Source organism: Schistocerca americana, chromosome 6 (genome assembly GCF_021461395.2).
Source record: "Schistocerca americana isolate TAMUIC-IGC-003095 chromosome 6, iqSchAmer2.1, whole genome shotgun sequence".
Lineage (NCBI taxonomy): Eukaryota > Metazoa > Arthropoda > Insecta > Orthoptera > Acrididae > Schistocerca > Schistocerca americana.
This window is the reverse complement of record NC_060124.1, coordinates 72404928-72693285: the sequence shown is the minus strand read 5'-3', so window position 1 is coordinate 72693285 and position 288358 is coordinate 72404928. Positions and strand designations below refer to the sequence as shown.

The 288358-nt window shown below is 44.2% G+C and overlaps 1 protein-coding gene across 1 annotated transcript; it reads left to right on the top strand.

The window, feature by feature from the left end:
• The first annotated feature begins 134787 nt into the window (after window positions 1-134787).
• On the top strand, window positions 134788-266170 carry LOC124619969 (potassium channel subfamily K member 13-like). The gene is made up of 8 exons (XM_047146631.1): window positions 134788-135069; window positions 177648-177710; window positions 186185-186337; window positions 187228-187230; window positions 233508-233714; window positions 243290-243529; window positions 265892-265977; window positions 266074-266170. The coding sequence occupies exons 1-8, from the start codon at window positions 134788-134790 to the stop codon at window positions 266168-266170; spliced, it is 1131 nt and encodes a 376-aa protein (XP_047002587.1).
• The last annotated feature ends 22188 nt before the right edge of the window (window positions 266171-288358 follow it).

Genomic DNA, 288358 nt, shown 5'->3' with positions numbered 1-288358 from the left:
GGAATGGTGCTGTCACTGGCAAGCATGGACTGCTAATGAATGGCGTGGAGCTCTGTTCAGCGATGAAGCGCAGTTCTGCGCTGACCTGTGGATGGGTCCCACTCTTCCAATATTTTGTAGAAGCATAACTGTGCTACTCCTGGCGTCGTGGTTTGGGGAGAGATCAGGTATGACTCCAGGTCACGGATGGCAGCCATTGGGGGGACTCTGACGGCACAACGGTACATCACGGACATCCCTCCAAGTGTGTTTCAACTTTTGCAACAGTACCATGGTGACATTTTGCAGCAAGACTGTGCTCGTCCGTATGTGGTACGTGTCTCCATGAACAGTCTGTCTATGATGACACACTCTTGGTGGCCATCAATATTTCCAAACCTGTCCCAGATGGAACGTGTCGAGGGCCACCTAAGCCGTCAACTTTGTTCCACTGCCAGTGTCCGCGATGTCATGGACCGGTTGCAACAACTGAGTCTGCTCTCCTCAGAAGAAACCACACCAACGTTACGACATCCTTCCCAAAAGAATAAGTGCATGCGTCCAGACCATTGGTGGTACAACGTCATATTGATAAATAGTCTTAAACTGCCAAGTTCTTCCGAAACGTGACTCGATTTTGTAATCACTGAAATAACAACATAATCCTCTAAATTTTCGTTTCGTTTCCACGTGTGCTTCTGGGTGATTCACTCTATTGTCAAGCTGTGTACTTGTGGTCCTAAAATGTGTCACAATCGGAAATAAAATTCTGTAAGAAGCCCATCTGATCTGGTGGATTCGTTCCACGGCGCCGTGCTACGTATCATACGTTCCTCGGCGCCGTGTTATGTATCATAATTATAATGCGTCACTCGAGGAAATCATAAGTAATTCGCCGTTCTGCGGATACTCAATTGTTCTTGTGGTACCGGATGAATTAATACAAGTTTCACTGTCCACTGGGACCGTATGCCAACCAAGCTTCCATAAGACCCAGTCTTTGCACTGTTTTCTGCCAAATCATCCCTTGTGTCTTCGTATTGTCTCGCACTGAATTACGTCAGTGACACTGGTTGTTCCAGACTCACCAAGTGGTGTCGCAATGCTGTCACCTGTATACCACTTGCACCCAGGAAGTCTCTTGCTTCAGTATAATTGCCACAATTTCACAAAGACGAAAAATTTTTCATTCATCTCGAAATTCATTAACATAATCTTTCAGTTCAGAATGTTGCTCTCAAGCAACGAGTGAAAGGGTTTCGTACATCAAAATCACAGTTCACTATCATATAACCGGTGAGCATAGTTCTGCTTTCGGTTACCCTATTACTAGTATCGACATTTTAGAGAACGAAAAAGGGCCCTAAACATTGGGACTCAGCTCTACAATCTGAAATTCCCGTTAGCCTCATCCTCAGATAATTAAATAAAGCCGGCCGAAGTGGCCGTGCGGTTAAAGGCGCTGCAGTCTGGAACCGCAAGACCGCTACGGTCGCAGGTTCGAATCCTGCCTCGGGCATGGATGTTTGTGATGTCCTTAGGTTAGTTAGGTTTAACTAGTTCTAAGTTCTAGGGGACTAATGACCTCAGCAGTTGAGTCCCATAGTGCTCAGAGCCATTTGAACCATTTTGAATTAAATAAATTTTCGCATTGCGAAATTCGTTTATTGCGTTACTTCACCCGATATAGTTTATGACTTCTCATGGTAAACGAATTTCAAAGACGATCGCCTTTGAAAGAAGCCATGTGCCATTTACTATAATAGCTAGTGTGTAACTGCGAACGCATAATTCCGTAGCAATACGTACTTAATATACTTAAAAACTCCTTCGGCTTGAATACTTTTTCACAATTGTGTTCCTTCTGTAAATTTTAACTTCCCCCCTATACACAAGGCTGCAATCCATTTCGATAGGATGCGCGTGACAGACTCTTCGTCTGCCCGTATCTTAAAATTGCGCGCATTTCACTGGCGCTCCTTCGTCTACTCTCGATATTCGACAAACACGTCCATTGATGCCAACAACGTTGCAGCTGCCTGATTACGTCAGTCTTTGGTAAGAGTATCTTCAGCGCTATTATTACATCATGGACTCACTCACACCGTATATCTCAACTGGAAGTTTTGTCTTCGTATCAGTCACCGTAGTCACCCACCGGCTACATAATGGTTGGTAAGGCCTATCTTCGTAGCGCTATATTTCGTCAGCACATGACACATTTGCGCTAGATTGGAGACAGCTACGAATTAGCCGATGACACGGACATCTTGTTAAATTTTTTGTTTTCCTTGTTTTTGATTTTAGGTTTACGTGTCTCAGTCAGTAAACACAGAACCGTAACAGAATCATTTCGAAGCACGTCCGTCTGTCTGGTTGTCTGACTGTTAAAAAATCTTTGTCTCAGGATCGAGTAGACGCATCAAGTTGAAATTTATGTCACTTACTAAGGTCTAAGGTCCCTCTCCACTTTAAAAAATTGAGGCTTCTAAGACAATTTAATCAAAATACACGGACATTTATGTCACAATTTTTGATACTCGCAAACTGTTTCGTCAAACCTTACAAGGTACTTCCCGTTGGCCTACAATCATGATATTTGGCAAGAAGCAAGGTTTCCCAGTTCGAGTAAAGGGAAAAAAATCAGAAAATTGTCAATTTGTAATTACATCAGACGAAAAGATATTTATTTTGTCATTTCTTATTTTACTTCAAACAAAATTTAAAAATTTCTCGGAATTATTGTAATTTCCATAACCGTTATCTTCCTAGTACCAATGTCGATAACGGGCGAAAAGCGTTTGGTTCTAGATTACTAGGATGGATGAACTGTCTATATACATAATTAGTTTAGTATGGAATTCAAGCAGTCTTTCTCAGGTTGGTAATACAGGCACGTTTGCTTTGATTTACGTAAGAGTAAATTAATATTTTAATCTCTAGAAGAACATATTTAGTTGAGGGAAATATTTTGTATCTTACTAAATAAAAAAAGAAATTTATTTAAATCTGTCACTACATACTGAGAGCCCCATTTACTCAAAAGAAACATCAAAATAACATTTTCTCAAAATTTTATAGCATTGCCTACTGAAGTATTAAGGACATAAGTCTTCAAATGCGATGTCTGTCATAAGGTGTACTGCAGTCAACATTTTTAGGAGAAAATGCAGCTCATTATGAACATCAGAGCACTAAATTAACTGCAACTTGCCAAATAAATCGTCAGCATTTAGCAATGACATATATACAAGATTTGTTTATTTATTTTCGTTTTCTTTAGTATTTTTAAACAAAAGTACAATTTCAAAATGGTTCAATTGGCTCTGAGCACTATGGGACTTAACTTCTGAGCTCATCAGTCCCCTAGTACTTAGAACTACTTAAACCTAAGTAATCTAAGGACATCACACACATACATGCCCGAGGGAGGATTCGAACCTGCGACCGTAGTGGTCGCTCGGTTCCAGACTGTAGCGCCTAGAACCGCACGCCACCCAGGCCGGCAGTACAATTTCCTTCTGTCTTTATTGACCTTAAAGTGGCCTGGTTTATTTTACACACTTGCAAAACCTTGATAACATTAAACGTAAGCATAGGCTTGACAACGTTGTATACTAAATTGGCCTGAAAAGGGATGTTTTGAAACATAAAGGATGAAGAACTCCTTCAGATTGCAGTGGAACATTTATCTAACCGAAAACAGGGCAGAAAAAATGGATCTCACGACTATGGACTCCATGTGTTAGTGTGTGTGTGTGTGTGTGTGTGTGTGTGTGTGTGTGTGTGTGTGTGTGTGTGTGTGTGTCTGTTTGTGTGGGCGTGACTGTGGAATAAATCTGCAGTATGGCCGTTTGGGAGAGTTATGGCCTAATTCATTTCCTGAAACATTCAACATTTTTTATACGTCTCTTCCCGACGGCGATGAAAACAAATAAAGAGGATTCTGTGGCCGTACAGACAGCGAGGAATGGCTGTCGTTACGTAACGATGAATCTTCGGACCACTCCTGGCGTACGAGTCACAGGGGAGAGAATACACGGAGGCTCTTCTGTCCTTCATTCTGGAGCAGCCATGCTGTGCTCCACCATTATCAGTGATACACTGCACGCGTATTGCGCCATTAGTGTGTTCGACCCTTACATAGCTACGTTCAGACAGAAACAGTCGTTCGTGGGGGGACTGCCGCACAACGCCACACAAAATGTCATCGGCATTGGTGGTCACGATGACGTAATACAGAAACGAGGAAGGAAATATACCAAAAACAAGTGGCAATTTGAAGGGAGTGACGCCCGAAAATTACTGTACGCAGAAATAATGTGTTTCAAAGTAATTTGAAAGACAAATAGTACTATCATAAACCGTAAAAAAAATGTTTTAATAAAAATTATCAGTCTGTAGCATGTAAAGAAGGTTTTCTCAACCACTAGTGATTCTTGTGGGCTGTATGCTCATTTTTAGACCAGCAAAGGAAAACTGAAGTACGATTTTGCATGATGTGTCACTGCCAAGTAACGTAGCTCGATGGAACTTCGACCACACACAGAATTAACTGCAACAATACAGAAGAGAACTAAAGGAAATACGCAATCACACGAACAGAAATGATCTTCTTCTTCTTAGACTGTGGTTATACTGAAGTCATCGCCGTGTATGATGGTCTCCTGGACATTAAAAAAGGCGCGTCATGGTTCTTAAGAGGGTGTGTGATTACCACGAACGGCGATGTCCTACCATGTTGGCCACAACGTTGCTAGGGAGTTCTGACGGTAGGGCGTTCCAGTCCCCCATCACTGCAGCTGGCAGTCGCTGAGTGGTTGTTGGTGCACGTGGACATGCCGCAGTACGTTTACCAAGGCGTTTTAGTCGTGTTCGGTGGCATCTGTGTCGGGGAAACGGATAAACAAGTCCACTCGCCTCATATACTCTCGTTACAAGAGCTCATCTACATTAACAGTCCGATGTTGTTACGCATGGTCATCCATAAACATGAAGCTGGGTCCGAATGTACTCCTGAAAAGAAGTACGAGGGTAACTCAATTACTATCAGCGAAGTAGTTATAAAATTTTATTGTAATCAAATAGGAAACATACAATAACATCATTTTTCGACGTAGTCTCCTTGCGTTTCAACGCACTTTGTACATAGTTATACAAGCTTCCTGAAGCCCTCATAATAGAAGGTTCTCGGTTGAGCTGCGAGCCAGGGATGCACCGCTTCCTTCACTGCTTCGTCGGAGGCAAATCGGCAGCCCCTTAATGCCTGTCTGAGATAACCAAACAAGTGATAGTCAGAAGAGGCAAGATCGCGACTATTTGGAGGATGATCCAGTACTTCTATTCTGGAGCGTTTCAGCAGTGTGGGCAGCAGTATGTGGACGGGAATTGTCGTGCAAGAACACAACGTCTTTTGACAGCAATCCTCGGCGTTTCCTTCGAATTGTAGGCTTTAGTCTCGCAGTAAGCATCTCACTGTAACGTACACTGTTTATTGTTGTGCCACGTTCCTCATAATGTTCCAGTACTGGACCTTGTGCGTCCCAAAAAACCGTAAGCATCAGTTTTCCTGTGGACGGTTCGGTCTTGAACTTTTTCTTGTACGGCGATTTTGGATGTTTCTATTCTATGCTCTGCCGTTTACTCTCCGGCTCCTAATGATGGATCCATCTTTCATCACCAGTAATGATCCTGTCTAAGAAGTTGTGCCCTTCGTTACCATAGCGATCGAAATGTTTTTTGCACATGTCAAAGCGCGTTTGTTTATGCAACTGTGTGAGTTGTTTTGGGACCCATCTTGCACAAACTTTATGGTTCAAATGGATCTGAGCACTGTGGGACTTAATATCTGAGGTCATTAGTCCCCTAGAACTTTGAACTACTTAAACGTAACTAACCTAAGGACATCACACACATCCATGCCCGAGGCAGGATTCGAACCTGCGACCGTAGCAGTCGCGTGGTTCCAGACGGAAGCACCTAGAACCCCTCGGCCACAGCGGCCGGCACAAGCTTTATGAAACCCAAGTCTGTTGTGGATGACTTCGTAGGCAGAACCGTGACTAATTTGCAGAGGATGTGCCACTTCATGAATAGTTAATCGTCTGTCTAAGAGAATTGTTTCACGTGAACCCTCAACGGTTTCTTTATTTGTGACGGTAAATGGTAGTCCGGCTCCTTCACCGTGCGTAACATGTGTGCGACCATTTCGGAATTTTTCAATCCATTCGTAGACACTCCGTTGTGGCAAAACACTCGTCCCGTACTGTACCGAAGGTCTTCGATGAATTTCGGCCCCTGACACACCTTCTGACCACAAAAAACGGATCACTGAACGTTGCTCTTCTTTGGTGCAAATAGACAGCGGAGCAACCATAATTAACAACACGGGTAACGAAACTAACCTAGCAGTTTGAAAATAGCAAAAATGTAACAACAAATAAACAAAGCATGTGTCATCAACATAAAACGACAGCACCACCAAAATAAACAAAAATATAACTAAATTGCGGATGATAATTGACTTACCCTGGTACATGAGGAAGGAGTACGGTGTCACAATAATATAGACCACTGAGTGTGTCGTCTTCAAAAATGCGGAAGTCAGTGCGCCCATGCAACTCTGTACCTCCCTACAGTATAAGACTCGGGCCAACAAAACAATCATGTTCAACAATGATGGAAGCATTCTCATGCGGGGAGATGTGAGAACATGTAATGCACCCAGGAACAAACATGATCGTTTCGATGGTCTTGGTATTTCAGTGTCAGGAGGCATAATGTCACATGGGCGTACTGACGTCCAAATCTTTGAACACGTTACGCTAACCTGTCAGTGTTATGGTGATGCTGTACTCCTTCCCCATGTACGTTTCTTCATGGGTGCATTACACCATAACTCAATTTTTATGGATAACAATGCGCGACTGCAACGAACGGCACATGTGATGGAGCTCTTGGAACGAGAGGATATTCGGTGAATGGACTGCCCTGCCCGTTCCACCGACTCAGATACCATCGATCTCGTGTCGTACGCGTTGAGGACACGTATTATGCGCGTCCACATGCACCAGCGACCGTCCAGCGATTGTCAACTGCGCTGGTGAAGGACTGGAAAGTCCTACCTCAAAAGCTTCATACCAACATTGCGGCCAGTGTTAAAGCGCTTTCCATGGTATGCACAGCCGACGGTGGTGATCACATACGCTATTAAGAATCATGGTTCAAATGGCTCTGAGCACTATGGGACTTAACATCTATGGTCATCAGTCCCCTAGAACTTAGAACTACTTAAACCTAACTAACCTAAGGACATCACACAACACCCAGCCATCACGAGGCAGAGAAAATCCCTGACCCCGCCGGGAATCGAACCCGGGAACCCGGGCGTGGGTAAGAATCATGTCTCGCTTTTTATAATGCTGGCGAGATCATCATAAATCACAGTGACTTCAATGTAAGTACAGTCTTTGAAGTAAGAGGACGTTTCTATTCCTCTCATTGCGTATTACCTTTTGTACTATATTGTAAGAGTTCTACCTGTCTATGGTCCAAGTCTCATCGAGCTATAATACTTAGCAGTGACACACTATGCGAAAGTTACTTTCGTCCTTAGCTTCTGCACAATAGTGTATTTGAGGCCCTCAGATATGTAAAGGATAATGGTCCTCCTCTGTCGCTATGCGAGGTATGTAAGATTCTATGTGTGTATGGTAAGGTTTACAACGGAAAAACAAAGAGAAGCGTAAATACATATATGGAAGAACACAAACGTGTTTGTCGACTATAGGAAATAAAAAAATCTGCTGTATCAGAGCATGCTCAACAGTCAGAAAACGATGCAGTGAACTTTTTCAAAACTAAAATTTTATCTATAGTGACGAGACTATTATCCACGGCTACACACAGCATCCATCGAACCATATAACAATGGGGGCCGTTTTAACAAAGACAAGACACCACGATAGTTAATGGCTTTTAAACAGTAGTTCTAGACAGACAGATGACATTGTGATAGTAACGTTTTGTCTTTCACATGGATTATCTCTGTCAACCACGCTCCTTAGTCACGGTGTTTATGTCGCTCTCTAACGTCCAATCTATCTGTCGGCAAGAGTCAGAGGAACCAGGAACACTTCTCATGATGTCCAATGCAAGTCTGGGCGAAACGTTAGGAACGAAAAAGTTTTATGGACCTGTTCATACTGGATCCGTTTGTACAGCTGTTCCCTTGTAGAACAGGGACTGGAAATAGCGATATAAATTCTAGCAGGAGCACCACTAGAGGACGGTGTACGGGAGAGTTCCTGTGAACTTCGTAAAATAGTAAAGAAGCGAATAAATGTAAACAAATAAATCAAACGTAGTGACTGTTGCCAGCACTAGGAGTCTGCAGAACTTTTTGGCTGTAAGACCAAATTCACTTCTTTCAGTACGTCTCTGCGTCCTGAAAATGCTGGTTCTAAGTAGGGTTCTTAAGAAAGAAAACTTCTTCTACACACACAAAAGAAGTTTTGCATCACCTCGGTTCCGAGAGTTGCGGGACCTGTACAGAAAATTGGAATAGAGATCAACATAAACATCACTTCCACCCTCTTTATTGCTCATGAGAACCACGCATAGCATGTTGTACCACCGTACAGTGAGACCTTCAGAGGTGGTGGTCCAGATTGCTGTATACATCAGTAGTACCTATAATACCCAGTAGCACCTCCTGTTGCATTGACGCAAGCCTGTATGCGTCTTGGCATGCTATCCACAAGTTTATGAAGGCACTGTTGGTCCAGATTGTCCCATTCTTCAACGGCGATTCGGCGAAGATCCCTCAGAGTGGTTGGTGGCTCACGTCGTCCATAAACAGCCCTTTTCAATCTATCCCAGGCACATTCGATAGGTTTCATGTCTGAAGAACATGCTGGCCACTCTAGTCGAGCGATGTCGTTATCCGAAGGAAGTCATCCACAAAATGTGCACGATGGGGCCACGAATTGTCGTCCATGAAGACGAATGCTTCGCCAATATACTGGCGAATGGATGCACTATCGGTCAGAGGATGGCATTCACGTATCGTACAGCCATTACGGCGCCTTCCATGACCAGCAGCGGCGTACGTCGGCCCCACATAATGCCACCCCAAAACAGCAGGGAACCTCCATCTTGCTGCACTCCCTGGACAACTTGTCTAAAGCGTTCAGCCTGACCAGGTTGCCTCCAAACACGTCTCCGATGACTGTCTGGTTGAAAGCATATGCGACACTAACAGGTGAAGAGAACGTGACATCAATCCTGAGCGGTCCATTCGGCATGTTGTAGGCCCCACCTGTACCGCGCTGCGCGGTGTCTTGGTTGCAAATATGGAGCTCGCCATGGACGTCGTGAGTGAAGTTGCGCATCATGCAGCCTATTGCGCACAGTTTGAGTCGTAACATGACGTCCTGTGGCTGCACGAAAATCGTTATCCAACATGGTGCCGTTGCTGTCAGGGTTCTTCCGAGCCATAATCCGCAGGAAGTGGTCATCCACTGCAGTAGTAGCCCTTGGGTAGTCTGAGCGAGGCATGTCATCGACAGTTCCTGTGTCCGGAGCTCGGGATCTAGTAGCTAGCGTTGCTGCCTCTGGATCACGGGATCCCAGGTTCGATTCCCGGCCGGATTGGGGATGTTCTCTGCCGGGGGACTGGGTGTTTTTGTTGTCTTCATCATTTCATCCTCATCATCTTTCGTGATAATGGACTGCGTAAAAAATTAGACTGTGCAGTAATTGGGAACTTGTACGGGCGCTGATGACGCCTGGACTCTTCCTTTGTTGAAAGCTCTTCCAGGCACAAAGTAACAATGCGGACGTGATCGAACCGCGGTATTGACCGTCTAGGCATGGTTGAACTACAGACAACACGAGCCGTGTACCTCCTTCCTCGTGGATTGACTGGAACAGACCGGCTGTCGGACGCCTTCCGTCTAATAGGCGCTTCTCATGCATGGAAGTTTACATCTGTGGGCGGTTTTAGTGACATCTCTGAGAAATCAAAAAAATGGTTCAAATGGCTCTGAGCACTATGGGACTCAACTGCTGAGGTCATTAGTCCCCTAGAACTTAGAACTAGTTAAACCTAACTAACCTAAGGACATCACAAACATCCATGCCCGAGGCAGGATTCGAACTTGCGACCGTAGCGGTCTTGCGGTTCCAGACTGCAGCGCCTTTAACCGCACGGCCACTTCGGTCGGCGAGCAATCAAAGGGACTGTGTCTGTGATACAATATCCACAGTCAACGTGTATATTCAGGAGTTCTGGGAACCGGGGTGATGCAAAACTTTTTTGATGTGTGCATAATAACTAGAGTATGTAACTATGCAGAATAAATCAGTTTTCTAAAATCATATACCGTTGAAGCCATGCGTATTGAAAATGCATCTCAAGTAGGATGCTTCATTACTCTGAGGTGTGAGTTTTCCAATCCACATTGGGATTTGTTTGCACTTTCAGAAAAAAGAATGTGTCTACGTCTTGAGTTTATTTATTTGTTTTTGTTAGACTATATATTCTGAAGTTATATGGGAAATACTGAGTAGTACCTCTTGAGTCGTGACAAATTTAATTACAATGCATTTGGCTTCACAAACATTTATCTGGCTAATCTTTCATTATGAGCACTAGAATTGCTTATTAATCCTATACTTGTACCGGTGGACAAATTGGAAATTTCCGTTTTGTGGCATCGCAAGTCTGGAGTCCTAGTTACAGTTAGGATTAACATGATGCTATGAATATTTGATGCCACCGCTTTCAGTTACGCTGTGTTCATTTAGTATGTAAATTGTTTCAAAATATTGCGCCAGTAGGGAGTGACCGTGTCTTAGGAAGCATTTCATTATTGTCTGCCTCGTACATTAATTGTGGGCTGCAGTGGTGGTGAGGTGTCTAAACCACGTCCCAGCAGAGAAAAAATACACGTTCGGATGATGTTCATAAGCAGTTCCTTAAGACATGCATAGCAAGTAATGCGAAAACTATAAATTTGAACAGTTTGCAGCTAGTGCTGATAACAGGGACAGAGATAAGCTGAATGAAACACGTTTGGCTATTAAAAGAGCAATTCATCAAGCCTTCAATGACTACTGTAACAAAATCTTGTCAAAAGATTCCTCGAAAAAGTCAAAGAAAGGAACGCTTCAAAACAGATGACAGTTCGTGCTTAGGACGGTTCGGGAACCAGTATTAAGTGAGGAGTCTAGGAATATACCAGAACTTCCTACGTATCACTGCTGTAGGCACCTTGAAGGTATGGTTAGACAATCTAAAGCGCTAACAGAAGCATTTAAAGAGTTTTACGTACCACGTTCCACATTGGATTAGAACGGGAAAAACCCCTACATTCCGTACAACGGAAGTACCCTTTGCCATGCACTTCACAGAGGTTTCCACGCTTTGGATGTAGACGTTGATACAGATTTACTACCATAGCTGCAGTAACTCTTAATATCGTAAAATATGAATTTAAATAGTCACAGCTATTATAGACTGTCCGGTCACATTACTATGGCTCGCCCGGTTGGCCGTGCGGTCTAACGCACGGCTTTTCGGGCGGGAAGGAGCGCCTGGTCCCCGGCACGAATCCGCCCGGCGGATTTGTGTCGAGTTCCGGTGAAGTGGCCAGTCTGTGGATGGCTTTTAGGCGGTTTTCCATCCGCCACTGCGAATGCGGGCTGGTTCCCCTTATTCCGCCTCAGTTACACTATGTCGGCGATTGCTGCGCAAACAAGCTCTCCACGTACGCGTACACCACCATTACTCTACCACGCAAACATAGGGGTTACACTCGTCTGGTGTCAGACGTTCCCTGGGTGGTCCACCGGGGGCCGAACCGCACAGTAACCCTGGGTTCGGTGTGGGGCGGCGGAGGGGTGAAGTGGACTGCGCTAGTCGTCGTGGGGTTGTGGACCACTGCGGCTGCGGCGGGGACGGAGCATCTCCGTCGTTTTTAGGTCCCCGGTTAACATACAATACAATACAATACACATTACTATGACCACCTGTCAAAATCATGAATAACCACCTTTTGCAGCGCAGGTCACCTCGAGAAGTGCAGGAAGAGTCAGTGAGTTTCGGGAAAGTACAGCGACGGGGTTGAGGAATAATACCGAGTCCAGTACCTTGGCCAGATTCATTAGATTTCTTGTTGTAGAAACCACGACGCGAACAGTCCGATCGAGGTGGACCCACAGATTCTGGAATGGGTTTAAATCTTGGGAGTTTGGTGTCCAGGGGAGCACGGTAAACTCACGCTGTTGCTCTTAGAAACACGCACGTATACTGCGAGCTGTGTGACTCGTTGCATTGTCCTGCTGGTTGGTGCCATCGTGCTGAGGAGACGCAAACTGCATGTAGGGGGGGGGGGGAGGGGGGGCACGTGGTCGCTAAGCGTAGATGCCTACTTTCCTTACCCATTATATCTTCCAGAATGACAGGATCATCCACGAAATGTTACGAAAACATTCCCCAGACCATAACGTTCCCTCCTCTGTTCTGGAACCCCCCGACGGTTGTTGCAAGGGTCATATATGCCAACGATCATCTGTCCAATGGAGCATAAAAGTGATTCAGTGGACATCCAGTTGCGGTACTGGCGTGCCAATTCCAGCCTTCGTCGTCTATGAACAGCCGTCAGCATGGGCGCATGAACAAGGCGCCTGCTGCGAAAGTCGATACCCAGCAACGTTCGCTGAACGGTTCTTCAGCAGACGCTGTTAGTAGCCTTTTGGTTCACCTGAGTGGGCCATTGCTCAAGAATTGCACATACGTTCGCCCGTATACGTCTCCACAGCCATCGTTCACCCCTGTCATCTATGGCCCGCGACGTCTCGGCGCCGCTTATGGGTAGCACCATTTTGCCATCCAAGGAATACTTCGACAAAGGCGGCACATCAGATAATTAGCTCTGTTTCCACATTACGACAATGACTGCACTGTGCTGCGCATCCCCAGAACTCTTTCTATACCCTCCACTGTTCTTGCTCCCACCAGCTGCCTGTGAATGGTTATTCCACACCGACGTCGAACATAGAAGGTGGTCACATTACTGTGACTGGAGAGTGTGTGCACCGTCCAGTAACTTAATTTAAGCTCAGTCTCATATAAAATAAATACAGAAGAGATGGCTGTATGGTCAGGGAACCAAATAACAATAATGGATCAAACTGCCTATTGGCTTCTGTCTCGGGTTCTTCGGCCGACGTTCATCTAATGATTTTTCTGACGTTGCGCCAGCACGAGTGGCTGGCATTGTCAAAGCTTCACCCTCCATTGCCGGTGGTGAACTGGAGTCGTGCTCGCGGCCGCAGACTATATGTACCTGGCGCGCCAACGTCCAAGGGCTTCTCCGCAGTCATTTCCGGTGCGGTTCTCCTCTTGCTACCTGCGACGGTCGTTCGCTGCAGTACGGGAAGCCAGGATCCGTTGACCTTAAGGCTTTCCTCTTTCTTGTTCAAACTGTTCGCGTGTTTTTGTATTTCCACAGCTGCTCTGAACAAGCGCGTGTGATAATGCTTCTCTACAGCCAGAACTTCCGTGTCAGCGAATTTTATTACGTGGTCGGTCTCATTCAGTGCGTGCTCTGCCACGGCCGATTTCTCCACCTGCCCCAACCTGCAATGTCGCTTATGCTCTTCGATCCTGGTGTTGATGGATCGTCCAGTCATACCGACATAAACTTTTCCGCATGTGCATGGTATACGGTATATTTCCGACATTGCAAATGGGTCTCTTTTGTCCTTCGCCAATCTAAGACACTCTTTGATCTTCCTTGTCGGTTTGAAAACCGTCTTTACGCCACGTTTGCGCAATATACGGCCGATTTTGTCCGTCACTCTGGGAATGTATGGCAGAAAGGCCGTATCCGACATTTCTTTTTCTGGTTCCTTACTTCGCCAGGTGTTTGGCTCTGTTACACTTCTAATATAATTTGTGGAGTACCCATTGCTCCTCAGGACAGTTTCCAGGTGTTGCATTTCTCGTTTGAGGTGTTGCGGCTCACATATTCGTCCATGCCAACATAACATTTACCATGGAAGTAGAAAAGGACAAGAAACTGCCATTTCTAGATGTGCTGGTCACAAGGACGGCGAAACCCTGGGACACAGCGTGTATCGAAAACCGACACACACGGACCGATACCTGCACAAACTGTCAAACCACCACCCGAGCCAGAAAAGAGGCATGATTAGTACGCTCTTAACGAAAGCAGGACGAATATGTGAGCCGCAACACCTCAAACGAGAAATGCAACACCTGGAAACTGTCCTGAGGAGCAATGGGTACTCCACAAATTATATTAGAAGTGTAACAGAGCCAAACACCTGGCGAAGTAAGGAACCAGAAAAAGAAATGTCGGGTACGGCCTTTCTGCCATACATTCCCAGAGTGACGGACAGAATCGGCCGTATATTGCGCAAACATGGCGTAAAGACGATTTTCGAACTGACAAGGAAGATCAAAGAGTGTCTTAGATCGGCGAAGGAGAAAGGAGACCCACTTGCAATGTCGGGAATACACCGTATACCATGCACATGCGGAAAAGTTTATGTCGGAATGACTGGACGATCCGTCAACACCAGGATCGAAGAGCATAAGCGACATTGCAGGTTGGGGCAGGTGGAGAAATCGGCCGTGGCAGAGCACGCACTGAATGAGACCGACCACGTAATAAAATTCGCCAACACGGAAGTTCTGGCTGTAGAGAAGCATTATCACACGCGCTTGTTCAGAGCAGCTGTGGAAATACAAAAACACGCGAACAGTTTGAACAAGAAAGAGGAAAGCCTTAAGGTCAACGGATCCTGGCTTCCCGTACTGCAGCGAACGACCGTCGCAGGTAGCAAGAGGAGAACCGCACCGGAAATGACCGCGGAGAAGCCCTCGGACGTTGGCGCGCCAGATACATATAGTCTGCGGCCGCGAGCACGGCTCCAGTTCACCACCGGCAATGGAGGGTGAAGCTTTGACAATGCCAGCCACTCGTGCTGGCGAAACGTCAGAAAAATCATTAGATGAACGTCAGCCGAAGAACCCGAGACAGAAGCCAATAGGAAGTTTGTCAACAAGTGGCCGCGAAAGCCTTAACAATTTTGTAATAATGAATCAGTTAATCAGCCTTGCCTCAGTCACTAAAGCAGTTACAACACAAGAATGCGTTTGTAATTTTGTGTGTGTGTGTGTGTGTGTGTGTGTGTGTGTGTGGAGAGTACGTTTGACAGAACGCCACTGCTTCTTATCGTCACGTCTGGTATTTGTAGTATATCAGTAGCTATTATTCAGTTTATTTAAGAAATTTCAGCACATTTCGTGGGCAGTTACAGTAGATGTTACTCGGTATGTTGACTCCATGCACGTTCCTTTTATTTAATTTTTGTTATCGCACTGCCTTATGAAAGTAGGTCGACTCGTTTTGCCGCGCGGGGTAGCCGATCGGTCTGAGGCGCCTTCTCACGGTCCGCGTGGCTTCCCCCGTCGCAGCTTCGATCCTCCCTCGGGCATGGGTGTGTGTGTGTCGTCCTTGGCGTCTCCAGAGAGGACGTTCAGTATTCCTGTCGTACTGAGTAGTGCGGCATGATCTTCGTCCCCGAAACACGCTGACAAAATGACTAGTTCGCTGAAGTGCTGACTCTCACGATGTGGTTGACGCTGTGGAGAATGCAGATAAGAAACAGTCTGCGATTCATATTTTTGGTTGGTTGATTGACTGATTCGGGGGAGGGGACCAAACAGCGGATTTTTCTATACGTTATTAATTCTCATCTTCACCTGCGCTTGTGTTTTCATACAAATGGTAAGTCGTCTACATACCATATTAGCTTGAAATAGGTCTAGGCGGGTAGCTCAGTCAGTAGAGCACTTGCCCCCGAAAGGCAGAAGTCCCAGGTTCGAGTCCCGCCCGGGCACAAATTTTCGCCGGCCTCTGTGGCCGAGCGGTTCTAGGCGCTTCAGTCTGGAACCGCGCGACCGCTACGGTCGCAGGTTCGAATCCTGCCTCGGACATGGATGTGTGTGTTGTCCTTAGGTTAGTTAGGTTTAAGTAGTTCTAAGTTCTAGGGGACTGATGACCTCAGATGTTAAGTACCAAAGTATTTGTAAAAAACAAAAAAAACAACAGGTCTAGGCGTTCCTGAGTTAAGCTTGGATGACACGCTTTTTCATACCAAAGTTGTAGCCATAAGGGTGCCAGGGGTAACTCATTGTCACAGTCATTTTTTCCAAATAGCAAATGTTGCAAAGATATGCTGACTTGTCAGGGTCTTTGAACTCCCCCGCGCCGCGCGGGATTAGCCGAGCGGTATTAGACGCTGCAGTCATGGACTGTGCGGCTGGTCTGGCGGAGGCTTGAGTCCTCCCTCGGGCATGGGTGTGTGTGTTTGTCCTTAGGATAATTTAGGTTAAGTAGTGTGTAAGCTTAGGGACTAATGACCTTAGCAGTTACGTCCCATAATTTTTTTTGTTTTTTTTTTTTTTGTTTTGTTTAGAGGTGGAGCCCCTTCACGCTCACACCGGCATGATGGCCAACACAAAAGGTCTACTGTCATCTCTGCATAAGGGTTAGTATTCACCAAAGTGAGGTGTCGCAGGATGTGGGTACTGCGATGTTTGCGTACGTCTGGTTAGGGTTAACCATTAATACGCGCTCATCTGGAGATAGATTGGTCGAAATCGAACGAAGGGTAACGGTTTGAAGGGTAAAGGAAAAAAAGTGCCAAGGCAAGAGCCAAGGGAAAAAAAAACCTCTGCGATAGTTAGGTCGGGTGGTAAGAGCAGTAGCGGTTGTCTTACTGCCTGCGATAGGTCGTGCAAGGATGGGCTTTGTTAGTAGTGGGTATCATGCATGTCGATACCTTGACGTTGTGCGTTTGTGCTGATCGGCGGCTGGCGCTGGGTGCAGGTACAGAGTCCTCGTTCAGCGTCAGCAACCTGCAACAGTTAGGTTTGTTATCGGTCTTGTGTCCGATAGGTCATACACGGGAAGCACAGTGTGAGGGAATGTTGGCAGATTGTTTGTGCGTCTGTGGGCGAGCTCGTCGGTGTCCCTGCTGTGGCCTGTTGGTCGGCTCTAATAGCAGCTGGTAGTTACCAGTCAGTGTTGCTGATATGCAGGGGCTTGCCGACGTTTGTCGCTTGTTTGCGTATGTTAGTTTACCATAGGTGGTTATGCCCTAGCTAGCAGGGTCTTTGGCCGCTTGTGCTTCCACCTGTGGTTGTGGAAGATAAGATTTCACACACATTTTTGAACTCCCCCGCCCCTAGACCGTCCCCAACTCTTGGATCTAATTGTTGTCGTGATTGCCAATAATCTGTCAAGCGACCCTGGAAGCTATAATTTAGATGCTAATAGTGGTTGTTATCGAATATTTTTACATATTATATTTTCTGAATCCCCACCCCCGAAGTTGGTTGGGATGTATTAACCGAACATTACTCTTGTACAAGTAAAGAGCCAAGTATATATAAAACATGACAGACGTTCCTGAAATAAACTATGTAACCCCTTTTCATCCCCACCACTATGGATGGTAGCTGGTTCTAAGCTCCACAGAACCCTTCGCAGGTGCGAATACAGCTCACTGACGTTTCATAACAATCGGACGAATGGTATAGGAACGCATAGAAGATGAAATAAACAAATAATAATTTTTATGTAATAGGTTTAGAAGAGTGGTCCAGTTGTGTACCATGGGTCCTGTTAAATTTTGTTGATTTGTGTACTCACTGCCGGAAGTACACCATTACATAATACGTAGGAGTAGTTGCATATAAGTAAAATGTAAAAGACTTCAACAAATCACTTACGTCATATACTTGGAAATAGGCGAGAGACTGACAGTTGGCCAGAATCGAACCATTAATATCCACTGGAGCATGATGTTTAGACAACGAATATTACCACCACCATATAACATCAGTAAACAAGATGACAACAACTAAGGCTACCACCTGTCGTCTCTGCACAGAATTACGGTCCAGCTGGCACCATATTGCTGAACCCATTCCTTAAGGTGGGCTGACCTCAGCTGCCTCCGTCATGCCACCCCACACATCAAACTCAATTAAGCAATAGTTTAACAAAGGTATCGCTGTCCACGCGTGTTACAGACAGTGCACGCGGACCTAGGTACGTACATCCGTACATCCAGCAGCATTTATAAGAATAAGATATTCGTCTATTATCCTCAGCGTAGGAAGACATCTCAACGATTCAGAAATGCCGCTTCCTGTTATCACGGGAGGAATTCATGAAAGAAGATCTGAAGATGAAGCTGCAGACAGCAGGAACAGCATGAACATGGCATTTTGTGATGAACCTTGTAATTACACTATTACCATTTCCTTTGTTAAGTTCTGCCCAGCATCTCCCATGTTATGTAGAGTTTACTGTATGTAGTCATAAAGAGGAAGTTATTCTATGCATACATTGATGGGATAGCTGACCAGTGAAGCTCCAGAGACACTAGAATCTCAAAATCAATACTTTGTTTTACTTGTACATTTACGGTCCATCAGTGCGAAGTAGCGACCACACCAACATCCATGATCATAGGTCTGGCAGACTGGCGGGATGACAGTCAGTGTGCAGCTAACTGGCTGCAACACACATGCCCAGCTTTGCCTGAGTCGCACCACGAACGCCTCTTGTCAGCAGCACACAGAGGTGGTCATGAGTCAAGCTCCAGCAGCCATCTCTCTGATGAATGATTGTGTCCCAGAGCCCATTAACGTATGATGCATTGGTGTGCACACCACAGTGCTAGAAAATGGCGCACAGGATAAGACCACTGCCAGTCGAGAAGGTGGACTTAGTGCAGGGAGCTGGTACTGTTGCAAACATTTGAACTCGTGATTGCTGTTGGTGGTTCCATTTGGTCTCTTTCTATGGATTAACCCCCACGTCCGGGTAAAACTGCTGACCGGTGAATGAAACTGCTATTGCATTACCGCTGTACTGGCAGGATTCACTCAGCAAGCTCTGTTGCTATAACCGAAATGTACTGGCAGGATTCACTCAGCAAGCTCTGTTGCTATAACCGAAATGAGAACACCATGCGATCACCAGCGGCTGCTGCAGTATTCATCACATATTCCAACAGATTTGATAGTAGCAGCATTATATAATGCTATCAAACTAATAATACAGTTTTTCGGTACATGTGCGACATGTTGACAGAAATTTCATCCTTATGTGACCTTATTTTCAGTATAGAAAAGAGCATTACTGCAGATGGAGAGTGGTATGAGCAATGACGGCAGCTAGGTGTGTATAGTGTGGCTCGAAATTTTGAGGTGCAGATCTCAACACAGGGTGCTCGGAGGATGTGCACGTCCAGATTATTGCTAGCTTTCGAAGGTTGAACTATTAGCTTGACAGACATGGTAGTAACATACTGACAAGTCGCATAGACAGATCACTAAAATGAAATAATCGTGTACTTATCGTTAGTAAGTCTCGATTGGGGTAGTTCGGCTGCCTAGTGCAAGTCTGACTCCACTTTGACGACGTGGCCGTTGATGAAGATAAGGTTAAATGATGATGAGAAAATAAACACCGCATTCACTAACGAAGAAAATCTTTCAGCCAGTCATGAACTGAACTTGGGATCTCTGGTATGATTTTTTTAGTAATTTAATTGAAAGCTTTGTTGCTTTGGTAAAAATAAAATTGGTTCTTTTTGTCGTGACAGAATAAATTACTATTAATCACACCAGATTTGTCGGAGAACAGCAGCAACATGTGTAATTGATCCAGCTTTAAGAAATTCTATTACCTTTTAGCGGAAAATTCGTGCGGTACTCTCCGACGTTAGAAAAGTCGTGGTGTTCCGTTCGGAGCAGGAGGCGGCTGTCTTTTCTCATTCGCGATATCGAAAATTACTAAAAAAAACGAACAGAAATTTTTTTTTTCGGAGGAAGTTCGCGCGGAAAAAACAGACGGAAGTTACATGAAAGAAACCTAAGGGACCAACTAATTGGATTTGTACGAACATATAAACGGAACTGAAAGAACTTGGAATAAATACTATAACGATGTCGTCACGACAGCCTCCTGTTCCGACAGAACACACGCTGGATCATAAGCTGCATAAATCTTTTAAACAGGAAAGATTATCACAAGTATAATTAATGAAAATAAGGTTGAGAGATTTTCTTTGAAATTAAATAAACTTCAAGGCTTCAAGTATTATATTATGAAACGGAAACTTACATTAACATGGCCACCCATTGTGGCGGTGGAGCGAATTTTCATGATTTACATTCTCGCTTGTTTGTGGCTACATATATTTTTTAATCACTTAAACTCTTAAAGTTACAATAAAATGATTATATCAGTATGGAGCAAAATACTTTTGCGTCCGACTCGCAACACATTCACAGAACAGCTAGAGAGCGGCGCGGCTCCCTGCAGAAGTAAAAATTGGCAATTGTTATTTTTAAACATAGGTGCATCGTTTTTTTTTACTGATCGATAGCAGCGTATAACAGTTTATAGCTATCGTGATATTCTGCGCTTTTCAGGAGCGCGGCAAAGATATCTGGTTACAACATTCATTGGTATATGTTAAAAGTTCGCACATACTGACGCGAATACAGAAAAAAAAACTTTTACATGTTAAAAATCGCAGTGATCAAGGCTGTAATGTCACAGATCCCGCGATCTATATACAGTGACGCCAACCACTAGATCATCAAAAGACGACAGACTGTTTTCTGTGGTATAAGGACTGCAGAACGACACACAGGACTCAGAACAACGGTGTGACAATAACAGCTGCAAAGTATCCTTCCACTTGGACGGCACCATGAGAAGATCAAAGGATTATTCGATCGTTTCTGACAAGGAAGCTGAAATCAGTGCAGAGTTTTCGGGGAGACTTTCACCATGAACCATACGGAAAAGGTGGAAGCTGGGCTGAAATCTCGAGTTGCCATTTGTCGTTTACAGCTGACACCGTAACACAGACAACAGACCTGCATTGTGAAGAGCCAAAGACAACTGTAGCACTGAATGTCATTATGTGGCGTTCAGTGACGAGTCTTGTTTCTGTTTGTGGTGGTCAGGTTCACATCAACTTGTATGATGTTGATCGGGAATGCAGGCCGTAGATATCGGCCACAGACGACAATTTCCAGGTAGTACAGAAACTGATTCGTAGCGAGCGCAAGATTTCCGTCGATGAGGACTTTCACACAGTGGTCCTCGGATGGCTCCGTGACCAAGGAGTGAATTTCTACTGTAGAGCAATTGGACGACTGGTGGAACAGTCCTACCTTTGCTTGCAGAGAATGGGGGACTACGTTTCAAACCACGTGTTGTATCTGTATCATTTTGATGATGTTTGGTTGTGGGGCACTCAACGATTCAGTTATCAGCGCCCACAAAAGTTCCCGATCTTTACTGTTTCCAGTCTCGCCATTTTCCCGAATGATGGTTAAATGAGAGGGCAACAGAAACATCCAGCCCCCAGGCGGAGAAAATCCCGGAATCATCCAGAAATCGAACCCGGGCCCTGTAATCCAGATACAGCTACCCTAACCACTTGACCACGAGCTCCGGACTCTGTGTCAGTTTGAAGTGTACTGCAGCATTCAATTAAAGTTACTTGGCGTGCATACTTCTGTTGCATACTTTTCAAAATGCTCCTGTGGAAGTAAACACCGGACATCGTAATTGTATCACATAAGAATTTAACGTAAGTAGTCCATCGTACAAGAAAACGTCATTATCAGCGTTAAAAACATAGGTCAGTTCTGTTTTCTTACTAACATCGGAACAGATCATTTCTGTACATATATACAACATCATTTGTAGTGGTGGACGGTTATCATGAGCTAATGTGCTACAGCACACTGTAAATATCGCACTAAAATTATACCATTTTTCTTCGAATGCGAGCCGGAAATGGAACTAAAATTAAGCCATTTCTCTTCAATTGCGAGCCGAAATCGCACTAAAATTATGCCATTTCTCTTTATGTGCAAGTCGAAAATTGAACTGATTTACGCCATTTCTTTTCGAATGCGAGATGAAATCGAATTAAAATTACGCCGTTTCTCTCCGAATGCGAGCAGAAATCACTTCATCTCCTAACGATAATTAGAAACCATTGTCGAGAGTTGAAAGGTGGTCCGCTGCATAACGATCAACTCAGAGAAGGGACAGAGCTGCTTGTTTTCGACTGCGCATGCTCTGATGGAACGTCACCCTTCTGGCACTACTAGTTTTACGTTGCTCACAGCACCAGGTTAATAGTTTTCTTTGAAATTGCGTAAAATGTATTGTGTGAGCACACAACATGAGGGGTTTTTGAGAAGTGATTGCAGTTAACGGCTCTGTAGGCGGACTGGGAAGGTGCACTCTGCTGATTTATTTGGCTGGTTTCGGTTCCTGCTGTTACAAACAATTTCTTCATTTTATTCTATTCCTCTCAATGTTAAATGATTAATTATAAAATTTAAGTATGTTTAAAGATTTCAATTTATATACATAAAGTTAATATACTCAATTTAGTTAGGATCGCTGTCCTTGCAAGTAGGCCACCACATTGTACAACAATGGTACAATTCTGTGCGAACCAACGCTCTGCGGTGGTACTTGTCTCAAAGTTTCCATTTGGTGTACCTATTCAAGCATTTAATGGTTTTGCCATTTCGATTTTATTTCATTAGACGTGAGAAATATATGTGCTTGTTTCCTCCAACACACACACGCACCACACTGCATACACTCTCATTACACTAATCTGCACTCGGCATCTACATTTAAGATGCTGGTCCTACATATCGTCGGTAACCGAGCAGTTCTAGGCGCTTATCTGGAACCGCGAGACCGCTAAGGTCGCAGGTTCGAATACTGTCTCAGGCATGGATGTGTGTAATGTCCTTAGGTTAGTTAGGTTTAAGTAGTTCTAAGTCTAGGTGACTGATGACCTCAGATGATAAGTCCCATAGTGCTCAGAGCCATTTGAACCATCTTACATATCGAGGGGAAAGGCGCCAGTGTGCATGAAGGAAGCAGAACATTTCTTTTTATGTGGCTGATACCACCACACCACGTCTCCCACTGAACATATGCCATACAATTGGATGCCAGAGAGTTGCTTTGTTACTGAAAGATAATAATCTTTCTAAATGAATACATCGCCATTTGACTGTATTGTTATTTATTTATTTACGACCCAAGTTTCGATCTTTTATGCCGTTTTCAAGTGATTGAGTTTATGTCATTAACATATATTGCAGGACAAGCTCAAAATTGGCCATAAATTAAGAGACGTTGGGAGGGAATACTTTGCCAGCCGGAGTGGCCGAGCGGTTCTAGGTGCTACAGTCTGGAGCCGCGCGACTGCTACGGTCGCATGTTCGAATCCTGCCTCGGGCATGGATGTGTGTGATGTCCTTAGGTTAGTTAGGTTTAAGTAGTTCTATGTTCTAGGGGACTGATGACGTCAGATGTTAAGTCCCATAGTGCACAGAGCCATTTTTGATGGACTACTTTTCTTAATTTATCGCCAATTTTGAGCTTGCTGTCCTGCAATATATGTTAATGACATAGACTCAGTCTCTTGAAAATGGAATAAAAGTCCGAAATCTAGGTCGTAATTAAATAAACAACAGTACAGGTAAATGGTGGTGTGTTCATTTAAAAATTATTGTATGAATGTTGCTCAGCAATATCATAAACTGTTTAGAGATAATACTGCATTGCAATAACTGAGGGAAAGAAAGGTAATCACAGTTCTTTTCCACGACATAAGCACATATGCTGTCAGCATCACATCAGACGAATCAGACTGTTAGCGCAAAACCAGTCTGTATCACCATAACATGCTGACGGAAAAAATCGCAACACCAAAAAATAATTAATGTAGAGTAATGAAATTTCGGGAGTACATTTATCTGCTTAGCATATTTAAGTGATCAACACTGCAAGATCAAAGAGTCAATAAGCATGAGATAAGCCATTTCAAATATGAAATGGTGGTACATTAATAACCGGTATAACCTCCTGAATGAAGAATGCAAGCATCCTAACGTACACGCATTGTGTTGTACAAGTTACGGATGTTAGTTCGTGGGATGAAGTTTCACGCCTGTTACACTTCGTCGGTCAATACAGAGACGGTTAATTCTGTTTGTGGATGGTGCTGAAGTTGTCGTCCGTTGATGTACCATATGTGGTTGATAGGAGGCAGATCTGGAGTTCGAGCAGGCCAGCGCAACAGGTTGACACTATGCAGAGCATGTTGGGTTATAACAGAGGTACGTGGGCGAGAGTTATCCTGTTGAAAAACACTCTTTCGCATGCTGCTCATGAATGGCAGCAAAACACGTCGAATCACCAGACAATGTACAAACTTACAGGCTGGGTGTGTGGGATAACCACGAGAGTACTCCTGTTATCATATGAAATTGAACCCCAGTTAACAACTCCAGGTCCAGGTTCAGTGTGTCTAGCACGCAGGCTGGTTGGTTGCAGGCTCGCAATTGGTTTCCTCCTAACCAAGACACAACCATCACTGGCACCAAGGTAGGACCAGCTTCCAGCAGAAAACACATCATACCAGCACCCTGCCCCCCTGTGAGCTCTCGCTTGACACAACTGAAGTTTCAAAGAGCGGTGGTTTGGGTGTCAATGGAATGAACGTTACACGGCGACTGGCTGCATCCCCTCCTTGAAGTAGACGATTTGTAACAGTTGGTTGTGTCAATGTACTGCCAACAGCTGCTCAAACTGCTGCTGCAGGTGCAGTACGATGCTCCACTGTCTTGCCTGTCGGTAGTCCCACGTGACCGTTTGGAGCCCGTCTTCCTGCTATCCGCACATTCTGGTGACCACCGCTGCCAGCAACCATGTGGATTGGCTAAATTCCTGACAAATCTTTCTGCAGTACCGCAGAAGGAACATCATGCTTCTCGTAGCCCTATTACATGACCTCCTTCAATATCAGTGAGGCGTCTTAGTAGCCTTAAAGGCATTCGTGACTAACATCAGCTCACCACGTCCAGTCTCAAAGGTAATTAACGCTCATGGGCGTGACAGCGTGTATTTAAAGCAAACCTGATTTTGTCTTCATAACGGCGGCGCTGGCGCCACACGTATGTGACTGGAGAGAAATTTGAATAGACATCATCTTTCAGATGCAGAAACATGCCTACGAACTTTCGTTTATGTCGCACAATTCCTTCTTGTTGTTGCGACGTTTTCCCGTCAGTGTTTATTTCTTAAGGCTATCCTATCATTCTACCAAGCTTACAACTTGTAAACTACGATGAGCCGTGAGTGGCTCGTGTCGGGCCATCTCTCTCTTTATACTGTACTGCCACTTCATTTTGTTAATTCAATTACAAGTAAAGGTTCCTTGCTTGTCAAGTGTTAGATTGTCTGGGTCTCCAGCCTGATTAATATATTGTTTAAAGATAAAGCCTTGGGCCTTCTGCCTTTAAAGGTTATTTTAGTTACGTTTTAAGTCATGGGCCTTGAGCCGTTTTGAAATTGAAGTTTCTTGCTAGTCAACTGTTAGATTGTTTGGGGCTTCAGCCTAATTTAAGATAAGGCTTTATTGTTTAAATTTATTTTATTCTGAGTTTTAAGTCATGGGTCTTCCATCCGTTTTTAAATTAAATTTCTTGTCTTTCGAGCATCAGACTGTTTGGGCCTTCAGCCTCATTGAAAATAAGGTTTTCTGCTGTGTTCTTTTTAATGTAATTTTACGTTGAGTCTTAAATCATGGGCCTTCAGCTGTCTTTAAATTAAACTTGTTTGCTTTTCAAGTGTTAGATTTGTTGGGCCTTCAGCCAAGTTATAAAACTTACTTATGAGCCTCCTGCCTTCTAAATATTCTGTTTTGGGTCTGAATCTTAAGTTAATGGCTTTTAGCCGTTTTTAAATTTAAGTGGTTGTGCCTTTAAGGCATAAGATAGTGTAGCCTACTCAGCCGATAACTAAGTTGAAAAATTTGTGCTGTAATTTTTGTAGTGTAACTGACAGCCGCTGATTCTGGCCCCTTTCCACAATTCCAAGTACTTGTCTTGTCCTGCAGGTTTAGCAGGGCGTTTCAAACGACCAGTGTCAGTTTCAATAAAACTCTTGCCTAAGTAGGGTGTCATTTTATGAGATCTACACGGATGTACTCACTTAAGTCTGTAATGCTCGCAGACCAAGTCAAAGGAAGTTATTTCCTTTGTTAATATCAGTGATGAAGTTACATTACTCTTCTTATAAAAATAAATATTTACAAGCATCTAATGTAAAATTGACCTGAGACAATCCACGTTCACTATTATCAGTTCTTTAATTTTGTTTGTATTTCATAATCTACTTAGAGTATTGGTTATTCTTCCGTTCTATGACTACGCAAGCCAACTGGTGCATCGAAGATACGGTTTTCTTATATCTTTCCTTCCATGGTGGTTGTATTCGCAACACACTCTTTCGCATACTAATAACACAGTGGTACCATAAAAATTCGTGCATTTGTACGCAATTTACAACTGTCGTATATTTTCCAGTCAATAAAGACGAAAGATATTTAATGCATTCCGGACTTGCAGACATCATTCTAACTGAATGACGGAAGACGCAATGCATTTATGGTATAGCCTGTTGCAGAACAATATGTTTTGAAAATTATTACAGTTCTGTTTGCAACGAGTCCACCCAAAATGTAAATCAGATTCAAGTAGAAACATTAAATGAGGCGGTCTGCTCTGCTCCGTCAAGTTACCCTCCAGCAAGCACAGACCTTTCTTAGCAACGCAATTAGGTCTTTTAAACTCTCGATAAAACCAGCAGGGAGAAACCCAATAAGCGAGACGGAACTTGGGCGTGAGCTGTCTGAAAGGCGTTGCACTCTAGAGCGGAAACTCTGTTAGCGTTTATTTGCTGCACACCGGCGTGACGAGTTTCTTTTAATCCTTTTGAACTGTCAACTTCGAGCAGCTTTCGAGGCCGACAGAGAGGTGTTTAAAGCAGTTACAAATGTAATCAAGAATTAATTATACAAAAGAGATTCAGAAAAATATAAATGAACTCGAATAAAAAATGGCTCTGAGCACTATGGGACTTAACATCTATGGTCATCAGTCCCCTAGAACCTAGAACTACTTAAACCTAACTAACCTAAGGACATCACACAACACCGAGTCATCACGAGGCAGAGTGAACTCGAACAATAAATGGCTGTAGCAGCTCACAAGCCCGAATAGCTTGTTAGAAATATTTTATGTGAGTGATATGTTTATGCCCAGCTGCACTGTTAACAATTGTCAAGTGGAAACATTGGGGAAGTGTCGCTTTACTCGGACAAATATGAAGGGACGATTCCATATTGAGGGTTTCAGTCTGCTACAGAGTGTGGGCTGGTTTGAATCTTTCAGAAATACTGAAACTTTGCGGAGGACTAGGATTCGAATTCGCTCAGGCACACTGTTTTCGCTTGCTAGGACGTGTCGTGAACCGGTGAATATGAAAGCTCACCACACTGAACAACCATCGGCAGCCCATACCAGCTGTCACAAACGATTTCTCATATGGAGGTTAACGACACATAAATCTATGCAGTGGTGTCGAGACTTTGCCCTAATGCTGGTGCTGTCGACCAGAAACCACAGACGACAACAACAAACACACGGCACTTCTGTGTGAGATGCAAGGAACGTGATCGTTGGTCTACGGGTGAGTAACTTATTTGCAGCACTGTCTCAGTGAACAAAACACGACCTCACCGAGAATCGGACCTGATTTGTGACTTGGTTCAGGACTTTCTAGAAGACTGAACTCAACACGTCATTCTTAACGGGACGAAATCACCAGACATATGTCTAATTTCTGTAGTACGCCAAGGAAGTGTTGTTGAAGGGCCATTTCGTGAACAAGGCAAAAAAAGGGACGCGCCACGAAGTAATTATTCGCATAGGACTGAACTCGGTAGATATAATGAGCATGTAACGACAAACAAATGATTAAAATTTCAGAAAAATTGGATGACTTATTCAGAAGAAAGGGAAAGAAAGTTGAGCAAATTAAAAAGCAGTTGGTCTGCCACTGCTCCTGATACAAGTCTGGTATTGACTGATAGAGTAGTTGCCGGATCTCTCTCCAATTGAGAACATTTGGAGCATTACGGACAGGACCCCCCAACCAGCTCGGAGTTTTGAAGATCTAACGCTCCAACTCTATCAATCAGTGCTAAGCCGAATAAAACTTGCATAATGGCCCGAGGTGAATCGTGTTATTGACCTGCTGGATTTGTGAACCTCTTCCTCTTGAATGAGTCATACAATTTTCTGAAATTATAATTTACCATTCCTTATGCATTACATAAATAGAACTACTTCTACGGAATACAGGGATTTCTCAAGGAGAAAATTTTACACTTTGTTTCCAAATTTAGCTTTGCTGCCTGTTATATATTTTATACCATGCAACAGGTGATCAAAAACTTTGGTGACAACATTAAGCACCCCTTTTTTGCAATAAAGACTGCTTTAATGTGGAGTAAAAGATGTCATTTGGTGTTTTAATTATGTATCTCATTGTTTCTTTTGAATTGCAGTAGACTATAAGAAACTTCATGAGGTAATTGATACACGGCGACGTAGCTTTCGATATGCCTAATTACTTAAAGAAATGTATAGAAGATGATAGTGGGTGAGCACCACACGTTATTCTTACAGCACGTTATTGGAGAATGAAGACATTCTTTCCTTAATATGAGTTACCCTAGAACATTATTCCATATGCCATTTTTCAACGAAAATACGCAAATTTGTCCATCCTCAAAATTTCCAATGATTAAAAGTGCAAATTTGGGTGCACTAAGAAGTTTGATGAGTTTCAAAATGTGTTTTTCCCGTTTAAATTCTCAACAATATGGATACCTAAAATGTTTTAATTTCGCACGCTAGTTATTATTTCTTCACCATTTGTCTCGGTTTTCATTGGTGTTGTATTTTTAGCTGTGCAGACCTGAATACGTTGGACCTGTTTGAAATTGAGTGCGAGACCATTAGCCGAAAAACACTTTTAAGAATGTTACAGTGATCAAAATAATGTTTATTGCGGGAACCTTAATAATTGAGCGCTGTGATCCAGAAATACGTTATGATTTCAGTATATTGGTTTGTTTGTAATGTAATTACAGCTGAGACCGTCAGTATATATACCGTGATGGGACACTATGTGCAATTTATAGCAATCTTGTCACCTGTAAACATTGCAATGCTTGTGCTCTGTCTCATTACCAGAGTTGTGTTGCCTTAGGATGGTCCGTATAACATAACGTACGAAAGGAGGCTTCGTATAGTCTGTCTAATAGAGCAGTGAATGACACTGGTGGACGTTGCAGGAATGTCGCTGTGAATCAAAGTGGTGTCGCTGGAATCTGGAACTAGTTTCTAGCGACGGGATCAGTGAGGATCGTCGTAGAATGATCGGTGAAGGAAAGCAATAGGTATATTTAGACTAACGTTCAGTGTTGATCACATCATGTATGTTTTAATGATATAGGTAACCGGTTTCGGTTCTTTCTACAAAACCATCATCAGTCCTGTGGATAAATTTTAAGAAATACTAGATACCAATCTTTAAATAAAATGAAAGTGTCTAATGATGTCAAGATTTAACAAGATAAAATAGAATTAATTATACCCACGGCTCCCTTAGGATGGTAGGCGGAGCTCTCCTCGCTGCTGCGCAGTCAACTGATGGTTATGAGTGCTGAGCACGAGCTTAAATATGCAGAGGCTCCGCCAACTTCCTGTCACACTACTTCACAACTGCCAATCAGCGTTCATAATATGACGCCATCGTCAAAGTATAAAAGTAGGAAATACACTAATAACATAAAATTGATTCATTTAAATGTCTGATTAACAGATAGTTAGTATGTCTACAGCTTATTTATATTTTGGATAAAAACAGTGAACTACGATGTGTAATAGTTGTGCCCTCTATGGGCAACCTTAATACTATTACAGTGCCAGTTACATCAAAGATGTGAAAGTCCTTGGCGTTGTGGTATATATCGATTATACCGAGTCGCCTACATCACAATTGCATCTTTGTTGGATGCTGCAGAATCGTCTTATTTTAACTGTAGTTCTTATAGCAATATTCCTTATAGCGGTAGAGTAGCAGCCAAGAGTACGTTCCACATTATGTATATCTAAATAACTGATGAGACTGCTGATTAAATTTTTTAACATCATCGATCTAATAGTTTTTATAATAATAAATGTCAATTTAATAAATTTTTTATGTTGTGCAGCATATTTTACATACATTGCTTTTGCAATGGGTATAACCAGTCTCATATTTTTAAAAAACAAAAGAGTAGATACTTTTATTATAAAATTTCGTCAAGAAGGTCGTAATAATATTTATCGCGAAAATCTAATTGTTCATTGAGCAGCATTGATGATTTGGTTTTCAAATGAGCATATATCTCGATTTCTTCTAGGATATTCATAAGTAAGCCTTTATTTGCATAATGAAGAACTTGTAAATTCTGTTGTACTGTCCCCTCAGCATGATTATTGAATGCTATATGATGGCCAAATACAATGTATGTAATATATGCTGCACAACATAAAAAATTTATTAAATTGACATTGATTATTATAAAAACTACTAGATCGATGATTTTAAAAAATTTAATCAGCAGTCTCATCAGTTATTCAGATATACATAATGTGGAACGTACTCTTGGCTGCTACCCTACCGCTATAAAGAATATTGCTATAAAAACTACAGCTAAAATAAGACGATTCTGCAGCATCCAACAAAGATGCAATTGTGATGTAGTCGACTCGGTGTAATCGATATATGCCACAACGCCAAGGACTTCCACATCTTTGATGTAACTGGCACTGTAATAGTATTAAGGTTGCCCATAGAGGGCACAACTATTACACATCGTAGTTCACTGTTTTTATCCAAAATATAAATAAGCTGTATACATACTAACTATCTGTTAATCAGACATTTAAATGAGTCAATTTTATGTTATTAGTGTATTTCCTACTTTTATATTTTGACGATGGCGTCATATTATGAACGCTGATTGGCAGTTGTGAAGTAGTGTGACAGGAAGTAGGCGGAGCCTCTGCATATTTAAGCTCGTGCTCAGCACTCATAACCATCAGTTGACTGCGTAGCAGCGAGGAGATCTCCGCCTACCATCCTAAGGGAGCCATGGGTATAATTAATTTTATTTTATCTTGTTAAATCTTGACATCATTAGACACTTTCATTTTATTTAAAGATTGGTATCTAGTATTTCTTAAAATTTATCCACAGGTCTATATCATTAAAACATACATAATGTGATCAAGACTGAGCGTTAGTCAAGATGTAACAATTAATTGATCACTGCTTTCCAAAAATGTTTACCAAAATTGTGCAAAGCAATAGGTGCTCGATCGACATCTGCGTATAACAGCAGGCAGAAACACTCAATATGATGCGTGTGTCTACAGTGGCAGTTGCAAACAGCAGTAGTGCAGACTTCATAAGTAGGCATTACGTGACAGAAGACCCTTCCATAAATCAGGTACGGGCACGAAACCACTTTTTGGGGTCTAGGTGGCCGTGGGACACAATGCGCTTTTCTAATGAGACTCGTATGGTTCTCGACCCCTACAATACTGACACTCGCGTGTGGAGGGAAAGAGGAAACCGTTTTGCCCTGTAACTGTATGGTAGACTGCCACTCATATCAAGGCTGGGGTAAAATCGTGAATGATCGCAGGACACCCCTTGTTCCGATACAATGGAGGATGACTGGTGTGAAGTAGTGGAGTGACATCCTTGCAAGCAATGTTGCTGCATTTGGTAAACATATTAGAGCAGGACTGACGCTGAAGGGCGACAATGCACGCTCTTCTCGTCACAATCTTGTGAATACGTTCCCAGTGGAGTATAGAATCCATCGGATGGAATGGCCTCCATATTCTCCAGATCTCAACTGCATTGGAAATGAATGGTTCATGCTAAAACGATTGGTCTGAATCGCACAGGTGTATCTGAACCATCTGGTAATGTGCGTGCCTAACGGTATTCAAAAGTGTCTCCAAATACGAGGAGGGCCAACTGGTTCATAAACTATGTGTTATGTAAGATGACAAAGAGAAGAAATTGTGTTTGTGGCGGAACCTTTTTTTTTGTGTTTATCAAATGGAAAAGTTTATCTTCTGTATTTTTGTTTTCTCTTGTGACTGTGTGAGAGAACAAATTCAGTTTTGCTTCCCATTACGTTCAGTATTGACAATAAAGCAATATGCAACATTTATTTTTGCTCCAGTATGTACTATTTCTTGTGTTGATGTAATTTATTGGAACGCTGAAATGGCAGAAGACAGTAGCAAAGCGCGGGAAGTTCTACGGAGGATCAGTGTTTGGTACAGGTTCAAATGGCTCTGAGCACTATGGGACTCAACTGCTGAGGTCATTAGTCCCCTAGATCCTAGAACTAGTTAAACCTAACTAACCTAAGGACATCACAAACATCCATGCCCGAGGCAGGATTCGAACCTGCGACCGTAGCGGTCTTGCGGTTCCAGACTGCAGCGCCTTTAACCGCACGGCCACTTCGGCCGGCGTTTGGTACAGGACCTGGTAGTTGCAACTCAACGTAAATAAATGTAACACATCTATGAATAAAATCGCTGCGCCAAAAAAGAATTGACCTAGAGTAATGACATTTCTGGAATACGTTTGTCTAGGTAATATATTTAAGTGATTAACATTCCAAAATTGCGAGAAAAGCCACTGAAAATGTGAAATGCTGGTACATTAACAACGGGTGTGACAGCCAGAATGTTGAATGCAAGCATGCAAAATTCCGTGCATTGTGTTGTAAAGTTGCCGGATACCAGTTTGTGGGATGGAGTTCCATGTCTGTTGTACATGGTCGGTCAATGCAGGGACGGATAATGTTGTTTCTGGATGACGCTAGGAATTGTCATCCGATTATGGTCCATATTTGCTCGATTGAAGACAGATATCGCAATCGAGCAGGCCAAGACAATATCTCGACACTCTGAAGAGCATGTTGAGTTACAATAGCGACATGTGGGATAGCGTTATCCTGTTGGAAAACAGCCCCTGGAATGCTGTTCTCTGCAATCAGGGTGCGTGGGATAAGTATTAGAGTGCTCCTTCTGTCAAATGAAATAGCACCGAAGATCTTAACTCCAGGGATTGGTCCAGTGTGTATGGCACTCAAACAGATTGGTTTCTTGCCTTTAACTAGTCTCCTTGTAACCGACACATAACCATTACTGGTACTGAGGCAGAACCAGCATTCATCAGAAAACCAACAGACTTCCATCCTGCCCTCCAATGAACTCTCGCTTGACACCATTGAAGTTGCAAATGGTGGTTATTTGGGTCAGTGGAATGAACGCTGTAGGACGTCTGGCTCTGAGGTCTCCTTGCAGTAACCGATTTTTAACCGTTTATTGTGTCACTGTGACCAGGCCGCTCTTCCTAGAATGATACAACTACCGGACTGACTAGGGAGGCTACAGAGGAAGGGATGTAAGTGATGTAAGACATCCCGCCTAGCGAAACCCAAAGACAGGGTGGAGTGTGTAGAACGGATTTAGTAGATGGTTTGCCTGTTCTTCATCTTCCGACTTAACTAAATGAGAGTCAAAAAGTGTTCAAAAAATGGCTCTGATTACTATTGGACTTATTATCTGAGGTCATCAGTCCCCTAGAACTTAGAACTACTTACACCTAACTAACCTAAGGACATCGCACACATCCATGCCCGAGGCAGGATTCGAACCTGCGACCGTAGCAGTCGCGCGGTTCCGGACTGCAGCGACTAGAACCGTGTGGCCACCGCGGTCGGCAAAATGTGTTCGGGGGAACTCTTGATAGTGGGTTTGTTTATGTGAGCATCTGTATAATAATAAAAAATTGTTAATGTTTTATTAATGGATATTAAAATATATGCGTTACTAGTTTGGCAGTAGTTCGTGCTAGGTGGTGAACTCCACCCACTTAGGGACGGGTACTGGCTCCCTTATGGGGTTTGCGAAGAGGCGGGAAATATTGTAAAATAGTGATAAAAGTTGTAAAGTAAAACTACTGTATACATAGTAATGAAATAAAGAAGTAGATGTGTTTAGTCGTAATACAAGTTGAGGGTCTGTTCACTGTCTTCAAGAAAACAGACCAGTAGTGATTTGTTAGATGAAAAAAACAACAGATATCACTTTGATGCCGACATCTGCTCAAATTGCTGCTGCACATGGAGTACGATGCCTAACACGGTAGTTCCACGTGGCCGTCCGGAACCTGGTCTTCTTGCTGACGTACGTTCTCGTGACCAGCGCTGCCAGCAATCATGTACCTTGGCTATATTCCTGCCAAGTCTTCTTGGAATATCGGAGAAGACACATCCAGCTTCTTGTAGCCATATTACACGGCCATATTCAGACTCAGCTTGGTGTTGGTGATGGCGTCTTTGATGCCTTAAAGGCATTTCTAACATCAACTTCTCAAGTCCAGTCTCAAAGTTAACTGACGCTCACGACCGTTACAGCCTGTAGTTAAAGCAAACCTTATTTGCATTCTCTTAGTGGCTCTACGTGTCTGCAGCGAACTTTGAAAAGGCATCACCTTCCAGATGTACAAACTCGCCGACCAACTTCCGTTTATGTCGAACAACTCCTTTGTGTTGTGACTATCTTTTCCGTCAGTGTAGTAGAAAAAGCAATTACCCGGCAGAGGTCCGTTGGATGAATTTAAGGAAATGTGACTCATCCGCGAAAGAAGTGGCGTACAAACGATTAGTTCGAACGATTCTTTAGAACTTTTCATTACTGTGGGAGCTGTTAGTAAGTGAGACCAATAGGAGAGATAGAGAACATCTAACAAAGAGAGGCGCCTTTTGTCACGGTGTCGTTTAGTCGGCGCGAGAGCGGAGATGCTCAACAAACTCCATTATCAGACGCTACAAGAGAATCGTTGTGCGTAACGGATAAGGTTGCAGTCGATGTTCCGAGAGAATAAGTGCGAAGAAGAGTAAGCCAGCGTATTTCTCTTATCCCGCATATCTCTCGCGTAATGAACGAAACAAGAAAGTCAGAGAAACTAGACCTCATACGGAAGCTCTGTGACAGTTGGTTATCTATTTCGTCATTAAAGCAGCCAAGAGTTTGAAAAAACGGCAGTATTAGCTATTGTGTTTCTTGGATCTTCAATCATTCACTTGTATCACTTTTAGTCCCTCGACGAATATACCTGTATTCCCATCCTGATGGCTGTTTCATTTTGTAGCAATTGTTATTTTACAGGAAGAGCATCCGGCCACTACTAACATTGCCTGTCTTCGCTTAAAACTTCCGGGCTGATAGGCCGTGATCGATGTATCAAACTCTCCCCTGACGTTTCGTCTCCGACTGCGGGAGCCATTCTCCGAGGTAAATCGGCGTACTGCTAATTGAATTCGAGGAAACGTTGATTATATAGGCAGTACAGAGGACGCCACTGTCCATCACGTGGCATCGGCTATGAGACTGTCTCTGGTAATGCCAACATTCTCGATTGAAAGTAATCGATCGTCACGCTTCGGGTGCAACACTGACATCCAAATTTTATCCAGTTTAACACATTCGTCTTTCCTGTTAAAATAATTATAGTGCTTATCAATCTCGATAGGCTCTCTATACATGCTCGCATAATAATGCGAGGTTTTAGATATGACGCTCGTACCGCTGAATTTTATTTCGTGATTACCTTCGTGGTAAAGATGTTCTGCTACGGCCGATTTGTGAATTTGACCCAGGCGGCAGTTCTTCTCATTTTCAACAAGACGGGTGATCACACTTCTCTTTGTGGTACCGATATAAACCTGTCCACAACGACAAGGAATTTTATGTACTCCCGTTGTAACCAAAGGGTGTCGCGTATCTTTTGCCGATCTTAAATATTCTCTTATTTTCCTGGAGGGTCTGAAAACAGTTTCCACCCCATACTTGCTTAACACTTTCCCAATGCGATCTGTGACCTTCCTAATGAACGGAAGAAAAATCTTGCCGCTGGGCGACTTGTTCGTCGTTGCTCCTGATTCTCTGCCTATATCCTTGCCAGAATAGACATTCTTCACGAAAGTTGACCGTAGACCTTCAATCCCACCTTTTAAATAAACAGGTTCATAAATTTTGTACGCCGTGTCTACCAAGGTTTTTATTACACCTCTGATTTATTACACCGCATTAAAATGCGGCCCCGTGAAGTTACGGGTAAATCCAGAAGAAGGAAGGTGCAAGAAAGAATTAATAGTGGAGAGTTACAGATGGCTGCTAGATAAATGTGATAATCTGGCGTGTGTTGACAGTCAGTCCCTTGAATTTACCAATGGCGTTCAGTAAGAAATACAATACATTTTTTCTCGGCAAGTTGTAGCTGAAACGGTCCGAAATTTGTTGTGGGACATTATGGAATAATGCCGGTTGAGCCTTTATAGTTTCATGAAATTCCGATAAGAGGCGACGCAACACGAAGCCTTCAAAATGGCGTCTGTACGGAAAGTGTGTTCCAAGCAGAGAGCAGCCATTGAGTTTCTTTTGGTAGAAAACGAAACCATCGCAGGTATTCATAGATGCTTGCAGAATGTCTACGGAGACCAGGCAGTGAACAAAAGCACGTTGAGACGTTGGGCAAATGCGTCTCTCATCATCCAACAAGGTTGTGCAAATCTGTCTGATCTCCATTGTGCTAGCTGGCCGCACGCAGCTGTCACTCCTGCAGTTGTGGAACGTGCGGACACTCTCATTCGAGGTGTTCAACTGATAACAGTCGAACACCTCACTGCACAACCGGACGTCTCTGTTGGTAGTGCTGACATACTCCCCCACCAGTTAGGGTACACAAAGGTTTGTGTCCGCTGTGTTCCTCGCCTTCAGAAGACCTTAAAGAAAAACGGAAGACAGTCTGTGTGAAATTGCTTGCGCGTCCCAACTCTGATCGTGACAATTTTTTGTCGATCATCATCACAGGTGATGAAACGTGGGTGCATCACTTCGAACAGAAAACAAAACCGAAATCCGTGGAGCGGCGCCACACCACCTCATCTCCGAAGGAATAGTTCAAAGCTGCACCCTCAGCCTGTAAAGTGATGACGACGGTCTTCTGGGACTCTGAAGGGTTTATTTTGGTTGATGTCCTCCCCCATGGAGCAACGACAAATTTTGAAGTGTACTGTGCTACGCTGAGGAAAATGAAGGAACGTGTTCAGCGTGTTTGTCACCACAAAAATGCGAACTAATTTCCCCTTCTCTATGACAACGTAAGGCCTCACGCAAGTCTGCACACCCGAGAGGGGCTCACAAAACTTCATTGGACTGTTATTCCTCATCTACGCCACAGCCCGGATCTGTCACCTTCCATCTGTTTGGCCCGACCGTGTCTATGGCTTCCATCCAGTCACTCGTTGACCAGTTTTGTTTGGAAATAGAAGATATCAGAAAGAATGCCGAAGTTTTAAATTCCACGTTTAAGAAATGGTTCACGCAGGAGAACCGTACAAACATACCGTCATTTGATCGTCGCACACTGTCCCGTATGGATGACTGGGAATAAGCATCCATGACGTGGAGAAACAATGAAAGTTTTGAAAACATGTAAGTTCCCAGATCCGGGTGGAAACGTAATTCGGTTTTACAAAAAGTACTCTACGTCATTGGCCTCTTACTTACTTCTCATTTATCGCGATTCTCTCTGGACTAACGCGAAATGTTCAGTGACTGGAAAAAAGCGCAGGTGAGTTCTTGTATACAAGAAGGGTAAAAGAACGAACCCGCAAAATTACAGACCAATATCCTCAACATTGGTTTGTTGCAGAATTGTAGAGCATATTCTAAGTTCGAAAATAATAAATTTCCTAAAGACCGAAAAGCTCATGTCCACGAATCAGCACGTCTTTAGAAATCATCGATCGTGCGAAATCCAGCTTGCTCTTTTCTCACATGATATACTGTGAACTATGGATGAAGGATAATACGCAGATTTCATACTTCTCGATTTCCGAAAAGCATTCGACTCGGTAGTCCACTGCAGACTTTTAACGAAGGTACGTGCGTACGGAATGGCCTCCCAGTTATGTGACTGATTCGAATACTTCTTAAGTAAGAGAACCTAGTTTGTTGTCCTCGATGGCGAGTGTTCATCGGAGATAGCGGTAACTTCACGAATGCCCCAGGGAGGTCTGATAGAATCGTTGCTTTTTTCTATGTACGTAAGTGATGTAGTAGACGGTGATTCTTCGCTCATCATGCTGTGATGTGCAGAAACGTGTCGAGGATAAGTGACTGTAAGTGACACAAGATGGCCTCGAACAAATTTCTAGTTGGCGTGATGGATGGAAGTCGGCTCTTAATGTGGAAAAATATAACTTAATGCGGATGCATAGGAAAAACAAACCCGTATTTTCGGATACAGTGCTAGTAGTGTCCTGCTTGACACAGTCACGTCGTTTAAGTGTCTGGGTGTCACGTTGCGGAGCCATATGAAATGGAACGAGCATATGAGGATTGTGGTGGAGCAGCAGAATGGTCGACTTCGGTTTACTGCGGGAATTTTAGGAAAGGGCAGTTCATCTTTAAAGGAGACTGCTTATAGGACGCTAGTGCGACAATTGCTTGAGTACTGCCTGAGTATTTGGAAACTACGCCATATCGGAATGAAAGAAGACATGGAAGCAATTCAGAGGCGAGTTGCTACATTTGTTATCGGCAGGTTCGATCAGCATGCAAGTGTTACGGATACACTTCGGGAGCTCAAGTGGGAATCCCTGGGAGGAAGAAGATATCCAGTTCGATGAACACTATTGAGAAGTTTTCCCTGAGACATTTAAGTCTCTAATTTATCTACGATAACGTTGGAAGCTGAAGAAGCGAATTAAAATTTGTGCTGCGGGCGGGCCTCGGACCCGGGTCTTCTTGTTTACTAGGCAGATATGCTGACCATTACTCCACCGCAGCATTACGGTCAAAAGAGATGCACGAACTACCCAAGTCCAATACTCCCCCCCCCCCCCCCTTTACACAAACTCCAATTCACATCTCCCCTTATATTGTCGCTATTACCAGGGCTCTCCAACATTGGGTAGTTAGTGCAGCTATGTTGACCATAATGCTGCGGTGGTGTAATGGTCAGCATATCTGCCTTAGGAGCGCAAAGACCCGAGTTCGAGTCCCGGCTGCAGCACGAATTTCAATTCACTTCATCAGCTTCTAACTAGTGAGAAAGTTTAGAGAACCGACATTTGAAGCAGACTGCAGGACGATCCTACTGCTGCCATCACGCATTTCGCGTATGGACCGCGAAGATAAGACACGAGAAATTAGGGATCATACGGAGGCATACAGGTAGTCGTTTCCCGTCGCTTTATTAGCGTCTGGAACAGGAAAGAAAACCACTATTTGTGGTACAGGGTACCATTCGTAACGCGCCGTACGGTGGCATGCGGAGTATGTATGTAGATGTAGATATGTAGGTGCACTCCGCGGGAAGCAGTATGTGGATGATGGGGATGTAATTGATGCAGCAAGACTTTGGGTGACATACAGGACCTCCCAGTAAGATGGCGTAAGGCCGTTGGATTGAACGGAGATTAATTTGAAAAACAGAGTTTTGTAGGGAAAAGAGTGAGGAATAAAACGGTGTATTCGAATCCTGAATAAAGTTAACTTGCTTTCAAAACAAAAGTATTTTGCGTTACTTATTGAACGCCCCTCGCATATACATTTCGATTGAGTTCAACTGTAGATACGACTAATAAATGACAGTTTAAGTCATTTCCTACGGATCATGTGTATCTTCATGCAGTTGTGCTTATTTTAGAGGATAAGGAACTCCATTAATTGTACTTATGACGTGGGGAATGTTTATATGAAATAAATATTTTAGTTTCACCAAGGGAGAACGAAGATTGGAAGGTAAAATGGTAAATAGCAAAGTATCTCTTCTTGCACTGCTGGACTTTCATTGACGTATTACTGTCGAGAGAACAACAGCCATCTGAAAGAATGGAAGAATTTCGTGCTTAAAATATGGTGCATCGTAAATTTTCTGCATATCATACCTCACAGTTTGTAGCCTTTTGGGACAATTTCGCACTGACTTACTAAGAAATCGTTTCCGAATGCGGCAGCAGCATATTTATTAAATCAGGGACTTTGTAACCGACGATAAATTTGTGTACAAAACCTAAATAATAACGGCGTCTACCCTTTCTGTCATAGAAAATAGCGACTTCTGAGCTATGACATTTGTCGCAAACAAGTGAAATGCCGTCGCTTTTAGCCATTCACAGCTTTAAGCAGAGTTCATTCGAGATATCGAATGCTGAAACTCGCGTGTACCAATTTCATAATACTTTTGAACAGGTTATATGTGTACTAGCGATGTAATCACATTCAAAATGTTCAGAGCTCTTCCTGGCAAAAGTGGTATCGCAGGCAAGGTACGCAGGCGACAAAGCTCTTCATCGCACCTGGTTGCACACTCAGCACATTTAATTACTCCTTGCTTTGATATTTTGAATCGTTTATCAAACAACTGAGGTGTTCACGTAACACGAAACTGCTACTGCGTCCTCGCACTGTGATTAAGTGACTTCTACGGACCCTCAGACTGACACGGCGGTGTAAATGTTTGCCATGACTTCAGCCCCTCGTTGAAGGGGACCCACAGACGAGGTACGGCTGCAACGTTTCTGCGTCACCGGCGCGCCCGCCGTTCAGGCAGAAAGTGTTTGCTGAAAGCTTGTCGCTGGCCGCCAAACAGCCCTCCAAGAGTTCCAACTCAAACCGGGGCGTGTGTGCCCTGTGAGTGGAGTACGCGTCCATTAGGACAGAGTGCGGCAGGCGGTGCTAACCGGACTGTGTTCCCTCTTTCATCGACCGTCAGTAATTACCTAATGCAGGCCCCGTGCTGGACGGTCGTGCAGCGATGGAGCGAAATTTCCGACAGGTCTTATTTCGCTGTTGAGAGCAAATATGGCAGATGTAAGGATGTAGAGGCGTATATCAGTAGGGGTAAGATAAATACTGCCCACAGGAAAATTAAAGAACCTTTGGAAAAAAGACAACCACTTGCACGAATATCAAGAGCTCTGATGGAAACCCAGTTCTAAGCAAAGAAGGGAAAGCAGAAGGTTTGGAAGGAGTACATAGAGGGTCTATACAAGGGCAATGTTCTTGAGGACAATATTATGGAAATGGAAGAGGTTGTAGATGAAGATGAAATGGGAGATATGATACTACGTGAAGAGTTTGACAGAGCACTGAAAGACATAAGTCGAAACAAGGCCGCAGGAATAGACAACATTCGATTAGAACAACTGATAGCCTTGGGAGAGCCAGTCCTGACAAACCTCTACCATCTGGTGAGCAAGATGTATGAGACAGGCGAAATACCCTCAGACTTCAAGAAGAATATAATAATTCCAATCCCAAAGAAAGCAGGTGTTGACAGATGTGAAAATTACCGAACTATCAGTTCAATAAGACACGGCTGTAAAATACTAACACGAATTCTTTACAGACGAATGGAAAAATTGGTAGAAGCCGACCTTGGGGAAGATCATTTTGGATTCCGTATAAATGTTGGATCACGTGAGGCAATACTGACCCTACGGCTTATCTTAGAAAATAGATTAAGGATAGGGAAACCCACGTTTCTAGCATTTGTAGACTTAGAGAAAGCTTTTGACAATGTTGACTGGAATACTCTCTTTCAAATTCTGAAGGTGGCAGGGGTCAAACGCAGGGAGCGAAGGGCTATTTACAATTTGTACAGAAACCAGATGGCCGTTATAAGAGTCGAGAGGCATGAAACGGAAGGAGTGGTTGGGAAGGGAGTGAGATACGGTTGTAGCCTATCCCCGTTGTTATTCAATTTGTATATTGAGCAAGGAGTAAAGGAAACAAAAGAAAAATTCGGAGTAGGTATTAAAATCCATGGAGAAGAGATAAAAACTTTGAGGCTCGCCAATGACATTGTAATTCTGTCAGAGACAGCAAAGGACCTGGAAGAGCAGCTGAACGGAATGGACAGTGTCTTGAAAGGAGGGTATAAGATGAACATCAACAAAATCAAAACGAGGATAATGGTATGTAGTCGAATTAAATCCGGTGATGCTGAGGGTATTAGATTAGGAAATGAGACGCTTAAAGAAGTAACGAGTTTTGCTATTTGGGAAGCAAAATATCTGATGATGGTCGAAGTAGAGAGGATATAAAATGTAGATAGGCAATGGCAAGGAAGGCGTTTCTGAAGAAGAGAAATTTGTTAACATCGAGTATAGATTTAGGTGTCAGGAAATCTTTTTGAAGGTATTTGTATGGGGTGTAGACATGTATGGAAGTGAAACGTTGACGATAAATAGTTTAGACAAAAAGATAATTGAAGCTTTCGAAATGTGGTGCTACAGAAGGATGCTGATGATTAGATGGGTAGATCACATAACTAATGAGGAGGTATTGAACAGAATTGGGGAGAAGAGAAATCTGTGGCACAACTTGACTAGAAGAAAGGATCGGTTGGTAGGACACATTCTGAGGCAGCAAGGGATCACGAATTTAGTATTGGAGGGTAGCGTGGATGATAAAAATTGTAGAGGGAGACCAAGAGATGAATACACTAAACAGATTCAGAAGGATGTAGGTTGCAGTAGGTACTGGGAGATGAAGAAGCTTGCACAGGATAGAGTATCATGGAGAGCTGCATCAGAACAGCCTCTGGACTGAAGACCACAACAACAACAATGGCGGACTCCAATAAAATTCGTCTTAATACCAGCAAGAAGTACGTCAAATCTCCTGTGTTGTTTCAAACCTGAAATCTCTGGGAGAAACCTTTCAGTGAAAATTTAGTTGGTATAGCCATTTTCCGCAGTTGATATGCCAATAGTCTCTTCGTAAATTGAAAACCTCTTTTTTCCTCTCGCTATATGTAACCTTCCTCTTACTAATCGGCCTATCATGCTTGCGATATAAAATATGACCGTGGATCGTATGTATCCCTAATGGAATTTTACTAATTGGATAAGGCTATCTTTCCCGAAGAAGTAATACCAACAAGTAAGAGGAAAGTGTACAACAGACTCTTCTGATGGAAAAGTCTACTAAAAATAAAAAATAATTAAACCAAAGAAGATTATGATTTACAAAAATGAAAGTTATTTTGTGTTGTGACTTGGCAAGACAGCCAAGCCACTATGAGATAGCCGAAAGACACGCGTTTAAGCTCACGCAGGCTGGCGTGAGGTCTGGAACAGTTAAAGGAGTTGAGTCTAGTAAAAAAAGTACGTAGCTTCTCGAATACTTAACTTTAATCCATAATTGGTAAACATCGGTCTGACGGTACATGCATCACAAGATAAATAGCAAATGATAATGGCGCCTTGCTAGGTCGTAGCAATTGACGTAGCTGAAGGCTATGCTAACTATCGTCTCGGCAAATGAGAGCGTGTTTTATCAGTGAACCATCGCTAGTAAAGTCGGCTGTACAACTGGGGCGAGTGCTAGGACGTCTCTCTAGACCTGCCGTGTGGCGGCACTCGGTCTGCAATCACTGACAGTGGCGACACGCGGGTCCGACGTATACTAACGGACCGCGGCCGATTTAAAGGCTACCACCTAGCAAGTGTGGTGTCTGGCGGTGACAGCACATTCCTCTCCCGCAAATCGGCGTACGGTTGTGTTATAAGGCTTCCGCCCGCCGTGGGGAGGACCCCATGTTGACGTATGCGACGAGGTGGGGAGCCTAACAACAGGCGAGGCTGTGCCACCCGCACCCTGCCATTCGGTCCGAGGGGAGCTAGGAAACGCCTGAAAACCTAGTCCAGGGTGCACGCCAACATGCGGTGTATGCGCTCGTAGAGAGACAGGAGGGGCCGAAGGGTCGACCTCCATCGGGTCGGGGCACCCGACGGGCGAAGACGCCATGTGGTCCGGAGCGGGCAAGAGTTCCATGTCGGAGGACAACTGGTCACGGGAAGCGATCGGCGGCGCGTGACCCAGGGAGGCGCCCGGCCGTTGCAGCGACGCGTCCACTGCATTTTGTACATTCACTCATGAACAACACTGGACAGAAAAGTGGTACCACTGATCATGAATACAAAAGCTACACTAATGAACGAAAAGGAAATAATTAACAGTCGGCAGCCCACTAGGGCAATTTACATCCATAATCCTGTACAAGATGATGGTAAGAAAAACATATATTGTTAAACTCTGAAATGGCAACTGAAGGTTGTCACTTTTTTCTAACACTAAGTATGTAATGATAAAGAAAACTGAGGAATCACTCTTACGTTATGTATGAATGCATGATTTCGCGGCGATATGAATTAATAAAATTTTCTCGGGCTTCCAGCTGCGTCAGGTGCTTAAAATCCCACGAGCTTTCGACCGAGCTCTCCCCGGTCATTGTCAATTGGTAAGACCGACTGCTGTGTCACCGTGGCCGCGTCGTTATACAGGGTTACAAAAAGGTACGGCCAAACTTTCAGGAAACATTCCTCACACACAAATAAAGAAAAGATGTTATGTGGACATGTGTCCGGAAACGCTTAATTTCCATGTTAGAGCTCATTTTAGTTTCGTCAGAATGTACTGTACTTCCTCGATTCACCGCAAGTTGGCCCAATTGAAGGAAGGTAATGTTGATTTCGGTGCTTGTGTTGACATGCGACTCATTGCTCTACAGTACTAGCATCAAGCACATCAGTACGTAGCATCAACAGGTTAGTGTTCATCACGAACGTGGTTTTACAGTCAGTGCAATATTTACAAATGCGGAGTTGGCAGATGCCCATTTGATGCATGGATTAGCACGGGGCAATAGCCGTGGCGCGGTACGTTTGTATCGAGACAGACTTCCAGAACGAAGGTGTCCCGACAGGAAGACGTTCGAAGCAATTGATCGGCGTCTTATGGAGCACGGAACATTCCAGCCTATGACTAGCGACTGGGGAAGACCTAGAACGACGAGGACACCTGAAATGGACAAGGAAATTCTTCGTGCAGTTGACGATAACCCTAATGTCAGCGTCAGAGAAGTTGCTGCTGTACAAGGTAACGTTGACCACGTCACTGTATGGAGAGTGCTGCGGGAGTACCAGTTGTTTCCGTACCATGTTCAGCGTGTGCAGGCACTATCAGCAGCTGATTGGCCTCCACGGGTACACTTCTGCGAATGGTACATCCAACAATGTGTCAATCCTCATTTCAGTGCAAATGTTCTCTTTACGGATGAGGCTTCATTCCAACGTGATCAAACTGTAAATTTTCACAATCAACATGTGTGGGCTGACGAGAATCCGCACGCAATTGTGCAATCACGTCATCAACACAGATTTTCTGTGAACGTTTGGGCAGGCATTGTTGGTGATGTCTTGATTGGGTCCCATGTTCTTCCACCTATGCTCAATGGATCACGTTATCATGATTTCATACGGGATTCTCTACCTGTGCTGCTAGAACATGTGCCTTTACAAGTACGACACAACATGTGGTTCATGCACGATGGAGCTCCTGCACATTTCAGTCGAAGTGTTCGTACGCTTCTCAACAACAGAATCGGTGACCGATGGATTGGTAGAGGCGGACCAATTCCATGGCCTCCACGCTCTCCTGACCTCAACCCTCTTGACTTTCATTTATGGGGGCATTTGAAAGCTCTTGTCTACGCAACCCCGGTACCAAATGTAGACTCTTCGTGCTCGTATTGTGGACGGCTGTGATACAATACGCCATTCTCCAGGGCTGCATCAGCGCATCAGGGATTCCATGCGATGGAGGGTGGATGCATGTATCCTCACTAACGGAGGACATTTTGAACATTTCCTGTAACAAAGTGTTTGAAGTCACGCTGGTACGTTCTGTTGCTGTGTGTTTCCATTCCATGATTAATGTGATTTGAAGAGAAGTAATAAAATGAGCTCTAACATGGAAAGTAAGCGTTTCCGGACACATGTCCACATAACATGTTTTCTTTCTTTGTGTGTGAGGAATGTTTCCTGAAAGTTTGGCCGTACCTTTTTGTAACACCCTGTATAGCCACACTGCTGGCTGTGGCGTCCCTGGTGCTCTCTTCCTCGCCATATATGGCGCAGTGCGGCTATATAACGACGCGGCCACGGCGACACAGCAGTCAGTTTTATCACTTGAAAATGACCGGGAAGAGCTCGGTCGAAAGCTCGTTGGATTTTAAGCACCTGACGCGGCTGAAAGCCCGAGAAAGTTTTATTCACTCTTAAGTTATGTTTTTCATTAAATTTTGAAAAAAAAAAAAACAATCAAATAATGAATTGAAAATATGCAATGACACTGTATGTTAGTACTGAGTTTCGTCACGTGAACAATGACTTTCAGTGACCTCAAAGTAATGTCATCAAGGAAATTTAGAAAAAAGCAAGCACTTTTCACTTTGTAATTACTTATTTTGCAAACTGGAAAATTATTGTCTGAACAACTGAGCCTTTTTTTGCTCACTTGAAGAGAACTAAATAATAGAATACATACCAAACCAAACAGCCATGTGCTCATGGCTATGTGTAAAATAAATAAAACTTCCGCACTCTTTATTTGTGTATTTCTTTAGATTTGGATTTTTTCCAGCGATTGATTCTCAAACTTGAAAAATGAAATTGCTTTACTGTACTCATGTACTGAAACCTCTGCTGTACAACAGTTAGTTGAAAGTAGACTGAGGCTAAAATTCTTAAAACTGATATTATTCATTGATAAACTGGCTGTAACTATTCAGTTTCTTTCTTATGACACTCGGTTAGGATATAAGGAAAAAGGGAACAAGGACCCTACTCAGTAACAATGTCTGACGATAACGAGGACACAATCGTCCCGAGTTTAACTGCCTATTATTTAAATAAATTTTATGAATCAAATCACATCCAGTTGTGCTGCTGGGTTAGCCATTAATACTTTCTACCAATGTACAGTCTTACTTCAGCGCTGTGCATACGACGAAACTCGGAGCCGATGACGAATCTATGTTGCTGGAACTGCTGCTGTTGTTGCAGATGGTAGCATCTTGTGGAGCACGGCTAGTTACAGGAACAGGCTATCACAATTAATACAGCCTCTTAAGCCCATCCACTGTCCTAGCTCCTGCTACTAGACATCTGGCCGACGCGCGTACATGATGCTGCCGAAATGGTACTCTCTACTTCGAGAGTATTAACACCACACTTCCGCACATTACAAGCGCTGGAACCTGTCTCCCTCTCTCTGCACGCTCCGTACAACAATCACTTACCCAAAGATTTTACAATGCACAAGCACTGCTATTGTCGTTGCTAGTCGACGCCGATAACAATTCTCTTAGCTTTTTCCCAGAGTTTATAAGTTTCACAGTAAGACACAGATAAATACAACGAAATGTCAACAGACTTCTACCTGAATGCGTGGCCTGTACGGAGTGGTTGCAAGACAATGACATCCCTGTAATGGACTGGCCTGCACAGAGTCCTGACCTGAATCCTATAGAACACCTTTGGGATGTTTTGGAACGCCGACTTCGTGCCAGGCCTCACCGACCGACATCGATACTTCTCAGTGCAGCACTCCGTGAAGAATGGGCCGCCATTACCTAAGAAACCTTCCAGCACCTGACTGAACGTATGGCTGCGAGAGTGGAAGCTGTCATCAAGACTAAGGGTGGGGCTACACCATATTGAATTCCAACGTTACCGATGGAGGGCGCCACGAACTTGTTAGTCATTTTCAGCCAGATGTCCAGGTACTTTTGTCACATAGTGTACTTTTAGAGACGACTTTCTGACTCTTAAATCTATACTCGATTTTAACAAATTTTTCTTCTATAGAAACGCTTTCCATGCCATATCCAATCTACCTTTCATATCCTCTCTACTTCGACCGTCATCAGTTATTTTGCTCCCCAAATAGTAAAACTCCTGTGCTACTTTACGTGTCTCATTTCCTACTCTAATTACCTGAGCATCACCTCATATAATTCGACTACATTCCATTATCCTCGTTATGCTTTTGTTGATTTTCATCTTATATCCTCCTTTAAAGACACCGTCCATTACCGTTCAACTGCTCTTCCAAGTCCTTTGCGGTCTCCGACAGAATTACAGTGTCATCGATAAACTTGAAAGTTTTTATTTCTTCTCCATGGATTTTAATTTCTACTTCTTTACTGCTTGCTCAATATACAGGTTGAATAACATCGGGGATATGGAACAACCCTGCCTCACTCCTTTCTCAACCACTGCTTCCCTTTCACGAAACCTGGTTTCTGTACAAATTGTAAATAGCCTTTTGCTCCCTGTATTTTACCCCTGCCACGTTCAGAAACTCAGCGTATTCTAAGCTTTCTCTAAGTCTAAAAATGCAGCAGTTAGCTGACAAAAGATGAAAACTAGAAAACAAAAATTCTGAAAATATGACGATATCTTGTAAGTGAGTGCCAGTGTAACCTGTGGTCTGTAACCAGATGAGAGGAAACGTAATTTTCGGCTGGAAAAACGAATAGCTGTAGCTAATAATTCAGTAATCTAAAAATTATACCGTGAATTTTTTTGCTACCTATAAATACCACATATGAGATTTGTTCAAAAAGTCTCAGAAATTTTTCACTTGAGGGGTTGCATTAGTCCGATTCGCGCAACTTGTTGTTGTTGTGTTGATAAACATGTTTGAAACGTATCTGTACACTGCTAGCCATATTGAATATTTAGTCTGTCGTCAGTTGTCAAGATGATTACATGCATTTGCTTACGAGTTGTCTTAAAAAAAGCTCAGAGAAATTGGGTTACATTTTGCTATAAAATACAATTTAATGCAACAAAGTTTTACAAATGTTCAGTATTGCTTTTTGTGACTCTGCTATGAGTAAAAAAAGGTTTACGAGTGGTATAAGAGTTTTCAAGATTGCGATGAAGAATTTGAAGACGACGGACGTTCTGGAGGCCCCAGCACCCAGCATATAAGAGTGATGAAAACGCGGAAAAAGTGAAATAAATGATTATCAACTATCGCCGAATCACAATCATAGAAGTTGTTGATGTTGGTGTATTAGTTGGCTCATATGTGAAATGTTTTCGGATGTTTTGGTTATGAAACGCGTGACAGCGAAATTTATACCAAAGGCTTTCGAGCAAAATTATCGGCGACTGGAAGATGCTCGGAGTCGCGTCCCAGTGGAGTCATTTTTGATCGCTAAGAGCAAAGAGAGCTCGACAAGTGCGATCGAATGTGAGAGTTCTGCTCACTGTTTTCTTCGACTTTAACTGCATAGTGCATCGTAAGTTCTCCCGCAAAGCTCAGATGATCAATAAGGAGTACTATCTACAAGTTCAAACGGGTTTGCAGTAACCAATCCGAAAGAAAATGCCTGTAACTGTGGGGAAACAATCCATTTTTTTTGCACCACGATAATGTACCTGCTCACGCTTTATTGCTTTTAAGTGAATTCTTGGTGAAAAAACAACTCGACGAACAGCGTCCATATTGGGCGGATATGGCCGTGTCTGACATTTTTTTCCGTTTCCAAGAAAAAAGAGAACCTTAACCGGCAGTCATTTCACAAGCCTATATAACATTCAAGGGCAACGAAGGAAGATCCAAATGCTATCCTAAAGCTCGAGTTCCAGAAGTGTTTCGGTAATTGGCATAGGTGTGTTATATCTAATGGGGTCGACTTTGAAGGACATATCATTAATGTAGACGAATAAATAAAATAATTTCCAAAAAATGAAAATTAACTATACTTTTTGGTCATATCTTGCACAGAAATAAAATTGTATCATTCCAGATTAAAACCACTGACCATGCCTTAAATTAACAGGTGATACACGTCTGGCCCATATATCAACATAGATTGCAGCAAGCGAAACAGAGGTTTCAATTTATGAAACAAACTTTTTCATTGACTTTGGGGATCTCTGGTTACGACATGCAAGAGCTAAAGGATTTACCTCCAGTGTTACCCGAAAATGTATCAGCAGTTAGCGCTGTTGGCTTTGAGCAGGGTGCTGATCAGAACTCCAAGCCAGGAAGGCGCCTCTACCGTGCAGCATCGTTCATCACAAAATAAATGAAGAGACAGTGTAACCAGTTATGGGAAAAACCATCCACATGTGGATATGTTTGTGTGTGCGACTCAACAGCTTCGCCAATTGCCTCCCCTTGAGAAACAAAATTATTCTGGCCACTACACCAACTTGACGGATCCTATTCATGGGCTAGAGTCTTATCATGAAGAAACAAATGCGATGGCCTTATGTTTAGAATCGTTCAAGTTACGATTTACATTAATGAGCACAAACACATGATCGCCGCCACCTCAGCATTGAATAATGACTCGTGACGTTGTGCACGCACGACATTTTACAGAAAGTATACAGGGTGTAATGAGCTTAGTTGTAGGTACTTTTGAATGTGGTACCTTAATATATACACACATCAGTGTGTTCGTTGTGTTTTACCTACGTCGAACAGTCTTCCCACGAACATGTCAAAGGCTTAACGACCAGTTGTTTTCTGCATGGTCGTAACTGCACCACTGGCTGTTTAGACTAACCACCTTTCGTCCACACATGCGCACTTCGACACCTGACCTGCTGCTCAAGGGAAAATAAGCATTAATGGCTTTTTCTTGTCGAATGTACTTAGAGCGACTTATAATAGCCATAATTATTAGTCTGAAAATGACGTAAATATCGATTTAATGTTGTTCAGTACCTTGTCCTCAGTCAGCAATAGAGATATTGTAAAATTGAAACAAATGGGCCCTCGTTCACAATTTTTCAGTCTTATTTGCCCGGTTTCAACATTTCCAAGAGTGCCTTCATAAGAATTTAGACATTTAATGTGGTCTATAACATAATTACAAATTTATGGGCTGTGGCTGAACAGGTATGAGCCGCCCTTAGATCCTCGCCTTCACACATTCCTATTAAATACACTCCTGGAAATTGAAATAAGAACACCATTAATTCATTGTCCCAGGAAGGGGAAACTTTATTGACACATTCCTGGGGTCAGATACATCACATGATCACACTGACAGAACCACAGGCACATAGACACAGGCAACAGAGCATGCACAATGTCGGCACTAGTACAGTGTATATCCACCTTTCGCAGCAATGCAGGCTGCTATTCTCCCATGGAGACGATCGTAGAGATGCTGGATGTAGTCCTGTGGAACGGCTTGCCATGCCATTTCCACCTGGCGCCTCAGTTGGACCAGCGTTCGTGCTGGACGTGCAGACCGTGTGAGACGACGCTTCATCCAGTCCCAAACATGCTCAATGGGGGACAGATCCGGAGATCTTGCTGGCCAGGGTAGTTGACTTACACCTTCTAGAGCACGTTGGGTGGCACGGGATACATGCGGACGTGCATTGTCCTGTTGGAACAGCAAGTTCCCTTGCCGGTCTAGGAATGGTAGAACGATGGGTTCGATGACGGTTTGGATGTACCGTGCACTATTCAGTGTCCCCTCGACGATCACCAGTGGTGTACGGCCAGTGTAGGAGATCGCTCCCCACACCATGATGCCGGGTGTTGGCCCTGTGTGCCTCGGTCGTATGCAGTCCTGATTGTGGCGCTCACCTGCACGGCGCCAAACACGCATACGACCATCATTGGCACCAAGGCAGAAGCGACTCTCATCGCTGAAGACGACACGTCTCCATTCGTCCCTCCATTCACGCCTGTCGCGACACCACTGGAGGCGGGCTGCACGATGTTGGGGCGTGAGCGGAAGACGGCCTAACGGTGTGCGGGACCGTAGCCCAGCTTCATGGAGACGGTTGCGAATGGTCCTCGCCGATACCCCAGGAGCAACAGTGTCCCTAATTTGCTGGGAAGTGGCGGTGCGGTCCCCTACGGCACTGCGTAGGATCCTACGGTCTTGGCGTGCATCCGTGCGTCGCTGCGGTCCGTTCCCAGGTCGACGGGCACGTGCACCTTCCGCCGACCACTGGCGACAACATCGATGTACTGTGGAGACCTCACGCCCCACGTGTTGAGCAATTCGGCGGTACGTCCACCCGGCCTCCCGCATGCCCACTACACGCCCTCGCTCAAAGTCCGTCAACTGCACATACGGTTCACGTCCACGCTGTCGCGGCATGCTACCAGTGTTAAAGACTGCGATGGAGCTCCGTATGCCACGGCAAACTGGCTGACACTGACGGCGGCGGTGCACAAATGCTGCGCAGCTAGCGCCATTCGACGGCCAACACCGCGGTTCCTGGTGTGTCTGCTGTGCCGTGCGTGTGATCATTGCTTGTACAGCCTTCTCGCAGTGTCCGGAGCAAGTATGGTGGGTCTGACACACCGGTGTCAATGTGTTCTTTTTTCCATTTCCAGGAGTGTATTTTGTGACTAAGGCCCTTATGGCCTGTTATTTTATACGTGACATGTAAGTACTGTCTCTGTCTTGTATCATTAGACAGTACTTACACTTTTTTATATAAAAAAATTTTTTCTTCCCAAAAATTTGTAATTATGTTATAGACCACTTTCAATGTCTAAATTCTGATGAAGGCACTCATAGAAGTTTTGAAACTTGGTAAATAAGACTAAAAAATTGTGACCGAGGGCTCATTTGTTTCAATTTTAATTTATGAACCGTCGCTGAACCAAGCAGCCATGTTCAAAACTTAGAGATATCTGTATTTGTACCGATTACACCCAACGACGAATGGGGAATCATGGTAGAGACGATATGGGCCACAAATGGGGAAATCTGCGGATATTATCAACTTCAAAAACTAGTAGATTTTTATGGTATGGCGTCTGGGAACAAGCATTTCGGAAACAATGAAGCTGCTCTTGTGTTGGCGTGCTACTGTCGAGAACATCCATGGAACGTAATACAAGGGTAGTGGAACCATGAGTCGATGATAAGGTGTATGACCTCAATGTGTCACCACAGGACGTGAGTGTTGGAAGCCTGCCCACTCTGTAAAGCAGGACAACTGGCGATCTGCGGCAGGTCTGAGGACAGAGTACAGTGCTGACGCAACCACAAGTGTTTTGGCACACAAAATTCAGCACACACTGTCGAACATAGGGGTCGACAGCCGAACACCCCTGCTTCTTGCCCTGTTTACCCTGTGACATTGTGTTGCAGAGGGTACGGGATAACCAAGAATGGACAGTGGATCAATGGCAACTTATTGATTGGGTGTATCAGGTTTCATGTCATAGCATGATATAACGACATCCAAGCAAATGACTGTTCGCAACCTGCACCATACCATGGATACAGGTCGTTGGTCGCAGTATTATGCTACAGGAGACTTTCACCTGGACGTTGATGATAACTGTCATGGTAATCAAAAGAAACGAAGGACAGTGGTGGATTAGGTGAATTTTATTGCGGACCACCTGCAGCAGCTCATGCTTGGTGTCTACCCCCAAAGTGATGGCATCTTCCAGCAGGATAACAGTCCGTGTCACAGAGCATAGTCGTGCAACAGTGGTTTGGAGAGCACGACTGTGAACTGTAGTTGATGTCTTAACCAGCAAATTCGCCTGATGTGACCAAATGAGGTGGCGCACTGGTTAGCACACTGTGGACTCACATTCGGGAGGATGACGATCCAAGTCCGCACCAGACGATCCCCATCTAGGTTTCTCGTGATTTCCTTAATTAACTCCAGGAAAATGCCGGGATGCTTCCTTTGCAAAGGCTTAGTCGATTTCCTTCGCCGTCCTTGAAATAGTCCGTGCTTGTGACCCATCTGTAATGACCTCGCCGGCCGGAGTAGCCGAGCGGTTCTAGATGCTACAGTCTGGAACCGCGCGACCGCTACGGTCGCAGGTACGAATCCTGCCTGGGGCATGGATGTGTGTGATGTCCTTCGGTTAGTTAGGTTTAAGTAGTTCTAAGTTCTAGGGGACTGATGACCTCAGAAGTTAAGTCCCATGGTGCTCACAGCCATTTGAACATTTTTTGTAATGACCTCGGTGTCGGCGGGACCTTAAACCCTAATCTTTCTTCCTCCCCTTTTTTTACATCTGATCCGGGGCCACCTTCGCGCACAGAAAACACTTGCCCGTAATTTACGGCAATTGTGTGACCCGTGTGTAGATCTCTGATGCCCCCTGGCTCTGGAAAGCAACCAACGACCAGTCAAACAAATGCAAAGCAGAATCGCCGCTGTACTTTATTCCAAAGGTAGACTAACACGCTAATAAAGAGGTGCTTTAGCTCACTGGTGTATATGCAGCGGAGAATCGCATATACTATGCTTTCTGTGAAGGAATGGGAATGTCAAGCACAACATGAGCCACGTGAATTGGACACTCAGAATATTTACTAAATGTTTTTAGGACTCAAAAGAAGTTTCAGGCCGATAGTTGGCAAAGGTGAAAGTAACTTGGAATATTGGTAATTCCATGACCTGAAACTTCCTGGCAGATTAAAATTGTATGATGGGTCTTGAGTCGTCCTCGGGTAGTTCAGATGGTAGAGCACTTGCCCGTGAAAGGCAAACGTCCCGAGTTCGAGTCTCGGTCCGGCACACGGTTTTAATCTGCCAGGAAGTTTCATATCAGCGCACACTCCGCTGGAGAGTGAAAATCTCATTCGAAATTCCATGGCCTGTTTAAGGCCCAGTCGACACAGTCCACCGATAGGGCGCCAAGATGAGAGGGGCGTCAGGGGCGCCACAACCGTGGTTTCTGTGCAACATGTGTCACAACTTGGAGCGGCCGATTATGCTGCTGAGAGCAGTTGAGATTGGCGCCCAAGTGCAAGATTTGTACACACTGTGTATCAAAAGTAGTAGCGAAAACTGACACAGATGAAAGTGTGCGATGGAAAAAGAGTGGAGAGAGAGCCGTCAAATAATAAGTAGCTTGTAGGGAAAAATGTTCTCGAACCGGCACTGTAGACAGTCGATTCATCCTCGCTTCAGTTGTGACTGGAACTGGAAAGTGAAGGTACCCTCCGCTATGCAGCATTTGGTGCTTGCGGAGTATGGAAGTAAATACAGATGTAGACTGCGATGCAGAGGTGCGAAGAGTGAGACATGTTATGGAGAACTGACCGCTCCACACGCGCGCGCGCGCGCGCCCGCACACACACACACACACACACACACACACACACATACAGACACACACACTTTTAAAGAAGATACGGAAGATTTACTTCTAGTGACATGGAGTAGGAAGATATGGTTCTCAGATTTCAGCATTAACCTGTACACTCATTGATTGTGTGTATGTGAATATTCCCTAATACCGTACAATAATACTAATAAATGTTTGGCCTAATTAATTTAGGTTTGGTAGTTGAAGACTGCATGGAATTAACGAACTATTGCGTAGTACTGGTAGTTTACATTAAACTTTCAGAGTGAAGAGTCTTGTCACATGGGTGTGGCATGCCTACCTATGAAATATTAAATAAATTAATATTTAAATTGGCGAAATACCATATTGGTCAGCCACCAGGCTCTATCCACGGAAAGTGGTGAGGGGTGGGGGTGGGAGAGAGGGAGAGAGGGAGGGAGGGAGAGAGAGAGAGAGAGAGAGAGAGAGAGAGAGAGAGAGAATAACGAGCAGTACTCTGTATGGAGTAATGTCTTTCCTTTCTTGTCAAAATGAAGAATACAAATAATGAAACATTGAACATATTCATGCTACAAGTGCTGAATTCAATGGTACGCAAAGATAGGGTGACCAGACGTCTCAGTTTTGTCAGGACAGTCCCGGTTTTCACATTAATGTCCCGGTCTCCAAAGAAAATCTTTCGGGGCACAAGATTGCCTCGATTTTTCATCTAGATACAAAATCCACGCAACAATAATTCTCATTTAATTATTTGTAAAGAATCAAGTTTCCCAGAAAAATAACGTTAAAGAAATTAATATTTTCACAATTTAATTTGCTTAATTAGTGTTATGTCTAAAGAAAGAGTAAGACATACGTTGAAAAGAAAAGCAGCGATTACCTACCTTCGCCTCTAGTTTTCTCACTTTCCACTTCGTGGCTCTCCAGACAAGTAAAACCAAAACCAAAGGGGGTATGAAGGAGCATCCTAATGGGACTGCAGCCAAGTGGAAGTTAATATTGTGGAGAATATGAGCGATATGGCGTGTGTTAGCAGTGCTTATTGAATACTGTTTGGCATGTACGCACGCTTGCCCCAACAGTCTGCAGTCAAACGAAATCTTAAATTTTAGATAAAAACCATAATTCATTTCTGATTACTGATTAGCAATGTTACATATTTCTTATGACTAAGAAATTGTACCTAAGTACCTTGTAAGTAAGTATACATCGCAGAAAATATATCCAAGCTGTTACAAAAAAAAGTATGTGTCAGTCTTATTTATTTATGAAGAAAATAATTTAAGCTGTGTGTGATGTACCTACATTTTCATTTTCAATCCCCAAAATGAAGATACGTTCTTGCAGTGGGTTTCTCAGCTGCTGCATCTTCGTTGATCTATCGTCGATTTCAAAACATCACGATAACTGACAAGAAAGGTAAGCGTAAGTGTAGTAATGAAGCTAGGTACAAACACAAGTGCCCCGGTTTTCTGTCTTTAAAATCGGGTCAGCCTACACCTATATTATCCTTAACATCGAGATTAAAAAGGTTTTTACTTACAATGAACTGCTAAAAGTTACAATAGTTCTCACTGTCACATTTATGGAAACATAAGAAAGATATGCTATTTTTTCGTTCACTGTGTTGGCCAGGTCTCCTCTACCTTCTTTGAGTTTTGGATAGTTTTCAACGAGTTATCAACCGATATGGGCGTACTAATATCGTGTAGCTGTAGAGTTGTTCGTCAGTAGTCGTGAGGCTTAGTGTGTTCTCATAAACATTCGAATGCTTCTCCGGAACGAGAAACCCGGTCGTTACTGATGGCGTTGTTGTTCAACTAATCATTCATCAATATTGGTACACGAAGATCCTCTCGCGGTGAAATTAACAGCTAGTGGTGCACGGGAGCCATAACAAGATATCATAAACATTCAAATGCAATTCCTGAATGAGAAACGATCTGCGTAATATTTTCGTACGTACGTAATTCAAATTACATTTCTCCTACCTACCTTGCGTGTTTGCGCTAAAATGCTAATCATTCGCGTATGCAGAATGTTGTTCCTGTTTCACATTTATTACACGCCGCTATCGTTGTGTTACAATTTGAAGGCCAGCACGGTACTTCTGTAAAGTTTAAATACGGACGCTCTGTTTATTATGCTCAGGCTTGATTGCACGAGGCTGAGTAAAGCTCTTTTCAGTCCTTCGATACCATATTCGCATGTCGAGAACCGCGACAGAAAATTTCGCTGAATGATAAAGTGCCTCAGTGAACAGTCCTGGCTTCTGTTCTCGTTGGTTCGCACGTCCACGACATTCCAGCTACCAGCTGCATGAATATCAAGCATGCATACGATTTGACATGGGTACGCTCGTTTCCCCCTACTTCCCACTAGCGTGATTTTATTTTGGCGTCACACGCAATATCGACGATCACATGATCGGCCATCGACTTGTAACAGGGAAGAATATGAATATTCTTGCTCCTCAATTCACTCACAGCAATTTAAACTGTCCACTTAGGTTCCTGCCTAACTAACCACTCGGAAATCGCTAAATACACTACTGGTTATTAAAATTGCTACACCACGAAGATGACGTACTACAGACGCGAAATTTAACCGATAGGAAGAAGATGCTGTGATATGCAATTTAATCTTTAGTTCTCAAATCAAACAGAATAATAATATCGTTTATTGCAGAACATACCTCAGCACATTCGTGAGAAAGTCGTAGAACGTGTTAACAACGCTAACATGAAGAAAATGCATGTGAAGGGATGCGAACCCACAACATTCGACTCCAGAAACCACGACCTTATCCATTACACTTTTTTTCAAGTTCTTTTAATGTGCTAAAACACGATGTTATACAACAGTTGATACACTTTCAATCACTATCAAATAGTTCTTCAAACTGGTACATCAATGAAAGAATTAATTTCGAGAAATAAAATAAACAAACAATAAAATAAGGGGCAACAACGCACTTAATCACATGACATTTGTCTCCCGTCTTGGTTACCAAATTCTCATTTGAAGATTTACGCTGTTCAAGCGTTATTAAGTGACATTTAATGATAATGGTGACGTGTTTGTGATAAATTTTCAACACTGCATTACTTTGAAACGGTGTATTACAAATTATAAAACAAGCTTGTTTCACGCTTAATTTTTAAATTATTGACGATAATAACCCACTTATGAGAGAGCACTCTTATATGAAGCTATTAACCGTCGGTTAATGGTTATGTGAAATTTTATATGGCAATAATTATAATAAATCTTCCGAGAATGACGTGTTTTTGTAAATTTTCGCAACTCACACATAAAGTCTCGTGAGAGGCCCGTATTGAGTGCTAACAAAAGTCGATGGCCCATCATGCGGTGGACGATGTTGCTTGTGACATCAAAATGACGTCACGTTTGAGGAAAGTGTTGTGAAATGAACGTTATCCATTTCTACATTTACATCTAATTATATACTCTGCTAGCCACCAAGCGGTGTGTGGCGGATGGCACAATTCGCGCCAAAGTCATATTTCCATCCCTCTGTTTCACTCGCGGATCGCGCGAGGGAAAAACGACTGTCTGAACGCCTCAGTACGAGCCCTTATTTCCCTTATCTTTGAATGATGATCATTACGCGATTTGAAAGTTGGTGGTAATAATGTATGCTCTACATCCTCGGTGAAGATTGGATTTCGGAATTTAGTGAGCAGCCCCATCTGTTTAGCGTGTCGTCTATCTGCAAATGTGTCCCACTTCAAACTTTCTGTGAGATTTGTAACGCTGTCGCGATGGCTAAATGTACCAGTCACAAATCTTGCTGCTCTTCTTTGGACCTTCTCAATCTCTTGAATCAGACCCAACTGGTAAGGGTCCCATACAGACGAACAATACTCTAAGACTGGACGAACTAACGTATTGTAAGCTATTTCCTTTGTTGAAGGACTGCATCGCTTCATGATTCTACCAACAAAACGCAATCTAGAGTTCGCCCTACCCGTTACTTGTCTAATCTGATCATTACATTTGAGGTCGTTTCGAATAGTCACACCCAGATACTTGACTGATATTACCGCTTCCAAAGACTGATCATTTATATTGTACTCGTACATTAACGGGGATTTTCGCCTTGTTATATGCAGTAGGTTACACTTACTAATATTGAGAGATAACTGCGAGTCATTACACCACACATTTATTTTCTGCAATTCCTCATTGATTTGTTCACAACTTTCGTGTGATACTGCTTTCCTGTAGACTACAGCATCATCGGCAAACAGTCTAAGGCTGCTGTCAATAGCATCAACCAGATCGTTTATGCAAATCGTAAAAAGCAGAGGACCTATTACGCAGCCCTGGCGCACACCTGAAGTTACTCTCGTTTCTGTTGAAGTCACCCCGTTCAGAACGACCTACTGCTCCCTGTCTGTTAGAAAACTTTCTATCCAACCGCATATGTCATTGGATAGACCGTAAGCGCGCACTTTTTGTAGCAAGCGGCAGTGCGGAACTGAGTCGAACGCCTTTCGAAAGTCGAGAAATATGGTATCAACCTGGGAGCCAGTATCTAGAGCCTGTTGTATATCATGCACAAAGAGGGCCAGCTGTGTCTCGCATGACCGCTGATTCCTAAAACCATGCTGGTTTCTGCAGATGAGCTTCTCAGAGTCTAGAAAGGTCATTTTGTCTGAACACAAAATATGTTCCATGATTCTACAACAAATCGACGTCAGCGAAATTGGCCAGTAATTATGTGCATCCGATTTTCTACCCTTTTTATAGATTGCTATGACCTGGACCTTCTTCCAGTCCTGTGGAAATTTCCGCCGTTCCAATGATCCCTGGTAGATGACGGATAAGAATGGTGCTATATTTGTAGCATAGTCAACATAAAATCTTATGGGGATACCGTCTGGGTCAGATGCCTTTCTGGCGCCTAAGGATCTTAACTGTTTTACAATCCCAGATACACTAAACACTATGTCAGCCATCCTTTCTTTTGTTTGATAATTGAAAGGGGGAATGGTGCTGCAGTCCTCTATCGTAAACGAGTTTTTGAAAGCTAGGTTTAGAATTTTGGCCTTCTGTTTATCATCATCAGCTACATTACCCGTACTGTCAGCAAGAGAAGGTATTGAATTATTTGTAGCGTTCATAGATTTTACGTACGACCAAAATTTTTTGGGCTTATTTTTAGAATCTGAAGATAGAATATTGCTTTCAAACTCGTTAAAAGAGTCTTTCATTGTCCTTCTGACAACTGCTTTCATTTCGCAAAATTTCTGTTTGTCAGCTGGGCAGTGACTACGTTTAAAATGACAGTGCAAAATTCTCTGCTTTCTCAGCAACTTCCTAATATGTTTGTTGTACCAAGGTGGATCCTTTCCCTCCTCTATGCTTTTGCTAGGCACATACTTCTCTACCACATAGTGGACATGACCTTTAAATTTCGACCAAAGATGCTCAATATCTTTGTGTCCCGCGGTGAATGCTTGGAACTGACTATGAAGATATTCATTAATGACACTTATTTGCTTTCGCAAACAAGAAAACTCTACGCTGGTTTTTTTTTTTTTTTTTTTTTTTCAACTTCTACTGACATAGAAGCCACAACGACGTTATGGTCGCTAATACCTTCTTCTAGGTAAACTTCCTCAAAAAGTTCAGGTCAAAATATCTAATATGTTCCCATCTCGAATTGGTTTTCTAACCAGTTGCTGAAGGTTGTATGTTGAGAGCGCTCCTAGGATAACTTCACACGAATCTTTGCTTCTGCCATATGTGATAAACGTGTAATTTTCCCAGTCAATTGATGCTAGATTAAAGTCTCCACCTATAACTAACGGATAATTTGGGTATTTACTTCCTGTGTACTCAAGACTTTCCCTGAAACGTTCTGCGACGTTTGTAGCGGATGCTGCTGGTCTATAAAAACATCCTAATACAATGGTCAGTCCTTGTCTGATTGAGAGCTTTATCCTGACTATTTCACAGTCCGACACAGTATCGATCTCAACTGCGTTTAAACAGCTTTTAACTGCGTTACCGTTAATGTGTCGGAGCAAAGATATGAGGCGTTGTAAAAGTACGTTCTCATGTGACGTCACCATACTGAAAGAGTACTTTCACAAATGGAAACTCCGACAGTAGCAACAGCGTTCCATAGGGCGTAATGAAGCATATAGAAAGCCACACGTGTTTTCTGAAGGCGTCAAAGTTTCCCACAAATGCGTCCTTGTATAACCTGTTGTCATCCTCAGTAGGACACTGTTATTTAAGCAACACAGCACAAACTTATCAGAGCAGCTCGGCACAAGTGTAACTCTTCTCTTCAAAATAGCTAGGAAAAACTGGGGAGCAAATGCAGATACGCTAGGCAGTGCCGGAATGTCGGTTGTGTACTAGCTGCTGAATAATGAACCTCTGAATGGAAAACAGAGCATGTGTACATCTGAATGAGACGGTGAGGACAATTACTGGCAGAGCCATTTCTAATCCCAGACAGAGGTTGTCTGTTTTATCTAATATTCTCCTCTCGATCTCAGAAGCGAAGCTGTGAAATTGCAAATTCTTAAGTAGACATGGTGGTATAAGAACTCATTTCTGCGTAGCGCTTCCCAGAAACGCCCAGCCATACACCTGAGGTCACGCAACCAACTCTGGATAGATCTTCAGTCGGGTCACGGTTTTCTTCTCACTGGGAAGTGGAAATAACGCTTGGACATCCATCACAGAATGACAGCCTAATTCAAGACGCAACAAACGAAGTTTCCAGTGTCAGACATTCCCCATCTTGACTGAACCACATCTGAACAGGGTATTAGTGTCGTGTCCATTCTAGAGGAATTGTGGTTGTTAAAGAAGGCTGGAAAGAATTGCTTGAAGTGACACTATGTCATAGACGGTACTTTGTACCTGCACAGTGAGTGTACCAATGTTTGCAAACTTAGCTTACCACTTAGTCCACAAATGGACGAAACGTCTGAACTGTCTTCTCAAGCCCAGGGTGTTAAACAGACATTCTAAACAAATATGAACTTGGCTTTGTAAGACATCTAATATCAGGCTTTCCGAAAGTTATGTCATTGTTCTTGGGCAATAGGAGGGCTGAAAATGCCATTGAACTTGTGAATGACTGTATACGTGCCTATCAGAAACTGAAATGGAACATGTCACTCAAAATGCACTCATTGTGGTGAGAGGTTTCGCCAACAAATACCTGTAACGCAACATCGATACCAATGAAGATCCAGTGCTTCAGTGCTGGTAGCAGGCGAAGAGGAAACACGTTTGTAAAAAAAGACAGCTTTTAACAGTGTACCTTTAGCTGAACTAAATTGACTGTAGCTTTTCATGTAGTTAGTAGTGAAAGCAATTGGATTTACTTTTCCACGTGATTTGTGAATGGGCTAGACTTCACGATTTTGCATTGCTCATATATTTCAGTGACATATCCTACCACGTAGCTAAAAGACCTAGAGATTTTCTGACAAAAATGACGTAAAATACGCTGAGGTGACAGAACTCATGTGATACCTCCTAGTATAGTGTCTGACCTTTCGACCGGCGTAGTGCAGGAATTCGACTTGGCATGGACTCAGCAAGTCGTTAAAAGTCACCTGGAGAAATATTGGTCCATGCTGCCTTTATAGCCGTCCATAATTGCGGAAGTATTGCCGGTGCAGCATTTTGTGCACGAACCGACCCCTCGGTTAGGTCCCGTTGGTGTTCGATTTGATTCAGGTCGGGCCATCCGGATGGCGAAATCATTCGCTCGAACTGACAAAAATGGTTCAAATGGCTCTGTGCACTATGAGACCTAACTGCTGAGGTTAATCGGACGTGCATCTACATCTATACTCTGCAGACAAATGTATAGCTTATTGGGGTTTTTTTCCCGTTCCATTCATGTATGGAGTATGGGGTGAGTGATTGTTTAAACGCCTCCGTGCGTGCTGTAATTAATATAACCTTGTACTCACGATCCTGACGAGAACGAAACGTAGGGGTTATAGTACATCCCTTGAATCATCATTTAAAGCCATTTCATGAAACTGTGAAGTAGGCTTTCTCGCGCTAGTTCATGTCTGTTTTCAGAAGCCTGCCAGTTCAGTTTCTTCAGCATATCCGTTATATTCTTCCACGTATCGAAGAGCCCCGTGACCATTCATGCTCTTCTCTGTATACATTCAATATCCCCTGTTAGTACTCTTTGGTACGGGCCCCACACCCTTGAGCAGTATTCCAAGATGGGTCGCACGAGGGTTTGTAAGCAGTTCGTTGACTGACTGCATTTCCCTACTATTGTGCATGTAAACAGAGGTCTACTACCTGCTGTAAACGAGATTGAGCCAATGTGCTCGTTGTATTTCATATCCCTACAAAGTGTTACATCCAGATATTTGTACGAGTTAAACGGTTGCAACTGTGACTCATTCCAGTCATAGGATACTACGTTTTCCAGTTTTCTGAAAATTTAAAGCAAGACAATCTTTTCACCGTTATGGAATCTTATCAATACATAACTGAATATTTATGCAGTTTCAGAATGTTCAAATGTGTGTGAAATCTTATGTGAATTAACTGCTAAGGTCATCAGTCCCTAAGCTTACACACTACTTAACCTAAATAATCGTAAGGACAAACACACACACCCATGCCCGAGGGAGGACTCGAACCTCCGTCGGGGCCAGCCGCACAGTCCATGACTGCAGCGCCGTAGACCGCTCGGCTAATCCCGCGCGGCTCTGCAGCTTCTTTCAGACAATACGTCATTACAGATTGTGTCATATGTAAAAAGTATGAGGTCACCATTAATATCGTCCGCAAGGTCAGCAATGTACTACGTGACAGGAGGGGTCGCAACACACTTTCTTGAGGCACACCCGAAGTTATTTCAACATCTGTCGACCACTCTCCGTCCAAGATAACTTGTTGCGTCATCCGTATCAAGAACCCAGTCAACAATTTCGCTTGATACCCCATACGACCGCACTTTTGATAATAAGCGTAGCAGTGGTACTGAGTCAGATGCTTTTCGGAAATCTAGACATACTGCGTCTATCAGACTGCCTTGATCAGAAGCTTCCAGTATCTCGTGTTAGAAAAGTGCGGGTCTTTTAACGTAGTTATTGCTTCCCTTTGGTGTCTTTGGAGTCTAATAACAGCAGTCTGGCTTCTGTAAAAATTGCAATTAACCTTTCACCTCCCTGTATATCATCTCTGTTCCTTTCGTAATTTCAAGGAGTGAATTCCACTGAACGCCGCCAATAATTTGCCTAATTGTACAAACGCAATGTACGTAGGTTTGCCTTTTTTAAACCTATCTCGTAAGACAAGTTGTAGGGTCAGTTTTGCCTCGCGTGTTCCTGCATTTCTCCAGATCGCAAATTATCAGCTTTTAGCAGCTTTTCGGTTCTAACTAATAAGTATATGGAGGATATTCTGGATGTACATCGAAGACTATTCAAGTTTTACTAGTTCGCGGAAACAATTGCCTGCCGCTCGTTACGTTCCCTGTACCCCGTGTGCCCTGCGTCCCGTGTTTGTCCAGAGTCCAAAGCGTGAGGGATTTCCTGTGCCGCTTTAGCCGCAGAGTTTTCCCTGCTGTCGCCGAGACCACGTGATGAGGGCGGAGGTGTGCCGAACTGATTTGCAGGCGAGCATCTGATAGCGGCGTGACTTTATTACTAACTATGAATTCACACATGAACGTAAATCGCCGTCGCTGGGGAATTAGGCTCCTTGTGCCACAACGTGGAGGATACAGCGATTACTTTTCTGTGGCCTGGGATAGGGCGAACTTACTATGCAGTGGATCTATGGTACTGTTGCGATTTAAAATTGATCATTACGACAAACAAGATGTTTTGTTCTTCTTTTTCTTTAGTCACCAGTTGTAAATAAATTTTATTACGCTTTACCACTTTCGACACATTTGTCATCTTCAGTAACCTACAATATTTGGGATATTATAAACCTTCACACCTTGGATATATCTTTATGTGAAGTGTAAAATATGTGAAGTATAAAAAGTATACAGGGTGTTTATAAATCAATATTGGGGTTTTAACGCTTTATAATACACTCCTGCAAATTGAAATAAGAACACCGTGAATTCATTGTCCCAGGAAGGGGAAACTTTATTGACACATTCCTGGGGTCAGATACATCACATGATCACACTGACAGAACCACAGGCACATAGACACAGGCAACAGAGCATGCACAATGTCGGCACTAGTACAGTGTATATCCACCTTTCGCAGCAATGCAGGCTGCTATTCTCCCATGGAGACGATCGTAGGGACGCTGGATGTAGTCCTGTGGAACGACTTGCCATGCCATTTCCACCTGGCGCCTCAGTTGGACCAGCGTTCGTGCTGGACGTGCAGACCGCGTGAGACGACGCTTCATCCAGTCCCAAACATGCTCAATGGGGGACAGATCCGGAGATCTTGCTGGCCAGGGTAGTTGACTTACACCTTCTAGAGCACGTTGGGTGGCACGGGATACATGCGGACGTGCATTGTCCTGTTGGAACAGCAAGTTCCCTTGCCGGTCTAGGAATGGTAGAACGATGGGTTCGATGACGGTTTGGATGTACCGCGCACTATTCAGTGTCCCCTCGACGATCACCAGTGGTGTACGGCCAGTGTAGGAGATCGCTCCCCACACCATGATGCCGGGTGTTGGCCCTGTGTGCCTCGGTCGTATGCAGTCCTGATTGTGGGGCTCACCTGCACGGCGCCAAACACGCATACGACCATCATTGGCACCAAGGCAGAAGCGACTCTCATCGCTGAAGACGACACGTCTCCATTCGTCCCTCCATTCACGCCTGTCGCGACACCACTGGAGGCGGGCTGCACGCTGTTGGGGCGTGAGCGGAAGACGGCCTAACGGTGTGCGGGACCGTAGCCCAGCTTCATGGAGACGGTTGCGAATGGTCCTCGCCGATACCCCAGGAGCAACAGTGTCCCTAATTTGCTGGGAAGTGGCGGTGCGGTCCCCTACGGCACTGCGTAGGATCCTACGGTCTTGGCGTGCATCCGTGCGTCGCTGCGGTCCGGTCCCAGGTCGACGGGCACGTGCACCTTCCGCCGCCCACTGGCGACAACATCGATGTACTGTGGAGACCTCACGCCCCACGTGTTGAGCAATTCGGCGGTACGTCCACCCGGCCTCCCGCATGCCCACTATACACCCTCGCTCAAAGTCCGTCAACTGCACATACGGTTCACGTCCACGCTGTCGCGGCATGCTACCAGTGTTAAAGACTGCGATGGAGCTCCGTATGCCACGGCAAACTGGCTGACACTGACGGCGGCGGTGCACAAATGCTGCGCAGCTAGCGCCATTCGACGGCCAACACCGCGGTTCCTGGTGTGTCCGCTGTGCCGTGCGTGTGATCATTGCTTGTACAGCCCTCTCGCAGTGTCCGGAGCAAGTATGGTGGGACTGACACACCGGTGTCAATGTGTTCTTTTTTCCATTTCCAGGAGTGTATTTATTATATTAATCTTACAGTTATAAAGATGTGTCAAATGAAAGAGCAAGAGTTTTACCAAGAACCAACAAGATGGTGCGCCACTTCACTGGCGTAGCGAAGTATGCGATTGCTTGAACTTCACTGTGCCCAAGCGCTGGATAGGCCGCAAGGGGCCCAATAACAGGGCTCGCTTTGCATGGCCTCCACGTTCACCCGACCTAACGCCATTCGATTTTTTCCTTTGGGGCTTCATCAAAGATCGTGTGTGCGTGCCTCCGCTACCAGCAGACCTCCCTGAATTAAGAAACCGGATTGAAGCAGGAGTTGCTACAATCACAGAAGACACACTTATCAACGTATGGGAAGAACTCGGCTATAGACTTGATGTGTGCCGTGTGACAAATGGAGCTCACATTGAACATTTATAAAGTTCTTGGTAAAACTGTTTCAGTTGCTCTTTCATTTGACATATCATTTATAGATGTAAGTTTAAGATAATAAATATTACAAAGCGTTAAAACCCCGATATTCATTTATAAACACCCTGTATTACAGAAACTTACTTAGTTCAGCAGGCAGTCAATATCTTCTTCATAGAAGGGTAATGCCGTAGAATTTTCAGAAATTAATATAATGTATATGATTATTTTAAACATTGTTTTGACAGTTTACAATACCAGGTAACTGAATCGCATCTATGTACCTGTTTTGCTACCAGCAAGGAACATACCTAAAAGCATATATAAAAAAATATAACCAAGGCATATAAAGAAATATTATGTCCTTTTGTGTGCTAAACTAAGTAAGTTTCTGTTATGTAGTTTTTATGTTTCACGTAAATGTACAGCCAATGTCTAAAGATTTATAATACGGCAAATTTTGTAGGCTTCTGAAGATGTCAAGTTAATTTGTCGAAAGTGGTAAGGCATAATAAAATTTATTTTCAAATGGTGATTGAAATTTATCCTGAAAAAAAAATAATATTACAGTTGCTGAATTATACAGCCATGAAAAAATAATAGGTTATTTCTTTCTTATCTGAAAATTCTACACTGATTTAAAACTGGACTTTTTTTACGAAGATGGACAAAGTTAAAAGTTTCGTTTCGAACTTCTTTCAAGGTTGATTCCACTATTTGACTAAAGAAAATAGGTTTTTGGCTGCTTGCAACAGACGTTTCCGTAATGAAGTTCTAAAACAACGTTTTTTCACTTATTTGTGGAATGTGATTATTACAAAAGTGTGCAACGCTGGACGCAGCGCGTAGAAAGCTTTAATAGTATGTAAATTAAGAGTCGGCTCTTCTTGTGAATTACGAGAGGAGAGTAATTCTATTCGAAAACTTGTTACGAGTTTTAATGAATCACTGTGAGAAAGAGTAGGGGCCAAAGACAGGAGACGGGGGGGGGGGGGGCTCATTACCATGCTAAATAAATGACTTTCTAAAGCATCCAGCTCCTTGTGTCCTTGTCAGAGAACAGAGGAGGCATCTTCGTGAAGGAATTAAATTACTACACGCAGATTTTGGTCGCATTCGTGACACGCACTCAGCGCACTTGTCTTAGGGGGTAGGCATGTATGGAAATGTTGACAAATCACACGCTCCATATTGCCACATAGAATTAGTTCACCAATGCAGATACGCAACTCAGGAAATAGATTTCCGAAGTGGGCTGTTGACGCTCCTTCCCAGGTGGCCGAGCGGTTCTAGGCGCTTCAGTCTGGAACTGCGCGACCGCTACGGTCGCAGGTTCGAATCCTTCCTCGTTCACAGATGTGTGTGATGTCCTTAGGTTAGTTAGGTTTAAGTGGTTCTAAGTTCTAGGGGACTCATGACCTCAGATGCTAAGTCCCATAGTGCTCAGAGCCATTTGAACCAGGTAATTCATACCAGTGACTGCAGTAAACTGAACGTACGTTATGCCGTTTGTCTCGTCAGGATTACTGTGCATACTGAGCATCTGCAATCTGAGTCAAAAACATGGAGAGATGTTGTATGCACATGTACGTCCATTTTCTGGATGTCTTGCAGTTTGCTTGCAACTGTCTTCTAAAACTCAAGACGTACGTATGAGTAACCCTATATAATTTAAAATGCTTTGTAACTATTTGAAATTTTAGCAATCGTGAGGGCTGGACACATATTTGCGAGAATAAGAGGTGTCTCCAAACATTAAGGAAATTTCAGTTCTGCGCAGACATGATTACGGTTACATCCTCTAACCAGCAAGACAATTCACTGTGAGCTGTGTGGTGTGGATGGTGGTTGGTGAGTGTATTTCCCCTGTCGTGTGTCCGTGACTTTGCGATTTTGCGATGGCTGACTTGAAAGAACAGCGTGTCTGCAAAAAGTTTTGTTTTAAACTTGGGAAATCCTCTGCAGAAACGCACCAAATGTTGAAGCTAGCTTTTCGAGACAACGCTTTAGAACAGACATAGACGTACGGCTGGTACACTGTCCTATGACATTAGCGATCTGTCAAAAGCTTTCATAGCCGCTTTTTACGGTGCAGGCCTCAGCGAGACGTACAGGAAGAGAGTCAGTGAGATACTGGGAGGTACGACAGTAATGTGGAGCCATACCGACTCTACTACCGTAGCCAGCTGCGCTAGGTACCTCGGTTGAGATCCTTGGTGAGAACAGCCCGATCGAGGTGAGCCCACAAATTCTCGTTACGGTTTAAATCCGCGGAGTCTGGCGACCAGGGGAGGATAGTAAGTTCATCCCTGTGCTCTTCGAACCACACACGTACACTGTGCGCTGATTGAACGTACACTGTCGAGCTGGTAGATACCATCGTGGTGAGGAAGAACAAACTGTATGCAGGGGTGGACATCGTCCCCAAGAATAAATGCGTAGTTGATCCATAGAGTATATATACGAAGGTTGGAACTGTAATAGTGGCAACTATTTATTTACAGCTCGTACAAAATAGATACGTGTTTCAAAGTTTTAATGACCTTCAAACTAGTCACCAGCATTGTGTATAACCCGTTGCCAACGATGTGGAAGTCGTAGGATACTCTTAGCAGTGCCAGTTGTGTTGACAGTTCGAGTGGCGCGGTCTATTGCCCGACGAATTTGCAGCAGTTCTGAAGCGAATGCCTCGAAGTGTTTCTTTCAGTTTAGAAACCGAGCTTAGCTCACGAGGACTTAAGTCAGGAGAGTGCAGCAGGTAGTATAGCAATTAGCAGCCCCATCAGTCAAACAAATCAGTAACAGCTTGCACTGTACGTGCTTGAGCATTGTCCTGCAAAATGATGGTCAGGTCCTGCAGAAAGTGACACCACTTCTGTCTCTAACCTGGTGGTAGGTTGTCTTCCAAAAAAGAACAGCGGAATGAAGCGCCTAGAACCACTCGGCCACAGCGGCCGGCTGAAAGAGAAAGAAAATCATCTGCTAAGTCATAACGCGGACGAAATAGTGTGTGAGCGATCCTGACGGATGGTAATTGAAACAGATTGTGACGATGAATAAGAGGACGAGAAATGAAAAAGTCACAGCAGAACTGAACGTCGCACTCACAAATCCTGTCAGCATCAAAGCAACGCAAAGGAGGTCCACAAGCAGGAAATTGCAGGGTGAACTGGAATTCCAAGTCCATTCAGCGGTAACGCAAATGCCTGTAACAGGACCGGCCATTGTGACCGAGCGGTTTTAGGCGCTTCAGTCCGGAACTGCGCTGCTGCTACGGTCGCAGTTTCGAATCCTGCCTCGGGCATCGATATGTGTGTGGTCCTTAGGTTAGATAAGCCTAGGGGCCTGATGACCTCAGATGATAAGTCCCATAGTGCTTAGATCCATGTGTGAGAGCCTGTAACAGGAAAACGTGATGCCGAAGCCATAAACCTGGACTATGGAGCAATGGAAGGAAGTCATTTCATCGGATGTGTCGTGTTACGCACTGTTTGGAACTTCTGACCGAGTTACTGCACAAGAGTGAAACATGGCGGCCGTCTGGCGATGATTTGGGTAGCCATATATTGGTATTCGATGGGCCCCATGGGCACTCCGGAACGTGGCATTAATTCCAAGGATTATGTGACCGTTCTGGCTGATTAGGTTCATCCCAGGGTACAATGTTTGCTCCACTATAGTGATGCGGTGTTCCAAAGCGACAGCCCCCCCCCCCCCCCCCCTGTTAACACAGTTCGCGTCGTCTAGTACTGGTTCACCACTGTCACCAGGTCTCAATGTTATCGAGCCTTTGTGGTCTACTTTGGAGAGAAAGGTGTGTGATCGCTATCCACCACCATCATCGCTACCTGGCCTTGGCACTATATTGTGGAAAGAATGGTATAATATTCCCTTGAAAACCGTACAGGACTTGTGTGTACACATTCCGAGACCACTGGAAGCTGTTCTGAGTGAAAACGGCTTTCCTACGCCGTATTAGGCATTGTAATGTGTTGTGTTTGTGCTCTTTTCATATTTTGTCCGTCGTTAAGTGTCTATCAGTTTCACCGTAAGATAGACCTGTTTATTCAAATTTTCTGCTGTTGGGCTTCACGTCGCTAAGTGTGAGAAAGAGAGAACTAAATACACTACTGGCCATTAACATTGCTACACCACGAGGATGACGTGCTACAGACGCGAAATTTAACCGACAGGAAGAAGATGCTGTTATATTACCTTTTCAGAGCATTCACACAAGGTTGGCGCCGGTGGCGACACCTACAACGTGCTGACATGAGGAAAGTTTCCAACCGATTTCTCATACGCAAACAGCAGTTGACTGGCGTTGCCTGGTGAAACGTTTATTGTGGTGCCTCGTGTAAGGAGGAGAAATGCGTACCATCGCGTTTCAGATTTTGATAAAGGTCGGATTGTAGCCTATCGCGGTTGCGGTTTATCGTATCGCGACATTGCTGCTCGCGTTGGTCGAGATCCAATGACTGTATGGAATCGGTGGGTTCAGGAGGGTAATACGGAGCGTCGCACTCACAAATCCCAATGGCCTCGTATCACTAGCAGTCGAGATGACAGGCATCTCATCCACATGGCTGTAGCGGATCGTGCAGCCACGTCTCGATCCCTGAGTCAACACATGGGGACGTTTGCAAGACAACAACCATCTGTGTGAACAGTTTGACGATGTTTGCTACAGCATGGACTATCAGCTCGGATACCATGGCTGCTGTTACTCTTGACGCTGGATCACAGACAGGAGGGCCTGCGATGGTGTACTCAACAACGAACCTGAGTGCACGGATAGCAAAATTTCGGATGAATCCAGGTTCTGTTTACAGCATCATGATGGTCGCATCCGTGTTTGGCGACATCGCGGTGAACGCACATTGAAAGCGTGTATTCGCCATCGCCATAGTGGCGTATCAAAATGGTTCAAATGGCTCTGAGCACTATGGGACTCAACTGCTGACGTCATTAGTCCCCTAGAACTTAGAACTAGTTAAACCTAACTAACCTAAGGACATCACAAACATCCATGCCCGAGGCAGGATTCGAACCTGCGACCGTAGCGGTCTTGCGGTTCCAGACTGCAGCGCCTTTAACCGCACGGCCACTTCGGCCGGCTAGTGGCGTATCACCCGGCGTGATGGTATGGGGTGCCATTGGTTAAACGTTTCGGTCACCTCTTGTTCGCACTGACGGCACTTTGAACAATGGACGTTACATTTCAGATGTGTTACGATCCGTGGCTCTACCCTTCATTCGATCCCTGCGAAACCCTACATTTTAGCAGGATAATGTACGACCGCATGTTGATGGTCCTGTACGGGCCTTTCTGGATACAGAAAATGTTCGACTGCTGCCATGGCCAGCACATTCACCAGATCTCTCACCAATTGAAAACGTTTGGTCAATGGTGACCGAGCAACTGGCTCGTCACAATACGCCAGTCACTACTCTTGATGAAATGTGGCATCGTGCTGAAGCTGCATGGGCAGCTGTACCTGTACACGCCATCCAAGCTCTGTTTGACTCAATGCCCAGGCGTATCAAGGCCGTTATTACGACCAGAGGTGGTTGTTCTGGGTACTGATTTCTTAGGATCTATGCACCCAAATTGCATGAAAATGTAACCACATCTCAGTTCTAGTGTAATATACACTCCTGGAAATGGAAAAAAGAACACATTGACACCGGTGTGTCAGACCCACCATACTTGCTCCGGACACTTCGAGAGGGCTGTACAAGCAATGATCACACGCACGGCACAGCGGACACACCAGGAACCGCGGTGTTGGCCGTCGAATGGCGCTAGCTGCGCAGCATTTGTGCACCGCCGCCGTCAGTGTCAGCCAGTTTGCCGTGGCATACGGAGCTCCATCGCAGTCTTTAACACTGGTAGCATGCCGCGACAGCGTGGACGTGAACCGTATGTGCAGTTGACGGACTTTGAGCGAGGGCGTATAGTGGGCATGCGGGAGGCCGGGTGGACGTACCGCCGAATTGCTCAACACGTGGGGCATGAGGTCTCCACAGTACATCGATGTTGTCGCCAGTGGTCGGCGGAAGGTGCACGTGCCCGTCGACCTGGGACCGGACCGCAGCGACGCACGGATGCACGCCAAGACCGTAGGATCCTACGCAGTGCCGTAGGGGACCGCACCGCCACTTCCCAGCAAATTAGGGACACTGTTGCTCCTGGGGTATCGGCGAGGACCATTCGCAACCGTCTCCATGAAGCTGGGCTACGGTCCCGCACACCGTTAGGCCGTCTTCCGCTCACGCCCCAACATCGTGCAGCCCGCCTCCAGTGGTGTCGCGACAGGCGTGAATGGAGGGACGAATGGAGACGTGTCATCTTCAGCGATGAGAGTCGCTTCTGCCTTGGTGCCAATGATGGTCGTATGCGTGTTTGGCGCCGTGCAGGTGAGCGCCACAATCAGGACTGCATACGACCGAGGCACACAGGGCCAACACCCGGCATCATGGTGTGGGGAGCGATCTCCTACACTGGCCGTACACCACTGGTGATCGTCGAGGGGACACTGAATAGTGCACGGTACATCGAAACCGTCATCGAACCCATCGTTCTACCATTCCTAGACCGGCAAGGGAACTTGCTGTTCCAACAGGACAATGCACGTCCGCATGTATCCCGTGCCACCCAACGTGCTCTAGAAGGTGTAAGTCAACTACCCTGGCCAGCAAGATCTCCGGATCTGTCCCCCATTGAGCATGTTTGGGACTGGATGAAGCGTCGTCTCACACGGTCTGCACGTCCAGCACGAACGCTGGTCCAACTGAGGCGCCAGGTGGAAATGGCATGGCAAGCCGTTCCACAGGACTACATCCAGCATCTCTACGATCGTCTCCATGGGAGAATAGCAGCCTGCATTGCTGCGAAAGGTGGATATACACTGTACTAGTGCCGACATTGTGCATGCTCTGTTGCCTGTATCTATGTGCCTGTGGTTCTGTCAGTGTGATCATGTGATGTATCTGACCCCAGGAATGTGTCAATAAAGTTTCCCCTTCCTGGGACAATGAATTCACGGTGTTCTTATTTCAATTTCCAGGAGTGTATTTGTCCAATGAATACCCGTTTATCATCTGCATTTCTTCTTGGTGTAACAATTTTAATGGCCAGTAGTGAAATAACCTGAACTTACGATGAATATAGTGTAATGTTTTATCACTTGATGTTTATATAAAGTGACTTAATACTATTACACGAATTTAGTATAGTAATAGCAAAACAAGGTGTGACAGCCACAAGTGCAGGTTCCATAACGCATCATTAACCGCTCGAGAGAAACCGAGAGTTTCGACAGCGTAACGTAGAAAAATAGCACTGACTAACTCATTTACAGTCCATTTTTATCACGTACAAAAAGTAATGTTTAATTAGGATGTAACGGCATTTAAAAAACGTGTGTATGAACTGAGCGCAAAAATGTGTTCAAATGTATGTGAATTTCTGTGGGACCAAACTTCTTAGGTCATCGGTCCATAGACTTACACACTACTTAAACTAACTTATGCTAGGAACAACACACACCCATGCTCAAGGGAGGACTCGAACCTCTGGCGGGGGGGCCGCGCTGTCCGTGACATGGCGCCTAAATGACTTACCAGGTTGAATTTATTTCTTTAAATAACAGCAACAGCACAGAGTAAGCTACTGTTTAAATCAATAGATTCAGCCTTGCAGTTATTTTATTGTCCGAGCCGGAACACTTTATATTTTGATTCCTGTGTATAGAGCATTTATATTTGTAATAAGCTGTTGGGATTATGATTAAACTTGTACACTGTATTACAAAACAATACCGACAGATTTCGAGATGGTGTCTTGAGGAAGAAATTGAGGGGTTTGGCGCAAGAAGGAGGCAGCTCAACTTTTGGGCTCTATTGAGTTGAACATTCTATCACATACTAAAAAGCCCCTTCGTTTGGTGCAAGAAAGAGGCAGCTTCACCCACTAGTTTCAGAGATATCCAACAGTTGGAGCTGCCTCTACTGCGAGTCTGCATGAAAACAGAGGCAGCTCCGGGAGATGCCTCGTTCTTCCCCCAAATAATAGCAGGAAGGAGGTTGTGTTACGTATTGTTCAGCAGACCGGTGTAAACATCGCGCGTTTCATGTCACTGAAGCGGACCAGAGATTTATTTTCCACTTTGTTGACACGTTGAAGAATTTTCTTGTAAAGAACCCTTAGAAATTTTTTGTATCGAACCCTTACGTGTCATTATCGAACAATAAAATAGGAAAATATTTAATCACTAAGTACAAAATATTCCTTATGAACAGCCATACATCGGTAAGGGGATCACCCAATACAGTGCGACCGTAGGGATGACTGTCTTCGAAAATGTGCAAATTTGCAACCAATGACCTGCGAGTCTCATGATTATGATTTCCTCCTCCCGCTCAAAGGCCAAAAGTTTAAAGATGTCGAAGAGCTGAAGAATGTTGAGCAGAAAGTATGTTGGGCAAAACGAAATGTGGTTTTACGACCAGTTGACGTCAGATGCTTCAAACGATCCTGACGTGACTGAAGGGGTGCTAGAACACTGAAGAAGAACTGTAGTATTAATGTATTATGGCAATAATGTTGTACTTTCTTTATTAATAAATGTTTTTAAACTGAAATATGGTTAATTATGAAGAAAATGGTCCTGCAAAGAGTTTTTCATTCACTTTGGAGCAAAACGGAGGCAACTCCAAAATTCAAAACTCTATTGCTCGTACCTGAGTGCATGTACTTGAATGTATTCTCGTCAGTAGTATTAGATACCGCATAGATGAAAACAAGGCTGACAACTTTTTCGTTTTGGTGAAAACTGAATTTTTTGAACTTTGTTTTTAATTTGCCACAAACTGGAAAAAGTTGAGCTGCCTCCTTCTTGCACCAAACCCTTCAGTTGTGAATGGGAGCCCGCGTCCGAAAACTTCATTCCACGACCTAACCGACGTTGGCGCTTGCCACCAGGCCACCCCTTCGGAGGCAAATCTGACTTTGTATGCTGATGGACAATAAACAGAACTCCTCGCAATGTTGGTTTTTACTGAGTTATCGCTACTGATTGCCTCGATCGCCTGTGGAGAAGATGAAGCTAGATGATGCGCAGACAAGCGTTGCCTCGCATGAACGCGGTGTTCTGTTGCCTTGGTGGATGGTAGAGGGTTCCTGGAGATAAATAAACTGCAGATGGGTACTCGTGTCCGAAACCGTCATACACCAAGGCGACAGAGCATCGCATGTATGGGAAACAAGGCAGTTGTATGCAGCAGCTAGCTCCATCTTCTGCACTGACGATCGTGGCTTCCAGGCGCGATCATCGAAAACAAACAGTGTAGCGAGAAGTTCTGCCTACGGTCCGTCAACGTACAAAGTCACGTTTGCTGCCGAGAGGGTGGCCTAGCGACAGACGCCGGCTCCTACAATTTCGACGGTCTGGAGCGTCATTGGATGACGTTTTTACACATTGGTTCCTATGCTCAATTTGTTGCTCAAGACACCCTCTTCAACCTCTCGAAGACTGTCGGTATCGTTTTTTAACACCCTGTGTATTCATCACAGTACTCAAATATATGCTACCAGCATGTTAGAGAGCCACAAACCGCTACTGTGTCTCGAATACTACTATGCACCTACATTTCTGTTGTGCTGTGCAGAGCCAAACATTGGAATTCAAAGCAGCTAAAACACTTGGCCCACTCGCCTCAAAGGTACTGGTGATTTGTGTTGTTCCAAGTTCACTTCCGTGTTCACAGCAACAATGTAATTCATTTTCGCACAGGAACAAAAAAATATTACTTGATTTAGGAATTAAAAAAGACGTACGACGTTAGATACTTTTTTTGTATCCCACCTGGTGGAAGGACTTGGAAGAGCAGGTGAACGGAATGGATAGTGTCTTGAAAGGAGGATGTAAGATGAACACCAACAAAAGCAAAACGAGGATAGTGGAATGTAGTCGAATTAAGTCGGCTGATGCTGAGGGAATTAGATTAGGAAATGAGACACTTGAACTAGTAAAGAAGTTTTGCTGTTTGGGGAGCAAAATAACTGATGATGGCCGAAGTAGAAAGGATATAAAATGTAGACTGGCAAGGGCAAGGAAAGCGTTTCTGAAGAAGAGAAATTTGTTAACATCGAGTATAGATTTAAGTGTCAGGAAGTCGTTTCTGAAAGTATTTGTATGGAGTGTAGCCATGTATGGAAGTGAAACATGGACGATAAATAGTTTGGACAAGAAGAGAATAGAAGCTTTCGAAATGTGTTGCTACAGAAGAATGCTGAAGATTAGATGGGTATATCACATAACTAATGAGGAGGTACTGAATAGAATTGGGGAGAAGTATTGCTTGTGGCACAACTTGACTAGAAGAAGGGATCGGTTGGTAGGACATGTTCTCAGACATCGAGGGATCACCAATTTAGTATTGGAGGGCAGCGTGGAGCGTAAAAATCGTAGAGGGAGACCAAGAGATGGATACACTAAGCAGATTCAGAAGGATGTAAGCTGCAACAGGTACTGGGAGATGAAGAAGCTTGCACAGGATAGAGTAGCATGGAGAGCTGCATCAACCAGTCTCAGGACTGAAGACAACAACAACAACAACCTGGAAGGCGGCGCGTGGGTCTGCTCCTGAGATCTGTAAAATAGGAAGTGAGCAGTAGCAAGTGAGGTACTGCAAGTAAAGTTAAAGCACCTTTACTGGTGTGTAATTATATACAAACACATTACTTAACTTTTGGTACAGATGAGCACGTAGGTGCGAAGCTGTTCATGTATCCGAAGCTGCAAAGGCAAAGTCTGTAATGGTTAGCACCCCTACAAGTAGAAGCTAAGTTGCTTGGTCGTCTGCTCTTGATCAATTGGGGCGAAAAGCAGAGCGGCGCTTTGAGTTCCACAGCGTTGGCTAGAAGGCGTTGTGGTCGGCGTAGTTCGTCTGCTCTCGTAGTGCCAACCTACGAGTGTGCAACTAGGTTGTGGCATCGGAACTATCGATACCACAGTTTTTATCGTTATCGGTTCTCAGACCTATTTGGTGCAGCTTTCCACTCTATTCTATCCTGTGCAAGCCACTTCATACCTATGTAGCTACTACAACCAACGTCCATTGGAACTGCTTACTGTATTGAAGCCCTGGTCTCCCTTTACATTCGCCCCCCTCCCCCCCCCCCCCCCTTCTAACAAGTACACACACTCATTTCTCCGTTACAAAACTAACACTTCCCTGATGTCTCAGGGTGTGCCCGATCCTTTTCTTTCGTTCTTTGAGTTATGTAAAAGAGACCCTGCCAATCGAAACAGTTTGGATACCTGATTTATTTAAAAAATAAAGAAAAGTGAGAACGGTGTTTTAATGTTTCAGGTGATCTCCATAAACTTTCACCACATGAGTGCATACAACGCTTTCATAGAAGTTCTTCTTTGGGATGTTCTTCAACTCGCGTGTCAAACTGGCTTTAGTATCGGTCATGTCGTCAAAGTATTAACTTTTCATCTCAATTTCTGCACTTGTCGTTGTGTGGTAGGTTCGTATTGATAACATCAATTGTCGTCATCTATCATCCTTTTTTTTTCAGGAATGAACTGTTTGCGTTTTGCATTTCTATCGATCCATGTAAGGCGTCCCTGCGTCGTCGTTTCTGTTCGGGGGTCAAGATGGGCAGAACAATTTTTGTACACATTTTTGTCTTGTTCAAATCGTTCTGGAGGATGTCCTGAGCATTTAATTTAGAAGTATTGCTTCATTGTGATATGTGACACTACAACGATGAAGCACTTTGTGTACACGTTCAGTACTCAGCACTGCCTGCTCACATCTGATTGGTTAAATGCATGTCTGTTGCTTACAGTTGCTGTTTCAGGGTGTGTCTGTAGTTACTGAGCTGACGTCGCTTATACAACAAGAATAAAATCAGGCTGGTCCGATGATGTATTTAAATGCTTATATCTCAACATAGACCAGTAATGTAAAAGTATACGTATAAGATTTTTATAATAGACTTGCTTTAACCCTTTCAGCATTTTATTTGTGGTCCAACAGCGATTACTACGCGCGCATGGGTACCGTGGCTGCATGCCAGTTAGTTGAAATAACTGGATGCTCTTCCGTTAGCAGAAAAGCTCTGAACTTGCTTAGCACGTTTAGACAAGTGTGGGGAGTCGGGAAGACTCATTGTACCATGCGTCTAGATGTTTCGCACATTGCCGAAGCATCAGTCGAAACGCAGTTTACTTGGCGGGTATTCAGGTTACACGGCGTGTTTGGCAGAAGTTGTGGGCGGCCGAGAAGGGGGGAGGGGGGACACGGGATGGTAGTACGGGGAACACACGACGCCGCCGTAGCAGCAACTGCTCTAACTTCTCCCTGATTAACTTAGTTACCCAGTTTCCGGTGCACTTGTTGCTGGCGTGTAGGCAGCGGGACAGCTGACTCCTTCACCTCCCCCAACATACCGTTATCAAAGGACGCGGTGACTGTGATATGGAGTTAAGATGCTTTATCTTACAATTTCTTCACCAGGATGTCGTCCTCAGTGACTTGTTCGTGTTTTACTTTAGAACCTACACTACAACATCTTTGTATTTTTAGGTATTAAAATGTGCACATACTAGACATAAACTCTATTGCCCTTCTACTTGTTTGAGTTATTTTTGAGTATTAGTCGTCGGCCAGGGACAGTAACGAACTAGCATAACTGAGCTATGAGTTTCGTCTTGGGTTCGTTTCGTGAACGCGAGAACATAACCGAGGTGCCACTCCTATATCTCTGACAGAGAACAAAGGGGGTCAGTAGGTAAGAGACGTGCATTAAGCTATCAGGCATCATCCAACTGGGAACCAATAAGATGCGGCGTCCCCCAAGGTCCCATCTTAGAGCCCTTACTTTTTCTTGTTTATATCAATGACCCCTTTCATCAGCACTATTAGCAGATGCCAAGTTTGTTTTGTTCGCAGTTGGTGAAAACACTGCAATAAATAATAAGTCAAGTAATGCCTTAGAAAGGTGGTTAACGAAATTTTCGTGCAATCAGTAAAAATGAGAATAATGATAATAATAATTATTATTATTGTTATTATTGTTATGTCCGTCCCCGATAGCATGAGTCGGCTCTCAGCCGTGGCAGCGTGCGGACGGCCCCGCGCGCCGGCCAGTGCTCCGCTGCAGGCGTTGTTTACTTCCGCGTCGTAGCTTTCAGGCTTCCGTCCGTCCACCGTGAACAACATGTCGAGCGCTTACCGCCGTGCGACCCTTAAAGTTTCCTTCCCAGCTGAACATCCGCGACCTCGTGCACATGAAGTTGAAACGTTCATACGTGAAGACGTTCGTTTAGATCCTAACCACGTTATCGGAATCCATTTTTCGATCACGAATAGTGTCGTTCATATTAAAATGACAAACACCGAGGTGTGTGAAGATGTTATTCGCCGCCATGCCAGTGGACTTAAGTTCAAATACTCTGATGGTCACGTCGGAGCTGTAACACTTGAACTCGCAGAGTACGGTCAACGCACGATTAGGGTGTTTGAACTACCTTTTGAAGTGCCGAAGGACGAAGTTGTCTCTGCGTTACAACCATACGGTAACGTCATCGGTTACGTAGAGGAAAAATGGCAAACCTTCACGACCCACCATGTCCTTAATGGTGTGCGTCAGGTCAAAATTGAACTGAAAAAACATTTTCCATCATACCTGACCATTGGCGGGGTGCGAGCCATTGTCATGTACGACGGCCAACCCCGAACATGTGCGGGTTGTGGACAAGAAGGCCACGTCAGATCCGCCTGCATGCGTCGCCGCCTGATCCAGACGCCGGTCGGCGAGGAAGCGTCCCCAGCGGTGATGACTCAGATCCTTGTCACATACGCCAAGGTTGCCCAGGAAGGTAGCACGTCCACACAGAGTCTTCCTGCTCCGTTGACGTCGTCTGATCAGGTAGATGCAACCGCTCCTGAGATTCCTTCTGAGGTGCCCCAGACGCCAGATCCTAACCTGCCGAATCATCGCAGCACTCTGACTGAAAATGCTACTGAGATGGACGTTGATCCGGGAGTGGTACCTACTTCTGCTTTCCTTCAGACTGGTCCGGAGTCAGACGAAAGCCACCCGCAATCGGACTCTGAACGACTTGTTCGAAAACAAGGGTCGACACGAAAGAGAAAGAAACGTAGCCGTACACCCCCTGATGAATCCATTCTACGGATGGATACCGGGGATGCAGACCCGAAGATGGACGACAAACCGATCTTTGATGACCGAAAGGCTGATGCGAAAGACCCGCCACAGGCGACCACTGGCAACGAACACCCCTCCTTACTGGCGCCGTCGCCCCCACAGGTCGACGTTGAAGAGAGCCTATCCGATGAGACTAAAACTACGTCTCCTCTCCACGTGGATGACGTGCACAGCCGATGCCCTACCGCAGCATCAGTCTCCTGGGCAGACGACGTGGAGATCGAAGGGACTGGGGTGGACGCTGCTGATGATGGGGCACCCCCATCGGTTGCGCCCGCGCCCGCAAACTCTCCACAATAGCAGCCTCTTCAGCGGACCGGCAAGATCGACGACCTCTCGCTCCTGAAGAAGAAGCCCCGCCTGTGCCTGTGGGACTCCAACACCAGCATTATCGTGTCGCAACGATTAACCTCGCGACCATTCGTGCGCCCCACAAACTAGCGCTGCTCCGCGATATGATTTATGATGCGGACATAGATATTGCGCTTTTTCAGGTTGTGCATGTCGCCGATTTTTCACCACCACATGGCTTCACGGTGCATCTTTCTCCCGCTTCGGACACCGGTAGTGGTGTTGCCATCATCTTACGCGAAGGTCTTCCTGCCGAAGATGTCCTATACCTCCCCAGCGGCAGAGGTATGGCCCTTACTCTCTTTGGTGTACGCATCATCAATATTTATGCGCCGTCGGGCTCCAGCTACCGTCGTGAACGCAATGCCTTCTTCGCGAATGAAGTCACACCCCTTTTTATGGGACCACACGATGACTGGATCATGGGTGGAGACTTCAACTGCACCCAGCGACCTCAGGATCAATTGCCGCGTCACTCACCATGCGCAGCTCTGGAAACAGTCGTCACGCGGCTACAATTTGCCGACACGTGGAGACATGTTCACGGTGATCTTTTGGGCTTTACGTACCACACTGCGCACTCCTCTAGCCGACTGGATCGCATCTACATCTCGCGATCCCTAATTCAACACACTCGACAGGCTGAAATCTGGCCTGTTGCTTTCTCAGACCATGAGGCTTACTTCTGTGATGTTGTTCTCACAAGACAGGCAGTATGGCACGGACGTGGTTTATGGAAACTGAACACGGCACTTCTTAATTCACCTGACTGTCGACTTCTAATAGAAGACACTTGGATCACATGTAATAGACGCCGACCCACGTATCCGTCTACCATATCCTGGTGGATTCAATGTGCAAAACCTGCTCTTCGAAAAACTTTAATCCGGTATGGCAAAGATGTTGTCGCCTGGAGGAAGAGCACTATGGACTTTTACTACAGGATCCTACGAGAATGCTCCACGATGCCAGCCTCCCCTGAGCGCCATACAAGGATGAACCAAGCTAAGGCCCAAATCTCCAATCTCATGCGACGGCATTTGGAAGGGGCGATAGTACGATCTCGTACTGCTGATCGCATGCCTCATGAACATCCGTCGATGTACCATATCATCCAAGAACGACAAAATCGACGCCGAAAATTGATTCACGTCCTAACGGATCAAGAAGGGCGTCGCTACGTAACCAAATCTGCCATAGGGAATGTGCTTCACGCCCACTACCGGCAGCTCTACGCCGCAGTTCCACATTCCCCAGAGTTGATCGAGGAAGTCTCACAGCTCAACTTCGGTGGTATCCCAGGAGATGCGGCGATTGACTTGATGTCGGAGGTGACTGATGAGGAAGTCCGCGATGCGATCCGGGCAGGAACCATCAATCGCTCCCCGGGCCCCGACGGTCTTCCCCTCGAATTTTATCGCACCTTCCGTGATTTGTTAGAGTCCACCTTCTCCTCCATCTGTCGGGAACTGATGTCTCCGGAAGTACCTGTGCCGGACGCTTTCATGGAAGGAATTATTATTCCTGTACATAAACCGCAAGGTGGCAACAATATCGGTGATTATCGGCCCCTCACCCTCCTTAACAGTGATATGAAAATCTTCACTCGCCTTTTGGCAGCACGACTTAAAAACGTTGCCCGCTATGTTGTGTCGCCAGACCAAGCATCTTTGGGAGGCGACAACAATATTCGCACGGCTTTATGCCGCTACAGGGATATGATCGCCGTTACCCAGGCACAACGCCTCTCTGGGGCACTTGCGTCTTTGGACTTTAGTCAAGCTTTTGATAGGGTTGACTATTCGTTCCTTACGGCCGTTCTCCACCATATGGGTTTCCCGGTCGCCGTTATCACGGTAGTGATGCGCCTTCTGCGCGGTGCTTCATCCAGGATTATGTACAGTGGTAGACTCACTCCACCGATAGTAATAGGTCGATCCGTACGTCAAGGTTGCCCTCTATCAGCAATTTTGTACGCCTTTTCCTTGGAATCCTTGCTATGTGGACTAAGACAACGTTTGGTAGGGTTGTCCATAGATCGCTACCGATTCTGTTGCACGGCGTATGCTGACGATGTCGTCATCTGTTTACGTAATGCCGACGAAGTTCGAGCTGTTTTGACGTGGGTAGCGACTTATGGTGAGGCGTCGGGTAGCTCTTTAAACGTACGTAAGTCACAAGTTATGTTCGTTGGCACGGGACTTCCCGTGGAGTGCGTTACACCTCTCACCACCGTTGATACCATTCGTTGTTTGGGAATAGATTTTTCATCTGATCTCCGGCGTTCAGCCACCATCAACTGCCGACGCCTCCTTTTAATGATCAGAGCAGGTCTTATGGACCATCGCCTTCGATCCCTAGATATTCTCCAACGAGCTCGATATGTCAATACATATATCGCATCCCGAGTTCCCCATGTAGCGCAAGTTCTACCTTTCCCGCTTACTGTGGCACGTCGCATGTTGGCAGCGATGGCATCTTTCGTCAGCTCTGGGATGTTGTTCAAAGTTAACTATGCGACCCTTACTCTTCCCCGTGAACGAGGTGGGATAGGTCTGTTTCACGTGCCAGATAGAGCTCGCGCCCTATTTGTCAGCTCCCAGATGACGGTATGGACACGTTGCCCAACGAGCCTCACTGGTCTCCTCCTGGCGGCATACTCGCCGGTCTCACTGTCAGCCCCAGTGATGATCTCGGATGTTCCGGCCCAGTTCCATTATATACGGTACTTCTTTCTGGAACTCAGTTATCTACGGCTCACCTTACCAAGACAGCTTTTACTCAAGACAAAGGCAGTATATAATGTCCTCCAATTAGGTCGTCCACCTAACCCGATTGAACTAAAGTTCCCCCAGATTGACTGGCGTCATGTATGGCGCGCGGTGTTCGCCTGTTACCTTGACACGAATGTTCAATCTGTCTGGTACATAACTGTCAATGGTAAGCAAATCAACCAATTTCGCCTTCATCGTATCCACCTCGCCCAATCACCTCTATGCTCCACGTGTGGAGTGCCAGACAATGATGAACATCGGTTTGTTTGCGGACCGGCGGCGGAGGTTTGACACTTGGTTCGACGTATTGTGGCTTTTCTAACGCGGGACATTCCGGATCGGATTACTCCCCTTTCATTATTATTTCCGGAACGTGACTATTTTCCTCGGACAAAGACCAATGCTGTGAATTGGATTCGCGGACATGCCATTCACTACTTATTTGGACAAACTGTAGACTCTGTACTCGATTTTTGGACATACCTCAATGACCGTCATTATGTCGTTGTCCGTCACCCAAAATACAGACAATTTTTCTCGAACTTCCTTGGGAGTGCTTTCCACTAGCCGCCTCGCAGCTGGAATGTGTTAAGCCAAGAGAGAGGAAGGTTTCCTGTCTGAACCAATGAACATTTCTGAACAATTGAACGGAACACATCAATTTCGAGAAGACGTGACTCAACATATTACCAGCGGGGCGCAGAAGGCCTCTGATCAATTACACAAAAAAAAAAAAAAAAAAAAAAATATAAAACAAAAAAAAATTAAAATAAAATTCAGAAAAAGGAAAAAAAAAAAAGATAGCTGAATGGTCAGCGTGACGGATTGTAAATTCTCTGGGCCCGGGTTCGATCCCGGCTGGATCGGGGAATTTTCTCCACCCAGGGACTGGGTGTTGTGCTGTCCTCACCATCATCCTATCATCCTCATCGACTGCAGGTCGCCGAAGTGGCGTCAAATTGAAAGACAGGCACCCGGCGAACAGCCTGGTCGACGGGGGGCCCTACCCATAGGATTAAATAAATTATTATTATTACTATTGACGGTAATGATGTACTGTATTCTTCTGGATGGGGTAATATTACCGCTCCACACCCTTACATTAAATTGTATTAACTACTTCTGCTAGCAGTATCATCGTTACCTGACATAATTCAGTACAGCTGACGATGTATAAATATGTACTGCAGCCTTCTTGCGAACACCAATATCTGAAAAAAACATAGTAGGAAATGGTGAGTAATGGCTATAGACTAACTACAGTTTTACTCACACAGTGATGACACATTGATGCAAAGATGGAAATTTAAAAAATAAGAGGTATATTTTATATGTTATTTGGTACTGGTACATGTTTTCATTGAAAATGTTTTATACATGAATTACATTTTATATTGCTATCCTTCGTTGTTTAGGAGCATGTTTTACAGTTTCCTATTATGTAATTGTTAATTGTCAGCGTTCGGCTGCAGCGAAAAGGTGAACTCCTGTTTCACAATTCTGTAAATGTCGACTTTATAGCTTTCCCGTATAGTTAATTCTATTACGTGTATTGTATGACATAAAATCGTTAATTTCTGTAATATGTTACGTCATCATCACATCACAAAATGTTTCCAATTTTTATCTAATGGCATCCTGGACTCCTTTATATACAATTCATATAAGCTTGGCCGTTACGATTACCTGGTGCATACTGCTCTGGTGTTACATTCCTTCCGTTAATTCAAATGTTAAACCAAAGTGTGTCCCTATTACATTACTTGTAATCGACGTCATGTTGTGTGGACCGCCATCTGGTGGTAACTTTCAGCACTAGCTTCCGTCATACTCCAAGCCTAGTCGTCAGTTACCCTGTCACAGCCACCATGACATTGTACCACGAAAAGGCATGATGTGACATTTGTGGGCTTTGTTCGCACCAGTCACGCCCAAGTACATAATGATAGTACACCTGGTATCTATGGTACGTTTTATATTTTACTTTTTAGAGGTGTTCATTACTAAATTTTCACTTTGAAATGTATCTGTTCATATGATCAGAATTTTATGAAAGTTATTATTTTACAGCATTTTGTGTAGTCCTTATGTGACAGCGTGGTTTAAGCATTGTATTATGTAACTACCACGGCCCGGTTTCATCGGTACGTAATTTTTGCAATTGAGCTGTTGCGTATGACATAAAAAAATGATTGAAATGGCTCTGAGCACTATGGGACTTAACTTCTGAGGTCATCAGTCCCCTAGAACTTAGAACTACTTAAACCTAACTAACCTAAGGACATCACACGCATCCATGCCCGAGGCGGGATTCGAACCTGCGATCGTAGCGGTCGCGCGGTTCCACACTGCAGCGCCTTTTACCGCTTGGCCACCCAGGCCGGCCGTGTACGACATACCCCATTTTTTATACGATTGTAAACCTGTAACCTTGGCATGTTTTCGGTTTATAGATCTCAAGACGGCAGTACAGATTGCCGAAACTAGACCAGTAATTCTGTAGCGACAAGGGAGCTGCTATATGCAAGCGTATTCAAATACAGATATATGGAAACAGACAGAATACAGCACTGCGGCCGGCAAAGCCTAAATAAGGCAACAAGTGTCTGGAGCAGTTGTTAGATCGGTTGCTGCTGCTACACTGGCAAGTTATAGCCATTTCAGTGAGTTTGAACGCAGTGTTATAGTCGACACACGAGCGATGGGACATAGCATCTCCGAGATAGCTATGAAGTGGGGATTTTCCCGAACGACCATTTCGCGAGTGTACCGTGAATAACAGGGATCCGATAAAACATCAATCTTCCAAATCGCTGTCGCCGGAAAAAGCCCCTGGAAGAACGGGACCAACGACAATTGAAGACAATCGTTTAAAGTGACAGAAGTGCAACTCTTCCACGTATTTCAATGCTAGGCCATCAACAAGTGTCAGCGTGCGAACCATTTAATGAAACATCATCGATATGGGCTTTCTGAGCTGATGGTCCACTCGTGAACCCCCTGATGACAGCGCGACACAAAGCTTTACGCCTCGTTTGTGCCCGTCAGCACTGACGTTGGACTGTTGATGACTGAAAACATGTTGCCTGGTCGGACGAGTCTCGTTTCAAATTGTATCGAGCGGATGGACGTGTACGGGTATGGAGACAACCTCATGAATCCATGGACGCTGCATGTCAGCAGGGAACTGTCCAAGCTGGTGGGGCTCTGTAGTGGTGTTGGGCTTGTGCAGATGGAGTCGTATGGGACCTCTGGTACGTCTAAATACGACTCTGACAGGTGACACGTACGTAAGCATCCTGTCTGATGACCTGCATCCATTAATCTCGATTATGCATTCCGACGGACTTTAGCATTTTCAGCAGGACAACGCGACACCCCACACGTCTAGAATTGCTACAGGCTGGCTCCAGGAACACTCTTCACAGTTGAAACACTTCCGCTGGCCCCAAACTCCGCAGGGATGAACATTATTGAGCTTATCTGGGATGCCTTGCAACGTGCTGCTCGGAAGAGTTCTCCACTCCTTCGTATTCTTGCGGATGTATTGTTTCACTTCCTTCTTGCACTACTTCAGACGTTAGCCGAGTCTATGCCACGTCGTATTGAGGCACTTCTGCGTGCTTGCGGGAGCCCTACACGATATTAGGCAGTTTTTGCGACAGTTTCCGGGAGCCAGTGTTTTATTAAAGATTTTTGACTGTACTACCCAATAAACACGTAATTTTGAAATAGAAAAAAATGTGTCAGCCTGAATTTCTTGACATTTCTCTTGGTTATGCCAAATCATTAGCTACACTGTCAAACACTCAGCAAGTTGCGGCAAATTTAAGTGAGACAGATACTCGAAATACTTTTACAGCCCCTGCAGCATTTGAAATCGCCGAGAAACAAAGACGAGTATTTGCTGCTAATTGTTATGCCTCTTTACTTTTCAACGCCCACACACTGCCGAGTTCGCGGCGTTGGCCTGTCCAGTTTCTGTCAGGAGACGACACTATAATACCATGACAGCAATGGAAAATGTTACACCATGAACAACTTGACCGAACCGTACCTATGTAAGAGTTCTGTAGTTCATTGCCTTTGGGACATCTTGATCAAAATTTCAACCGTACGCAGTATCACTTCTAACTGTGTTGCCAGTTGAATTCTTACACCATACTACCTGCTTGTGTACCGTGTTAAAGTTTCATACTGTTTACTCGCTTTGGTATATTGTGTAGGTGAAAATTCGTTACATTTCAGCAACTGCCCTTTATTAAGGCTACATAACTTGGTACTATGGTACCACTTAAACTATTGTATACTCAGAATTGTCGAAAACACCTCTGCATTGTGAAAAACACCTCTGAATTGTCAAAATCAACCAATAGTGCTGACACCATACCACATACAACAGAGACTTGCATGGTGAAGAACTAATGTCAACTGGGACACTGAGTGGTATTGCGTGGCGTTCAGGGTATCAGGGCAAGACGCAATCAATACCTTCACTGCGCGATAACAATGGTGATGTTATTGATGACATCGCTACCAAAGCAGATTGACTAAACACGGTTTTCCGGAATTCCTTCTCAAAAGAAGACGAGGTAGATACTCCAGATTCGGATCAAGAACAACAGCCTCCATGTGTAGCTTAGAAAAGCATTTCATTGACGTAACTAAGCAGCTTAAAACACTTAAGAAAAGCCAAGGCTTCCGGACCAGACTGTATACCAGTGAGGTTCGTTTCAGAGTATGCTGCCACAATAGCTCCATACTCTGCACTCACACTACACAACCGCTCACTCGTTGAAAGATCCGTACCCACAGACTACAAAGCTGCACATGTCTCGCCAGTACTCAAGTAAGGAAATGGGAGTAATCGGCTAAATTACAGTCTCATATCACTAACGTCGATTTTCGGTAGGATTTTGGAACATAAACTGTGATCTAACATTATGAATCACATCGAACAAAACGATTTGTTGACAAATGGCCAAAATGGACTCAGAAAATATCGTTGTCGTGAAGCACAACTAATCTTTAATCTCACGAAGTAATGAGTATTATCGACGTGGGACGTCAAGTTGATTCGATATTTTTAAATTTCCAGAAGTCTCTCGACGCCGTCCCACACAAGCGATTTGCAGTTAAACTGTGTGCCTATGGAGTGGCGGCTCAGTTGTGTGACTTGATTCGTGATTTCCCACCAGAAAGATCACAATTCATAATTACTGACGGAAAGTCATCGAACAAAACAGAAGTAATATCTGCGGTTCCTCAAGGAAGTGCCATAGGCCGTCTGTTGTCCCTGATCTACATAAACGATTTAGGAGACAATCTGAGCAGTCTTCTTAGATTGTTTGCAGATGATGCTGTCATTTACAGTCATGTAATGTCATCAGATCATCAAAATGAATTACAAAATGATTTAGACAAGATATCTGTATGGTGCAAGAAGTGGCAGTTGACTCTAACTCATGAAAAGTGTGAAGTCATCCACGTGAGCACAAAAAGAATCCGCTACCTTTCAGTTACACGATAAATCACACTGTAAACTCAGCTAAATACTTAGATATTACAATTATGAATAACGTAAATTGAAATGATGGCATGGACAATGTTGTGGAGATGGCAAACCAAAGACTGCGATTTATTGGCAGAACACTTACAAAGTGCTACAATTCTACCAAAGAGACTGCTTATACTACGCTTTTCCGCCCTCTTTTGGAGTACTGCTGTGCGGTATGGGATCCGAATCACATAGGATTGACGGAGGACATCGAAAAGTTAAAAGAAATGCAGCTCGTTCCATATTATCTCGAAACAAGCGGGAGAGTGCCATGGATATGATACACAAATTGAGGTGGCTGTCATTAAAAGAAAGACGTTTTTCGCTGCTGCAGGACCTTCTCACGAAATTTCAGTCACAAACTTCCTCCTGAGAGTGTGAAAATATTCTGTTAGCGCCCACCTACTGAGCGAGGAATGATAATCATAATAAAACGAAAGAAATCAGAGCAGGCATGGTATGATTTGAGTGCTCGTTTTGCCCGCGCCGCTGTTCGAGAAGGAAAACGGTGTGAAGTAGCGTAGTTCAGTGAACGCTCTGCCACGCACTTGGTTGTAAATTGGGAAGTAACCACGTAGATGTAGAGAATTTGTGGCGTTCACATCGACGCCAACATCTACGTGAACAATCAGCTGAAAGATAACAGATAGTAGCGTTTGTCGAGATGCAGACCTACCTAGCTGCTGTAATCGTCCTAGGGGAAGCTATTGGATACGAAAACAGGGCTGATTTGGTAAATCGCTGAAAGAAGGCTGAATGCTAGCCGGTTTGTGGCAAGAGTGATGATCCCTCCTTCCGCGCCCTTCATGACCAGGATGTCAAATGGCTATCCCTTCGGAATAATGCAAGATCCTAGAATGTAGTTCACACCACTAGTAGTTGTGGAATGGACGGATCCCCCACTGGCTTGCCCGGCTTACTTGTCATCAATAGCACATGTATGGGAAGTTCATACTAGTATACAGCTAGCATTCCTTGTGAACTGAGACAGTATGTGATACCTGAATATAACGTTTGGTGGCTGTACATTTGCATTTCAAAATGAATACAAAAAGTATATTCGTGCCTTGGAGCGTCAACACACACTAATTTTGACGACGGATGTTAGGTCCGAAAGGCCTGAAAGTTCAATAACCTAATAGTAGTTGAATGACGAACGCCTATGCAAGGTTTGATTAACATCGGATAAGCTCATTATAACGAAACGAGTCTTCGTGTGTGCACTAATAGTAATTATTATTATTATTATTTCTTTCCTTTCTCAGACGTTATGTCAGATTAAAAATGGAAAGTGACGCGGACCTTGATCAAGCGTGACTTCCTTTTAACTGTGCGGTATATGTTACATTTCATTTAGGAACTTTCGGGTAATTGAACAAGTATCAATAATTACAGATTTCTGTAGTTGTAAATATGTGTGGATGTAGCTGTATCGCGTTGATGTACTGGTGGATATTGTGTGGTATGATTCCTGTAGTTGATAGTATAAGTGGTATAATGCCAACTTTATCCTGATGCCGCACGTTCTTGACTTCCTCAGCCAGTTGGATGCATATTTCAATTTTTTCTCCTGTTTTCTTCTGTATCTTTGTTGTATGGAGTATGGATATTTCGATTAGTTGTGTTAATTTCTTATTTTTATTGGTGAGTATGATGTCAGGTTTGTTATGTGGTGTTGTTTTATCTGTTATAATGGTTCTGTTCCAGTATAATTTGTATTCATCATTCTCCAGTACATTTTGTGGTGCATACTTGTATGTGGGAAAGTCTTGTTTTATTAGTTTATATTGTATGGCAGGATTATTATTATTATTATTATTACTATTATTATTATACTTACTATGTACTGCAGTCTTCTAGCTGGGACAATCTCCCCGATTCACATTCTTATATTAAATTCAAATGGTTGAAATGGCTCTGAGCACTATGGGACTTAACATCTGAGGTCATCAGTCCCTTAGAACTTAGAACTGTTTAAACCTAATTAACCTAAGGACATTACACACATCCATGCCCGAGGCAGGATGAGAACCTACGACCGTAGCGGTCGTGCGGTTCTGAACTGAAGCGCCTAGAAACGTATATTAAATTCCATTTACGATTTCTATCATCAGTATTATTGCTATTGTGGTTAACTGACATGATCATTCATGCAAGAGGCGATCTATAAATTTGTACTGTAGTCTTCATACGAACTCCAATTTCTAAAAATACATAGTAGGAAGTGGTGAGCAATGGTTATAGGCCAATTAAGTTTTACTCACACAGTAATGGCACATTTATGCAAAGATGGGATATCTAAAAAGTGTATATAATTTAATAGTGGTACGAGTTTCCACTAAAATGGTTTATACATGAATTGTATTTTATATTGCTACCGTACATTGTTTAGGGGCTTGTTTTACAGTTTCCTATTACATTATTGTTAATTGTCATCATCCGCTTGCAGCGAAACCGTATTTCATAGTTCTGTAAACAGCTTTCCCCTAAAGCTAATTATGATACATGTGTTGTATGACATAAAATCGTTAATTTATGTGATATGGTAAGTCATTGTTATCTGAAAAAATGTTTCCAATTTTTATATAATGGTATAGGCAGCCATCCATGATACTTTACAGCAGGCTGTGACTGCTTTATGTGCCATTCGTGCAAGCTTTGTCGTCATGATTACATGATGTATACTACTTTTATGTTACATTCCTTCTGTCAATTTTCAAACGTTAAACGAAAGTGTGTCCATGTTACATTAGTTGTAATCGACGTCATGCAGTGCAGACCACTGTCTGGTGGTAACTTTCAGCACTAGTTTCCGTTACACGCCAAATCCTGTCGTCAGTTACTCTGTCGCAGCCAACATGGCATTGTACCACGAAGAGGCAAGATGTGGCACGTGTGTTATGTTGACCCCATTTCCACTCCAAGTACATTATGATTGCACACCCCTAATTGCGGTATGCTTTTATCTAAATTTAGAGGTATTCATTATTAAATTTTCAGTTTGTATTGCATCAGACTATATGAGCAGAATATTATGAAAGTTACTATTTTACAGTAGTTTGCGTAGTCCTAGTGTAACGGAGTGCTTTAAGCATTATATGATGTAACTGCCACTTCTCGATTTCATCGGTATGTAATTTTTGCAGTTTATCTGTCGTGTATGACCTACTCCATTTTTTATATGACTATACATGTAATCCCAACATATTTTCATTTTCTAGATCTCAAAACGGTAATGCACACTGCCGAAACTAGTAATCCAGTAATTGTGTTAATATAACAATCTTCACAAATAAATTGGTTTTCACACACAATTATAGATCGCCTCCTGCACTGAATTATAATGTGACAACGGTGTCTATATTGACAGGTATAGTTCATTTAGTGGTGCATTTATGACCATGCAGAAAACATAGTAAATTATGTGATGTTTGTGGGAAGGCTGTTAGAAGCAGAGAAAAACCAATCAAAGCACCGAAGAGGGTGCATATTAAGATACCAATGATTGCAGTATCTGCAGCTGTAAGCCAACACTCAGTATGTAAGTACTGGAATTTACATCCACTTGAACATCCTTATCGTAGTCAAACCTTGATCTCCCTCTACGTATTTTACCCTTAACACGCCCCTTCATTGAGTAATTATTCCCTTATTCTTCTGGATATATCCTGTCAACGGATCCCATGTTTTAGTCATATTGTGTCATAAATTTTTGTCCTCTACAATTACAATCAATACCTATTCATTAGTAGTCTGGTGTACCTATCGTATCGTCAGCTTCAACGATAACAACAAATATGAAAGGCATTCGTCCGCTCAAGTCTGAACTGTTTATCGCCACGTTTCACTACCATACGAGGCTCCGCTCAAGGCGAATACCTTCACAACAGACTTCCTAACATTTAAATTTACATCCGGTGTTAACAAATTTCTCCGTTGCTGAAATGCACTTCTTGCTATTGCCAGTCTGCATATCTTATCCTCTCCGCTTGTGCCATCGTGTTATTTTTCTGCCCAAATAACAAAGTTCCCCTACGATATTTGTTATCTAATTTCCTAATCGAATACCTCCAGCATTATCTGATTTTATTGCATTATCGTTTACTTATTTTGTTGATCAATTTGTGACCTGTTTTCAAGACATTATCCACTTCGTTCAATTGCCTTTCGACGCCTTGTGCCGTCTCCGAACGAATTACACTGTTATTGGGAAACCTCAAGAGGCTTATTTATTTTTTTATCAAATGTTTGGGCGATGTGAAAAGTAGATTCCGTAGAAATTACACAGTAGATTATTTTCTGAATCTTCATAGCCAAACGAACAGTGGGAAATAGATAGATGAGGTACCAAATTGGCTAATGTGATGTCTGGTTTTTCAAAGAAAGATGTAATTACTTAGAAGTAATCAGGATAAGTAAGAAAAACTTAATTAGTGATCTTAGGGCAAACTGAAATATTTCCTGAACAGCCCCTGCTAGAAGCTTCAGTGAAGCGTTGAAAACTAGGTTTTCAAGGCCTAGCTATTTTGCCCAAAAAGATACATTTTCGTTTGAATGTTATCAATAAAATGCTGAAATAAAAGAAAGTGAATAAAAAAACGCTCAAATGTTTTGTGAAAGTGGGAAATAAAATAGAGCAGATAAACATTTGACACAGCTTTCAGAAATGGTTCAAATGGCTCTGAGCACTATGGGTCGTAACATCTGAGGTCATCAGTCCCCTAGAACTTAGAATTACTTAAAACTAAGTAACATAAGGACATCACACACATCCATGCCCGAGGCAGGATTCGAACCTGCGACCGTAGCAGTCGCGTGGTTCCGGACTGAAGCGCCTAGAACCGCTCGGCCACCGGGGCCGGGGACACAGCTTTGAATGGTGCTCGAAATTATGTACAGCAAATGAGGAGCAGATTTAGAATTTAAAGTTCAGTGTTTATCTTACGAGATGCTATCCAAAAGTTCACAAGATTTATACGATGCGCGCTTGTAAACGAGGCCTCTAGGTGCCGTGTAATACTTGTTTCGTGCGTCAGTATCCTTGGCTTCTTCGATCTAAGTGGACGTGTTAATTATTAGCGGTCAGTTCTCCATTCTGACGTTTGCTTGTGTTTGCTATTTTGCCATGACCGACCTGAGAGAACAGCGTTACTGTATGAAGAAACTTTTGAAAAGCAGTTGCAGAAACGCACAAAATGTTATTGCAAGCTTTAGTAATGACGCTTTCGATCAGACAGAAACATTTTAAAAACTGCCGACCTGTTGATGACGATGAATGTTCGGGATAACCATCTACCGGCATTACACCAGAATATGCCACACCTGTGGGGAATGCGACTGCAAAAAATGGTAGGCAGACCATCCACGACATGTGGTGATGTTCTAAGGCAGCTAAGGGAGGATGTGACAGGGAAACGCCCAGAGAAGTCGTGCAGGAATGACTGAGTCCTTCACCACAACAATGCGAGGCCTCATATAGCGTTTATCGTGCATCTGTTTTTGGCAAAAGAACAACTCATCCTTCGCACTCACCGGACTAGGATCTGTGCGATTTTTTTCCCTCGCAAAATGTAGTTGAACTGACGGAGATTTGACACGGTTTTGGGAGATTCAAGCGGAATCGCAAGCGGTGTTCGACACACTGACTACAAAAGATTTTGAAGATGTATTCCGTTCGTGGCAGAAGCGCTGGGATCGGTATCTAGGTTCCCAGCGGGACCACATTGACGGTGACACTGGAGAATAAAAATCTTGGTATGCTGTCATTGCATTTAGTATTAGAATTTTAAGGATTAATTGAGGATGTGTGTCTGATAGCAGACCGAAGTGCATCATTGTAGAATATTAGAATTTTAAAGATTACTTGAGGATGTATGTGACCCGCCAGGGTAACCGAGAGCGCTAACGCGCTGCTTTCTGGACTGGGGTAGGCGCGCCGGCCCCAGATCGAATCCGCCCGGCGGATTAACGACGAGGGCGGTTGTGCCGGCCAGCCTGAATGTGGTTTTTAGGCGGTTTTCCACATCCCTCTAGGTGAATACCGGGTTGGTCCCCATGTTCCGTCTCAGTTACACGGCTCGCAGACATCTGAACACATCCGCACTATTTCATGGATTACACTCGATGCAGACAGTGGGGTACACTAATTCCGTACCGGGGGGTATGGGGTGGAGGCAGGAAGGGCATCCGGCCAACCCTTCAATATTAACATGCCAAATCAGATTAACGATGGCTGACCCTGCTTAACTGCGGGACAAGGCTCAAGCGATAGATAGAATAGAATAGTTGAGGATGTATGTCTGATAGCAGGCCAAAGAGCATCATTTGTTTGCTGGATTTTGAACATCATTCAAAGGCGCGTGAAATGTTTCTCTAATGCATTTCATTTCTTATTTTGAAGCATATATTTTCAAAACATTTTAACTCCATGTTTTGAATTTTCTTACTCTTCTTGAACGTTGACTCTTTTTTCAAATTTTTCGTTGGCTTCCTTCACGTCTTTCATAGTATAAGAATAGAATAGCATACACGATAAGCTACAGTTCTGTCTCACCCCCTTCTCAACCACTTCTTCCAATTTTTTTTTTCTGAGACTCCTGTAACTGCAATCTGGTCTCTGCACTAGTTGTAGATAGCCTTTCGCTGCCTTGAATGTGACACTGTCCACTTTCACAGCCGTATCGGTATCTCTTGTATGTATCTGCAAGGAACAGGTGGGGAATAAAAGAAACGCCGCTATTCACTGTTAATGATTCTGCCCAGCTAGTTAGCCTTCATTGGGGAAACCTCTATTGGCTTAAATAGAAGGCAATTGGATATACCGAGCTTTGGACGCAATCGTTTTCCCGCATTATACGCTCTGGTGCCCGGCTCGCCAGCAAATCACTCCCTGCTCGTCCCCCGCTAATCAGCAGTGGGAAGGCACCGCCTGCACGATCACCCACGTGGTTGCGCGATGCGGTAATTAGCGCCGTGTTAACAGCGACGGCACGGGACGGGACAGAGAGCGGACCGCAGCCAATCACCGGCAGCGGGCGGTGATTCAGAGTGCTGGCCGCGTCACCGCGGATCTGAATCACGGCGCCATATTCAGTGCTCCGCGCGCCGTTTGGCAAGTCTGTGGCCAGCGGCGTCAACGCCACACGTTTCTGTCCCTAACCACCTGCCATGGCAAGCATGTGGAGGTAGCAGCCTAATGTCTCGGCTCCGGAGGTGAAAGGAACTGACATTGCGTACCCTTGCTTCAACGCACCCTACGCCCACATCGCAACTACGATAAATACCTTACTCCCCATCAGACATTTCCCATTTCCCATTGACATTTGCTGGGAGAGTCTTCCCGAACCTTTCTCTTATATTACACTGCATGTACTATTTCTACTATCAATATCATTACTGTTATGGATACACCACATGATAATTCAGTGCAGGAGGCGATCTATAATTTTGTGTGAACACCAATTAATTTGTGAAGATTGTTATACGAATGTCACTCCAAAAGAAATGCACACTATTTTTTTTTAATCCATCTTTTATTCGACATGTTTGAAAGTTTCACAGTGTGTAGATACATCCTTTAGCAACAATATTTACATTTCTCCACATAATTTCCGTCCTTCTCAACTGCCTTACGCCATCTTGGAACCACCGCCTGTATACCCGCACGGTAAAATTCTGGACCAACCTGTAGGAGCCACTGTTTGGCACCGTGCACAAGGGAGTCATCATCTTCAAACCTTGTCCCACGAAGGGAGCCAGGTGAGGACTGTAAGGCGGGTGTTTCAGTGTTGTCCATCCGAGTTTTGTGATCGCTTCCACGATTTTTTGACTGACATGTGGCTGTCCATTGTCGTGCAACAGCAAAACATCCTGCTTTTGCCGATGTGGTCGAACACGACTCAGTTGAACTTGACGTTTCTCCAGTGTCGTCACATATGCATCAGAATGTATGGTGGTTCCACTTGGCATGATGTCCACGAGCAAGAGTCCTTCGGAATCGAAAAACAGCATAGCCGTAACTTTTCCACCAGAAGGTGTGGTTTTGAATTTTTTTTCCATGGGTGAATTTGCATGATTCTACTCCATTGATTGCCTCTTCGTCTCTGGTGAGAAATGATGGGGCCATGTTTCATCACCTGTCACAATTCTTCCAAGAAATTCATCTCCACCATTCTCGTACTGTTCCAAAAGTGGGCTGCATACCGTTTTTCTTGTTTCTTTGTGAGCCACTGTCAACATCCTGGGAACCGACCTGGCACAAACCTTTTTTAACGCCAGCGCTTTCAGTATTCTGCAAACACTTCCTTCCCCTATCCCAACGTAGCGTGACAATTCGTTCACTGTGATGCGTCTGTCAGCAGTAATCAGTTAGTTAACTCTCTGCACATTGTCTGGAGTGTGTGCAGTACGAGGCCTGCCGCTTCGAGGACAATCCTCAATATTGTCGCGCCCACTTTCATCACGTAACCTGCTTGCCCACCGACTAACTGTACTGTGATCGACAGCAGCATCTCCATGTACTTTTTTCAACCTCTTGTGGATGTTTCCCACTGTCTCGTTTTCGCAGCACAGGAATTCTATGACAGCACGTTGCTTCTGACGAACGTTAAGTGTAGCAGCCATCTTGAAGACATGCTGTGACGGCGCCACTCACGAGTACAGGTCGAACTAAGTTTGAAAACAAGCGAGAAGGATGTATCTACACACTGTAAAACTTTCACACATGCAGAATGAAAACTGTAGTGTGCATTTCTTTTTGGAGTGACCCCCGTATTAACACAGTCACTGGATTACTAGTTTCGGCAGTGTGCACATGTATACGCCACCTGGTGGCAGGGTGACATGATGATGCAAATTCAATCTTCCGCCAATATCAAGTCTTAGATATCACTAGGTTGTTTGCTGGTTTTCGCTGTACCCGATAGTCTTGTGCCTGGTTTTCCATTAAAGCAGACTTCCTTTCAGGACCATGCTATCTGCATCGCCATATCTTCAGTCGTCATTCTAAATCCTTTCAACGACACCCACAGATACTATGCTTTTGTAAACCACTTAAGCCACCCATAGCTCTGACGGTAGATTTAATTTCAATATGCTCATGTCAGACCTGGTATTTTAAGTTACATAGACTAAGTACCAGCCGATTGCGACCACAATTTAATACAACATATCCAATTCCATTTAACTGCAGTTTGATATTTAGTGGCTTACGATTTATGGCCGAATCGTGTCTCAGGTGTCGTAATTTATGCGCAGGTAAATGGACAGCCACGTATTGGACTTACGTGATGTACTATAACATGACAGTTCGAGTGAAGTAACCTAACATAGACGTAATTGGGTACGAATATTAACGTGTGACAAGTAAATTGCTAACACGTTCCCTAATTACTCACTGTCCTTCCAAAAATGGTTGGACGATATTTGAAAAAAAAATTGGGGGGAAGAAAAATGTAACAGGGGGAAAGAATCTAACTGCTTTGTTACAACTCCAGACCATTTCCTTAAGAAAAGACTTACTAATATTTAAATTTAACAAATTTATCTTCTTTCAGAAACACTTTATTGCTTCTACCAGTACGCATTTTACATATTCTCGACTTCGACCGTCATCAGTTATTTTCTTGCTTAAACAGCAAGATCCAGTTACCACTTTAATTGCCTTGTTTCCTAATCTATTTCCGTCAGTATCGCCAGATTTAATTCGACGACATTCAGTCAGCATTGTTTTACTTTTGCTCATCATCATCCCAGTGCTTAGTTCTTCACATTAAACTAACTACTTCTTTACATTACAACGTAGCGACGAGATGGGTGCTCTCTAGATTTTGTCTCTAGGGTTTGCTTCCACAGTGGACGAGTACGGTTGTCGCCATCCTCTTGTCTTACACATAACAGAAAGAATATTCAGATAACCTTCACAGAACGAATCACCAGTCAGAGAGACTTCCAGAACTCTCTCCTTGCAGTTGTATGTGTGGAAACAGGCGAGCCGGCAGCGAGAAACCCGACCTGTGTAATCGTGCCCTCATTTCCGTGTTAATCTACGGCCAGGGCGCTCTTTCCGGAAATTGGGTGGGAGTGTCTGCGACTCGAGAGTAGACGACAGACGGCTGGCCACCACAAGCCCTGCGCTCTACACACTACATTCTGCTACACTACGCACTACAAACTGGGGAGGGACCAGGCGAGTGTATGTAGTCCCGAGCACCGCTGGAGTTGCTGTAAGACGAGACTCAAGTCATTTTCAGGAGCCACTTCTGGTGTTGGCAGGAACGTTTACTGGCAGAGACTGAAAACAGCCTGAGAACACTTTCTACACACTGTGAAACCACAGAGCGAGGTGTTACGTCGCCTATTCCATGTGTTATTAAAAAGGAATGCTGGGGTGGTACGCATTTTTTTATGCACTATGCACTACCACCATCTGGAGAAGCCGACCTCGGGGAAGATTGGTTTGGATTCCGTAGAAATGTTGGAACACGTGAGGCAATACTGACCCTACGACATATCTCAGAAAATAGCTTAAGGTAGCATTTGTAGACTTACTCACTTTGAAATTCTGAAGGTGGAGGGGTAAAATACAGGGAGCGAAAGGCTATTCACAATTTGTACAGAAACCAGATGGCAGTTATAAGAGTCGAGGGGCATAAAAGGGAAGCAGCGGTTGGGAAGTGAGTGAGACAGGGTTGTAGCCTATCCCCGATGTTATTCAATCTGTATACTGAGCAAGCAGTAAGAGAAACAAAAGAAAAATTCGGAGTGGGAATTAAAGTCCATAGAGAAGAAATAAAAACTTTGAGGTTCGCCGATGACATTGTAATTCTGTCAGAGACAGCAAAGGACTAGGGAGAGCAGTTGAACGGAATGGACAGTGTCTTGAAAGGAGGATATAAGATGAACACCAACAAAAGCAAAATGAGGATAATGGAATGTAGTCGAATTATATCGGGTGATGCTGAGGGAATTATATTAGGAAATGAGACACTTAAAGTAGTAAAGGAGTTTTGCTATTTTGGGAGCAAAATAACTGATGATGATAGAAGTAGAAAGGGTATAAAATGTAGACTGGCAACGGCAAGGAAAGCGTTTCTGAAGAAGAGAAATTTGTTAACATCGAGTTTAGATTTAAGTGTCAGGAAGTCGTTTCTGAAAGTACTTATATGGAGTGTAGCCATGTATGGAAGTGAAACGTGGACGATAAATAGTTTAGACAAGAAGAGAATATAAGCTTTCGAAATGTGGTGCTACAGAAGAATGCTGAAAATTAGATGGGTAGAACACATAACTAATGCGGAGGTATTGAATAGAATTGGGGAGAAGCGAAATTTGTGGCACAACTTGACTAGAAGAAGGGATCGCTTGGTAGGGCATATTCTGAGGCATCAAGGGATCACCAATTTAGTATTGGAGGGCAGCGTGGAGGGTAAATATCGTAGAGGGAGACCAAGAGATGAATACAATAAACAGATTCAGAAGGATGTAGGTTGCAGTAGATACTGGGAGATGAAGAAGCTTACACAAGATAGAGCAACACGGAGAGCTGCATCAAACCAGTATCTGGACTGAAGACCACAACAACAACCTCCATCGAATACAAATGGCCGGCCGCGGTGGTCTAGCGGTTCTAGGCGCTCAGTCCGGAACCGCGGGACTGCTACGGTCGCAGGTTCGAATCCTGCCTCGGGCAGGGATGTGTGTGATGTCCTTAGGTTAGTTAGGTTTAAGTAGTTCTACGTTCTAGGGGACTGATGACCACAGATGTTAAGTCCCATAGTGCTCAGAGCCATTTGAACCATTTTTTTGAATACAAATGCAATGGGTAGAATTGTGTATGAAGATGAAATCAGATAATAACAAACTAGTGTGTCGGAAACACTCGATACTGTACAGTTGCAATCAACTATTATGTTAATAGCATTAACCCATTTGTCTTCTAAGAGCACGTCGCCTGTTTCCTTCTGTATATAATCAGTATTTGTTCTTCTGCACTCATAGTGTTGAGATCTGTGTATCATGCAAGCATTTTCATATGAATAATTACTAGCATTCTTGTTAAATTATGTTTCAAGAAAATTATTTATACACTCATGTTGTTTGTTCCTGCAGACTTATTAATTCATTATATCTGTAATTGGCGGCTCCACAAAAAGTTGGTACTGGATTTTTTAGTGGTTGAAACGACTGTGCGTCAGTCGCTCATTATCGTTAGATTCTGTTATTTCACAAAGAAGCTGCCTTCATTCAGTTTAAGGTCCAATTATATTTCAATTAATACTTCAGTATCTGAGAATGCAAAGAACTCGCGTGGTCAAATGCCACTAAGCACTGACAAGAGCCAACATTACACGCTGGCCCTATTAAAAATTTATAAATGCGGTGAAAAACGCTTTTAAAAGTCAGCTTAAAGTAACTATCTCACGTTGAAATAAATTTTCAGTTCCATCGCTTTTGAAGCTTACGTAATCGAGACAACACTTTCTGAAGATGAATGCTTCACGTGAATTTGTATTCTTTTCAATTGCAGTCTTTAAGGATCAGTTTTAAGGTTACTGTTAAATGTAGACCAGAAGGTACGTTTCATGACGTCCTTCCCCACTCGAAGTTGCGCTCAGTTTCTGATGACGGAACCTTAAACCCTAATCGTTCTCCTTGTAGTTTTACACCTACCAGCCAAGATTGTCATATAACTGGATTGCCGATTGATTATAGTGAAGAGAGAAATAAGCGCGCCAAACAACGAGTTAGTCACCTCGAGTTAACATCACTCTCACATCGTGTATCACCAGCTCGAGCTTTTAAAAAACACCAACAACAATTTGGCGCAGTATGGAATTGTACTTTGACTTTAAGTTAAATAAAATTTCTTTGCACTTTGAACGCAGAAGTTATAGTCATTATTTTGATTCCTACTTCCCTTGAGTGGCTAGTATGTAGTGGATCGTAGTGCAATGCTCACTTGATTTTTGCACGTAATGGTTGACGTGGGTAAAATTTTGAAGTAGTCAGTGGTAATAAGAGAATTAAACTCGTCACCGAATTGCAGGCTCTTTGTATTGCAGCACCATTAACTGCCGATATGAAGCATGCCACAGACTTCAATCTTGAAAGAAAGGAAAACAGTAATCACCGAACCAAACAATAACCGCGCGGACACTGTAATACAGGTTTACGTCTCGAGTCTAGAGGGGAGAGCGATGTTATAGGCATGACTGGGTGTTGTGTGCTGTCCTTAGGTTAGTTAGCTTTAAGTAGTTCTAAGTTCTAGGGGGCTGATGACCATAGATGTTAAGTCCCATAGTGCTCAGAACCATTTTGATGTTATAGGCGTCTGTGGTTATCGCGAGTAATAATTTTGCTATCATACGTGTCGATTCAGATGATGCAGAACTTGCTCTTGACCCATTCTTGAGTCACTTCATGCATCGCGATTCCGATTGCGATGCTGTCCATTGGGATGTACAAGCCGGTTTTGATTAATCAACATTGGCGAGAAAGTGGTGAATGTTATCTCTGGTAATTCTGTGAATGTCTCAGACTTTGAGTGTAAGCGTATGTGCTTACTTGCTGAGCTCCGTACCCAGCTAATCGTCGCTGAATAATAATTTTTAATACATGCTTAACGCAGTTCAGGAGTAGGCTCCAGTTTGTTCTCAGGTTCAAATTGGTTCAAATGGCTCTGAGCATTATGGGACTTAACATCTATGGTAATCAGTCCCCTAGAACTTAGAACTACTTAAACCTAACTAACCTAAGGACATCACACAACACCCAGTCATCACGAGGCAGAGAAAATCCCTGACCCGCCGGGAATCAAACCCGGGAACCCGGGCGCGGGAAGCGAGAACGCTACCGCACGACCACGAGCTGCGGACTTCTCAGGTTCAATTTACTTCGTTAAATTTTGAACCTATGTGCATTCCCATACACCAACCTTCCTCCTGTGATTACTTACACCGTGTACCCGTTAAGGGAGAATTACTAGAAAACCTTTAGTAAAATTCAGTTTCTGACAGTTGATGTGAAGTCCATTAGTTGGATATCCGTTACACGTTTTTTCCTTGTGATAGGAACTGGGTCTGAAGTCAGATAATATTTCTGGGACTTCAGACTGCTTGGAAGTTGGGGCAAGGTACAGAATGTTAAACACTGTATTTTTTCAATAGGAATCTTGCGGCTATGGAAAGTCTCTGTTATATGGCGAAAGATCGCCCCCACCAAAGAATTAATATTCAGTACTTAGGCGTTTTGGGCAGTCGAAAAACAGCAGGAGTCCTTGAGAGTCACTGATTTCGACTCCTGGTACAGTAACGTAGACAGATTCAAATAATGAATCATATTTCGTTCTAGTCACACTCGCCACCTCCCAGTTAGTTTATACAGTCTTCAAAAATGTATACTCTGAGAGAAGAAAGTTATAGTTATTCTTGGAGGACACATTGGCGCGAAATTTGAACAACTGGGTGATGGAAAAGAAACGATTAGCAGCTTCTAAAATTTGGTGTTACAGAAGACTATTTGAGGATCAGACAAGTTTGATCGACAAGGAACAAAAATGTCCAGGAAATAGTAAACGAGCAAGAAACAAAACTAAACGTGGAGATGGAAAGGTTGTATACGTGTTACGAGTTGAGAAATGGTGGAGCAAAGAAACCTCAAGGCCAGAAGTAGTACACATAAGGCAGTTCAACGTTTGTGTAGTGACAGCCACTCTGAAATGGCTGGCAATCGACAAGAATAGGGACCAGCACCGCTGAATCTTACGGCTAGTGACCAAAACGATCAGGGTTGTTTGGGCCTCCTCGCTAGTGGTCCGTTCTGTATCGCATCATGAGCTGTGAAATAGTGGCACAGCACTGCCGTCTTCGGCATTCGCTACTGTTACACTGGACACGGCGACTGTTGTCTTGCGACAGTGTCCATAGGTTGCGGCGGCAGTGGATCGAGTCATAGGGAAAGGCTTTCGGGTGACGTGGTCTGGGGCGTACAGTATACTGGTCCGCGGTCCCTTTGATAATTGGCTTGTTAGCAAGCGTATTAGAATCGCTCGTTCAAAGCGACCAAGGCTTACAATTTCCTGCAGACTAGTGCTCATCGCGTGTTAAATCCGGTGTGCCGAACCCACCGATGCGGCAAACTAATTGCGGTGCGAAACTTTGCCGTCGACTCCGAAGCTCTGGCGGCAGAGTTACGCACAAACGCGAGTGACTGTGCTGCGAAGGCCGTGCAGGTCAGTCAACACTGCTGCCGACGACGCAAGCTTCCGAACGGAAATAATACAGTATGTACCACCCAAGTTCCGCTAGAACGCTCTGCTCCTAATCTCCACACCTTTGTGCATCTGACGTAGGAGCTGTGTATGATCCATAACAAAAGTTTTGACCCGTCTTTGTCTTAAGATCGACCAGACACCTGGGCAGTAATGAGTATCATCATTCGAAGTATAAATATCCACATTGGTGGAAATAATAATAAGTGCTTTGGTGCAAGTGATATGCTGTAAATAATTATACTGATTAAGGTTTTTAGTTTCATCACATTTGTTTAAATGCTAAATAGCTTTAAGCTGCAGTTAGTAGTGGCACAGGGCCAATTCTGGGACAATTTTAACATGACATTGATTTACTAATTAATTAAATTACTCCCCCATCCTCCTCCCCCATCACCCTCAGAAATCTCCCTAACCCATTGGAAAATCTAACATCTTCCTCCCCACTGACCATTCTCTTCCCCTCCCCTCTCCCTATTAAAGGGAAATTCAAATTTTGATGCGAAATTCAAAATTTCGCAGTAAATTCAAATTCCTGGGTGTACACTACCAGCTCTTCTGCTGCACATCCTTGTGGATATTCTGTACAGATTTCGTGGTAAATTCAAATGGCAGTTACATTGCAGAGGATATAATAATAATAATAATAATAATTATTATTATTATTATTATTATTATTATAACAAAAACTGCCAGGAAATTCTTATTTTGTTGGGAAATTCAAACTGTGCGCACATGTGTGCTTCCAATTTCGCCCCATCCTCCCATTTTGGGAATTGACAGGAAAAGGCCAGTCACTTGTCAGCCTTATATAGGCATGAAATGAGGGTTGGCTTGCCTTCAGCTACCTAGTTTCAACTACTTTTCAAAGTCATTCAACCAACCACCAGCCATAAACGCTGATCATTGTAAGTATCAGTTCGTCTTGCGTTTTGAGATGATAGAGAGCATCTTAAAGTACATACTCTTGTGTAAAATCTTTATTACTGTCTACATATGCATTTACACACCGAACACAATTATTTAGTAAGTAGGCTGTTTAGGTTTTTATGTTGGTAACGCCACGTAGCGCTCTGTATGAAAATCACTGACTGTGCTGTGTGCGGTCTGTGGCTGATTGGACTCATTACTGGAATATTCGCTTGTGTAGTGTTGGGCAGTTGGATGTGAACAGCGTGTAGCGTTGCGGAGTTGGAGGTGAGCCGGCAGCAGTGGTGGATGTGGGGAGAGAAATGGCGGAGTTTTGAGAGTGGACGATATGGACGTGTGTCCGTCAGAAAGAGGAAATTTCTAAGACTGGATCATATATATATATATATATATATATATATATATATATATATATATATATATGGTGACTTTTGAACATTGTTAAATTAAATAAGGTAAATACATTGTTTGTTCTCTATCAAGATCTTTCATTTGCTAACTATGCCTATCAGTAGTTAGTGCCTTCCGTAGTTAGAATCTTTTATTTAGCTGGCAGTATTGGCACTCGCTGCATTGCAGTAGTTCGAGTAACGAAGATTTTTGTGAGGTGAGTTATTCATGAAAGGTATAGGTTATTGTTAGTCAGGGCCATTATTTTGTAGGGATTATTGAAAGTCAGATTGCGTTGCGCCAAAAATATTGTGTGTCAGTTTATTGATGGTCAGAATAAGTAAAGAGAGAAATGTCTGAGTACGTTCAGTTTTACTCAGCTGTCTCTGTATCAAATAACGTAGAAGTTTACCATCACAGTAATTTATAATTTTTCTAAGAGGACGTTTCAGTGTCTTTATTTTTGGTTTCAATAACATTTTTATCTTATATTTTAAATCTACATTGGACTCTTCTAATTCTTTCTCCAGCCAGTAATCTGACAAGGAGCTATGTTCTCCAATTCTAGTACATATAAAAAAAAAATTCCTATAGACTGTCTCTTTTATGATTTTAACAATTACCTCTGTTCCTTCCCGTAGTTGTTCTGGACTAGAGCATTCTATGATTTCTAATTTATCTCTTAATTCTTGCATAGCATTATTGTTATAACACCCTACATCTTCCTGGGTGTATGTTACCAGCTCTTCTGCTGCATATTCTTGTGGAATTTCCATTTAAACTTGATGTTCACAATGTCTGCAAACACATGCTCATTAAATGCTGTTATTACAATGAAATAAATACCCATAGCTGCATACAGGAGATGATGTAGGTCAACGGGGACAGTTGAAAATTTGTGCCTCGACTGGGACTCGAACCCGCGATCTCCTACTTATATGGCAGACGCTCTACCCATCTGAGCCACCGATGACACAGAGGATAGTGCGACTGCCTGGACTTATCTGGCACGCCTCCTGTGAGACCCACATTCTGAACTTCGCTATAGTCATAGTGCCCCTGCCCATTATACTCATTACTCGCGGCTTTTTGCCGATTCCCGTAAGAGTTGGGGCACTGTTCCTGCATCCGCACAGAAGAAGATGGTCAAATGGCCGGTGAGCCTTAACTGTGTATACAGGGTGGTCCATTGAAAGTGAGCGGGCCAAATATCACAAAAAATTAGCATCAAACGAAAAAAACTGCAAAGAACGAAACTCGTCTAGCTTGAAGAGGGAAACCAGATGGCACTATGGTTGGCCCGCTAGATGGCGCTGCCATTCGTCAAACGGATATCAACTGCGTTTTTTTATATAATTAGAACCCTCATTATTTATTACATATTCGTGTAGTACGTAAAGAAATATGAATGTTTTAGTCGGACCACTTTTTTCTCTTTGTGATAGATGGCGCTGTAATAGTCACAAACGTATAAGTACGTGGTATCACGTAACATTCCACCAGTGCGGACGATATTTGCTTCGTGATACATTACCCATGTTAAAATGGACCGTTCACCAATTGCGGAAAATGTCGATATCGTGTTGATGTATGGCTATTGTGACCAAAATGCCGCACGGGCGTGTGCTATCTATGCTACTCGGTATCCAGGACATCATCCAAGTGTCCGGACCGTTCGCTGGATAGTTACGTTATTTAAGGAAACAGGAAGTGTTCTGCCACAAGTGAAACGTAAACCACGACCTGCAACAAATGATGATGCCCAAGTAGGTGTTTTAGCTGCTGTCGCGGCTAATCTGCACATCAGTAGCAGACAAATTGCGCGAGAATCTGGACTCTCAAAAACGTCGGTGTGGAGAATTTTACATAACATCGATTGCACCCGTACCATATTTATATGCACCAGGAATTGCATGGCGACGGCTGTGAACGTCGTGTACAGTTCTGCCACTGGGCACAAGTGAAATTACGGGACGATGACAGATTTTTTGCACGCGTTCTATTTAGCGACGAAGCGTCATTCACCAACAGCGGTAACGTAAACCGGCATAATATGCACTATTGGGCAGCGGAAAATCCACGATGGCTGCGACAAGTGGAACATCAGCGACCTTGGTGGGCTAATGTATGGTGCGGCATTATGGGAGGAAAGATAATTGGCCCCCATTTTATCGATGGCAATCTAAATGGTGCAATGTATGCTGATTTCCAACGTAATGTTCTACCGATGTTACCACAAGATGTTTCACTGCATGACAGAATGGCGATGTACTTCCAACATGATGGATGTCCGGCACATAGCTCGCGTGCGGTTGTAGCGGTATTGAATAGCATATTTCGCGACAGCTGGATTGATCATCGAAGCACCATACCTTGGCCCGCACGTTTATAGGATCTGACGTCCCCGGATTTCTTTCTGTGGGGAGATTTAAAGGATATTTGCTATCGTGATCCACCGACAACGCCTAACAACATGCGTCAGCGCATTGTCAATGCATGTGCGAACACTACGGAAGGCGAACAACTCGCTGTTGAGATGAATGTTATTACATGTATTGCCAAATGCATTGAGATTGACGAACATCATTTTGAGCATTTATTACATTAATGTGGTATTTACAGGTAATCACGCTGTAACAGCATGCGTTCTCAGAAATGATAAGTTCACGAAGGTACATGTATCACATTGGAACAACCAAAATAAAATGTTCAAACGTACCTACGTTCTGCATTTTAATTTAAAAAAACTACCTGTTACCAACTGTTCGTCTAAAATTGTGATCCATATGTTTGTGACTATTACAGTGCTATTTATCACAAAGCGAAAAAAGTGATCCAACTAAAACATTCATATTTCTTTACGTACTACACGAATATGTAATAAAAAATGAGGGTTCCTATTAAAAAAAAAAACGCAGCTGATATCCGTTTGACCTATGGCAGCGCCTTCTAGTGGGTCAACCAGAGCGCCATCTGGTTTCCCCCTTGAAGTTAGACAAGTTTCGTTCTTTGTAGTATTTTCGTTTGACGCTTATTTCGTGAGATATTTGGCCCGGTCACGATCAATGGACCACCCTCACCATAGCATCTATGGCATCTGTTCTTTCGGAGATAACCGTAAGAACAGATACCATCTTCATATATATATATATATATATATATATATATATATATATATACTCTTCCTACCCCGTTAGAAAAACTGCAGAATATATATATATATATATATATATATATATATATATATATATATATATATATATATATATAAAACCGTTGGGTTTAAGCTATGCAAACGGTTGTTGTGTTGCTAGATGCGCAGCACACTTAAATACGATGTAACCGTCCTTTTTAAGCAGATTCAGCTGAGAACTGAGCTTTATAAACAGGGTTTCCTTGTGTATTTTAACGTAGTAAATGTGCTCCTATCCATCCTTTTCGCCCAGAACTGCGACATATGGCCACTCACCGGTGCTATTAATAATAAATGCAGATTTTTTATATTCCCCAGTGGTAATCAGACTTCACCACACACTGTGTTTGAAGCAACAACGTCTTCTTATTTTATGGCAGTTGTATCCGCCATATACTCTAGTTTTCGGTATTTTTACTTTCGAACCGTTTCGTTTCCGGTTTTCTTTTTCATACAACGACACAGCAACTACACCTAAAGTCATAATTTCCTTAATGGGGAATGGCTTAAACCTATGTGTGACTTTCAGTCTTTTTCTTAGGACTTATTGAATAACATTGTTTGTTTGTACTAGTCCTAATTCGGCAGTATCTATATCCGACAGTATTGTGGAGAACAATGTCCTCCTGCTGTTACACAGCACTCCTGTGTTATATTCTCTTTGTTGGAGTCAGTGTTAAGAACCTTTTCATAGTTTAGGTGTAAGTAGTTAAAACTGTATGCAGATAGAACATAAGCTTTTCTCGGTCTTGAGAGTCTGTCCTAATTTCTTGCACACCAGTCAATTTTCGAGTATTCTTATTACCCCATTAGAAAAACTACAGAATATTGTTAAACAACACACCACACAAGCCGCTGTTCTGTAAGTTACTAGTTAGCTGACACCACATACGGATGTGACTGGCACATAGTACAGTGGAGCGCGTAGTAAATACTGAATGAGGTTTTCACTCTGTAGCGGAGTGTGCGCTGATATGAAACTTCGTGGCAGATTAAAACTGTATGCCAGAGCGAGGCTCGAACTCGGGACCTCTACCGTCTGAGCTACCAAAGAACGACTCACGCCCCGTCCTCACAGGTAAACTTCTGCCAGTACCTCGTGTCCTACCTTCCAAATTTCGCAGAAACTCCCCTACGAACCACTTGCTTGCCAAAGGCAAAGGTCCCGAGTTCGAGTCTCAGACCGGCAAACAATTTTAATCTGACAGAAAGTTTCATTGCAAATACTGTTTGTTAGAGCTTAAAACAGTTTAAGTTTTGCACAGGCTAAAACACACAATCCATTCTGTAGTTATTGTACCCTCCCGTCTGATCGTACCATGGTCCTTAACCAAGGAAGACGCAAACGTTTCTCGTAGTCGCATGACTGGAAACTATAAAATCTGTAAGGTGGATACAAGTAATTTTTTTCACACCTGTTGTTGTTGTTGTGGTCTTCAGTCCTGAGACTGGTTTGATGCAGCTCTCCATGCTATTCCATCCTGTGCAAGCTTCTTCATCTCCCAGTACCTACTGCAACCTACATCCTTCTGAATCTGCTTAGTGTATTCACCTCTTGGTCTCCCTCTACGATTTTTACCCTCCACGCTGCCCTCCAATACTAAATTGGTGATCCCTTGATGCCTCAGAACATGTCCTACCAACCGATCCCTTCTTCCGGTCAAGTTGTGCCACAAACTTCTCTTCTCCCCAATCCTATTCAATACTTCCTCATTAGTTATGTGATCTACCCATCTAATCTTTAGCATTCTTCTGTAGCACAACATTTCGAAAGCTTCTATTCTCTTCTTGTCCAAACTATTAATCGTCCATTTTCCACACCTGGGCATGTGATTTAACATCCAAATTTGTTATGTACACTGAAGAGTCAAAGAAACTGGTACACCTGCCTAATATCGTGACACAAAAGTGCCGCAACAGGGCGTGGCATGGACTCGACTAATGGCTGAAGTAGTGCTGGAGGGAATTAAAACAAGAATCCTGCTGGGCTGTCCATAAATCCGTAACAGCACGAGGTGGTGGAGATCTCTTCTGAACAGCATGTTGCTAGGCATCCCAGATATGCTCAATAACGTTCACGTCTGGGGAGTTTGGTGGCCAGTGGAAGAGTTTAAACTCAGAAGAGTGTTCCTCGAACCACTCTGTAGCAATTCTGGACGTGTGGGGTGTCTCATTGTTCTACTAGAATTGCACAAGTCCGTCGGAATGCACAATGGACATGAATGGGTGATCAGACAGGATGCTTACGTACGTGTCACCTGTCACAGTCGTAGCTAGACGTGTAATGGGTCCCATATCACTCCAAATGCACACGTCTCACTCCATCACAGAGCTTCCACCAGCTTGAACCGTCCTCTGCTGACATGCAGGGTCCATGTACTCATGAGGTTGTCTCCATAATGTTATCCGCTCGATAAAATTTGAAACGAGACTCGTCCGACCAGACCAAATATTTCCAGTCATCAACAGTCCAGTGTTGGTGTTGACGGGCCCTGACGAGGCGTAAAGCTTTGTGTCGTGCAGTTATCAAGGACATACGAGTAGGGCTTCAACTTCGAAAACCCATATCGATCATGTTTCGTTGAATGATTCGCACGTTGATACTTGCTGATGGCTCAGCATTGAAATTCGCAGCAGTTTGCGGAAAGGTTACACTTCTGTCAAGATGAACGATTCTCTTCAGTCGTCATTGGTTCCGTTCTTGCAGGATCCTTTTCCTGGCCACAGTGATGTTGGAGATTTGATGTTTTACCGGATTCCTGATATTCACGGTACACTCGTGAAATGATCGTACGGGAAAATCCCACTTCGTAGCTACCTCTGAGATACTGTGGCCCATCGCTCGTGTGCTATAACACCGCATTGAAACTCAGTTAAATCTTGATAACCTGCCACTGCAGCAGCAGTAACCGGTCTAACAACTGCGACAGACACTTGTTATCTTATATGGGCGTAGGCGTTGCAGACCGCAGCAGCGTAATCTGCCTGTTTACATACCTGTATATTTGAATATGCATGCCTATAGCAGGTGTTTTGGTGCTTCAATGTATCTTTGCTCCTCATTTGGAGGTCGTCCACATTAAACAGCCTACTCCAACTGTCTCACCGTTCTTCACTATCACAATGATATTTCCGTGTTAGTCTCCTTCCATGCAGAAATCGTGATTTCATATTAAGTAGTCGCACATCTCGATTTCATCAAAAATCCGGGCAAAATTTTGTGTTACGTCCAAATCCGAAAGATACTAGTCGTCTACAGGTAGGTGCTGTAATATTCCAGGCAGATCTTCCAATTGAACGTCCGTTTTAATGTCGGCTAATTCCACTTTTATGGTATAGCTACATGGTTTTTATATTTCTTCTAAATGGTTTCCAGTGCTTCCTTGCCGATTTTATCCAATATTCCTCCTGCTGTCACACTGTCGTTCTCCTGTAAGAGAAATGAAGCATCACCCTGACACTATGTTTTGCAGTGACGAACCTGGAGTATTTACTACCTAGATTTTTAGATGAACCACGTACCTCCTTCTTTAACAATACACATTGTCCTTCTGTAACTGACTCTAATGGTCCACTTGATCACAGATATTAACTAACATAATGCTATCATAAAATGGTTCTGTAATAATAGTAAGCATATTTGAATCTTCTTGCTAAGGAGCGTACCATTTTCGGTGTGATTTTGTTGCCAATGTCAGAAACAAGATTTTCCAGCTTCTCCAGTAATAACCATAAAACAAAGCGTTCGTCTGTTGGTCTCGCCCTCCTCCCTAATAGCTGAGGGATGTAAAGCACTGTGGAGGAATCCATGTTGACACTTCCAACTACAGCAAAAAACTTATCCGTTGTGGAGTTCAAGCCTTCCTATATATTCTTAAGATCCAAGACGGTGGCACTTCCGATCAGGTGATCTTTCGGTCATGCATTCGAAATTTGGTTGTACTTGCAATCCAGTAGTAAACTCCTAGCCCAATTGCGCTATTTTGTGTGCAAAGGTGTCCACGGTAACTGCAATTACTAGGATAGAACATTCTAGGTTGGAAACTAGTGGTGTAATCGCCGCTCATACTATATTACGTCCTAATTGCGCCCTGACGCAAATGAAACTGCCCTCTCCACATTGCTCTCCATATTCCGTTTGAAGCGTTTCCCCACCACTCGATCTGCTAATGCACCCATCTTGCTGCATGCAAGTGCCTAAAGTACCGTTTTAATTATACGTCGTTAATTTACGGTAAAAAGTACTATATAAAACCTAACTTCAATCATAAGAAAAATGGAAAAGTTGTGTCTGGTTTTCGTCCGACTTCCATGAGTTGTGTCTCACTTAAGCGCGGTATTTGGACAATTGCACATGAGATTTCAGCACGGCTTGTTTCACGTGTGTGACTATACGATACAACGGAACGTCACAGTTTCAGGAAATGATGCTTAAATTTAGATGTCAGATGAAGATACAGGGTGAAGTGACAGAGAATTTTTGTCGCACGTCAGCACTATATGAACGGTACTAAAAGACAGATGAATTAGACGGTTGCTGATTAAATAAACTGGTGAACATTAAAACTGCAACACCTAGAAGAAGCCATACAACAACTGGAGACCTACCTCAAAGAAGGTTGTATTCCATCTTTCTGGCGTTATTGAGTCTTCACTGGAATAAAGTGGTTCATCAGATGAGACCTGCTGCCATAACAACGGATGTCTTTTCTCTTTCTACAACTTAAGCAATTTGTAGTTTAAGGTTGACGGTCCTGGAGGAATGTTGTGTATCAATGAAAAAGGCGGATCTGGCTGGAATTTCACTCCAAAGGATATTGTATAGTTAATTAAAAGCATAAGAAGGCAAGCAGATCCATCAAACTGGAAACAGGATGTCAAGAAAAGCACGAGAAACTGTGGAAAATCTTATATCTCTATAACTGGTAAAGATATGCCTTAAGAGCCCGCATCTCGTGGTCGTGCGGTAGCGCTTTCGCTTCCCACGCCCGGGTTCCCGGGTTCGATTCCCGGCGGAGTCAGGGATTTTCTCTGCCTCGTGATGGCTGGTTGTTGTGTGCTGTCCTTAGGTTAGTTAGGTTTAAGTAGTTCTAAGTTCTAGGGGACTGATGACCATAGATGTTAAGTCCCATAGTGCTCAGAGCCATTATACACTCCTGGAAATGGAAAAAAGAACACATTGACACCGGTGTGTCAGACCCACCATACTTGCTCCGGACACTGCGAGAGGGCTGTACAAGCAATGATCACACGCACGGCACAGCGGACACACCAGGAACCGCGGTGTTGGCCGTCGAATGGCGCTAGCTGCGCAGCATTTGTGCACCGCCGCCGTCAGTGTCAGCCAGTTTGCCGTGGCATACGGAGCTCCATCGCAGTCTTTAACACTGGTAGCATGCCGCGACAGCGTGGACGTGAACCGTATGTGCAGTTGACGGACTTTGAGCGAGGGCGTATAGTGGGCATGCGGGAGGCCGGGTGGACGTACCGCCGAATTGCTCAACACGTGGGGCGTGAGGTCTCCACAGCACATCGATGTTGTCGCCAGTGGTCGGCGGAAGGTGCACGTGCCCGTCGACCTGGGACCGGACCGCAGCGACGCACGGATGCACGCCAAGACCGTAGGATCCTACGCAGTGCCGTAGGGGACCGCACCGCCACTTCCCAGCAAATTAGGGACACTGTTGCTCCTGGGGTATCGGCGAGGACCATTCGCAACCGTCTCCATGAAGCTGGGCTACGGTCCCGCACACCGTTAGGCCGTCTTCCGCTCACGCCCCAACATCGTGCAGCCCGCCTCCAGTGGTGTCGCGACAGGCGTGAATGGAGGGACAAATGGAGACGTGTCGTCTTCAGCGATGAGAGTCGCTTCTGCCTTGGTGCCAATGATGGTCGTATGCGTGTTTGGCGCCGTGCAGGTGAGCGCCACAATCAGGACTGCATACGACCGAGGCACACAGGGCCAACACCCGGCATCATGGTGTGGGGAGCGATCTCCTACACTGGCCGTACACCACTGGTGATCGTCGAGGGGACACTGAATAGTGCACGGTACATCCAAACCGTCATCGAACCCATCGTTCTACCATTCCTAGACCGGCAAGGGAACTTGCTGTTCCAACAGGACAATGCACGTCCGCATGTATCCCGTGCCACCCAACGTGCTCTAGAAGGTGTAAGTCAACTACCCTGGCCAGCAAGATCTCCGGATCTGTCCCCCATTGAGCATGTTTGGGACTGGATGAAGCGTCGTCTCACGCGGTCTGCACGTCCAGCACGAACGCTGGTCCAACTGAGGCGCCAGGTGGAAATGGCATGGCAAGCCGTTCCACAGGGCTACATCCAGCATCTCTACGATTGTCTCCATGGGAGAGTAGCAGCCTGCATTGCTGCGAAAGGTGGATATACACTGTACTAGTGCCGACATTGTGCATGCTCTGTTGCCTGTCTCTATGTGCCTGTGGTTCTGTCAGTGTGATCATGCGATGTGTCTGACCCCAGGAATGTGTCAATAAAGTTTCCCCTTCCTGGGACAATGAATTCACGGTGTTCTTATTTCAATTTCCAGGAGTGTATTATGCCTTAAGAAACTCCATGTTGTATGTGGAAGAACGACGTATGTCATTATAACGTAAAAACTGGCCACTAGAATAATTTGTTCGCACTAGCTGTTGGTTCGGGCAAAACAACAACAGGACAATGACAACTACCATGTTTTGACGGAATATTTTACATCAGTGTAGGAAAAGTTTGCTGTTTCGGGACATAGCTTTCTGCTCTGGATCGTACTTTTGCATTAATCGGAAAAGAGAGAAGTAATGGACGTCATGATGTTATGATGAACGGATGTATGCAATATGTGAAGTTTGGCCGCTCGGGAATAGCCGAGCGGTCTGAGGTGCTGTAGTCATGGACTGTGCGGCTGGTCCCGGCGGAGGTTCGAGTCCTCCCTCGGGCATGGGTGTGTGTGTGTGTGTCCTTAGGATAATTTAGGTTAAGTAGTGTGTAAGCTTAGGGACTGACGACCTTAGCAGTTACGTCCCATAAGATTTCACACACAATTTTTTTTTTGTGAAGTTTGCTTAAGTACATATTTCATTATAGAGGAAATGAGCCAGAATGATTTTGTTACTATCAGTGTTCTTGATGGCATTAGGAAGTGTGAATCAGATTTTAAAATTACTAGTTGTACGGTTGAATATAAATGAACGTGATCCAAATTCATTGTATCCGCGTCTTTGTCCTTGGGTACGTCATTCTCTGGTAGAAGCATAAGAGAAAATTAACGTGAAGTTAAATCCCTATACCTGTTGGGAGGTTTCGTACATCTACATCTACAGGACTACTCTGAAATTCAGAATTAAGTGCCTGGCAGAAGATTCATCAAACCATTTTCACACAGCTTCCCTACGTTCTGCTCTGTAATAATGCCCATGAAAAACCAACACTTTTCATTTTATTACAATGGTAATTTGTTCCTTGTACAAGGGCACCAAAACAAATTTTTGCAGTTGGAGGAGAACGTTGGAGATTGAAATTCACCGAGAAGATTTCGCCGTAGTGAAAAAGTCTTTGTTTCAATAATGGTCACCCCAACTCGCGCACCTATCGAGCTAGGTTAGCACAGTGGACTCGCATTCGGGCGGACGACGGTTCGAACCTGCGTCCAGCCATCCAGATTTAGATTTTCCGTGGTTTCACCAAATCACTCCAAGCAAATGCCGGGATCGTTCCTTTGAAAGGGCACAGCCGATTTCCTTCTCTATCCTTGACACAATCCGAACTTGTGCTCCATCTGTAACGACCTCGGTATCGACGGAACGTTACATCCAATCTTCCTTCCTTCGTTTCCCAACTCAGGTATTAAATCACCCATACCCCTTTTTAGTGAAGATACAAAACGAGATGCCCTTCTTTGAACATTTTCGATGTCCTCTGTCAATTACACATTGTTTTGTAGTATAAGGAGCTTCTTCCTCTATCAGCAGAGAAAATGAGTGACTTGTTGGATATGTGTAAATACCCTGATGTACAATATAGAGTCTTTTATGTGAACTTACCTTCTAAGTGAACAGTTCAATTTGGTTTTCATCTGTATATTTTTTCTTTGTTATTGTTTCTGATCATGTTTGGAGCTTAATTAAAAAATACACTCTATTATTCCAGTCTGTCAGATAATATATTATGTTAATACATCCCTTACTTTCGCCATTGTAAGAGAAAATCCTTTTTTTACGTACAATGTTGTTCCACAATGTACTTTTAGAGGATATGCAACCTCTTACACGGGAACCTTCTCGTTCATAAAAATTAAGATAACTTTTTTAATATTGTAAAATACGCCATGTTGCTGTTTTATGATATATAGTACACGACTTTATACATAAAAACAATTGGCCAAGTGCATGTAGGATTCGCGGACTGAGGGTTCTGCACAAACGTCATTATGTATGTAGACAGTTACTCCATTCCGGGAGTCGAGAATGTTGACTATTTTTGCCTATGATCGACGTTGATACTGGCAATATAACAGTCCCAGGATTCCCAAATTTTCGAGACTATTTTAATTTCGATAATATGAATGGGACATAAAGTCATGTAGGAGGCAGACGACCATTATAATAATCAGTAGTTCTCCATTCAGGCTGAATTGGTCACAGTGGCAGATGTCGAACATCAGGCAAGGAATGACTTTATTGCTCCTAAGACGTGTTTCGAAATTTAACCATCATCAGAGATCCAGGAGCGATTACTACAAGTAGATATGGGTTTTCAAGTTACATGCAAAATAGACATTCGCCGATTAGTCCGAATCAAGTCATATGAGCAATAAAATCATTCTTAATCTGTTGGGGTTTTACCACTGCGACCCAGTCAGCCTGAATATAGAACTACTGGCTGTTTTAATGTCAAGTCTGACGCTGGATAACAAAAGTCAAAAGACTTTTTTTCGTGTGATATAATTGCCAATTAACAATTTTGGGGCTCTTCTCTTTTACTTGTACTCTGAAATCTTACGTCTTGGCCCGCATCTCGTGGTCGTGCGGTAGCGTTCTCGCTTCCCACGCCCGGGTTCCCGGGTTCGATTCCCGGCGGGATCAGGGATTTTCTCTGCCTCGTGATGGCTGGGTGTTGTGTGCTGTCCTTAGGTTAGTTAGGTTTAAGTAGTTCTAAGTTCTAGGGGACTGATGACCATAGATGTTAAGTCCCATAGTGCTCAGAGCCATTTGAACCATTTTCTTACGTCTTGCCACGTTTTCTTACTGTAGAGCAACCCAAAGTTCACTGTAGGATTTGATGAGTGAGCTTGAGAGTATCAAAATATGTGACACACGCGATCGTAGCTTTTCATTGCATCGACTCAGAGGATTCAATGTTTTACACCGCCAAGGGACCATAGGCTTTAGTATGTGGCATAAATTTCAACTTGATATCACTAACCATTCCTGAGAAAATAGGGTTTTTAACAGTGGGGCAGACAGACATACGCACATAGAGAGAGACGGACATACAGAAACAAAGCAATTCCATAAATATTCCGTTTTCAGCGATATAGGCACGGAACGCTAAAAATGTAAAAATAAATAGTACCAAAGGAAAACAACAATTATTTTTAGTTCCTGAAAAATTATGAGGTCGTGATATACAACCTTATTCGATGGAGGTCTTTTTTAATTGTGTTTGCCACGATGTTTGTCGCATGCTTGGATAGAAAAATGATTACCATTTCAGGTAAAAAAAGGTACACTGATCAGTCAGAACATTGTGACCCCGGTATGTCCACCTTTGGGACAGATAACAGCTGAGACGCATCGTGGCATGGAAGCAATGAGGTCTTGGTAGGGCGCTGGACGGAGTTGGAACCACATCTGCACAGGCAAGACACTTAATTCCCGTAAATTCCGAGGAGTAAGACAATGAACTCTGACGCCTTGTTCAGTCACGTCCCAGATGTGCTCGATCGGCTTCGGATCTGGAGAACTAGGGGCCCAGCACATCGATTGAAACTTGCCACCGTGTTCCTCAAACCACTCCATGACCATGGCCCTGTGATATGGCACATTACCTTGTTGAAAACTGCCAGTGCCACTGGGAAATATGATCGTCGTGAAGGGATGTACCTGGTTTGCAGCAAGTGTACGACCCTCCTTGGCCGACATTGTGCCCTGCACGGGCTCCACTGGACCCATAGTTGCCCACGTGAATGTTCTCCCCAGAACACAATGGAGTCGCCGCCAGCTTGTTTCCGTCTCGCAGTATAAGTGTCAAGTAGTTTCTCTGCTGGAAGACGACGGATTCGTGTCCTCCCATCAGCATGATGAAAAAGTTATTGGGATTCATCTGGCGATGCAGTACTTTGCCACTGCGCCAACGTCCAGTACCGATGGTCACGTGCCCATTTCAGTCTAGTTGTCGATGTCTTGGAACATGCGTAGGTCGCTGGATGCATCATATGGGCCAAGCAACTGGCGTGGTCGTATTTGAGTGCTATTAGAGACACAACACGATCACGTATAGTTCGCATAGTGAGTAATTAGGATGGAAGGGAGTGTTTAGTGCACTGTGTGTTCAGACACACTTGTACTCTGCCAACCGTTAAGGTCTGATGTTAGTTCCGCCACAGTTCGCCGCCTGACCTGTTTAACCAGTCTGCCCAGACTACGACGCGCGACATTTGCAATGAGGGATGGCAGCCCAACCACACGAATTCTGAAAGTGGGTTCACCTTGGTTTCGTCACTTGTTAACCCTCCAGCAGGCGCGTCAACTTTCATGACGCCAGTAGTCGCGATGTATCTCGTGGATACATGCGACGATTTTTGTGGTTTTTTGTTTGTTTACAGGTTCTTTTTCTTTTGTTTTTGTTTTAAATTGCAGTTACCTTTATTGTTACAGATTTTACAAATACGGAAGTGAACATCAGGCTCATTACACTTTCAAATTAACAGAAATATTTGACATTTTGTAATGGAGAAGTACATGAAATTCTTTTAAAACTTGATTTTATTATAGGTACAAATAAATTATTGAACTAATCAAAGCATGTCTCATTTTACTGATTGTCCTCTACAGAAAGACATTGTTCACAAATTATTTTTGCGTGCTTTTGCAAACAAAGATGTGTACTGCATGTTTCACATGTATACTTGCTGAGACAAGTCTTTTTTGTCTCCCTGTAGCATGACTGGCACCTTTTTCTTTTCTTGTTTTCTGATTCCAAGGATTGTTCATCGTTTTCTTGCTCTTTTCCTTTAGGTTTGTACTTTACTATTATTGACTTTATATCATCAGGTAGAGTCATAATAAGAGCTCTTCTTTTGAGATGATCTTGCAGTAGAGTCAGAGCCAAAGTTTTGAGGTACTCGCGCCGATTTGAGTATTTATTCTTGTTGGCCAAGAAAATTAGTCTTGAGTTGATGCCTGCAATATTCAACAGGTGGAAAAAAATCACCATAGGCCATCTTCTTGTTGACCTAGCTACATTGTAGGTTGCACAGAGTTTGTCAACTACATCAACTCCAGATTTGGTGTCATTATAGTGTAGAATAATTGCTGGTTTTTGCTCTAAACCTTCCGAAATCTCACTTGACGATACATGCATACTCGAAAGGAGGACTACAGTTTTCCCTTTTTTCGGGACATACGACACAAGGGTTTCATTCTTGCTGTAGCCAAATACGCTATCATATTGCTGTCTACTTTTTGGTGCTACGAAATTCGATGGCAGTTCTTTCTTGTTTTTTCTAATTGTGCCTACAAACGACAGTCTCCTTTTATGCAGTTCTCTTACTAACTCCAAACTAGTGAACCAGTTATCTGCTGTAATGTTTCTACCCGTCCCATATATTGGTTCAGCAAGTCTCAGAACTACTTCTTCGGCGGAGTTGTTATTCTGAAAGGGTCCTTCTGGTTGTAATCCACAATATATTTCCATGTTGTAAGTATAATAAAGCTTGGCATCACATAGGCAGAAAATTTTGATGCCAAATTTAGATGGTTTGGATGGTATGAACTGGTGAAATCCACACCGGCCTCTAAATACTGGTAGCTTCTCATCAACTGTGACGTTCTGACCGAGGGAGTAATGTGTCTCGCAGTTATTCAAACACATGGTGAACATTTCCCTCACGGCTGCTAATTTGTCTGTCTTGCGTCGTCCTTGTCTTGTGGCTTCATCATCAAACCGAACACATCTTATTAGGAACAGGAAACACTTTTCGGACATGGTCATTCTAAAATTATTCAGACCAAGGTCATCTGCTGTCCAGAAGTCGTGAACATTCTGTCGCCCACCACGGAACACACCAGCAAGGTATAACAAGCAAAAAAAGGCTTTTATTTCGATTGCGTCTGTGTCCTTGCAGTCACTCTCGCGAGCAAACTTTCCTTTTAAATCAGCTTTACGCCTGTTAGTGTTGACCACAATTAGATCTAGGATATCATTACTGATGAATAGGCTCCAGCAGTCAATTTCAGTTACCATTTTCTTTGCGTCTCCAACTACCCCAGGCAGTTTGGTTAGTATATTATGAGGCCGTGTCTGTGTTGCTTTCCAACGCACTTTCCTAAATTTAGTTCCATCCTTACCTAAAATAAAAAAATAAGTACATTACACCATTATTAGATATTGTTATTATTACATCTGAAAGCATATTTATTGTCTTTTCTACCCACAAAAATAGTAATGTTCATCAGTTTCCTGCGCTTCATTATTTTCCTCTTCATCAAATTCATGATCTGTGTCTGAGTCTACAGATCGTGTTTCGAGTATATCTTCGGTTTCTGAATCAGTTTCTGCAAGATCATCTTCATCTTCAATGGATACCTCGTCGTCGAGAAGAAGGCGATGTACTTCTTCCAAATCCTTAGGATTTTCTAGATCATATCGTTTAATCATTTTCAAAGAGAGTACACATAGCTACAACGGAATGTTGCTTCATTTAGAAGACAACAACGCAACTGCCGACTTGCGTACGCTGCAAACAATGCAACAGCTGCAGTCATTAGCGGCGACAAAGCGTTAGCCGAGTAGGCGCGCTGTATCTGAGAGATACAGGCAATATACGTTCCCACACCTGACTCATTTATGACTTTGTCAGTATCGGGATAAGACTGAAATTCCTGTGAAGCAATAAGAAAGGTACGACACAAGATGTCGTGGGCCAGCGAACCATTACCACTGTTCATTGCGGCAATATTAGAGAAAAAGTAGGTCATGTATCTCACAGATACATGCGCGACTGTCGGAGGGTTAAAGACACGTACCACAACACTCCTAGAACACCCGACAAGTCGTGCAGTTTACCGAAAGCTCGTGCCGAGCCTCTGGGCCATCACAATCTGCTCTTTGTCAGATATATCGCGGGCCTTACCCGTTTTATACAAGTCACTGATACTACATTCAGCGCGCGTGTTTCTGACTAGCAGTCACTCCTCGCCAGGTGACGCTGCCATTGCCTGGACCGGCATATTTCGATAGTAGGTCAGCGGTCATAATGCTCTGGCTGATCAGTGTATATGTTGAGTATTATGAGGAATTACACACAATGTTTCTCAGCCACATATCGTATTTAAAAGCTTTATTGTTAATGACAGATCGCGTTACGCATCGTGTAATGAGGGGGAACATCGACCAGCAGCTGTCGGAATCCGAAGGTGTCAGGATCGTGTCCTATTGATAATGAGGATTAGGGTCCACGATATTGTTGGTCGTGTTTATCGAATGTCACGACTGTCGTGTGAATATGAAAACGCTGGGTCTGAGGTGGCCATCCTGAACTCTTCTCAGGACTCCAAACGGCTCCATGCAACTAGCGTCCGGGAGGAGTGGTTTATTTTTCTCCAGGCTTGCCATGCGTCAGGAAATTGGCTTGTTTTGCAACAATGCGAGTACCTACATGGACAGTGTGACGACGTCTGGAGCACCACAGAGCATCAGCAGAGAGAGGCTCGCCGACATCGTTGCGCCCAACGACATCACTGGACACAGGAGAGGCACCACGTCATCGTCTCAGATGAGCCGTGGTTCTGCGTACGGCATCGTCATGGACGTATCCATCTGCGGAGGCCCTGAGGAGAACGAACATAGCCATATGCATTCATCAGAACTATATGGGCCGAGCAACTGGCGTGGTGACATTTGAGTGCTATTAGAGACACCACACTGTCACCTGTGGTTCGCATAGTAATTTGGACGGAAGAGGTACTTATCTGATGTGTTAACGACCGTGTGTGTGTCCAATATTCGAGGTGTTTGTGAGGTTATTTACCAGCTAGAAAGTACAAGACAGCGATTTGGCCATACTGTCCTCACACAGAGTGTGTTCTACTGTAGCACTGGACCTCTCACCAACTGTAAACATCTGATGTTGGGTTTTCGATCGCTTGACACACCACCACGCGCCAGCCACTGAAAGCGATGAACTCTAGCAGAATTCCTAACCTGCCTCCTTGCTCTTTTGACCACGATACTCACAGTATTATAATTTTAGAACATTTATAACCCTTGATTTTGCGTGGGTCTGCATAAAAGAAGCAAATTAGTATGAGCAAGTGCAAGCAGAACAACAATGTAATGTCTGTGCTTAACTTGTATTCGTTCGCTGATGAATTTTTGTTGGATATCTGGCAAATGCTACAGTTCTTTTTGTTGCGAGAGGAAGACAGATTTTAATTTGGAGATATGCACGACGAAATGATTTAAATATTGTCAGAAACACTGTGTTCACATCAGTTTTTAATAAACATTATAAATTACACTTCTTCCAGCCAACACCAAGTGCCAGAACTCAATAAGTCAACTCAACGCTTCAAGGCAAAGCGACCAGCGGTACAACAACTCGCATGGAAACTCTAACGTGCTGCAAATACATATACATGTTTTACATATAGTGTAATTTATATATGATTAATGGTTCAAGCAGATAACAACTTTTCAGTTACTTTTCAAAACATTAACGGAACCATTAAATACAGTCATAATAATTTTAAATGTCTGTGACTTTAAATGGACTCACAGTTCTGAAATTCATCGAAAATATGAAAAATAATAATGTTTTAGAAGAATAATAAATTCTACATTAAAGTCATGTTCTCTCTTTATAAATACTGTATATAATACTGTTTAATTTTCTTCAAGTATGGGATTTTGGGACGTGCCCATACAGGCTTCTCAAGAATGGAATGTTAATTATGACGATACTAACCTAAGGAGAACACCACATTCAGTCCTCCAGGGAAGAAAAATCTCTCATCCGGCTGAGAATCGCACCCGGCCACTTCTGTTACCAATGCGCCACGCTCACCACATGGCTAAGGGGCGAACGACTGTTTTATTTATTTATTTATTTACACGTCAAGTTCCGTAAGACCAAGTTGAGGAGCTAATCTCCAAGGTCAAGGAACGAACCAGTAAATGAAATTACAACATGAAAGTAATAACAGATAAAATAAAATGTTTATGATTCAAGAAACTTAAGCCATAAGTTTCAGTAAACGCAGTCAACAATATAACATAGGAATCAGCTTAAATTTTCAAGGAACTCCTCAACAGAATAGAAGGAGTGACCCATGAGGAAACTCTTCACTTTCAATTTGAAAGCGCGTGGATTAATGGTAAGATTTTGAATTCTTGTCGTAGCTTATTGAAAACGGATGCGGCAGTATACTGCACATGTTCCTGTATGAGAGTTAAGGAAGTCCGTTCCAAATGCAGTTTGGATTTCTGCAGGGTATCAACTGAGTGAAAGCTGATATTGCTAACAAGAAACGACAGTAAAGTGGACAGGGGTCGACTAGGGGTTCACGAAATTACACCACTTATTGCCCGAACCGCCCGTTTCTGAGCCAAAAATGTAATTTTACAATGGGAGAGTGACCCCAAAATCTAATACCATACGACATAAGCGAATGAAAATAAGCAAAGTAGACTAATTTTCGTGTCGAGCGATCACTTACTTCAGATACCGTTCGAATAGTAAAAATGGCAGCATTAATTATTTGAACACGATTCTGAACGTGGGCTTTCTATGACAGTGTGCTCTCTATCTGAACACCTAGAAATTTGAACTGTTCAGTTTCACTAATCATATGCCCATTCTGTGAAATTAAAACGCCAAGTTTTGTTGAATTATGTGCTGGAAACTGTAAAAACTGAGTTTTACTGTGATTTAGCATTAGTTTGTTTTCTACAAGCCATGAATTTATGTCATGAACTGCACTGTTTGAAACCGAGCCAGTGTTGCACACAACATCCGTTGCTAACAAACAAGTGTCACCAACAAACAGAAATATTTTGGAGTTACCCGTAATCCTAGGGGGGCATATCAGTTACATAAATAAGGAGCAGGAGCGACCCCAACACTGATCCCTGGGGCACCCCCCATCTGACGGTACTCCACTTACATCCCATAACACAGCCATTCTCAACACTATGAATAATGACCTCCTCCTGTCTTTTGTAAAAATAAGAGGTAAACCAATTGTGAGCTACTCCCCATATTCCGTAATGCTCCAACTTCTCGAACAATATTTTGTGATCAACACTGTCATACACCTTAGTTAAATAAAAAAATATCCCTAGAGTTCGAAGCCTTTTGTTTAACCCATCCAGTACCTCACAGAGAAAGCAGAATGTAGCATTTTCAGTTGTTAAACGACTTCTAAAGCCGAACCGTGCATTTGACAGCAAATTATGTTATATGAAATGATCAATTATCCTTACACACACAGCCTTTTCAATAACTTTAGCAAACACTGATGGCATAGAAATAGGTCTAAAATCGTCTACATTATCCCTTTCTCCATTTTTATAAAGCGGCTTTACTACTGAGTTCTTTAATCGTTCAGGAAGCTGACCATTCCTAAAAGAAAAATTACAAATATGGGTAAGTACAGGGCTAACATGTGCAGCACAGTACATGTTGCCAAAATTACAGTAAATTCATGCAATTTTTACACTCTTGGATCGTATTGGAAATTAAAAAGTCTATAGTACCGTGCGATACGTACGAGAGAAGCTACACTGACCTGTTTACGTACGAGAGAATCTACACTGTCCAGTTTCATTACAAGTTGATATGTGGACTAAATTTTGCACCGCGAACACCCCAAAATCACCTACAAATTTAATTATGATTACTTCCTCCTGGCCGGCCGCTGTGGTCTAGCGGTTCTAGGCGCTCAGTCCGGAACCGCGCGGCTGCTACGGTCGCAGGTTCGCATCCTGCCTCGGGCATGAATGTGTGTGATGTCCTTAGGTTAGTTAGGTTTAAGTAGTTCTAAGTTCTAGGGCACTGATGACCACAGATGTTAAGTCCCATAGTGCTCAGAGCCATTTGAACTTCCTCCTGTACTATATGCGCGCAATAAAAGAAATGTTATTTCTTATCCTCCTGCTGTTTCAGTTTTAATGACCTGTACTGCATAATTTTTGTAGCTGCTGAATTATTCAATTAAAACCGTACAGATGTCGAAGACATCTTTGGCGTTCTCTTGGAACTGGACTTGAATGTAGTCAAAATGATAACACGAAAATTTTGTAAAAAGGCGATGAAGTTTAAATTAATTCCCCGCTCGATTTCTGAAACGTAAATAATACTGTATATCCACTCTTCTCCATCGCTCCCTCTCTCTCTCTCTCTCTCTCTCTCTCTCTCTCTCTCTCTCTCTCCTATTCTCAACCACTATGACACATCCCACCACTACGCTTCACCCCCCTCCAACTTCTAGATCTAATGTCACTTCCTGCAGTAGGTTGTTATGTGTGCAACAATGAGAATGCAGTGGGAATGTATTCACATCTGTTGGACGAATGTTATGAAAACAAACACTCCAAACCGTCGTTTCACGTAAGTCACATGCAACGACAATCTGTAACGCAACCATCTGTGTGTGGCGTGTTTATAATTATGTATTATTTATATGTTAGGACAATTAATCTGTAAAAAAGACACCACATGTAATAAAGAAAGCGTGTAAACCGCCTGAGGATGAATCACAACGATTCGAAACCGGTAACGGTAGCCTTTGAATAAAGGAACTGAAAGTAAATTCTGGGCTGGTTGCTGTCCTATCACCATCAGCATATGTCTCCATCATGTCATCATATGACAAAATTTTACTAAATATACTGCCTACATTAAGCTTTTTCCTTCCTCTTCTGAAGTACTGTTCTGTGATATGGGATCCTTATCAATTGCGACCGAATGAGGACAACGAAGAAGTGCAAAGAAGGGCTGATCGTTTTGTATTACCCCGAAATCTGTGTGGAATATTGTGTATTGTTCTTAATCTTGTTCTCTTGCGTTGTATCAGTCCTTACATTACATTTACTAGGAAACTGTTGCGACAGTAGAGGTGGCTAATTAATTTTTCTTTTCCGTACTGTTAGCAGCAGAGATCATTATTTTCAATTATTCTTTTAAGAATTTCTTCATTTCTGAACTTCACTGCCCCCGATATCTTTTCCATCCTCCTCGTGCATTACCTTGCCATGATCCATAGTTGGCTCTTAAGAAATCTCTCATTGGTTTCCACATTTAGATTCCTCGACGTAAACAGCACCTTTTCCTTGTAGTAGACTTCCTTTGACTGTGTTCTGATCTTTATGCCGACTGAACATTTGCCGCCTGAAGTGATTTCACTTTGTAATTGTTATTGCGTAATTTTTACTCTCTAGAAAAGATAGAAGGCATGCTGGAGAGAAGCAGACGGTAGGGAGCTGTCTGTTCTGTCCGTAGACTTGAAACCAAGGGTTACACTCAACTATTCTCTCCTTTCCAAGACGCGGGAGCCAACAACCCTGTGACTCGTTTCTCGCGCCTTCTATTGGTGTCCACAGACACGTGTGGCTGATTGATTCAGCATAGTGCTTGTATGATGAGGGTTTATGCAACACAGCACCCGAAACGTGGTGTGATTTTGCTGATACGGTTCTTCAGGCTCGTCGGCACTGCAGAAATTACTGCTGCTAATTTGGTTGAAAAAATTGCAAAGAAAAGAAAAAAAATGTACATCATATATTACTACTGCCTCTTCTTCCCTGATTACCGCCCTTCCAGTTTTCCTTCCGGCGGCCGTGTTATGGAGCTCTGAAGACAAAGTCTAGTCTGCTTAACCTGTCCAAAAGATCCACCTAACTTATCTGTACGTCTCAAAATTGTTGAACAGAATCATCTGGACCATACACCATGCCTATTGTACTTTCTTGCGTAATTTCCTTTTCAGTGGATGGTTCTACCTTAATTCATCAAGAGGGAAATCTAAGTTAATGAATCGTTTAGGTGAATTTTAGTAAATTCTTCTGTTACACCTTTCTGTTCTCTTGTCGGATTAAAGGAATACATCGAGGCAATTTAGAGGCGGGATGTTAAATTTATTACCGGTAGATTTGATGAACATGCGAGTATTACGGAGATGCTTCGTGTACTCAAATGGGACTCCCTGAAGGAAGGCGACGTTCTTTTCGAGGAACACTAATTAATCTGTCCTTACTCTCGTTGAATTATTCTTTACATTTTCTTTGAAAATATTATTATGTAAATTAAATGTTGCTATTATTATTTCAGTGAAATTGTCTACATGTAGCGTAATATTGCTACAATTCATAAAACAATGAAAACAATCTAGCAACGCTATGTAAATTCTAAGCCACACGCGATTGATGTCTTACGGACACATTAAAAAACAACCAAATTCACGTTGATATTTATTCGTGAAAGTAGATATGCTTTTAGCTGTCTCTTTGCATTTCATCGTGCTAGGTCAAATATAGCTCTTTGCAACGAAAGTCGTGCTGCTTTAGGCTTAAAACAGGCCAGGGCCTAATTCCATACAATACCTTATAATGAGTGGCAAATTCGTCATTACGCTACCTGGTGCAGGTTCCAGCTTTGCCAGAAGATAAATTATTAACTAGTCTTCGCTGATAGTAACGCACCTGTAAAACAATAAGGCAAATTTTAAATGTTTTCGCTCCGCTGCTGAAAATGCTATAATTCTGAAAACTGGTATTATTGGACGTAAGTTTACAAAGTATGTAAATAAAATTCAACTCAAACTTAACTTAGTATCTATTTGACATCGACTCATTAAATTGCATTACATTACGAACTTGGAAAAGCGGCATACGTAATAACGCTTCGGAAACAACTTCACACAGAGAGAGAGAGAGAGAGAGAGAGAGAGAGAGAGAGAGAGGTGGTGGGGGTGGGGGGGGAGGTTGGGGGGGTGGAGGCGGGGGCCGAGAGATCCTCTACATATATAAATCGTTTGAAGACCGCAGATGAACACTTATGAGTGCAATGATATCGTTTATTTTTTAATATACCATTACCGTCTTTGTTTTTTAAACTATTGATTTTGGTAATTGTTCACATAAAACACTGTCTTTAAGCATTTCATGGTCACAGACCATTTTTATAGTTTTTGTACGACTCACTTCACTTGAAAAAAGTATTATTATTATTATTATGTATTGTAATGACGACGCTATAACTGTAGAGTAAATTTAGAGAACCAGCATTTGAAGCTGACTGCAGAACGAATCTGCTGCCGCCAAAAGTACATTGCGTGTAAGCACCACAAAGATAAATCATTATTCATACGGAGGCATATAGAAAGTCGTTTTTCCCTCTCTCTGATGGCGAATGGAACATAAAGGACAATGGATAGTAGAGGTACAAGGCACAGTCAGCACGCACCGTACCGTGACTGCGGTATACCATTAATTGTAACGCGTACTATGGTATGTTGGCCACGACATGTCATAACTGCCGTCATTTTAATGTTATACTTGTCTTTCAGGAACTTCTTCATCCTTACTAACTTTATTTTTTTAATTTTTCCTTCTTGGCCCTCACTAATAGTTGTTGTTGTTGTTGTGGTCTTCAGTCCTGAGACTGGTTTGATGCAGCTCTCCATGCTATTCTATTCTGTGCAAGCTTCTTCATCTCCCAATACCTACTGCAACCTACATCCTTCTGAATCTGCTTAGTGTATTGATCTCTTGGTCTCCCTCTACGATTTTTACTCTCCACGCTGCCCTCCAATGCTAAATTTGTGATCCCTTGATGCCTCAAAACATGTCCTACCAACCGATCCCTTCTTCTAGTCAAGTTGTGCCACAAACTTCTCTTCTCCCCAATCCTATTCAATACCTCCTCATTAGTTACGTGATCTACCCACCTTATCTTCAGCATTCTTCTGTAGCACCACATTTCGAAAGCTTCTATTGTCTTCTTGTCCAAACTGGTTATCATCCATGTTTCACTTCCATACATGGCTACACTCCATACAAATACTTTCAGAAACGACTTAAATCTATACTCGATGTTAACAAATTTCTCTTCTTCAGAAACGATTTCCTTGCCATTGCCAGTCTACATTTTATATCCTCTCTACTTCGACCATCATCAGTTATTTTACTCCCTAAATAGCAAAACTCCTTTACTACTTTAAGTGTCTCATTTCCTAATCTAATCCCCTCAGCATCACCCGATTTAATTTGACTACATTCCATTATCCTCGTTTTGCTTTTGTTGATGTTCATCTTATATCCTCCTTTCAAGACACTGTCCATTCCGTTCAACTTCTCTTCCAAGTCCTTTGCTGTCTCTGACAGAATTACAATGTCATCGGCAAACCTCAAAGTTTTTACTTCTTCTCCACGAATTTTAATACCTACTCCGAATTTTTATTTTGTTTCCTTTACTGCTTGCTCAATATACAGATTGAATAACATCCGGGATAGGCTACAACCCTGTCTCACTCCTTTCCCAACCACTGCTTCCCTTTCATGCCCCTTGACTCTTATAACTGCCATCTGGTTTCTGTACAAATTGTAAATAGCCTTTCGCTCCCTGTATTTTACCCCTGCCACCTTTAGAATTTGAAAGAAAGTATTCCAGTTAACGTTGTCAGAAGCTTTCTCTAAGTCTACAAATGCTAGAAACGTAGGTTTGCCTTTTCTTAATCTTTCTTGTAAGATAAGTCGTAAGGTTAGTATTGCCTCACGTGTTCCAACATTTCTACGGAATCCAAACTGATCCTCCCCGAGGTCTGCTTCTACCAGTTTTTCCATTCGTCTGTAAAGAATTCGCGTTAGTATTTTGCAGCTGTGACTTATTAAACTGATAGTTCTGTAATTTTCACATCTGTCAACACCTGCTTTCTTTGGGATTGGAATTATTATATTCTTTTTGAAGTCTGTGGGTATTTCGCCTGTCTCATACATCTTGCTCACCAGATGGTTGCCAAAAAGCCTTATCATTTGATTTTCATTCCATTAAATTTATCCCATCTGTATCCTCATTGCATTCCTCAATGCCTTTGTCGATATTCGGGTTGAACAACTCTGGTTACAAGTACTGTCGAAGTCTTTTCTGTATGTAAGCGTCTTTTACTTCACCATTTGCGTGTAAGATATAGTTTTGTTTCTTATGCAATTCATATGTGTATATGAATAGGGACGTAGAAAGAACGGAGAGGTTTCGTCCCGTCGTAGCCCTCAGTGGTTCACAACACCACAACAGGCCACTGCAGTCCACCCACCTTACCGCCGCCCCACACCGAACCCAGGGTTATTATGCGGTTCGGTCCGCAGTGGACCCCTCCCCCTCCACCCCCGAAACCCCCCCCCCCCCAGGCAATGTCTCATACCAGACGAGTGTAACATCAAATGCTTGCGTGGTAGAGTAATGATGGTGTACACGTATGTGGAGACAGTGTTTGCGCAACAATCGCCGACATAGTGTAGTAATAAGGGGAACCAGCCCGCATTCGCCGAAGCAGATGGAAAACCGCCTTAATAACTATCCACAGGCTGGCCGGCACGACGGACCTCGACACTAATCCGCCGGGCGGATTCGTGCTGTGGACCGGCATGCCTTCCCTCTCGGGAAGCAGCGCGTTAGACCGCCGGCTAGCTGGACGGGCAGTCATATAGCAAAAGTCTGTCTCCGAGATATAGACCACTACTAGACATAATCATCACTAACATCTTCGAGTCTTTTTTTTGGAGCAACAGATCCAATTAAGAAAAGTTTTTTTATGCTCAGAAATTTGCCCATAACCTGTCACAAAATACAGACAGCTTACGCTCTGCCTCCGTTCAGTCTGAAACTGGTCTTGTTTTTTTTTTCTTTGGTTTTGATGCGTATTCGATAATACATTAATCTTGTCTATATGTTCAACTCAGGTTGCGACGATCTTCTTATCGTGGAGTTGACAAACGCCACATTGGCCTATTCAATTAAGCGCGCAGATGCCATGGTTTCGATTGCAGTTCTTACGTGCATAAATAACGAAGAAATCTGTCTCAACATATACATGGAATTTATAAACGTGCTTCACTCAAGGTCACAGGTAAACGAAAATGTTCTTTTCCTAGTTCTGTGGAAGACAGTGCAGTACAGTTGATTCAAGTATTGCAAGTTTTGGTGTTAGTTCAACGGAGAGGCAGTTTGTGTGTGTGTGTGTGTGTGTGTGTGTGTGAGAGAGAGAGAGACTAACAAGGGGAGGCCGCCAATTGTGAAATTCAGATTCGATTCATACTGCGCATAATAAAGGCTCATGGCCAGAGGTGTAATGTGGCAAAGCACGAAGATGCACTTCTCAGCCGTTGTCGAGAAAATCAACAGTTAAAAGAAACCGCGTCGGTGAAATACTCTCTACGATTAATAGTTTTCTACAGCGTCGTGGCGCAGCGGTAAGCGCTCGGGTTCGTAATCTGAAGGTCGCCGGATAGAATCTCGCGCCATGTAACCTTTTTTTTTTTTAGTATTTCTTTTTTGTAATTCATATATATATATATATATATATATATATATATATATATATAATTCCCGGCAATCAGTTGCAACAATTATGCATATAATAAGTTGTTGAAAGTCGTTTGTCGTGGAAAAACTGGCGACTTCGAACATCATTATGTTTTCCGCAAACAAAGTTGTATTTCACAAATGTTATTAATTATCTTGATAATGTTATCCACGTATAGTTAACGGAAGACATAGGAATGATATTCCGAAACGAATACGTATAGCGTAAGTCAAACGTTCGAATTAGAATAGAGTCACCACAAAAACAAATTTGCTGTGGCAGGTATGAAATATAAACTCCGTTACTCGCTCGTTACATTTGAAGGACAGATGTTGAATGGGCCGAAACGAGGCGCCGCATAACAGCGTAGTTGCGTGCTAACTTCGAAAGAAGGTAGATGCGGTCCCTAGCGCAACTTATAACATCGTCGAAAATCAGTGCGGACGGGAGAGCTTTGGTACACCCTGGTAAAAAAAAAAAGGGAAAAATGGAGGCGGTACAATTGGAGAGCGATCCGCCTTCACCAACATGCATAAGCAATTCATTAATAGTATATATATATATATATATATATATATATATATATATATATATATATATATATATATTTGAATTACAAAAAACTAATAATAAAAAAAAAGTTGCATGGGCCCAGATTCGATCCGGCGACTCGGATTACGAACCCGAGCGCTTACCGCTACGCCACAACGCTATAGAAAATTGTTAATCGTAGAGAGTATTTCACCGCAACGGTTTCTCTTAACTGTCGATTTTCTCGACAACGGCTGAGAAGTGCATCTTGGTGCTTTGCCACATTACACCTTTGGCCATGAGCTTTTATTATGCGCAGTATGAATCGAATCTGAATTTCACAATTGGCGGCCTCCCCTTGTAAGTTGATCCTGGTACACGTTTGAAGTGGTTTTTTTTTCGCAGAGATACACAGTTATGGTCAACTAACTACTTGCAGGCTGTAGGAAAAAAGACGCAACAACGGCGTAATAGTAATAACTATCCTGCTTGAAGGATTTTTCAGGCTGACTGATGCTCCGCTTTTCTTTGTCTGCGAAGAATTTAAAAAGGTAAGCTACAGCGAGCATGGCCCGTTCACTGCAATAACGCGGTTCGCACTTTGAGTACGCCAAAGACGACAAGTGGTAACGCTGTTATTCAGGCATTACGTGCTGCTCCGAGGACGTGCACACTCAGGTTTCAAGGAGCAGTAACATGGAGAGGCTTATGCTGTACCGATTGTTGTGTGACTGTTCTGTTGCATGTGAGCGTCACGTGTCCCAGTGTATTACTACTGACAGGGACGTGTGTCTGGTGTGTGTGGCAGGCTACGGGAATACGACGCCGCAGACGACGGCGGGCAAGGCGGTGGTGATCCTGTACGGCTTCCTGGGCTGCTCGGGCGGCATCCTCTTCTTCAACCTGTTCCTGGAGCGCATCATCACCCTGCTCGCGTGCGGGCTGCGCGCGCTCCACCTGCGCCGACTGCGCAGGCGCGTCGCCGCCGGCCGGCTCGCCCAGCGCAGGATCTCGGGCGCCACCATGGCCGCCACCAGGTATACTCCACCAGCTAACACTCGCACTGTGCGCAGCTCGGGGTCTAGTGGCTAGCGTCGCTGCCTCTGGATCGCGGGGTCACGGGCTCGATTCCCGGCCGGGTTGGGATTTCGCTGCCCGGGCACTGGGTCTTTATATATTCCTCATCATTTCATCATCATCATCATTCGTGACAGTGGCTAGATGAAACAGTGAGAAAATTACATTGTGTAAAGATTGGGACTTTGTACCGGCGCACATGGCCGCGCAGTTGAGCGCCCCACAAACCAAACGTAATTCGTCACCTGTACTTGCACAAGGTGGTCCATTGATCGTCACCGGGCCTAATATCTCACGAAATAAACGTCAAACGAAAAAACTACAAAGAACGAAACTTGTCTACCTTCAACGGAGAAACAAGATGGCGCTATGGTTGGCTGCTAGATGGAGCTGATATAGGTCAAACGGATATCAACTGCCTTTTCTTAAATAGGAACCCCCATTCTTTATCACATATTCTGGTAGTACGTAAAGAAATATGAATGTTTTAGATGGACCACTTTTTTCGCTTTGTGACAGATGGCGCTGTAATAGTCACAAACATATGGCTCGCAAGTTTAGACGAACAGTTGGTAACAGGTAGGTGGTTCAAATGGTTCAAATGGCTCTGAGCACTATGGGACTCAACTGCTGAGGTCATTAGTCCCCTGGAACTTAGAACTAGTTAAACCTAACTAACCTAAGGACATCACACACATCCATGCCGGAAGCAGGATTCGAACCTCCGACCGTAGCAGTCTCGCGGTTCCAGACTGCAGCGCCAGAACCGCGCGGTCACTTCGGCCGGCAACAGGTACGTGTTTTAAATTAAAATACAGAACGTAGTTACATTTGAACATTCTATTTCGGTTGTTCCAATGTGATACATGTACCTTTGTGAACTTATCATTTCTGAGAACGCATGCTGCTACACCGTGATTAACTGTAAATACCACATTAATGCAATAAATGCTCAAAGTGATGTCCGTCAACCTCAATGCATTTGGCAATACGTGTAACGACATTCCTCACAACAGCGAGTAGTTCGCCTTCCGTAATGTTCGCACACGCATTGACAATTCGCTGACGCATGTTGTCAGGCGTTGTTGGTGGATCACGATAGCAAATATCCTTCAACTTTCGCCACAGAAACAAATGCGGGGACGTCAGATCCGGTGAACGTGCGGGCCATGGTATGGTGGTTCGACGACCAATCCATGTCATGAAATATTATGCTATTCAATACCGCATCAACCGCACGCGAGCTATGTGCCGGACATCCATCATGTTGGAAGTACATCGCCATTCTGTTATTCAGTGAAACATCTTATAGTAACATTGGTAGAACATTACGTAGGAAATCAGCATACATTGCACCATTTAGATTGCCATCGATAAAATGGGGGTCAATTATCCTTCCTCCCATAATGCCGCACCATACATTAACCTGCCAAGATCGCTAATGTTCCACTTGACCCACCCATCGTGGATTTTCCGATGCCCAATAGTGCATATTAAACCGGTTTACGTTACTGCTGATGGGGAATGACGCTTCGTCGCTAACTAGAACGCGTGCAAAAAGATCTGTCATCGTCCCGTAATTTCTACTGTGCCCATTGACAGAACTGTACGCAACTTTCAAAGTCGTCGCCATGCAGTTCCTGGTGCATAGAAATATAGTACGGTTGCAATCGATGTTGATGTAGCATTGTCAACACCGACGTTTTTGAGATTCCCGATCCTCGCGCAGTTTGTCTGTTACTGACGTGCGGATTAGTCGCGACAGCAGCTAAAGCACCAACTTGCGCATCATCATTTGTTGCAGGTCGTGGTTGACGTTGCACATGTGGCTGAACACTTCCTGTTTCCCTAAATAACGTAACTATCCGGCGAACGGTCCAGACACTTGGATGATGTCCTCCAGGATGCCGAGCAGCATATATAGCAAACGTCCGTTGGGCATTTTGATCACAATAGCCATACATCAACACGATATCGACCTTTTCCCATTTTTTTTGTTTTCTTTATTGTAATTGTCAGCACCATATTACGCTGCTCTTCAGCCTTGAGTGGAACAATAATATCACATATAGGTGGCACAGATAATACAATAAAAACGTCGGGCCAAAATGTAGATACGAAAGACAATAAACAGGAAGCCATTCACGCTGGATGAGAAAAAACACTTATACTTATTGACACGTCGCACATAACACGGATAACTGCGACGGCACACGTGAACAGTGGCGTGATGGCGAAAGAACACTAAACGCAAAACGAAGGCGCACACACGAGACACTGATGGCGATGATCTCTGGCGCGCGAAAGTCCACTGAGCGTGTACGAGTCCGGGGACCTGCCAAGACAGGAGGAGGGGGGGGTGGGGTGGGAGAGGGAGAGGGGAGAGCATAGATGCCACGGGCAGGGGAGATAGGGGGAAGGGAGGAAGGGGGAGGGGAAGCCCGGGGGAAGAGGGGTGGAGGAAGGGGGATGGGGGGAAATGGAGAGAGAAGGGAGGGAGGGTGCCTAAAGGAAAAGACACAGGAAGTGGGGGGGAGGATCAACGTTGATAGGAGGGGTAGATGGAGGGGAGGAGGACATCATCAGGGAGGGGGAGTTGGCGGAAGCCACCTTGGGAGAGGGTAAGGAGGGTGGATAGATGGAGACCGGGTGGGACATGGGAATACAGGCGCGGCAGCAGGTGGGGGTGGGAGAGGATGGGCGAGACAAGCGAGTGATGAGGATCGAGTTTATGGGAGGTGTACAGGATCCGTATCCTTTCGAGGAAAAGGAGGAGGTGGGAAAACGGAATGAGATCATACAGGATCCGCGTGGGGGAGGGGAGACGGATGCGATAGGCTAGGCGGAGAGCATGGCGTTCAAGGATTTGAAGGGATTTATAAAAGGTAGGGGGGGCGGAGATCCAGGCCAGATGGGCGTAACAAAGGATAGTGCGGATGAGGGATTTATAGGTGTGGAGGATGGTGGAGGGGTCCAGACTCCACGTACGGCTGGAAAGGAGCTTGAGGAGACGGAGTCAGAAGTGTGCCTTGGCTTGGATTGTCCAGAGATGGGGGTCCAGGAGAGGCGACGGTCGAGGGTGACGCCAAGGTACTTAAGGGTGGGGGTGAGGGCGATAGGACGGCCATATATGGTGAGATAGAAATCAAGGAGGCGGAAGGAAGCGGTGGTTTTGCCTACAATGATCGCCTGGGTTTTGTAGGGATTGACCTTGAGCAACCATTGGTTGCACCAAGCGGTGAACCGGTCTAGATGGGATTGGAGAAGGTGCTGGGAGCGCTGCAGGGTGGGGGCAAGGGCACGGAAGGCGGTGTCATCGGCAAACTGGAGAAGGTGGACGGGGGGTGACGGCGGCAACATGTCCGCCGTATATTCCGCAATTGGTAAACAGTCCATTTTAACACGGGTAATGTATTACGAAGCAAATGCCGTCCACACTGGTGGAATGTTACGTGATACCACGTACTTATACGTTTGTGACTATTACAGCGCCATTTACCACAAAGCGAAAAAAGTGGTCCAACTAAAACAGTCATTTTTTTTACGTGCTACATGAATATGTAATAAAAATGTGGGTTCCTATTTACAAAAAACGCAGTTGATATCCGTTTGACCTATGGCAGCGCCATTTAGCGGGCCAACGATAGCGCCATCTGGTTCCCCCTTCAAGCTAGACGAGTTTCATTCTTTGTAGTTTTTTCGTTTGATGCTTATTTCGTGAGATTTTTGGCCCGGTCACTATTAATGGACCACCCTGTATATGTATACAGTATACACACTGATCAGCCGAAACATTGTGACCATATATTTCACAGAGTGTTGGCTCACCTTTGGGACTCAATAGCGAAACGTTACTGCATGAAATGTATTCGATAAGTCCTTGGAAAGTTTCCACAGCTATGTGTCACTAGATGCCAACGCACAGACCACGTAATTTCGGTAAATCAAGAGCCGGTGGTTTGCGGACGCTGAGCTGGCACCGTATAGCCTCCCAGGTGTGTTCAGTCCGTTCATATCGGGAGAATTTGGTGTCCAAGGCATTGACGTCAGTTCACAAGAAAGACAGGCCATGGTGCATACGTCACAGCATGTGACACTGCTGGTCTTACGAGTGTCAGCAGCCTTCTCCAGCAGGGATCAGTGATTGTTCCAGAAGAGTTTAATAATACTTAATGGCTCGCTAAAATGCTTGCACGTTAACGATCAATAGCACACGACAAAGTTGAGATCTACAGTGGATAGATGCCTTTTCGTTGATATATTCATTTCGTGTGGGCCCTGCATGGAGCCAAACAGTGGCGGACAAGGTAACTAGTACGATGTCAGAATGTCGTTGCAGCGCCCTTATTGCTCGTAGATGCCGACTGTCACGCACATCAAACCACTGAAGCACGATTGGGGCCTTAAGACACAGACTGTTATCTTACTGGAAGATGTCATGGCCATGGGGAAAGACATCATATATGATTGGATGCAGGTGGCCTGCGATAATGTTCACATACCCCATAGCTGCTACGTTGCTTTAGAATTCTACAAGCCCCCTGGAAGCTTAGCATACCATAACACTGAACAATGCATCTGTGTTCCAATGTTACTATGCAGCAGGTGTTTACCTGGACGGTGGCGTATCTGGACGCATTTATAGAGCTAATGTAACAAGAAAGTAAATTATCTGACCAGGCACCGTGTTTCCACTGACTCATAGTGAAATTTTGCTGACCCCGTGCCAATTGCAAATGTAATTGGCAATGTAGTTTCGTCAACATGTGAACATATACGGATCGTCTGTTCCGGAGTCCCATATTCTGCAATATGGGTTGAACGGTGTGCCTCCGAATACCTTGAGCCTGTACCAGAATGTCGCTCTGTCATCAGATCTGCCACAGATAGCCCTATCGTGCTTTACAGAGCGGGAAAGCCTCCGTTCTCCAGAGTCTGTGATCAGGCGTGGGCATATACAAGATGTTGTAGCCTACCCGTGGTTTCGCTATTTTTCAATCGGATTTCGTAGATCCTCACAACTTTTGCACGTAAAGAGCCAACCAGCTTCACCAATTCCGAGATGCCCGTCCCCAGTCGCTGGGCAATGACAGTTTGCCCCCTGTCAAAGTTGCTTATATCAGTGATTTCCCATTTGCCCACTTAGTCGGTACGATTAATTCGCGTTCATGTCTGCTCTGCTTATACACTTCCCTTACCTGCGAGGGCGGCCTGCCTACTCGTCACCACCAATTTCGTCCAAGTTTACGGGAAAGGCAAGACTTGGCTAGCTTGCAAAGCTCCCAGAAAAAGACAGCATGGCGCTGGTCGGGCGACGTATTAGCTATTTAAGTTACTGTAGCTTGGGGACAGTTTGGCGCAGCGGAAAGAGTAGAGAATGGATTGTGGGGTCTATCACCTACGCACAATTTTTTTTATTTTCAAGTTTTTCCGTTACTTACATTGGAAATAAATCGAAACATTGTAGAACAAGCGGGGTTTATTAATATTTTCATGTTGTTGTGATCTTCAGTCCAAAGACTGGTCTGATGTAGCTATCCATGCTACTCTAACCTGTGCAAGCCTCTTCATCTCCGTGTAACTACTGCAATCTACATCCTTTTGAAGTTACCATACAGTAGAGATGCATGCCTTCCCGGAAAAATTGCAGCTGTGGTTTCCCCTTGCTTACAGCGTTCGCAGTACCATCACGGCGAGGCTCCTTTGGTTGATGTTACAAGGTCAAATCAGTCAATCATCCAGACCGTTGCCTACGCAACTTCTGGAAAGGCTCTTCAGGAACCAGACCTTTGTCTGACCACTCAACAGAGACTTCTTCTTTGTGGTTGCCCCTGTGTTACAAATAGCTGTATCGTTGAGGTACACAAGCTACCCAGCCAACGGCAAGGTCCATGGTTCATAGAAGTTATGAAAAGAATTTTTTTGATTTTTGTGATGAAGCCCCAGTTACTTGCATTGCAAATAATGGGAGACAAAGCTCAACACTCCACTTTTAGTAATATTTTCATAAAAGTCACGAAATGAATTTTCTCACTCATGTGATGAAGCCCTCCATGCAGGAGAACAAATTTCTTCTGCTAATTTAAGGGTGGGGAATACAAAAAAATGCACAATTACACGTCTAGATTTTTCACGACGAAGGAGGATACTCATCTGGCAGTCATCCCAAATGCACTTCGCTGTCGATTTATGAGATGTTTATTTTAATCGTCAGATAAACAAATCGATCAAAAAGATTCAAAACGGCTCTAATCGAGTGACAAAAGGAAATCTCACCCCGAGAAGGGCGTATCAAAATAAATTGTAGCGTATATCACCAGCTATAATCGCGAATATTTGCCGAAACGATGCGTTACGCATTGTTTCCTGCCAAACTGTGTGATGACGGAGAACCTTCTATGAATGTAAACCAAGTCTGTATCTCTATAGAAATTTTAAACCAACCATGTAATTGTGAAAGTGCGGCTTCTGTAACGTGAGTAAGATGCGGGGAAATATAACTGTTTTCCCTGTTTTTACGATGAGTATCAGCCCATTTCGTGTAAGTTATCAACTGTAAAATAATACATGCATCTAATTTCGTAAATGAGGTTCTCTTGTAAGCCTTACAATCCTATCTTGGAAAATTGATTTATAATCCCGGATTTTCTTTTGCCTTCCTTTTTCGTTACTTTAATGAAAATATTAATAAACTGAGATTTTGGAGAATTTTTCGCTTTATTTGTAGTGTAAATAATATAAAAATTGAAAATAATTTTTTTTTTCGCAGTCGACCCCAGGGACTCGACCCCACGACCAGCACAGTGATAGTATATACAGGGTGGCCCATTGATACTCACCGGGCCAAATATCTCACGAAATAAGCGTCAAAAGAAAAAATACAAAGTACGAAACTTGTCTAGCTTGAAGGAGGAAACTAGATGGCACTATGGTTGGCCCGCTAGATGGCGCTGCCATATGTCAAACGGATATAAACTGCTTTTTTTAAAGTAGGAACCCCCTTTTTTATTACATATTCGTGTAGTACGTAAAGAAATATGATTGTTTTAGTTGCACCACTTTTTTCGCTTTCTGATAGATGGCGCTGTAATAGTCACAAACGTATAAGTACGTGGTATCACGTAACATTCCGCCAGTGCGGACGGTATTTGCTTCGTGATACATTACCTGTGTTAAAATGGACCGTTTACCAATTGAGGAAAAGGTCAATATCGTGTTGATGTATGGCTATTGTGATCAGAATGCCCAAAGGGCTTGTGCTATATATGCTGCTCGGTATAGTGGACGCCATCATCCAAGTGTCCGGACCGTTCGCCGGATAGTTACGTTATTTAAGGTAACAGGAAGTGTTCTGCTGCAAGTGAAACGTCAACCACGACCTGCAACAAATGATGATGCCCAAGTAGGTGTTTTAGCTGCTGTTGCGGCTAATCTGCACATCAGTAGCAGACCAATTGCGTGAGAATCGGGAATCTCAAAAACGTCGGTGTTGAGAAAGCTACATCAACATCGATTGCATTTCTATGCACCAGGAATTGCATGGCTACGACTTTCAACGTCGTTTACAGTTCTGCCAGTGGGCTCAAGAGAATTTACGGGACGATGACAGATTTTTTGCACGCGTTCTATTTAGCGACGAAGCGTCATTCACCAACAGCGGTAACGTAAACTGGCGTAATATGCACTATTGGGCAACGGAAAATCCACAATGGCTGCGACAAGTAGAACATCAGCGACCTTGGCGGGTTAATGTATGGTGCGGCATTATGGGGGCAAGGATAATTGGCCCCCATTTTATCGATGGCAGGCTAAATGGTGCAATGTATGCTGATTTCCTACGTAATGTTCTACCGATGTTACCACAAGATGTTTCACTGCATGACAGAATGGCGATGTACTTCCAACATGATGGATGTCCGGCACATAGCTCGCGTGCGGTTGAAGCGGTATTAATAGCATATTTCATGACAGGTGGATTGGTCGTCGAAGCACGCACGTTCACCGGATCTGACGTCCACGGATTTCTTCCTGTGGGGAAAGTTGAAGGATATTTGCTATCGTGATCCACCGACAACGCCTGACAACATGCGTCAGCGCATTGTCAATACATGTGCGAACATTACGGAAGGCGAACTACTCGCTGTTGAGGGGAATGTCGTTACACGTATTGCCAAATGCATTGAGGTTGACGGACATCATTTTGAACATTTATTGCATTAATGTGGTATTTACAGGTAATCAGGCTGTAACAGCATGCGTTCTTAGAAATGATAAGTTCACAAAGGTACATGTATCACATTGGAACAGCCGAAATAAAAAGTTCAAACGTACCTACGTTCTGTATTTTAATTTAAAGAACCTACCTGTTATCAACTGTTCGTCTAAAATTGTGAGCCATATGTTTCTGACTATTCCAGCGCCATCTATCACAAAGCGAAAAAAATGGTCCAACTAACTCTTATTTCTAAAGGTACTACACGAATATTTAATAAAAAATGGGGGTTCGTAATTTAAAAAACGCAGTTGATATCCGTTTGACTTATGACAGCGCCATCTAGCGGGCCAACCATAGCGCCATCTGGTTTCCCCCTTCAAGCTAGACAAGTTTCGTTCTTTGTAGTTTTTTCGTTTGACACTTATTTCGTAAGATATTTGACCCGGTCACGATCAATGGACCACCATGTATATTGCGAGACTCAAGCTACTATACCAGCCTGACATGAATTATACGTTCGATCATCTTTATGCTTAGTGTTATTGCGTTCAACAACTAAGAAATTTTAGGCGAGGAAAGAGAATTAATCACCCACTTGTGGGTACCTCGACACTGTGGCGGGTGCGCTCCTAGCAAAGCCTATCGACGTTGCCAGGTAGGCACGAGCTGCTGTGTCAGGCCCTCTGGTCCACAGGTGATGCATGACACAGTGACTGACACTATGGGTAGCAAAACGAAACCACAGATGCCTAAATCCATCTTCAATCGATCCTTTGCAAAGGTATGTCCACGAGAATTGCCACAGTTTTAATTCTCGAACCACTGGAGAGATGAGTGATTTATATGTATTCACATCCTCAAGAATAGCAAAGAAAACTGAGGACGTGTTAGATGACGATCAGTTTCGCTTTAGGAAAGGTAAAGGCACTAGAGAGATAGTTCTGACTTTGCGGTTGATAATGGAAGCAAGACTAAAGAAAAAAACAAGATACGTTCATAGGATTTGTCGACGTGGAAAAGGCGTTCTTCAATGTACAATGGTTCAAGATGTTTGAAATTCTGAGGAAAATATGGGTAAACTATAGGGAGAGACGGGTAATATAAAATACGTACAAGAGCCAAGAGGAACAATAAGAGTGGACGAGCAAGAACGAAGATCTCATATTAAAAAGGGTGTAAGGCAGGAAGGTAGTCTTTCGTTTGTACTGTTCAATCTGTACATCGAAGAAGCAATGATGGAAATAAAATAAAGATTCAGGAGTGGAATTTAAATCCAAAGTGAAATGATGTCAATGATACGATTCGTTGATGACACTGCTATCCCGAGTGAAAGTGAAGAAGAATTACAAGATACGCTGAATGGAGTGAACAGTCTAATGAGTACAGAATATGGATTGAGAGTAAATCGAAGAAAGACAAAAGTAATGAGAAATAGCATAAATAAGAGCAGCGAGAAATTTAACATCAGGACTGATAATCACGAAGTAGGTGAATTTTAGGAATTCTGCTACCTAGGTAGCAAAACAACCAATGGCGGACGGAGAAAGGAGGACATCAAAAGCAGACTACCACTGGCAAAAAGGGCATTCCTGGCCAAGAGAAGTATACTAGTATATCAAACATAGGCCTTAATTTGTGGAAGACATTTCTGCGAATGTGCATTTGGAGCACAACATTGTATGGTAGTAGGACGTGGTGGAAAAATTCGGAACAGAAGAGAATCGAAGTATCTGAGATGTGGTGCTACAGATGAATGTTGAATATTGGGTGGACTGGTAAGGTAAGGAATGAGGAGGTTCTGAGCAGAATCGGAGAGGAAATGAATATGTGGAAAACACTGACAAGAAGGGACAGGATGATGGGACATCTGTTAAGTCATCAGGGATTGACTTCCATGGTACTAGAGAGAGCCGTAGAGGGCGTAAACTGTACAGGAAGACAGAGATTGGAATACTTTTAGCAAATAAATGGGGACGTAGATAGCAAGTGCTACTCTGAGATGAAGCGGTTAGCACAGGAGAGGAACCACCGTTCTTCGTTTGTATCGGTCCCTTGTCCGTTTGAAACTAGACAATGACTATCAAAATATCCACGGGTGTGCTGCCGGTCTATAGTGTCCAACGGGCACAATATTTCGGCGATCATACATGTCGCCATCATCAGGTGAACTGACGGACTGAGCTCCTGTGAACGTGCCGGCACGGAGATCCGTACGCTATGGCTGCTCAGAGGGAACTGGGTTCGGTCGCGGTGGCGGCCGATTTAAATACCCTCCGCCCGCGGCGCGCTCTCTCCGCCTTCCGCGCCCCGCGCCGCGGTCGCGCGGTGGAACAGACTGCGACGGCGTCTGAGATGACGTCGGTGTGATGGCTCTGTCCGCCGTGGTCGTCACAACTACTCGTTTGCTCGATTTACTCTTGATTAACCCAATCGCTGGTTCCCAAGCCTTGCTAAGATTATAGCCACAGTCACGGTTTATGAGGTCGTCATTGGTGCGAATTTCGATGGCCTCTCTAACAACGCTGTCCCAGTATCTCGACGTCTGTACCAGAATCCTCGTGCGGTCATACTCCATGGCGTGATTTTCCGACAAACAATGTTCAGCGACCGCCGACTTGCTCGGATACATCAGTCGAGTGTGCCTCTGGTGTTCACGGCATCGATCCTCGACGGTACGCATCGTCTGACCAATATACGACTTGCCACATTGACACGGAATCTTGTACACGCCGGCCTTCCTCAAACAGAGGTCATCTTTGGCGCTCCCCACCAGTGCACGAGTTTTATTTGGAGGACAAAACACAGTTCCGACCCGGTGTTTCTTCAGAATGCGGGCGATTTTCCCCGAGACTGCGCCTGTGTATGGAATAAATGCAGTGCCTACCTCCTCCCTCGTGACTTCATCCATCTCAACAGGTTGTGCTGCAGTGGTTGGGCGGAGAGCACGTTGAATCTGCCACTCTGAGTACACATTTTTTCGAAATACAGTTCTCAGATGTTCCAATTCCTGGGGTAGACTCTCTGCGTCAGAGATAGTGCGCGCCCTATGTACTAGAGTTTTAAGTACCCCATACCTCTGTGAAGGGTGGTGGCAGCTGTCTGCGCGCAAATACAGATCAGTGTGCGTTGTCTTCCGATACACCCCATGACCTAGGGTGCCGTCAGCCCTTCTCTTGACCAAGACGTCAAGAAAAGGTAACTTACCCTCCGTTTCAGTCTCCATAGTGAATTTGATGTTGGGGTGTATGGAGTTTAGATGTGTAAGGAAGTCAAGGAGTTTATCCATACCATGTGGCCAGATGACGAATGTGCCGTCCACGTAACGGAAAAAGCAAGTAAGTTTCCATACGGATGACGACAGGGCTTCCTCCTCGAAGTTCTCCATGTACAAATTCGCTACCACCGGTGAGAGTGGGCTACCCATGGCGACTCCCTCCGTTTGTTCGTAGTATTCTCCATTAAAAAGAAAATACGTGGAAGTCAAGACATGCCTAAAAAGTTCAGTGGTCTTCTCGTCGAACTTCTGACTAATCAATTCTAGTGACTCCCACAGGGGTACCCTCGTAAACAAGGAAACGACGCCAAAACTCGCCATGATATCTGACTCATCCAACCTGAAGCTACCAAGGCGTTTAACAAAATCCACGGAATTACGGATGTGATGAGGGCATTTACCCACATAAGGACTGTTTCGTTTATGCATCTGCACATCCGTTCCTGTTACGCCATCACAATACTATCCCTCATCGTGGCATCCGTTTGGCCACTGGCGCCTTTTACACTAGCCCAGTTGAGGGTCTGTGTGCAAAAGTTGGCGAACTACCGCTGTACTACCGCCGTGACTTTCTCCTCAAACGGTATGCATGCCGTTTGTCTGCAATGCGTGGCCACCCATCCTGTCCCTCCTCCTTTGATGACTCCTTTGGTCGCCAGTAAGGGGCGCGTTCGGCTCTTGCTCCAGCAGCTTCACGCCTACCTGCAACTTTCCCGGTGGGTGTAAACGCTTCACCACCTTGCCTTCGTGCGGCGGCCCGTGTTCATCTTGGCCTTCATTCGCTTCCTAAGGACACTGCTCCACCCTCGCTCTATCGCCTTCAGTTTCACGATCTTCGTGCGGAACTTCGCGATAATACCTGTGTGCACACTCTAGGATCTCTGCCTGACGGTGGCGTCGCCTGTGCCTCCGTCATTGGCACCGACGTTTTCTGGTATCGGCTTCCGGTACACTGCTCAGTATTTACAGCAGAGCTCTTCGACCTGTATCAGGCCATGCAGTACGTACGGCGACACCGGCTTTCCAATTGCGTCATCTGCTCGTGCTCTCTCAGTGCCCTTCAAAGCCTCTGTGTTCTGTAAACCGCTAATCCCTTTGTGAGAACGGATCCAGGAAAGCTGTCACTTGCTCACTATTGCTGGAGCACTGTGATGTTTAAGTGGGTTCCTGGTCACGCTGGTCTGACAGGAAAGGAGGCAGCAGACACTGCTGCCAAGGCTGCAGTCGTCGTAGCACTGCCCGCTAGTTCTTTCACTCCCTCCGATGATCTCTGTGTTGCCGTCTGTTAGCAAGTGGCCTCACCTTGGCATCACCACTGGTTCTCCCTTCATGGCAATAAACTGCGGGTTATTAAGCCTCTCCCAGCGGCTTGGACGACCCCCTGTCGGCCCACTCGCCGTGAGGAGATCATTTTAGCTAGATTGCGTGTCGGGCACTGTCTTTTAGCCATCGCCATTAGTTAAGTGGTGCTCCCCCACCACTTTCTACTCACTGCGCTCAACCTTTGATAGTCCGCCATTTCCTGACGGAATGCCCTTTTTGTACCCATCTACGTTCCCGTTTGTGTTTGCCGTCTGAATTATCGGCCGTTTTAATGAACGACGCGCGGGCTGTCGACCGCGTTTTACTTTTTATACGTCGTAGCGATATGGCGAAGGCCATTTAATTTTTAGCTCAGGTCCTCCGTTTCTCTACGGCGTTTCTCTATGGCGTTTTACTTTTTATACGTCGTAGCGATATGGCGAAGGCCATTTAATTTTTAGCTCAGGTCCTCCGTTTCTCTATGGCGTATTTTACAAACCTTTCTCCACGTCCCTGTTTTTAGCTGCCTTCTCTTCCGTCGATTGGGATTAACGTGCAGTTGTTCTTAACTCCTCCCTTTGTCTTCGTGTTCTACAGCTCTGACTGGCCGCGTACGATCCTAGTTGTTTTTGCACCCTAAAACGAAACAAACAAATTAAGAATAATATCTTCGTGTAGGTTTGCTAGGAGATGGTCGATAGTTAACGGTAACAGTAAGAAAACTAAGTTGCATGAAATGGTAGACAGGCGGTTGGAGAATGGAAAAGTGCGAGAACTACAAAATGAGGTGTACTAAAGCATTGATTTATTAACACAGAAAATTAAATGTTTTACAATTGTAAAATTCACAGTTAAGTATAACCGTTGAACGGCATAAGAGATGTTAATTAAAAACCACAAAGATCGTCCTTCTTTGCAGTTTCAAAATAAATTTATGGATAAAGCCGTTGCTACAAAACTGTTAATCGCCCTAGGGCGTTGCTCATTAACAGATTATTCAAGAACATTAATTGCCTATACTTAGCAATTGCACGAACGGCTCAAGATCCAGTGATAAGTTTTAAGTAGCTGCGGTACAAGTGTTTAACTTAGCGTTACAGGTCGCAGTCAAACAAATATTACTCGCAGCAACAGGAGAAACAGCTTAACGCCCAGTGATATGTGTCTACCATGGCTAAGTCATCTCAAGTAACACAAATTTACATGCAATCTTCATCAAGGGTCATATTTCCTCGATCATAAGACCAATTTACCGGTAACAGCGACCAAACGTAAATAGCCAGAGTTAAACTACAGTGAATCTTAATGACATTTACGATAAATACAGGAATAAAAAAATTAGCGGCCAGCAGCTACGTAACAACTTCACAGTTGATGAAGCTGCTTCAGGATTTACAGAAATTGGTAATAGTTCTGGAGTATCTTAAGCTTAACCACAGACCTTTACAGCACAACAGTCTGGCAAAACATCACGTTAAACGTACCCTAGAGCCCGTCTCTAGTCAGTGTCGGTTAGAGTTACTCAAGCGGGATTTACAAGATATCAGCTGCATTAAAATATCTACCAATGTTATTCCGCTTGTATATTTCGTCGGCTGTTGCTGCTGTTTATTTTCCTGTAACCTCTGACATTAAGCATTTCGCTTGCTTTGGTGTTTTATGTGTTAATTACTGACATTTAAAACACCAAAGCAGTCCATGCGTTTAATTCCAGAGGTAACAGGAAAATAAACAGCAGCAATAGCTGACCAGATTTACACACAGAACTAGCTAAGCACTGTGGGCAACAACGTTAAATACACACATTACAAGATACCTATCACAAAGGCAGCTAGTTCGGAAAACAGCAAACAACAACTAATGGGGACTTGACATAATCAGGCTGGCCAGCTGCCACACCAAACTCGATACTTTTACCAGAGGCGTATTGCAAAATCGTTTGGCAAATGTCACCAGTTCGACCAAAGCATACAATGAGATCCCTGACAAATAACGGAAATAAATAATGGCTAATCTGTTCTGTAACACACATACAGGCAGAATTACCGCTGTTCTAGTTAAATACGAGGGTTGGAACTTATAGAGTGGTAACTATTTATTCACAACCGATTCAAATGGTTCAAATGGCTCTGAGCACTATGGGACTTAACATCTATGGTCATCAGTCTCCTAGAACTTAGAACTACTTAAACCTAACTAACCTAAGGACAGCACACAACACCCAGCCATCACGAAGCAGAGACAATCCCTGACCCCGCCGGGAATCGAACCCGGGCGTGGGAAGCGAGAACGCTACCGCACGACCACGAGATGCGGGCGCAACCGATTCAAAAGAGCGATGTGGAAGGCGTAGTATACCGTTATCAGCGCCTGCTCTGTTGATGTTGCGAATGGATACCTGTCGAATCTCTGGAAAAGTTCTGAATGGAATGCCACGAAGTTATTCCTTCATCTTCGGAATCAAATCAAAGTCACAAGGACTTAAGTCCGGCGAGTACGGTGAATGGTACAGTACTTCCCAGTCCCATTGACCGAACAGAGCTGCCACAGCTTGAGCCGTATGCACCCTCGCTTTGTCGTGAAGAATGATGGGTGGGCTGCGCAGAAAGTGTCGCCGCTTCTTTCGAAAAGCTGATCGCAGGTGATGTTCCAAAAACTAACAGTAATACTGTGCATTGACGGTTTGCGGAAAAAGAACGTAATGCGTTAGGAAAACACCGTTGCAGTCGTACACGAGAATCACCATAACTTTTACCATACTGGGGCTCTACGCACTTTCGACATTCGCGGCGACACTTAATGACGCCATTCTTTGAATTGTATTTTCGGTTTTGGCTCGTACGATGTGACCCATGTCTCATACAGTGTTACGATACGGCGTAAGAAAGCCTCTCCTTCGCGCCCATAGTTCCAAGTGCGTCTAAGTAGCGTCGTAACGCACCCATTTCTGGATTTCCGTCAATTCATACGGAACCCATCGTCATGCAATTTTTCGCATGCCCAGGCGTTCCTTCAGGATGCGAAGCACAGTTGCATACCCTAATCCTGTTTCGTGGGCGAGCTCACGAATCGTATGGCGTCGATCACTGTCAACTAACGCCGCAACAGCGTGCACTACTTCTTCAGAGACTCTAGGACGACCTGCCCGATGCATGTCTGCCACAGTTTGCATGTCTGCCACAGTTTGCCAACCTTCGTTGAAGGCTTTTACCCAACGTGCCACTGTTCTGTACGGAAATGCCGATGCCCCGCACGCCTCTTAAAGACCTTGATGACATCTGGCACATTCAGTCTTGATCCAACTCCGTTGTTCCTGTTTCGAAAACATAGTGACACAGTTAGTTAGTTAGTTAGTTGGTTAGTTAACTACTTAGTTACATGTTCCATTGATCAATACCACGGAAAATCCGTTACGATGTCAAATATGTCAAATGCACAAGAAATGCGCACAGGAAACAAGTTATTTTTTTACATTATAGTATTACACCTAAATATTTCTATTATTATCCCATTCGCTTAGAGCGACCGCTACGGTCGCAGGTTCGAATCCTGCCTCGGGCATGGATGTGTGTGATGTCGTTAGGTTAGTTAGGTTTAATTAGTTCTAAGTTCTAGGCGACTGATGACCTCAGAAGTTAAGTCGCATAGTGCTCAGAGCCATTTGAACCATTCCCTTAATGACACAAAATGCATATATTACATCTCCAGATTTATTTACTCATATTCAAGAATTCATCTATGGTATAGAAGGAGTTGTCAAGGAGGTATGATTTCATTTTGTTTTTGGAACTATTACTGCTGTCTGTCAGACATTTTATTTCATCTGGTAATTTATCAGAAAGTTTTATAGGAGCATGTTTTACCCCTTTCTGTGCCAAAGATAGGTTAAGTAAAGGACAGTGTAGGTCTTTCTTTTTTCTGGTATTGTAATCATCAATGTCGCTGTTGATTTTAAACTGGTCCATGTTGTTGAAAATAAAATTTCATTACTCAGTAAATGTACTGTGAGGCAGTTGTAAGAATTCCTAACCTTTCAAACAGATGTCTACAAGATGTGCGACTATGAACCCCCCACATAATTCTAACTACTTTCTTTTGAGCAGTGAATACCTTTTGCCTATGTGTTGAGTTGCCCCAGAATATTATTCTGTATGCCATCAGAGAGTAGAAGTATGCAAAGTATGTTAGCTTACTAATTTCTACATCCTCAAAATGGGCAATTATTCTGATTGCAAATGTTGCTGAACCTAGTCGCTTTAGGAGATCCAGAATATGACTTTTCCTATTAAGATTCTCATCTATATGTACACCCAAAAACTTAAAATGCTCTACCCTGGCTACTGACTACTTTTGATGTGTTATGTTTATTGAAGGAATTATACTTTTTGCAGCAGAAAATTCGATGTACTGTGTTTTTTTTTTTTTTTTTTTTCAAAGTTCAGAGCAAGCCCATTCGCAGAAAACCAATTAATAACTTTTCCAAAGAGCCTATTTGTATCATTTTTATCGCACTTTCTTTCACTGGATTAATAATTATGCTTGTATCATCAGCAAACAGTGTCAGTTCAGCATCTTGTTTCACATAAGAATGGAGGTCATTCACATATATCAAGAACAGGAGAGGACCCATGATCGAACCTTGTGGAACACCTAATGTAATTTCACCACAGTTAGACGAAGTGGCAAACTCCTCTGAATCACTTGAAGCATATAAAGAGACTTTGTGCTTCCTGTTCTGTAGATATGGCTTAAACCACTCATATGCTGTTCCATTACATTAGACCGCTCGCTCACAAGTGACTGTGTTTCCCTCGATTATGCACACGCTGGTGACGTGGGACTGGTGAGTCCACTTGCCCGGAGGTTACGTAGGTATGTCAACAACGTGTGTTACCAGCGACAGTAGTAGATTCCATTGCATAGTGTCTCCACAGCAGTGTTGCCACTGTTTAAGTTCCACCCGACGTATAACACAATTGCATAAAATAAGTTACAAAAACTGTAAACGTTAAACAGTATTCTAAGAAAATACAGGAGGCCAAAGAATAAAGCGAATTGTGCAAGCACTAAGAGCTAAACACTATTTTAATGAAACGGTAAAAAAACATTCATAAGTTAAAGCATTATTCGTGTTCCTGCTGTTAATAAGGCGAATGCACCATTCGTTGGTTGTATATTTTCATGAGGTTCAAACGGGAGCGTCTGCGGTAATGGATGGGAACTGTAACTGCTGTGTGCAGACGCGAGCTCAGTTGGTGACCCTTCGCTCACAGCTCCAGACTGCGTTGGCTTCCGCTACACAGCTTGAGGCTGCTACCAAGGGACATCAGTGTGGTGGGTCGGACAGGGGAATGAGAGAGACGTCGAGCACGTCCCAGGTGGCCCCCGTCCGATCTGCTGCTGTGGCCGCCCTGGGCACTACCTGCACTGAGGTTGACCCCTCACCTGTGGTCGAGTGGGAGATCATTCCAAAGTCTGGCAGGCAGCGAGAAACTTTCCGAGGGGCCGATCGTAGGGCCTCGCCAGTTCGTTTGATGAACAGGTTTCGGGCGTTATCTGTGACTCCCTGTTCCAGAGGAAGCTTCTCGGCCCGCAAGGTCTGGGCGTTAACAGAGGGTGAGTTTGCTGGTAGTTGCGAGCTCCAACGTTATGCGCGTAATGGGGCCCCTTAGGAACATGGCTGCCACGGAGGGGAAGGAAGCCAGTGTGCACTCCGTGTGCATACTGGGGTGAGTCATTCCGGATGTGGAAAGGCTGCTTCCGGATGCCATGAAGAGTACAGGGTGCAGCCCACTGCAGGTGGTGGCTCATGTTGGTACCAGTGACGTATGTCGCTTTGGATTGGAGGAGATTCTCCTTGGGTTTGGGCGGCTAGCGGAAATGGTAAGAATGCCAGTCTTGGTTGCGAGATTGAGGCGGGGCTCACCATCTGCTGCATCGTCGATAGAACCGACTATGGTCCTTTGGTGCAGAGCCGAGTGGAGGGTCTGAATCAGAGGCTGAGGCAGTTCTGTGACCATGTAAGCTGCAGATTCCTTGACTTGCGCCATCGGGTGGAGGGTTTTCAGGTTATGCTTAATAGGTCAGGAGTCCACTACACACAGAAGTGGCTGCACGGGTGTTGGGGGCTGTGTGGAGGGGACTGGTAGGTTTTTTTAGGTTATAGGGCCTCAGGGAACCAGAGAAAGGGAATCTGTCTAAAAGGGAGCATTTAAAACATAGTAAGTTAGTTCTATAAACGATCGGTATTGTATTTGTAAATTGTCGTAGCTGTGTTGGGAAAGAACTAGAGCTCCAAGCCCTAATAGAAAGCACTGAAGCTCAAATTGTTACAGGTACAGAAAGCCTTCTAAAGCCGGAAATAAGTTCAGCAGAAATTTTTTCAAACGATCTAACAGTGTTCAGAAGGGATAGATTAAATACAATTGGTGGTGGAGTATTTATTGCTGTCAGTAGTAGTTTGCCGCGTAGTGAAATTGAAGTAGATAGTTCTTGCGAAATAGTATGGGTAGATGTTATACTAAAATATTAATTGGATCGTTTTACCAATCCCTGACTCAGAAGGTGTAGTTGCTGAACAGTTCAAAGAAAATTTGAGTCTCATTCCAAATAGGTACCTCACTCATTCAATTATAGTCGGTGATGACTTTAATCCAATCTCGAGTAGTAGTTTGCCGCGTAGTGAAATTGAAGTAGATAGTTCTTGCGAAATAGTATGGGTAGATGTTATACTAAAATATTAATTGGATCGTTTTACCAATCCCTGACTCAGAAGGTGTAGTTGCTGAACAGTTCAAAGAAAATTTGAGTCTCATTCCAAATAGGTACCTCACTCATTCAATTATAGTCGGTGATGACTTTAATCCAATCTCGATATGCTGGAAAAAATTATACGTTTAAAGACGGGGCCGGCAGGCACAAAACGTCATCCTAAATTGTGCTGAATGCTTTCTCAGAAAATTATTTTGAACAATTAGTTCATGTGCCCACTCGAAGTGTAAGTGATCGCGAAAACATACTTTACCTCTTAGCAACGAACAATCCTGGAAAAACAATGAGTATCGTGATGAATACAGGGATTAGCGACCACAAGGCAGTAGCTGCTAGGCTGAATACCGTAACTCCTACAACCATCAAAAAGAAACGCAAAGTATATCTATTTAATATAGCTGATAAAATGCTCTTAACACCGTTTTAAGAGACAATCTGCACTCCTTCTGATTTGATCATGTAAGCGTAGAAAAGTTGTGGAATGATTTCAAAGAGATAGTATCGACAGCAATTGGAGACATATACAACATAAATTAATAAGTAATGGCACTGATCCTCCATGGTACACAAAACGGGTCAGATCGTTGTGGAAGAAGCAGCGAAAAACGCATGCCAAATTTAAAAGAACGCAAAATCCCCAAGATTGGCAAAGTTTTACAGAAGTTCGAAATATGGCGCGTACTTCAATGCGAGATGCTTTTAATAATTTCCACAACGAAATTCTGTCTCGAAATCTGGCAGAAAACCCAAAGAGATTCTGGTCATACATAAAGCACACCAGTGGCGAGACGCAATCAATACCATCACTGCGCGATAACAACGGTGAAGTCACTGATGCTAATGCCATTAAAGCAGAGTTATTAAACACGGTTTTCCGAAACTCCTTCACCAAAGAAGACGAAGTAAATATTCCTGAATTCCAATCAAGTTCAACTGCCAAGATGACAAACTTAGAAATAGATATCCTCAGTGTCGCAAAGCAGCTTAAATCACTTAATAAAAGCAAGGCTTGCGGTCGAGATTGTATACCAGACAAATTCCTGTCAGAGTACGCTGATACAATAGCTCCATATTAACCGCTAGCTTACAGAAAGATCCGTACCTAAAGACTGGAAAATTGCTCAGGTCACATCAATACCCAAAGCGAAAAGTAGGAGTAATCCGTTGAATTACAGACCCATATCAGTAACGTAGATTTTTTGGAACATATACTGTATTCGAACATAATGAAGTACCTCGAAGAAAACGATTCATTGACATGTAGTCAGCACAGATTCAGAAAATATCGTTCTTGTGAAACACAACTAGCCCTTTATACTCATGAAGTAATGAGTGCTGTCGACAGGGGATGTCAAATTGATTTCGTATGTTTAGATTTCCAGAAGGCTTTCGACACCGTTCCTCACAAGCGTCTTCTAACCAAACTGCGTGCCTATGGAATATCGCCTCAGTTGTGCTACTGGATTGGTGATTTCCTGGAAGAAAGGTCACAGTTCGTAGTAATAGACGTAAAGTCATCGAGAAAATCAGAAATAATATCCGGCGTTCCCCAACGAAGTGTTATAGGCCCTCTATTGTTCCTGATCTGTATTAACGACATCGGAAGATTGTTTGCAGACGGTGCTGTCATTTACTGTCTTGTAAAGTCATCATGTGACCAAAATGAATTGCAAAATGATGTAGATACGATATCTGTATGGCGCGAAAAGTTTCAATTGACCCTGAATAAAGAAAAGTGTGAAGTTATTGACATGAGTACTAAAAGAAATCCGCTAAACTTCGATTACGTGATAAGTCACATAAATCTGAAGGCTGTAAATTCAACTAAATAGTTAGGGATTACAATTACAAATACCCTAAATTGGAACGATCACATAGATAATGCTGTGGACAGAGCCAACCAAAGACTGCGATTCATTGGCAGAACACTTAGAAGGTGCAACAGGTCTACTGAAGAGACTGCTTACACTACGCTTGTCCGCCCTATTCTGGAGTATTGCTCTGCGGTGTGGGATCCGCATCAGATGGGACTGACGGATGACATAGAAAAAGTACAAAGAAGGGCAGCTCCTGTTGTATTATCACGAAGTAGGGGAGACAGTGACTCAGATATTAATTGGAGTGGCTATCATTAGAACAAAGGCGTTTTTCGTTGTGACGGGATCTTCTCAAGAAATTTCATTCACCAATTTTCTCCTCCGATTGCGAAAGCATTGTGTTGGCACCCACCTACATAGGGAGAAATGATCATCACGATAAAATAAGAGCAATCAGAGCTCGCACAGAAAAATTTAAGTGCTCTTTTATGCCACGCGCCGTTCGAGAGTGGAACGGTAGAGCGACATCTTGAAGGTGGTTCATTGAACCCTCTGCCAGGCACTTTATTGTTAATAGCAGAATAATCACGTAGGTGTAGACGTGGATGTAGAAGGAGAACTCATCGAACGCAGCTAAGAGGTAGCATGGCATAGGTTCGGGCGGACTACGGAATACCGAACTTGCAGTGATGGACTTGCTTAACGAACAGATCCCGATATGAAAATAAGGTATTCGGAATAATATGTGAAATACATGTTCATGTACAAAGCTGCTTCCCCGGCTGTCCGGATAGGTGGTGCTTATGGCTTAAAAAGTAAACTGTCGACTGTGTGCTTCAAGTTGAAACTGTGTGCCGCACCAGACTGTGAATACCGATCCACACGTTTCATGTCCCGAGCGCCTCCATTCACGATCACACCTCACCTCTCATTTGTAGTCGACCCAATTTATATTAAGACTCTTACAGCGCCATCTATAGGTAAAATTTTCTTAAAAATGTTTTTTGTTCCATGAAATTTTCCCCAGCATCATTAATATGCTATTCAAATTCGACGTCATTCTGAGCAGTGGTTCTCTTTCCATAGCATTTTGAAACTGGAGCTGGAGACAGCGGTTGCCGTAAAACATCTAGGCGTAACTATCCAAAGCGACATTAAGTGGAATTACCACATAAAACAGACAGTGGGAAAAGCAGACATCAGACTCACATTCATCAGAAGAATCTTAAGGAAATGTAACTCATCCACAAAAGAAGTGGCTTATATGGCGCTTGTTCGCGCAATTCTTCAGTATTGTTCTTGTATCTGGGATCCCTATCAGGTAGGACTGATAGAGAAGAGAGAGAAGATCCAACGAAGAGCGGCGCGTTCCGTCACGGAATCTTTTAGCTGGCGAGAGAGCGTTAAGGAGATACTAAACTAACTCCACTGACAGACGTTAAAAGAGAGGCGTTGTGCATCACGAAGAGATTTACTATTGAAATTTCGAGACAGCACTTTTCAGGAGGAGTCGGACAATATATTACTTCCCCCGACATACATCTCGCGTATTGACCACGAGGAGAAAATTCGAGAAATTAGAGCCAATACAGAGGCTTAGCGACAATCATTCTTCCCACGCAGTATTCGCAAGTGGAACAGGGTTGGAGGGATCAGATAGTGGTACCGAAAGTACCCTCCGCCACACGCCATTAGGTGACTTGCGAAGTATGATGTAGAACTTTAATGATGAACTTTAATTATGGACACCCTGTACCTAATTCGTGCCAAGCACTTCATAGGAGTTTGTAGAGCACAGACGTAGATATATATCGCGTTGATTCCGTTTGGTGTTGGATCTAGATTTTGATCTGTGTTCACGTCATACATGTTACATACTATCCATCGGAGAAGCTGGTCTCACAGCATTGTGAAGGAAACGGTGACAGGCTCAAGTTTTGAGTCGACCTGTCAGTTTTAATCTGTTGAGGTAACTGGCACCTTACTGCCTGCGAAAGGCAAGGAATGAGGTTTTAATCTTAGCGAGGAGCGCAGCTTTGTGGCACACAAATAACAAACGCAGCATACTTTGGTACACCAAAGCGTCTTGACCACTGATCACGGTGAGATTGAAAGCTGATTCCATCGTAGGCATGAGATGTAAAAAAAGTATGTAAGCTGAGCAGAGGCGAATGGGGAATCATTCTAGAGTGGACGATACTGGCCGCGAATGGAGAATTCCATTGAGGTAAGCGACTTTGACAAAGGACAGAGTGTTATGGCTCGGCGCCTAGGAACGAGAGTCTCGAAAACTCCCAAGCTGGTCAGCTGTTCATGTGCTTGTGTAACGAGCAATTATGGAAACTGATTGAAGAATGGTGAAACCGCTCGTAGGTGACACGTTGTTGGATGTACACAAGTCATGACAGGACGCGGAAGACGGAGCCTCGCCCCCTCTGCAAATTTTCGTAGATCAGATGGCAGAGTACAATTCTGGTGCAGGCCCAGGTGTGTCCGGGTACACCATTAAGCTCTCACTGTTGAACGTACCCTCCTCCTTGAGCGAGGTGACATGTCAGCGAGGTGACTATTGATCAAGCAGGACTGGGATTACGAAGCATACGAATCTTCGAACTTCCTTTCGAGGTTCTGTCTGACTCGATGATGGAAGAGTGCTTTGCCACGTGGAGGAAAAATTGTCTAACCCCATTCTCAGTGCGGTGAGACAGATCAGAATAGAACTGACACAACATGTATCCTCCCACTTGTTCATCGGTGGATGCAGAGCATAGTCATCTGCATTGGGCAACCAAAAACATGCTTGGGTTGCGGGGAGGAGGACCACTCCGCTCAGAACGTATGAAGCAAAGGATTGTGCAAGTTCCAACTGGCGAACACCTGTCTACGTCCACGCCGACGCCGCTGACACTAACGTATGCTGACGCGTTCAGAATGGATGCTATCCCGAAGAATGACCAGGTCCACCATCTTGACAGTGTACAGCAAACACCCGCAACAGTGACTGCCACTTGTGAAGAAACGACTTACATTCCGACCAGTCGGCGACGGTGACGCCGTTGATAGAGGGGGTGGGATGGTCAAGAGGGATTGGAATTCATAAAGTGGTAGTTCCGGCAGGTACTTTTGTCTCTGAGCCGCGCGGAATGGCACAGCGCGGTTAGGGGCTCCATGTCACTAATCGTGCGGCCCCTCCCACCGGAGGTTCGAGTCCTCCCTCGGGCATGGGTGTGTGGTTTGTTCTTAGCATAAGTTAGTTTAAGTAGTGTGTAAGTCTAGGGACTGATGACCTTAGTTCCTTAGAAATTCTTACACATTTGAACTTTTTTGTCGCTGAACGCCGTGAATCACTTCCACATTCGGCCACGGAGGCGCACACGTACAAACAACGATCGCCAAAGCGCCACAAGAAACGACGGTTAACGCTGTCGGACACCTGCTTAATGAACTCCACGGCAGACGGAGTTGAGTACAATGAAGACACAGTGACTCTGGATGCGCACCGGGAGTTTCTTCCCCCCTCACAGCAGTACGAAACAAATCAGACGAGATCTGGGCTGAATGCAGAACCACCAGACAAAGGTCCGCCGGTAGGAGCCTCTCAATCCACCACAGCAATACCTTTGTCTTCAATCAGCCCGGCGGGATAAACACGCAGAGAGATAGACCTTCAGTAGAGGAACTGAATACGATACTGATGCACAGATCGACGACGCAACCGCATCGGCTGGTGCGGCACCCATCGAATGTTAGTTACGCAGAAGATGCAGACGGCTGCGCGATACCACGCTGCCAGACAGCAGCACACAAGTTAGCATTACCGTTCGTGTGCGCTTTACACACTGAGGATGAGCGGCAGCCATTCAGAACAGCCTCAGTTAACATTAACACTCTGCCGTCCGGCGAGACCACAGTGGTGTCGTGTGCGTGGTTTCGCTCCGTGGCCGGCGACACCACAGTGGTGTCGTGAGCATAGTGTGGTGCAACGGCCGGCGACAGCACTTAAGTATCGTTTGCATTCTGTTGGTGTTTTGTTTAGCTAACAACAAGTTACACTCGTCTACACGTTTCTTTGTATTAACAAGTACTTGATGTGTCGACAGAAGTGCCGACACAGTGTGATTTGAGGGGACCGCAATGCACGCTATAAACACACGAAGGATGGCGTGAGGTCTCAAACAGGATACGTAATGAATGCTGTAAAGAAAAGTACGTAGATTCTGGAATACTTAACTTTAATCCATCCTTGTTGTATACATCGTTCTTGGTGAGACATGCTTTATACGACAAGTATCAATTGCTATGTAAGGCTAATGGCGCCTAGCTAGGTCGTAGCCATGGACTTAGCTGAAGGCTATTCTAACTATCTGCTCGGCAAAGGAGCGAGGCTTCGTCAGTGTAGTCGCTAGCTACGTCGTCCGTACAACTGGGGCGAGTGCTAGTCCGTATCTCGAGACCTGCCTTGTGGTGGCGCTCGGTCTGCGATCACTGACAGTGGCGACACGCGGGTCCGACATGCACTAATGGACCGCAGCCGATTTAAAACTACCACCTGGCAAGTGTGGTGTCTGGCAGTGACACCACAGTACTTGTGTTTTTTCATCATTGCAAACGAAAGAGACGATACGATTATTTACGATGAATGCGCGGACGTCTTGTCTGACGTTCCGGAAGATGGCTGGTTCAAATGGCTCTGAGCACTATGGGACTTAACATTTATGGTCATCAGTCCCCTAGAACTTAGAACTACTTAAACCTAACTAACCTAAGGACAGCACACAACACCCAGCCATCACGAGGCAGAGAGAATCCCTGACCTTGCCGGGAATCGAAACCGGGAACCCGGGCATGGGAAGCGAGAACGCTACAGCACGACCACGAGATGCGGGCCGTTCCGGAAGACTTGGCCGATTGGGAAGATGACATTGGACATAAAAAAAAGAAAGTGAAGCAGAATCGTCGATGATAGTAAAATTCGTCCAAGAAGGTTTCGGCGAACGCTACAGTTGTCAACAGATTCGGATGAATCAGACGAGGAAGACAGTGCACAACGCCCAGACTTTGATTTACCGAGGACCTGTAAGAAATTTGAAGGATCTCCGGGTCCAGACATATTTCCCAAAGATACCCAGAGCGTGAGGACATCGTAGAATTATATATTGGAAACGACCTGTTTGAATATATTAGCAACGAAACCAACAAGTACTACAGTCAAAACTGCATTAGAAAGAAACTGAACAAAAAATGCGAAATTTTTCGACTTTACGGGACCCGAACTTAGATAATGGTTTGAGCTTGCTATCTTTATGGGAATTGTAAAAAAAACCAAGGCTTGATGATTATTGGTCAACGAATCTGTTGATAGACAGACCAATACTTCGCAAAACGATGTCCCGCAACGAATTCAGACAAATATTATCATTTTTACATTTTTTCCGACAACAACAATAAATTGGATAATTCCGACCGGCTTTTCAAGGTGCAATTCATAATTGATTATTTCTCCTAAATTTTTAAAGGAACGTTTAATCTAAGTCAAAACATCTCAATGATGAAGGAATGAAACCGTGGCGTGGACAGTTAAATTTTAAAGTTTACAATCCGTCGAAAATTACGAAATATAGCATAGTCATTCGGATGCTGTGCGATTCGAGTATGGGATACATTTCATCATTTAAGATATATTCCGGCGCTGGACAGCCTTTAGCAAAAACAATGATTGAACTACTGACACCTTCTTATACAAAGTGGCATCACAACAATAAATTGGATAATGCCGACCGGCTTTTCAAAGTGCAGTTCATAATTGATTATTTCTCCTAAAATTTTAAAGAAACGTTTAATCTATGCGTTTAATCTACATGGATAATTACACTACTGGCCATTAAAATTGCTACACCACGAAGATGACGTGCTACAGAGGCGAAATTTAACCGACAGGAAGAAGATGCTGTGATATGCAAATGATTAGCCTTTCATAGCATTCACAAAAGATTGGCGCCGGTGGCGACACCTACAACGTGCTGACAGGAGGAATGTTTCTAACCGATTTCTCATACACAAACAGCAGTTGACCGGCGTTGCCTGGTGAAACGTTGTTGTGATGCCTCGCGTAAGGAGGAGAAATGCGTACCATCACGTTTCCGACTTTATAAAGGTCGGATTGTAGCCTATTGCGATTGTGGTTTATCATATCGCGACATTGCTGCTCGCATTGGTCGAGATCCAATGGCTGTTAGGAGAATATGGAATCGGTGGGTTCGGGAGGGTAATACCGAACGCCGTGCTGGATCCCAACGGCCTCGTATCACTAGCAGTCGAGATGACAAGCATCTTATCCGCGTCGTGCAGCCACGTCTCGATCCCTGAGTCAACAGATGTGGACGTTTGCAAGACAACAACTATCTGAACGAACAGTTCGACGACTTTTGCAGGCCGGCCGGTGTGGCCGAGCGATTCTAGGCGCTTCAGTCTGAAACCGCGCGACCGCTACGGTCGCAGGTTCGAATCCTGCCTCGGGCATGGATATGTGTGAAGTCCTTAGGTTAGTTAGGTTTAAGTAGATCTAAGTTCTAGGGGACTGATGACCTCAGTTGTTAAGTCCCATAGTGCTCAGAGCCATTTGAACCATTTTTGACTTTTGCAGCAGCACGTACTATCAGCTCGGAGGCCATGGTTGCGGTTACCCTTGACGCTGCATCACAGACAGGAGCGCCTGCGATGGTGTACTCAACGACGAACCTGGGTACACGAATGGCAAAACGCCATTTTTTCGGATGAATCCAGGTTCTGTTTACAGCATCATGATGGTCGCATCCGTGTTTGGCGACATCGCGGTGAACGCACATTGCAAGCGTGCATTCGTCGTCGCCACACTGGCGTATCACCCGGCGTGATGGTATGGGGTGCCATTGGCTACACGACTCGGTCACCTCTTGTTCGCATTGACGGCACTTTGAACGGTGGACGTTACATTTCTGATGTGTTACGACCCGTGGCTCTACCCTTCATTCGATCCCTGCGGAACCATACATTTCAGCAGGATTATGCACGACAGCATGTTGCAGGTCCTGTACGGGCCTTCCTGGATACAGATAATGTTCGACTGCTGCCCTGGCCAGCACATTCTCCAGATCTCTCATCAATTGAAAACGTCTGGTCAATGGTGGCCGAGCAACTGCCTCGTCACAATACGCCAGTCACTACTCTTAATGAACTGTGGTATCGTGTTGAAGCTGCATGGGCAGCTGTACCTGAACACGCCATCCAAGCTCTGTTTTTCCGGAAAAATTAAAGCACGCAAAAGTCAATGTGTTTGAAGCTTGTCATCAACGGAAAGGTGACAAGTGGCCAGCGACCAGGCAACTAATCCGAATTAGCTCTGCCGGCACCAAGCGAATAAATTTGTACGTGACGTGCGGGCGTCAAAGTGTTAATACAACTAGAACGCCGATGAAGTTGCAATTACTACCAGACATGCTGTGTGCGTCAGATGTAGACATCGTCCTTCTGAGGGAAGTATGGCACGAGAGCTTTCCCTGTCTCTATGAGTGCGATACACACATTGCACCCAATATTGGCGGCGCCAGAGGAACATCGATACTTCAGTGGGAAGGCATCATAGCCGAGGACGTGCTGTACCTGCCGTCAGCGCGAGGACTGGCGCTCACAGTGCTATGAGTACGGATCGTTAACATCTACGGCCCGTCGCGCGTTCGTTCCAGATTTTACGCAGAGGAGATTGCGCCATTACTCTTAGGCCGCTACGAACATGTCTTATTCGCAGGTGACTTCAACTGCATGCTCGCTCTAAAGGATTAGTACCTTCGTTATTACGCGGGCAGTTCAATAAGTAATGCAACACATTTTTTTTCTCGGCCAATTTTGGTTGAAAAAACCGGAAATTTCTTGTGGAATATTTTCAAACATTCCCGCTTCGTCTCGTATAGTTTCATTGACTTCCGACAGGTGGCAGCGCTGTACGGAGCTGTTAAAATGCCGTCTGTAACGGATGAGCGTTGCAAACAACGGGCAGTGATCGAGTTTCTTTTGGCGGAAAACCAGGGTATCTCAGATATTCATAGGCGCTTGCAGAATGTTTACGGTGATCTGGCAGTGGACAAAAGCACGGTGAGTCGTTGGGCAAAGCGTGTGTCATCATCGCCGCAAGGTCAAGCAAGACTGTCTGATCTCCCGCGTGCGGGCCGGCCGTGCACAGCTGTGACTCCTGCAATGGCGGAGCGTGCGAACACACTCGTTCGAGATGATCGACGGATCACCATCAAACAACTCAGTGCTCAACTTGACATCTCTGTTGGTAGTGCTGTCACAATTGTTCACCAGTTGGGATATTCAAAGGTTTGTTCCCGCTGGGTCCCTCGTTATCTAACCGAACACCATAAAGAGCAAAGGAGAACCATCTGTGCGGAATTGCTTGCTCGTCATGTGGCTGAGGGTGACAATTTCTTGTCAAAGATTGTTACAGGCGATGAAACATGGGTTCATCACTTCGAACCTGAAACAAAACGGCAATCAATGAAGTGGCGCCAGACCCACTCCCCTACCAAGAAAAAGTTTAAAGCCATACCCTCAGCCGGTAAAGTCATTGTTACAGTCTTCTGGGACGCTGAAGGGGTTATTCTGTTCGATGTCCTTCCCCATGGTCAAACGATCAACTCTGAAGTGTATTGTGCTACTCTTCAGAAATTGAAGAAACGACTTCAGCGTGTTCGTAGGCACAAAAATCTGAACGAACTTCTCCTTCTTCATGACAACGCAAGACCTCACACAAGTCTTCGCACCCGAGAGGAGCTCACAAAACTTCAGTGGACTGTTCTTCCTCATGCACCCTACAGCCCCGATCTCGCACCGTCGGATTTCCATATGTTTGGCCCAATGAAGGACGCAATCCGAGGGAGGCACTACGCGGATGATGAAGAAGTTATTGATGCAGTACGACGTTGGCTCCGACATCGACCAGTGGAATGGTACCGTGCAGGCATACAGGCCCTCATTCCAAGGTGGCGTAAGGCCGTAGCATTCAATGGAGATTACGTTGAAAAATAGTGTTGTGTAGCTAAAAGATTGGGGAATAACCTGGTGTATTTCAATGCTGAATAAAACAACCCCTGTTTCAGAAAAAAAAGTGTTGCATTACTTATTGAACTGCACTCGTATAATGCTGCGGCAACTGGAACAGGAACCGATACATGGGAGATGATACATGGCGACAGACGCGAATATACAAAAGTTACAAGTCACTCTGGAAGTCGCCTTCATCGAATTTACCTCACACCTCGTTTCGAATCTGTGATCCTCGAAGCGGAATTATGGTCCGTCGCCATTCTAGATCACATACCATACATATGTACTGTCTCCCTACGTTGACAAGTGTGTGGATTAGTCACAGCGTTTGGATATTGACTGCTGTACACCTCAGAGAGCCTCAGTGCCGACGCTTAACTGAAGATGCTTGGCACATATATGAACGACGCCTCCCGACATATCCGACGACGTTACGATGGTGGCTGGGATGCGTTAAGCCTGCTTTGCGCCGAGCCTTGATTGCATACGGAAGGAAACAGATGATGTGGAGGCGCCACACGATGGAATTTTATTTCACGCTGCTCCGCGAGCTTCCTGTACAAGGGCCTTCAAATGGTTCAAATGGCTCTAAGCACTATGGGACCTAACATCTGAGGTCATCAGTCCCATAGACTTACAACTACTTAAACTAACTAACCTAAGGACATCACACATATCCATGTTCGGGGCAGGATTCGAACCTGCGACCATAGCAGCCGCGCGGTTCCGGACTGAAGTGCCTAGAACCGCTCGGTCACAACGGCCGTCCACAAGCGCCTTCCCAAGCTCGGAGTGCTGCCATAAAGGGAGCTCAGGCCCAAATAATTTACATTACGCGACGCCATCTGGAAGGGGTCGGTGTTCGGGCAAGAGCCTTTGAACGCATCTGTGGAGTATCGTCGTTGTTATAGCACAGAGAAAAAGACCGTAGCCGCAGAGCCTTAATACAGGTGGTGGAACTGCCGGACGGTCGCCATATTATATCACAAGTGGAAATTAACAAGCTGCGACATGGTCCGAAATGGAACAGTGGCACGAAAATGTTGGATACATTTCTTTTAGTTCACGTCTATAATCACAGACTTGTAGGTCCTCAGAGTACCAGTTTTGTCAGCAACGACCACCTTCATATCTGTATTTTATAAAACAGATCTGAAGATGGTCATTGCTGATCTAAATGGGTAATCGGAGGACCTAAAAGTTTGTGACCATAGACGTGAAATAAAAGAATACGGTCACCTCTACGAAGAAGCGGAACATTACGAGGTAGCCTTCCATGATATCCCAGGAATGCTATTCGCGTGCCTCGACGCGACGGTCGAACGATAGTTAACGACGGAAGTCACAGACGATGACGTAATGGAAGCGCTCGATAAGGGGGCATAAAACAAGTCGCTGGGGGCCAACGCGTTTCCGTCAGAGTTTTGTAGGACATTTAAAGGACTCCGCGATGTACTGCCACGTACTGCGAATTGATGTTCCTCAGGGGCCTCTCCCATCCTCCTATGCGGAAGGAACGATCATCAAGTCGCTGGGGGCCAACGTGTTTCCGTCAGAGTTTTGTAGGACATTTAAAGGACTCCGCGATGTACTGCCACGTACTGCGAATTGATGTTCCTCAGGGGCCTCTCCCATCCTCCTATGCGGAAGGAATGATCATCCCTATACATAAACCATCTGGGGCGACAAAGGAATGCAGGCCTACGGACCACTGACCCTCCTCAACTACGACTACAAGCCGGGGAGCCAATCCACAATGACGGGTAGCCGAAAGGCACGCGTTTAAGCTCACGCAGGCTGGCGTGAGGTCTGGAACAGGTAAAGGAAGTTATAGTAGCGAAGAACGTACGTAGCTGCGGGAATACTTAACTTTAATCCATAATTGGTGAACATCGGTCTGACGGTACATGCATCACAAGATGAATAGCAATTGATAATGGCGCCTTGCTAGGTCGTAGCAAATGACGTAGCTGAAGGCTATGCTAACTATCGTCTCGGCAAATGAGAGGGTAATTTGTCAGTGAACCATCGCTAGCAAAGTCGGCAGTACAACTGAGGCGAGTGCTAGGAAGTCTCTCTAGACCTGCCGTGTGGCGGCGCTCGGTCTGCAATCACTGACAGTGGCGACACGCGGGTCCGACGTATACTAGCGGACCGCGGCCGATTTAAAGGCTACCACCTAGCAAGTGTGGTGTCGGGCGGTGACACCACAAACAGATTTAGAGTACGCATTAGACTTGGCGAGCCAGCTTACATTATGAAAGTGATGACCCACATGAATTTTCCACAGAGTTTTGTCACCGTCGTAACGCGACTACTCCACGGCACCTCCTCCAGAGTGCTCATAAATGGACGCATGATGGGGATCATCAACATCTCGCACTCGGTCAGATAAGGCTGCCTGCTGTTGACGATACTTTATGCCATCGCTATCGAGCCGTTTCTCTGCGGCAATCTGAACCGACTCCAAGGAATGACAATAAGACTCTATAAGTTTATATGCAGAACATACGCGGATGACCTAGTGTTCAATCATGGTCGGGCGACGAGGCCAAAGCGACTTTGCATTGAATTAATTTGTATGGTATGGCTACTGGTAGACGCATTAACGTGGAAAAGTCGGGAGCGATGAACTTCGGGACAGGGTTCTCAACGGGAAGCCGCGGCACCATTACCGAAGATAGACAAGATGAAATGCTTGGGAATCTTCACTCCCTGGGACACATAGTGAACTCGAAGAAGTTGAAATCACAGTTTTCAATCAATTCTGTATAATTAGGTACAGAAGAAGTGGGAAGAAGTGGAAAGAAAAGACTTCGGAACATAAAAATATTCTTATGTTTCGTAAATAGAGCTGTAGTGCGATCTCTAGCATGTGACCGGATGAGTGGAAACGCAGATGCCAACTAAAAACGTGAATAACCATCCCAGTGATGATGGCTTAAAGTGAAAAAAAAGACGAAACGCGCCTGGGAGAAATACAGTGTAGCAAGAGAAGGCGCTTTTTATTTACAGATTAAATATTTCTGTGCTTGCTGCGTAGGATGGCCTCACAAACAAACTCGTTGTTCGTAACCAGTTTCTACTTAGTGAAACTCTTGGAATTTCAATGTGAACACTCCCGCTGTCCTCGGCACAACCAACAGAATCAAGGCGAAGGTTTTCAACTCGAGACCACCTACATATTACTGAATAAAAAAGACTGATGCGAAAGCAAACAATGCTGTAAAGGAACCATTATTTGTTGTTTTTTTTCATTTTAAGCGAGTACTTCAAATGAAGTGTGTTTTACCTCAAACAAATTTCGCTTTCATTTACAAAGCATCATCAGTTATCGTTCTGTAAATATTGTACACGTATCACGATTGTATATTTTGCTATTTACAGATTAAAAACTGTTTTCTTTTTTACATTTGGTCTACAATTATTTACGTACCATTCATTTGTTTTATGATGATGATGAGGTCCCATACTCAGGAGCGTAGGGAACGATGCGGGAGACCCGCAGCGCCGACTAGGCAAGGTCCTCGAGGAGGTGGTTTGCCATTGCCTTCCTCCTTTGCTTTATATATTCCGAAATTACACACACTCTTTTTTCCTCTGTCCTCTCCCCCCTCTACATCACACACACACACACACACACACACACACACACACACACACACTCGAATGCTGAAGTACACTAAAAACAATTCATTTACAAGATTGGCAGTAACGACGAGCTACCGGAAAAACAAATGAACACCCAATAACACAGTGCTGAGTTGAAAAACTGTGATAACTTGGTTACATTTATATGAAGACAACTTTTGTGAAGTTTTGCAAACGTGAAGTGAAGCTCCAAGACTACACATACTGTACAGCAAAAGTTAAATCCTGTTCCTAAAAGTAGGAAAATTGCGAAAGTTGAAGATGGTACCAAGTGTTTTTCGACAGCAAATTCCGGTAACTATGAGGATAGAAGCTGTCAACTTCGAAACATCTAAAACAGAGGTATAAATGCCGTAAGTAAACTATTCACCAAAATTAGAAAAGTAAGACTCTTTCTTCCTTGGAAATAGCAAACTCTAGAAACATATTACATATGCAGTATTTACAGAAGATCAGTAATGGTTTGTAAACAAAAGCGAAACACGCCTAGTGTAAAATACTTTAATTGCAGTAAGCTTAAGACGGAAGTAGCAACTAATAACTGATATGGTGTATAATAGCTACTGTGGGAAATGGCCACGCAAACAAACACATTAGTGCTATACAGAAATAAAATTCATAGTACGCACCGAGATGTGTCGTCATAGCAGACATTACAGTTACGTAGCTGGTGAAAACCTACAGGCAACACTGCAGTTCTTGACCCGACGACCTCCTCGCCTTACTGGCCATAGTACATGTCGGTGGCTGTTGAGCTACGCAGAGGTAGGCCCCAAGCTCTAGGGCTGTGCAAACTGAACTTCCTGCAGATACGAGTGAGTCTTCTATCAGACAGTATTTGTGAACTCGAACATTTCTTCAGTTAATGCGAATAATTCAAAAATTTTTTGAGCAGCAAACTTCAATGGCGACTTCTATAGCACGTTCGTTGCTAGGCAACTGACTGCCACAGCGAGCTGAGTGTTGACTAGCATACACCACATCGCCTGGCGACGAACTAATTATGGCGCCTGTCGAGCAACAGGGGATGATCTATATCAGGACGATGACGTCGTCAAGTAAATATGGAAAACGACTTATATGGTATCATTCCCAACTTAATTTCAAAATTGCGGTTTGCAATCACTGATCGCATCAACGGTACTTTAGATCAGATCTTAGTTTATTTCGTTGTAATTCACGAAATACATCGCCATCTCCACGTTTATTTGATAAATTGTGGCAACACCGATGTGTGCCTGCCTTTTGATATTTGTGGCTCCCAAAACATGGTTACATACTCATTGGGTTTCAGTTATGAGTTCGTAGCAGGAATTTACGAAGATGACAACTTTGGAAAAGTCTTCCGCATTTGAGATGTTACTAGTGATCTATTTTATCATATGCGCTAAACATTGGAACAAACGGATATTTATCTGTTAAGCTGGTACCTCAAAGGAGGGGTTCTGAGATCGTTTCGTGGATGAATAAGTGTGTTCTGCCTATGGCGTCAGAACTGTTCAAGATGAGCGAACCAGGCGGTCATCAACAACTGAGCAGCTCCTGGAAAGGATTGATTTAGCTGCTACAGAGCATGCAGGTTCAAGAGTGATGGTTCGGGAATATTTCTGCAAGAAATTGCAACAATCACAGTCGCAACATCAGTACGACTTAAGTGTAGAGAATATGGACATGCTAACGTTCGGAAAAACTTCACGCAACGAAAAATGAACTTCATACCGCTGAATAACTGAGATGACCGTTACTTGGAGACTGTTTTTTTCCCTACATTAACAACTACTTATATGCCCTGTATGACACATTACGGGGTATGGCAGAGGGTGCATTGCAACCCTATTGTCGATTTTCTTTCCTATGTTACACTCGTTTTGAGAGAGGGAAGAATGTATGTCTCGGTACGCGTCATAACATCTCTTATGTTATTCTGCTGATCCCTAAGCAAGTGGAGGTAGTAGAATCATCACACAGTCTTCTTCGAATACAGCTCCTCTAAATTTAGTCGCCATGGTTTCGCGAGAACTTCACCGTCTTTCTTCCGAGGGTTTCCATTTCAGTTGCGTGACTATTTGTGTTACTCTTTCGTGCGTGCCGCACCGACCTTATATGATTCCGAATTAATTCGATGCTTACTTCGTAAGGGCTCATAGCACTGGAACAACAAAATATTGGCGGTTCTAGCGCCTCGCAGGCAATTTTCTTTACGGAAACAACACATTTTCTCACAACGTTTCCAAGAAATCCAATGCTTTCATTTATCTTCCCTGATACGGATTTTATGAGAGCTTCCATTTCATATCGCTTCTTAGGCTTACATACCTGACCGATGTGAGCTGCTCAAGCTACTCACCCCTGTTCTTCCAGTCAGATATTACTAAGTTCTCCCTCGTTGTTATTGGCATTATTTTGCATTTATCTACATTTAAAAAGTGTTGCCAGTCATTACAGCTAGGGGAAATTTTGTCAAAATCCTGTTACATTTCCTTACAATCGTTCAACGGTGATACTCTGTTGCAGACAACTGCATCGTTAGTGAACAGTTTTATAGTGCTGATAGTACTCTGTGACAAATCGTTTAAGTAATTGAGAACACTGGAGGCCTTATTACGCTTTTTTGTCGAACAGGCGACGTTGCTTTCATTTCAGTGGCACAGTCGCTGTCCAGTACGACGCCCAAGGTCAAACGTTCAAAAATTTTAGCAACCCCTAATAAAACATTACGTTTTTCTTGTAAGAGGACAACAAGAGAGATCAATACTGGCACCGACGTGCCTGCCATTGCATTGTCCTGTGGTCTCTGTCGCTTCTTTCTGCTACCCTTTCGACACATTCTCACATAGGACATTCTTTCTGAGTGTTACAATTTTCAGAAGAAAGGAAGTGGAAGGCACGTTGCTCAATGAAGAATAAGCTCGACTACTATTTGTCTTTGTCTATGGTTTCTCCTGTCTCTCCTTCAGTATCCGGACACCCCCAAAAACATACGTTTTTAATATTAGGTGCAGTGTGCTGCCACCTACTGCCATTTACTCCATATCAGTGACCTCAGTAGTAGTTAGACATCGTGAGAGAGGAGAATGGGGCGCTCTGCGGAACTCATGGACTTCGAACGTGGTCAGGTGATTTGGTGTCACTCGTGTCAGACGCCAGTAAGCGAGATTTCCGCAATCCCAAACATCCCTAGGCGCACTGTTTCCGATGTGATTGTGAGGTGGAAACGTGAAGCGGCACGTACAGCATTAAGCATACAGTCCGAGCTCGTCTGTTGACTGACAGAGACCGCCGACAGTTGAAGAGGGTCGTAATGTGTAACAGGCAGACATCTATCCAGACGATCACACAGGAATTCCAAACTGCATCAGGTTCCACTCCAACTACCATGACACTTCGGCGCGAGGTGAGAAAACTTGGATTTCATGATCGAGCGGCTGCTCATAAGCCACACATCACGCTGGTAAATGCCAAACGACGCCTCGCTTGGTCTAAAGAGCGTAAACATTGAACGATTTAACAGTGGAAAAACGTTGTGTGGAGTGACGAATCACGGTACACAATTTGGCGATCCGATGGCAGGGTTTGGGTATGGCGAATGCCCGGTGAACGTCATCTGCCAGCGTATATAGTGCCAACAGTAAAATTCGGAGGCGGTGGTGTTATGGTGTGGTCGTGTTTTTCATAGAGGGGGCTTGCACCCCTTGTTGTTTTGCGTGGCACTATCACTGCACAGATCTACATTGATGTTTTAAACATCTTCTTGCTTCCCACAGTTGAAGAGCAATTCGGGGATGGCGATTGCATCTTTCAACACGATCGAGCACCTGTTAATGCACGGCCTGTGGCGGAGTGGTTACACGACAATAACGTCCTTGTAACGGACTGGCCTGCACAGAATCCTGACCAGAATCCCATAGAATACCTTTGGGATGTTTTGGATCGTCGACTTCGTGTCAGGCCTTACCGACCGACATCGATATCTCTCCTCAGTGCAGCTCTCCGTGAAGAATGGGCTGGCATTCCCGAAGAAACGTTCCAGCACCTGATTGAACGTATGCCTGCGAGAGTGGAAGCTGTCATCAAGGCTAAGGGTGGGCCAACACCATATGGAATACCAGCATTATCGATGGAGGGCGCCACGACCTTGTAAGTCATTTTCAACCAGTTGCCCGGATACCTTTGATCACATTGTATATATATATACCGCTTCATTGTATCAGAGATACGTTCCTAGGTGATTTTGTAAAATGAAGAAACTACACAACAGCTGCTTAATCCACAATATTTTTAACTTTGTATTCAACTGGTTCCAGAACACTTAAAATTCCGTGATTTGAAGTAAAAAATACAGTCAATTAAGCACCTGAGGTCATCCTCACATCACTGTTGTCATGGAAAAAAAGGTTTTGTGTCAAAAGGACTCGCAGTACGGGGCAACGGTTTTTATGGAATTTGTCATTTTTATCCTTTTGACACGGAATCTTTGGTTCCATGATGGCAGCATTGTGGTGAGGATGAGCTCAGATGGTTAAGTGATTTTATTTTATACACCAGATGATGGAATTTCACGTATTCCGAAACTGATCATGTACGCAATAAAATATATGTAGATTAAGCAACTGTTGTGCGGTTTCTTCATTTTACAAAATGGACTTACACAGGTGCGCCTGCTACATAAGAAGATGCTGACAAAATTTCATCTCTACGCAAGCTCATTTACAGCATTTTCAGTACAGAGAACGACACTTACATAATTGATGAATAGTGTTAGTACATGACTTCTACTAAGTGTATATAACGGTAATAAAATTTTTCAGGTAAATATCGCAGTGCAAAGTGCTAGGCCTGGGTTCTTCCAGAAGGACTACACCTTATCGTAGGACTGTTTGACTGGATCAGGAATGCTGATATCTGGGTAGAGGTTACACTGAGAGTGTCAACGTCGGGAACAGACTCCTGAAAGCTGGTTTGAGCTCACAAATTACCATGCGTAGTTTACCGCTGACATTATACCACAGACAACAGAGACTGACTAACATGGTGTAGATCCAGAGTGAACTGGGGCGCTGAGTGGCATTCTGTGATGTTCAGCGATGAGTCTCGCTAGCGTTCATGGTGTTCATATCGACGTCAACGCGCGCGCACACACACTGGTGAAAGGTTGCAGGAATTAACCATTCACGAGAAAAAATACTTCTCTAACCCCTTTAATCATAGTGTGGGCAGATGACAATGGGACTGAGTTGGTAATTATCAAACCGAGACGAATGCTCGCTAGTACGTGGCAGTAATGGTAACCCTTGTGATCATACCCCTAACGACCAGGGTACCAAACACCATATTCCATAAGAATAACGCAAGGCCCAACGCTGTAGTTCACTTCACAAACGCCTTCTCAATTGCACAGATCCTTGACTGGCTAGCCCATCTCACAGTTTGTCCCCCATAGAGTGACGGGAAGTCTCCAACCAGCAGTGTTCTTGAAGGGACACGACGTGTGCTCCATGCAAGTAAGAAATTTCCCACCATGACATTCGCAGGCAGTTGGCTTGCATGGTACGGCGAGTGCAAGAGTGTGTTCGTGCATGTATGTGACGACGGACATAATTTTAGAATGTAATGTAAGTTTAAACATATAATACCCGTTACGTGACGAACATACCCACAAAGGTAGATAAATATGCGACTAGTGCCTCACGACGTAACACTGTCGGTGTATTGCGTCGGTGAGCGACTGCCGAACATCTGTCAGAGGTTTCAGGCCAGCAGTTCACTTCTTGTACACAGAGTGGCTCCCCAGTAGCATGTTCCACTTGGGTGCAAGCACACGCTGGCTCTACGGAGCACCCATTATCCGTTACCATAAACAGGAACAAACAAAATCATCTAGTGCAGTAGGAAACGTCCCACACCGCCCTACAGTTTGATTAAACTCCGCATAAATACAAACTGCAAATGACAGCAAAATATTTATACCCTGAGAGCATCAAATAGCAGATTTATTTTTTTTGTTTCTGAGAGACGGGTGTTACTGACCCAACTATCATGTATAGAGCGCATCTGCAGCGTTATTAAGGAGGAAAGTGTCATCAGTAACTCTCTTTTTAATCATCTTGCACGAAACAAGTTTTTGCATTAGTACACAGGGTGATGTCAAAAAATGGTTCAAATGGCTCTGAGCACTATGGGACTTAACATCCGAGGTCCCCTAGAATCCCCTAGAACTTAGAACTACTTAAACCTAACTAACCTAAGGACATCACACACATCCACAACCGAGGCAGGATTCGAACATGCGACCGTAGCGGTCGCGCGGTTCCAGACTGATGCGCATAGAACCGCTCGGCTACACAGGCCGCCGGTGATGCCAGATGCAGCGATCTCGTCAGTATGGTCGAAACATTTCAAATTTCTTACAACCACCGCAGTCTACGAACAAGTAATACAGAAACTTATTGTCCAGCTTTTGGGACAACTTCATGCAGGTTTTGCAACTGTAGAACTGATTTCAAATAAAATGGCAGCATCTGTTCCGCTTTTTATTATAAAGGCAAGATTAGTTTCGGTTTCTGAAACCAATATCTAGTGCTATATATCAGAGCCTACGGAATATCAGACCAGCTGTGTGGCTGGATTGAAGAGTTTTTAGCAAACAGAACACAGCATGTTGTTATCAATGGAGAGACGTCTACAGACGTTAAAGTAACCTCTGGCGTGCCACAGAGGAGTGTTATGGGACCATTGCTTTTCACAATATATATAAATGACCTAGTAGATAGTGTCGGAAGTTCCATGCGGCTTTTCGCGGATGATGCTGTAGTATACAGAGAAGTTGCAGCATTAGAAAATTGTAGCGAAATGCAGGAAGATCTGCAGCGGATAGGCACTTGGTGCAGGGAGTGGCAACTGTCCCTTAACGTAGACAAATGTAATGTATTGCGAATACATAGAAAGAAGGATCCTTTATTGTATGATTATATGATAGCGGAACAAACACTGGTAGCAGTTACTTCTGTAAAATATCTGGGAGTATGCGTGCGGAACGATTTGAAGTGGAATGATCATATAAAATTAATTGTTGGTAAGGCGGGTACCAGGTTGAGATTCATTGGGAGAGTGCTTAGAAAAAGTAGTCCATCAACAAAGGAGGTGGCTTACAAAACACTCGTTCGACCTATACTTGAGTATTGCTCATCAGTGTGGTATCCGTACCAGATCGGTTTGACGGAGGAGATAGAGAAGATCGAAAGAAGAGCGGCGCGTTTCGTCACAGGGTTATTTGGTAACCGTGATAGCGTTACGGAGATGTTTAATAAACTCAAGTGGCAGACTCTGCAAGGGAGGCGCTCTGCATCGCGGTGTAGATTGCTCGCCAGGTTTCGAGAGGGTGCGTTTCTGGATGAGGTATCGAATATATTGCTTCCCCCTACTGATACCTCCCGAGGAGATCACGAATGTAAAATTAGAGAGATTAGAGCGCGCACAGAGGCTTTCAGACAGTCGTTCTTCCCGCGAACCATACGCGACTGGAACAGGAAAGGGAGGTAATGACAGTGGCACGTAAAGTGCCCTCCGCCACACACCGTTGGGTGGCTTGCGGAGTATAAATGTAGATGTAGATGTAGACATCCCAGATGTCCAGTGGTATATGTCACACATCCTAAGATAACGCGAAACGAGCTTGTCATTCTCTCTGGAAATCTGAGATATACCACTGGATGTCTGACATATACCATCAGATATCTGACGTGTACTACTGGATGTCTGACATGTACTACTCGAATTCTGGCATATACCACTGCACATATGACATACAACATTGGACGTCTGGCGTGAATCACTCGACGTCTGACGTCTGGACGTCTGAAATATAGCACTGGACATCTGACATAAACACTGGATATCTGACATTAGCTAGTAGTATTCTGACATGTATCACTTGACGTTTGACACACACCACGAGATAATAGCCTTGGAGGTTAAACTTGGTCTTGGTTTTAAAACGAAAATGAAACTCCCACTAGTGTTGACGTTTTATTCAAAACTAATACAGCACCATCATCAATCATTTGTTTTCAAAGACAGAAGGATTGAAAAGCGGTACTACAATATATTAAAACAGTGCACAGTCTTTTAAGAATCCAGTGATATTTGTAGTTAATTAATTGTTCTGAAAATCGATTGATTCTTCATTCTTAAACCTTCTTCTCTTCCTCCTATCTATATACAGTCATATCATTTATTTCAGTTTCTTAACCTACAAAGAGGGAACAAAACGTCCAAGTTTAGATGTCACAGTACAGAGTGCAACTTGTTGAAATCATTTTTTTGATCTTCTTCTTCCAGACGGCTTTCGCGTGCTTCACTGCCAAGTCAGGACTACATCGATGACGATATCGATGACTCTATCCTCGACAACTGGAAGCCGTCTGTTTACTGGGTAAGTGCCAATTTCTTCTTGTTCGTACTTGTAATATTGTTTGTCAGCTTTCAACTGGTTAAGGCATGGGACCGGGTAACTTCTTTAATATCTTCAGAAATAAAGAAAAAGTGCCTAATAACACATCTAGCTTGTCTATGCGTATCCGCCATTCGACAGAGGGCATGCAGGCAGTGTCATTACTGTGCATGTGCCGCAAGTGGGGCAATATTCGACAGAGGTCGATCATGCCGAGGGATGCTCTAATATTGATTTGTGTATCCTCTTACGATTAAACTGAGAGACATAATCAGTGGGAAAACATTGAATAAATCTAACTAAAAGTTTGAAGTAGAAAGTAAGAGATGTGGGATAAGTTCCCATGCAGCCTTACAATATAACATGACTCCCTCTTCCCTGCCATCCACGAATACACAAATACCCCTGTCCCACCCCTCATTCACAGCTTCCACTGCTTGGACAGTCACCCATCTACACCTTAAAGAATGTCCCGTCTCCGTTCTAGCTACACTCCCAATCCTTCACACCACTATCCTCTCCACAGATTATTATCGGGCAGGGATGTGTGTGATGTCCTTACGTTAGTTAGGTTCAAGTAGTTCTAAGTTTAGGGGACTGATGACTCAGCTGTTAAGTCCCATAGTGCTTAGAGCCATTTGAACTATTTTTTCGTACTCTCTCATATCCTTTATCTTTTGTACATTACTGATACGCTCAGACCACCTCCACCAGTTCATGTGCTGATAAAACCGCTTTCCCCGACCTTTATTCTAAATTCCAGAAATCCCAACGTATCTTCCAACCCCACCTCCATCAGTTCACATCCTGGTGCAACCAATGACTCCTGAAGATCAGTCCTCCGAAAACTCAGGCAATAATTGTAGGATACACCACCTGCACCTTCCGTCTCCACGACTTCTGCCTCACCATTTACGACTGTCTTGTCCAGTTAACTAACAGACTAAACTATCGTGGAGTAACAGTCTACCAACAACTAACGTGGAAACTTCATCTGCTAACCATCCAACAGGAAGGTTTAAATGGCTCTGAGCACTATGGAACTTAACATCTGGGGTCATCAAGCCCATAGAACTTAGAACTACGTACACCTAACTAACCTAAGGACATCACACACATCCATGCCCGAGGCAGGATTCGAACCTGCGTCCATAGGAGCAGCGCGGTTCCGGACTGAAGCGTCTAGAGCCGCTCGGCCACAACGGCAGGCCCAACAGGAAGCCCACAACAGATTAAAACTACTAAAACTACTAACTGGCAGAGCTTGGGGATTGCACCCCTCAACTGTCCTCCACACCTTCAAAACCATGATCCAACCCATCCTTTGCCATGCAAATGTTACGTGTATATCCACCCTCTCCCAATCCGTCGCATCACCCCTCCAAACTCTATTAGTCCCTCCAGATCCTTGAAAACCATGCACTTCAACTAGCATTCCGCATCTGGCTGCCTTCCCTCACGTGGATTACTTGGCAGCTCATCAAATTAGCACCTCTCCTCAATCACACTGAACACCTCCAAACAACATGGGTCGTCTACAAACGCGACTCCGCTATTCCTATAGTTTCCCGATTATTTTCCAATCCTAGCATGCTGCCGCTCCTCTACCAACACATCCCGCCAAACCTTCACCTACACACTGTCCACATACTCTCGCAAAGGAACTTCAAACGTCTCCCCCTCCCAGATCACGAGCTCTGTCCCGACATTTAACCATTCCATCTTGTCAGGGCTCCCCCTCCCTCCCTTCCCTACATTTTCCCTATCCCCCTTCTGCCCTCACATCCTTCTTTCACTGGACCCTTCCCCTCATCAAAATTTGGCCTTACTAATATCCCTTCCACTTCAACCCCTCTTGTGTTCCAACAGTCACTTCTACCCCATCGATGTACTTGCACCAGTCCTCATCTATATGTCCTCGTCTGTATACCACTCCCTTCTATCCTCGTACACCAGGACAGGACATTCCAGCTTAGTGTCAGTGAAGTACTTCTTTTTAACATCAATGTTGTGCATCAAGGTTTTTAAAAACGTTTTTAAATATAGTCCCATTTTCTTTCTATTTTTTAGCTAGTATTACTACTGTTTTTAACTACAGGCGATGGAAGTCATGTCTCTTGCATATGAAAACTTCCATTTCATTTTCACATTTAAATTTTTCATTTTTAATTATTTGTTTTAATTCATTGTAAATATCTCACGTTTCTGTTTATTATTCTTTCATCTGATTACATTTTCTTGTTAATTGGCTGAAGAGCAGGTTGACCAGGAAAAAATCTACACCCCCACTACTAATTTTGTATAGTCCTCCAAATCTGGCTCAGGTTATAAAAATGTAGAGTCCGTGTTACATTACCAGGGCAGTTGCTAGTGTTACGTAGCGAACATTATGCAGTGTTGTAAGGTTAAAAGTGTATTTAATGATGGAAAGATCTTATAGCTACTGTTATTATAACTATAATTGTAATCTAATATTAGTGCCTATCGAAACCTAAGTGTTTCATCTGTGCAAGTTGTGGAAACTTCCCTGCGCTGTTGGTCAGGTGGCGCTATAAGTCTGGGTGTTGACAAGGATAGTGTTCGCCTAAATATGAGAGTGTGAGCTCCAGATACAACATGTCGGCACTTAACACTTTCATTTCCGCTGCCTGACGCTCGGTCTGCTATCACTCTGAGATTAGAGGCCCTGTTTAGCACACGTGGCAACAGGTGCTAAATAGGGCGCAGTGGAAATCAGTACATTATGCACGTCCTTCATCTCCACACTTCCAGGCGCCACTCAGCGTGAGTATGAGTTGAAGATGAGCGGCGTACGGGCAGTGTCTTGTCAAAAGACGCACCATGCCCCGAGTGGGATTGATATGGTATACTTCTGACAATTCTTGGATGTTTGGGAAGAGAGAGAGTAGACTCGTCCGCACTTAAGTGTTGTCCCATTGAGTCTTCCAGGTATCCACACTCAAATCTTGAAAATCAATTTTGTAGGTGACAGTAATATAAGTTTGCGATGTGTTGCTGAAGGAAGAGGTTGAAAGTTATTGTACTGTTGAGGCAGGAAATGAGGTTCTCCGCAGAATCAGCGAAGAAAAGAATATGTGGAAAATACAGATAAAGACACAGAAAGCTAGGAAATCTTGAGGCATCAGGGCATTATACACTAGCAGAAGGAGCTGCAGATAGTAAAAACTGTAGGGGAAGATAGACATTGGAATATATACCACAAATAAACTATCTGATTAAAAATGGTAAGACAGAGATTTAGGAACCAGGTATTAAATTTTAAGACATTTCTAGGGGCAGATGTGGACTTTGACCACAATCTATTGGTTGTGAACTGTAGATTAAAACTGAAGAAACTGCAAAAAGATGAGAATTTAAGGAGATGGGACCTGGACAAACTGATTAAACCGGAGATTGTACAGAGTTTCAGGGAGAGCATAAGGGAACAATTGTCACAAATGGGGGAAAGAAATACAGTAGAAGAAGAATGGGTAGCTCTGAGGGATGAAGTAGTGAAGGCAGCAGAGGATCAAGTAGGTAAAAAGACGAGGGCTAGTAGAAATCCTTGGGTAACAGAAGAAATATTGAATTTAATTCATGAAAGGAGAAAATATAAAAATGCAGTAAATGAAGGAGGCAAAAAGGAATACAAACGTCTCAAAAATGAGATCGATAGGAAGTGCAAAATGGCTAAGCGTAGATGGCTAGAAGACAAATGTAAGGATGTAGAGGCTTATCTCACTAGGGGTAAGATAGATGCTCCCTACATGAAAATTAAAGAGACCTTTGGAGAAAAGAGAGCCACTTGTATGAATATCAAGAGCTCAGATGGAAACCCAGTCTTAAGCAAAGAAGGGAAAGCAGAAAGGTGGGAGGAGTATATAGAGGGTCTATATAAGGGCGACGTACTTGAGGACAATATTCTGGAAATGGAAGAGAATGTAGATTAAGACGAAATGGGAGATACAATACTGCGTTAAGAGTCTGACAAAGCACTGAAAGACCTGAGTCGAAACAAGGCCCCGTGAGTAGACAACATTCCATTAGAACTACTGACGGCCTTGGGAGAGCCAGTCCTGACAAAACTCTACCATCTGGTGAGCAAGATGTACGAGACAGGCGAAATACCCTCAGACTTCAAGAAGAATATAATAATTCCAACCCCAAAGAAAGCAGGTGTTGACAGATGTGAAAATTACCGAACAATCAGATTAATAAGCCACAGCTGCAAAATACTAACGCGAATTCTTTACAGACGAATGGAAAAACTAGTAGAAGCCGATCTTGGGGAAGATCAGTTTGGATTCCGTGGAAATATTGGATCACGTGAGACAAAACTTACGACTTACCTTCGAAGAAAGATTAAGGAAAGGCAAACCTTCGTTTCTAGCATTTGTAGACTTAGAGAAAGCTTTTCACAATGTTGACTGGAATACTCTCTTTCAAATTCTGAAGGTGGCAGGGGTAAAATACAGGGAGCGAAAGGCTATTTACAATTTGTACAGAAACCAGATGGCAGTTGTAAGAGTCGAGGGACATGAAAGGGAAGCAGTGGTTGGGAAGGGAGTGAGACAGGGTTGTAGCCTATCCCCGATGTTATTCAATCTGTATATTGAGCAAGATGTAAAGGAAACAAAAGAAAAATTCGGAGTAGGTATTAAAATCCATGGAGAAGAAATAAAAACTTTGAGGTTCGCCGATGTCATTGTAATTCTGTCAGAGACAGCAAAGGACTTGGAAGAGCAGTTGAACGGAATGGACAGTGTCATGAAAGGAGGGTATAAGATGAACATCAACAAAAGCAAAACGAGGATAATGGAATGTAGTCGAATTAAGTCGGGTGATGTTGAGGGAATTAGACTAGGAAATGAGACACTTAAAGTAGTAAAGGAGTTTTGCTATTGGGGGAGCAAAATAATGGATGATGGTCGAAGTAGAGAGTATATAAACTGTAGACTGGCATTGATTAGAATTGGGGGGGAAGAGGAGTTTGTGGCACAACTCGACAAGAAGAAGGGACTGGTTGGTAGGACATGTTCTGAGGCATCAAGGGATCACAAATTTAGCATTGGAGGGCAGCGTGGAGGGTAAAAATCGTAGACGCAGACCAAGAGATGAATACACTAAGCAGATTCAGAAGGATGTAGGTTGCAGTAAGTACTGGGAGATGAAGAAGCTTGCACAGGATAGAGTAGCATGGAGAGCTGCATGAAACCAGTCTCAGGACTGAAGACCACAACAACAACAACAATGATCAAAAATATTTGGACACAGTTTAGTAACTTGAAGTTGACCACTATATGTCCAGGGAGGCAGGCCCATCAGAATAAAAGGAGACCACCAGGAGTACTGCATTGTCAACAGAGAGGTACTAACAGCAGAATGGACTGCTCAGGATAGCTCAGTGACTTCCAGTGTAGACTAGTTATTGCATTTCACCTGAGTAACAAATGCATCTGGGAAGTTTCAACCACACTAAACCTGCGCTTGTTGGCTATTGGTGATGTGATTGTAATGTGATCACGTGAAGGAACTGCACAGCTAATAAAAGACCAGACACACCTCATGTGCTGACGGACGGGGGCTGTCCAGCATTAAGGAGTGTGGTTGTAAAAAAATCACGTGAAATCAGCTGAAGGAATTAGCTGTGAGTTCCAAAGTGCTACTACCAGTCCAGGTAATGGTATGTCTGTACGCAGGGAGTAAAAAACAATGTGGTAGAATGCTCGAGCAGCTTCTCATAAGCCACAAATTGCTCTAGTCAGTGCTAGGCAACTCATAAAGTGTTGTATAAAGAGGGATGCCACTGGACTGTGGACAACTGGAAACGAGTGACCTGGAGCTAAGAATCACGCTGTACCCTATGGCAATCCGATGGAAGGATTTGATGCCTCGAGAACATTGCGTGCCATCATATGTACTGTCAAAAGTGAAGTGTGGAGGTGGTGTTACTATATGGGGAAGTTTTCGTGATTAGGTGTGGTCCTGCTACCATGCTTAAGAGAACACTAAATGCTGACGAACATGAACATACCTTATGGCAATGTATACAACATAGAGTCAAAGAACAGTTTGGTACCGAGCGAGGTGGCGCAGTGGTTAGACACTGGACTCGCATTCGGGAGGACGACGGTTCAATCCCGCGTCCGGCCATCCTGATTTAGGTTTTCCGTGATTTCCTTAAATCGCTCCAGGCAAATGCCGGGATGGTTCCTTTCAAAGGGCACGGCCGACTTCCTTCCCCGTCCTTCCCTAATCCCATGAGACCGATGACCTCGCTGTCTGTTCTCCTACCCCAAAACAACCAACCAACCAACAGTTTGGTGATGATTGTTTGTACTTATATGAGCATGACAGAGCTCCTTGTCATAAAACAGTCTCAGTGACGCAGTGCTATATGGACAAAAACATTCCTCAAGCAGATTGGCCAGCCCAGAGTCTCGCCAATGGAGCACTTTCGGGATGAGGTAGAATCTTGACTGCACTCCAGACCCCAGTGTCGCTACCTTCTCAGAATTTGGCTCCTGAGGAAGAATGGGCAGCCACTCACACACAAACATTCAGACACCTCGTTGGATGTTCCCTAGCAGGATACGAACAGTCATAAAGGGTAAGGGTAGACATACCCATACTAATGCCCATTAGTAGGTGTCCAAATACTCTTGATCAGATAGCGTGATTGAGGTAGCTAGGTGTAGGTGCTACTCTGAGTTGAAGAAGTTGTCATAGCAGAGAAATGTGTTGTGGGATCTTTCAAAACAGTCGGGAAAACAAAAAGTCATTTTCTGTGCATTTCGTATATTTCTCTTTTTTATCCAGCACGCAGCAACATTGTACCTAACAGTGACATTCACTACTGGCCATTAAAATTGCTACACCACGAAGATGACTTGCTACAGACGCGAAATTTAACCGACAGGAAGAAGATGCTGTGAGATGCAAATGATTAGCTTTTCAGAGCATTCACACAAGGTTGGCGCCGGTGGTGACACCTACAACGTGCAGGCATGAGGAAAGTTTCCAACCGATTTCTCACATACAAACAGCAGTTAACCGGCGTTGCCTGGTGAAACGTTGTTGTGATGCCTCGTGTAAGGAGGAGAAATGCGTACCATCACGTTTCCGACTTTGGTAAAGGTCTGATTGTAGCCTATCGCGATTGCGGTTTATCGTATCGCGACATTGCTGCTAACGTTGGTCGAGTTCCAATGACTGTTTGCAGAATATGGAATCGGTGGGTTCAGGAGGGTAATACGGAACGCCGTGCAGGATCCCAACGGCCTCGTATCACTAGAAGTCGAGATGACAGGCATCTTATCCGCATGGCTGTAACGGATCGTGCAGCCACGTCTCGATCCCTGAATCAACACATGGGGACGTTTGCAAGACAACAACTATCTGCACGAACAGTTTGACGACGTTTGCAGCAGCATGGACTATCAGCTCGGAGGCCAGGGCTGGGGTTACCCTTGACGCTGCATCACAGACAGTAGCGCCTGCGATGGTGTACTCAACGACGAATCTGGGCGCACGAATGGCAAAATGTCTTTCTTTTGGATGAATTCAGGTTCTTTTTACAGCATCATGATGGTCGCAGCCATGTTTGGCGACATCGCGGTGAACGCACATTGGAGGCGTGTACTCGTAATCGCCATACTGGTGTATCACCCGGCGTTATGCTATGGGGTGCCATTGGCTACACGTCTCGGTCACCTCTTGCTCGCATTGACGGCACTTTAAACAAGGGACGTTACATTTCAGATGTGGTACGACCTGTGGCTCTACCCTTCATTCGATCCCTGCGAAACCCTACATTTCAGCAATTTCAGCAGGATAATGCACGACCGCATGTTGCAGGTCCTGTACGGACCTTTCTGGATGCAGAAAATGTTCGACTGCTGCCCTGGCCAGCCCATTCTCCAGATCTCTCACTAACTGAAAACGTTTGGTCAATGGCGGCCGAGCAAGTGGCTCGCCACAATACGCCAGTCACTACTCTTGGCGAATTGTGCTATCGTGTTGAAGCTGCATGGGCAGCTGTACCTGTACACGCCATCCAAGATCTGTTTCACTCAATGCCCAGGCGTATCAATGCCAGAGGTGGTTGTTCTGGGTACTGATTTCTCAAGATCTGCGCACCCAAACTGCGTGAAAATGTAATCACATGTCAGTTCTAGTATAATATATTTGTCCAATGAATACCCGTTTATCATCTGCATTTCTTCTTTGTGTAGCAATTTTAAGGGCCAGTAGTGTATGTGGGGTACATTCCGAGCCCCACATTCAACGACTGCACTGGAGTGGCTCGGAACACCGCAGATGGCCTCACTAAAACTCCCCTGCGTGTCGCTCGACACAAAGTGGGTGCGCCCGTAAGCTAGCTCCAGACTGGCCATCGCTGCAAGCGTATTTCTCGCTAGGCAGGTGCTGAGTGAGTCCACGGTGTACCTGCGCAGGTGATGCTGTACCTGGCGGCGGCGTCGGTGTGCGTGGCGTCGTGCGCGGCTGCCGTCTACTCGCCCGTCGAGGACTGGTCCTTCTTCGAGGCGCTCTACTTCTGCTTCGTCTCCTTTGCCACCATCGGCTTCGGGGACTACGTCACCACGCAGGTCAGACGCCTGGTACAGATGACTTCTCACACTCACTCTTTTCCGTAAGAAGGAAAGGGCCGAAATATTGCGTCCCTCTACAAACTTTACCTGTCCATGTTAGAATTCCATGTATAGCTACGGTAAAAACACTCAGAAGACTTGAACGTACAGTATTTTCCTGATTTTGAACTGGAGCTCTCGAACACACCACCCCTTTCTACCATTTACATTCAGGAGGTGACTGACGTCTCTACCGTATAAGAGGTACTAATTGTTCCCAGCTCTCCTCCTGATGATAAAAAAGGGTAATATTTTGAAAAGCTCAAGTTTCAATCAAAATACGACGCGGATTTAAGGCTGGAAAAATTTTATGCAGGTTGTTACCATGATAAGTTTTAAAACTCTCAGGTACGATGGTGAAGGTTAAATGCATCAATTTGAGGTGAGAGACACTGGCCTGGAAACGACTAAGCCGAAATCGTTCGACTTTTTCTGACAGGGAAATACACGACAACCTAGGTTCGTGGGACGTAATCCACTTGTTATTCGTCAATAGATGTGGTTTCAACATGATTGAGTCCTACCTTACTTTGGACTGAGGATTCGTGAACACTTGAATGAGACACTCCTTGGAAAGTAAATAGGCAGAGGAGGTCCTGTTTCGTGGCCAGCATCTTCACTTGATCTCATCCCAACTTGATTTCTTCTTGTGAGACCAAGTGACAAGTGTTGCGTACGAGACAGCTGACGAGACTGAAGAGGATCTCCTGGCAAGACTTCTCGCTGCCTGCGACTCTGTTCAAACGACACCGGGGATGTTACAACCGGTACGACAGAACTTTGTGCGACGATGACATGCCCTCATTGACGTTGGGGGTCGCCTTTACGAACAACTGTTGTAAAAGAAGCAGGTTGTGAAACTTGTGCACCTAAATGGAATTCATTACACCTGTACTTTAGCCTTGGGATTTTCGGTCTCTCTGACACCGTTACTAGTCCATCAACAGGGGAAGTTATTTGAGGGCACTAGGGAATATTAAGCGGGAATTCTGTCCGTCATGATCAGCGTTCCGAAGCTGGGGCCCTTAGTTTCCACACTGAGCTGCGCTAAGGAGGAACTGAGTAAATTTTTAGCTTATATCTTTCGACTGGGTCGTTTCTGGACTAGTGTCATTACCTCGAATTAATACATTTACCTCTCCCAATCATCCCTGAAAGCCTTTAACACCATACGGTGTCACCCTGTGTGTAGGGGCTGCTGCGAAAAATTCCATAGCCCACGTGACTTCGAGCTGCGCAACAGTTCGACCATTTCTACTTGCTTATACAGTGGAAGATCCTGCAATTTTTGTCTTAAATGTTATCTTGGCAAACGCACAGGAAACAGCAAAGTGATTCCCTTGGATAATGTCGCTAGCCACTTAATTTTGAGTAGCACTTTGCATATAAAAACAAAGAGAAAGGTAACACAAATTTTTAACATTAACCTGTGCATGCATAGCAAGTTATGATTCCAATATTAATATCATGAAAAATATTCCCCTTTGTATGAAAATTGACCTAAAACTGAACAACAGCCCGTGAAACATGAGGTAGTGAAGCAACTTTCATAGCCCAACAGAACAATAAAGGGGATCTTGAACATAAAGTACATGAAGATGTATCTTATAATAATTCTAACATAACTCATCAGTGTAAGCGTATCCTTATATGAAAGATACGTGCAATGCAGGTGTGACAGAATATGGTATGTGCAACTTGAACTTAGATTAGTGAACTGAATATGACATAATTTCAAGAAAATTATGTGGCGTCTGAAAGCAACATCTAGAAAAGTTTCCCTGCTGAAGGCAGTTCAGTTGAAACATGCACATGTGACGGAATATGGTATGTGCGACTTGCACTTAGATTAGTTAACTGAAAATGACTTATAAATCAAGAAAGTTATTTGATGTCTGAAGGCAATACCTACAAAAGTTTCCCTGCTAAACGCAGTTCAGTTGAAATATATATGAAATAGGTAGATGTTTTGATTCCACCAATAAAGCTGAAAAGAGCACATCAACAAATAGGCGTTAAAGATCGAAGTATGAGAAAATGTCTTCGTTAGTAAAATAATTAATAATCTCAGTTATTATTCGGAAAGTAGAAACAAAAGCTCCTCCGTAAAAAATTCAAATGTCCACTTACGACCACGTGCCCTTACAGAACGACACATCTAAAAAAGACAGAAAAATAGTGCCATACTCACGACAATCAACATAGTATTATTTAAAGAGTTTGGAAGTTTTGTGCATGCGCCCTATAAGCTCGGAGAACTTCATGAAACATGGAGATTGATCCTCACGTGTTCTAACAAAGACTAATATTGTTAGCGAGATGGGCGTAATAAACAGGAGCACATGGGAGAGGTAAATGTTATCCGCAGAAGATGAAGGTGTTCGCTTCCGGCACTAACTCTGCAAGCAGAGAGGTGGCGAATCTGCTCTACAATTAAAATGAAACAGTGTCTTATTTGAGGTGAATTACAAAACGGTTTTTGATACCACAAAGAAAACTGGAAGTCGACCTGATACGTCCACATCACCTTGTGTCCTACAGTGCGTTCCTTTCTTTTTGCAATATCGGTCATCCCCAGACCACGATATTTCAAGTTCACTTTTCCTTTTCCTTGAACCAGGGCCTTAAGTGTAACCCATTGTTCCCGCATTCTTTTCCTGCGCTGTTCCTACCTCGCTTGAGGCCCCGTTTTTTAGTTTTAGTTTCTTGGATACCATGGTGCTTCTGGAGTTTCTTCTTGAGCAGGATGCGTTTGTGGATATCCTCCAGCGTTACCTCCAGTTCATGCAGATCTCGTTCCACTTCCGTGAAGCAATGCGCTTGTTGTTGTTGTTGTGCACAACAACAATGCTCTTAACACTTTTTTATTTGGCATTTGGCAGGAAAAATACACACATCAAAAAAGTTTTGCATCACCCCGATTCCCAGAACTCCTCGAGATGGACGCCACAGCAACAGTCCCTTTGACTGTTCAGAGATGTCACTAAACCCACCCAAAGATGCAAACAACCATCCATGAGCAGCGCCTATTAGACGGAGGGGGTCCGACAGCCGATCAGTTCCACCAGGAAGAAGCTACACGGCTCGTGTTGTCTGAAGTTCATCAATACCTAGACGGTCAATGTCGCGGTTCGATCGCGTCCTCATTGTTATTTTGTGCCAGGAAGGGAAGGGAAGTGTCCAGGCGTCTCGGAGTGAACCAAAGCGATGTTGTTCGGACATGGAGGAGATACAGAGACACAGGAACTGTCGGTGACATGCCACGCTCAGCCGCCCAAAGGCTACTACTGCAGTGCATGACCGCTACCAACGTATTATGGCTCGGAGGAACCGTGACAGTAACACCACAATGTTGAATAATGCTTTTCGTGCAGCCACAGAACGTCATGTTGCGACTCAAACTCTACGCAATAGGCTGCATAATGCGCAACTTCACTCCTGACCCGGTATTGGAGGTACAGCGATGTGGACCACCTCCTCTGAAGGTCTCGCTGTACGGTGGTACAACATGCAATGTGTGGTTTTCATGAGCAACAAAAAGGGCGGAAATGATGTTTATTTTGCAAGAACAGACATAATGTCTTATGGGACAACCGCAATCAGTGATTTTATAATGTTACTTAAAATCCGTCTTGATTGCAATTTTTTTTTTATTATTCATATGACCGGTTTCGGTTCATTCAGAACCATCTTCAGATCTGTAAAAATAATTATACTAATTTACTATTTCACGAAAGCAAATCTTTTTCATCCTATCTTATCAACATCAAATGTACCAGAACGTACCTGATATTTAAGTTACAGGAGTAACCCGACCAATTCAGCAACTTTCACATGCTACGTCACTTAAAATTGGTTGGCAGAGTGCACGTCATTTATATTAATTATAACACTATTACCGACAGGTGGCGTCTGGTACATTTGTTACATTCCATTTGCACATACTGTATTCAGTACATCTTTTTTATATTAAAAATATTTAATTAAAATATGTAGATGTCAAAGCTAAAATCTGTACTTGTCAGGATTAAAAAACAGTAAAATTATCATTTTTATACGATCTAACAGGCATAGGGCGATTTATATATCTATGGTGCTGGTGTGAACTTGTTTTCTTCTACGGTCTGCTTCCGTGGTTCCCGCCACTTTGGTGTTGTGCCGCGGTCCGCTCAGTCGTCTGCTGTCCATCGCCGCGGGCAAGAGGGCCGCACAGGAGGGCCCCGTCAACGACGCCAGGCGTTGCACGCGTCTTCCGGCTTCTCCACCGCGCACCATCTCTCATCCCTCGGCCTGGATCTCCATACGCAACAGTTGTCATCTTAGTAGGTCGTCATAAATGCTAAAATAGGCGTTATGATTGAATTCGCTTTGTTCGTTGAGGATTAAATCCGGATCTTTATTTCTGTGGGTGTATATTTCGATCTCTTCTAAAATGTTAAGGAACCGTCCCTTGTGAGCTCTATGCAGGATGTCTAAGTTGTTTTCAATATTCGTGACTGAGTGCTTTGTCGCAGCCATATGCGCCCCAAAAGCTGTTTTGTTTTGAGAGTAGGTGTGCTCCCTGAATCTGGTTTCAAAGTTCCTACCAGTCTGCCCTATATATTGCTTACAGCGAATTCAATCATAACGCCTATTTTAGCATTTATGACGACCTACTAAGATGACAACTGTTGCGTATGGAGATCCAGGCCGAGGGATGAGAGATGGCGCGCGGTGGAGAAGCCGGAAGACGCGTGCAACGCCTGGCGTCGTTGACGGGGCCCTCCTGTGCGGCCCTCTTGCCCGCGGCGATGGGCAGCAGACGACTGAGCGGACCGCGGCACAACACCAAAGTGGCGGGAACCACGGAAGCAGACCGTAGAAGAAAACAAGTTCACACCAGCACCATAGATATATAAATCGCCCTATGCCTGTTAGATCGTATAAAAATGATAATTTTACTGTTTTTTAATCCTGACAAGTACAGATTTTAGCTTTGACATCTACATATTTTAATTAAATATTTTTAATATAAAAAAGATATACTGAATACAGTATGTACAAATGGAATGTAACAAATGTACCAGACGCCACCTGTCGGTAATAGTGTTATAATTAATATAAATGACGTGCACTCTGCCAACCAATTTTATGTGACGTAGCATGTGAAAGTTGCTGAATTGGTCGGGTTACTCCTGTAACTTAAATATCAGGTACGTTCTGGTACATTTGATGTTGATAAGATAGGATGAAAAAGATTTGCTTTCGTGAAATAGTAAATTAGTATAATTATTTTTACAGATCTGAAGATGGTTCTGAATGAACCGAAACCGGTCATATGAATAATAAAAAAAAAATTTGCAATCAAGACGGATTTTAAGTAACATTATAATGATGTTTATGTTGATCTCTATTCCAATTTCCTGTACAGGCTTCGGAACTCTCGGAACCGAGGTGATGCAATTTTTTTTATTTGTGTGCTATACAGCCATACAAATTACAATACATTTCAAGTAATTGCTACGAATCGAGTAAATCACGAAGGTAGACCTACTCCAGCATTCCACAAGTCTTCCGCAGAAACCTATCTGTGAACTCTGGGATTAGATGAATCCGAGAAAATATGGTTCAGATCAGCACAGGAGATAATGTCACATTCAGAATAAGGAAAATTCAATATTCATGATGAGAAATGACGTGCTGAGAATTATTAACGATTATACCGCATCTGAAACACAGTGCGCTTAGCCAGCTTTGAAATGTCCGCGATGGATATGTTAATAAGATTAAATCGAATGATTGGTCCTCGTTCCATGTCACTGAGGTCTCTTGACAGACCAATTCTGTCGTTGCTGCTTCTGTAATGAATATACACCCCGCATCCATTTATATTGGCGGGTCTGTCTTTCATGACATCTAGTGGCCAACTTCGGTCTACATATACGAGCCAGGACTTTTGATCAGATTGAGGATTCTGTGTTAAACAGAGCTCGTAATTTCTTGAATTGTTTGGAGTTTTCGAGAGTATTAGTTTTCATGCTACATCATTCTCTGAAAGTTAGACTACAAATCTCAAAATTGGTGTATGTAGTAATACACTGACAGAAAAAATGGCCAACACCAAAAAGTAATTAATGTAGAGTAATGAATTCGCGAATACGTTCGTCTAGGTAGCGTATTCAAGCGATTAACATTGCAAGGTGACAGGTTTTTCCCCTCCTCTGCCTTCCCTACTCCTTCTCGCGTCTGCGCTGTCCCCCCTTTTTTTAATGTGTCCTCTCCCTCCATCGACTCCCCCCCTCCCTTTTTGCTTTTCCACTCCTCTCCTCTCCTCTCCTCCTCTCCTTTTTTCCTCCTCATCTGTACGGATCCTCCTCCCCACGCCCCCCGTCTGCCTTAGCCTATGGTGTGTTATCTACCCTATAGTGAAGTGTTTATGTGAGTGATCAGTGTTGCGCGTAACCTTATTTTAATTGTTGCGAACAGCAAGCACACTGTCGCTAGGTATGTTTTTTCTCTCTTGCGAACACAAACCAGACTGTCGCCGTGTTTTTTAAATTGTGCCTGTCTACTTACTGTGTGTCTTCATTAGCATCGTCAACCCCTTGTTTCTACATTTTCACTTCCACAACTTTCAGTCATTTACAGTTTATAAAAAGTAACAGTTTTATCGCCTGTTTTTTTATTGTTTGTTATCTTCGCAGTACGTTTGTTAATTCTTCTGTTGGGTGTTGAGCGGCATATTAAGCTGCTGCCAGCCCCCTGCCCGTCCCCCCACCACCCCCACTCGCCTCTTCGGAGGGAATGAAATTCAGTAAAAGAAAGAAAAAAAACAAGATGATAGTTAATGTAAGCACGAGAAAAGCCATTGTAAATGTGAAATGCTGGTACATGAGTAACCGGTGTAACCGCCAGAATGTTGAATGCAACCATGAAAACGCGCATGCATTGCGTTGTACAGATGTCCGATGTTAGTTTGTGGTGTGGAGTTCCAAATCTGTTGCACTTGGTCGACCAATTCATGGATGCTTAATACTGTTTGTGGATGGCACATAAGTTGTCGTGCGATGATGTTCCACGTGTGCCCGATTGGAGACAGATCTGGTGATCGAGCGGGTCAAGACAGTATATGGACGCTGTGTAAAGCATGTCGGATAACAACAGCGGTATGCAGGCGAGTGTTATACAGTTGGAAAACAACTCCTGGAATACTCTGTCATGAATGGCAGTACAAGTCGCATCACCAGGTTGACGTACAGATCTGCACTCTGCGTGCATGGAATAGTAATCTGAGTGCCCCTGCTGTCATACGAAAACGGACCCCAGACCATAACTCCAGGTGTGGTTCAGTGTGTCTATCACGCAGACAGGTTGGATGCAGGGCCGCAACTGGGCTCCTCCTAACAACCACACGGCACCGAGGCAGAACTGACTTTCACGAGAAAGCACAACAGACCTCCACCCTGCCCTCCAATTAGTTCTCGTTTGACATCACAAAAAGCGGTGGTTTCAGATCAGTGGAATGCACACTACAGAACGTCTGGCTCTGAGTTGTCCTTGAAGTAAGTGATTTGTAACATTCCGTTGTGGTACTGTGGCGCCAACTGCTGCTCAAGTCGCTGCTGCAGATGTAGTACTATGCGCCAGAGGCATGCGCCCGACAAGATGGTCTTCCCTCTCGGTAGTGCCACGCGACCGTCCGGAGCACGGTCTCATTGAGACTGTACATCCTCGTGACCACCGCTGCCAGCAGTTATGTACATTGGCTGCATTCCTGCCGAAACTTTCTGCAATATCGCAGGAGCAACATCCAACTTCTCGTAGCCATATTACAGGATTTTGTCCAAAGTCAGTGATGTGTTGATGATGGCGCCTTTTTCGCATTAAAGGCATTCTTGACTAACATCAACTCACAGCGTCAAATCTCTAAGGTAATTAACGGTCACGACCATTACAGGGTGAATTTAAAGCAGATTTGATTTCCATCCTCATAGTGTTGCTGCTAGCGACACTCTTATGTGACTAGGGCGAGATTCCAATAGACATCATCTTTCAGATGTACCTACTAACTTTCGTTTATGTCGCACAACGCCCTCCAGGTGTACGATCTTTTTTTTTTGTCATTGTCTTTTACAGGGTGTTTCAAAAATGACCGGTATATTTGAAACGGCAATAAAAACTAAACGAGCAGCGATAGAAATACACCGTTTGTTGCAATATGCTTGGGACAACAGTACATTTTCAGACGGACAAACTTTCGAAATTACAGTAGTTACAATTTTCAACAACAGATGGCGCTGCGGTCTGGGAAACTCTATAGTACGATATTTTCCACATATCCACTATGCGTAGCAATAATATGGCGTAGTCTCTGAATGAAATTACCCGAAACCTTTGGCAACGTGTCTGGCGGAATGGCTTCACATACAGATGAGATGTACTGCTTCAGCTGTTCAATTGTTTCTGGATTCTGGCGGTACACCTGGTCTTTCAAGTGCCCCCACAGAAAGAAGTCACAGGGGTTTATGTCTCGCGAATAGGGGGGCCAATCCACGCCGCCTCCTGTATGTTTCGGATAGCCCAAAGCAATCACACGATCATCGAAATATTGATTCAGGAAATTAAAGACGTCGGCCGTGCGATGTGGCCGGGCACCATCTTGCATAAACCACGAGGTGTTCGCAGTGTCGTCTAAGGCAGTTTGTACCGCCACAAATTCACGAAGAATGTCCAGATAGCGTGATGCAGTAATCGTTTCGGATCTGAAAAATGGGCCAATGATTCCTTTGGAAGAAATGGCGGCCCAGACCAGTACTTTTTGAGGATACAGGGACGATGGGACTGCAAGATGGGGCTTTTCGGTTCCCCATCTGCGCCAGTTCTGTTTGTTGACGAAGCCGTCCAGGTAAAAATAAACTTCGTCAGTAAACCAAATGCTGCCCACATGCATATCGCCGTCATCAATCCTGTGCACTATATCGTTAGCGAATGTCTCTCGTGCAGCAATGGTAGTGGCGCTGAGGGGTTGCCGCGTTTGAATAGTGTATGGATAGAGGTGTAAACTCTGGCGCATGAGACGATACGTGGACGTTGGCGTCATTTGGACCGCAGCTGCAACACGGCGAACGGAAACCCGAGGCCGCTGTTGGATCACCTGCTGCACTAGCTGCGCGTTGCCCTCTGTGGTTGCCGTACGCGGTCGCCCTACCTTTCCAGCACGTTCATCCGTCACGTTCCCAGTCCGCTGAAATTTTTCAAACAGATCCTTTATTGTATCGCTTTTCGGTCCTTTGGTTGCGTTAAACCTTCGTTGTGAACTTCGTCTTGTTGCAACAACACTGTGTTCTAGGCGGTGGAATTCCAACACCAGAAAAATCCTCTGTTCTAAGGAATAAACCATGTTGTCTACAGCACACTTGCACGTTGTGAACAGCACACGCTTACAGCAGAAAGACGACGTACAGAATGGCGCACCCACAGACTGCGTTGTCTTCTATATCTTTCACATCACTTGCAGCGCCATCTGTTGTTGAAAATTGTAACTACTGTAATTTCGAAAGTTTGTCCGCCTGAAAATGTACTGTTGTCCCAAGCATATTGCAACAAACGGTGTATTTCTATCGCTTAGTTTTTATTGCCGTTTCAAATATACCGGTCATTTTTGAAACACTCTGTATATGGGATGGGGTGATAACCCGCATAAAACTCTTCCCCCACATTCCTCACCCCTTTTTCTTGGATCCGCGCCTGTGTACTCATTGATCGGTTTCTGCAGAACGCCTCCTTGCAAGAACGAGAGCAGGGTGCAGGGTAGAGGCAGGCGCTTATCCGAGAACTGCCCCGGAAGGTCGGCAATTTCGCGGACCGGTGGGCACGTCGCGCGGGAACACAGTGTCAGGTGCTACAACAGGCAGCACCATTAATGGCTCAGCTGCTGCCGACCCCGAGAATTGTGGCCTTGTTACTCAGCTTCACGCACCACCGCAGAAACACGGCGAGAGGGCTACCAATTTACTTCACTGGCTCTCACTTTAATGTGCCATGCTCTGGCGTACACCATGTGCCGCCACTGCTGCCAGCTTACCCTCATGCCCAGCAAGACGTGTGCTTCTCCTAGATACTTGAAGAGCCAAAGAAACTGATACACCTGCCTCATATCGTGCAGGGCCCCCGCGAGCACGCAGAAGTGCCGCAGCACGACGTGGCATGGACTCGACTAATGTCTGAAGTAGTGCTGAAGGGAATTGACACCATGAATCGTGCAGGGCTGGCCATAAATCCGTAAGAGTGTTGGGAGTGGAGATCTTGTCTGAATAGCACATTCCAAGGCATCCCATATTTGTTCAGTAATGTTTATATCTGGGGAGTTTGCTGGCCAGCGGAAGTGTTTAAACTCAGAAGTGTCTTCCTAGAGCCACTCTTCAGTAATTCTGGACGTGGGAGTGTCACATCATCCCGCTGGAATTTTCCAAGTCCGGCGGAACGAACAATGGAGGTGACTGGACGCTGGTGATCAGAAAGGATGCATATATATGTGTCACCTGTCACAGTCGTATCTAGACGTATTAGGGGTCCCACATCTCCAACTACAAACGCTCCACACCATTACAGAGCCTCCACCAGCTTGAACAGTCCTCTGCTGACATGCGCGGTCCATGGATTCATGACGTTGTCTCCATACCAGTACACGTCCATCCGCTCGATACAATTTGAAACGAGCGTTGTCCGACCAGGCAACATTTTACAATAATGAATAGTCTAATGTCGGTGTTGACGGGCCCAGGTAAGGCTTAAAGCTTTGTGTCGTGCAGTCATAAACGGTACACGAGTAAACTTCGACCCCGAAAGCCCATATCGATGATGTTTCGTTGAATGGTCCGCACGCTGACACTTACTGATGGTCCAGGATTGAAATCTGCTCCAATTTGCGGAAGAGTTGCACTTCTGTCACGTTGAACGATTCTCTTCAGTCGTCGTTAGACCCGTTCTTGCCCGTTCTTTTGCCGGCCGCTTCGATGTCGGAGGTCTGATATTTTACTGGATTCCTGATATTCACGGTACACTCGTGAAATGGTTGTTCGGGAAAATCCCCATTTCATCGCTACGTCGGAGATGCTGTGTCCCATCGATCGTGCACTGACTATAACACCACGTTCAAACTGACTTAAATCTTGAAACACACTCCGCTGCAGAGTGAAAATCTCATTCTGACTTAAATCTTGATAATCTGCCATTATAGAAGCAGTAACCGATCTAACAAGTGCGCCAGACGCTTGTTGCCTTATATAGGCAGAGCGGGCAGAGGTCCTTCCAGACGGGCTGCACCACGAGAAGATCGTAAGACTGTCCAAGTAATCCTGATGAACAGACGAATAGCAAAAGCTGAAATTCGGGCGCAGGTTAAAGGCAGAGCGCCACAGCCGACCGTCGGGAACGGACCACTGGCAGCTGGGTTGAGGTGTACAGGTTTCATGTGTAGTTTGCTGCTGATACCATATGAGATGCCCAGTACAACATTAATTTGGGAATTACCTGCGATTAATTTCTGCTCCGGAATGATCCCTGACACAGAACCACCCTTAAGATACACTACTGAAATCTGTGCGCAACGGACGCAAGGATGTGTTAATATTTTGTGCCCCTAGCAGTTAACCTTGAGTTGTGGTAAAACAGTGAGTAACATTAAATATCTAACAAACAGTACCAGATTTATGGATAAGTAATCTTCTCTACTGTAATGAAAAAGGTAATTCATTGAAACAATTCATTTGTTGCAATAGAAACGAGCAATGAATATGATGTTCCAAAATAATGATACAAAAGAAACACAGATCCTCTAAAACACCTACAAATCTCAGTTATGACAATAGTAATGGTTGATTAGCAATGCTGACATGAAGGACTAGAATTCTCTATACGATGTCTCCTTCTGTGAGTAGAATCGTTAACGCTATCTGTCTTACATGACAGTCATTCTCAACCACTAAATCGTAGCCGGCCGGGTGACCGAGCGGTTCTAGGCGCTTCAGTCTGGAGCCGCGCGACCGCTACGGTCGCAGGTTCTTATCCTGCCTGGATGTGTGTGATGTCCTTAGGTTAGTTAGGTTTAAGTAGTTCTAAGTTCTAGGGGACTGATGACCTCCTATGTTAAGTCCCATAGTCCTCAGAGCCATTTGTACCATTTTTGAACTAAATCGTAAGGCCGTGCTACATGCATTAAGTGAACAACTGCTGACCCAGGTCAAAAGAATACGGTACTGAGGGTTTAAAGCAAAACGGATACTTTCCTGTGTGCTGGAGCTGCAAATGTGCTCACCACAAACAGCTATCATCGCGGGTGAACTCTGTGCTCAGCGGTGCAAAAATCTCAAGTCCGCGACCAGGGCGCCCCCACTCTCGAACGGTGGACTCCAACTCCATCTGCGACCTGGGCAAACTCTGTTATGTGTGGACCATTTCATACTCAAACGGAGTCTCAGGCTAGCATAACCGCACAAACTCCCAAAGTCATCCACATGTAGCAGCTCTAAAAACAAACTCCAACTGACAACTGCACGTAGCAGGATTTGCTCCGCGCCCATCGTGTTATCAAAACTCCGTACTCTGCCTCTCTCCAAGACCTTGGAAAAAGTCCCTCCTCCAACGGAGTGACTTGCTACCAAAAGTTACTGATCTTCAGATGTCAGCATATGATTTCCAATAATGATGCTCATTTTCAGCACATGCGGGGAATCACTTGGCCTGAGAACTAAAACTCTCAAAAAACTTACTATCAGGCACGAAGCAGTGCAGTACTACCCTTGACTATGTGGAGAAACCTTTTACAATGCTAGCAGATACGGTTCTCTGAGAAAGGTTATCGGCCTTCCAGCCCGCAAATACCTGCTGATTTAGCAAAAGTTTTCTCTCCCGACGGGTAACAATTAAGAAAGATGCTGGCCCGTCATGCGAGTTGGCCTGAAAGCTATGAACAGCACACCGGCTAGCGATGGGAAAAATGCACCGTCGTGCGTTAACAGCGGTGCACCACTGGTCGCTTGGCGACTGCCCATCGTTTCGGTTGTCGCACGAGCCTCGCCCATTGAATAAAACCGGCCACCAGCCAGCGTGCGCTCCCTGCCATTCTACCTGCAACCAGCCACATCCGACTTCCCGAATTCCAACCCGTTAAAGCGGTCCTGCAGTAATTTTCAGAGCAGCATGTTCATCCTACCTAGTGGCATCAAAGCAGCTCACAAAATCTTAGCCAACGGCAGGAAAGAACCATCACTTCTAATTAGCCAATGCAACTAGATTTCGAGGGATGCAGTTCACAGTCACCGTCAAGGAATTTCATTAAATGTCATAACAAAAACAAAAATGAAAGGAGGAAAGCCCTCAGGATGGTTCAAATGGTGCTGAGCACTATGGGACTTAACATCGTAGGTCATCAGTCCCCGAGAACTTAGAACTACTTAAACCTAACTAACCGAAGGACATCACACACATCCATGGCCGCGGCAGGATTCGAACCTGCGACCGTAGCAGTCCCGCGGTTCCGAACTGCAGCGCCCAGAACCGCAAGACCACCGCGGCCGGCCAAAGCCCTCAGGACTTACCGTGTTTCAACCATAACACATATGCAACAGAAACTTGCATGGTGTAGAGTCAGAGTAATGTGGAACACTGAGAGGCATTCTAAATTGTCTTCAGCTTCTGTTTGTGGCGGCCAGGTCGACGTCAATGTGTCTGTGTATGAACTGCTGAAAGATTACTGAAAGCATTGATTCTAGAGAACCACACCCCTTTATCTCCTGAAATGGTTGTATGGACAGGAATTGGATGTGACAACAGCGCGAATCTGGTAGCTGTTAAAGGGAAACTGAATGCTTCCCAATATGTGGCAAGAATGGAAAACGTCGTTGTTATACGCTTCGTGATCAGGGTACAAAATGGCATGTTCCAACCGGATAATGCAAGCCCCCAGACTCCAGTTCTCGCCGCAAACGCATTAAAAATGTACAGGTGCCTGATTGATCGACACATTCCCCTAATTTCTGACTCATTTGTCATCCTCAGTCTGGGATGAAATGGGAAGACATGTACACCCATCCCAGCCTCCACGCATCCATCTTCATTAATGACGCAGAGTGCGTTTCAAGCATGCCAATAAATCCCCCATTCCCCAAGCTTTCTGCTGCCATGCCACAACGAATAGAAGAGTGAATTCGTGCCCGTTGGGATCAGAACTCATAACGATGCCGATGACGAACATCAGTTTCTAGAGCAACGAAAGTTTAAAATGATTATCTTGACGAAGTTTTACAACTTTGACTGAATTGCTCTTGTTCTAGAAATTCAGGTTGTTGTTAATACACCTATGAGGCGTCGGAGAAAAGTAGTGAGACTGACAGCACTGCGAGCGATCTGGCAACTCTGTGTTGTTCTACCTGTGTAGACCGGTGTGTTCATTCCTTACAGATACTCAGCCCGAGTTTCAGCTTCGTACAGCCATTACCTGATTTCTGTGAGCGTCATCAGTGAAGTTGTATTTTTATTGTGTGTTACGAAAAACGGAACTGCGGGATTTACAGCAACGTTATGACAGCAAGATTTGTGTTAAACTCGGGGAATCCGCGAGTGTGACCTTTGGAAAGTTTAAACAGGCCAATGGTTAACATTCGTTGTCAAGAGCGTGAGTTTTTTTCCGCTGGCACAAATCATTTAGGACACCCGAAAAAACATTGAGGATGAATCTCGCTCAGGGAGCCATTCAACCACAAAAACCGACAGAAACGCAGAACGTGTGAATTTTGACCGAAAATTTGCACGTGCGGAAGTTTTGTGACAAAATTTTGCAGAAAAACCTCGTAAACTGATCGGAAGAACAATTGAAGAAACGTGTGCGTTGATCTTCTTAAAAGGACTGGCAATGACCACGAATGGTTCAATCGTGCGATCAAAGGTGATGAATCCTGGATTTTTAAGACTAGCGGAAAAGTGAAGAGCGGCACACTCGAGCGAAAACTGCTGGAATGTGCAAATTAAAGATCAAAACAATGCTGGTATGCTTTTTTGACAGTAGCGGTATTGTGTATAAAGAATTTGTTCCTCCTGGACAAACTGCCAACCAACTGTTTTACAAAGATTTCCTTGCAAGGCTCAGGAAAAGGGTGAATCGGGTGAGACCGGACATTGCAGACAAGTGCCCCATGTCATACGGCCACACCCATCACGGAATTTTTGACTTCAAAAAGCATTCTTGTTATGCCAGAACCCCCCTCCCCTACTCACCTGATCTGAGTCCTCGTGACTTTTTCTTTTCGTGGATCTGAAAAATGTATTTAAAGGACGTCATTTTGGGACTCTGGAGAATATTCAGAAGAATGTAACCGACATGATAAAGACCCCACCATTTGAAGCCTTTCAGCTCTGCTACCAAGATTGGGATCAACGACTCCACCGGTGTTTATCTGCCAAAACTGATCCACTTTGAAGGATACAATACTGTTGTTTGAAAAAATTAAAGCTTTGGTAGATAAGATTCAGATTAATTACTTTTCTCACACACCTCGCATATTGTTCCACTAAAAGAATCGTAGCTTCAGAATGTCAGTGGATAAACAAGACATACTTGTTAGCAATATAGCAATTATTTCACCTTTGCGTGTTATTATTTACTGGAAGCTTCGCCTAGCGACCTAGAATCGTTTTAGAAAATATTAAGACTGTCTGAGATTCGTGGTTCACCCAGTATATACAGGGTGTTTCCAAATGAACATACCGGTTTTAAGGTGTTGCAGCATTTGTTACGTTCAACTTACATTTGTAAATAATACACCAAATAAAGAGCAACTCAAACAGTTACCTTTGTACACCCGTGCGCAATGGGAAGAGAATGGAATGACAAAGAGTGACTGAAAAACGTGTTGAACGAGTGCGAGTCTTTCACTCTTAACTCCTCCCGCACAGGCCATGAAGACCCAAAGGTACCGACTGGCCGCCGTGTCATCCTCAGCCCACAGGCGTCACTGGATGCGGATATGGAGGGGCTTGTGGTCAGCACACCACTCTCCCTGCCGTAGGTCGGTTTCCGAGACCGGAGCCGCTACTTCTCAATCAAGTAGCTCCTCAGTTTGCCTCACAAGGGCTGAGTGCACACCGATTGCCAACAGCGCTCAGCAGACCGGATGGTCACCCATCCAAGTGCTAGCCCAGCCCGACAGCGCTTCACTTCGGTGCTTTGACAGGAACCGGTGTTACCACTACAGCAAAGCCGTTGGCCCTTTCACGCTTAACCCCAAGAAATATCCCCGCGGTAAGTTTATGGGCATTTATTTTTCGGTGAATGAACTGTAACACATATTTCTTATCTTGATGTGCTACAGCTATGGCCCGTGCCTCAATGGGAAGAAGCTGAACAACGCTTCTTTATTTAGGAGTCAGATGGTTCGCCGCCTCACTGGCATAACACAGTACGCGACTGTTTAAGCGACGTTCTATCCGACCGGTGGACTGGGCGCCAAGGGGCCGATTGACACAGCATTTTGAGCATGATCTCGACGTTCCACACACGATCTGACGCGACAATGTGTATGTGCCTCCGATAACAGCTGATCTATCCGACTTTAGAAACAGTGTTATTACAACAGTTATTCCTGCCACGTTGATCAAGGTTTCGGAACAACACGGCTATCGACTCGATGTGTGATCGGTGTTCACACTTGAATAATTGTAAGAAAAACTGTGTTTCTCTTTCATTTCGTGTGTTATTTATAATTCCAAGGTGGATGTAATATGTGCTACAAAGCCTTAAAACCCGTATATTCATTTTGAAACACCCTGTATAACCAGAAGGCCAGCTTATTGACGAGACCTGACTGAACGCATGCAACTGAAATGGTTATAAAAATCCCACGTCTTCGCTTTTGCTCGTGTTTTTGGGATATGTTTATCACAAACTGAGTTCACTTCTGGATAATGGATAATTTAATGAGTTGAGAAACCCAGCACAGTAGCTGACAATAACCGAAATAAATTCCCGAAGAAAAATTTCAACAAGGCAAGTAATAAGTCAACTACTTTGCGCCATGTCAACATGTAGCTCTGTTGTCAGGATCGTCACCACAATCGGCGGCCATTTGAAGTTTACTGCAGCATACAGCCCCTCTCTAAAAGGTTATCACGCAATTCGGCCTCCATCTATACACATCATTATCATTCCATACCATCACCAACCACTGCGTCCACCTCCCTGTCTTCTCTTATTTCTGGGGTATCAGGGAAGAATCACTGTCCCATTTGGCTGCATGCCCTTTTCACCTTCATTTTCCTTTGTGATCACAATCACGTTCTGTCTGTTCCATAACACATTTCTCTCTTTTGGCAACTCTTCGTACACCGACGAGTAATGAATTTGTTATGTTGTATTCCAATTAAAGGGCCACATCTCTCCACCAACAGTCAAACCTAGTAATGTACACTGATTGTTACTACGCTTTACGGACACTTCATAAGAAGCATCTTTTCTTTTTTAGGCCTGTTCACGTTACAGAAACATACCAGGTCACCTTCATCCTTACATTTATATTTTTCCTTTTCGTCCAGTCGTTGTTTTCAGCTGATCTATATAAAAATCTGTTAAATGGTTCTGCAGCTTCGTGAATAATACCCACTAACTTCCAGTAAAAGCGTTGGCATTATTTTAGTCTCACTGTGTTTTTTTTCAGAAATATTTTACAACTTGCTTATTAACTTTTTCCGTCGCATGCTGAAGTGTATAAATACAGGGTAAACCACAACTAGACTGACAAATTTTTCTGATGTTGCTGAGGGATACCTCTGAGTATTTTGGTGTAAGGCAGCAACGGTGTGCCGCAACTCGGTACAGAGAATGATGAAATTATGCTTGATACGTTGTTTTACCGTAGAAGCCCTTCTTTCTATGAAAGTACTTTCACAACAGAGAGAAACCCTGTAATGCTAACAACCAAAACGTACATCACACAACACTGAGTAATTCAAAGAGCCTCAGATGCGAAAGTACTGTGATGTTGACTGCTGTAGCTGCAGGAATAGCTCAGCATAAGATCGCTGTACCGTTCTTCCGTTGCATTCAGTGAACCCATAACACGAGGAGCATATCGGCCAACCCTTAATCAATAAATCTATCCACAGTACTGATATGTATCACTGTTAAAGTGCAACTAACACTGCCAGAAGATACACTCCTAAAAAACGGAGCAAATGGTTCAAATGGCTCTGAGCACTATGGGACTTAACATCTGTGGTCATCAGTCCCCTAGAACTTAGAACTACTTAAACCTAACTAACCTAAGGACATCACACACATCCATGCCCGAGGCAGGATTGGAACCTGCGAACGTAGCGGTCACGCGGTTCCAGACTGAAGCGCCTAGAACCGCACGGCCACACCGGCCGGCTAAAACGGAGCAGTACTGGTCGGAAACCTGAGGGCAAGAGTTAAAGAGGGCATAACTGATGCCAACAGCAGGTACCCTCAGCGACTGGAAAGGAGACACACAGCGCATACCGTCAACATTTGCACTGTAGTGCGCTACTTTCAGTGAAAAAGAAGCCAAAGCTAAATGGGGCAAGAAACCAAACCAAAAATAATTATTCTGTACCGAGTCGCCGGCGACTGTGGGTCCCTTATACCTAAATACTGAGACGGCATCCCCGCGAAACCTCTAAATCTTTCTAGCTCGAGTTCCGATTGACCCTACATCTTACCAGAAAGATTACGACTGAACAGTTGCCTCCTTGTGAGAGAGTGAAAACGTGATATGGATACACAGAAAAGCTAAAAAATTTCTGGAATAATTCGTTGTGTACGGTACGTGATCCAGTAGGGTTCAAACATGAATAATTACCACAGAAAAAACAACGTTATAATAATATACCACGGCCATCATTCGCTCTTTACTGAAGCCCAGGTCAAGAGGACACCCATACCGGGGGTGGAGGTTGGGGGTTGGGGGTGGGTTTGGCTGCTGCCATTCCCCTTCTAATCTTTCATGGATAGGAGAAAAAAAGATAATCTATAGTCGGGTGTTTTTATTTCAAGAAAACCATTTAAAGTCGGTGTTAAGCAGGTTTTTAACAAAGTTCGGAACTAAAACTGTTTTATAACAACGTACAAGTTACCATTCGTCTTCCAAAATAGTAAATTACTCTATACTCCCAGGTCTAAAGCCCCTCCCCCATCTCCCCCAAACCTGACCCTTGCAAACTGTATTATGAGCACCCTTGGCCCTGACCGCATGTAATGCCGCTTCATGAAACACTGTGTTCCGAAATCTGCGTTTCAATACTTCTCTGTGACTGTGACTGAGCTGTTATGATAATGTAACTTGAATTCATTGTCGCAGTCAGTAAGCATGCAATAGCAAGCGCTATCTAATATATTCCTAAACTCCGTGCATAAAAGCTGGATTCTTGCGGGGCTCATCCCTCGGAATCTGTTGGTAACAGAAATGTAGGCTCACATGTTCTGGACACCCCTTGGGAAGGGAACACGTGCATACCCCACAGAAGGATCGTCTTAGTGCTATTATCCTGCAGTGAAGACTGTAGGGTCAACGAATGAATATTACACATTTCCTCCTGCTTAGGCAAATGGAGTAAACCGGTTGGTTCTTTTTTCATTTTATGTTGTCTACGGAGGCACCGTTAGTGCATGGTCGGTTTCCTAAAAATTTTCAAAAAATTTTTACAATTTTTCGTACTAATACCGAGCCGTGGATAACAATATGGCTACGCACAGCAAATGGCTGAAATTTTTGCGATATGATATCACGATCTCGAACAACCTTAAACATTTACTTGATATCTTCATCCACCTCCAGGATACAGAGCTACAAACTCACCTACTTCTACACGTAAAATACGCACGTAAAATCTGGTATGATGCGAAATTTAGATAATTAAAAACTGAAAGAAACAGCTCAAATTTTAACCTTATATTCTCTAGGCATTTATCTAGAAGTGCTATCTTCCTTCAAAAATCTGTATTGTAGTTCATGGGCGGCCCCTTAGAAAATCGCATAAAGGGCTTATTACCATTTTTTCGTACCACAACTGAGCCGCCGTATTCAAGCCGGCAATACACATAAAGTGGCTAAAACTTTGCGATATATTCCTAAGACGCCGATCTCTAAAAGACTCTAAAATTTTATCAACATATTTTTCCGTTTCCGAGATACCGCTGTTCAAAGTTAGCTTACAAGTACACATAAAATAAACACGTAAATTCTGGTGTGAGGCGAAATCTAAATAATAAATAACCGCAGAAAATTGCTCAAACTTTAACGTTATACTTCTGTCTCTAGGCATTTATCTAGAAGTGCAATCTCACCGTTTGCAAAAAATCAATATCTCTTATCGAGAAACAACCCAAAAACCTGGTCTTTGGACACCAAAACCAAGCCTCAGATTTCAAGATGGCTATGCACAGAATATGAGTGCAATTTTTACGATATATTCTTAAGATCCCAACTTCGAACAAAATTTTCTTGATATCTTCACCTGTTTACGAGATAAAGAAGTTCAATGTCACCCTACGCACGCAAAATACATACGTAAAATCCGGTATGAGGGGAAAACATAGTTAATAATGTGACGTAGCATGAACACATATGCTGTGAAGTGTCTCTGTTATCATCAGAAGGGTTTTGGGAACTTCATGTTGAATTACTGGAACACATGCAACATTTTTATGCACACAAAATCTAGTTGTAGATGTAAAGTTTGTTTTATGGTATTTAAATTGCATATAAGTAAAATATCAAAATTTTACTCACCCATAAAGTTGTTTTCATATTAGTGACAAGCGCTGCTGTGGTTGTGGAAAGAAAGGGAACCAGCGGAAAAATCCTGCTATTGCTGGATATAGAAGGCGAAAATGCTTTTACTTAAAAGACTCTGAACGAAAAGTGGGGCACAAGCTACGTCATTCCACTTTTCTCAGCAACTACAAAAAGTTTCTAAAAAAATTATTGGCGTGTAAACATGTTTGCTCTTTTTATGCTGAGAGGAAAGGAGACACGGGACAGAGACGGAAAGGTAATAAATACTGGAATCTAGTATATTGTGCATCGTTTTAGAAAAATGCGAACGCGGCAGTGGCAGTGTGAGAGATAGAGAGGGATGCAGTGGAAGCGGAACATAAAGGACTGTGACAGAAGAGTGTTAAGACGTCGCAGTCTCCTGACCTTCATTGCTTACATGTTCCGCCCTCACAATCGTATTCCGCACATCAAGACGCTTCATTCGAACCCAAACTCGATAAGACAAAGTCAGTGTTGTATGAATTCATGTAAACGATATGCAATTAACAAGTAAGCGCACCGTGGTTGAAATACTCAAGGCTGGCGTGCACACATACATTCCAGACACGACGGTCACAGAGGCTTTTAGTTCGGGAGAGAGGCCGCACAGCGGGACGCCAGGCCCTTCAGAGGACGACCCAGCCCATGTCGGCTGGTGACCGCCCGTAGTGGACAGCGTGGGCCTGAGTGAAAAGGGCGAACGACCCCGTGTTCGGCTTAAAAGGAAATTCCGCTACATTGTGTGGCAGCGGCCAGCCTACGCATTCTTTACACATAGCACGCAGTTTCAGAGATTTTCACAGGGAGACAGCAGACGCCAAACGCCTATGCTAAAAGTTTCCGGTTGGTCGCCTTAAACGAAACGTCATTCTACCGTTTTAGAAGAGCGATGCTGATGGGCAGACTATATTTCTGACGCCTTGAGCTGAAGGAATAATGGAAGAGACTGAAAAATATGCCCCTTCACGTCTGGGGTGGAGGGGGGCTGTTCCGTTGTCGCTCTTGGAGTGAGAACACGTAACAAGAGCGTGCACGCTCGTACGTGTACTCGAAAAAGCGAGGAACAATTCTCTCCTCAGTACTTCACTGGGAGAGTACCTCTGTCGAGAGCGAATCAAAGGGCGGTTCTATACTGAGACCTTGCTATTAAGTGTTGTTCACTGTGTTGGCCGACACACTTATTGTGCGGTGTGAACGGACAGAGTTATAGTTAAACGCCTGCCAGCGAATTTTGAGTGACATCGCGGTGGACTGGTTATCTGACCGGTGTACCACACCAATAGTTAGACTAGAGGTGAATAGGCTTCCTTGACTTCATCAAGGCATAGGGAGAGTTTGATTGGCGAAGGTCAATCCAGATAGAACGAGAGTTATCTTATTCGTAAGCGAGCGGTGCAGACAGCAGTGGTTGCTCAAGGTCAATCCCTCCAAAACCCAGGCGATCATTGTAGGCAAAACCACCCCTTCCTTCCGCCTCCTTGATTTCTATCTCACCATCTATGGCCGTCCTATCACCCTCACTCCCACCCTTAAGTACCTTGGCGTCACCCTCGACCGTCGCCTCTCCTGGACTCTTCATCTCCGGACAATCCAAGCCAAGGCACGCTCCCGACTCTGTCTCCTCAAGCTCCTTTCCGGCCGAACGTGGGGTCTGGACCCCTCCGCCATCCTCCACACCTATAAATCCCTCATCCGCCCTATCCTTTGTTACGCCCATCCGGCCGGGATCTTTGCCCCCCCCCCCTACCTTTTATAAATCCCTACAAATCCTTGAACGCCATGCTCTCCGCCTCACCTATCGCGTCCGTCTCCCCTCCCCCACGCGGATCCTGTATGATCTCATCCCCTTCCCCCACCTCCTCCTTTTCCTTGAAAGGATACAGATCCTGTACACCTCCCACAAACTCGATCCTCCTCATCCGCTTGTCTCACCCATCCTCTCCCACCCCCGCCCGCGGCCGCGCCTGCCACGGTATTGTGCGCTATAGCTATTGCGAGTCCCATATTTTCTCCACAACAGTACATTTCACTGCATTTCACACCTTCATTGCTTACATGTTCTGCCCTCGAACGTACCTAACAACATTCTAAAGGATTCAAGTTGAGTAGCCGTGCTTCTCAGCCATTCTGCCAAGGCAACAAGCATCTTAAACTTTGTATAGGAATTTCATTAGCGAATCCTGTCCTTGAAAGGCAACTTCACATTCCGAAAAGAACCAGGATATAACTTGTTCAATTCATAACTAAAAGTGTGATTGTTATTTCTCAGAATTTTTGTAAAATAAATAATAACTTTCGTTAATTTCGTGTTTTTCTTACACTAACTAGCATTACTCCAGTACCCAAGTATCCCACTAGTTACGTAAGAAATTTCGTGAACTTTTGTGTCATTTCCTTACAGCGGACGACTCCAGAAGATATTTATTGCTGAAAGTTTTTCAGGCATTTCTCTTTCGAACGTTAGGAGCGTCTGTCTCACTTCTGTAGTGGTGTGGGGGTGGAAATTGCATCTTGCAGGAGCCACAGGGTAAAGGGTACATCTCAGATTAATCCGTTGCGCAGAATAATAGATCAACCCCACGCGCTCAGAACAGTGCTAAGAAAAGAGTCGGAGTGGAGTGAGAGAAGGAGAAAGTCAAAGTTAGTGAGTACCAGTGATAATGAGGGCCATGGTCAATGACAATGGCAACGAGGAAGAGAGATATAGTGACAGAGGGAAGAGACAACAGCTGTCGGAAAGAATGATTGAGATAGTAACAGTAAGAGAGAGCCACAGGGAGACAGTGACAGTTAGAAAGACAGCAGGAGTAGGGCAGAACGAATGAGACTGTCCCTGTGAAACAGGGGACTGTGACGGTTAGAGAGACTCGAAGATATAATGGCAATGAGTTGGTCTGAATGAGTGAGTGAGGCTGAGCAAGTGGGTATAAGCGCCTTACAGCGATGGACTATTGGATGTGAGCGAATTACATTTAGGGGCGCTTGTAAGAGTGACAGGTGTGTTGCGTGTTAAAAAGAGCGGAACGCGAGCATGTTCACACGCGAAAATGCGTTGGAAAATTCTATAAGGTGCTGAGAAAGCTAGAATGAGGCAGCTGGTATCCCATTTTTCAGGGTCTTTTAAACCGGAGCACATCCGCCTGTTTTACGCTCAGACAGGAGCATTTTTCCGCTGGTAATCCAATGCGCAACGTCAGTTGTCAGTAAAGAATCGTGCAACCACTGTACGCATATAAAATCATTCGCTTGTGTTCTTTGACCATTTGCCAACATACACTCCTGTAACTGGCACAGCTCACAAGTCATAATATCAAAATAGAGCATTAAAATGCACCTGTGTGGTCCTTGCATTGAAGGGCCCATACTGACGTATTTGTGTCGTAAATTGTGACCGTGAATATGTGGAGGTATAATGCAATTCCTTTATGTTGTTGCTCTCTCTCTCTTTCTTACCCGTACGAATTATTAAAATACTGTGGTGCCAAGATCAACCTCATTACATCGTTGCACTTCGTTTATGTACTTAAGAGATAAGAGTTGTAGCATTCTACAAAAGACGCCTAAAATTCGTCGTAAAAGACCCCCGCCCCACCGATGTAACTCACTCGCCCACCAACGAGCGCTTTTTGCGCAAGAAGCAGTGAATATCTCGAAATGAAAAGTCGTGTGTGCGCGCCTTTATCTGCAGCGTGCAGTCGCGTTCTTTCCTCAACGCGAGTTTTTCACGGCTTTCCCTTCGTGCTGTCCGTTCGTCAGCTGAAAGCAAAGCCTCCCAAGCCTTCGTACCGGCGTGGAACCCGCAGTCAGCAGTTATCTGTGTCTTCTTTGCAGTAGGTAATGCGTGTGTGCTGTGACGCTACACCACGCCACACAAGCTTTTAGATATTTCTATTATTACTGTTTTTCATTGTGTTTCTCTTTGTCCCATCTGCAAGCTGCAAACAAATATCCTTGTTGCCACCGCATATATATAAATTTACGTGTATGTTCCAGAAATTACAAAGCTGGCATGCGGCAGTGGATTCTTATTTCTTTTTATCGTCAGTCATCTGACTGTTTTGATGTGGCCCGCCATGAAATCCTCTCCTGTGTTGCCCTCCTCATCAAAGAGCAGCACCTACTACTAACGTAATTAATTATCTGTTGGTTGTATACCGTTCTCTATCTTGCCCTACAGTTTTTACTTCAGCTCCCTCTATTACCATGAAGTTTATGCCCTGATGTCTTATCACACCTCGTCACATCCTGCCCCTCCTTCTTCCCTTATGTTTCTGTCGTCGCCGCTTGTGCGTAGAACCTCCTCATTCCTTATTTACATCTACATCTACATCATACTCTGCAAGCCACCTTATGGTGTATGGCGGAGGGTACTTTCGGTACTATCTGATCGCTCCAGTGCTGTTCCACTCGTGAATAACGCGTGGAAAGAATCATTGTCTGTAAGCCTCTGTTTTGGCTTTAATTTCTCGAATTTTCTCCTCGTGGCCAATACGCCAGATGTGTGTGGGGGGAATTAATATGTTGTCCGACTCGTCCTGAAATATGCTGTCCCGAAATTGCAATAGTAAATCTCTCCGTGATGCATAACGCCTCTCTTGTAACCTCTGCCAGTGGAGATTGCGTAGCATCTCCGTAACGCTCTCTCGCCAGCTAAGCGATCCCGTGACGAAACGCGCCGATCTTCGTTGGGTCATCTGCTCTATCAATCCTAAATGAGAGGGATCCCAGATAGGTGAATAATACTCAAGAACCGGGCGAACAAGCGCCTTATAAGCCACTTCTTTCATGGATGAGTTACACTTCCTTAAGAGTCTTCCTATGAATCTGAGTCTGGTATCACCTCTTTAATGTGGTCATTCCACTTAATGTCGCTCTGGGTAGTTACGCCTAGATATGTTACGGCATACGCTTTCTCCAACTGCTTGTCATCAATATTGTAGCTGCACAGTAGTGGATTTCTTTTTCTATGTACGCGCAATATGTTACATTTATTTACGTCCAGGGTCAACTACCAGAGCCTGCACCATTCATCAGTTCTCTGCAGGTCGTTCTGCAAATTCTTACTATCTTCTGGCGTTGCTACTTTGGTATAGACAAATGCATCATCTGCGAATATCCTTAATTAGCATCCGACGCTTTCTACTAGATAATTTACATGTACTGTAAGCAGGAACGGTCCTATCACACTTCCCTGTGGTACTCCGGATATTACCTTCACATCTGTCAATTTAGTTTCGTTAAGAGCGACATGCTGAGTTCTGTCTGCAAGAAAGTCTTGAATCAAGTCGAAGGTCTGCTCCGATACTCCGCAAACTCGTATTTTTTTCACTAAACGGCAATGCGGGATGGTGTCAAATGCATTACTGAAATCGAGGAACACAGCATCAACACGAGCGCCGTTGTCCACTGCGCTATGGATCTTACGGAGGAACAGAGCGAACTGAGTTTCGCAGGGTCTCTGTTTGCGAAATCCCTGTTGATTTTTGTAGAGGAGATATTCGTTTTCCAAAAACGTCATAATTCTTGAGCATAAAACATGTTTCATAATTCTACAACGGATTGACGTCAACGATGTAGTTCTATAATTGTGTGGATCTGTCTTACGGCCTTTCTTAAAAACGGGAATGACCTGCGCTTTTTTCCAATCGTTAGGTACCTTTCATTGTTCAGGCGATCTACGATAAATTACTGCTAGAAGGGGAGCAGGTTCTTTCGCATAATCTTTATAGAATCATATAGGTACCTCATCTGGTCCTTACGCCTTTCCACTACTAAGCAATTGTAGCTGCTTCTCAATTCAGTGATCGGTTATCTCAACATCTGCCATTTCGACGTTCGTACGACAAGTGAAAGGAGGGACTGTATTACGATTTTCCGCGGTGAAACAACTGCGGAAGTCCGAATTCAGTATTTCGGCCTTCTGTCTGTTACCCTCGGCTTCGGTGCCAGTGTCGTCACTGAGAGAATGAATAGATGATTTTGACCGACTTACTTACGTTACATACGACCAAAATCTCATAGGGCTTTTACTCAGGTCGGTTGATAACGTCTTACTTTCAAAGTCATTGAACGCTCCTCTCATTGCTCTCTTTACAGTCGTTTTCGCTTTCTTCAGCTTTTGTTTCTCAGCTAGGTTTTGACCTCTTCTGAATCTGATATCAGGTGCTCTTTGTTTACGTAGAGCTTTTCTAACACGGTTTTAAACGATGGTGGGTCTTTCTCAACCCTTAAAACCTTACTCGGAACATACTTGCCTAGGGCATACTGAACGATGTCTCTGAATTTTTTCCATTTGTTCTCCACATCTTCGTCCTTATCACCGAATATTTGATGCTGACTGCTGAGATATTCTAAAATTTGTATCCTGTCACCCTTGCTGAGCAAACATATCTTCCTACCTTTCTCAACATTCCTTGTAGGAACCTTCGTAACAGATTCTGTCACAGCCTTATGATCACTGATACATTCCTCTATGTTAACTGATTCGGTAATTTCAGGACTGTTTGTTGCCAGGAGGTCTAAGGCGTTACCCTCATGAGATGGTTCTCTAACTATCTGCTCAAGGTAATTTTCGGACAAGACATCCAGAACAATGGCACACGAATCCCTGTCTCTAGCACCTTTGAAGTCACCCCCTGTTACAACGGCATGATAAGGTTCAAATGGCTCTGAGCACTATGGGACTTAACTTCTGAGGTCACAAGTCCCCTAGAACTTAGAACTACTTAAACCAAACTAACCTAAGGACATCACACACATCCACGCCCGAGGCAGGATTCGAACCTGCGACCGTGGCGGTCGCGTGGTTCCAGACTGTAGCGCCTAGAACCGCTCAGCCACCCCGGCTGGCTCATATCAACACCGATGTTTCACACTAGCAGACTTCTCTTAGCCAAGAGCGCCCTCTTTGCCTGTGCTAGTCTGCATTTTATGCCCTGCTTGCTTCGTCCGTCATGAGCTACCTCCCTACCAACGTAGCGGAATTCCTTATCTTCTTCTATTTCACGACCCCTAAGATTGATGTTGAGTTTATCGTTGATCTCGTTTTACTACTCCACATCACTTTCGTCTTACATCAGTTTACTCTGAATCCATATTCTGCACCCATTAGGCTATTCATACCATTCAACACGCCTTCTAATTCTTTTTCGCTTTCACTTATGATAGTAATGTCATCAACGAGTCTTATCATTGAAATCCCATCACCGTAAGTTTTAAACTAAACCCACTCCTGAATATCTTCTGGTAAACCTTCCGGGATGTAAGGTCGTGGTCCATGGAACTCTTCAGCTCCTAACGTTTCGTCCAGAGCTGCGCTTGACATCTTCAGAGGGGTGTTTCTCCTCCGGTGAGTCTTGCCGACTGAGGGGTCTTTTTTTGCCTTTATTGTTATTTTAACACCTGAACAATCAGGTAGGCTGGCAGCGGCATGCTACGCCGCTCTTCAGCCATAGTGTTGACAATAACAGTACAATAATGGAGAATTAAAATGAACATAGTGACGGGCAAAAAATAGTGGTAACAGATACTAAAAAGAACATGGAGCCGTTCTCTCTCGACAATAACGACACTGAAAACACGTTGACATGGCGCACATAACACCGATGAATCCGACGGCACAAGTGAACGTAGAAGCGTGATGGCGGACACTAAAAACACAAAACGACGTCACACACATGAGACACTGATGGCGATGATCTCCGGCGCGCGAAAGTCCACATAGCGCGTGCGAGTCCATGGACCTGCCAAGAGGGGAAGAAGGGTGAGGGGGGGTGGAGAGGGTGGAGAGGGGAGAACAAAGATGCCAATGGCTAAGGAGATGGGAGGAGGAGTAGAGGGACAGGGGAGGGGAGGTCCAGGGGAGGAGTGGGGAGAAGGGGAGGAGAGACAGAGGGTGCCCAAAGGAACAGACACAGGAAGAGGGAGGGAGGATCAAATTTGGTAGGAGGGGTAGATGGTGGGGAGGAGGACATCATCGGGGGGGGGGAGCTGGCGGAAGCCCCCTTGGGAGAGGGTAAGGAGGGTGGAGAGATGGAGACCGGGTGGGACGTGGGAATACAGGCACGGCAGCGGGCGGGGGTGGGAGAGGCCGGGTGAGACAAGCGGATGAGGAGGATCGAGTTAGCGGGAAAGAAGGAGGTGGGGGAAGGGGATGAGATCATACAGGATCCACGTGGGGGAGGGGAGACGGAGGCGGAGAGCATGGCGTTCAAGGATTTGTAGGGATTTATAAAAGGTAGGGTGGCCAGAGATCCCGGCCGGATGGGCGTAACAAAGGATAGGGTGGATGAGGGATTTATAGGTGTGGAGGATGGTCGAGGGGTCCAGACCCCACGTACAGCCGGAAAGGAGCTTGAGGAGACGGAGTCAGGAGCGTGCCTTAGCTTGGATTGTCTGGAGATGAAGAGTCCAGGAGAGGCGACGGTCGAGGGTGACGCCAAGGTACTTAAGGGTGGGAGTGAGGGTGACAGGACGGCCATAGATGGTGAGATAGAAATCAAGGAGGCGGAAGGAAGGGGTGGTTTTGCCTACAATGATCGCCTGGGTTTTGGAGGGATTGACCTTGAGCAACCACTGGTTGCACCAAGTGGTGAACCGGTCAAGATGGGATTGGAGAAGGTGGTGGGAGCGCTGCAGGGTGGGGGCAAGGGCAAGGAAGGCGGTGTCATCGGCAAACTGGAGGAGGTGGACGGGGGGTGACGGCGGCGGCACGTCCGCCGTGTACAAAACGTACAGAAGGGGGGAGAGGACGGAGCCTTGGGGCACACCGGCGGAGGGGAAAAAGGTGTAGGAATCCGTGTTATGGATGGTGACGTAGGAAGGACGGTGGGAGAGAAAGGAACCGATCAGACGGACGTAGTTAATGGGAAGGGTGAAGGTTTGGAACGGGTCGGACGTCTGAGAGCGACTTATATATCGTAGAAGTGGGCGTGACCAGAGTTACACGTGATATGCACAGATAATCTTTGTCAGAGATAAAACTTAACTATCGATCGTAATCTCGTCACGGATAAAACTGTCTAGCAATTTTGTAGTGCTACTGTCCAAATATCACTAAGTTTCATCGTCTCTTCTTTCCGATTAAAATTATCCCTATGTTTATATATTTCAATTGCTTCTCTAGAAAGCCGTGGGTAATAGTTCGTCGTCGTAGATAAAATTTTTGTTTCGGAAAACTTCACTTGATGATTTCCTGACTGAAAAGCGTGTTCTGCTACAGTCGATTTATCTGTTTTTCCTAATCGGCAAAGACTTCTGTGTTCTTTTAACCGTTATTTACGCTTCTTTTTGTTGTTCCAATATAAACTTTATCACATGAACACGGAATTTTATACACGCCACTGGCTGATAGAGGAGCGCGTTTATCTTTTACAGACCGGAGAACACGACAAATTTTCTTCGTTGGTCTAAAAACAGGTCTAATATCATGTTTACTTAAAATCTTTCCAATCTGATCCGTTACTTTCTTTATAAAAGGGAGAGAGACTGTATTCTTCCATCGTTTTTCGGGCTTGTCCTTAGGCTTTTTGTTGTTTGGGTGCAGAATTCTGCTTACTTCTTTCTCTGAGTAGCCATTTTTCTCAAAAGCGTGCTTCAGATGTTTTAACTCGACGTCTAGATACTCCGGCGTGCAAATCCGTCTGGCTCTGTCAACGAGACTTTTAATCACACCTCTCTTTTGTTGTGGATGGTGGTTAGAGTTTTTATGTAAGTATCTGTCTTTGTGCGTTATTTTTCTAAAAATCTGTTGTTTCAATCTTCCATCTGTCTGTCTCATAACTAAAACATCCAAAAACGGTATTTTGTTATCATTTTCTCTCTCCATGGTAAACTGGATTCTTGGATTTATATTATTAAGGTAATCAAAAAATTCGTCTAAGGCTTCTCTACCATGTGGCCAGACCACAAATGTATCGTCTACATACCGATACCAGCGAGATGGTTTCTTATCTGCTTTTTCCAAGGCTGACTGTTCGAAATTCTCCATGTAGAAATTAACTACTGCAGGACCCAATGGGTTATCCATTGCTACGCCATTAAGTTGCTCATAAAATTCATTATTCCACTGGAACTGACTGGAAGTAAGACAATGTCTGAAAAGAGCAGTCAGGTCTTCTGAAAAAATATCCGTTATAAAATCCATAACTTCGTTAACTGGAATCATAGTAAATAAAGCTACTACATCAAAACTTACTAAAATATCTTCAGGAGTCAGAATTAAACCTTCAATTTTCTCTATAAAATGACGTGAGTCCTTTATATATGAGTCAGTTTTTCCAATATATGGTTGTAAACGAGTTGCTAGATATCTTGCTATTTCATACGTAAGAGAATTGATAGCACTAACAATCGGTCTCAGAGGAAGGTCCCTCTTACGTACCTTGGGTAGGCCATAGAGTCTAGGACACATAGCTTCGGTCTTCAACAAAGCTCTTTTTTCTTGTTTTTGAATAGAAGTGGCCGATTTTATCAGATTATTTGTTTTCCATAGTAAACTGGCTGTAGGATCTTTCTTAAGTTTTTTGTATTGTCCTGAAGTTAAAACATTCAAAATTTTGCTTTGATAATGTTCTGTATTTAAAACGAGTGTAGCATTCCCTTTATCAGCAGGAACAATCACTATGTCTTCATCTGCATTTAAATCTCTCAGAGCCTTTCTTTCGCCATTGGTTAAATTACTTTCCAGAGGTTTACTGCGGCATAATACTCTGGTGGTTTCGATCCGTTTTTGGATCTTTTAGTTATGAGACAGACAGATGGAAGATTGAAACAACAGATTTTTAGAAAAATAACGCACACAGACAGATACTTACATAAAAACTCTAACCACCATCCACAACAAAAGAGAAGTGTGATTAAATGTCTCGTTGACAGAGCCAGACGGATTTGCACGCCGGAGTATCTAGACGTCGAATTAAAACATCTGAAGCACGCTTTTGAGAAAAATGGCTACTCAGAGAAAGAAGTAAGCAGAATTCTGCACCCAAACAACAAAAAGCCTAAGGACAAGCCCGAAAAACGATGGAAGAATACAGTCTCTCCCCCTTTTATAAAGAAAGTAACGGATCAGATTGGAAAGATTTTAAGTAAACATGATATTAGACCTGTTTTTAGACTAACGAAGAAAATTTGTCATGTTCTCCGGCCTGTAAAAGATAAACGCGCTCCTCTATCAGCTAGTGGCGTATACAGGGCTATTACAAATGATTGAAGCGATTTCATAAATTCACTGTAGCTCCATTCATTGACATATGGTCACGACACACTACAGATACGTAGAAAAACTTATAAAGTTTTGTTCGGCTGAAGCCGCACTTCAGGTTTCTGCCGCCAGAGCGCTCGAGAGCGCAGTGAGACAAAATGGCGACAGGAACTGAGAAAGCGTATGTCCTGCTTGAAATGCATTCACATCAGTCAGTCATAACAGTGCAACGACACTTCAGTACGAAGTTCAACAAAGATCCACCAACTGCTAACTCCATTCGGCCATGGTATGCGCAGTTTAAAGCTTCTGGATGCCTCTGTAAGGGGAAAACCGATGGATCGGTCGTGGTGGAGATCATGATCAGCAATTCATGTCATGGCCGCCATGCTCTCCCGACTTAACCCCAAGCGATTTCTTTCTGTGGGGTTATGTGAAAGATTCAGTGTTTAAACCTCCTCTGCCAAGAAATGTGCCAGAACTGCGAGCTCGCATCAACGATGCTTTCGAATTCATTGTTGGGGACATGCTGCGCCGAGTGTGGGAGGAACTTGATTATCGGCTGGATGTCTGCCGAATCACTAAAGGGGCACATATCGAACATTTGTGAATGCCTAAAAAAAAAACTTTTTGAGTTTTTGTATGTGTGTGCAAAGCATTGTGAAAATATCTCAAATAATAAAGTTATTACCGAGCGAGGTGGCGCAGTGGTTAGACACTGGACTCGCATTCGGGAGGACGACGGTTCAATCCCGCGTCCGGCCATCCTGATTTAGGTTTTCCGTGATTTCCCTAAATCGCTCCAGGCACATGCCGGGATGGTTCCTTTCAAAGGGCACGGCCGACTTCCTTCCCCTTCCTTCCCTAATCCGATGAGACCGATGACCTCGCTGTCTGGTCTCCTTCCCCAAACCAACCAACCAATAAAGTTATTGTAGAGCTGTGAAATCGCTTCAATCGTTTGTAATAACCCTGTATAAAATTCCGTGTACATGTGGTAAAGTTTATACTGGAACAACAAAAAGAAGCGTAAATACACGGTTAAAAGAACACAGAAGTCTTTGCCGATTAGGAAAAACAGATAAATCGGCTGTAGCAGAACACGCTTTTCAGTCAGGAAATCATCAAGTGAAGTTTTCCGAAACAAAAATTTTATTTACGACGACGAACTATTACCCACGGCTTTGTAGAGAAGCAATTGAAATATATAAACATAGGGATAATTTTAATCGGAAAGAAGAGACCATGAAACTTAGTGATATTTGGACAGTATCACTACACAATTGCTAGACAGTTTTATCCGTGACGAGATTACGATCGATAGTTAAGTTTTATCTCTGACAAAGATTACCTCTGCATATCACGTGTAACTCAAGTCACGCCCACTTCTACGATATATAAGTCGCTCTCAGACGTCCGAGCCGTCAGTCGGCAAGACCCACCGGAGGAGAAACCCCCTCTGAAGATATCTAGCGCAGCTCTGGACGAAACGTTAGGAGCTGAAGAGTTTCATGGACCACGACCTTACATCCCGGAAGGTATACCAGAAGATATGTCATCCGGTGGTGAAAGCCTTCATACCTCTCCTGAATCTTCCCTATATTTTCCGGAATGGCTTTTTCGATGTACGGATTGAACAAAAGGAGCTAAAGATTACGTCCCTGTCTTACACCTTTTTTAATTCAAGCACTTCATTATTGGTACTCCCCTCTGATCGTCCCCTCTTGGTTCTTGTACATGTTGTATATTACCCATCTTCCCCATATCTTGTTCCTAGTTTTCTCATATTTTCGAACATCTTGAAACATTTCATATTAATGAACAATTTTCGGAGGTCGACAAATCTCATGAACGTATCTTGCTTTTTCGCAATTATTTTTTCGATTATCAGTCACAATTTCATAACTTCCTTTCTGGTGTCATTATCGTTCTGAAATCCGAACTGATCTTCATCTAGTAGATTATCAATTTTCTTTTGTATTCGTCTGCATATGATTCTTGTCAACAGCTTGTACGCGTAACATACGTTTTGTGAAATAGTATGTCATGCCTCGCTCGAGAATACTGTTTGTGACGAATGTGTGACATACCGCAATTTACACAGGATTCGTGGGTAAGGAAAATCCCCGTCATGCGCAAGAATTAGATATGTGCTCGGATGTAGTCACAGTACCTGCAGGAACAAAGTTTTTGGAGGTTTTCAAACTGTCTCTAATTTAACTAGGGAATTCATGAGGTGACGACCTCGGCTCTCACTGCCCTGAAACATTCTCCTTTATATGAAATCTGAACCACAATTCAACAAGTACAGTCCGACTATATTTTATATTTCGTAGCGAAAAGTAACTTTCTCATAGCGCAACGGAGCAATTAGAAGGGGGGTTTAACATAAGCTAAACCAAGACGAAACTGAAACCATAATCCTTACGACAGATCCCATGCTTATGTGACAGCGAAATATCGAAGTCTCTTTCGCAGCCACCACGAGCCTTGAAGTTTCGCTACAACATGGACATTCCTGGCTAGCTAGTAATGTAATTTAAATACAAGACTGGTCGTAGGTTGTGTTCCAAAAATTAACAGCATAGAGACAGAAGTGATGACACTTTCTGCAGGACCTGGCCATCATTTTGCAGGACAATGCTCCAGCACGTACAGTGCAAGCTGCTACTGATTTGTTTGACTGATGGAGCTGCTAAGTGCTGTACCACCTACTGCACTCCCTTGACTTAAGCCCTCAACTCGATTTCTAAACTGAAGGAAACACCTCACGGCATTCGCTTCAGAACTGCTACAGATTCATCGGGCAATAGACCGCGCCGTTCGAACTGTGAATACAACTGGCGTTGCTAAGAGCATCCTACGACTTGGACATCGCTGGCAACGGGTTATACACAATTCTGGTGACCACTTTGAATGTCAGCAAAACATTGAAACACTTATCTATTATGTCCGAGCTATAAATAAATAGTTGCCACTATTAAAGTTCCAACCATCTCATCGTAATCGATATAAATACACAACCATAATGCAATAATCACAGAAGCTCATAAAAGATTAATCTTATATTAACCACATTAAAAGTACAAGAGTGTAGAAGCCAAAAACGTTGTACAGGTGAGTAATGGCACACATTACTATGTTATATGGACAAATTGATTAGCTGGTCAGAAAAAGGGTAGGGGCAAAAGGAAGAAAGATTTGTGTGGAACAGCTATAACAACCACATTATCTACTTGCGGGAAAAATATTAATTGACTGCAATACTTTAGTAAGGTCGATAATGAAAACGTGTTAGCTATTACGGACCAGTTCCGGATTCTTTGACTGTGTCTCATTCACAGCCAGAATTTGAGTAATGTTAGTCTCATAATTCACCCTCACTAAAGTAGCAGTAGTCAGTTAATATTTTTCTCAACAACAGACAACGTGTACGATTAAAGAACCTAACTTTGCACGCTCCGACCGGCAGAATGACAGATTTATTTCTGCTGATGACGGCATCCTCCTGAGTATTCCCCGCCCGAAGATCCGAATGCGGGACTACTTAACCTCCGGAATGTTTTACCCAAGAGGGCACCATCATCATTTAACCATGCAGTAGAGCTGCATGTCCTTGGAAAAAAATATGGCTGTAGTTTCCCCGTGGTTTCAGCCGTTCGCAGTACCAGCACAGCAAGGCCGTTTTGGTTAGTGTTACAAGGCCAGATCAGTGAGTCATCCAAACCGTCGACCCTACAACTACTGAAAAGCTGCTGCCCCTCTGCAGGAACCACACGTTTGTCTGGCCTCTCAACAGATGCCCCACCAATGTGGTTGTCAAAAATGGTTCAAATGGCTCTGAGCACTATGGGACTTAACATCTGAGGTCATCAGTCCACTAGAACTTAGAACTACTTAAAGCTAACTAACCTAAGGACATCACACACATCTATGCCCGAGGCAGGATTCGAACCTGCGACCGTAGCGATCGCCCGATTCCAGACTGTAGCGCCTAGAACCGCTCGGCCACCCTGGCCGGCTCATCACCTGAATTTGCCACTGTTTTTCAGGAAGAATGGTATAAGATTCTATTGAAAACCATACAGGACTTGTATTTATTCATTTCGAGACGACTGGAAACTGTTTTGAACCCCAAAGTGTTTCCTATACCGCATTAGGCATGATAATGTTTTATGCTTTAGGAGTTTTCATGTTTCTGTCCAACTCTTGTATCTGTACAGACTATACAGAATCGCTGGATACATAGTTTAGGTATGTAAGTACTCTGATATAGGAAGGTGATTCAAATGAAAACCTTAATTATCTATTATTATGCAAAATATGTTACAAACAAAAAATTACAGACATATAATTTTTCGTCGTAGTCTTCATGACGTTTAATGCCCACATCCGCTGCGGAAGTGTATGGATACCTCACGAGAGGAGTTGTTTTGGTAGTGTACCGGTACGTAGGCAGTCGAGCACCACTGATTCCGCCTCTCCACCGCTTCTGAAATGGTTGGTTTGCGTTCCAGTGCTTCCGGGTGCATGGAAGCCACTCTGGGCAAGGTCTGACGAGTACGTTGGGTCTTCGAAATATTCAGATTTCCTGTATTGTATGGATGATACGGTTGGAAGATCGTATGGGTACGAGCATTGTCGTGTTGCAACAAAACACCTATAGTCGAAAGTACTTGTCATTTGCTCCTTATTGCAGAGCGATGGTGAATTCGTAACAGATTTGAGTTTGAATTACTGGTCACTTTTAATCCTCTTTACGGACAATGCTCCAAAAATTTCCCCTTTTTACATCCAAAGAAAAGGTAAGCATGAATTTTCGTGCCGGTTGTTGAGCGCGGAATTCTTCTGTTTTTGGCGAAGGGCTACGGTGCCATTCCTCGCTTGAAATTTTAGTTTCGGGTTGGTAACAGTGCTCCCAAATTTCGTCTCCTGTAACAGTTCTGTTCAGAAATCCATTACTTTCGACCTGGAAGAGACGAGAAAGTTCTCCACGTGCATCTACTCTACGATATTTCAATTTACCAGTCAAGTGACGTGTCCCCCACATTGCTGACACTTTATTGAATCACAGGGCATTACTGAGCTGAGCCAAGGCTAACATCTAAAACAGTGGCTATTTCATTTACAGTAATACGCCGGTTTTCCTTCTCATGCTCTTTCAGTGTGACTACGGGTTTTGCTTGGCAGAGACACGGAGCGACTCGCACAAAAGTTACGCCTCTTTCAAACTTTCTGCGCCACTGGTATATTTGCTGCAAGGAAAGACAGACGAATCACCGTACAGCGCTTTCATCCTCCAACGCATCTGCACGGATTCAACAGCTTCACAGCGCAAAGAAACTCATCACGGATCGCTGCTGCAACGCGCTACAAGTCGGCAGTGGGGCGACGATCTTTGTACTGGGACAAGTTTCTCGTTCGTTAAACAACAGGCTGCCAACTGTCGGTCATTTGACGAAACACAGGGATAACTCCTGCCAACAGCCAAATCGATAGTATAACTTTTAATAATATTTTGCACTTTTAAAGTTTTCGTTTGTACACCCCTCATACAATACACTGTTTTGGGCAACTCGGGACATCACCCTAATAAGGAGACCTCACTTACCGTGAGGCCATATTCTAGGATGGCCTCCGGCTGTGCGTCTGAGCAGGACTTTGAGGTTTTATTATATTGAGGTTCTACACTTATTATGACCCAAAAAAGATAAGAAAAGCCTAAGCTAAATGTAGTATAAGACAATGCTGTTCTTTAATAAAATACTTAATCATAATACTCAAACCTAACCCAAGTCCTACAAATGATTTTCGGGCAACACGGGCTTAGTAATACTAGAGCCCGTGTTGTTGCCCGTTGCCCTTTTTTAAGCCATCATTAACTTAAACACACTGATGTGTACTCTGCGGCTGCCGCGAGTGAAATGAGCCAGCAGCAGCCAGAGCAGTAGCGCGAGCTGATAAGACGTCACGCGCTCCTTATCATGACGTCACTTCCGCTGATAAATTTGATTTTCCAGCAACACGGGCTAAGTAATATATAGCAGCGCGCTGCTATACATTACTTGGCTGAATTAGGAATGGTAATATACAGTAATGTCACCTTGTACTTTAATATAATTTGCTAATACACCATCAATTTCATGGCTGTGTGACTTGTCCTTATGCTGGTGTGTAAGGCGTGTGACCTTGAAGGGGACTTAGCCGCTGAGCAAGGCAGCCGGGCAACACGGGCCCTAGTATTACTAGGCCCGTGTTGCTGGAAAATCAAACTGGCTGTTGCGCAATCGGCACTGATAAGGCGCGCTGGCGCTGCTCGCACGGGTGGGGGGCAGGAAGTACATCCTGTTCTGAGCCAGCAGCAGTCTCATTCGACTCGAGGCAGCCGCACGAAGCACACAGCCATGCCGTACAGGAGGAGAATGTATAGAAGAAGGAGCAGACTACCAGTGTACAAGACAGTGGACACTTTCAGTTTTGTTCCTAATAATGTTTCTCAAGAAGAGCTACTGACTGGTCCTATCACATTTGTTGGTTGCAAGATTAACTTTTCATGTACTACTACTGAACTTGTTCCTGGTAATTCATGGTTAACACTTGCTATAGTACGAGGTAGTGATAAAGCATTACAAGGATTGGAGTCGTACTATGACAGAGACATTATCTCTTATCGCACCTTTTCAATTGGTGTACAAGGTGATAGGAACTATGGAACAGGTGTGGTACATACTGATAAACCATTTTCATTATATACAAGAAACAGGAGACGTGTTAATGCTAATGAAAGAATCAATGTTTGGGCCAAGATTGATGGTGTATTAGCAAATTATATTATTTCTAAAATTAATGTAAAAAAATAAGAGAGCTGGTAGAGCGCGTCATAACAAGTAACTTCCATGCAGCAGCCCATGCCTGCATCCTTTAGCGTTCGGCGCTAGGCGCCATTTAACAGCGTCGTGCGCCGCCGGGAACGTAGGCATACAACCTGCCATCCGTGTCAAAAGGGTAGCACTTATTCCAGGCGGGACAACATCAAGAAGTATCTTCCGCCTTTGCAGACATGCGAACGCGTCGCATTTGGCAATGCAAATGCGGAAGCTGTGCACACAGCAGAGTCTGATTCGCCCTGCATCAGCGTATCAACAAGCGAGGACACTCCTCTGTTAGGTATTGTGTGGAGCGGGCGCGAAATCACTTTTCTTTGGGGAGGGGGGGGGGGAGGGGGGGGGAAGGAGGGGCAAATATGCACTGTGCTTATGGCCTGAGGATGGAAATGCTACCGCTGCTCAACGGTTGTACGTACAACGGTTTCCGAAACATCAAGCGAGTAAAAGATCCACGCACGTTCACCACCTTCCAAAGGTCACCTATGAGAGAGAGATGCACTTGCGACGCGTTGTCCATCGACAAGGTACCAGAATGACGCATACGCATTTAAAGCCTGCATCGAAACCTGCTGCATTCATTATGTGATACAGGTGCGAAGGGCGCCTCAATAAGCTCATGGAAGTGTTATTCGAGAAATGGGTGTAATTCATTCCACTGTCTGGCGCGCGTAGAATGAAAATGATTTTCGTTCTTATACCCTTCATAAAGTTCAAGCTCTTAACACAGTACATTCTCCGTGTCGCATTGACTTCTGGCAGTGGTTTTTGCATTAGTCTGCCATTCAGTCTGAATTCCCACACTTCCTACTTTTTATGGATGAGGCATCATTTACAAGGGAATGAAATTAAAATTAAATAAATACGATTAGCTGCCGACAGGCGTTGATATACATCTACGGGAACAGTTGAAAATGTGTGCCCAGACCAGGACTCGAACCCGGGATCTCCTGCTTACATGGCAGACGCTCTATACATCTGAGTCACCTAGGGAACAGAGGATAGTGCGACTGCAGGGACTTATCGCCGGCACGCTCCCCGGGAGACACACATTCTCAATTTTTAGTCCACACACTACAATCGTAGTGCCCCCGCCATTATACCCATTACTCGCGGCAGACAATCCACCGAGTCCCGTAAGAGTTCAGGCAATTCGTGTGCATCCGCACTGAAGGAGGTCATCAGCCGGTTAGCCTTAACGATATGAAGATAGCATCCGGAAATGTGGGTCTCACGGGGAGCGTGCAGGCGATAAGTCCCTGCAGTTACATTATCCTCTGTGCCCTTGGTGGCTCAGAAGGATAGAGCGTCTGCCTCCACGTTGATGTATATCAACGCCCGTCAGCAGCTAATGGTATTGATTTAATTGTAATTTCATTCTAGGGAGCTGCAATGTCACCAATGGCATCTGTTCTTCCGAACAGGTCCAAAAGAACAGATACCATCTTCATATACACTCCTGGAAATTGAAATAAGAACACCGTGAATTCATTGTCCCAGGAAGGGGAAACTTTATTCACACATTCCTGGGGTCAGATACATCACATGATCACACTGACAGAACCACAGGCACATAGACACAGGCAACAGAGCATGCACAATGTCGGCACTAGTACAGTGTATATCCACCTTTCGCAGCAATGCAGGCTGCTATTCTCCCATGGAGACGATCGTACAGATGCTGGATGTAGTCCTGTGGAACGGCTTGCCATGCCATTTCCACCTGGCGCCTCAGTTGGACCAGCGTTCGTGCTGGACGTGCAGACCGCGTGAGACGACGCTTCATCCAGTCCCAAACATGCTCAATGGGGGACAGATCCGGAGATCTTGCTGGCCAGGGTAGTTGACTTACACCTTCTAGAGCACGTTGGGTGGCACGGGATACATGCGGACGTGCATTGTCCTGTTGGAACAGCAAGTTCCCTTGCCGGTCTAGGAATGGTAGAACGATGGGTTCGATGACGGTTTGGATGTACCGTGCGCTATTCAATGTCCCCTCGACGATCACCAGTGGTGTGCGGCCAGTGTAGGAGACCGCTCCCCACACCATGATGCCGGGTGTTGGCCCTGTGTGCCTCGGTCGTATGCAGTCCTGATTGTGGCGCTCACCTGCACGGCGCCAAACACGCATACGACCATCATTGGCACCAAGGCAGAAGCGACTCTCATCGCTGAAGACGACACGTCTCCATTCGTCCCTCCATTCACGCCTGTCGCGACACCACTGGAGGCGGGCTGCACGATGTTGGGGCGTGAGCGGAAGACGGCCTAACGGTGTGCGGGACCGTAGCCCAGCTTCATGGAGACGGTTGCGAATGGTCCTCGCCGATACCCCAGGAGCAACAGTGTCCTTAATTTGCTGGGAAGTGGCGGTGTGGTCCCCTACGGCACTGCGTAGGATCCTACGGTCTTGGCGTGCATCCGTGCGTCGCTGCGGTCCGGTCCCAGGTCGACGGGCACGTGCACCTTCCGCCGACCACTGGCGACAACATCGATGTACTGTGGAGACCTCACGCCCCACGTGTTGAGCAATTCGGCGGTACGTCCACCCGGCCTCCCGCATGCCCACTATACACCCTCGCTCAAAGTCCGTCAACTCCACATACGGTTCACGTCCACGCTGTCGCGGCATGCTACCAGTGTTAAAGACTGCGATGGAGCTCCGTATGCCACGGCAAACTGGCTGACACTGACGGCGGCGGTGCACAAATGCTGCGCAGCTAGCGCCATTCGACGGCCAACACCGCGGTTCCTGGTGTGTCCGCTGTGCCGTGCGTGTGATCATTGCTTGTACAGCCCTCTCGCAGTGTCCGGAGCAAGTATGGTGGGTCTGACACACCGGTGTCAATGTGTTCTTTTTTCCATTTCCAGGAGTGTATTTACAACGGAAGGTTTGTTCAACAGCTACGGGCACAGAAAAATCTGCACGTTGCCTTTGTTCGTGGTCGGCAAGGGCGCTTCTCCGTCACTGTTCGGGCTGATCTGGTAGGCGACAACCTGATTGGTCAAAACATGCTTCCCGAACGACTCAACTCAAACAGATACTTAATTTTCTTAAGGGAAAAACTTCCAGAGTTACTGGAAAATGTCCCACTCAACGTGCGACAGCGCATGTGGTATCATCACCATGATGTATCTGCACTCTTCGTCACGCGGTGCGAAATCATTTGGATGAGAATTTTGGTGAGAACTGGACAGGGTGCCGTGGACCATTGACATAGACTACACTTTCCCCGAAATTGAACCCATCCGATTATTTCGTTTGGATGCACCTGAAACATGTTGTTATGAAACACCCAGCCCTGGTACCATGTCGATTCGAATGGGTTGTATGCCTATCTACTCGGCGACGCTGTTAAATGACGCCTAGCGCCGAACGCTAAAGCCGTCCTCTCACGGGACGTGAAAACCCACGTGGATGAGGATCCGGTGACTTCAGAGAGTGGAGTTCCACGTTCCACTACATTCTGAAGTGTCAAATAAAGTACCTCACATGCAGTGGACCGTTGACGTAGACTACACTTTCCCCGAAATTGAACCTATCCGATTTTTTCGTTTGGATGCACTTGAAACATGTTGTTATGAAACACCCAGGCCTGCTACTATGTTGACTCGTATGAGTTGTATGTCTATCTACTCGGCGGCGCTGTTAAATGACGCCTAGCGCCGAAAGCTAAAGCTGTCTTCTCACTGGACGTGAAAACCCACGTGGACGAGGATCCGGTGAGCTCAGAGAGTGGAATTCCACGTTCCACTACATTCTGAAGTGTCAAATAAAGTACCTCACATGTCAAATTTTTGCCTCGTGGATAGGAACGTAGCCCGAGATGCGACATCGATATCCGTCAGAAACAAAACATAGGAGCCGCCATATTGCAAGGCGTTAATTATATTTGGTGGATTTTCTTTCTCATATAGTACTTGCTATGAGTATAAGTTGTTCTAAAGGATCAGCAAATAGAGGATCTCTCAAAAACGCGTCGTTTTAGCTACTATTTGTTGTAATAAAATAACAGTAAACCACATATCGGTAGTTAAAGGCTTCCTGTAGCTGATATTTTTAGTGGTGTGCTATGTATGTATACCGATTCAATGCTACGGTACCGTTATGATCTGTCAAAACCGCGTCTTTTTTGGTACAACTTGCATATTAAACATCAAATAATCGCATTTTCAGATACAGTCTTTAGACAGCGTATGCCCAGATGTTAGCGTCGTGAATGAATGTACTACGAAGAGATAGGTAGCGAGTCCGAGTACAGTTTCCTCCCTATATCTTTTTTTCACATTTTGTTTTCTGAAACATAATATGTCTTTCTTATTCGAATTCAACAGAAGTATTATCACAATGACCAATGTTATTAATTATGAATAATGAATTTGTTGCAATTTTTGATGCAAATGGAATGTTTTCCCAGAGACCAAAAATCTTAATACGACTGCCAGTCTGTATCTCAAAGTAACTAAAAGTTACTCGTTGAAAGATTTTGCTATTATGAAACATCGGTAAAATATATATGCCTGTCTCTAAGTTTATGGACTGGCTCATGTTTGTGTCTCGCCGATACATATCTTTTTCATGATGGTGAGCAGATCCGGAAAAAATATTATTTTTCACTGGAATTAAATAAGGAAACGAATCTCGATATTGGAATCCTTGTGATCAAGTATATTATTTCAGTGCGTTGGTAGTCAACGCAACATCGAGAATATGGATATTATGCACATCGCAAACTGACGTTAGACGCTACACCTTAACTACATTCCATTTAAAACCGAAACTGGGATGAAAATTCAACTGAGTTAACGAATAACTTCTGTTAGAATGTATTTCAGATGGTTGTACAGCGTTATGTAGTGTTCCTCTTCTAGCAGTTCGCTGTTCATATCATCGAAGAATCAATGATGTCCTTCGCTTTTTTCCCGACTCTTCTTCGAAAATTGCTAACAGAATTAAAGCAGCTATTCCACGCGCCTCCTTTTTCGTAAAGAAACTGTGTGACCTGAGAGCCAAATTTCGTTTACAAGGGGAAGGGAATAAGTCGTGAAAAGTAAACTTGACAAGAGAAGCAAAAAATGGTTTTGACACTACACAAGAACTCCGAATTAATTTTAAAAATGTATTTACAGAAAACTGCCACATTTATGTAAGAAACATGATTATGCTGTACAAATATTGCTATAAAATGCATGATATTTGATATCCATGTAGTCCAATATCTCCAGGAGGTCATTTTTCTTAGCCTCACTAATGTGGCCCATCGTCCAACTGCTGGCAGAGACCGAACTGCAGAGATGTTGAAATTTCTGTGCTCTCTACGGTTCCATTTCATTGATGGAAATTCTTTTATTTCTGTAATGAACAGCTTATCCCTCACAATTTTAATCTAAGAAGTAGGACTGGGAGCTGTATGGAATAACGTATTGCATACCGAGGCGAAATCATAGAAATCTTCCTCCCCCATATTTACATCACTGAATGGCAGTACATTCTTTTCTTTCTCTAATGGTATCAGCTATTTCGTCAGGAGTAATTGGTTGTGAAACCTTCTTTCTGGCGGTAGCGTTCTCGCTTCCCCCGCCCGGGTTCGATTCCCGGCGGGGTCAGGGATTTTCTCTGCCTCGTGATGACTGGGTGTTGTGTGATGTCCTTAGGTTAGTTAGGTTTAAGTAGTTCTAAGTTCTAGGGGACTGATGACCATAGATGTTAAGTCCCATAGTGCTCAGATCCGTTTGGACCATTTGAACCTTCTTTCTGTTTTTTATTATGCTGAAATCTCGGCCACAAGGCATGTAGGCATACCCCGACACTAGAAATTTCAAACTGACGTTATGAGCCATACTGTTTACCACTGCGTATATTAAATTTAAAAAAATCGTGTTTTTGTTTTGGCCAGCGCTGTTGTCACAGCACACAGTCGAAGTCAGAATCAGTGACGTATGATTGTCTCCTTCCCAAAGCAGGCTCGTCGATATTACGAAACCTTCTTCGTTTTATCTGCACTCTATGTTGATTAAACCAAAAACAAAATTACCTAGGTGCAACCAGTTTTGGTTCCGTGTGCTGAGTGCAACTTCCGTACCTCATGCCCTGCAGCCTGCACATAATAAGTATACATATCGATCAGGTCATAATAAAACGTAAAACTAGGCGTTATCATTGAATGTAATCAGGTAAATTTCATTTTAGGCGGAAAATATGGCTTGCCAGTTTGTGTGGATCATGTTTCGGAGGCATTTGTCGTATTAATAACTCCTAGTAACGTTGCTGCGGGATCAATAACACAGTAATGAACGGTTGGTCACAGAGTAAAACCCGGTAAGTCGGCTGCTTGCTGACTTACTCTCATATCGATGCCGTGTCACGTGATGTTACTACAAGTTCCATCTCGTGTCGTTTGTAGGAAAACGCAACCGCTCACACCTTTGACATTCTGCTACTTCTGTGCCAGTGTCGATGTGTCTTACAACCTTTTCGATACAAAATCTACATCTACATGTATACTCTGCAAATCACATTTAAGTGCCTGGCAGAGAGTTCACCAAACCACCTTCACAATTCTCTATTATTCCAATCTCGCATAGCGCAAGGAAAGAATGAACACCTATCTATCCGTACGAGCTCTGATTTCCCTTATTTTATAGTGGTGATAGTTCCGCCCTATTTAGGTCGGTGTCAACAAAATATTTTCGCATTCAGAGGAGAAAATTGGTGATTGGAATTTCGTGAGAAGATTCCGTCGCAACGAAAGACGCCTTTCTTTTAATGATGCCGAGCCCAAATTCTGTATCATTTCTGTGACACTCTCTCCCGTATTTCGTGATAATACAAAACGTGCTGCCTTTCTTTGAACTTTTTGGATGTTCTCCGTCAGTCCTGTCTGGTAAGGATCCCAAACCGCGCAACAGTATTCTAAAAGAGGACGGACAAGCGTAGTGCAGGCAGTCTCCTCAGTAGATCTGTCACATTTTCTAAGTGTCCTGCCAATAAAACGCAGTCTTTGGTTAGCCTTCCCCACAACATTTTCTATGTGTTCTTTGCAAATTAAGTTGTTCGTAATTGTAATACCTAGGTATTTAGTTGAATTTACGGCTTTTAGATTGGACTGATTTATGGTGCAACCGAAGTTTAACGAGTTCCTTTCAGCACTCATGTGGATGACTTCTCACTTTTCGTTATTTAGGTAAACTGCCACTTTTCGCACCATTCAGATACCTTTTCTAAATCGATTTGCAATTTATTTTGGTCATCTGAGGACCTTATTAGTCGATAAACGACAGCGTCATCTGCAAACAACCTAAGATGGCTGCTCAGATTGTCTCCAAAATAAATATAAATAAGGAACAGCAAAGGGCCTATAACACTACCTTGAGGAACGCCAGAAATCACTTCTGTTTTACTCGATGACTTCCCGTCAATCACTACGAACTGTTACCTTTCTGGCAGGAAATCACACATCCAGTCACCTAACTGAAACGATATTCCGGTAAACACACAATTTCACCACAAGCCGCTTGTGTGGTAGAATGTCAAAAGCCTTCCGGAAATCTAGAAATACGGAATCGATCTGAAATCGCTTGTCAATAGCACTCAACACTACATATGAATAAAGAGCTAATTGTGTTTCACAGGAACGATGTTTTCTAAACCCATGTTGACTGTGTGTCAATAGACCGTTTTCTTCGAGGTAATTCATAATGTTAGAACACAATATATGTTCTAAAATCCTGCTGCATATCGACGTTAACGATATGGGCCTGTAATTGAGTGGATGACTCCTACTACCTTTCTTGAATATTGGTGTGACCTGTGCAACTTTCCAGTCTTTCGGTACGGATCTTTCGTCGAGTGAACGGTGTATATGATTGTTAAGTATGGAGCTAAGGCACGTGAAAAATTATTTGTTTGGACTTACTACGTTTCCCCTGTCAACGCCTCAAGTGATAGTGACAACGGGTGTTCGGGAGCGCCGAGAACTTAAATCATTTTGATTAGTTCGATCCGTGTGCTGATGGTGCTGTCTCTCGTGAGGTCGGGTGTCCCGTCGGCTTCCACGTCGGCGTTTACTGCCTCGTCCTGTGTGAGCACAGCTTAAGGGATACAGATATGGGCTCCCATGTGAAAGTTACTTGATTAACCCCTCCATCTCTCTCATTTCTTACTTTCATTTTACAAATACCCTGTGTAAGGTACAGTCGCTGGCGATGTGTGTTTTACTCTGACTCTCTTACAGGAGCCGGACTACCCGCACGTGCACTGGTACCGGTTCGGCAACTTCGTGTTCCTGGTGCTGGGCTGCTGCTGCATCTACTCGCTCTTCAACGTCACCTCCATCGTCATCAAGCAGTTCCTCAACTGGCTCATCGTCAAGCTCGCCTGCCGCGGCGTCTGCGGCACAGCCGGGGGCCCGCGCAGGCCGTCCGTCATCGCCGTCCGCAAGGTACTGTACACCAGAGTACTGTACAGTAGTGTACAGCACAGTAGACAGGCAGCGTGGAGCAGTGCTCGCCAGAGGGATGAGTTGAGGAGCGCGCAAACAGCTCTTCCCTTTGGGACCTTGCTGGCTCTTTACTGTCACCTGTCACGTGATGGGAGACTTGACTATAAAAATTTTCCCAATACAGTCCTCTTATCTTACCCTTGCAGAACATCTTGGAGCGATGCTTGTTCTTGCTGTGTATCTTCTGGGTCTCGGGCTCATACAGGATGTATCATAATTAATGGCGTAAACGCATACAGTTGAAAGTACACGGTAATAGAAGCAAAAAAAGGCTCAGTAAACAAAGGGTCGAAAATGCACACCTTAAGAGCTACGAGCTATTTTTCATCTTCGATACTCTGAATCAAATCTCTTCTACTGCAAGTTCTTAGCTTTCCATATTTTGGGAAGTGATAATATGGACCAGAACAAGGAAAAAACGTCCAGTAAACATGTGCTCTAAAATACACACCTTGAGCGCTATGAGCACTTGTTCACCTTCGCTACTTTGGAATAGAACTCTTCTAATGAACAAGTGCTTATAACTTTTAACGTGTTTACTGGACTTTTTTTCTCGTTTTGGTCCATACTATCACTTCCCAGAATATGGAAAGCAAAGAGCTTGCAGTAGAACAGATTTGCTTCACAGTAGCGAAGATGATAAATTGTTCGTAGCTCTTAAGGTATGCATTTTCCAACCTATGTTTACTGAGACTTTTTTGCATCTAGTATCGTGTACTTTCAACTGCATGCGTTTACGCCATTAATAATGAAACACCCTGTATTACATTGCTTACTGCTGCTATTGACGGTGAGGATTTAGCAAATAATCATTTGTTCATTGACTGATGGATGTTGTATGTTGTCCCTGCTTAACTGCTCCTTAAACCTCATTCCACCTTCTGCATCCCTCACAATATCATTTATACAGGATGAAAATTATTTGATCCAAAAAACTCTGGAATGTTGCATTGAGCCGGCCGGAGTGGCCGTGCGGTTCTGGGCGCTACAGTCTGGAACCGAGCGACCGATACGGTCGCAGGTTCGAATCCTGCCTCGGGCATGGATGTGTGTGATGTCCTTAGGTTAGTTAGGTTTAATTACACTCCTGGAAATGGAAAAAAGAACACATTGACACCGGTGTGTCAGACCCACCATACTTGGTCCGGACACTGCGAGAGGGCTGTACAAGCAATGATCACACGCACGGCACAGCGGACACACCAGGAACCGCGGTGTTGGCCGTCGAATGGCGCCAGCTGCGCAGCATTTGTGCACCGCCGCCGTCAGTGTCAGCCAGTTTCCCGTGGCATACGGAGCTCCATCGCAGTCTTTAACACTGGTAGCATGCCGCGACAGCGTGGACGTGAACCGTATGTGCAGTTGACGGACTTTGAGCGAGGGCGTATAGTGGGCATGCGGGAGGCCGGGTGGACGTACCGCCGAATTGCTCAACACGTGGGGCGTGAGGTCTCCACAGTACATCGATGTTGTCGCCAGTGGTCGGCGGAAGGTGCACGTGCCCGTCGACCTGGGACCGGACCGCAGCGACGCACGGATGCACGCCAAGACCGTAGGATCCTACGCAGTGCCGTAGGGGACCGCACCGCCACTTCCCAGCAAATTAGGGTCACTGTTGCTCCTGGGGTATCGGCGAGGACCATTCGCAACCGTCTCCATGAAGCTGGGCTACGGTCCCACACACCGTTAGGCCGTCTTTCGCTCACGCCCCAACATCGTGCAGCCCGCCTCCAGTGGTGTCGCGACAGGCGTGAATGGAGGGACGAATGGAGACGTGTCGTCTTCAGCGATGAGAGTCGCTTCTGCCTTGGTGCCAATGATGGTCGTATGCGTGTTTGGCGCCGTGCAGGTGAGCGCCACAATCAGGACTGCATACGACCGAGGCACACAGGGCCAACACCCGGCATCATGGTGTGGGGAGCGATCTCCTATACTGGCCGTACACCACTGGTGATCGTCGAGGGGACACTGAATAGTGCACGGTACATCCAAACCGTCATCGAACCCATCGTTCTACCATTCCTAGACCGGCAAGGGAACTTGCTGTTCCAACAGTACAATGCACGTCCGCATGTATCCTGTGCCACCCAACGTGCTCTAGAAGGTGTAAGTCAACTACCCTGGCCAGCAAGATCTCCGGATCTGTCCCCCATTGAGCATGTTTGGGACTGGATGAAGCGTCGTCTCACGCGGTCTGCACGTCCAGCACGAACGCTGGTCCAACTGAGGCGCCAGGTGGAAATGGCATGGCAAGCCGTTCCACAGGACTACATCCAGCATCTCTACGATCGTCTCCATGGGGGTAGCAGCCTGCATTGCTGCGAAAGGTGGATGTACACTGTACTAGTGCCGACATTGTGCATGCTCTGTTGCCTGTGTCTATGTGCCTGTGGTTCTGTCAGTGTGATCATGTGATGTATCTGACCCCAGGAATGTGTCAATAAAGTTTCCCCTTCCTGGGACAATGAATTCACGGTGTTCTTATTTCAATTTCCGGGAGTGTAGTTCTAAGTTCTAGGCGACTGACCTCAGAAATTAAGTCGCATAGTGCTCAGAGCCATTTGAACCATTTTTGAATGTTGCATTGAACCTGAAAATACTTTTCTAATGTTTTTGCATGAGCGGCACCATTTTACGAGGACATCAGATCTTACCTACAGAAGACAAAAAGGAAAACATACAATTTTTAATTCTTTATTCCCAAGAGATAAAAAAATTAATACAACACTATTACCTCAATTACCGTGGATGTTCAGAAATGCCTCCATTGACGTGTAGACAAATGTTACACGGACTGGTCAGGTGCTGTCTAACACTGCAGAAACGTCTTTAATTCCTCCTGCTGTTGCCACCATCTAGGCAACCAGATCCTCTTGAATCAACAGGGTTTTTATCAACAACGTCGCGCATCTCACCCCACACCAAATAGTACAGGGGGTCAAAATCAGGAAATCGAGTAGACCATGGCACAAAACAGCCTCTGCCAATTAATTTCCCTGGAAACTCGGTTCAAGAATCGACGCACGGGACGACTGAAATGTGCCGGTGCCCCGCAATGCTGGGACCACGTGTGTTGTCCTGTAGTGACAGGCTCGCCGCCTTGGCAATGCTTTGCCAAGGAAATTCTAATGGAATGGAAATGAGCTTTTGACGTCATCGGCCGGGAGGCCCCTTGCGGGGCAGGTCTGGCCGCCTAGGTGCAGGTCTTATTACATTCGACCCCATATTGAGCGACCTGCACGCCGGATGGGGATGAAATGATGATGAAGACAACACAACACCCAGTCCCTGAGAGGAGAAAATCACCGACCCAGCCGGGAATCGAACCCGGACCCCTAGGACGGCAATCCGTCAAGCTGACCACTCAGCTATCGGGTCGGACGGGAATTTGTAATAATGCCTGCCATTTATTGGCATAGGTAGGAGATATGGCTCAGTTAAACAGTCACCAACAACACCTAGCCATACACTCACAAAGAAATAAGCTTGATTAGTGCGAGTAAGTGCGGCATGTAGATTGGTCTTACTCCAAACATGCGAATGGTGAATGCTGATCAACGCATCAAGCCTGAATGTTGCTTCATCTATAAACAGCACAGAGGACAGAAATATGTTATGAATTTGACAGTGCTCTAGGTACCACTGTGAAACCTGTGTTCTGAGCAGATAATTATCGCATTCCAGGTGGTAAGTGAAATTGATGGAACGATTACTCATAATGGGTCGTTTTTACGATCGTCAAATTCCTGTCCATGTCACTCGCAATCGCGTGAGTGCTGATGGAATAATCTGGCTCTACATGCTGGGAGTATGCGTACGGAACGATTTGAAGTGGAATGATCATATAAAATTAATTGTTGGTACGACGGGTACCAGGTTGAGTTTCATTGGGAGTGTCCTTAGAAAATGTAGTCCATCAACAAAGGAGGTGGCTTACAAAACACTCGTTCGACCTATACTTTTGAGTATTGCTCATCAGTGTGGGATCCGTACCAGGCCGGGTTGACAGAGGAGATAGAGAAGATCCAAAGAAGAGCAGCGCTTTTCGTCACAGGGTTATTTGATAAGCGTGATAGCGTTACGGAGATGTTTAGCAAACTCAAGTGGCAGACTGTGCAAGAGAGGCGCTCTGCATCGCGGTGTAGCTTGCTGTCCAGGTTTAGAGAGGGTGGATTTCTGGATGAGGTAACGAATATATTGCTTCCCCCTACTTATAACTCCCGAGGAGATCACGAATGTAAAATTAGAGAGACTCGAGCGCGCACGGAGGCTTTCCGGCAGTCGTTCTTCCCGCGAACCATACGCGACTGGAACAGAAAAGGGAGGTAATGACAGTGGCACGTGAAGTGCCCTCCGCCACATACCGTTTGGTGGCTTGGTAGAAATGTAGATATAGACAGCTTTCTCAAATTGCAGCTTGTTCTAGTAATTTACCCGGTCACCGCAGACAATGATACAGAGCAGTACGGTGATTAGGGTATTACTGTTGATAAACCCACTGTGCTGCTTATCCGTTATGGTTCATTATGAAGTAAGAACCAACGATATCAGCACACTCATTCCGAGTGTTCGCTCTATTAGCAGCCGCGCGGGGTAACCGTGCGATCTGCGGCGCCTTTCCACGATTCGCGTGGCTTCCCCCGCGGAGGTTCCAGTGAACCCTGGGGCATGGATTTGTGTGTTGTCGTTAGTTTAAGTTAAATTAAGTAGTGTGTAATCCTAGGGACCGATGACATTAGCAATTTGGCCCCAAAGGAACTTACCATAAATTTCCAAACTGCTCCATTAGTAAACAAGTACTGCGCTGTGTCATCACGTACATCTGAGACAGTGAAAGAGTTATTACAACTGGAGAACGAAGTATGCCCTCAGACAACACAACCGTAACCATTACAACAACAATTTCTGTCATTACAACTGAATAGCGAATACACCCTTTACCGGATCAAAAAACGCTCACAGGAAATTATGACATTAGAGAAAAATATTTGTTTTTTTGTCCCTTGCAACCTTCCAGAGTCTGTCGGTTTATATAATTTTCATCGTCCAATCGTTACTAAACCGAACTTAATATCTTTGGGAACCAGATAGCAGGGCTATGTTGGCTAATGTTGGAAGCCCAGATAAATCAATCTCACAGACTTCAAGTCTGAAAAAGCTGCTGCTCTTTTCCACGAATCGTAATTTAGTTTGTAGACTCAAAAAACACCCCTCCGATGTGATTGCATCTACGGTACGGCTGTGTGTATGTTTTTTGGCAGTTCTCAGTCAATTTACATCAAAATTTTTTTTATACTCTGGACAATAATTTGTCAAAAAGTCCACCAACTGTCCTGAAGTACATTATATCAGGTCAGGCCTATAGTATATCGCACGGTTACTCGAAATTGTACCCACCCAGATAGGAACTGCAGGCCACCGGAGAAAACAGAAAATTGTACGAAATTCCTTGTTTCTTGGAAACTTTTTGAAACGAACATGTGTTAAAATTCTAGTTTTTGGTTCAAAGATTATTTGTAAAAATCAGACACAAAAACGTCAAATTCGCAACCAGTGTACATAAAACTAAGGGGAAAACAGTCATCGGGCAACGCTAGACAAGTGAAAAATTAACGTTTTGAATAAGTTGATACAGTAACTTGATACAGTTTACTTTTGGACAATCCTCGAGACGTAGACTCCAAAAGCAAGTCATCCTCCTGCTTATGCGGGTGTGTTAAAGGAAGTTTACGTGGTAAATCAAATACTCCTATTAAACCGAATATAAAATGCTATAGCAGAACGTATTGCACAAGAGTGTTGGACAACATCTTAAAAACAAGAACGGATAAACTAGGCAGCGAGCACGAGGATTTATGTTTTATTTTAGGATACGCAAGAGCTGACCACAGCCAAAATTAAGTTGTAAAACTCTGATTAGGGGAAAAATGGGTAATGGGTGTGCATCAGATAAACTGCTAAATCATACTGAAAAAGGTTTAAAAATAAAGTGCTATTGCCAAGCCGCAGGAAATCATAGTACTGAAAAAGGGCAGACGAAAGTGAGTGACCAAATCTGAGAACTCAACAAGCCTAATCCTTTAAGATATTGTTGTTGATGATGATGGTGATGACCATTATACAGGACGGCTAAAGTGAACCTTGCCCTCCGGACGATGGCGGGAAACGTCGGTCCTAACAGTGTGTAACGGTGGATCAACCAACTGATGAACATTTCCTAATGCGTAGTAGCGCGAGTTCGGTAAGTTTACATAGCTGAAGAAAAGTAAAAGCCGAGGATCGTAATATGTCGGCATTACTCGGCAGAAATCAATTCGCGCAGAAATCAATAGCGATGATAAAGATGGAGATCGCGTTTGATAATGTGTTCATATGATTTTCTTTTGATTCTTACTTTAATTTACATTTGCATGGAATTACAGCTGTATCCGTTGTTTTTCTGGCTTTCGTTCACTTAGCAATATTTTTTGGTATGTGGTTCATTTCAGATGGATTTCTGATAAGGTCTTCATTGTTTATGCTGTGTTATCACAAAACGTAGAATTCGCATTGCCTACGTCGTATTTTTTTCGGCGCACCCCCATTGTTTGATTTCGGTAAAGTAGAGGGCGCCTGTCACATCACCTTTGACTATGTGAACACATACGGTACAGAAAGCCAACTATTTGAACATCTAATCAGCGTGGGTTATCCTATGTCAACTCTTATAAGCGCGTTTCTGTACTTAAAAGACTACTCGCAACCTAGTAGAACCGTTTTAACTGAAGGGCTTGTCAGCTTTTCAAGTGACAATAATGTATTTTGCTGTTTTTCTGTAGTCGTTCACAAACTATGTATAAAATATGTGTGTGCGTGTGGGTGTATTGAAAGATTTGACAAGTGAGATACTGGCTATAAATCAGTGCCCTTATAATCAGACAACTGCACACTTCCCGGCAAAAGACATGAAGCACCCAAAAGTGGAGGAGGAAACGAAATGAAACTTCACGAATTGAGAGTGTATGTGGTGTCCTTGGAGTGATTATAAAACCAGCAACTCTAACGATTTAAACACCGCCGATGGTGAGTTTGGGTAGAAAGTTACATTGACATCTAACCAACTCTTCTGGGCGCTTAAGTTTTATTTCCTTGCCAGTGCACGTATGTTGATAGTTATATGAGATCCTAGTGAGAGGAGCAATAGAGGAATTACTTCTCTGTGCAAATATTATTTTGGCGACTTCCACTTACAGAATTACTTCAGTGGTCAACCCACGTCATTAAAGACTTAAAAAATTCGAGCTTTAGAAGATACTCGCCATATTCTTCGTCAGGAGATGATGAAGGACGACGGAAACACCTTGAAATCTCGAGTTTATGTAACAAGAGTACCGTCAAACCTGTTAATCATGGACCTTTGATAAGTCTTATCTCTGTTGTAGGAGGGGGGTGTCCTGACTATCTGCTAGCGCCTTTTCATACGACGGCTCCTACTTCCCAAAAAAAAAGATGTTGAAGTTTTATGTGTGTGTGTTATACCCATAACATTAATCGCGTTTCAACTAAGCGAGCTTAGCGCAGTGGCTAAGATTCCCGGCTACCTCGGTCGCGGTATGGACTTAAACCTTGCATCTTTACCTTTTTAAATATTTTATTTATATAGAATATCATTAAGTAGCACATGGCATCCGAAACCGTTCAAAAATAGTAGTTTTCGCCGTAGTAATCTCATTATTAAATCAATCATTACAATACACTAACCGGCCGCTGTGTCCGAGCGGTTCTAGGCACTTCAGTCCGGAACCGCGCTGCTGCTACGGTCGCAAGTTCGAATCCTGCCTCGGGCGTGGATGTCTGTGATGTCCTTAGGTTAGTTAGGTTTAAGCACTTCTAAGTCTAGCAGACTGATGACCTCAGATGTTAAGTCCCATAGTGCTTAGAAGTCATTTGAAACATTTTGGGAATATACGCTTTCTTCAAATATGATTTACATTTGTTGCAGAATGGATAACAGAACCATCTTTCTCGCTATCGCTTGCTGCACTAGGACAGAATTCCACATTATATTTGTCACAAAAGCAACAGACATAAAAACTCGTTGACTACCACGCACATTTAATGAAAGCTATTGCCTTCCAGGCACATGAATTTTTCAGAAGCGAACCGGTAAAGACAGTTCGTTTAAACTCAGGAAGACCTGTCTTAGATCAATTTCGATGCAAATCACCCACCCGTATTTGATCATGCCTGTGAAAGCAGGTGCACCAAGCCGATGCAGAATTAAAGGAAGTGTTTTTATGGAATCGTTTCTCGAAGCGATTTCTCTGTTAGTCTTTAACAAGTCGGGAGCACTTTGATTTTTTTTGTGAACATTTTAAGCTGCTATAAAAATAAACGTCACAGTAAAGTCCATTTGGGTGGGATACTTTCTGTGGTGCAAGTGCATGCTTTTCTTCCATCTAAAATGATATGATCTTAAAATGTATGATCAGTCAGCATTCCCCACGAATAAATGATGTAAAGATCATAAAAGCTATTCGTGCAGCATTTTTGTGATCTTCTGTAATTCCCTGTAGGTCACAGCCACAATTTTTAATATATGACTGAAGTCGTCAACTCTTTTTCTGAACAATCCAACTAAATTTCCCCACAGTTCTCGTAGACATAAGAAAACATAAGAAAATATTTCTCCTGAGGCAGTTATAGTACAATGTGCTGTGAAGGAATGACAAATCCTGTTAATATTTTTTGCTGCACGGAGACCGTTTTCGCTCCTTGTTCCGCACTGGGAAAAAAGCCCATGGGGTGGATGTGAAATCGTATCGGCAGCGTGACAGAGGCCGGCCTTACCCTCTGCGCTAAGCTCGCTTAGTCGAAATGCAACAAGTGTTACAGGTGTAGGAGGTACTCATAAAACTTCAATATTGGCTTTTTCGAGAAGTAGTGGCCGTCGCACGAAAAGCCGCTAGCCAGGCAATCACGACACGCCCTCTTACAACTGAACTAAGACTCATAAAAATCCGTGGTTAACAGGTCTGATGGTCCCTTCCCGAGGCATTGAAATCCAAGAGGGTTATGTAAAGTTTCATTTTCACCATCCTCACCTCAAAAAATACGAGGATTCCTATCACTGGATGTATACACTCGAGTTTCACACACAGTAGCGTCATTCCCCATTCCCCGTGTGGTTTCAAATGGTTCAAATGGCTCTGAGCACTATGGGACTTAACTTCTGTGGTCATCAGTCCCCTAGAAATTAGAACTACTTAAACCTAACTAACCTAAAGACATCACACACATCCATGCCCGAGGCAGGATTCGAACCTGCGACCGTAGCAGTCCCGTGGTTCCGGACTGCGCGCCTAGAACCACTAGACCACCGCGGCCGGCCCCGTGTGGTTTCTCACAGTAATATGCTTTCCAGTGAGTTCTTATAGGCTGTTTTTCCTCCTGTATGTTATAATCCAAATCACCCTTGCTAGCAGACTTCGATACTGGTGGATCATATAACATCACCCGGTCATGCTGTCGTGCAGGGCTCACAGCGGCGGCGGCGCTCGTCCTCGGTGCGGGGGCGGCGTCGGTCGTCGGCGGGCCTCCCGCAGAACCTGCGCCGGCCGCCGCCACTGGCAGGCGTGCTGAGCCGGGGGGCGGCGCCAGTGCCCGTCTGCAGCGCCCCCACCGCCTCCAGCGCCTCCGACGCCGACTCTGACACAGAGGCGGGAACCTGCGGCGCGGGGCCACGCAGGCTCTCTGGGGAGCTCATCTCCATGAAGGTACGCCTCAACTCCTCTATCAACGCTCTATTGTAGTTGTACTCCCTCAACTCCATGAAGGCGTGGCTCAACTCCTCTATCAAGTCGCCACTCTACTTGTACACCCTCATTTCCATGAAGGTGCATCTCAACTCTTCTATCAATGCCCTGCTGTGCTTGTACACCCCCATCTCCATGAAAATGTGGCTCAATCCCTCTGTTAACACTCGACTGTATTGTACTCCCTCATTTCCATGAAGATGTGGTTCAATTCCTCTATCAACTCTCTACTGTACTTGCACACCCTCATTTTCAAGAAGGTGTGGCTTAACTTCTCTATCAACACTCTACTGCACCTGTAATTCCCCACTTCCCTGTGCCTTTTATCATCCTCATCCCACCATTTCTTTGTCCTCATTCTGAGCTTCTGTGCGACATCATCTTGGCTGAACACACTACAATATACAGGGTGTTTCACTAAATGTGTTTGCCTCTGTAAGTTACGAAGTAATAGGCGACGGAAATATTTATTGCGGTGGGTCACCATAAGAAACATCACACTGTCTGCGGAGCTATAAACATAGTTTATTGTATCATTATCCAGAGAGTTACAGCAAAAAGATACAATTTTTTAAATGGAACAATAGTTGTTTCTATCATGCACTGGAATCAGCACACGCTACACGTAACGCAATCCGCCTTCTAAACGAGGTGCGGCCGATTTGTTACAACGCCGGTATCACGGAGCGAGAAGCTTCCTCAATGCGCTGTTAGACTGCCGACTGTCGCCGCACACGGCCGTATGCCCGACAGTTCGAGCCACCCAAACAAACGGGGCTCAATACACCACAGTTACTGACATCGGATGAAGATGGCATACACGAACAACGAGTACGTTGACATGTTGCTGGTGCTCGGTCAGTGCCGACACGATGCCACTGAAGCAGCCATGGCGTACGCCGTGAGATATCCTAGGCGAAGAGCTCCGGCAGCCTTTACGTTCTTACGTGCCGAACGACGACTTCGGGAAACAGGCAGCTTGGTAATGCGCCGCAGTAACAGACGAAGAACTGCAACAAGTCAGGAGACGGAGGTGTTTGTTTTAGCTGAAGTACACCACGATATTCACGTCAGATTACGAGCCGTTGCTGCAGTTGCTGGTGTCAGTCTCACATCTGTGTGGCGTATGGCATACGGCCACAGGTTTCACCCGTACCGCCTGTCACTGATCCAGGAGCTGCATGGGAACAATTTCCGTGCGAGAGTTACATTCTTGGAATGGGCCATGCGTAATTTCACGGTGGAGTCTTTACGAGATATTATGTTCTCTGATGAGTCCGCCCGCATCTCGTGGTCGTGCGGTTGCGTTCTCGCTTCCCACACCCGGGTTCCCGGGTTCGATTCCCGGCGGGGTCAGGGATTTTCTCTGCCTCGTGATGGCTGGGTGTTGTGTGCTGTCCTTAGGTTAATTAGGTTTAAGTAGTTCTAAGTTCTATGGGACTGATGACCATAGATGTTAAGTCCCATAGTGCTCAGAGCCATTTGAACCATCTGATGAGTCCTGGTTCACAAATTACAGTGCAGTGAATCGCCATAACGTGCACTACTGGGCCGCAGACAATCCTCTGTGGTTACGACCTGTCGACCGTCAACGTAGGTGGTCTATTAATGTATGGTGTGGAAACCTTGGGGATGAAATTATCGGTCCACACTACTTCCCAGGTACACTGACAAGTGAGTTATATCGCGCGTTTATAGTCCACAGTTTAAATGGTCTCCTTGATCATGTGTGTCTACACAGAGTGTCCACATGTGGATGCAGCACGATGGGTCACCCAGCCCATTCTGCGCGTGCTGTTGTGGAACAACTAAACAACAGGCTTGGAGGAAGGTGGTTGGGGAGCCATGGTCCTCATTCATTGCCCGCAAGGTCGCCCGATTTAACACCATTAGATTTCTTTTTGTGGGGATATTTAAAGGATCCTGTTTATGTCACTGAGCCCACATCCCCAGATGATCTAAAACGGGGCATCGCATTATGCATTCAGGAACATGGACACACAATTGAATATCTCATTTAAATGAACTTCCCACCGCCAGAACATCCATCACCCACCACACAGCCATCTATTAGGTACAGCGTGTGGTATGTGCCCCTGAAACTTTGAAGGGTTGTAGCCCCCAAACTAAAAGCGACAGGAATGTAATTTAAATTTATGTATACACAGCTAGTGTTACTGATTCCAGTGCGTGATAGAGACAACTATTGTTCCATTTAAAAATTGTATCTTTTTGCTGTGTCCCTATTTGGATAATAACGCAATAAACTATGCAGACAGTGTTACGTTTCTTATGGTGACCTACCGCAATAAATATTTCCGTCGCATATTACTTCGTAACTTGCAAAGGCAAACACATTTAGTGAAACACCCTGTATAGCCTTACTAGGAAGAAAGTGAGATGAAAGTGAGAACAAAGAGATGGAACAGTAAGTATCAATTACTCCGTATCCGTTTTTCTGATAAAAAAATTGAAACAGTGCTTTTTGCTGCTGATGCAAACATCTTAACCAAGGCCAACAAAGCTGTAACAACAGAAGGAGCAACAAATGAAATTTTGTAAAGTACACTCCTGGAAATGGAAAAAAGAACACATTGACACCGGTGTGTCAGACCCACCATACTTGCTCCGGACACTGCGAGAGGGCTGTACAAGCAATGATCACACGCACGGCACAGCGGACACACCAGGAACCGCGGTGTTGGCCGTCGAATGGCGCTAGCTGCGCAGCATTTGTGCACCGCCGCCGTCAGTGTCAGCCAGTTTCCCGTGGCATACGGAGCTCCATCGCAGTCTTTAACACTGGTAGCATGCCGCGACAGCGTGGACGTGAACCGTATGTGCAGTTGACGGACTTTGAGCGAGGGCGTATAGTGGGCATGCGGGAGGCCGGGTGGACGTACCGCCGAATTGCTCAACACGTGGGGCGTGAGGTCTCCACAGTACATCGATGTTGTCGCCAGTGGTCGGCGGAAGGTGCACGTGCCCGTCGCCCTGGGACCGGACCGCAGCGACGCACGGATGCACGCCAAGATCGTAGGATCCCACGCAGTGCCGTAGGGGACCGCACCGCCACTTCCCAGCAAATTAGGGACACTGTTGCTCCTGGGGTATCGGCGAGGACCATTCGCAACCGTCTCCATGAAGCTGGGCTACGGTCCCGCACACCGTTAGGCCGTCTTCCGCTCACACCCCAACATCGTGCAGCCCGCCTCCAGTGGTGTCGCGACAGGCGTGAATGGAGGGACGAATGGAGACGTGTCGTCTTCAGCGATGAGAGTCGCTTCTGCCTTGGTGCCAATGATGGTCGTATGCGTGTTTGGCGCCGTGCAGGTGAGCGCCACAATCAGGACTGCATACGACCGAGGCACACAGGGCCAACACCCGGCATCATGGTGTGGGGAGCGATCTCCTACACTGGCCGTACACCACTGGTGATCGTCGAGGGGACACTGAATAGTGCACGGTACATCCAAACCGTCATCGAACCCATCGTTCTACCATTCCTAGACCGGCAAGGGAACTTGCTGTTCCAACAGGACACTGCACGTCCGCATGTATCCCGTGCCACCCAACGTGCTCTAGAATGTGTAAGTCAACTACCCTGGCCAGCAAGATCTCCGGATGTGTCCCCCATTGAGCATGTTTGGGACTGGATGAAGCGTCGTCTCACGCGGTCTGCACGTCCAGCACGAACGCTGGTCCAACTGAGGCGCCAGGTGGAAATGGCATGGCAAGCCGTTTCACAGGACTACATCCAGCATCTCTACGATCGTCTCCATGGGAGAATAGCAGCCTGCATTGCTGCGAAAGGTGGATATACACTGTACTAGTGCCGACATTGTGCATGCTCTGTTGCCTGTGTCTATGTGCCTGTGGTTCTGTTAGTGTGATCATGTGATGTATCTGACCCCAGGAATGTGTCAATAAAGTTTCCCCTTCCTGGGACAATGAATTCACGGTGTTCTTATTTCAATTTCCAGGAGTGTATTATAGATTGGTTCTCGGTAAGTAGTCTATCACTTAACTTAGAAGAAAAACAGACTTTATTCAATGATGTATACTATCTTATCAAATTAGCTGGGAAGCTGTTAGTGGACATCAATATGGGGTGTCTCCAATCTTTGCCTTTATGACGGCACCAACTTTGCCGGGGGCACTTTCAGTGAGGTGTCTTAATGTCTGTGGAGGAATGGTACCCCATTCTCCTTCAAGAGCAGAAACCAGAGAAAGTGGTCTTGTTCGACACAGGGTTCTCGAGAGAAGTCGACGATCTAACTCATCCGAAAGGCGTTCCATTCGGTTCATGTGGGAGCTCTGGGCAGCTCGGCCCTTTTGAGGAGTGTTACTGTCCACAAGCCATTGCCTGACAGATGCTGCTTTTTGACAATGTATCTTGTCATGCTGATACAATCGATCAACGTCTCCGAACTATTCATCTACTTCTACACAGTCCACAGTGCTATAAAATGTGTTCATATTTTCCCAAATGTAGAGTTTTCTTAAGTTCAATAAGGGGACCGCAGGCATTCACCAATCCCAGAATCTCCCATCTGATTACTACACGCTATAGCGTGATTAATCGCTCCAAATCACTCATTTCCAGTTATTCACTGTCCAGTGCCGTCGCCCTTGACACCACCTCAAGCGTCATTTAGTACTGATTACAGAACTGTGTGGCTTATGAGAGGACGCTCGACCATCGTACTAATATGGACTGGAGGCGTACTCTTTGACGAAAACACACTGCCGCTGAAGAAGACTAATACAAGTGTCCTACTAGTATGGATGCGTGGGTTTCAGGCACAACACACACGATGAGAGTAATACAGAATAGTGAATAGTAAAATATATTACTGTACTTTAGTAATGCCGGTTACAGAAATTGTAGAATGCAGCTTTAGCCTATCTGTCCTGCGTTGACTTCAGTTCCATGGCCACCAAGTACGAGGGTTGCCCAGAAAGTAAGTTCTGATCGGTCGCGAAATGGAAACCATAGTGAAAACCAGAAACGTTTTATTTGTAACTCTTAGGTACACCTTCCACCCATTTTTCTACATACTCGCCTTTCCAACTTCGAGCGTTGTCGTAGTGTTGTACCAACTTTTCTATATCTTCGGCATAGAAAGCAGCCATCTGTGCTTTTGGCCAGTTATCTGCACTGATCTGCAGCAAATTGTCTGTGGAAAAATTTAATCTTATAGCCAGCGGTTCCTGTGAGCAGAGATGAGACTCAGAGGGAGCCAGTTACGGACTGTATTGTGGGTGATCAAACACTTGTCATCGGAAACGCTGTAGGAGCGTCTTCAATGGCCCTGCAGTGTGCGGGCGAGAATTGTCATGAAGAAGTAACTGCTCGACAGTTGTGTTATGTGGTCTGCATGACAACAGGCGAAATCTCTAACCAGGCCCTCATACTTGGCGGGAGACGCTATTCCTACGCATCTTTACGTGCTCACTGTTCACTCAAAACCAAAACGAGCGACGCGACACGATCGACGGGCATACTAGAGACACTGCCCAACACATCTGTGCAAAGCTTTACCGCATTTTCCCAGTGGTTTCCATTTCGTGACCGATCGGAATTTACTTTCTGGACGATCCTCATATATAATATTCTCTGAACTAAAGTCGGAAGAAAACTAATCTTCTTTCTCCATATACTGTTCAAAGAACTGTTCCAAACTCACAGTACTTAGTTAAATCTGTACCAAGCGGTCTCCGTCCATATGCGATAATGCTATTGACCGTTCTGTTGTGTGAAGGTTAACCACAGTAAATCTATTGGCCACTGCTTCCATCTCACTCGTCGACCAGAAGACACGACGAACGTTCTGCAGGAACCCCCTGGCAATACTGACCTACAACTTGCAGTTCGCATCTTCTGCTTGTGTACGGATACTTAAGAGCGCATCTTTCTTCCTGGTGGCACTGCCGTTCCAAGGGACGTGATTCTCGCGGGCGGCGTGATTTGTTTGCGCACAGCGATTTCCCTAGTGCGGACGCACGTCCACAGTACTTTTGGTGCCAAATGTCGCAGTTTCTCTTATGTGTTATCTAAGTACACTACATGTACCCCCTTATTTTTAACTTCCTCCGCAAGGTCATTGTGATAACTGGACTTCTAGTAGCAGTTCGGAAATCATGAGTGATTCCATCCGCTGATTTCATGTGATTTCAGCACCCAGCCTCCGCAGTGGCCGACGGTTTCTGCCCGTCATTACTTGTGGCTTGCCTGCTCTTCATGTGACTGTGGCCGTTCTTTCGCGTTTGCACTTCACGGTCACATCAGCAGCAGCCGACTTGGGCTGGTTTAGACGGAATTAAACGTACCTGTTGCATTTGTTACTCAGATGACATGCGATGGCCAGCGCACATTCGAAGTCACACAGCTCTCCTAGCCTACTCATTCTGCTGTCACTGCTTGTCTCCTCACAACACAGAACTCCCTGTCGTGGGCTCGCCTCGTGATATAATACTGAATTCGGTATTACGAAATCACACTGCTTATGTTATTTTATTATTATTATTTAGTGTATGCCTAGCACAGACATATCACAAAATTAAATTACATGTACGATACTGGCCATTAAAATTGTTACACCAAGAAGAAATGCAGATGATAAACTGGTATTCATTGGACAAATATATTATACTAGAACTGACATGTGATTACATTTTCACGCTATTTGGGTGCATAGATCCTGAGAAATCAGTACCCAGAACAACTACCTCAGGTCGTAATAACGGCCTTGATACGCCTGGGCATTGAGTCGAACAGAGCTTGGATGGCGGGTACAGGTACAGCTGCCTATGCAGCTTCAACACGATACCACAGTTCATCGAGAGTACTGACTGGCGTATTGTGACGAGCCAGTTGCTCGGCCACCATTGACCAGACGTTTTCAGTTAGTGAGCGATCTGGAGAATGTGCTGGCCAGGGCAGCAGTCGAACGTTTTCTGTATCCAGGATGGCCTGTACAGGACCTGCAACATGCGGTCGTGCATTATCTTGCTGAAATGTAGGGTTTCGCAGGGATCGAATGAAGCGTAGAGCCACGGGTCGTAACACATCTGAAATGTAACGTCCGCTGTTCAAAGTGCCGTCAATGCGAACAAGAGATGACCGAGACGTGTAACCAATGGCACCCCATTCCATCACGCCGGATGATTCGCCAGTATGGCGATGACGAATACACGCTTGCGATTTCGCCAAACACGGATGCGACCATCATGACGCTGTAAACAGAACCTGGATTCATCCGAAAAAATGAAGTTTTGCCATTCGTGCACCCGCGTTAGTCGTTGAGTACACCATCGCAGGCGCTCCTGTCTGTGATGCAGCGTCAAGGGTAACCACAGCCATGGTCTCCGAGCTGATAGTCTATGCTGCTGCAAGCGTCGTCGAACTGTTCGTGCAGATGGTTGTTGTCTTTTAAACGTCCTCATCTGTTGACTCAGAGATCGAGACGTGGCTCCACGATCCGTTACAGCCAAGCGGATAAGATGCCTGTCATCTCGACTGCTAGTGATACGAGACCGTTGGGATCCTGCACGGCGTTTCGTATTACCCTCCTGAACCCACCGATTCCATGTTCTGCTGACAGTCATTAGATATTGACCAACGTGAGCAGCAATGTCGTGATATGATAAACCGCAGTCGCGATAGGCTAAATCCGACCTTTATCAAAGTCGGAAACGTGATGTTACGCATTTCTGCTCCTTACACGAGGCATCACAACAACGTTTCACGAGGCAACGCCGATCATTTGCTGTTGGTGTATGAGAAATTTGTTGGAAACTTTCATATGTCGGCACGTTGTAGGTGTCGCCACCGGCGCCAACCTCGTGTGAATGCTCTGAAAAGCTAATCATTTGCATATCACAGCATCTTCATCCTGTTGGTTAAATTTCGCGTCTGTAGCACGTCATCTTCGTGGTGTAGCAATTTTAATGGCCAGTAGTGTACATATGTACATACTGACACACAAGAAACTTAAGTTTGTCTTCACAACTGAATATCCAGTCCTTCAATCTAGCGCACTGCATATGGAGTTGTTAGCAGGAAGTCCTCTTCAGCCCCGTGATAGGCTCGAATGCTGCATTCACTGACAATGTGGTGAAAAGTCTGGTATGGAGCCCCGCAGTCACAGGCTGCATTAGGCAGCTTCTTCCACCTAAAGAGAGCATCCCTGCATCGGCCATGGCCGGTACGATTTCTGTTAAGAGTAGTCCAAGTCTTGCGTGGTAGGTCGAATCCACTTGCAAGAAGCTGAGAAGATGTTATACAGGCGCACATCTGCCACTGCTTCCCACCGACCTTTCCATTCTTCAAGAGGTTTGAAATCGTTATAAACCAAGTCAGCAGGTCGCACAGAGTTGGATGGCGTGATTTCAATCTCTTATGATTTAAAAGTGGCAGGTCGCTATGCACGGGTAGGTTAGAATTCCTGGAGATCTTTTGGAATTCTCTCATAAGGGCAGTACGTCTGCGTAGATCAGGAGGCATTATACCGGTTAACAGCGGAAGCCAATAAACAGGTGTAGATGTGATTGCGCCAGATATTAAGCGCATTGTCATATTCATCTGGGTGTCAACAATCCTTATATGATGATTGTTCATCCAAACAGGTACACAATACTCAGCACTTGAGTACATCAAGCCCAGAGCTGAAGATCGCAGGTTGGTTGCTGAAGATCCCCAGGTAGTTCCGCATAACTTATGCAGGATGTTGTTTCGAGTCCTCAACTTTTGAGCTAAGTTAAGAAGGTGTTGTTTGAAGCATAGTGTACCGTCCAGGGTGACACCAAGATATTTTGCGTTCCGATTATGACGAAGAATTCTGCCTCTGGTACTTACTTCCAGTTTTACGTTCGCCAACCGATTATTTAAATGGAAGCAATCCACCTCTGTTTTACTCACACTGGGTTTGAGTCTCCAGATTTTGAAGTAATTATCTAATGGAGACAGGTCATTGATTAGAATCTTTTATGTTGTCTTCATTTCCTGGTGTCGTACGGCTAGAGCCAGGTCATCGGCTTAGCAGTATTTTCTGGACGATGTGTCAGGTAGATCAGATAGATATAGGTTGAACAGTAATGATGAGAGAACTGATCCTTGAGGCAGTCCGTTGTTCAGCTTCCTCTCCTTACTTATGTTGCTTCCAGTGATTACCTGGAATTTCCGATCGCTTAGCATGCTGTTAATTAGTCGAGACATTGTGCTGCAGGGTATGATGCGGAGAAATTTGTAGATAAGGATTTCCTTCCACACAGTGTCGAAGGCGGCAGTTAGATCAACAAACGCCACGGATGTTTTCTGCTTCATTTGGTATCTTGACTCTATGAAGAATGTGAGAGACTTGGTCACAGCAGCTACGCCCTGGTCTGAAGCCTACCTGATCAACTGGAACGTTCTCTAGGATAGAGCTACTTATTCTGCTATATAATAGCCTTTCAGAAGCTCGTAGCAGCAGCTAAGTAGGGCAATGTGGCGATAGCTGTCAACCATGTTGCTGGATTTTCCAGGTTTCAGAACAGATATTATCTCCGCCTTTTTAAACTCCAATGGAAGCTGACCAGTCAGCAAGATGTCAGCGAAGAATTATGCCAGCCATTTCTTAGCTTTTGCTCCCATAAGGATCAGGATTTCTGGATGGATACCATCGAATCCAGGTGCTTTAAGGGGATACGGAATCACCTATCCCCGCAATGTTAATATATGCCTACTATAGGGAACATTTTCTCACAAACTACTGGAGACAGAGAGGTAAAAATTTTACTGTATGTGCATTCATATGTTACAACAATACTGAAACAACAGTTTATTGTCAAAGTATTTTCTTACAGAGATATTGTACATTTATTTTTAAGTAAATTTTTTCCATCGCTTTTTACTAGACTATCACCCCTAAGTCTTTTGTAAATCAAGTAATTAAAAAATCGTTGTTTCAGTATGTAATAGGGACCTATGTCACTACGTCATAAAAATTTCAGACTTCTAGGTTGACCAGTACCTGAGATAATGTTCCTAGATGAAGTAAAAAGTAAACTTACGGGAAACGGAGAAAGAAGATTAAAACATTCCTGATCCGTAGCTAATACCCCCTTCACAGTCTTCATAATCATCTTCAAGTCTTCTTTTGGCACCCCTCTGCACCTGTCTTGCTTTTTTCACTAATGTCTTGATTATATTATCAGCATGCCTTAGTCTGTGCTGATCTAAAAAGAACATAGCACGTACCGTACGGGAACCAACACACATACCCAACTTTTGAAGGACCTGGCATTTAGTTATATTTCCAAGATTGAAGGTTGCCACAGCATCATACACACCAAAATGTAGTGTATTAATTCCGACAAACACTGTTTTTGGGAGACGATGCCATATCACACTATTCAAGCACTCGTTGGGGTTCTGCGTTTTTCCGTGAAGACATTTCATCAGAAGACTTCTGTCAGCCAGATCTCTGAAAATGGGCTTTATTTCTGCCATGATGGCTGATGGTAGACTGTGGTGGTGAGTGTATTTCTCTCCTGTTGTTAGTCCCCTATTGTATTTACACCAGCTGTTTTCACCTTTGGGGCACAAACCATGTTGTGGATGCTCATCCGTGGATGCGGTGTGGAAATATAAAGCCCATATAGCTCTCCTCATTTCTTCAAGATTGCCTGTATTTTGCCTGATTGCAAGGCCATAGCAGTTCTGAATGTGGTCTATTATGGAATCAGTCAATCTTCCTCTGCCATCCAAGGTTTTCCCATCATCTAGTTTTTTCCCTTTCATAACTGATTTTAACCTTCTCAGCCTGGCACCCATTCTCTTCTGCACATGTCCTATACATTCAAGTTTGCTTATATTTACACTGTTCCCATATGGTTTGCTTTCCAAAACTTCTTTGAATGCTTTAGAGTCACCATCTCCCAGATATTTGACATAGCGAACATTATACCACTGTGAAGAGCGATGAAAAATTTTCTTCACCCCCAGCAACCTCCATGCCACCACTACTACCATAATAATTAGCAATACAGTCATCACTGTGTTCATTTTTCAGCCTGCCTGTGCACCTACAGTATTTAGACATTATTGCAACATCAATAACCTTGCCAGTATCAACATTAGTTGCTGTTACAACACCATTGTTGGAGGTGTGGCCCCTTTTCTGCCACGTGCCATCAAACGCCACTGTGAGGTCACGACTGCCGTCATTTTCTTCCACTGCTTCTTCCACAGCAACCTGCATTGACTTCTGTGCTACATCTTCAACTGCAGATCCTAGTACATAATTGTAAGCTTCAAACTTTGAAGGTGCACTTGGAAGATTTAGAACACCACATAGCATATCACCAGCTGCTTTGCCCTTACCAATTGCTCGCAATCCATAAACTAACCTAATATTTACACTATAAAATTCAGTTTTCTTGTATCCATTATTTACAGTTACTGAAACCGAACTTGGAAACTTACAGCTGTATTTACAAACACTGCATATTAAATTAAACTGGGCAGCCAGGCCAACATGGGATTCTACTTTCAGAGAAACGTTTCCATGACATTTTTTGCAGCACAAACTGTTTTCAAGAGCTTCACACAATATATTCGTATCAATGAGTTCAAAAACTTCATTCCCTCTATCAAGTAAATTATATTTCTCTTCCAAATCTCTTAGTTTTTTATGAGAAGCACTGTTTTCATTTGGTGTAAGTTCGTTCGGCAAATCAGTAATAAGTGGATTCACATTTTCCAACAGTGATGATGATGAACTGCTTTGCTTTGCTAATGAATCATTATTTCTTTTCTTTTGCCAGTTCACACGCTTTTTAAATACTTTTGCTTTAGCTCTAGGCATTTTCACTGCGAAAAATGAAGCACTAAATACGAAATAACTCAACAACAACTACTTTCTTATATCTGACTGTTTACAAAACAGTCCCGCCACAAAGTCAAAGAGTAACTTGAGGAAACCAGAGAGAAACATTTTCGGGCAACTAGTGTATAAATAGTCGCTGGAAACCGGGATATTTGAATTCATGTCACTTTAAAGGTACTGCCAAAAAGTTCATGGTCAGCCACGAGAGACGTGTATAACTAAAGCGCAATACCCGATCTCACAAATATATAAAAATAAAATAGTTATAATTGTAGTAGAGCTATGTATGATACGTCATTTTAAAGAGGAAACATGGCAGAATATAATACGCCAATAAAAAAAAAATCGATTTTTTAACCCAAAATCCGATTCCGTATCCCCTTAAGAGGTTTGAGGTCCCTCAGTCCAGGAGCAATGTCTGAAACTGTGAAGGGATGGGTATACTCAGAGAGTGCTTAGAAAATGTAGTCCATCAACAAAGGAGGTGGCTTACAAAACACTCGTTCGACCTATACTTGAGTATTGCTCATCAGTGTGGGATCCGTACCAGGTTGGGTTGACGGAGGAGATAGAGAAGATCCAAAGAAGAGCGGCGCGTTTCGTCACCGGGTTATTTGGTAACCGTGATAGCGTTACGGAGATGTTTAATAAACTCAAGTGGCAGACTCTGCAAGAGAGGCGCTCTGCATCGCGGTGTAGCTTGCTCGCCAGGTTTCGAGAGGGTGCGTTTCTGGATGAGGTATCGAATATATTGCTTCACCCTACTTATACTTCCCGAGGAGATCACGAATGTAAAATTAGAGAGGTTAGAGCGCGCACGGAGGCTTTCAGACAGTCGTTCTTCCCGCGAACCATACGCGACTGGAACAGGAAAGGGAGGTAATGACAGTGGCACGTAAAGTGCCCTCCGCCACACACCGTTGGGTGGCTTGCGGAGTATCAATGTAGATGTAGATGTAGATAAGGGAGATGCCGTCTTTTTCAGGTCACGAAGCTGTCATCTGATACGTCTTGTATTTTCCTTGTCAGGAGGCACACTTGAGGTAATAATGATGTGGGAAGCAATTTGGTCTGGTGTTACATCGGAATTTTTTCTGCTTGCCGGTGCACCTGCGCCCAGTTTTCTCAGAAGACTCCATGCTTTCCTGTTCGAGTAGATAAAGTCCATATTTTCGGCTATTTCTGCCCATTTCTGCCTCCGAGACTTGTCCAAGCTTATGTTATTAAGAAGTACGATGCAGTGTTCCTTCGGACAGCACGCATTTCCGAAGAAACATTGGATCGTACTATTTAATAACACAGGAATTGTGATTTCGTACTTATTGGTCGATACCAGGCCCTCGACTCTGGACGGAAATGTACGCTACACCGAGTGCAGGATATGACACAGGGAAGACGGTATGGGAAACTTTTGGTCTATCCGTTGATACCTCGCAACAAGGGTTGGCATAATTTTAAGGAAAAATACGTGAAAGATGCACTCACATATTTCATCGTTTGCTGTTTATATATAGAGTACACTTTATTGCTTAACAACTATTATAATTACAATTTAAAGGCCTTGTAAAAAAAATAACAACGCTCATAATAATTTAGGGAACTTGAACAGGATGAATTCATTAATAAAATTTTTTAACTACTTATACAGTTAAAAACAGAACTTGAACCCAGGAACAGACAGCCCCCAAATAAAAGTATGAAGGCACACGAACTAGGTGTGGCTAACATCGGGTTGAACAAACTGAGTTTTATGGGGGAAATTATTTACAAATGACTGCCACTAATTATACTAACAATTCCCAAGCATGGATAACACATTAAACAAATAGAGATCGCCCATCCAAAATACGGAAAGGATAAAAATATGGTTCAAATGGCTGTGAGCACTATGGGACTCGACTGCTTAGGTCAGAAGTCCCCTAGAACTTAGAACTACTTAAACCTAACTAACCTAAGGACATCACACACATCCATGCCCGAGGCAGGATTCGAACCTGCGACCGGAGCGGTCGCGCGGTTCCAGACTGAAGCGCCTAGAACCGCTGGGCCACACTGGTCGGCTCGGAAAGGATAACAAATGGTTCAAATGGCTATGAGCACTATGGGACTTAACATCTGTGGTCACCAGTCCCCTAGAACTTAAAACTACTTAAACCTAACTAACCTCAGGACATCACACACACCCATGCGCTAGGCAGGATTCGAATCTGCGACCGTAGCGGTCACGCGGTTCCAGACTGAAGCACCTAGAACCACACGGCCACACCGGCCGGCAAAGGATAACAACTCACCCTACTGATTGTGGTGTTGGCAAGCCCTTAACAATATATAGCCCTTAATAAAATCCCTTAAGCAATAATATACACAATCCCCCAAAAATACAACCATAGCGGGGAAGGCATACAATTCAAATGTGACTCCCAGCTGGTAGACAACAGCAGAAAAATTAAGAATTATCCTTAAATAAATACACAGTCCCCCAAAATACAGGATACGCTGGGAAGACACACAATTTAAATGAGACTCCCAATTCATACACACCAGCAGAAACATTGAGAATGAGCCTTATATAAATAGACACCCCCACCCCCCAAATACAAGATAACCTGGGAAGACATGCAAGTTAAATGTGACTCGAGACTGGTACACAATGCCCCAAAATATGAGATAAGCTAGCAAATACAACAGGCGGCTATCACAGATAACAAGCAGGCAGGTTTTGCAATAATGGGAGTTAACTAATTATGGATAAAAAGAAAATCTCAGCGCCATGCGGGGTAGCCGTGCGGTCTAGGGCGTCTTGTCACGGTCCGCACAGCTTCCCCCCCCCCCCCCCCCCCTCACCGCCGTCGGAGATTCGAGTCCTCCTTCGGGCATGGGTGTGTGTGTCGTCCTTAGCGTAAGTTAGTTTAAGTTAGATTACATAGTGTATAAGCTTAGGGTCCGATGACCTCAGTAGTTTGGTCCTATAAAACCTTACCACCAATTTCCAAATTTCCAAAATCTCAACAGTTCATATTCATAAGTAAAATGCCTTACAGACTAACACGCTCCAGAAGTAGCAGTAAGGGTGCAAGGCTTAAATAAGTAGTTGAAGAGCAGGTATAGCGAGGACGAGCTTCGTCCTTGCAAAACACGCTTCAAAGCATAAGTGTTTACTGGATTCACAGATTGGGTGCATTAAGAGTTCCCTATCAACTGGCGACAAACACGCGATGGCGTGTATTAAAGGATCAACTTAAGTTAACCCAACATGATGCTGCTGGTAGAGCACCAAATTGCTGGCCTATCTAGACATCAACTCAGTTTATAACAGAGGATACCACTACACCTGCACAGTATATGGCCTTGAACGATAAATTACCATCAGTTACACTGACCGATGAAAATATGCGTAATCACTCGGAGGCGCGTTAATATAACAGGTTCAAAAAAATGGTTCAAATGGCTCTGAGCACTATGGGACTCAACTGCTGAGGTCATTAGTCCCCTAGAACTTAGAACTAGTTAAACCTAACTATCCTAAGGACATCACAAACATCCATGCCCGAGGCAGGATTCGAACCTGCGACCGTAGCAGTCTTGCGGTTCCAGACTGCAGCGCCTTTAACCGCACGGCCACTTCGGCCGGCCATATAACAGGTCTAATTCTATATTAGAACAGAGGTGGCCTTGCGATAACAAGCACCAGCAAAAAGCAATACTGAACTGCACTCACGTGTGTAGGAGCCGTGACTTCCAGGATTCCAAGCGAGGATGTTATTGCCTCCTATTTTGGAGGTGTTGTGAAATTTAAGCGTGGAGAGTAGGCTGGGAACATGCCGATCAGGTTGCACTCTTTGTCCACTGCTCTTCCCGCAACTCGGCGCTATCAATCCTTAGTCCAGTCAGCAAGGCTTGCCTCCAATCGATTTAACCACTCGGCTTCTCAAGGCCCGTACCGAACAGCAGGAGTCCCCAAAATTCAACAACTTGCTAGCCACGTGCCTTCCAGCTAACTAACTGTAAGTACCAGGGGCCGTCAAACCAACAACACACGCCTTGACCAGAGACCGTACCTTCCGAGATATGATCAGATCGATATCGGCAACCCAAGTAGTTAGTGGCGCCAGCGAAGTGCCATGCCCGACAAAATTAAAGCCGCCACGGTTCATCCGTGATTGGTGCACGGATAGCCGAAGCGGTTTAGGTGACAGCTTTATGCCAGGAATCGCCTAAACCACTAAACTCGGGTAGAGTCTCGGTTTAGTACAGATCTTCCTTGGCGTTATTCCAATATACAGTCAAAGATGGTTATTATTCGTCACCGCGAATTCATTACCTGTAATTCCATATTACATAGCGGTATTGGATACTTTCGATGAGTTGGTGCACAGGGCAAGACAAATCATCATCATAACTATACAGCAAGGAGGAAAGAAAATATGTAGAACTGATTGTTCAGAATTACTGGGTATGCAGACAGATTGGAACTTGAACTGAAAATCTCGCATTATATATCACCTAGAACGCCTGAGTTCGGTCCTCGTGTAACTGCCGATTTGGTATTGAAAGCGTTAGAAAATTAGATCACTGTGAGTATTGCACTGATTGATGTTAGACTCAATAATTTTCTGGTGCAACTCGTTACAAAGACAAAATTAATTCATTCTACAGAAACGTGGTTTGAAGATAATATCTGGTGCCCACCCTCGAACCTCATGCAGCCATTTCTTTCAAAGCCATTAAAGAAGAAAAAAGAGCTCTTTCAAAAATTAGGCTACTAAGAACATTCTCTCTATACATGCACTCTCTTATGAAATTTCTTGTGAAGAATCAGGCACAATTTGAAAATAATGGCAGCATTCGTAAGCGTAGTTAATAACAAAAATAACTGTAAGGCATGTTTAAACACACTCCCAGCTGCTGTTAAAAAATGCTTTATTTTCCATCGCCAGTCCGTCCATTGAAAATCCCCAGATGATCTTCATTATACAGTAAAACAGCAGTACATTAGTAAAAGTAGTTATTTTTAAAACTTAAGAACATTTAAAACATATAGAGAAAACTGTTACATTGGAACACAAATGACCTTGCTGAGTGTTTCGGTATATGTGAAAACGATTTCAGTAGTGTGTTGTTTTATGGCAAGCTTCATGATAGACTCATAATGTATGAAAATGTCACAGCAGCATTACGAAGGCGATCTACGCCAGCTATACATGGTACCTGTCCCCAGGCAAATGAGAAAAACTGGCGTACGTAAAGCTGGACTCAGAGCGACACAAAACAGGGAGACGGTATAGAGATACGATTTGACACCAGCGTTACCGTCGAATGTAGTACATCGATTTGCAAGTATTTGTAAGTTAAGATAGTTTACAGTGTGGCCGAGCAACTTCTTATCAACCTAATACCCCTTAAATTACGCACAAAAAAATAAAAGAGGTACCATACCACTGTCTGTTGCAATATAGACTGATAAAAATGGCTCAAATGGCTCTGAGCACTATGCGACTTAACTTCTGAGGTCATCAGTCGCCTAGAACTTAGAACTAATTAAACCTAACTAACCTAAGGACATCACACACATCCATGCCCGAGGCAAGATTCGAACCTGCGACCGTAGCGGTCGCTCGGCTCCAGACCGTAGCGACTAGAACCGCACGGCGACTCCGGCCGGCTATAGACTGATAAGCAGAACATTATGACCACCGGCCACCACAAAGTTGCATGTGGTCTGGTGGCGTTGTGGGAATGTAACGCTGTAAGGAAAGTATGTGAGCGGAGCACAGACAGATGAGGAATCATTCTGGCGAAGATACGAGCCGAAAATGAGGAAGTCTACTGACATAAGCAACTTCAAATGGCTCTGAGCACTATGGGACTCAACTGCTGAGGTCATTAGTCCGCTAGAACTTAGAACTAGTTAAACCTAACTAACCTAAGGACATCACAAACATCCATGCCCGAGGCCGGATTCGAACCTGCGACCGTAGCGGTCTTGCGGTTCCAGACTGCAGCGCCTTTAACCGCACGGCCACTTCGGCCGGCACATAAGCAACTTCGACAGAGGGAAGATGATTATTACTCGCAGATTGTGAACAAGTAATGCGAAAACGGTAACGTGATCGAATTTTCACGTGCTACTGTAGTGAGCAGAAGGGCAGTGAATGAACCACTAGGCACAAAATGGTTGGACGCCCATGACTCTTTACAGAACGTGGGGTTCGGAGGCTTCTCTGCTCTGAAAAGTAGGAAGGATGGATGGTGTTCTGTGGCGAAAGAACACAATGCTGGTGCACGCACAAGTGTTTTGGCGCACTCCGTCCATCGTACATTATTTGAACATGAAGTTCCGCAGCAGGTTCAAAATGGTTCAAATGGCTCTGAGCACTATGGGACTTAACATCTGAGGTCATCAGTCCCCTAGAACTTAGAACTACTTAAACCTAACTAACCTAAGGACATCACACACATCCATGCCCGAGGCAGGATTCGAACCTGCGACCGTAGTGGTCACGCGGTTCCAGACTGAAGCGCCTAGAACCGCTCGGCCACTCCGGCCGGCTCCGCAGCAGGCCGTTGCTACGTGTCCAGATGTTGACCCAACGACATCATCAGTTACGAGTGCAGTGGGCAGTGGGCAGTGGGCACGCGACCGTGGGATTCGATCGTCAGTCAGTGGAAATGTATCAGCTCGTCGGGTGACATTTTTGCTACAATAGGTTGATGGTCGTCTCCACAAGCGCCGTCATCGAGGTGAACGGGGGCTCGAAACGTGCAGCGCGCCACGGACGCAAGTTGGTGGGAGCAGTATTACGCTATGGAAGACATTCTCCTGTGCTTTGAAGAGTCGTGTGGTAATAATGGAAGACACGCTGAGAGCTGCGAACCACCTGAATCTCTTCATGCTTGATGTCTTCCCCGGCGGCGATGTTATCTTTCAGCAGTATAATCGTCCGTGTCTCGGATCCAGACGCTGCTACAATGGTTTGAGGAGCATTATAGTGAACTCACATTGATGTCTCGGCGACCAAATTCGACTGATAAAAATCTTACGGAACCCGTTTGGGTCGCTATCGGCCGCCATCACCGCGTACGCAAATCAGCGGGCCGTATTTTACGCGAATTACGTGACCTGTGCATAGGCATCTAATGCCATATCCCTCCACAAACCTACCAATTAACTGCTCGATACCTGATACTCAGTTTCCTTTTATCTAATTTCTTCAAGTCTTCGACCAGCTCTAGTCCCATTCCATTTACACAAGGTTGAATTGTAGAATCACGTTTCTGGCCCAGCTGCAGTCATGAGCATTTTTTAAGAGGACATTGTTGTGTCTTATCATCATTCAAAGCTTAAACAGCTGAAGAACAAATGGAAGCACTGGGCGCACCCGTGAAAAGCTATTAATATCGAACAGGTGTAGCGGAAAGAGCGAGAAAGCCCTTGGACTTACAAAGCATAACGAGACAGCTCTCACAGATACTGGTGTAGCGTTTCCTACAAAGGAGCCGACATGTAAAATGCTTACACAATGGTTAAGCGATGGCAATGATGTTCATTAAGACTTTGTATCCATATTACAAACAAGTGTAAAAGCAAACTGGCTTCTTCAAGTTATACTGGAGATAACAGTTATTCAGTTCTAAGCTAATTGAAAGAAAATGTAAGACAAAACTGTGGAAGGGAAGGTAGATAAAAGTGTGGCATACAAAATAAATTAAAGACCGAAATCCCACAGTGAAGGGCTTTCCTCTACAAGCTAGACAAATGATAACGTCTCCGATCAGTCAATTTGTGTGAACGACGTGTTGATTGCACGCAGCACAGAAAGAAATGCACAGAACGTGACGTCTTTCCTGCTAAAAAATCACACGTGCGAGTGAATACTTCTGCTTGTATCGGTTGCAACAGTAGACAGTTCGGCATATCGTGGCGTGCGGTCATAGCGTCGAGTATGATGCCTCGTAGTGGTGGTCAAACGCCAGAATTGTATCATGTATTTACTCGAACTGGAATCAGGCACTGTTATCCTTCCAGCGTTAAAAACAATTCAGATATATTAGCTACATTCTATACGCAGTAAAACATGCCGTAAAATACACCAAACATAAACTGGACTTCGACTACATTTTTCACTGCAAACTTTTCAAATTACAGGGTGACAATTATTGAACTACACGAAAAGAAGCGTAAATTACTCTCAAACTAGGACGTGCTCACACTTTATTCATCATGTAAACGTCACTACAGATATTCAGTTTAGGTAATGGTATGTTCGATATGCCTGCCATCATTGGCAATGATGTCGCGCAGAGGAATAGCGAAATTCTGGATGATCCGCTGAAGTAACGGAACATCGATGCTGTCGATCACCTCCTGAATGGCTGTTTTCAGCTCAACATTGGTTTTAGTGTTTTTGCTGTACACTTTGTCTTTAATATAGCCCCCACAAAAAGGTGTCGCGTGTATTCAGATCCGGAGAATAAGGCGACCAATCGAGGGCCATGTCAGTGGCGTCTGGGTAACCCAGATACAGAATGCGTCCCCAAAGTACTCCTGCAGTACATCAAACACTCCCCTGCTTCGTTGGGGTTGAACTCCGTCCTGCATGAACCACATTTTGTCGAAATCGGGGTCACTTTGGATAATGGGAATGAAATCATCTTCCAGAACCTTCACGTACCGTTCGGTAGTCGCCGTGCCATCAAGGGATATCGCACCGATTATTCCGTGACTGGACATTGCCCACGACACAGTCACCGGTTGAAAGTGAAGAGACTTCTCGATCGCAAAATGTGGATTCTCAGTTCCCCAAATGCGCTAATTTTACTTATTGACGAACCCATCCAAATGAAAGTGGGCTTCGTCGCTAAGCCAAATCATACAGAGCATACTAAAGCCCATCTCGCTCCGAAGCAAACCATGCAGTTTGAATGTCCTAACGCAAACTGTTTACAAATTATGACGATTTTATTTCACATGGTTCAATAATTGTCACCCTGTGTATTCGCTATTCTGCAGTTTACTTTGAAATCACAATAACTACGGGCAATAACGAAAACGAAACCAATTCATTGTCAAGTTGTGGTATGTACCTATAAGAAGCGGTAAATTACCTTTTTTTATACAATAGCTTCCTCAAAACTGGATGAGAAAGGCTGCGTAACAGTTAACACTGGCGAATCCCTAAACAGTGGTTTCTATTATTTTTACGCTAAAATTAAAAGCTTTACTAAGAAACTGACGACAGAGAGGGATGTAGCTTTTCTTCGTCTGCATAAAACATTTTTTTTAGGCAAATTCGATGACCAGAAATTTCACTATCGCTTATCGTGCGATACGAGTTGCGTGGAGGGCCCAGCACTCCATCTCGCTCCGGGCTATGCAGCAGAGACATGTATTGGTATTGTACCGCTGTCGTCCCACTGTAAACCAGTGAAGACACTCCCATTACGTTTCTATGCGCTTCGTTGACGCGCGTTGCTTCTGCATCTTATCCATACCATGTCGCATAGTTTATCTACATCTACATCTACATTTATACTCCGCAAGCCACCCAGCGGTGTGTGGCGGAGAGCACTTTATGTGCCACTGTCATTACCTCCGTTTCCTCTTCCAGTCGCGTACGGTTCGCGGGAAGAACGACTGCCAGAAAGCCTCCGTGCGCGCTCGAATCTCTCTAACTTTACATTCCTGATCTCCTCGGGAGGTATAAGTAGGGGGAAGCAATATATTCGATACCTCATCCAGAAACGCACCCTCTTGAAACCTGGACAGCAAGCTACACCGCGATGCAGAGCGCCTCTCTTGCAGAGTCTGCCACTTGAGTTTGCTACACATCTCCGTAACGCTGTCACGCTTACCAAATAACCCTGTGACGAAACGCGCCGCTCTTCTTTGGATCTCCTCTATCTCCTCTGTCAACTCGAACTGGTACGGATCCCACACTGATGAGCACTACTCAAGTATAGGTCGAACGAGTGTTTTGTAAGCCACCTGCTTTGTTGATGGACTACATTTCCTAAGGTCTCTCCCAATGAATCTCAACCTGGCACCCGCCTTGCCAACTATTAATTTTATATGATCGTTCCACTTCAAATCGTTATCACCTCAGTGTAAACCACGCCTTAGCAAGCCGGTCGCACACAATCGATTGCCATATACACACCATTTCACTGCCACGACTTAGGTAGAGTGAAGGGTTACCTTAAATCCTGGAGCCAGGGTTACAAAATCTACAGCTCTACAAAATAAAGAATCTACGGTTCTAAGGGGGTGACTAATTTTTTGCCTGGAGACCTTATGCAGTAACTCTTAACGAGTGTGTTTGACATTCCAGTAGTGCAAGAAAGGATCGAGCATGCATACCAATTTAACTGTTTCTGCCTGCGTGATGAACTGCTGCTGGATAGAATGTGTGGGTCTGAGTACTGAGAACCTTTTGTCTCGACTTGCTTACAGGAGTTCCTGCGTGCCAACAAGGTGTCGCTGGCCGTGATGCAGAAGCAGCTTTACGAGACCGCGCAGATGTCGCGCGCTGGCCACGTGCCGCAAATGAACAGCCACGGGCACAGTCACGGCCGCAACAACCCAGGGGGCGGCGGGGGCGGCAGCGGCGGCGGCACCGGCGGCTCCACCTCCAGCACCAGCGGCGGCGCCTCCTCCTCCGGTCGGTTCGTGCCCGGCACCGTGGGGCCGCTGGCCATGCTCAGCCAGAAGCTGGACACCAGCGGCAGGTAGTCCACACTTCACGGAGGCTCCAAGTCGAGCCTCACCACCTCAACAAGGCGGCACGCCGCCTTTCTCTTCCGGCGCCAAGCTGGGCACAGTTGACTGGTAGACCTGTCAACAGGGAAGGTCTAGATCAAGCATCACTAACTGGTCACGACATTCAGACGTCGTTCCCACTCTCTATCAAACTGGATACCTGTGGCCGGTAGTCCAGATTTCACAGAAGATCGAGGTGGCGTCTCACCACCTCAACACAGTGGACACTGTTGACTGGTAGACCTGACCACAGGATTTAACGTCATCAAGTGGATACAGCAAGCGGACGTCATTCATTTTCACCCTGAAGATGGACACCAGTGACAGCAGGTACTCAAGACTCCACAGTTGGTCCAGGTCGCGCATCACCACCTCTACATAGTGGCATTTGGTCTTCCTCTTTCTCTCTCAAGTTGGACACTATCATGGGGAAGGTGTAGGTCAAGTAACATCAACTGAGGATCACATACAGACGTCACAGCTCCTCAGGCTGAAGACAGGCACTAGCTTCTGGTAGGGCTGTATGAGGGATGGCCTAGACCAAAAATCCTGACTTGGACGGAGTACCATAGGGGCACTGTTCATTCTCTCAGCCAGAAGATGGACTCATGTGATTTATACACGTGGTCATGGTGTTCTGGATACAAGGAGGAGCTGGAAACACATACCGGTGGATTGCAACAGTGTGTTGTGCTGATAACACGAGTGCCGGTTAATTGTGTTCCCAGTAGTGCTCTGCCTGAAGGTGGATATGAGCGCGAGTTGGTACATGACTGTAGGATTGAAGTGGAACAGGTGCCTTCGACGTCACATGTCCCCATTGCGTCGCTATACACTGCACCAGTTGCACGTGCATGTCTAGCAAAGTTAACTGGAAGGAAGATATAGATTAGCTGTCATACCTTGCATGCTGCATCACACAGCCACCATTCCAGCATAGTCTGCAGCTGAAGATCAGCTGCTGATTGTGGAAACTGCACGGATGACTGTGGGGAAAGTGCCGTCTCTTTGTCACTGGCATAGGGTATTCCCTGTTGAAGAGCAGTGTTGAGTTGATCTACGCCAGACACCATCACCTGGATGATGATAATAAAGTGACAGGGGACTGAGCGATTATTCTGCCACAGAAATATAATACGTCTTATAGGACGGAGAGTCATTTCATCAGATGGTAATGGCACCCATTAGGATCGTCGCCATCCTCAGTTACTGTCTAGTACTCAGCTACGAAAGTTCCCCAAACGAAGATAGACACAGCATTTTACAGCACACAGCTCTGCCCATTGTTAAAGTGAGACTAGGCACTTTAATTACCCTTGAACTGGAGATTTCTTGATGGTAGAGTAGTCCGCTACATGTATGTATCTGCAGTTTACAGTTTCTGTGAAGAGCACCTGCATCCAAAACAACCCTGATGTCGACACCTGTCGCAAGGCTTTTAATAGATGCTTCGTAGTATGTGCAGAAGTGACCAACAGCTGTTGCCGATAGAATGTGTATTACTAGTGTCAACTTGAAATCAGTTTTTGCTCTCCCAATCTATGACTAATATTAATACGATTCGTCCTTGATTATTGTTTAACATTCCTCCTTCATTATTGACATTGCACTTGTGTCAGGAGGGGAACGCCCACTACAGCATTGGCGCTTTATATTGGGAAACTTCTACGAAATGGATGTACACTTGGTATTAGGTGAGATTATAATCACACTGAACCCTCACTTCCCATTTACTGGAGAATTCTTGATGGCAGAAGACCCTCTAACCCAGAAAAGATGGAGTGCACATTCAACACTTTATCACGTTATAGAAATGACTCACTTTGAAAGGCAATGGCTTTTCAAAGTCTGCTCTGTGAGACAGCAGATTCTTTCTAGGGAAATAATCCTTCAGATTCAACATTAACGACAGATATATCCTCCAGAAAACACTGAAGAGGATCGTTAAACCACGATCGCTAGAAATTAGTAACTGGAAATCAGTGCTGGAATTCAATTCAGAGCAGGCTATGAACATCTGTTCCATCCGAATCACTAGTAACTAGACGTCTTTAGGAAGTAATGACAATTTTATGCTTCCAATTTAGAGAGGTGGTCACCAAACAAAGGGGCCTATCTCATTTAATTTAAATTCTCGATACTAAAGGACATTTCTTCCACGGATTCTTGCCTCTGGGAAAGTACTTCTGATAGCGGAAACCGTGATAAATTGTGAATAATTACTTTCTGAAAGATAATGTCATCAGATGAAATTAGCTTCAGTCGTCTAGTGTTACCTTTATAGACGCCGAAAAATGCATCTGGAAACATTATTCATTCTCTTCTATACGTATTGACGGTAGCCATTCTGTCCTATACAACATAATTCGTTTTAGTGTCCTTTTAGATAACTTCTTTAAGTTCACGATATTACTATTTTGAATTTTGCTGTCTGTAAAAGAGATTGTGCACCCGTTGTGGCACCAGTCGACAGTATATATTTTTCCAAAACAGTATTTCAGAACCAGCATGAACTGTAGATGGAATATATACGTGTTAACTACCGCTTTCCATCATCTCATTTTTACCAGATACCACGAAATTATTTGCAGCATCCTGAGCGGCAAATAACATCCTGTGGCGTCAAATAACATAAAAGCCATTCTGCTTCACGGTCGTCAATACTAATATTTGTTATCAACTCAACAGTAATATACACTGACATAGTTTCTTTTCGTACACTGGAATAATCGGATTTCATCCTTATTTGTGGATATGCAGTCGAGACAGTAACCGATTGGGGGAACAGACAATTTCATGTATTTTAGTTATTTGTGAGATGGCTGAAATAGTTGTAATTGTTGACATTGAAATCAGGACACAAAATGACTGTACGTCCGATGATCATCGGTCGCGATTGAAAGGATGGTGAAGCTTAAGGAAGGATAGAGAAATGTGAAGTGTTGGTTGGACGGTGAAGAGCGCATCATGCTGGAGCAGTTGAAGGTGGGTGGGAGCAAATGGAATGTTGAGGGGGTACTGGGGTAAGTTTCCGCTAGAGGCTTTAATTCTCGACTTATTCAAGAAAAAAAGTAGCCTACAGAAGGGACAGTAAAACGCGTTTTTCTTGAATAACTCGAAAACCGCGGTCTCCAACGAAAGCATATCCCCGTACAAAATTTTACTGCATTAAATTTCCTACAGAAAGGTCTGGTTCATTTTTTCTGTTGAACTAATAGTTTACACTTAGCGAGAGAGAAAATATTAATATCACAGGCTGGGCGGTTGAAGGCGTTATACACATTGACATCAGCATAAGCGAATATCTGCACTGACCGTTCCTCACAGTCTTCTCCAAGACAACATCAAAAATGTGACACGCCAGCTTATCTCCTTGCCTCCCACCATCTTATATACTTAGTGGATGAGACACCGTTATACTGCTTTGTGCTTAATTCATTGTTATTCTCACAAGCCTTAGCAATTTTACAGAGATTCCTAGTTCAGTCGAAGCATAGTACAGTTGCTCTCTGTGTCTGCTACCACATGCTGCATTATAGCAAATGCAGGGTTGATTCGCATCAATCCAGAATGCGACTATTATCTGCTGAGACATTTATTGACATCAATGAACTACAGGTCCTTGTGAAAGTTCAGCGAAAGCAAGTGAAGAATGTGCCGAAAAGATCCTCAGAAAAATGGATGAGATAAGCCTACACTAACGTGCGATAGTTAACTATCGATAGACGCCACTTGCGAAAGACAATAACACTGACGAATATCCTGGTGCTCTTCTGTCATAAAGTTAAATTGCCGGACTTTTAGAAGCCTTGATCTCAGCTACTCGTAAGCTGTTGGCTGTGTTTGAACCGAGACACTTTGCACAGGCCTCTCCTTGGGAGATACTGGCGAGACGACAAGAACAGTTGTCTAGGACACTCACCTCCTGCCACCAGAGTAGCCTAGCAGTGCCCGCGTGTGATAAGAGAGCCTGTTTGCCAGCGCCGTATGTCGCAGATAAAAGGGGCCGACTGCCCACTCAGTGTGTGGCACTCTGCCCTTATCTGGCTTGCTGGCTGGCTCCCACAAGCTCGGCGAGGTGCCAAAAGCACTCTCCGCCACTCGCCAGGGCGTTCGTTTAATTTGTAGCCGCGCGGAACAATAGGCCGAGGGGCTGCTCCCTCACCTAAGGGGCTTATCGCCACAGCGTGCGACGAAACTTTAACCTGCCTTTGTCTCTCGAGATGTACTGCACAAAGGACACAGTTTCGTGCGCCTCCTGAATTTTAACGATTTGCTGTTAAAGAGACTGCTAACACATTGAAGAACAGAGTGCTGATATACTAGAACCAAACTACGATGAAAGTAAAAGATAAATTAAGACAGTTATCTGTGTCAGTAACCTTCTATTTTCTCTCACGATAGGTTAGACGTTAGAACCTCACTTTCAGGTAGATCAGTGGATTCCATTTAATTTTGTTTGCTGGATGTAGCCAGCTCTCTGTTTTGAGTTTCGTTTCGCCACCAATGCATTATATTCAGCACTCTTTAAAGTGAAAGACACTGCAATTACAAATCGGAAACGACAATAGAGCTACTTACAATATGTTCCAGCAGAAAGGCGATGCACAGTAATTTTTATTTCTTTCTACTTTTGAGTGACGTGAATCATAAGAAAACTTCCAAATCACCAACCAGAAACATTACCATAAAAGTAAGGTAAAATACAGGTATATAAGTTTTTTATTTATCACATTCTTATTTTTTGAAATAATGATATTCTTAAGCTTAACAGGTTTGAAGATTTAAGCACTTGTTTGTATGTGATCTGTATCTGATTCGCTGCGTAAACTGGTAATGAATCTGCGTTGACTTATAAGGATTACTACTGCATCTGTAAAATCTCTGGTCTGTTTATGTTGTTGTTTCGTGTTTGTGAGAAATTTAAAGATGAAACTGTATACTTATGAAGAATTTCAGGGTTCCTTCTGCAATAACATTTTGTAAGCAGCTTTATTATTGTTTAAAAGTTACTCTACGTGATTTGTAGCGAAATGAAACTCAAAGTAGACGCTGGCTACATCCAGCAAACAAATATGTGATGTGATATGCTGATCCATCTGAAGATGAGAATGTAAGCCCTCGAAACGCTTCGTGGGGGAAAATAGGAAGCGACTGACACAGATAATTGTTTCAGCTTATATTCTATTGTCGTAAACAGTCGTACTTTCCAAACTACAGTTCATGGACGACCTAACGTTGCGATGAAAATACAGATATTGACATATTCCAAGCTGTTATGCCGCAAGTGAATAAATTTCTTGGAGAGTATTACTTACAGAGGTTACCTTCCGTAGCGGTATTGAGCTTCTATGAAGGTCCATGCTACACATTGACACGTTTTTGCGTCCTACCTCACGCTACACACCATTCGACACATAAGTAGAACACCCTCCTGCTCCCCTTCTCTTTTCCACCCCTTCCTCCCTCTGTCTGTTCACCTCAACCTCCCACTATTTATCCATCTCCTCCGCCCAACTCTCAGACTCTCTCTCTCTCTCTCTCTCTCTCTCTCTCTCTCTCTCTCTCTCTCTTCATCTTCACCTCTTCTCTGTGTCCATTACCTCCAGTCCCCTCTCTAACTGTTTCTTCTCTTGTCCCACTGATCACATCCTCCTCCTCTCATTCTCTCATCTCCGCCCCCCCCTCTTCCTTTTTTACATACCCACCACTCATCTACATCTTCCATCTGCATCATCCATGTCTTCTAGTCCCCTCACTCTGTCTGTTTCCTCCTCTCTGTCACTCTGTCCATCCCCTCGTCTGTCCATCTGTCCATCCCCTCATCTGGCCATCGCAAACTGTCCCCAGTCATGCTCATTGGCAAATGTAGCCCCTGCAATACAGTCAAGTAAAAATATACTACTCCCACAACATACCTGTCATGAAGGATGGGCTATATATCAGAGGCTTGAAAATCAGTTATTTGCCACTGATGTACTTTCTGCCATACAAAGGAGGTCGATAAAGCTTGTCAATACCACTCCAACACCACACATCTACCATGCACGGCAGCCTACATGTCAGAGACCAAAAAACTATTTCTTGCTCCTACGTCTAGGCTGGCCTGCAAAGCAGGTTGATTTAAAAGGCTGGTACTGTTCTCACATATTATTCCTATTGTACAAGGCAGTCTATACGCAAGGAGATGGGAAAACAAGTGTTTGCCTGTATCTCCTCTTCTATCGAAGCTAGAATGCTATTAATCCCACAGTGCTGATACTTCTGAGGCCTGCTGTTTCTGTGCCACATTTGGCTGAAATCGATTCTGTAGCATGGGAGGATATCCCAGACATGCACATATACACTCTACTTATATATGTATATAACAGATTCTAGACTGAGTGACCATGTCTGATATAAAATTATTCCTTGATATGACATCTCCAATTGCCATAATAATCATCAGGGATAAAACAGCAGTAAGAGCTTGAGGGGCCCCTGAATTTATTGATTAGTATAGAGGGCCATTTGTCACATGATTGTGAATGCGTGTTTATCTAAGGAACGAAACATCAGGGAGCAGTTTTATACATCTACCAGAGCTCTCAGCCCAGATACCTTAATTGAGATGGACACCAACCTTGAAAGGCTTCATCCTATCATGTCACTAATTTTAAGTGGGAGGAATAAAGTGTACCAGTCTCCCACCATGGACCGATATCAACAATGGATGGCAGCAACCTGCCATGGCCATTTGTGATCCAATTTTGAAACGCATTCAATGTCACACATGTGAAAGGACAAAGAAAAGAGATTTGCGGCAGGCAGCAGCAATCCAACTGCTTGTGAGAATTACATGGAAGCTATAACCAACCTTGAAAATGTCCTCTGTACATGGGGACCAAATGTTCAGCCTCTCAAAGTTACTCATTGGTCCAAGGAGCATTTTAATGAATGTGATGGTTCCTGCCATGAAATTTTTTCTTTATCTATTACTTTTGCCTTCTGCTACATGGATATTAGAGCCCTGATCTGTACTGTATTACTCTTGTGAAACACACACAATCATTTTCAGACAGTCTACTTTAATATTGTTCCTCTAAATGTACCCAACTGGCTTTGCTGAAAAGTGGTCGCACCAGCGCCTGGTATGCCACTTTCTTTGCATATGCTCTTCACTTTCCTGGAACCCTTACCTATTATATATACTGAATATTTTCCTTATATCACATAGCTTCCTACAATTTTTCCTAAATATTTATACGGTATGACCTGCTACAGATAATTCACTACAAGTATTGTAGTCAAATACTATTGTATTTCTTCTCTCTGCTACTGGCACTCTCTCACATTTATCTACATGTAAAGGAACCTACCATTCTTTACACAAAGTAAAAGTTTTGATCAAGTATTTCTGCAAGACTTACAGTCATGTAACGATGATATTTACCTGGGGATAACACCGTCAGCAAATGTACTGTGTTGCTGAACTCCAACGAAGACTATAGGGACACTGTCTCATATATGTCAGCAGAATCTGAAAGCGGAGTTTGACGGGCCACATTTATTTCAATGCATTTATAAATTTACCTAGTATCTAACATCTCAAATTACTTCGAGCGTCCTCATTGAATTTTAACTTCTACAACACTTGATCATTTTATTAAATGGTTGCTAACATCTATTGCGTGACTGATTCAATTTCTGATACCATTAAAGATGATGATTTACGTCAATTTTCTACTACGGCCAGTAAAACGTGTGTGAGTACTGATTGCCGAGCCAAACATAATGACAAAGTACATATGACAACTCTCTCTCATCTTTTAACTTTTCACTTCGCTTTACTACCAGTAAGTATGTCATGACCAGTAACTGAGATACCATAGTATTCTCTTAATTTAGCCCCATACTCACTTTCTGCACTTTGGATCTCTGAATGTCAATTTCTTTTTACACTTTACTACATGGTAATACTTAAATATTCCCCAATCAACAGCTGCACTCGTAACTGAAGTGTAGAGTAACGCCTGTTACCTTTGAGGTTTCCTATAAAGAATGCTTTTTATCTTTTATCGTTTCAATCGTTTATTTGAAACTGTATGTTGATAAAAAAATGACGTGAACGTTGCGTGTACCTAAAACTAATCTTGTTTATGCACAATACCTTCCACTATAATGAGCCTACCATTTTAACGACAGATCGTTCTGCAAAAATCTGTGAAATAAATCCTTGTACTCAATCTATTACAAAAAAAGAATCATTTAGTCATACAACTGTTAGGATATGAAAGCTGTATATGTCGTATTTCATTGTAGATTTGTAGATATTATGTCATTGTCATCATACTACACAAGAACTGATTTTTTGGTACGTACCATAAGATACTGCAAAATATTTTATGGTATTTTGTCCTTGCTGAACACTCAACGAACACAATGAAGGTTAATCTAGTGAGTCAACACTGACAGTTTGCCAGAGGTGAAACATGATGTGAGCTTTGAAGAGAATGTGAATAAACTGTGGAAATTCGTTACTTGTAAATCGGCTGTTGGAACTATAATAGTGTAAATAGACAATGTCTATTGTTGGACATTTAGTGAGTGAAAGAGTTGTGGTTAACTGTTCCGTTAATTTTACTCAAGAATCAGAGTGAACTTGAAGAATTTTAAAAATTGTTAAATAGATTGAGGCCTACAAAAATATGTTATTAATGTATTTTAATGTAAAGTTGAATAAATTGTTGATTTAGTTCATTATTTCCATTATCTTTTCTTTTCAATTAATTTCGAAACTGAATGTTTAATAATCCAGTTCTCCTAATATTCTTAAGCTTTTTAGTCGAAGTATTTTATAAAATTCTTTTTTGTTGAAGCATTTTTCTTGCAAGAAAGTCTTATTATTACAGCATAATAATGTCCTGCATAATAACAGGTATCCAGGATACAGGAAACTTAGGTGGAGACCTTCCATGACAGAGAAATCTGCTTCCTTCCTCTTCCTTCCTGATGGCAATAAGGTGAATTTGCTAGTGTACAGCATGTAATTTACGAAAATGGACATAAATCTACGGTCAACTCTAAGACGTCAAAGCTAATGTCTCTCAAATTGCATCAGTTTAAGGCTATTAATATAAGAAGGTTGTAACTTCAATAGTGCCAACTATTTATTTACAACCGATACAAAAGAGTTACAGATTTCCAACTGTTACTGTCCTTCAGAGTAGGCACCAGCATTGTGTAGAAACCGTTGCCTGCAATGTGGAAGGCGTAGTATACCGTTAGCAGAGCCTGTTCTGTTGATAATGTGAATAGATGTATATTTTTGGGTGCACATTGAGATTGGTTGCGAATCACAGATGCTTTCTTTTTTGTTGTTACCGTCAAACATATTTTTTTCTTATTTCCCTCTGAAGAATAATGCATTTAAGTCCTTAATTAGTTTCTTAGAATCGTGTCACTGATGAAAAATATTGCGAAAACGAAAAACTAATGCATATAGTACCATTTAAACAATATCTGAAAAAACACCACCTACAGACACGAGTAAAATTATCAAATATGCGAGGAAAACTTGTATATTTAAAATATGAAATACAATTTAGAGACTAGTAACAGCACTTCACATTGTTTCAATACTTTCTGACAAAAGTTCATTTTTGGTCGCCAATTACTACTGCTTCACAGAAATATCCTTTGATAGATACACTACTGGCCATTAAAATTGCTACACCCGAAGATGACGTGCTACAGACGCGACATTTAACAGACAGGAAAAAGATGCTGTGATATGCAAATGATTAGCTTTTCAGAGCACTTACACAAGGTTGGCGCCGGTGCCAACACCTACAACGTGCTCACATGAGGAAAGTTTCCAACCGATTTCTCATACACAAACAACAGTTGACCGGCGTTGCCTGGTGTAGCGTTGTTGTGATGCCTCGTGTAAGGAAGAAGAATGCGTACCATCACGTTTCCGACTTGTAGCCTATCGCGATTGCGGTTTATCGTATCGCGACATTGGTGCTCGCGTTGGTCGAGATCCAATGACTGTTAGCAGAATATGGAATCGGTGGGTTCAGGAAGGTAATACGGAACGCCGTGCTCGATCCCAACGGTCTCATATCACTAGCAGTCGAGATGACAGGCATCTTATCCGTGTGGCTGTAACAGATCGTGCAGCCACGCCTCGATTCCTGGGTCAACAGATGGGGACGTTTGCAAGACAACAACCATCTGCACGAACAGTTCGACGACGTTTGCAACAGCATGGACTATCAGCTCGGAGACCATGGCTGCGGTTACCCTTGACGCTGCATCACATACAGGAGCGCTTGCGATGGTGTACTCAACGACGACCCTGGGGGCACGAATGACAAAACGTCATTTTTTCGAATGAATCCAGGTTCTGTTTACAGCATCATGATGGTCCCATCCGTGTTTGGCGACATTGCGGTGAACGCACATTGGAAGCGTATCAATCGACGTGATGGTATGGGGTGCCATAGGTTACACGTCTCGGTCACCTCTTGTTCGCATTGACGGCACTTTGAACAGTGGACGTTACATTTCAGATGTGTTACGACCCGTGGCACTGCCCTTCATTCGATCCCTGTTAAACCCTACATTTCAGCAGGATAATGCACGACCGCATGTTGCAGGTCCTGTACGGGCCTTTCTGGATACAGAAAATGTTCGACTGCTGCCCTGGCCAGCACGTTCTCCAGATGTCTCACCAATTGAAAACGTCTGGTCAGTGGTGGCCGAGCAACTGGCTCATCTCAATACGCCAGTCACTACTCTTGATGAACTGTGGTATCGTGTTGAAGCTGCATTGGCAGCTGTACCTGTACACGCGATTCAAGCTCTGTTTGACTCAATGCCCAGGCGTATCAAGGCCGTTATTACGGCCAGAGGTAGTTCTTCTGGGTACTGATTTCTCAGGATCTATGCACCCAAATTGCGTGAAAATGTAATCACATGTCACTGCTAGCACAATACATTTGTCCAATGAATAACCGTTTATCATCTGCATTTCTTCTTGGTGTAGCAATTTTAATGGACAGTAGTGTATTATTTGTGTGTGTTTAGAATAAGTGGTTTATGAATACATTACATATTAACCGTAATTTGATATTACTATCGTAAATGAGTAGGCTGCAGCTGTATTCTATCGAAACAGTTACCATTCTCGTGAAGCAGTTCACACATTCCACACTAAACTCTAATATTACAATGAAGTTGCATGGAATATTGAAGTGGTCAATGAATTAACTTGTTACGTCTTCTTGTGCGATTTTTTTTTTTAATGGTCTCCCAACAGCGTATTATCATTCAAGTGTGAATGAAAAGAGATGTGGGTTACTGAAGTCTAGAGGAAAGGAGTAATCCCACAGCCGTCGAAATCTGAAAGTGATCTTTACACGTACCTGAATGGTTATCTCTAGTGTCCCAAGTGCGAATATTGACTCAGATGCAACTAGTTCACCTGGAACAATGGCTACACGTCTAGAATGGAGCTGCCGAGCGGAATGATTCCATCGACAGATGGATTAACGTCTAAACCAGAGCAAACGAGCCTCGTACTTCTCGAATTCAGTACTAGTGGTGTTGTGATTGACACTCACAGGTCGATGAAATATATAGTCATAACGTTGCAAAGCTACATGAAATGGAACCAGCACGAAGGACAGTATTAGGAAAGACGAATGGTGAACTTATTGAGCAAATTCTGTGCAAAAGTAGTTCACCTATAAGGGGCACGGCATATTTAACACTAACACAACCCATTCTTGAGCACTGCTAGAGTGTTTGGAATCCACGCCAGATCGGGTTAAAGGAGAAGCAATAAAGAGGGCTGCTGCAAGACTTCTTACCAGCAGATTCGGTCAACACACATGTATTACACACATGCGATGTGAACTTAAAGGGAAATCTTTGAAGGCTATACGGAAAACAACTGAGAAAATATGGAGAACTGCCATTTGCGGCTGGCTGCATAACAGTTCTACTGCCAGGAATGTAACTTCCGCGTAAGGACCACGAAAAAAATATAAGAGAAATTAGGGCCCGTGTGGAGGTATCTAGACAGCCGTTTCTTCCGTTTTCCCAGCTCATTTTGCGAATGGATCAAGAAAGGGAATGAGTGGTAGAAGGTACCCACCGCTATGCACCGTATGATGCTTTGTGGAGTGTGTACATACATGTTCATGTAAATACAAAGGGCGTTAAATAGGTAATGCAACAGATCTTTTTTCGCAACCAGTTTTGGTTCAAAATAATTCTAATTTTGTTCGCGTCATCCTTAAAGAGTCCCACGTCATCTCGTATTTGCAATAACCCCCGATAGATGGCAGCGCTGTAACCAGTCTTCAAAGTGGGGGTCTGCAACTTAGGTGCGTGCCATGCAAAGAGCAACCACTGAATTTGTTTTGGAGGAAAATCAGACCAACAGAAACGTTTTCAGACGCTGACAGAATGTCTACGGATACCAGACAGTGGAAAGACACATGGTAAGTAGCTGAGCGAGGCGTCTATCGTCAACAGAACAAGGAGGAAGACGAAACTTCCTGGCAGATTAAAACTGTGTGCCCGACCGAGACTCGAACTCGGGACCTTTGCCTTTCGCGGGCAAGTGCTCTACCAACTGAGCTACCGAAGCACGACTCACGCCCGGTACTCACAGCTTTACTTCTGCCAGTACCTCGTCTCCTACCTTCCAAACTTTACAGAAGCTCTCCTGCGAAAGGCAAAGGTCCCGAGTTCGAGTCTCGGTCGGGCACACAGTTTTAATCTGCCAGGAAGTTTCATATCAGCGCACACTCCGCTGCAGAGTGAAAATCTCATTCTGGAAACATCCCCCAGGCTGTGGCTAAGCCATGTCTCCGCAATATCCTTTCTTTCAGGAGTGCTAGTTCTGCAAGTTTCGCAGGAGAGCTTCTGTAAAGTTTGGAAGGTAGGAGACGAGGTACTGGCAGAAGTAAAGCTGTGAGTACCGGGCGTGAGTCGTGCTTCGGTAGCTCAGATGGTAGAGCACTTGCCCGCGAAAGGCAAAGATCCCGAGTTCGAGTCTCGGTCGGGCACACATTTTTAATCTGCCAGGAAGTTTCATATCAGCGCACATTCCGCTGCAGAGTGAAAATCTCATTCTAAGGAGGAAGACGTCTGATCAACCACGCATAGGCCGGCAGCACACCGCTGTTATGCCTGCAGTGCCGCGGCCGCTTTTATTTGAGTTTTTCAACGAATTACAGTCCAGCATCTGAGTACTCAACTCGACGTCTCTGTTGGTGGCACAATTGTACGTCAGTTAGAATATTCAAAAGTTGGGCCCTCTGGCTTCTCAAAGCCTAACTGAAGAACATTAGGTGGAGAGAAGGAATATCTGTGCCGAACTGTCTTCTCGTTATGAAACTGAACATTATCATAGGTGATGAAGTGTACACTCACCACATTGAGTAGGAAACAAAATGGCAATCTATGGAATGGCTCCACACAATGTCCCCTTCGATTAAGATATTCGAAACAGTACCCTCAGCTGGTCAAGCCAAGGCTAATGTGTTCAATAGCTCTGAAAGGGTTATTCTGTTCAGTGTGATAGGTGGCAGTTCTTTGTGAGATTGGCGTATCTCATGTGCTATACATAATTTGATTTAAAATCACTATTATCTGAGCTATATTCCCGCGTCTTTATACTATAGTCTCATGAATAGTGCAATGAATAGTGCAATGAACAGTGCAATGAATAGTGCAATGAATAGTGTCAGAAACTGCCAGGAATAGGCCGTCTACTACCATATAAATTCCTTCTTCTTCAAAAAAAAATGGCTCTGAGCACTATGGGACTCAACTGCTGTGGTCATAAGTCCCCTAGAACTTAGAACTACTTAAACCTAACTAACCTAAGGACATCACACACATCCACGCCCGAGGCAGGATTCGAACCTGCGACCGTAGCGGTCGTGCGGTTCCAGACTGTAGCGCCTTTAACCGCTCGGCCACTTCGGCCGGTCCTTCTTCTTCTTCCTGGTGGCGGTTTCACACCTAATCTTCTTTGTAGTTGAGCTGAATACTTGGTGAGACAAGCCAGGCGCAATATCCCAGGTCAGTGATCTTATCTTCAGAAGGTCCTCCTCTTCCCTCCCCCCTCCCCGCCCCATCCCATTAGGGATGCATCTCGCCTTTTCAGAGGATGGCGCAGACGAGACGATCACTAAGAGCAGGTCCCGGACGCTGACCGGGTTTCAGGGCTGGCGACTGCCTTCCTGTAGGTTTTGCATAGTGCTAGACACTCTGCGTGATACGGATGAAGGCTACATTCAGAGCAAAAGTCAACGCAGTGTGACAAACAACTGCACTCATGGAGAGTCTCTTGATTTTACAAGCAGTGGCATTCAGGTAGGAGAAACTTCAAAGGAACTTCGTTTTGCACTGAGAAGTCGCCTTCTGAGAATGCTAGGTGAGGAACAGTCAGTGAGAGCTAAATGTCTTAGCGTTCTATTAGAAGTTACTAAATAGCCAGACAGCTTTGGGAACATCAGTTCTTTTCTTTTTGTAAAGCACGGGACCGAATTACCGTCGCTTCTTCGCATGAGATGAATAACGTCTTGCCTAAAAAGTTGTAAAATAGCACGTCACTGGCTAACCTAAATTAATAGCAGAGTCGGGAAAGTCAGGATACCAATTTCCGTTAAGTGTGTGTATGGAAATGATCGCATTGGCTAAAACATCGAACTGGCGAAAGAGTGAGGGAGTATCTCAGAACTGTTTAAAGACTGAAAACCTGTGTGTGGAATGATTGGTTGACCTGTGCGAGTAATGATTAGTTAAAGTTGCATGGAGGAGAGGTAGTTGTCTTGCTACCAAAAAAATTATTGGCTAGTAGATTTCAGAGCCTTCTACGTTGGCACACAAGAGTTGTGCAGATTTGTAGAGTCGAGAACAAAGAATGATTCAAGAGAGAACGCACTTCAACTTGGGACACAATGGGAGAGAATTAGACTCAGGAAATAGAACTCATCTGGAGGTCCGAGAGAGAGCTGGTACGCTATGTGGACCAAAGTATCCGGGCACCCACAAAAACACGTTTTTCATATTAGGTGGATTGTGCTACCACCTACTGCCAGGTACTCCATATCAGCGACCTCAGTAGTCATTAGACATCGTGAGAGAGCAGAATGGGGCGCTCTGCGGAACTCACAGACTTCCGAAGTGGTCAGGTGATTGGGTGTCACTTGTGTCATACGCCCGTACGCGAGATTTCGACAGTTCTAAACATCGCTAGGTCCACTGTTTCTGATGTGATGGTGAAGTGGAAACGTGAAGGGACACGTACAGCACAAAAGCGTACAGGCCGACTTCATCTGTTGACTGACAGATACTGCCGACAGCTGAAGATATGTGTAATAGGCAGACATCTATCCAGACGATCACACAGGAATTCCAAGCTGCATCAGGAGCCACTGCATGTACTATGACAGTTGGGTGGAAGGTGAGAATACTTGGGTTTCATGATCGAGCTGCTGCTCATAAGCCACACATCACGCCGGTAAATGCCAAACGACGCCTCGCTTGGTGTAAGGAGCGTAAACATTGGACGATTGAACAATGGGAAAACGTTGCGTGGAGTGACGAATCACGGTACACAATGTGGCGATCCCATTGTAGAGTGTGAGTATGGCGAATGGCTGTTGAACGTCATCTGCCAACGTGTGTAGTGGCAACAGCAAAATTCGGAGGCGGTGGGGTTATCGTGTGGCCGTGTTCTCCATGGAGGGGGTTTGCACTCCTTGCTGTTTTCCTTGGCACTATCATAGCACAGGCCTACATTGATGTTTTAAGTACCTTCTTGTTTCCCACTGTTCAAGAGAAATTCGGGGATGTCGATTGCATCTTTCAACATTATCGAGCACCTGTTCATTATCCACGGCCTGCGGAGGAATTGTTACACGACAATAACATCCCTGTTGAAACATCCCCTTTGAAAAATTAATGAATTACTGTGCTGATAAACCTCTACGTTATTTGATTTTCAAACAGCTGAGCAAAACTGTACATACTCAGACATTACTCTCTTTACTTATTCTGATCAACACTAAGCTGACACACAATATCTTTAGCGCAACAGAATCTGACTTTCAAAAATCCCTACAAAAGAATGACCCTGACTAACAATAACCTACAGTATACCTTTCATGAATCACTTACCTCACAAAAATCTTCGTTACTCGAACTACTGCAATACAGCGAGCGCCACTACTGCCAGCTAAATAAAAGATTCTAACTACTGAAGGCACTAACTATTGATAGTCATAGTTAGCAATTGGAAGTTTTTGATAGAGAACAAACAATGTATCTACCTTAATAGTGTTCAAAAATGTTCAAATGTATGTGAAAACTTATGGGACTTAACTGCTGAGGTCATCAGCCCCTAAGCTTACATACTACTTAACCTAAGGACAAACACACACACACCCATGCGCGAGGGATCAGCCGCACAGTCCATGACTGCAGCGCCTTAATAATGTTTAAAAGTCATTATATATATATATATATATATATATATATATATATATATATATATATATCAGTTCATGACATCCAGTCTTACAAATTTACTCTCTCTGATGGACACACGTCCAGATCATCCACTCTCAAAATTCTGTCATCTCTCTCACCACATCCACCATTGCTGGCGTCTCACCTCCAACTGCCCAACACTACAATAGCGAATATTCCAACAATGCTAACCAGCCACCGACTGCACATAGCACAGCCACATAGAGCGCTACGTGGCGTTACCAACAGAAAAACCTACACAGCCTACTTACACTGTAATGGACTATCATGCACAGAATCCTGATCTGGATCCTGCAGAACACCTTAGGGATGTTTTGGCACGCGGACTTCGTGTAGGCCCCACCGACCGACATCGATACCTCTCCCCACTGCAGCACTCCGTGAATAATGGCCTGCCATTCCCCAAGAAACCTTAGAGCACCTGATAAAACGTATTCTTGCGAGAGTGGAAGCTGTCATCAAGGCTAAGGGTGGACCAACACCATTTTGAATTCCAGAATTACTGATGGAGGGCGCCACGAACTTGTAAGTCATTTTCAGCCAGGTGTCCGGATACTTTTGATCACATACTGTACTTTACAGCCTGTGGAAAATTATGGTGGCCAAACGCATCATGAATCTGAGGGGTAAACATGGTGAGAGGCTGCACCTTGGGCAAGTAGTGTTTGAGAATTATGTGTGCCTGTAGGTATCCTATAACTTCACGAGTGAGTGAAGTTTCATTACGACTCAGTCGGATATGTCCTCAGCTAGGGGCAGCCACAGCGTGCCAGAGTTCATGCGCGCTGGCTGTGCGGGTTGCGGGTGGGCCAAGGCGCGGCCTGTCGTCACTCAGCTTTGCTCGGTCCTCCTCGGAAATTTCCGGTACAGAGCGACATTTCGTTATTTCGATTTGGTATTTTTAAGTCTGCAAAAACCTCTTCTGTTCGGCAGAATCGTGGTGTCAGCGTTGTTTACCATTCGCTATTTGTTCGTGGTATTAAGGACATTCACAGATGCACTGGCTGGCACCACAAAACGAGGCAATCTAGGGATCTGTCTTCACAAGCCTTTAGAAATGACTGGAAATGATAGAAGAGAGAGATGAGAACTCTCCATAGATATTATGAAGTCACATAACCGATGGGTACTCTAAACTGGCTACAAAACGCAATTGCATTATCAAGCATAAAAACTTTAAAGATTTAGTTGGCAACGAAAGAGCAAAAATTACAGCGATTGACAGGCGGAATTTATTGTTTTGTATATCAACAAGCACTCTGTGCTAAATTTGCAGGTATGGTGCACGTGAAGAAAATGGTGGTACGAACAGTAAAATTTCTGTGGTTGCCCACACAGAATGTCAGTTGCAACAGTTATTGATATATCTGAACGAAGAGTATGGATACTTTGAATATTACTGTCAAGTACATTTGTTAAGTCCAGGGGAATGATTGGAAACATTTTTAGATCTAAAGCTCGCTGTTGAATCTATGAAGGAGAGAGAACTGCAGAAACTAAAAGTAGAACATTCGGAATGGATTGCAGACCGCGCATTATACATGGACTTGACTGCACGCTATACGCATTGCAAGCTGTTCTACATCGGTTTCCTCAGGTAGTTTCAACGCCTCTTTTCTTAAGCTGGCAAAGTGCTACAATATTTCGATATACGAATACGTGTAAAAGATGTTTACGTGGCAACCTGAGTACGAAAATCTGTGAAATTGCCTGCGTCTGATCAAGAGCTAACAGTTTGTACCAGATAACAATTAGATGTCCTCATCACGCCAAAAACAATTTAACAATATTGAAAATTTGCTTTTGTTTTCATCTATGTTTTTGAGAAGTGTGAAACATAAAACAAAATCGTATGCAGTGTGACGAGATTACCATTTAAACTAAACGCGCTCGATGCTCCCCCCCCCCTTCCCCCCCCCCCCCCTCCCCCGCTCATGCTGAGACAGCGTAGCGTGGCGGTGGGGGAAACGTGACATCCAGGCTGAGTTCTATGACACTCGGGCCTGGGCAAGACCTACGAAGCAAATTCTTGTCAGTCCCTGACGCAAGTCTTCGACGTATTTTTGAATATATAATGAATATATAATGAATAAAAACTTCCCCTCATGTAACATATCCTTCAGATATCGCATTCGAAACGAAATATTTACAATGGCAGACAACATATGAAGACCTTACATTGTTAGCTGGACGCGCAGTTTTGTCATTCTCCTGACAAATTCAGCCAGTAACAGGTAGTGACCACAGAGTTACCGACTCATAACGCATGTCTAAGTGATAGTCCCGTCCCAGTCACTTGCTATTCAATCTCTGCAGAGTACTCACTTGTTAGAATAGTGTTGACCCATGACAATGATTGATAATTTTCCTATTCTAAGTATTATTCGTAATCGAACTGATCTTGTAGTAACATGTTATTCAATTGAGTTAAGAGGGAACTTTGAAATAAATACGGATTCTTCCCCATCCGCCCTACAGACCGAATTCGCACCTTCAGAGTTTCATCTCTTTGGTCTACTGAAGGATGGACTCTGCAGGAAGCACTACATGGGGAAATTTGGAAAAGTTATCAATGCAGCAAGAATTTAACTGAGGCAGAGACCAGTTGATGGGTACCATGATGACATACAGTCTCTCACATTAAGGTGGAAAAAGACCACAGAGCTGAACTGTGATTAGGTTGAAGAACAGGGTTTTACAGCCAAGAAATTGGGGAATACTATAGTGTATTTATATCATGAATAAAACCATCCTGCCTTGGGAAAAGAAAATGTGTTGCATTACTCATATAACAACGATCGTACATCTAACACGGAGAATTTTTTCTGAGATCGAAAATTGCATCTAACCCAAGTGTCTGGGAACATTAATTTATGAAGAGATAAAAACTAGGTGCTTCTGGAGCCAACTATGGTTTTCTAAGATATCAACATGTGCAATTACAATCTCCTGTTCTTCAATATTTCACTTCACTGTTTAAGATACCTCGACTTGCGCCATAGAGTAGTAGGGTTTGGGGTTCTTCTAAATAGGTCAGGAGTCTTACACATAGGAAGCGGCTACACATGTAGCAGGGGCTGTGTCTCTTGGACTGCGTGGTTTTTATAGGCTATAGGATTTTGGGCAAACACAAAAAGGGATTCAGTCTCAAAGGGTGCAGGTGGAACACAGTAAGAATCTAGATCTAGGTACCATCGGTACAACAGTTGTCCATTGTCGTAGCTTATATGCTCCGAAATTACACTAAACGGATTCTCTGAAAATCATTTTGAGCAGTTGGTTCATGAGCCTACTCGAATAGTAAACAGTTGTCAAAACACACTTTTCCTCTTAGCAACAAATAATTCTGCGATAATAACGAGCATCAAACCGGAAACAGGGACTACCGAACACAGGGTGGTCGTAGCGACACTGAACACCGTAACCACCAAGCCCTCCGAAGTCAAGGAAAAATGTATCTATTCAAAAAACAGATAAAAATTCGTTTGACGCCTTCCTGAGGGACAATCTGCACTCCTTCCATAACAAAATTGTAAGTATGGACCAGATGTGGCTTGAATTCAAGGAAATAGTGTCGAAAGAAATCGAGAGATTTATACCAAGTAAATTAACAAACGACGGAGGTGATCCCCCAAGGTACACAAAACAGCTCAGAAAACAGTTGCAGAAACAATGAAAAAAGCATCCCAAATTCAAACGAACGCAAAACCGTGATGATTGGTGATCTTTTACGTATGCTCGAGATTTAGCGCCGACATCAATGCGAGATGCTTAAAATAATTTCCGCGACGAAATTTTGTCTCGAAACCTGGCAGAAAATCCGAAGAGCTTCTGCTAGGTTATACGTAAAGTATGCTAGCCGCAAGACACAATCAATTCCCAGCAATGGAAGTACTGTCTACGACAACGCTGCAAAGGCAGAGTCACTAAACGCAGGCTCCGCGAAATTTCTTCACCAAAGAAGACGATTTAAATATTCTAGAATTCGAAACGAGAACAATTGGCAACATCAGTAACTTAGAAGCAAATATTCTCGGAGTACAGCTGAAACTTAAATGACTTAAGAAAAGCAAGTCTTCCGGTCCAGACTGAATACCAGTTAGGTTCCTTTCAGAGTACGTTGATGCGGTAGATCCATGCTTAACAATCTTATACAACGGCTCATTCGACGAAAGATCCATACGCAAGGAATGGAAAGTTGCACAAGTCACACAAATATTCGAGAAAGGCAATAGGAGCAATGGACTAAATTACAGGCCCATACCATTAACGTCGATATGCAACGGGATTCTGGAACATATATTGGGTTCGAACATTATGAATTACGTCGAAGAGAACCGTCTATTGGCACACAGTCGAGTATCCATGTCGATGCAGGTGATTAACGAAGGTTCAAATGGTTCAAATGGCTCTGAGCACTATGGGACTTAACATCTGAGGTCATCAGTCCCATAGAACTAAGACCCACTTAAACCTAACTAACCTAAGGACAGCATACACATCCATGCCCGAGGCAGGATTCGAACCTGCGACCGTAGCGGTCGCGCGGTTCCAGACTGTAGCGCCTAGAACCGCTGGGCCACTCCGGCCGGCGATTAACGAAGGCCTCCCAAGGACAGACAGTCGAAATGTAGGAAAATAAGGCGCGAAAATAGCTTTTTAAAAAGTGAACATGACGCTGTTTTTCTATGTATTGCTTATTTAATTTTGATCGATTATGAATTGCATATAAATCGATGCGAATGGTGCTGAAGGTGAGCATAGCCCTTTTTAGCCTGGAAGATAGTGGGCTGTAGGAGAAAGCAGAGCCCTTTTCTGCTAGCAGCTGTAATTTCTTCTAGTTGAGATACCATTTACTTAGGATAATTGGTTACCTATTTAATTGTATACGGTTTTTATTTTTTATTTAAAGTAATTGGCTATGTATTTAATTTAGTAGGAATTTGAACTGCGTATAAATCCAGACATATCACTGCAGCCTGTTTCAGCCATCAGCTGCAGCTTCTTTCATACTCTACTTATTAACAATAATTCCGAACTAATAGCGTTAATCCACCTGCAACTGCGTACAAAGTGATGCAACTCATCAGTATATACTGATAATAAAAAAAACTGTAAGTACTGGTAGCTATTATATAGACTTAAACTCTTTCGGTATATTTAAAAATTTGAAACTGAAATTACCTCTGATCCTTGAATTAAATCATCTACTTCACACATGGATGTTACACACGCGACAATATGGTGTAGTCTTCGTCTTCCTTTGGACCTGAATTAGATCAGGGAAACAGTAAACATTAGTTGTTAGCATCAAAGGAATTTGTGCTCCCTGTAGCTTTGGATGTAGTAGAAGTCGTAGTGCGAATATGTCCCTTTAGTGCAACTTCTCATCTTGCTATGTAAAAATGGCGAAGCCGGCCTGAAAGTTTTCTACACGTGAATAAAGTTTTATATTCTTCAAGGGCGCTCTGACTCTAGAACATTTTGGTGTAACGTGAAACGCACAAAATATTGGCCCGAAAAGCTTTATCAGATTGAAGCAAACATAAAACTCGAAATATAAGACAAAACCTCACGATCAGAAAGCATTATGCACCCCCC

What these genes read in the sequence shown, in the direction of transcription:
- LOC124619969 (XM_047146631.1), top strand. Translation starts at nt 134,788, where the DNA reads ATGGAGAGGCTTATGCTGTACCGATTGTTGTGTGACTGTTCTGTTGCA. An exon ending in TGCGCCGACTGCGCAGGCGC is followed by an intron (nt 135,070 to 177,647) that starts GTCGCCGCCGGC and finishes CTGCCAAGTCAG; the next exon opens with GACTACATCGATGACGATAT. An exon ending in CCGTCATCGCCGTCCGCAAG is followed by an intron (nt 233,715 to 243,289) that starts GTACTGTACACC and finishes GCTGTCGTGCAG; the next exon opens with GGCTCACAGCGGCGGCGGCG.